The 288,358-nt window shown below is 46.1% G+C and overlaps 1 protein-coding gene and 1 long non-coding RNA gene across 6 annotated transcripts; one reads left to right on the top strand and one right to left on the bottom strand.

The window, feature by feature from the left end:
- The first annotated feature begins 8,362 nt into the window (after positions 1–8,362).
- LOC129047910 (uncharacterized) lies at positions 8,363–12,124 on the top strand. The gene is made up of 2 exons (XR_008509786.1): positions 8,363–8,668; positions 11,874–12,124. It is a non-coding gene; the product is annotated as an uncharacterized LOC129047910 (long non-coding RNA).
- A 33,233-nt stretch (positions 12,125–45,357) lies between these two features.
- On the bottom strand, positions 45,358–267,575 carry ROR2 (receptor tyrosine kinase like orphan receptor 2). 5 transcript variants are annotated; one of them, XM_054520167.2, is made up of 11 exons: positions 207,994–218,665; positions 204,515–204,640; positions 98,568–98,645; positions 80,744–80,935; positions 80,184–80,471; positions 78,985–79,015; positions 60,183–60,310; positions 55,904–56,218; positions 53,657–53,902; positions 49,287–49,489; positions 45,358–47,865 (listed from the first exon to the last, which is right to left on the bottom strand). In XM_054520167.2, the coding sequence occupies exons 5-11, from the start codon at positions 80,224–80,226 to the stop codon at positions 46,420–46,422; spliced, it is 2,412 nt and encodes an 803-aa protein (XP_054376142.1). In that variant the 5' UTR covers positions 80,227–80,471; positions 80,744–80,935; positions 98,568–98,645; positions 204,515–204,640; positions 207,994–218,665; the 3' UTR covers positions 45,358–46,419. The 5 variants fall into 5 exon arrangements, 4 of the variants coding, with proteins under 4 accessions (XP_054376142.1, XP_063570345.1, XP_024108466.1 ...); XM_063714275.1 differs by lacking the exon at positions 80,744–80,935; XM_024252698.3 differs by lacking the exons at positions 80,744–80,935; positions 204,515–204,640; positions 207,994–218,665 and adding an exon at positions 267,115–267,575.
- Positions 267,576–288,358: the final 20,783 nt, after the last annotated feature.

Below are 288,358 nucleotides of genomic sequence, written 5' to 3'. Positions count from 1 at the left end.
TTATGGGATAAACTGCATCTCCCCACAACACCCCAAAATTCATATGTTGAAGTCCTAATCTCCAATACCTCAGACTGTGACTGTATGAGGAGGGAGGGTCCGCAGAGAGGTGATTAAGCTTCAATGAGGCCATTTGGGTGGGCCCTAATCCCATATGACTGATGTCCTTATAAGAAGAAATTAGGACACAAATTGGTAAAGAGGGACTGCAATATGAAGACACGGAGAAGACAGCCATCTAGAAGCCAAGGAGAGAGGCCCCAGAAGAAACCAACCCTGACAATAGCTTGATCTCAGACTTCCAGCCCCCAGGACTGTGAGAAACTAGATTTCTGCTGTTTAAGGTACTCGGCCTGTGGACCTCTGTTACCGTGGCCCTGACATGATACTGCATGTGGTTATACCACCTAGTGATGCAGCAGCTGCAACTTTTTTAATGGATTTAAGTTACAAACAAAGACAAGACAAAGCAAAAATATAAAGCAAGTCATTTGGGTAACCTAAGATAAGACAGACCTGAGACATGACAGTGGCATTTTCCTGGATGTTTTCACAGAGAATATATTCTCCATACCCCACCTGATTCATCCTGACACAGGTGTGGCCGTGTCATTCTTGTGCTTCAACCCCTTTGATGACTCTTCCCTTGGCTGAGGGTAAATTATGTCCACCTCCTGGCTCTGGTTCTCATCAAGGCCTTCTCAGTCTCCCTGCCTCTTTCCCCAGGCTCCCCTTTCTGGGTACTGCATTCCAGACATACTCATTTTCTTTCAGGTCTTCCAACGCCTTTCCTGCTTGCACCGAGGAGAAACCTTTGCCTGGGACAGCCCCAGTCCTGCAGCAGGCACTTCCCACTTTCTGTCTGGATGACTTCTGCTCCTTTTCAGGAAACGTGGTTCTAACTCCAGACTACTGGTCTACCTCCTGTGCTTCCCTAGACCTCAAAAAGTTTCTTGGTCCAGGTGTTGCCCAGCACCTGTGTGCAGGTTCCCAGGATTCTCCACACACCTGAATAGAATGTAGGGCCGAGAGAAGAAAGCGACGGACTCCGTCAACACCACTGCAATATTTGTGCAATAAGGATGTTGTTCCTCAAAAAACCTCTGTCTAGGGAAGGCATCCTCTGTCACTAAATTTCCCCCTCTCTGTGCTCATTTGATTGACTGTCCTCCTGTGAGGCTGGAAGCTCCAGAAGATACAGTCCCTGCATTTGGTTGCTGTATCCTCAGCATCTTGCACAGTTGCCTGACTCATTATTAATTTCACACCTACAAAGTATTTGACAAACAATAAAACAGTAGCCTATAAGTCTCTGTTTGCTTCCAGAAAAGCAAAAGAATAAAAGGTTTTAAACACTCTACTATCTTTTTACTGTCCCACTCTTGAGTTTTAATAAGTAATTTCTTCTCATACCCTAATAAGCATGCAGGAAGTATCTCTTGAGGCATAGGAGTAGAAGGAAATGAGGTCGATTGATCCCTTGGGCTACCTTATGAAACTCATCTCCAATTTTAATCCATCCACACGGACTGAGCACTTCCTTTTCTTTTCTTTTTTTATTTTTATTTTTTTAGACGGAGTCTCGCTCTGTCACCAGGCTAGAGTGCAGTGGCACGATCTCGACTCACTGCAACCTCCACCTCCCAGGTTCAAGCAATTCTCCTGCTTCAGCCTCCCGAGTAGCTGGGACTACAGGCACTCACCACCACACCCAGCTAATTTTTTTGTATTTTTAGTAAGGCAGGGTTTCATCACGTTAGCCAGGATGGTCTCGATCTCTTGACCTTGTGATCTGCCCGCCTCAGCCTCCCAAAGTGCTGGGGATTACAGGCATGAGCCACCGTGCCCGGCCAGACTGAGCACTTTCTAAGTCTGAACTGAATCCTGGTAACACAGTCTTTACCTTCAGCATGCTGGATAAATGGGTGCTGGTTTCTGCGTCGTCGTGTGTTAACATCCGGATAGGCTCTGGGAGAAGGGAATGGTAAGCCACCGGTTCTGGAGAGGTGGTTGGAAGTCTGTCAGAGGTAGAATCTTCCAGATTCAAAGCTTCCTGGGTGAGTCATTCAGCAAAAAAGGTTTTAAAGTTACCTCAATCATATCAGTTAGACTATTTAAGTGAGTCGATTATAAATAATCTGTGGTCTCATATAAAAGTGATTAAAAATCTTATCAGCCCCAGATACTAAAGGATGATTTCATGGTCCCAGGCCTTTAATTTCATACCTAACATGCCAGTCATAGAGTTCTGCCTCAATATGTATTTTTTCATCGTGCAAATGAAAGTTTGTGATTTTACTACAACAAAAATTAGTGTAATTCTTTTCATAGTGTTTGTCTCATTCAATATATTTTATTATGACCCCCGTTAGCTTCCAGTAAGCATATGGATTTAATGAAAAGGGGACTCCAGCTCTTGGCAAATTTCTAAATTTACTAGAATTGACTAGTTTTGGTTATTTGATGCCAAAAGAGGGCGTGTCAGACATTAGCCTTCCTGGCAGCCAAACTGCAGTGAACTGGAAGCACTGGGAAAGGCAGGCCGGCGCCCTCAGCCTTGTAGGAAGTGTCTGTCCTTGGTGTCCCCACCAGCCCCCTTGCCATGGAGCCCTACAGAAACCAGACTTAAAATCTGTTCACGCTGGCCTCGACGTAAAATACAACACCTCACATTTCACACCTTGTTGCTTATCATGTTTAGTTGGATCCCGTTTCGACTAATATTTTTCCAGAGTTGGCTCTTTAAGATGGCATAGAAATTATTTACAACATCAAAGACCTCTGTGACACCATTTCCCCCACCTTTCCCCCGACACCCACTCAACATATCACGTGGCCCCCTCCAAGGCACCAGCACTCACTGGGAGGCTTGCGGATGGGCCGCCCCCACTGCTTGCCGCCCCACCCCACCCCAGCAGAAGGAGACCTGGCCGGGGCTGGGGACTGGGGACGTCTGTGCCACGGCCACAGCACGCAGTTCCTTGGGTCACACCCTCCAAAACGAGATGCCAGCATGTCGCCATGGCTTTGCTGGTCCTTCTTGTTGACGATAAAAAGGAACAAGCACTAGCTGCTGAAGAAATGCACGGAGATCTCCGCTCTCTTCGCTCCTTTAGTGCCCGAGGTGGAGATGGGCTAGCCTCGGATCCTGGCGGGAGCAGCCTCAGGCCATTCCCTTTCTTTAGAATAGTTTTATTGCAGTTCTATTCTTTAGAATAGTTTTTCTAGGCCATTTCCTCTTTTCGAAGGGTCTAATAACCGTGCCTCCTTCATAAGGATGAGGTGATATGAGTCCTTTAGAGGCTCAGAGGGGGCTTCTGCACACGCGCTCCTTTCCCGGCGCCCCGCTCTCCAGGCACGAGCAGGACCCCTAGAAGCCCCCCAGCTTTTCCCACTTCCCTCCCGGGGGCTGGCACAGAGGCCCCGAATCGCGGTTAGAAATTAAGCATGCGCAAGCACTTCTCTTCACACGAAATAATTCACAGATGAAGAAGCGCCCATAATGGGGCCACTCATCTGTATTAATTGGGAGAAAATACACTCTCCCACCAGCCAAGGGGCGCCGGGAGTCAACACAGGCGCTGCCAAGGCGCAGAGGAGCGGGCGCTGCCAGGACTCGAGCGCCATCTACAGCCCGCGGAGGCGCGGCGCCGACCCCACAGGCAGGAAACAGCCTAGGGCAGCCGGGCTGCCAAACTGCACTCCCTCGAGAGAGATCAGTGTAGACGGAGAAGAATTTCAATCCTTTTGCTAAATTTATATATAATTTTGTTTACCAAAATAAAATTTTATTTATAAATGTATAGTATAAATATATGTATTTATACAGAAATATATGCTGTATATATATTGCGTGCATGTATATGTGTATATATATATATTTGTGTGTGTGTGTGTGTGTGTGTGTGTTCTTAAATATACTTAAATAGACAAGTGTTTTAAATAGAATCGGTCCGATCTCCAGTGCTGCCACTGAATCTTCGTTTGATCTCTGGTGATCGCTGAACTCTGGGAACCCAAGTTCTCCACTTGTCCGAGGAGACTGGTCCCACTTATCCAGCACGGCTGTTGTAGTGATTGAGAGAGATAATGTACATAAAACGCTTACCCCAGAGTCTGAGACAGAGAATTATAACACTTTTAAGAATGTGATGACAACTATTTGTTCATGTACCTAGTTATTTAACCAATATCTCTTGAACCTGCTGTGTACCCAGCCCTGGCTGGTTATTGGGGGATACAGCAGTGACCTGGAAAGACAAGGACTCTTCCCTGCTGGAGCTGCAAGCTCAAGTCATCTGATTTTGAGAACAAATAAAACAGGCAGGGGAAAGTAGGAACTAGCGCGTGTTTTAGAACTGCGGGTGAGCATTCAACTACAAGTTAATGTAATAGGCCCTGGGAAAGAGTTAATATAAACATTCTCATATTTCTTATCTGGATAAAACAAACCCGGTGGAATTGATTGGAACATTCCAACCATCATATGCATTAGCCAGGAAAATGACTTTCAGAAATCATCTGTAAGTCAATGTATTAGTTTTCTATTGCTACATAACAATTACTTCAAACATTATTGCTGCTTAAAACAACACGCATGTATCATCTCTCAGGTTCTGGGGGTCAGAGTCCAGGCATTGCTCAACTGGGCCTCTGCTGTGGGTCTCTCAGGCTGAAATCATGATGTCCCCAGGGCTTGGTTGTGAAAGCTCCCTGGGGTGGTGTGTTGGACAAAGTTTGTGTCATTGCGTGTCAGGGACTGACTCATGGCAACTTGCTTTTTCAAAGCCAGCCAGGGAGAGAGGGACCAGAGTGAGTGAGCTGGCAACAGAGTCTAATCTAACATACCCTCACCACCAGAGTGACAGCCCATCACCTTTGCCGTATTGTGTCTGCCTAAGCAAGCCACAGGTCTCACGCACAGTCAAGGCAGGGGTCACACAAAGGTGTGAACATCCGGATGTGGGGACCCTGGGGGAGGTCACCTAAGGTTCTGCCCACCACAGACACTGTCACAACTAATTCCCAAAACATATAAAATAGAAAAAGGAAAAAATATAGTGATTATTTCTCAAGTACATCTTATTTCACAAAATAGAGCTAATCCAAGATGTGCCCTGCACCTCACCGCAATGATTCCCCCATGTAAATTTTGAAGACTGGGTTCATTACCCAACAATTAAGAATTTTTGCAATGCTAAATTTCATGATGGGTTGCCTGGTCAAGAAAAGCTAGGGAGTTCCAAAAGAAAAATAAACAACAGGATGCATGATGAACTCTCTTAGGACTTGAAGACCCATGTCTCACATATGAAGAGTAATCTCATTTTGTAGATAAATGGAAACTGCCTATCAATCAAATATTTACTGACTGGTTTCCTAGGAGGGTGACCCTCAAGTATCCCAGTTCTTCCCTGTTATCAGAAGTGAGAGAAAACAGCACTGGTCATGTGGCCTTACAAGCAATTCAGAGGCACAACAAAAAGATGGCATTCTTCTGCATACAGCTCTACTGCCCAGATGATAAGGTTAGTAGATTAGGACTCATTTATTGTGATATAAGAATGTAATTTCTCAACCTGACTTAATTTATCTGCACACATGACAGCATAAAGCATAAAGCATAAAATCTTACAAATAGAATATATTTGTTTTAAAGAAGGATTTGTGGGGTTTTTTATGGTTTTTGGTGGTTTTGTTTGTTTGTTTTGAGACAGGGTCTCACTCTGCCACCTGGGCTGGAATGCAGTGGCGTGATCTCAGCTCACTGCAACCTCCACCTCCCAGGTTCAAGTGATTCTCCTGCCTCAACCTCTTGAGTAGCTGGGATTACAGGCATGTGCCACCACGCCAGGCTAATTTTTGTATTTTTAGTAGACACAGGGTTTCACCATGTTGGCCAGGCTGGTCTCCAACTCCTGGCTTCAACTGATCCACCTGTCTTGGCCTCCCAAAGTGCTGGGACTACAGGCATGAGCCACCACGCCCAGCCAAGAGGCATTTGTTTTTAAAATGTGTTTAGAAGAATCAACGAGTGGAGAAAACAGCCTGCAAATAGACTTCTTCCTGTGTTATGCATACTGTTATGGTGTGTCATGGAAGTGCGTTACACTCATAGAGAAACATCACCTTTTAATAAATGGTGCTGGACAATTGCCTATCCTGCAGAAAAATAGGTACATTTTATTTTCCCACCTCATATCACGCACTAAAATAATATATTCTACATTAAATACCTGAATGTGAAAAGCAAACTTTAAATTTTTTGTAAGAAAATATTGTCTGGTATTTATGAGACATCTGGATGGGGAAAAAATTGTTGAATAAGACACAAGGCATCATGTAAAAGCTGGTTAACTCCATTATGTTAAATGTAAAAGATTTTGTGGGCCAGGCACAGTGGCTCATGCCTGTAATCCCAGCACTCTGGGAGGCCGAGGTGGGCAGATCACGAGGTCAGGAGATGGAGACCATCCTGGCTAACATAGTGAAACCCCTTCTCTACTAAAAATACAAAAAATTAGCCGGGTGTGGTGGTACGTGCCTGTAGTCCCAGCTACTCAGGAGGCTGAGGCAGGAGAATCGCTTTAACCTGGGAGGCGGAGGTTGCAGTGAGCCGAGATCGCACCACTACACTCCAGCCTGAGTGATTTTGTGAGACAGATATTATAAAGAAAGATAAAATTTGAGCAATATACTAGAAAAGATATTTTCAATTCATCTGGCCAGCTAATGATTAGTATCGAGAAGATGTAAAGAGCTCATGTGGGACAATAAGAAAATGACAAACTACTCAGCAGAGATGGCCAGAAAACATGAAGACTCAATTGATGGGAAAACACCCAAATGACCAGAAACTGTGAAAAGGTGTTTGACCTCTCCAGTAATCAGGAAAAAAAAAATGAACACCAAATTTAAAATGTCCAAATTAAAAATCTAAATGAGGGGCCATTTCATACATATCCAGTCAGCAAAAGTTAAGTAGCAGAACAAAAGGACAATATCAGTCACGACAGTTAATATTAGGCATCAGCTTGACTGGATTAAGAATATCTAGAAGCCTGGTGGCACATTGTTTTTGGGTATGTCTGTGTGTCTGTGAGGGTGTTTCCAGAGGAGGTTAGAGTGTGTCTCTGTGTGGACTAGGTGGGCAAACTCTGCCTTCAGTGTGGAAGGTGCACCGTGCAATCTGCCGGGGCCTCAGAAAGAAGAAAAACAGAGAAAGGGGGCATGTGTCCACCTAGCTGCTGGCGTCAGGACCACTCCTCCTTTCCTGTCCTTGGACAACAACTCCAGGATCCCCAGCCTTTGGACTCCAGGACTTAACAGTAATGGCCCCCTGGGTTCTGAGGCTTTTGGCCTCGGATTGAGAGTTACACCCCCGGCTTTCCTCATTCTTAGGCCTCGGGACTTGGGCTGAGCCACGCTACCAGGATCCCAGGGTCTTGACCTTGCAAACAGCCTGTGGTGGGACTTCTTAGCCTCCATAATCACGTGAGCCAATTTCCTGAATAAACCCCCCTCTTATCTATCTATCTATCTATCTATCTATCTATCTGTCTATCTATCTATCTGCCTATCTGTATTCCATTGGTTCTTTCTCTCTGGAGAGCCTTGACTAATACAGCAGTGTTACAGAATTTATTTCACTTGATGCTGAAACAGTACAGTAAAGAACTTCTGGGGCCAAGTGCGGTGGCTCACGCCTGTAATCCCAGCACTTTGGGAGGCCAAGGCGGGTGGATCACAAGGTCAGGAGTTCGAGACCAGCCTGGCCAATATAGTGAAACCCCATCTCTACTAAAAATACAAAAATTAGCCGGGTGTGGTGGCAGGCACCTGTAGTCACAGCTACTCAGGAGGCTAAGGCAGGAGAATCACTTGAACCTGGGAGGCGGAGGTTGCAGTGAGCAGAGATCACGCCACTGCACTCCAGCCTGGGCTGTCTCAAAAAAAAGGCTCTGTCTCAAAAAAAAAAAAAAAGAACTTCTGTAAAGCATAACTTGTGGTTACCACCATGGAACCACAGGTCTCAAAGAAGACCCATACCCAGGAATGATGTCCCTCTACATTTTGTCCTTAAGTTTCACAGGGAATGGTAACTGCAAAAGAACATCTTGGGGAGAAAGATAACCTAGGGGAGCAGAAGCAGGCTCTAGGAGACTGGATTGGAAAGAAAGAATGGATGAAATAGGACATGGTCAGCTCCAAGGAGGAAGCTTCCCCCGTCTTGCTCCCCTCCTCTTGTTCCCCACCACCTGCTTCTGTTTGCCTTTATGCCCTCCTACTCTCCACCTACCCCATCAGTGACCATAGATGTTTCAAACAAGTCTAGTCACGCACTACTTAGCAACGGAAACACATTCTGAGAAATGTGTTGTTAGGTGGTTTTGTCATCGTGTGAACATCATAAAGACTTAGCTGGTACAGTCTGCCGCACACTTAGGCTGTATGGCGTGGCCTATTACTCCCAATCTACAAACCTGCACAGCATGTGACTGTCCTGAATGCTGTAGGCAATTGGAACACAATGGCAAGTACTTGTGTATCTAAACCTGTCTAAACATAGAAAAGGTACAGTAAAAATACAGTGTAAAAGATGAAAAACTGTACAGCTGTATAGGGAACTTAGAATGAACGGAGCTTGCAGGACTGGAAGTCGCTCTGGGTGAGTTAGTGAGCAAATGTGAAGGTGTAGGACATTACTGTACACTACTGTAGATGTTATAAACACTATAAACATAGGCAATGCTAAATTTATAAAGATATTTTTCTTTCTTCAATAATAAAAAATTAGGCCTGGTGTGGTGGCTCATGCCTGTAATCCCAGCACTTTGGAAGGCTGAGGCAGGTGGATCACCTGAGGTCAGGAGTTCGAGACCAGCCTGGCCAACATGGTAAAACCCTGTTTATACTAAAAATACAAAAAATTAGCCAGGCATGGTGGTGTACACCTGTAATCCCAGCTACTCGGGAGGCTGAGGCAGGAGAATCGGTTGAACCAGGAGGCGGAGGTTGAAGTAAGCTGAGATTGTACCACTATACTTCAGCCTGGGCAACAGAGCGAGACTCCATCTCAAAAATTAATTAATTAATTAACCTTCTCTTACTGTCACTTATTTACCTTATATGCTTTAATTTTTTAAACTTTTTGACTCTTTTGTAATAACACAGCTTAAAACAAAATACATGGTACACCTGCACAAAAACATTTTGTTTATATCATTTTTCTATAAGCTTTTGTCTATTTATAATTTTTTTTTTTTTTTTTTTACTTTTTAAACTTTTTGTTAAAAGCTAAGACACACACACATTAGCCTAGGCCTTCACAGGGTCAGGATCATCAATATCACTGTCTTCAACCTCCACATCTTGTCCCTCTGGAAGATCTTCAGGGGCAATAACACTCTTGGAACTGCCATCATCTCCTATGATGACAATGCCTTCTGAAATGCCTCCTGAAGCACCTGCCTGAAGCTGTTTTATAGTTAACATTTTTTAAAGAAGTAGAAGGAGTACAATCCAAAATAACAATAAAAATCAGAGTAGGCCGGGCGCAGTGGCTCACGCCTGTAATCCCAGCACTTTGGGAGGCCGAGGTGGGTGGATCACAAGGTCAGGAGATCAAGACCATCCTGGCTAACACGGTGAAACCCCGTCTCTACTAAAAATAGAAAAAATTAGCCGGGCGTGGTGGCAGGCGCCTGTAGTCCCAGCTACTCGGGAGTCTGAGGCAGGAGAATGGCGTGAACCAGGGAGGCAAAGCTTGCAGTGAGCCAAGATCGTGCCACTGCACTCCAGCCTGGGCAACAGAGCGAGACTCCGTCCCCCCCAAAAAAAAAATCAGAGTAGAGTAAGTACAGAAATCAGTAACAAAGCCGTTTATTATCATTACCAAGTATTATGTGTTGTACATAATTGTGTATGCTAGACTTTTACACAACTGCCAGCACAACACCTTTCTTTACAGCATCAGCACAAACTCATGAGTAACATGTTGCGCTCAGACATTACGATGACCACGACGTCACTAGGAAGTAGGAATTTTTCAGCTCCATTACAATCTTATGGGACCACTGTAGTACAGCGCTCCACCATTGGTTCCAACATCGTTATGTATGCAGCACGTGACTGTAATAAACATAGGCAAAAATGCTCATGCCCACTAGAAACCCTGGAGGTGGAAATGCACAAAAAGATAACTGGGTGGGTTTCACAGGAGAGCACAGAGTGCACCTTTTCACAATTAGAAAAATTGGTTTGTTTAAATGAGACTTATTGAGGGATAATTTGCATATCACACAATTCACTCCTTGCAGGTGTACAGTTGGATGAGTCTTCAGGAAATGCATCTACCTGTAGATCATGTAGCTACCACCACAGTATGCAGAGATCTAGAAACATTTCTATCACCTCGGAAAGTTCCTTCGTGTCCACCCCTACCCACAAAGCCAAGCCCTCCCCCAACCTAGCCCTCAGCAACCTCTCATCTGTTCTGGGACCTTACAGTTCCACCTCTTTCAGAATGGCATAAGTGGAATCACGCGGTGTATGTGTGAGTATGCACATATGAGTGGACATGTTTACTGCAGCAAATGTGCACTCATGTATGTGTGCAAGTGTGTGTGTGTGTGTGTGTGTGTGCATGTCCCACAACATGCTTCAGTCCTGTGGGCTGTTTGGGCCTCTTGAGTCACGGGGCACGTGCCCATCAATCTCCCCATGGGCGACATCAGACCTGAGTCCAGGCCAGGCCTGCACGGGGTGGAAAATGCCTCCTGGAGGCCCCAACCAGCCAGGCCCACCTCCAGCCCCATGAAGTCTTGCTCTTCTCTGAGCTCTTTCCAGGTTTTCACACTCTCTGCAAGGGCCAAGGGCCTGGTTAGGAAGATGGCCGCAGTGGAAAGAAAAGGAATTGCTTGGGAATTCTGCCAACAAAACCATTCAGCGTGGTTTTGTCAGAGACAAATTTGAGTCACTGGGGCTAGAGGTGGGGAGGTGAGGAGGAGGCAGACACGGGGATATTAATGGGGCACCCTCTCAGCCCTGCAGCATCATCCCTGACACCACCATCCCCTTGCCATCACTACACGGCATCCACATTTTAATCTGAATTTTGAATCATTACTTCATTATTATGTTATTTTTAACTGCAAAATAGGTCAAATACACTGAAAAGTACAATAAATATCATCATAGGTACTCATCACCAGATTTAACAAATCTTAATAATTTGTTGTTACTTTTTTTTTTTTTTTTTTTTTTTGAGATGGATGGAGTCTTGCTCTGTCACCCAGGCTGGAGTACGCTGTCACAATCTTAGCTCACGGTAACCTCTGCCTCCTAGGTTCAAGTGATTCTCCTGCCTCAGCCTCCTGAGTAGCTGGGATTACAGGCACCAGCCACTACATCCAGCTGATTTTTGTATTTTTAGTAGAGATAGGTTTTTGCCATGTTGGCCAGGCTGGTCTCAAACTCCTGACCTCAGGTGATCTGCCGGCCTCAGCCTCCCAAAGTGCTGGGATTACAGGCATGAGCCACCATGGCCAGCCTATTTTATTTCTTATAAAGAAAAATATATATGTAGATATAAAGTTCCTCCTCCAGCTGCCCCACCCCTGACATTTCCTTCTTCAGCCTCTAGGAGCAACCATCCCGACAAAGTTGGTGGGGGTCAGTCCTGGGCATGGATTTCACTTTCACTGTATGTGTAGGTTTCCATGACACGCTGGGATTTTAACATCAGTATAAATGGTATTATATTGCATATGTCCTCTATAAATTGCTTAAATTTTTAAATTATTAATTAATTAATTTAGACTTTGTTACTGATTTATATACTTACTCTACTCTGGTTTTTATTGTTATTTTAGATTGTACTCCTTCTACATCTTAAAAAAAAATGTTAACTGTAAAACAGCTTCAGGCAGATCCTTCAGGAGGCATTCCAGAAGGCATTGTCATCACAGGAGATGATGGCAGTTCCATGCGTGTTATTGCCCCTGAAGATCTTCCAGAGGGACAAGATGTGGAGGTTGAAGACAGTGATATTGATGATCCCGACCCTGTGGAGGCCTAGGCTAATGTTTACCAACATTAAAGTTTTGAGATTCATTCATTTTAATATTTTGAGATCTAGTTCATTCATTTTAATGGCTGTAGTATGTAGCAGTTTCCATAGAATGAATAAACTATAAACTATCCATCCATTCTCCTAAAGTTAGACATTGAAATTCTGTTTTTTTTGTTGTTGTTGTTAGTCATTCATTCATCATCGCTGAGCTCCTATTAGGTACTGGGCAATGTTCTAGGGATTATGTCAGTGGGGAAAAAAATCAGATAGAAACCTCTGCCCTTGTGTAGTGTGGAAATAAACCAAGGACAACCAAGTGAGAGCAGGCAAAGGCTATTTATACAGAGCTTGCTCTAGCAAGGAAGTTAACACCATCACCGGCATTTGGCAGAGATCAAAGGCAGGCAGAGGCACAGGACAGCTTCACAGTGGAGGAACAGGAGGGTTTCAGTGGGCCCTGGTGGAGGCTATGGGCCTCGGGAAGCTGAAGGTGGCTAACTAGAAGCAGGGATCCAATGAGATTGGTTAGGAGGACACATTTGGCTTTCTCTGCTTGGTTCTAAGTTGGAAATGGGGACAAAAATTAGAGAAGCTGTCAGTTATTAATCATGTCCTGGCCATTTGGGCCTGATTATTACAGAGGTTATTGTTTAGCTTCCTGGATTGTCGCCAGAGAGGGCAGTGTGACTTCCTACCAGGCTGACTGACAGCAGGGCTGCCTTCCTGGGTTGTTTACTGTGGGTAAGAGGTTGGTTTTCTGGACAGGTTGCTGCAGGCTGTGAGTCAGAGTGCTATTTTTAGTTTTTAAAACTTAATTAATTAATTTAGACTCAGGGTCTTGCTATGTTGCCCAGGCTGGAGTGCAGTCGCGCTTCACAGTCATGGTCATAGCTCACTACAGCCTCAAAGTCCTGGGTTCAAGTTATCCTCCCTGCCTCAGCCTCCTGAGTGGCTGGGTGCACACCATCACACCCAGCTCAGAATTTTATTTTCGTACATGGTCTGACCATTATCCATTTGTATATTTATAGTTTATGTTCTACTTTGGGTGGGGGATGATACGGTTTGGATCTGTGTCCCCACCCAAATCTCACCTTGAATTGTAATCCCCACATGTCGTGGGAGGGAACTGGTGGGAGGTGATTGGATCACGGGGGCAGTTTCCCCCATGCTGTTCTCATGATAGTGAGTTCTCACGAGATCTAATGGTTGAAAAGTGGCAATTTTCCCCACATGCTCTCTCTCCTGCCACCATGTAAGATGTGTTTTGCTTCCTCTCCACCTTCCATCATGACTGTAAGTTTCCTGAAGCCTCCCCAGCCATGCAGAGTTGTGAGTCAATTAAACCTTTTTTTCTGTATAAATTACCCAGTCTCAGGCAGTTCTTCATAGCAGTGTGAAAATGGACTAATACAGAGGTTGAGGAGGACGCACATAATAAACATAAGTGAATACATTTGTAGTGTGTTAGAAGCTGCTAAGTCTTATAGGCAAAAAAAAAAAAAAAAAAAAAAAAAAAAAAAACAACCCAGCAGAGAAAGAGGTGTCTGGATGGTGTGGGTATATGCAGAGGGAAACAGGCTCCCATTTCAGTGGGGATAGGGGTCAGGGCAGACACCACTGAGAAGGCATCTTTGAGCAAAGGCTTGAAAGAGATAAAGAATCAGCTCAGTGTACATGTGAGGAAGAGCCCCAGGCAGAGGCCAACATCAACGCTGCTGTTCAAACTTCTCTATGCCTGTTTCCTTGTCCACAGGTGGAAAATTTCCTCAGGGTTATACCGAAAAGGGGAATTGTAGAACATGGAGTATGCAATTCTTAAACTTGTTGATGCTGTCCAATTGCTCTCCAAAGAGGTTGTACCAATGTACAGCTCCACCTTCTGGGAATGAAAGTCTCCATTTCCTCACAGGCCCCCCAGAGTTGGGGTTTGTCGGACATAGACACTTTGCCTGTGGCAACACCACTTCTCAGAGTCCTGTGGGAAGTCTTATGCTTCAGTTCTTAAGAACTTTCAAAGACAACAATTTGGACTGAAAGAAAACAGTAATATCCATATAACTAAGCTAGCAACCCAAAGTGAAAACCTAAAACATAACATTCTGCTCTTAAAGTCTTCTTCCTGTCAGGGTCATCATGGGGTATGACGGGCACAGTGGCTCACACCTGTAATCCCAGCACTTTGGGAGGCCGAGGTGGATGGATCACCTGAGGTCAGGAGTTGGAGACCAGCCTAGCCAACATGCTGAAACCCTTTCTCTACTAAACATACAAAAATTAGCTGGGCATGGTGGTGCACACCTGTAATCCCAGCTACTCAGAGGCTGAAGCAGGGGAATCACTTGAACCCGGGAGATGGAAGTTGCAGTGAGCCGAGATCACACCACTGCACACCTGCCTGGGCAACAAAGTGAGACTCCAACTCAAAAAAAAAAAAAAGAAAGAAAGAAAAAGAAAAAAAAGAAAGAAAGAAAAAGAAATAGGTTTCATTGTGGGAGTCCACAAATGAAGGATCAGAAAGAGATGAGGTGAGAAGCTGGTTTCTCATCCTAGCACTGCCTTGTGGAGAGGCACTGCCCAAGGAGGCCACTCTGTGAGACATGGGATGGGTTGTTGTCCTGGGAGGAAACTTGCTCCCTGAACTTTCAAACTTCCAGCCTTTAGAACTGAGAGAATAGACGTCCATTGGTTAAGCCACCCAGTCTGTGGCATTTTGTTACAACAGCCTGAACAAACCAACACTTCGCTACAGGCTGATGAAATTCCTGAATTGGAGGAGTAAAGAGAAAAACCTTAGAAACATACAGATTGGAAAAATGGATTATTTAAAGATAAAAGAGAGTCAGAGTGGCACAGATTTTCTTGTCTCCCCATGAAGCAAAACTTTTTAAAGAAAATCCCATCCTCATTGTTTTTCTTTGCTCTCTTCCAATTTGCTCGTGACCCCTTGGCCTCTCCACCCAAACTGTCGAAACCTGCGAGGCTGCCACTTGGCTATGTCCACACAGTGAAAGGTCAGGTGTCATCCACGGCGTGGGCACAGCCAATTACTGCCTCCTCCCCATGACACCTTTTCACTTAAGTAATGCTCTCAGTTCTCCTCCTACCTCCCTGGGCACGCCTCCTTACCTCTAGGGCCCTTAAACAATGGAGTGCTCCATGACTCAGTTCTCAGGCCTCTTCTATTTTTAAATCTACACTCAGACCCTCAGTGGCATCTCATCCAGTGTTATGGCTGGAATACCATCCATATGCCAAAAGCTCCCAAGTGGGTACTTCTAGCCCAAACTTCTACTATGAATTCCAAGCCGTGGAATTGATATTTCCAGTTAAATATCCAACAGGCAACTCTCTAAGCCTGGGTTCCCAGGAATACAGCGAGGGAGGCAACTGGAGAGTTGGGGGAACCAGAAGTGAGGCAGGGACAGAGGGAGAGCAAGCCTGAGGGAAGGAGTTACTGAGCTGCACCGCATGGATCCATGCACATTCGGTTGGGACCATCGTCAGAGATGTGTGCACAGCAGTATCTCAGGAAAGTCTGTCTGCAGGGGAGAAGAAAGATTCAGTTCCTGTCTCTTGCAGGTCACACCAAGTGTTAGCACCCCTGTACATAGGGCTGCACCTGTGCATTCACTAGCAAGTCCGAGAGCCTTTATACCTACAGCAACAGGGAGGCTCCTTGAATGGGCTCCTGGACCCTGGTCTGGCCATGAAATGACAGACTCTTGGCTGGACCTGGTTCTGCAGCTGGGCAGACCTCACCCAGAGGGTCCTCTGATTACAGCTGGGGAAGTGGTCCAGGGCCCTGGACGCACCCAGAGAAAAGAATGGGTGCAGAAGGTGTAACAGAGACTCAAGCCCGAGCCTTTTGATCCTCCCTATCTCCGTCAACAGGAACCCGTCCTTGCTGAAACCAAACATCTCATCTGATTGTCTCAGTTATCTCATGCTGTCCCATAACCTACTCCAAAACAGTGGTTTGAAACAACCACACTCACCTATTTTGCTCATGAGTAGGGGTGCTCTGGGCCCAGGGTCTCTCATGCGGTTGAAGTCACATGGCAGTGCAGGCTGGGGTCCCGTGGCATGTCCAGCCACTGATCTGATCCCTCACTTCCCCCTCATACCTCTGAGTTTGAAGAAGAAACGTCTTTCCATCCACATAACTGCATAGATTAAAAAAAATTTTTCATTTGAATGCAAACACTGTCCACTCACCATCTGCACTTTTGTGATGGGCAAGTATTAGTATCCACATTTAAGAACATTAGAAGGGTTCTTTGTATTTTTTTTAAACCACTACTTTATTTTTTTTCAACTTTTATTTTAAGATCTGGGGTAAATGTGCAGGATGTGCAGGTTTGTTATACGAGTAAATATTGAGGTATACTTTAAAGCAGGGGTCCCTAACCCACAGCCTGTTAGGAACTGGGCCACACAGCAGGAGGTGAGAGCCACTGAAGCTCCATCTGTATTTACAGTCACTCCCATTACCCGCATTACTACCTGAGCTCCGCCTCCTGTCAGATCAGTGGCAGCATTAGATTCTCATAGGAGTGTGAACCCTATTGTGAACTGCACACGTGAGAGATCTAGGTTGCACACTCTTTATGAGAATCTAATGCCTGATGTTGTGTCACCATCTTCCATCACCCCCAGATAGGACCATCTAATTGCATGAAAACAAGCCCACGGCTCCCACTGACTCTACATTATGGTGAGTCGTGCAATGATTTCATTATATATTACAACGGAATAATAATAGAAAGAAAGTGCACAATAAATGTAATGTGCTTGAATCATCCTGAAAAAAATCCCCCTTCCCTCATCCATGGAAAAATTTTCTTCCACAAAACTGGTCCCTGGTGCCAAAAAGGTTGAGGACCACTGCTTTAAAGTGTATAATCTGTATCAACTTAAGGTTATCATTTGGTAAATTTTGACACATATATATACCTGTGCAGCCAACACCACATTCAAGCTACAGACATTTCCATTACGCCTAAAATTCCCACCTGTGCTTGTACCCCTGGCTCCAGACACCCTCCAAACAGCTGCCTAATCACTATAGACCAGGATTTCCTCTTCTAGAACTCCACATGGAATCATACCATATGCACTGTTTTCTGTTTTTGAGACCCATGTGATGTGTGTGTGTGTTGTGTGTGTGATGTGTGTGTGTGTGATGTGTGTGTGTGATGTGTGTGTGTGGTGCATGTGTGATGTGTGTGTGTGGTGTGTGTGGTATGCGTGTGTGATGTGTGGTGTGTGTGGTATGCGTGTGTGATGTGTGGTGTGTGTGTGGTGTGTGATGTGTGGTGTGTGTGATGTGTGTGTAGTGTGTGTGTGGTGTGTATGTGTGGTGTGTGTGTGATGTGTGTGTGATGTGTGTGTGTGATGTGTGTGGTGTGTGTCTGTAGTGTGTGTGGTGTGTGATGTGTGTGTGGTGTGTGGTGTGTGTGTGATGTGTGTGTGTCATGTGTGTGTGGTGTGTGTGTGGTGTGTGTGGTGTGTGATGTGTGTGTGGTGTGTATGTGTGGTGTGTGTGTGATGTGTGTGTGATGTGTGTGTGTGATGTGTGTGGTGTGTGATGTGCGTGTGGTGTGTGTGTTGTGTGTGTGATGTGTGGTGTGTGTGGTGTGTGTGTGTGATGTGTGTGTAGTGTGTGTGTGGTGTGTGTGGTGTGTGATGTGTGTGTGGTGTGTTTGTGTGGTGTGTGTGTGATGTGTGTGATGTGTGTGTGTGATGTGTGTGGTGTGTGTCTGTGGTGTGTGATGTGTGTGTTGTGTGTGTGTGATGTGTGTGGTGTGTGATGTGTGTGTGGTGTGTGTGTGGTGGGTGTGTGTGTTGTGTGTGTGATGTGTGGTGTGTGTGGTGTGTGTGTGATGTGTGATGTGTGTGTGTGATGTGTGTGGTGTGTGTCTGTAGTGTGTGTGTGGTGTGTGATGTGTGTGTGGTGTGTGGTGTTTGTGTGATGTGTGTGTGATGTGTGTGTGGTGTGTATGTGGTGTGTGTGGTGTGTGATGTGTGTGTGGTGTGTATGTGTGGTGTGTGTGTGATGTGTGTGTGTTGTGTGTGTGTGATGTGTGTGGTGTGTGTCTGTAGTGTGTGTGTGGTGTGTGATGTGCGTGTGGTATGTGTGTTGTGTGTGTGATGTGTGGTGTGTGTGGTGTGTGTGTGATGTGTGTGTGTGATGTGTGTGGTGTGTGTCTGTAGTGTGTGTGTGGTGTGTGATGTGTGTGTTGTGTGTGTGTGATGTGTGTGGTGTGTGTGTGGTGGGTGTGTGTGTGGTGTGTGTGTGGTGTGTGTGATGTGTGGTGTGTGTGGTGTGTGTGTGGTGTGTGTGATGTGCTTTGTGTGTGGGGTGTGTGGTGTGTGTCTGTAGTGTGTGTGTGGTGTGTGATGTGTGTGGTGTGTGATATTTGTGGTGTGTGTGTGTGGTGTGTGTGTGATGTGTGTGGTGTGTGTGTGTGGTGTGTGTGTGATGTGCTTGTGTGTGTGTGGTGTGTGTGTGTGATGTGTGTGGTGTGTGTGTGTGATGTGTGTGTGTGTCTGTTTCATTCCGACTGCTGAGGAGTATTCCATTCCATTGACTGGATATACATTCACCTGTTGATGGACATTTCGTTTATTTCTCATGTTTGGACACTAGGAATGAGCCTGCTATGAACATTCATGTACAACTCTTTGTGTAGATGTTTTCATTTCTGTTGGGCAAACACCTAGTAGTGGAACTTTCAGGTCATAAAATACTTTAAATTTTCTAAGAAACTGCCAAACAGTGATTGCAGCGCCAGCAGGATGTGAATGTCCCATCTCTCATTTGCCTGCACAAACTCCTGTCCTAACTGTCCTTTAAGGGGGTTGGTGTGATTCTCTCCCCTCCTTCTGAGTCAGCTAGGACAGGACTGTCTCTACGTCTATGTCCCCAGGTCCCTCTGCCCACCAGCCCAGCCTCCAGCATCAAGAACCCTCAACAACGTTCCTAAAATCCCACTATTCCTCCAGCCCAGCTCTAGTACCCAAGGTGCACAGCGAGTGCCTACTGACTTATTCAATTGCTTCAACTCCTTTTGGAAAATAGAACGTGCAGATATTAACTGATTCTTCAGCAAGGGAGGCTACTGCTGACTTCTTCCTTTATTACTTTCATTTTATACACTTCTCCGGTTTCCCTGCTCTGGCAATACTAACTTTTGAAGAATTTCTCCCCAGAGATAACTTTTAAAAATTGGAGAAGTTAAACTTTAAAAACTAGATTTCAAAAACCTGAGCATTGAAAAAACAAATCTTTGTGCATGGGGGCAGAGGCATTTGTTCTTAGTGCCTAATGTTTATGATATTTGGGAGAATTTTGTCTAAGATTTTCAATAAGCTTCTAGTGAGCAATTTGATTCTTTCTTATGTTCTTCTGCCTCTCTATTTATTGTGCTTTGACAGTTCTTTCTTCTAAAACTAACTTTTTTTTTTCCTTTTTTTTTTTTTTTTTTTTTTTTTGAGACAGAGTCTCGCTCTGTTGCCCAGGCTGGAGTGCAGTGGCAGGATCTCAGCTCACTGCAGCCTCCGCCTCCCGGGTTCAAGCGATTCTCCTGCCTCAGCCTCCTGAGTAGCTGGGATTACAGGTGCGTGCCACGACACCCAGCTAATTTTTTGTATTTTTAGTAGATACGGGGTTTCGCCATTTTAGCCAGGATGGTCTTGAACTCCTGATGTCGTGATCCACCTGCCTCAGCCTCCCAAAGTGTTGGGATTACAGGAGTGAGCCACCGCACCCGGCCTCTAAAACTAACTTTCTAAAAGATCCTCCCACTCCAAAATGTTCTGCCTAATGGGATATCTATTACTTGGGGCTATGAATATAAAATTATGAAGAACAATAATAAATTACATAATAAAACAAATGATGTGTAATATATGCCATTTTAATAACATAAGCTTTCCATCTTGGCATTTAAAAAGCGATTTCACAGCGTTTTAAGAAGTAGAAAACAAGCTTCCCCACTTTGAGGGTAACAAAATTATAAAATTCCATTTTTGGCTGGTGTGTGGTTTTACAGTTAAATTAACATTAAGTAATTGATGATAAAAGAATAAATGGGCCCACATCTCCATAAAGACAAAATAAAACCAGCTAGGTTCATCCGCCACGGTTACTCCGGGCTGAGGCTCATTCTTGGGGACCCCCACTGTACAGATCCCTGCCAGCCCTTCAGGTCACAGGGATCTTTCTGGGAGCCCCAGAGGACCTGCAGCCCAGGGCCCCTTTGGCCCAGTGGCATCGCATCCATCGTGCCAGGACCTGTCCTGGAGGGCACTGTGGCTGGGGGCCCACAGGCAGCTCAAAGGTACCGCAGCAGGAAGGGCTGAGGGAGGTGGGTGGGGAGGCGGAGCAACCTGCCGGAGGAGCCTCCTCTTCCCCCACGCCCTCCCTCAGGACCCGCACCCACCTCACTCTACTGTAAGGAGGAGTCCCTATGCTCCCCAGAACCCCTGCACTGCACCCCACACTACAGGGCTGAGACCCTCCTAGCACCTCCAAGTGCAAAGGGCCGGTGGGATTGCAGACAAGAGGGCTGACTGTCACCCCAGGTGTGGCACTTCCAGTCTGCCACCTGGCACTCCTGTTCCCACACCCAGACACTGTCACGGCCCTGGTCTAAATGCCTGCTTTTTCCTAAAGGATGCTTTGGGTTGCTTGATTCCCCTGAGCCTGTTTCCCCAAGTGAAAAGTAGGAACAGTACCTCTTCCCTGTCAGGATTTTGGGGAGGTTGAGGTCAGATTATGTAATTCTAGAATGTCCTGTGTTTATCTCCACAAATTCATCCTGTGTTTACTGCATAATCCCTGACTCATAACTCCCCTAGCTCTTGCTATAGTGTTAAAGCACTTTAGGCCTCAAAAGTAAGCCTCAGCAAACAGAATCTCTCTCTCTCTGACCTCCTGCTCTCCTTTCGCCTGATTAGGACCCTAATCTTTTCCCTGCCTTTCCGTAAAGAAATTACCTGCCCTACCTTATCTGACTGTGGCTCACACAGCCCCCATTTCAGAAGGGTCCTGCCCCCTACCCTGGGGGAAGGAGTGCCGCAGAGAGAGGCCAAGAAGAATCTGAACACACAGGCCTTGCCTTGGTTTCCCTCCCAGTCTGTCGTTATTAGATCATGGTCTTTTTTTAAATCACATTTCTACACAGTTGTCAATCACGCCTCTTATTAAGCCTATGAGTTTATGGTAATCTGTCGGTAGTAATTTGTCGGTAGTTAGTTTTAGACCTTAGAAAAATCAGGAGTAAAGGCTACTTTGTACTACAAATTACACAACTTACATGAAAGCCAAAAATGACCAAAACTGACTCAAAAAGAGATAGTAAATTTGAATAACCTATAAAAGTAAAAAATGGAGTTAGCAATTGTGACATTATGCTATATATATGTTGGTTTTCAAGCACAGTTCACTCCTGACTCATAACTCTCATAACCCTTATTATAATGTTGGGGTGCTTCAGCCCTCACAAAACAGTCTCTCTCTTGACCTTCTCCTACCCTCCTTCCACCTGCTCCTTTTTCTCTTCCAGGCAGGATTCTTCTCCCACTTGTCTGTCTTGGAGTTGGCCATAAAGAAATTCTTTTTTTTTTTTTTTGAGACGGAGCCTCGCTCTGTCGCCCAGGCTGGAGTGCAGTGGCATGATCTCGGCTCACTGCAAGCTCCGCCTCCCAGGTTCACGCCATTCTCCTGCCTCAGCTTCCCGAGTAGCTGGGACTACAGTGGCCCGCCACCACGCCCGGCTAATTTTTTGTATTTTCAGTAGAGATGGCGTGGCCATAAATAAATTCTTTAACCTGCCTTTCTAATTGTGGGTCATAAGACCCCCATTTTGGAAGAATCCTATCTGATATCCCGGGGGAAGGAGGGATGCTCAGAGAGGCCAAGAAGGATCTGAACACGCAGGCCTTATGGGGTTTCCTGCTCAGTCTATCACTATTAGATCATAGGCTTTTTGTCCAATCACATTTCTGCATGGTTGTCAATCAGGCCTATCCGATAAAGTCCCCATAAAAAGGCCAGAGAGAACAGGATTTGAAAGTTTCTGGAGAGCTGAACATATGGAGGCCCCCAGAGGGTGGTACACAAGGGGAGGGCATGGAATCTCTGCACCTTGCCCTCCGCATCCCCCATACCTCGCCCCACGCATCTCTTCATCTGTATGCTTTGTAATATCCTTTACGGCAAACCAGTAAACGAGTGTTTTCCCGAATTCTGTGAGCTACTCCAGCAAATTAATCAAACCCAAAAAGGGGGTTGTGGGACCCTCAACTTGAAGCCGGTCAGTCAGTTCTGGAGACCGGACTTGGGACTGGCATCTGAAAGAGGTGCAGTCTTGCAGGACTGAGCCCTGTGGGATCTGATGCTGTCTCCAGGTAGACAGTGTCAGAACTGAATTGGAGGATACCTAACTGCTGTTCCCTGCAGAATCCATTGCTTTCTTGGTATGTGGGGAAAAAAAATCCCCACACAATTGGTCATGGAAGTCTTCTGTGTTGATTATTATTGAGTGATATAATTAAAAAAAAAAAAAAACTTTTGAGTGTGTTTTTCTCCACTCTCAGAACTTGTAAGAGTCATCCTGGCCAGGCACGGTGGTTCACGCCTGTGATCCCAGCATTTTGGGAGGCTGAGGCAGGCAGATAACTTGAGGACAGGAGTTCGAGACCAGCCTGGCCAACATGGCAAAACCCCGTCTCTACTAAAAATACAAAAATTAGCTGAGAGTGGTGGTGAGCGCCTGTAGTCCCAGCTACTCGGCAGGCTGAGGCAGGAGAATCGCTTGAACCCAGGAGGCGGAGGTTGCAGTGAGCCAAGATCGTGCCATTGCACTCCAGCCTGGTGACAGAGCAAGACTCCATCTGAAAAAAAAAAAAGAGTAATTCCAACTTAGAATTCTGAGTTTGTGCAAGGAAGGAAAGGGAGGACAACATTTAGCTCAGAGGCTCCAATTTTCTTAGACTCCAGACTTGTGTTTAAGGCTCTGAGGGTTATTCCTCTAAGTATTACTTAATTGATTGTTTCAGCAATAGAGGCCCAGAAAAGTTAAGAGTTTTCTCTAGGGTCATACACTGGGTCAAAAAGAGAAAGAACCAATACGATGTTAGGAAGAGCTGCACACACTCCTATTGTCAAGTTAGAGAATCTTAGAATCACTAAAAAGAAAAAAGAATCATTGAGAATCAATCACTACAGACTTACCTCAGCCAAAAAAGGGGGAGAAAAAAAAACAGACTTGCCTGGGCATTGCTGTTTTAAAATTCCCTTCCTTCTTTGCTGTGGAAGTGCCAATAAACAATGAGGGTGATGCCAGAGAGGGGTGGCAGATGAGCCAGTCCCAGGCAATGCATACCCAAAATAGAACGTTGTTGAATAATTGCCCATGGACAGTGGGAGTTAAGTCTGATTTTCTCATTAGGGAAGAAATTAAATAAGTCAGCTATTTTTCTTATTTTTCACCAGCTTTATTGAGGTATAATTGAATAATGAAAATTGTGCATATACAAGGTGTACAATGTGATGATTTGGCAAATGCATGCATTGTGAAATGATTACCACAAACAAGCTAATTAGCTCACCCGTCTCCTCACATAGTTGCCTTTTTGTGAGTGGCTAGAACCTTCAAGATCAATACTCTTAGCACATTTCAAGTGTACAACATAGTATTATCAGCTATAGTCACCATGCTGTACCTTAGATCTCCAGAACTTACTCATTTTATAACAGTAAGTGTGTACTCTTTGACCAACATCTCCCCATTCCCTGTCACACCTGTCACACCCCATCCCTGTTCAACATAGCACCACCTACTCTCTACTTCTATGAGTTCAACTTTTTAAGATTCCACATATAAGTGAGATCCTGTGGTATTTCTCTTTCTGCATCTGGCTTATTTCACTTATCATGTCCTATAGATTCATCTATGTTGTCATAAATGGCAGTACCTCCTTATTTGTTTGTCTGCTTATTTTGAGACAGGGTCTCATTCTGTCGCTCAGGCTAAAATACAGTGGCACGATCATGTCTCACTGTAGTCTTGACCTCTCTGGGCTCAGGTGATCCTCCCACCTCAGCCTCCTGAGTAGCTGGGATTACAGGTGCATGCCACCACACCTGGCTGATTTTTGTACTTTTGTACAGATGGAGTTTCACCATGCTCTCCAGGTTGGTTTAGAACTCCTGGTCTCAAGCAATCCACCCGCTTAGGCCTCCCAAAATGCTGGGATTACAGGCATGAGCCACCACACCCAACTAGTTCCTTATTTTTATTTTTATTTACTTATTTTTTTTGAGATGGAGTCTCGCTCTGTCGCCCAGGCTGGAGTGCAGTGGCGCAATCTCGGCTCATTGCAAGCTCCACCTCCCAGGTTCACCCCATTCTCCTGTCTCAGCCTCCCGACTAGCTGGGACCACAGGTGCCCGCTACTACGCCCAGCTAATTTTTTGTATTTTTAGTAGAGACGGGGTTTCACCGTGTTAGCCAAGATTGTCTCGATCTCCTGACCTCGTGATCTGCTCACCTCGGCCTCCCAAAGTGCTAGGATTACAGGTGTGAGCCACTGCGCCCGGCCTAGTTCCTTATTTTTATGGCTGAATAATATGCCCTTGTATATATATACTACATGTTTTTAATCCATTTATCCATCACAGACACTTAGGTGGTTCATAATGCTGCAATGAATATGGAAGCGTAGCTACCTCTTTGAGGTATTGATTTCAATTCCTTTGGATATACACCCAGAAATAGGGGTCCTGGATCATATGATAGTTCTATTTTTAATTGTTGAGGGACCTCCACACTCTTTTCCAAAATGGCTATACCAATTTATATTCCCACCAACAGTGTACAAGGGCACCCTCTTCTCTACACCCTCACAAACACTTGTTATCATTTGACTCTGAAAAAAACTTTGACTTTTTAAAATTTGTTATAAATTTGACTTTTTGAAAAAAACTAGACTTGTTATCAACATGTTATCATGTTGTTGATATCATCTTATCAACTTATCATGTTGACAATAAGTCGAACGGATATGAGCTGGTATCTCATTATGGTTTTGATTTACATTTCACTGATAGTTAGTGAATCTTAGTATCTTTTCACATACCTGTTGGCCATTGTATGGCTTTTTTGGAGAAATGTCTGTTAGGCGCTTTGCTCATTTTTCATTTACATTGCTTTGTTCTTTGTTTTGTTATTGAGATGTGTGAGGTCCCTATATCTTCTGAATATTAACCCCTTAACAGATACGTGGTTTGCAAATATTTTCTCTGTAGGTTGCCTTTTCATTTTGTTGTTTCCTTTGCTGTGCAGAAACTTTTTAGTGTGATCTAGTCCCACTTATTTATTTTTTATTTTGTTGCCTATTATTTTGGTGTCATATTCAAATAATCATTGACAACACCAGTGTCAAGAAGATTGTTTCTATGTTTTCTTCTAGGAGTGTTATGATTCTGGGTTTTACATTTAAATCATTTTGAGTTAATATTTGTGTGTGATGTAAGATAGGGGTCATGTGGATATCCATTTTCTCAACACCATTCATTGAAGAGACTGTCCTTTCTCCCATTGTGTATTAATATAGTTTCAAATAAGGAAATTTGGGGTGTCTCCAGCTTTGTTATTCTTACTCAAGACCTCTTTGGCTATTTGGAGTCTTTTGTGGTTCCATATGAATTTTTTCTATATCTGTGAAAAACGCCATTGGAACTTTGATAGTGATTGCATTTAATTCATAGATCACTTTGGATAGTGTGGTATTTTAACAATATTAATCACTCCAACCCATGAACATGGGATATGTTTTCTTTGTCTCTAAAATTTCTTTCATCATTGTCTTATAGTTTTCAGTGTACAGATCTCTCACCTACTTGGTTAAACTTCTTCCTACATATTTTGGATTTTTTATGAAATTGTAAATGGGATTATTTTCTTAATTTCTTTTTGGATAGTTTGTGTATAGAAATGCAACAGATTTTTGTATGTTAATTTTGTATCCTACAATTTCACTGAATTAATTTATTAGTTCTAGCCATTTTCTGGTGGAGTCTTTAGGGTTTTCCATAGATAAGATCATGTCATCTGCAAACATAGACAGTTAACCTCTTCCTTTCTGATTTGGGTGCCTTTTATTTCCTTTTCCTAGCTCTGGCTAAAACTTCCAGAACTGTGTTAAATAGTAATGAAAATTATCCTTTCTTGTTCCTAACCTGAGAGGAAAAAGCTTTCAACTTTTCATTATTGAATATGATGTTAGTTATGAGCTTGTGGCATACGGCTTTTATTGTGTTGAGGCACATTTCTTCTGTTCCTCATTTTTGAGAGTTTTTTAAAATCATGAAATGATGTTGAATTTTGCTGAATGTCTTTTCTGCATCTATTGAGATGATCATACGGTTTTTGTCCTTCATTCTCTTAATGTGGTGTATCACATTTGTTGTTGGTTTGCATATGTTGAACTACCCTTATATCCCAGGGAAAAATTCCACTTGATCATTATGTATAATCCTTTTGTTTGTTTGTTTTTTGAGACAGAGTCTCGCCGTGTCATCTAGGCTGGAGTGCAGTGGCATGATCTCAGCTCACTGCAACCTCTGCCTCCAGGGTTCAAGCAATTCTCTGCCTCAGCCTCCCAAGTAGCTGGGACTATAGGCGCCCACTACTACACCCGGCTAATTTCTGTATTTTTAGTAGAGATGGGGTTTCACCATCTTGGTCAGACTAGTCTTGAACTCCTGACCTCGTGATCCGCCTGCCTCAGCCTCCCAAAGTGCTGGGATTACAGGCGTGAGCCACCATGCTCGGCCTGTATGATCCTTTTAATGTGCTTTGAAGGTGGTTTGTTAGTATTTTCTTGAAGATTTAAAACATCTACACTCGTCAAAAATAGTGACCTGTAATTATCTTTTCTTGTAATGTCCTTATCTAGCTTTGGTATGAGGATAAAGCTGGCAATGTAAAATCAGTTTAGAAGTGTTCTCACCTCTTCAATTTTTGGAAGAATTTGAGAAGAACTGGCAATAATGCTTCTTTAAATGTTTGGTAGAATTCATCTGTGAAACCATTTGGTCCTAGGCTTTTCTTTTCTTCTTTTTTTTTTTTTTTTGAGATGGAGTCTCGCTCTGTCGCCCAGGCTGGAGTGCAGTGGCGTGATCTCGGCTCACTGCAAGCTGCATCTCCCAGGTTCACGCCATTCTCCCGCCTCAGCCTCCCGAGTAGCTGAGACTACAGGCACCTGTCACCACGCCGGGCTAATTTTTTTTTGTATTTTTAGTAGAGACGAGGTTTCACCATGTTAGTCAGGATGGTCTCGATCTCCTGACCTTGTGATCCGCCCACCTGGGCCTCCCAAAGTGCTGGGATTACAGGCGTGAGCCACTGTGCCCAGCCAGTCCTAGGCTTTTCTTTAATGTGAAACATTTTATTACTGCTTCAGTAATTAAATTTAGTAATAAAATTCTTGTTACTCATTATTGATCTGTTCAGATTTTCTACTGCTATATGCTTCAGCCTTGGTAGGTTGTTTGTGTCTAGAAATTTATCAATTTCTTCTGATTATTCAATTTGTTGATATATACATATTCATTATAATCTCTTATGATCCTTTGTATTTCTGTGGTATCAGTTGTAGTGTCTCCTCTTTTACTTATAATTTAATTTATTTCAGTCCTCTCTTTTTTCCTTGGTGAGTTTAACAAAAGTTTGTTTATTTTGTTTATGTATTTATTTAAGATGGAGTCTCACTCTGTCACCCAGGCTGGAGGGCAGTGGCACAATCTCAGCTCACTGCAACCTCTGTCTCCTGGGTTCAAGCAATTCTCCCACCTCACCCTCCAAGGAGTTGGAATTACAGGCATGAGCCACCAAACCTGGCTAATTTTTGCATTTTTAGTAGAGACAGGGTTTCACCATGTTGGCCAGGCTGGTCTTGAACTCCTGACCTCAAGTGATCCACCCACCTCAGCCTCCCAAACATTTTGTTTATTTTTAAACATGAATCCAGATGTCCATATTCCTCCCAAGATTTGAGAAGTCTTCAGCCATTATTTCTTTAAATAGACTTTAATTTCCTTTCTTTCCTCCTCCTAGAAATCCTCAAATGAATATATTCATTTGTTTGATGGTGTCTTATAGGCCTTGTATACTTTCTTCACTCTTTTTCATTATTTTTTTCTTTCTATTCCTCTAACTGGCTAATTTCAAATGACCTGTCTTTGAGTTCACTGACTCTGCTGCATAATAAAAAAATAAAAAATAAAAAAAAAAATCTGCTGCTGAAGCTCTCCATTGAATTTCTTAGTTCTGCCATTGTATTCTTCAGCTCCAGAATTTCTGTTTGATTCTTTTTTCTCCATTAATCTTCTTATTTTATTCATGCATTGTTTTTCTGATTTCATTTAGCTGTCTGTCTGTGTTCTCTTGCATCTCATCAAGCTTCTTTAAAATGAGTGTAGTTGTCCTTCAGTATCCATGGAGGACTAGTTCCAGGACTTCCCATGGATATGAAAATCTGTGGGTGCTGAAGTTTCTGATATAAAATGGCATAGTATTTGTATATAACCTATGCACATCCTCCTGTATACTTTAAATCATCTTAGATTACTTATAATACCTAACACAGTGTAATTCTATGTAAATAGTTGTTATACTGTATTGTTTAGGGAATAATGACAACAAAAATACTGTATTGTTTAGGGAATAATGACAACAAAAAGCCTATCTGTGTGCAGTTGGAGACACGAAAATAGTTTTGATCCATGGTTGATTGAATCCATGGATGCAGAACCCACAGGTACAGAGGCCTGACTTCATTTTGAGTTCTTCATCAGGCAATTTGTAGACCTCCATTTCTTTGGGGTCTGCTACTGTAGCTTTATTAGTTTCCTTTGGTAGTGTCATGTCTGCCTGATTCTTTGTGCTTCATGTAGGCTTGCACTTGTGTTTGCACATTTGAAGGAGCAAACCCTTCTTCTAGTCTTTACAGGCTGGTTTTGGCAGGCAAAGACCTTCTGCTGCCATCTAGACCAATGGGATTGTTTCTGGATCACAGTTGAGTGGGTTTGGGGCCAGGTTATGTGGCTGTTGCTGGGTCTGCATGGGGTCCATCATTGGTAGGCCTGTTACCAGACATTCAGGTGGGTGATAATTCAGCCTTTGTCCCTGGGCAGATGGAACTGCCTCCAGAACATTGGGCAGTAGGTCTGGCACTAGGACAGTAATCCACTTCAGAGTGCTCAGTTGGGTCTGCAAACAGTGGGCCTGTTACCATGTGTGTGGATGAGTGTGGCTTCTGCCAGGTCCCTGAGAGGTCTCTATTGGGTCACTGGGAAAGTCTCTGGGTGGGGAAGACTGACTCTAGGCTATGGCTGAGTGGGGCTAGAACTAAGTCACAAGGCTGCTTCAGAGTCTACAGCACAGACTGAGGTCTGCAAGTCTGCCTCCAAGGGTATGGATGGGTATGCCTCTTGCTGGGTTCCTTGGTGGGCAGGACTGCCCCAAATCATGGCTTAGCAGAATTGGGGCTGGGTAACAAGTCACTTCCTTATCTCCAGTTGGACTGAGGTCCAGGGTCCCAATTGGATGTGTCTCCATCTGATGCCCTCGGTGAGCAGAACCACTCTCAAGCCATGGTTGAAAGGAGCTGGAGCTTGTTACGGGGCTATTTCAGGATCAGCGGTCAACCTTCAGTCAGTGGGCATGTTACATGAGGCATGGGTGAGCATGACTCCTCCTAGGGCCTTTGGCGGATCATGTTGGTGGCAGGACCAAGGCCAAATGGGGCTGTAGCTGAGTCCACAGGGGAACGGGCTCTTTCCAGGTCTGTAGGTGGGACCACAGTCAGTGAGCCTGGCCACCTGGGACTGCCATAGTCAGTGAGCCTGCTTTCTCAAAATGGCCCTCCTTGGTCTTGGCCTCCACCAGAGTTTTGCAACCTCCTACCTGGATCCCAGAGCTTGCACACAGGCATTTTGTCTGTGGATGGCTGTAAAATTGTTGTTGCTGTAGGGGATACAAGAAGGGGAACTCCTATTCCACCATCTTGCTAAAGTTACCAGGAAATCAGTTATCACTTTTTTTTTTTTGAGACAGAGTCTCGCTCTGTCGCCCAGGCTGGAGTGCAGTGGTGCAATCTCAGCTCACTGCAAGCTCCACCTCCCAGGTTCACGCCATTCTCCTGCCTCAGCCTCCCGAGTAGCTGGGACTACAGGCGCCCGCCACCATGCCCAGCTAATTTTTTTGTATTTTTAGTAGAGGCGGGGTTTGACTGTGTTAGCCAGGATGGTCTCGATCTCCTGACCTCATGATCCACCTGCCTCGGCCTCCCAAAGTGCTGGGATTACAGGCGTGAGCCACTGCGCCCAGCCTCTTTATCACTTTTAATGTCAGAAAATAATGAAAAAATAAATAAATTCAGTTTACTATTCATTTAACAAGTTACTAGAAGTAGAACACTCAGAAAGGAAAGGGTCAAAGACAAGGTCTGAGTGAGGATGTCAGAGGGAGGAAAGAATGGGGGTGGATTGCAGAGGAGAGCAAAGTTAAGAATTGAGGAAGCTCTGAGGGCTCTGAAAGCCAGTGTCACAGCAGTGTGGACGGCAGGATGGGGGTTGGGGATCTTTCCTGTTTGTGAATATAAATTCTGATTGCTCTTTTTATTGTTTTTAAATAACAATAGTAGTTAAGCTCTAACTTTTCCTTAGAATGCAGCTTTAGCTGTATTCCTTAATTGTATTCTTCTTTCATTAATTTCTAGATACCTTGACATTTGATTTTGATTTTTTCTTTGATCCAGGATTTACCTAGAAAAGTGTTCAAGTAGTTATTATTATATATTTTTTTGAGATAAAGTCTTGCTCTGTCGCCCAGATGTGCAGTGGTGTGATCTCAGTTCACTACAACTTCCACCTCCCTGGTTCAAGCAATTCTCCTGCCTCAGCCTCCCGAGTAGCTGGAATTACAGGTGTGTGCCACCACACCTGGCTAATTTTTGTATATTTAGGAGAGATAGGGTTTTACCACGTTGACTAGGCTGGTCTTGAACTCCTGGCCTCAGATGATCCACCCGCCTCAGCCTCCCAAAGTGCTGGGATTATAGGCATGAGCCACTGCACCTGACTGGAAGTAGTTATTTTTCTGGTCATATTAAGATTTACGGGCCAGGCATGGTGGCTCATGCCTGTAATCCCAGCACTTTGGGAGGCCAAGGTGGGAGGATCACCTGAGGCCAGGAGTTCAAGACCAGCCTGGCCAACATGGTGAAACCCTGTCTCTACTAAAAGTACAAAAAAATTAGCCAGAGGTGGTGGTGGTGCATGCCTGTAATCCCAGCTACTGGGGAGGCTGAGGCATGAGAATTCTTTGAACCCGGGAGGCAGAGGTTGCAGTGAGCAGAGATCATGCCACTGCACTCCAGCCTGGGGGACAGGGCAAGACCCTGTCTCAACAGCAACAACAAAAAGATTTATGGAATTATGGTCAGCAAAAACAGTTTGTAAAGTTTCTACTTTGGGGATTTTAATAAGACTTACTTCGTTGTTAAGTACATGATTGATTATTAAAAATGTGCTATAAGAAAAACTTGATACTATGTGTATGAACCAAGGTTATCAGTCTGCCTAATTAGACCAAGCTGAGGGATTGTGTCCTTCAGAACGAAGTGTTTGCAGATATTTTTTCTGACTTGCTCTTTCAATTTCTGAAAGGTGCATTTAATGTTCCCACAGTGGCTATTCATCCTGGGAGCCGCTGCTCTACGCATCTATCTGCCAAGCTTGGTGTGGACTAGTTGTGGCTTCCATGACTTTTCATGGCCTTTTATCAAAACATGGACCCCTTCATTATCTCTGAGTATTTCTGACCTTACTATTTCGATTAACTAACAGTGACCCACCTCTTGTTGTTGTTGTTGTTGTTGTTGTTGTATTTTTAATCAATCTTTTTGGCCTCAGGCAAGTGACAAAAATTCTTCCTTGGCCAAACTCCAAACAGCCCCTTTTGAGCCCCTTCTCAACCAGGCCCCAGCAAACTCTAACATAGTTCCTAATAGCTCACAGCTATATCCCTAGCCCCCATAATGTGCCTGCCTAGGAAAACTCAAGGCTGCCAAAAGAATTTAGTTTATTCCAGCCAACACCTGAAGGTAGGGCCTTCAAGCAGGGTCTCCCAGCCTTTGTGGGCAGACAGGAGTCTAATCTTGATACGTGTCAGTTAGTTAGCAAATCCACGTGGGTTTCACATGGACCAGAGCCCCCTTCCCAGCTCTCTGTAATTTTTTACTTCCCTGGCTCCACTGAGCCCCTACTCACCCACTCCCTACTGCCTCATCCTCCCTTTAAAATGCCTGGTCACTTCTGTTCAGATTGATGCGTTCATGCTGGCTTTTCTCCTATTACCAACAGTTACTAATTGAGGCCGGGTGCGGTGGCTCATGCCTGTAATCCCAGCACTCTGGGAGGCCGAAGCAGGTGGATCACCTGAGGTCGGGTGTTTGAGACCAGCCTGGCCAACATGGTGAAACCCCATCTCTACTAAAAATTCAAAAATTAGCCAGGTGTGGTGGTGTAAGCCTGTAATCCCAGCTACTTGGGAGGCTGAGGCTGGAGAATCCCTTGAACCTAGGAGGCGGAGGTTGCAGTGAGCCAAGATTGTGTCACCGCATTCCAGCCTGGCCTGGGCGACAGAGTAAGACTCTGTCTCAAAAAAAAAAAAAGTTACTGATTCTGATTGAAACCTGTCCTCACCACTCTAGTGTCTGGCTTTGGTGGATGGTCACCTGGCATTTGGCAGTGGAACTCACTGAAGGATTAACTTCTGACAGAGCACCAGCACCCAACATGCACCCCATTTCATCCTGTATCAGTATTGGTGTCCTACTTTTTAATCCAAATGAAAACTAATGCAGACATTTTTACTTGGTGTAAGAGAAGTCGCCTTCAAAAGTTCAATAATTTAACTTCATAGTAGGAGGGAAGTGCAGGAAAAGTGTTTTACTTTTCTTCTGCACATGTGAATTCATGCGCATGGTCACCAGGACCTGTGACCACATTGCCTTGTGTGAGGGCTTTATTACTTGGCTGCGCTGGAAGCCAAGTTAAGGCGAGAAAGGAGGGGCTTCCGGTGAAACATGAAACTTTGTTCCCCTGACTTCCATCTGTGGACATAGATTGTGAGAAGAAAATCAACTTGAGTTCGAGAAAAGCAAAACAGTATCAAAAAACAAAACAAAACAAAGGTAAATAAAGACAAGACGCAGAGAACAAGAAAAGCAGATAGGATCACGCTGGCACCACAAGAACACACAAAGATGGTAACTGCAACCATTGAGCCCACACTTGGCTAAGTCAGGTAAGGTGGCAGGTTAATGTTTGGTGCACAAGAATGTTCACTGTGACATTAGAAGAGCAACAGTTTAGAAACAGCCTAAATGCTAAAAAATTTAGAGGTGGAATTTTATTTACCAGAAATTCACAGTGAGGATTTTTAGAAAGAAAACCAGTCAGTGAACAAATAATTGCACTCCTTGGGGTAGAAGAGAAACTTGTGTGCGTGTGTCTGTGTGTGTGTGTGGTGTGTGGTGTGTGATGTGTGGGTGGTGTGTGTAGGGTTTGTCTGTTTGGTGTGTGTGTGTTGTGTGGTTTGTGTGTGTGTGGTATATGTGCTGTATATGTGTATTTGTGTATGTGATGTGTTTGGTTTGTGTGTGGAATGTATGTTTATATGTATGTTTGTGTGATGTGTGTTTTTGTGTGAGGTGTGTATGGTGTGTATGTGTTTGTGTGTGGTGTGTGTGTGTGAGGTGTGTGTTTGGTGTTTGTGGAGTGTTTGTATGTGATATGTGTGTGGAGTGTATGTGTATGGTGTGTGTGATGTGTGTGGTATGTGAGGTGTGTGTGTGGTGCATGTTTGTGGTGTGTTGTGTGTGATGTGTGTGGTGTATGTGTGTGGTATGTGAGGTGTGTGTGTGGTGTTTGTGGTATGTGTGAGGTGTGTAGTGTATGTGTGGATGGTGTGTGAGGTGTGTGTGTGATGTGTGGTGTTTGTGGAGTGTTTGTGTGTGTGCACGATATGTGTGCTGTATGTGTGGTGTGTATGTGTGTGTAATTTGTGTGCGAGGTTTGCAAGGTGTGTGTGTTATCTGTGATGTGTATGTGGTGTGTGTGATATGTGAGGGGTGTGTATGATGTGTGTGAAATGTGTGGTGTGTATATGTTGTGTATGTGTCTCTGGTATATGAGGTGTGTGTGTGTAATGTGTGTGTGTGTGTAATGTTTGTGTGTGTGGTGTGGGTTGATGTGTGTATGTGTGTGGTGTGTGCAAGATGTGTGTGGTGTGTGTGATGTGTGTGGTGTGTGTGTATAAGTGTGTATGTGAATGTGTATATGGTGTGTGTGTGAATGTGTGTGGTGTTTGCAGAATACGTGTCTGTGTGTGGTGTATGTGTGTATGAGTCTGTATGGTGCTGGTGAATGTGTGTGTGGTGTGTGTGTGTGGTATGTGTGGTGTGTGTGTGGAATGTGTGTAGGGGTGTGGGTGTGTGTGGTGTGTGTATATGAGTGTGTGTGGTGTGTGTGGAATGTGTGGTGTATGTGTGGTGTGTGTGTATGAGTGTGTGTGGTGTGTGTGGAATGTGTGTGGGGTATGTGTGTGGTGTATGTATATCGGTGTGTGTGTGGTATGTGTGGTGTCTGTGTGTGGAATGTGTGTGGGGGGTGTGGGTGTGTGTGTGTGGTATGTGTGTATGAGTGTGTGTGCTGTGTGTGGAATGTGTGTGTGTGGTGTATGTGTATGTGTGGTATGTATGTGTATGGGTATGTGTGGAATGTGTGTGGGGGGTGTGTGTGGTGTATGTGTATGGGTGTGTGTGTGGTATGTGTGGTGTGTGTGAAATTGTGTGTGTGGTGTATGTGTATGAGTATCTGTGTATGTGTATGTGGGTGGGGACAATTATTTATGGAGCACCTACCCTGTTCACCAGCAGTGAACACAAGAGAGGGGGAAACCCTGCCCTGGGGACCTCACCTCCCATGATGCCACCTTCGCAGTTGGGGACCAACTTCCTCCGTTTGTGGCTTTCACTCTGAGGATGCCTCAACACGCATGTTTCTCCACCGATTGGTATTTACACCCCCCACTTTAAACTGCTTTCCTGCCCTTTTTTCTGGCTGTGACTAGAATTATTTTTAGGGAAAAGAGAGAAGGATCTGGATGAATGAATTAATTAGAATTCATTTTCTAGTGGCATTTCTCCCAGTTCCTTCATTTCTGCTTGAAGGACAATTAAGGGTTCCAGTGTGGCTAATCATGTGGATTAAGAGTGGCTTCTTGTCTCCCATACAAATCCAAATGACTCACCACCAGTCATTTTTCCCACTTTCTATGATCCTGAGATCCTAACCTCACTAACTGGGAAGTTACAGTTTTCAGGGATGCATTTTTTTTTTTTTTTTTAATAATGAGAGTGATTTTCTCAGTTTTAAGTTACACTCTCTTGTACAAATAAGCTGCCTGTGCTGCTGTAGCCTGCACATTTTTGTTTGCAGTTAAAGAGGGTGAAGAAGCCATCACCGGGTTCAGGTGCAGACACCTTTTTAGATGATTCTTAGTTACAGTGATTTTTAGAGGCACAGTTGATGACTAGTGGAAAGGCTTTCCGACCAGACTCTTTAAACTACCCACTCAGGCCAAGGAATCCCCCTCACCAGCTGCGTTTTCCTCAGGGAACTGAGCTTCCCAACCCTGTAGAATGTACTTCCCTTCCCTTCATGTGTCTGTTTGGTTCTCTGCCCCATCCCTGTGCCCAGAATAGCACCACGCCTCCAGCAGACTGAGATCTCCATCTGTGGTCCAGGTTAATCTAATAGTCTCACATCGGATCAGTTTGACGATCGGGATTTCTGTGGTCTAGTCTCTAATACCGCATGTTTGCATTTGGGATAGAGCATTTCACCCACAATTTAACCAAAAAATGCTGTTCCAAATAATCATGTTGGCCACAGTATATTAAACACGGAGCTTTCCTAATAAGCACTTTAGTTTTCTTGCACATACGAGGAAGAGATTGGGTTTTTATATAGACTAGGTTATTTCAGCAAAAAAAAATCCCGAAGGTATAATCAAGTTGATACAATTTGTTAAAAGGGAACACTACATGTGCAATGAGTTTGCATATTTATAGAATCCACATAATAAAGCCAGCTTTTACCAGATCACTTTCCCTTATAAACATGGTCAATTGTATTTTGTAGGAAAGAAATGTAACAGTTTTGTTAAACGAATGAAGTTCACATTGAAAACTATTTTAGGTAACTAGAAGTTTACTCTTACTGCATAATAACTAAAACTTGAAGAAAATTTACCTGAAATTAAAAAAGAAAAGAAAAGCGTTGCTCGCTCTTATGGGACCACTGGCCTTAGAGAGGGAGCCCCCACAACACGTGAGTCTCCTCCCACTCCGTCCACGGACCTGCGTGCCAGCAGAGAGCAGCTCTTATGTATGAATATGTGTAGTGTGTATGTGTGTGGAATGTGGTGTGTGTATAGCATATGTGTATATGAGTGTGTATCTGTGTGTGGGGACAATTATTTATGGAGCGCCTCTCTGTGCTGGGGACCAGCAGTGAACACAAGAGAGAGAAACCCTGCCTTAGGGACCTCATCTCCCACGATGCCACCTTCGCAGGTGGAGACTGACTTTCTCCATCCGTGGCTTTCACGTACTTCGACACACACATTTGTCCAGGGACTGGTATTTATGCTACCCCCTCCTTCTTAAACTGAAGGACCTTTTTCTGGCTGTGAACTAAAATTACTTTTAGGGAAAAAAGAGAGAACCCTTGTGAACATGGTCAATTGTATTTTGTAGGAAAGAAACGTAATATTTATGTTAAGCGAATGAAGTTCACATTGAAAACTATTTTAGGTAACTAGAAGTTTACTCTTACTGCATTACTAAAACTTGAAGAAAATTTACCTGAAATTATAAAAAAAATAAATTTTTGAAATAAAAAAATATTTTTTAAAAAATTAAACTTCAATTTTAAAGTTAAATTAAAATTTAAATATTTTTTATTTTAAAATTAAAAATTCAGAGCCCGTGAGCACAGCAGACAGGCACCAGCTCCCAAGCGAGAACAGCAGCGAATCAACATTTACTCCAAAAAAAAAAAAAACAAAAAAACCCCTGTCAGAACAGTTTGTGCTCCTGTTCAGCCAAGGAGACATCGTTCCTGCTTTTACGCGGCGCCGGCGCCGTGTCCTTCTTGGCGTACACTTGGCAAAACAGAATGAGAACTGTAGGTCGATAGAGAGACCTCGCGCGGCTCCGCACCCCTCCCTCTCGCCTGGACCCAACTGGGTAGGGCGAGGAGCCCGGGGTGGGCGGGGAGGCGCCTGCGGGGAGGCCTGGAGCACGCCCGGGGCCGGGAGGAGGCGGAGCCGGAGCGGAGCGTATGAAGGGAGGGCCTGAGCTAAGGACCTGCGCCCGCCCGGGGGTTCCAGCATGCGGGGGAGTGGTCCCAGAAGAAGACAGGTCATTCCAGGGCCCCTAACCTTTTCTGCACCTTGGACCCATTTGGACTTGGGTCTCTTCTCAGGGTATAATTTCATAACACAAAAAATAAAACACAAACTTCAAAGATGACATCTAATTTTAAAATTATCAAAATATTTAAAAAATAACATTGGGATGTGTTATCATATATGTGCTTCTGTATTAACTCAATAACAAGATTTTGCAGCGGGCCCAATAAAGTGTGTTATTGTCAAGCAGTGATGAGCGAAATAGAATTTCTAGTATTGGCCACAACTGCAAAGTGACATGAAAATAACCAGCGTTTAGTGGCGACCAGCCACCCATAATAGCAATACGTCTCTGGGTTTTTTTCCTATGTGTATAATAAGAGGAAATGCTACATCTCAGTTCTGAATGAAATGTAGGTTAGTGATTTTTTTTTTCCCAACCCAAGTTCCCAGGCAGAACCATGAGGGTCTTGGCAGAACCGTGGGGGTCTTGGGCTCTGCGACTGAGGAAAGATAGAGTCTTCAGGTGATGGAAGAGCTCTGCCTCCAAAGAAAGACTGCAGCCACTGGAAATCACAAGCTGCAGAGGAACGCAGGTACCAGATGTCCTGGTGTGCCCAGGATGGAGGCGGCAGGCTTTCCCCCTTTATCTAATGCTATGAGCATGGGCCTCATCAGCTGCCACAGCTGCGCTCTGGCTGAGGCATCACTCAGCAAATACTGCTTTCTCAGGAAGACCTATTCTGTTTTTTGTTTTTTGTTTTACAGTATTTCCTGTTTAATAACCTGCCTCCAGAGAGTAGGGATGGTGTTCCCCAGCTTGTTCACCACTGAACCCAGCCTGTGCCCCAGAAGCATTTGTTGAATGGCTGTATGGACAAATAAATAAATGAAGGGCATTTGGTGAGAATTCATAAACTATTCATAGAACTTTCTCTGTGACTGCAATCCTTTCATCAAAGTAATGTTTTCTTCAGATATTCTTTAAAAGTACATGGCTGTCATTTTGCACCCACTGAGATGGCTATATATACAGTACATAAGGCAGATAATAACCAGTGCTGGTGAGGATGTGAAGAAACTGGAGTCCTCATTCATTGCTGGTGGGAAGGTGAAATGGTGCAGCCACTATGGAAAATAGTTTGGAAGTTTCTTAAAAAGATAACAAATGCCGGGTGTGGTGGCCCATGTCTGTAATCCCAGCATTTTGGGAGGCAGAGGTGGGAGAATTCCTTCAGCTTAGCAATTTGAGATGAGCCTGGGCAACATGGTGAAATCCTGTCTCTACAAAAAAAAAAAAAAAAAAAAATTAGCCAGGCGTGGTGGCATGGGCCCATAGTGCCAGCTACTCAGGAGGTTGAGGGTACAGAGAGCTGTGTTTGCACCACCGCACTCCAGCCTGGGTGAGAGAGTGAGACCCTGTTTCAAAAACAAAAATCAACGATTTACTATATGACTCAGTGATTTCACTCCTAGGAATCTACCCAAGAGAAGTGAAAACATATATCCACACATGAATGTATGCAAATATTCACAGGAACATTATTCACAATAGCCCCAAACTAGAAAAATTCAAATGTCCATGGATGGATGAATGGATGAACAGTGTGGTATATCTTTACAATGGAATACTATGCAGCAAAACAAAGGACTTTTTTTTTTTTTTTTTTTGAGATGGAGTCTCGCTCTGTACACCATGGATGAAACTTGAAAACCTTCTGCTCAGTGAAAGAAGCCAGAAGCAAATACCACATATTCTATGGTTCCATTAATATGAAATGTCCAGAAAAGGCAAATCCATAGAGACAGGAAGCAGAACAGGTTGCCTGGGGCTGACAAGCATAAGGGACCCTTGTAGGATAATGGAAATGCTCTGAGATTAGACTGGGGAGAAGCCTGCACACTCTGCAAATGGACTAAAAATCACTGAATTGACACCTAGAATGAGTGAATTTTATGCAAGTAAATTATTGAGAGGTGAAGCCAGCTGGACTTCTTGAGTTGAGTGGGGACTTGGAGAACTTTTCTTACAAGAGAATTGTAACATGCACCAATCAGTGCTCTCTACCTAGCAAGGGGATTGTAAAATGATGCACCAATCAGCACTCTGTAAAAACGCACCAATCAGTGCTCTAGCTAGCAAGAAGATTGTAAAATGCACCAATCAGCGCTGTGTAAAACACACCAATCAGCGCTCTGTAAAATGCACCAATCAGTGCTCTGTAAAATGCACCAATCAGCAGGATTCTAGAAGTAGCCAATCGTGGGGAAGACTGAAAAAAAGGCAATCTGTAGGACAGAAACGGAACATGAGAGGGGGCAAATACGGGAATAAAAGCTGGCCACCTCCTAGCCAGCAGCGGCAACCGCTTGGGTCCCTTTCCACACTATGGAAGCTTTTTTCTTTCGCTGTTCACAATAAATCTTGCCGCTACTCACTGTCTGGGTCCGTACCATCTTTAAGAGCTGGAAAAACTCACTGCGAAAGTCGGTGGCTTCATCCTTGAAGTCAGCGAGACCACGAACCCACCGGCAGGAACCAACTCCAGACACATTATGCCACAACAAAGCTGTTAAAATATGAAGTGGGGACTCAGTCTTCTGTAACACAACCAGGGGACACTAACTGAGCCCCAAGATTTCTACCTGAAGGGACCAGAAGAGCCTGCCGTGGGGCCTGGAACTCATTGTTAAAAAATGTTGTGGGTCTCCCAGGGTAAGAAGTGTGAGGTCACAGCACATAAGAAAAGTCAAACGAGGCAACAGCCAGACTTCAAGAGCACCGCAGGTCCGTGCACCCATCTGTTCCCACCCTCTCGGTCCATCTGATACTGGCCCGCGTTAGTTCCGTGCTGTGGCTGCAGTATCCCTTTGCATTATTTATGGGAAAAGCTTTGCCAAGCAAGTTGAGAATAGAAATAATAGAAGCAGGAGGATGCTTCGGGAACACTAATAATATTCCAGGCAATCCGCGTGTTAGTCTTTGGCTCCTGTAGCCTAATTTGATTTATTTTGTGTATCTGAAAGTAATGGTGAATTTTCTGAACAAAATGCTATGGTTCCACATTCTTATTAGTTTACACTGGCTTTCCCCCAAAAGAGGTGGCTTTAGTGCAGTTTTCCTGTAAAGACACCACCGTGGTGAGGAGACAATCAAAATGCAGTTAAAAAAAAGAAGAGACAAAATGATGATTTTTCAAAGCCAGGAAAAGAAAAGCCATATTAGACAGTTAGTAGAATGTAGAAAAATGCTTGTGCGGATAAGGCAATAAGGATGGAAAGGCGGCCTTGTCAGATAACGTATAGGAGCAGGCAGTGCCATGGAGAGAACACAGAGCTGGCACCAATGGGCAGGAGGAACTGGAGAAGCCACTGCCTCCCTGCCTCCTGGATTCCCTCCACCTGTCTGGACCCCTCTCCCTTCCCAGACACCGCCTCCACTTTGACTCATCAAGTTTCGTTCACTTAGGCACCCCAGTCCATCTGGAGTTAGCCCCTGGTGGACTGCAGCAATGAAAGGGCAGGGTTGGGACATCTTGGGGGGAGTGATAGTTGCCCTGTGGGCGGAGGTTGTTGCTGCCGTCCTGCAGGGGTTGTAGCTGCCATCCTGGGAGGGGATGTAGCTGCCACCCTGTGGGAGAAGTTGTAGCTGCCATCCTGGCGGAGGTTGTAGCTACCATCCTGGGGGGTTATAGCTGCCATCCTGGGGGAGTTGTAGCTGCCATCCTGGGGCGGGTGGGGGGGGGGTTGTAGCTGCTGTCCTGTGGGAGTTGTAGCTGCCCTGCCGGGGGACTTGTAGCTGCCATCCTCGAGGTGGTTGTAGCTGCCACCCTGGGCGAGGAGGTTGTGGCTGCCATTTTGGGGGGATTGTAGCTGCCATCTTGGGGGCGGTAGTAGCTGCCATCCTGGGGGTGGTTTATAGCTGCCATCCTGGGAGGGTTGTAGCTGCCATCCTGGGAGAAGTTGTAGCTGCCATCCTGGGAGAGGTTATAGCTGCCATCCTGGGGAGGTTGTAGCTGCCATCCTGGGGGGGTTGTAGCTGCCTGGGAGGGGTTAAAGTTGCCATCCTGTGGGGGGCTGTAGCTGCCATCCTGGGTGTGGGGCGGGGCTTGTAGCTGTCATCCTAGAGGGGTGTGACAGTTGGCTTCTGAAGTTCCAGAGATATAGTCACTTTCTTCTGGTGCCTCCCCTGGGTACTTGCAGATGCCCAAGGGCCTTCCAATGCCCAGTGGATGGTTTGATACACCTCTCTGCCTCTGGGCAACATTTTCACTGAAAAGCTGACTGAGAAGGAGCATGAACAGGTCAAATTAGTGTAAAAATCAATGAGCTTAAGATGCCAACTTGCCCTGTCTTTCTAAAAGCCTGCATGAGAGTTGAGCTATGTGTCCCCAGGCCCTTCGTGGGCAGCTGCCCTGGACAGAGATGTGAACAGCATTCCAGGGCTGGGGGAGCCAGCACTCTCAGGTGTCTTGGTGGCTGGGTGCACTGGCCGAGCCCCACGGAGGGCACTGTGGCACTGATGACTGGCAGTTCCTTCCCCAGCAAAGCCACTCTTTGGATGTCTCCAGCAGACACACTCGCAGACTCCACAGCGGCAGTGAGCAATGGGTTCAACAAAGTTCCCTCCACCCCTGCCACAGAATACTAATGAACCAGAGCTCCTTACCACCAACAAGCTGAGGTCACCAAAACACACTGTCCAGTGAAAAGAGCAAGGCAGAAAACAAGTTGTAGAGAAGGTTACCACTTGTGTAAAAAAGTCAAAGGAAGAACTAGAAGAACATACGTGTATATTGACTTACGTATGTATGAAGGAACTCTGGGAAGATCCCTCAGAAACAGTTAACAGCAGTTACTTATAGGGGGAGGGTGGAGGGAAATCTGGGCAAATGAGGGATGGAACTTCCCTTGGTATCTTTAAACTATGGGACTACATCAGCTACTCAATAATTAATAAGTTAAATGAAAAAGGAACACGACACTGTAAAGACAACGAGGCTATGTCCTTCTTTGCAGCTGGTATCAGGTAAACCTACACCCAGGACTTCTCTCCCTAAATAGAGCATTACTCTTTTATTTCAAGAGCCAATTATTGGGCACCCACTAAGCGCCAGGCCAAGAAATACTTGCAATCTCTACTACTTTGGGGAATGATGAGGGAGGAGAGTGTGTGGGGTGGGAGGGGAATTGATCTTAGGAAGTTCGTGTGGACTGGCTGTGGCGAGGAGAGGGTCAGAGATCTCACTTTGAAGCACACTGACTTTGACACAACCCCCTTTTCAAAGTTCATCTCAAAAAGGATTTTAGATGTTCCTGTAGGAAACACATAAAACCAATGCCTGTGCAAGATTTGTTTCAAACATCAGATCACAAACTGTCCAAAAATAGTGATCAGTGTGGAATTGTGAGGTCAAACTAAACCTGAATTGAGTGTTTAAACAGTGTTTCCATGTTGGGAGAACCAAGGGGTTTTCCTGAGTCAGCTGGAAGCTCTTATATACTGGAGTAGTCACGCACCCTAAATCAGTAGAGAAAAATGTATCCAGTGCTCTGACAGACTGTTACAACAATGATGATCAAAAAGTATAAGGAGCGCAAAGGCATTTGTGAGTTCATATGGCTGGATTAAAAATCATGTTTAAGTGACTTAATAGCTGTGAAAACTTCCCTGTTGTGTGGGAATGAACAAGGACAGGCACTTTACTAGTATCTGAATCATGCATCTCAGCTCTAGAATCAATTGTTCTGGAACATCCCAACTAAGTCGCTATTATTCAACTGCAGGAACTTTAAACACTCAGTAATCTTATGATGCATCAAGGTTTTACAATTAAAATGATGGTAACACACAGAGATGTTCAAAATCCCCCAAACCAAAATCTCCCCCACTCTGTAAAAATAAACCTCCCAACGTTTTTCAGCAGAATCTCTGCGGCTGTAGCTCTGCGGCACTGTCAGTTGCCTGGGGGTTAATTCTGGCAGGGCAGGGTGATGGTCAACTGCCTGTGGAGAAAGCAGCCACAGGGGGGCTATTTCCCATTTTTCACTCTCAGGTCTCGATAGAACAGTTAAGCCATCAGGTGTACCAAATTCGAGATAAAAGTAAGTTCCTCTTTCAGCTCAGTGGAAATGAGAAGTAACTCCATTTCACTGCGAGCTTCTTTACTATTCAATCCAGACCGCACTGGCTGGGAGAGGTGCTCTGAATCCTTAGTCTAATCACATTTCTTCCTTCTGCTGAGAAGGGAGGGTCCATCCTGACTTTTTAGGATGCACATTAGAACTCTGTGTTTATTTGTGTGTGGGTGAATCTTCTGTGAGCAGCGCTATGCGCAAGCCAGGGGAGGACAGTGATGGGGTCAGGACATGATCCCCCAAAACATGGCACCTGGCATTTGAGGAAGCCACAGAATCAGGAAGGTCTCTCTGACCTTCTCCCGCCCTTCTCCTCCCAGACAGGCCATAAAACCCTCATTCCAGAGGTGCCGTCCCTCTACCCAGAGGAAGGGAAGCTCCTTATCTCTGAAGATACAGGGACAAAGAAAAGAATCTGAACAAACAAGCCTGCAAACAAGCCCCTACCCGGCCCCACCCTGGTCTATTGCCATTGGTCACATCCCTTTGCCCAATCACACTTCTGCCTGCCTGTCCACTCCACCAAACTTAGTATGGAAATACACAGGCTTCCCTGCTTCTTTGGGTCGCTTGAGGCTTTCTCTTGTTAAGCTGTCTTTTGTTATAAGGGCCTCAGCCATGAGTCTTGCAGTGGGTTAGAAAAAGATGTTACCACGGTGGCTCACGCCTGTAATCCCAGCACTTTGGGAGGCCGAGGTGGGTGGATCAGGAGGTCAGATCGAGACCATCCTGGCTAACACGGTGAAACCCCATCTCTACTAAAAATACAAAAATTAGCTGGGTGTGGTGGCACGTGCCAGTAGTCCCAGCTACTCGGGAGGCTGAGGCAGGAGAATCACTTGAACCCGGGAGGTGGAGGTTGCAGTGAGCTAAGATCATGCCACTGCATTCCAGCCTGGCAACAGAGCAAGACTCTGTCTTAAAAAAAAAAAAGAAAGAAAGAAAAAGAAAAAGATTTCTCCCCTATGACAAGATAAGGTTCAGGTCGACATGGTCAGTTTGATGACCTACTATGTGGGATCTACTCCAAGTGAGGGGACTTGCTACACCTGAGTCTCTGCATACTCTCTCCCCACACCAGTTATACTGGAAGCTCTGAAGCCACTGCTCCCCAGGTGACCCTGTAACAGCTGTGCTCAGACTCAGGTGTACCTTGGACCAGCCAACTGCACCACAGATGGAGCAGGGGATGCAGGCAGCCCATGAAGGAGGCCCATTCTCTTTCACCCCCTCCCTTGAACTCAGCCCTGCCGCTCTAGGGCCCCCAGAAGTGCCAGGCTCCAGGTTTAAAAATGTCAGGGGCTCTCGGACCTCAGGAGGGGACAAGTTTAAAACCAAAGACCATCTTCACACCATCTGCAATTAACTAATCTGCATTGGAGACCTTAACAGAGAGAAGCCACGGAGCTAGTTCCATCATTTATCTGCCAAGGGATATCCCCATTAGCATGGGGCTCCTGGCTCAGGGCAAACCTCCCAAACCCACAGAAAGGGCTCAGCCCAAATCATCACCATTCAGCATCTCCGTCATCCAGCACTGCCTCCCGCTGCCTCGCATCCTTACAGCCTGCAAGAGAGCCAACCACATGCTTTGTTTCACTTTATTGGATACACCGGGTGTGGGATTTACAAATAGGACCAACAATGCGTGCGGGGCACAGACGGCTGCCTGTGGGTCTGTGTGTAACAGGGGCTCTAAAATGAATGGACCTCATGTGCAGGTGGTACAGAGACAAGCAAACCAAGACCAACTGGATCCCAACGTGGGTAACATAAACAGTTAAATTACTAAAGTCATTATCTTAAGACCAAAATACTTCAATGGAAATGGCATATTAAAAACATATAAATTACATTTAAGGTCTGTACATGATTCTTAACAAAAATAACAATACCGTGTTCTGTACAATATTGCTTCCTCTGAACATTCCAAACCCAAGAAACACTTTCCCTTGAATTTCCAAAAAGTGGGCAAAATACACATGCAGTATAATTAAAACCATTTCACCAAATACAAAGCTGTCAGTTTCTTTGAAGGCACACATTTTGTTTTATCTCAGGAACTCCCATTTCAGGAGCCCCTTGTCTTCCAACCCCAACAGGCAGCAGAGGGCAGCCTCCGTTCCAGCAAATCTTTGGCTGCTAAAGGGAGAATATTCTCGGCAGGGAGGCAGCAGAAATGGAGCCCCTTCATCCTCAAACCAACAGACCAGATCGGCTGTCAGGAACCTCAAGACCTTAGGTGCCTCCTTGCTGCCTTTTGCAGGCCCTTATTCCCAACGTTTTAAAATATTCACTCCATGTATGACACGGAGTGAAGCTGCCACCTATTTTCTTGAAAGGCATTTGCTGCTCACTACTAGTCTACCACCAGAATCAATGTAGATAGCCCAGGGGATGACCATGTGTCCTGCTCCCCAGGATGCCGTGCTGCCAGGCCCCCTGCCTGGCTCGGGTGCTCCTAGGCAGGGCAGCTCTCTGTGTCAGAGGACAGAGAGGAGCAGGGCTCCACCTCACCCAGTCTGCAAACAAGCCCACTGGCCGGCGGGCTCTTGTGATTGCTGGGTATGGTGTCTTCTCAAAGGCGACTGAGGTACCTGTGGGGTCTCGGCAGGGCTTCCATCCCCGAACCCCGGGCCCTGGTGCCACTCAAGCTTCCAGCTGGACTTGGGCCTCGTCCACCTGCAGAGTGTCACAGTCCCCCAGCAGCTCAGTCTCTGGGACAGAGCCTTCCTCCTCCTCCTCTGCTTCCTGCACGGGGCTCTGGGCCCCGTCTTCTGGGGCGTTGTGTGTGTCATCGGTGCCCTCTGAGAGCAGGGCTGCCCTGTCTGCCACGGATGTGTTGGAAGGGGCCGTGGTGACATAGCCTGTGCTGGTGGAGCCACTGCCACTGTGGTGTGAGCTGGGCTTGGGGACCATCTGAGGAGGCACCTGCTGTGGGGCCATCTGCATTGGGATCTGCACAGGGTAGAAGTTGGGCAGGTAGGCCCCATAGGCCGGCACCGGCTGGTAGCCGTTGACGGGGATGTAGAGCTGCGGCGGGGGCACCAGGGGTCTGATCTGGCCCTTCATGGGGATGAACTGGGGCTGTGGGAAGGGCGGGGCCTTCTGCTTGGGCCCCACGTAGCGGGCGTTGCTCACATTGCTCACTGGGCTGGTGCTCAGGGAGCTGGTCTGCGTGGTGTTGCTGGCCCCCGAGGTCTGCGCCGAGCTGTTGTAGTTGGAAAGGTTGCCCCAGGCTCGGAGCCGGCTGTGGATGTCCTTGAAGCGGGGCCGCCGGCTGGGGAACTCGTTCCAGCACTCGATCATGAGGGCGTACACCCAGGCAGGACAGTCATCGGGGCAAGGCAGCACCTGCCGGTTCCGGATCATCTCCACCACGTCCTGGTTGGAGTACCCGCAGTAGGGCTGCAGGCCATAGCTAAAGACCTCCCACAGGACCACACCGTAGGACCAGATGTCCGAGTCAATGGAGAACTTGCCGTACATGATGGCCTCCGGGGCCATCCAGCGGATGGGCAGCAGCGAGTTCCCCAGCAGCTTGTAGTAATCGGCGGCATACACCTCTCGGAAGAGGCCCAAGTCTGAGATCTTCACGTTCAGCTTGTCGTACACTAGCACGTTGCGGGTGGCCAGATCCTTGTGAACCACGTGGTGGCTGGATAGATACTCCATCCCCGCCGCGATCTGTGCCACGAGGTGCACGAAGTCGGGGGGCTCCAGGGCGGACTTCACCGTGCGGTCATCGTCGGTGCTGCCCACGTCCGAATGCGGCGAGCGCATGACCAGGAATTCGTGGAGGTCGCCGTGTGAACAGTAGCTGAAAATCATGCTCAGGGGCTGGTCCTTGGTCACCATGCCCAGCAGGCAGACGATGTTGGGGTGTTGCAGCCGTGCTCGCAGCATAGCCTCGTGCCGGAACTCCTCCCGCAGGGGCCCCTCTGCTTTGTCCTTCAGCGTTTTGATGGCCACAGCCTGGGTCTGCTCCCCCGGGGCAGGGCCGAACAGGTGGCCTTTGTAGACTTTCCCAAACCGGTCCTCTCCCAGCTCCTCCATGAACCTCACCGCAGACAGGCTGATCTCTTTGAGTTTGGCCTGTCAAGAAGAAAAGCCCCACGTGAAACATCACTCTCACCACAGCCCTGGAGGAAGGTGCAGAGCAGCCGGGAGGAGTGGAGTCCCTGTGCAGCCACGAATAGGGGGGCCTTGCAGAAGACCCGCTGGTTTTGCCCACCCAGCCTTGGCCTGCCCACCCACAGCTCGCTGGTTAACCTTAAATACGGCTCTGATGCCAAGGTTGCTTCCCGTCTGCAATCTTCCACAGATCCCAACCAGGCTACAAATAAGGTCCCTCCAAAATCCAGCTGGGACACACTGCCGACTTCCTTCCCACTTGTGCATGTGTGGACACACACACACCCTACAGCCAGGCCCAGGCACCAGCTGCCCCAGGGCTGCCCCGGACATACCCTGCCAGGTCCCCTCCAACCCCCATGTGTGCCGACACATCATGTGAGATGCGATGTCTTTTTCTCATGGACCCCACAGAGACATTTTTGTCTTGGCAATTTTGTTACTTATAAGAGTCCAGGCCAGTTGTTCTACAGAGGTTCCCTCAATGGGCCTGTCCATGGGCCTCTTGACTAGGGTCTCCGTTAAACATGTTCCTGGAAAGAGTATCCCACAAGTGACAGGAGCCCTGAGAACCCTGCATCTCTCTCGGCCTCTATGACACCAGCTCTTCCTGTGTGGCCAGCCCTCATCCTCCCCGGAGGTTCCTGGGCCTCCGTGCAAGCCCCGGGGCTCTGTGCCCTCCTCGCTGGCCAGCCCCTGCCCATAGCAAACCCTCACCAACTCTGGGGCTGAACAGCCAAGTGCATCAGCTCCCTCCTGGCCACCTTGAAGAGCCCCTGCAAAGCTGGCTGAGAATGATGTTACCTACGGCTTGCAATGAGTGTAAACGCCCTTTTACAACACACCCTGGAGAGGCTGCAGCACATGTTCTCATCTGTTGTATTTCAGTGCCCTACCCCCATCTAAGGCTGCTCTGGGATGAGGGGTGGCCTTTTAGTGGTAGCCTGTCCGCCTACTCCCATTTAAGAACTATTCTTCTATCCTTCCCTGTAAACAAAACAAAGCAAAAACCAACCCAACCCAAAAGTGTCAAGAAAAATTATGGGGGGCATTGGAGCCCTCTTGTTCTTGTGTGTCTTCTGGGCAGAGCTGAGGCACCTGGACAGTGAGGACACTCGTTGGGGCCCACAGGGGCAGCATGGTCCAGGCAGAGGGAGGCCCATGGACTCTGGGCAGTGAATTCCCAACACGCCTGCCATTTATTTTCTAAAGCACACATGTCCTGATCTAGTTTACAGAAAAAAAAATGGCAAAATGAAGCAGAGTTTAAAATAATTATGTGTTATGTATCAAGTAAATTAAGACATTTAATGTTGGGGGAAACAACCCCTGAGGATTAAACCTGGAAGAGCCACCCGGGTAGAAAATGTAAGCACGGAGACCTGTTTGTGCTGGTTAATGAGGGGCATTTCCATGTCTTGGCTGGGCGAGGCCATCAGCTGTCGCCGCTGCGGTGTGGACGCAGATGCCTTCTGCTTATTCCGGCACATGCAAACCAAGAAGAAAAGGCAAGCGATGACCAGTGGAATTGCGATGCTGGGGACCAAGATGTACAGAATCCCCATCTTGCTGCTGTCTCGGGGACCTGTGAACAATAAGGCTTTCGTGATTTTTCAGAAAACATCCCTTTTCAACTCTAAGTTCTCTACCAACCCACTCTCCACCTCCAGCCAAAATATTCATGTGCACATGTGTCATCACCTAAGTTACACAACGGGGTAAAAGGGCACACCACACCTTAAAAAACGTGATGCACCAAAAAATGCACACCCGGCTGCATCCTGGGGAAACAAAACCCAAAACTGCCCAACCTGGAAACAAGCGGGAATACGCAGCGTAAAAAGTAAATGAATTCTAATGATCTTAATATTAATAACGACCACATCCGCTTTCTGTTCCTGATGTTTGAATACCATTGGAGATAGGTGCTCTGCCCAATTTCACTTTTATCAAGGTCTCCCCAGCTACTGACAAGTTCATGAAATTCACTGGAGACCCTTGTCCAAGGTGCGTGAAACTTGGTACTGGGATTAGACACGATCCTTTTCCTCATTCAACATTTTAATGTTTTCTTCACATTTTTATCTAATGATGACAGATTCTTTTAGGATAATAATTAAACATGCACTAGATTTAAAAGAGCACCAGTAGTCCATGCTCTTGACCCAATACAATATGCAACAGGAGCACAAGAATTCTTGGAAAGCACGGTGTACCAAGAGTCAAGGCCACCAGCTACCTTCCCTGCATTTTTTTTTTAATCACAGGGAAAAGTAACTCTTTGTCTCCCTCTACAGGATTTACAGAAAGGTACAGGGGGCACACCAGGCAGGCTGAGGTGACCTCAGAGTTTGAGCAGGCCTCCCGGCAGGGCTGGCTCCTCCCAGGCTGCGTGGCCCCCAAGCACCCCACACGTCAAAGCAATTGAATGTAAGACAAAGTGGTGCCGTTTCCGGACGCTGACCCTAAGCCTGGTGGAAGGTGAGTTCTCTAGAGAGCCACTTTCCCACATCCCCGGAAAACCACGGTCTTCTGTTTTCTCCTTAACCTTGCAAATAACTATATCAGACTTAGAGGGCCCCATGGCCAGGGGGCAAAGCGCTTCTCATCTGGAAGCAAACAAGTGATTTCTGGTCAGTGTGAGGCCTAAAAGAGCTAACTCGGTTCTAAAAGTGAACATGCTATTGCCATCTTAGGAAAAAAGCACCTTGTCCCAAACCCAGCCTTGCCCCACCCCTGCTCCCCCAAATAAGATGAAATCAAGTAAAACCACAAACAAAACTTTCTTCTGGCCTCACCTAGCAGCTTCCCCTCTGAAAGGGTTCCGAGGCAGGTGTCCCAGAAATCTTCGGGGCACTGGGGATGCCGATTCATTCTTTCTTACTAGGGTTTGGTTCATTTTTCATTATTAAGGTTAGCAGGAGAGTCCAGGCCACTCTTACGCCAAGACCAGAGGTGTGAGCTCACACTGACACCATCACCTGCTTTTATTATCTACTTAACATTACCGACATGACTCGTGCTTACTGGGAAAAACTGTAGTATTACAGAAATGTGGCCTTTCAAAAGATAATATTTCTAACAGTCCTCTTCCCAAAGGCTATAAATGGTTAAGTTTTGTGTTCTCCTAACTTTATGTATATTTTAGGTTGAACCACATGGCACAACCGATATTCAACTATTCTGAAATATAGACACAGTAGTTTTATATGGTTTTCTTAATTCGAATGTTGAACGAACTTTATTTTATTTATTTTTGAGACAGAGTGCTTATTTATTTATTTTTGAGACGGAGTCTTGCTCTATCTCCTAGGCTGGAGGGCAGTGGTGGGATCTCAGTTCACTGCAACCTCTGCCCCCCGGGTTCAAGTGATTCTCCTGCCTCAGCCTCCCAACTAGCTGGGATTACAGGCGCCCACCACCATGCCTGGCTAATTTTTGTATGTTTAGTAGAGACAGAGTTTTGCACTGTTGGCCAGCCTGGTCTTGAACTCCTGACCTCAGGTGATCCGCCTGCCTTGGCCTCCCAAAGTGCTGGGATTACAGGCGTGAGCCACCACACCCGGCCTAAATGAACTTGATTTTAAATAGAATCGTGTCATCCATATTTTCCTGCTCCTGGTTTTTTGGTAGAATAAAATCTCTTGGACAGCAGCTCATGTTGGAGCAGATAGACGTGTGTGTTCTCCCACAGCTGCATGCCACTCCACAGCACAGGCGTCTCCAACTGCCCCAGCCAGCCCTACTGATAAACAGTCTGTTTTGTGTTTAGCTCTCACAAGTGATTCTGCAATAAATATCCTTCCATTTATGCCCTGTAAGTACAAACCTGCAATACAAGATTCTAAGAATTGACTGGTCCAAAATCATACATTTTTTTCATGTTTTATTTTTAATTACAAAAGTAATTCCCACTCACTGTAAAAAAAAAAAAGTCTTATATTTGAACACTTTTATAGGTCTGGGGAAATCACTACTAAAAGTTTGATATTCATCTTTCCAAAACCTCGTAAAAGTCAGGAGCCTGTGTGTGCTCACACACAAACTCCCACTCATTTTCTTTTTGCCAGAACCAAAACAATGAGCAAAAAAGCACCTCTAACACAGCTCTGTCCTTCAACCTGCTTTTGTTCCTTACAGGGCACAGGGCCATCCTTCGTTGCAGGAAACCTTTAAGGTCTGGAGTGCTCCAGAGTGCCTAGACCGCAATTTGAATGACTGATAATTTCACTCTTAAAATTTGTTCTCCCATAATGAACACATTCTTGAAGATTTGTGTCTGATCTGCTGAGCCAGAGGCAATGCCAAATCTGGAGCTGCTGAATCACACATCAGGAAGGTCATTAGTGCCAGTGTTTACTTCCTGCACTTCGGGGTAGAGACACGCGGGCCTGCGCCCCAGGAGGAGATCTCCAGGTGCATGGTGAGCCCAGCCTTGCTTCACCAGCTGCTCTCTATCCGCGGGTGCCCACTCGTTCACCAATTGCTGCTTCCAGCTCCCAGCCCAGCCTCGGTTATCCTGCTGCCTGGAACTGGTGAACCGGGCATGACTAAGACAGAGATGAGAACTGTCGAAGCTGTCAACCATCAACTACGTGCGCTTCCATATTCATGACATTACAGACACACTTGCAAGGAATGAGGACAAGCAATGAATTCTATTTTCGCCTCACTCCACCAAACCTAAGTGTAAAATCTGAGAAGCAGTGAAAAGCTCAAAAGCTGGTGGGTGGAAGGGAAATATTTTTACGAATATTAGGAAATACTGAGCAGCAATAATGGTGTTTTTTCTTGTTTTTTGTTTTTGAGAAAAGGTCTTGTTTTGTTGCCCAGACTGGAGTGTAGTGGCACCATCATGGCTCACTGCAGCCTTGAACTACTGGGCTCAAGCAACTCTCCCACCTCCACCACCCAAGTAGGCGTGCCGCTACGCCTGGGCAATTTTTGTATTTTTTGTAGAGACAGGTTTTTGCCATGTTGCTCAGGCTGGCTTCAAACTCCTGGGTTCAAGAGATCCACCCGTCTTGGCCTCCCAAAGTACTGGGATTACAGGTTGTGAGCCACCACACTCGGAGATAATGTTAATGGAGAAACAAAATATCAAAGTGAATATCCCAGGACCATCCATACCTGGGAAAAGGGCTGATGGAAGGCGGTGGGCCAAAATGCAAACAAGTCACTACTGGGTGGTAACATTAGAGGTGATCTGCACATTACTCTTCAGACTTTTCTGTATTTTAAAATGTCTTGTAATGGTCACGTTACTTTCATATCAACCAATAACTTGCGTTATTTATTTATTTATTTATTTATTTATTTTTGAGACAGGGTCTCACTCTGTTGCCCATGCTGGAGTGCAGTGTCACAATCTTGGCTCACTGCAACCTCCACTTTCTGGGCTCAAGTGATTCTCCTGCCTCAGTCTCTTGAGTAGCTGGGATTATAGGCATGTGCCACCGCACCCGGCTAATTTTTGTATTTTTATGGGGTTTCACCATGTTGACCAGGCTGGTCTTGAACTCCTGACCTCAAGTGATCTGCCCACCTCGGCCTCCCAAAGTGCTGGGATTACAGGCATCAGCCACTGCGCTTGGCCCAACAGCTTTATTTAAAATGGTCACTGTGGTAAGATCAGGGGTCTCTGGACACCACTGTACAGAGGCACACCCCAACCCAGGTCAGGACAGAACACCCTCATCACAAGGTTCACTCAACAATCAACACATTAAAAAAAGAGAGAGAGAATACATACTACACGAGGGTACGTCACACAGTTCCATGCGTACGTTTTTATTCTGCGTAAAGCACCAGGGGCCCTCCATCTGGCCTCCGGGGTTCCGGCAGTAGGCGTGCCCCCCTCCAAGCTCAGGGAAGTCTGTGCTGGACAGGTGGTGGCTGTGGGGGTGCTGCAGGGCCCACGGCTGGCACTGGTGGCCTGACTTGGTGGTGCTTGCCGTTCCTCTGTAATCCATGCCTGAGCCGTTATAGCACTGATGGTCTGAACAAGGAAAACACGTTAGGAAAACCTCCGGGGTACAACAAAACCATTCTGCCTACACATGCCCAAACTAGAATTTCCGAAAGATCCAAGGATTTTACATAACTTACCAGAAAAGAGGCATTAAAAGTAAAGGCTTAATGAAGTCCCAAGCCCACAAATTAAATGCAGGGCACATCAGGGACATATATGGGGAAGGAAACTTGTCTGAAGTTATTCCACAGCCCCAAAACCATCTCTTGGGACCCACGAGGCACATGCACACCACCACCCCACCAGAATGGGGATGTCTCCCCAGCCTCAGGATCAACTTGCTCTAGGAAGAAAGCCAACTGTGCAGGCAAGAAGGGCCTGGCCCCTCCATCTCAGGACACCCTGCTCAGCCATGGGTGAGAACAGTGCAGTCCACACCACCTCCATGGAGGAACCCTGGGGTTGGGGTGTGCATTTGGTGAACATTTCTATAGTGTTTACCATGTGTGGGGCACTGCTCTAAACCCTCCTGGCTGGGGCACGGTGGATAACAAGGCGGGTGGATCACTTGAGGTCAGGAGTTCAAGACCAGCCTGGCCAACATGGTGATACTCCGTCTCTGCTAAAAATACAAAAATTAGCCAGGTGTGGTAACGCACGCCTGTAATCCCAGCTACTCAGGAGGCTGAGGCAGGGGAATCGCTTGAACTTGAGAGGTGGAGGTTGCAGTGAGCTGAGATTATGCCACTGCACTCCAGCCTGGGTGACAGAGTGAGACTCTGTCTCAAAAAAACAAAACAAACAAAAAAACCACCTTCCTAAATATTGCCTCATTTGACCTTCATTTCAGCCCCACAGGTCAGTACTGGTGTCATCCCCACGGAATATAAGGATATGAGAGCTCAGCAACTTGCCCAGAGTCACAATGAGGGTCTGAATGCAGGCAACGGGCCCAGGGACCAGGCCCTGGCTGTCCTGGTAAGGAATCTTGGCCATTCCTGGACCCCCAGATTAGCCAACGATGCTAAATACAGCCCTGGAGCTGTGGCGGAGGTGGCCCGTTCCCTGGGTCTCACTCCTCAGGGAGGCAACAACCCGTATGGATGCAGTGATGTCAGCTAATGTTTTCCCCGGGGACATAAGCAGCGCTCCCTGTCCTGTGTCTGCCATCCTGACTGGCCATGGCCACCCTGCTGGGGCTCACAACTTGGGGTTTACTAAGCCTCTAGAGGGCAGGGGCTGCTCTGCTGCCAGCAAGAGGGGCAGTAGGGAGCATGCTCTTCCTCCTGTGCAGACCCCAAACAGGCCACACCCAGGCCCCGGGCTCAGAACTGTCCCCCTCCCCCACGCTCATCTCTTAGGCCCCATGATGCAGGGACCTGTAGAAAGGTGCAGGGTGCTTCCCTGTATTTCCTTCCCTAGTGATGCCTGATCATCACAGGTTCTTCTCAGGTGCCCCCACCCCAGGCCGGTCCTGCAGCCTCACATTCTCCGTGATGGCTCACGGAGCCATCTCCGTGGGCCTCACATTCGTCCAAGGCTAAGGATCCTACAGGTTTCTGGGGACTGATCCTCCAGGTTTCAGGAGGTTGGGGCAGGAGTTGAGAGTCTGCATTTTCCCCTGGCGCCCGAGTGCGTGCTGACCGTCCGGCAAGTTAGGAAGCTGGCCCTGTCTCCTCTCATGCCCGCAACAGCCATTTCCACAGGAAGTGAGATCACTCCCATTTCAGAGAAGGGAAATCCCAGGTTCAAGCAGGTGGAGGGACTTCACCTGAGTCCCACAGCTGGACACAGTGCAAGCCCAGATGCGAGCCTGGGGCTGAATGGCTCTAAAACCCCTGATCCGAGGCCCCGCCTGCTGCCCTGCTGGAATGGAGGCCTAGGCTGTGGGGCCCTCGGCTGCTAACGGGGTTCTGCGGGGCCCGGACAGATGCGGCTCCCTGGACTTCACCGGCACCCCCATACACATTTCAAGGGCCCTACACTCCCTGCGCCCGCCGGTCCCGCCCCGGGCCCTCGGGCACTCACAGCGGCCCAGCCTCTCGGCTGGGATGCCAATGCGCATGCAGTTGGCAGCATCGGGGCTCTCGGGCATGGGCAGCGCCTCACACTTGGGCAGCTGAAGCCGCATGAGGATGAGCGGGTTGGAGCGGGCGATGGTGTACTCCTGGCGGCACAGGTCGCTCTCCAGCACCTCGCACTCGTCGCGGCACAGCTCACGCGGCTTGGGTGCCCGGGAGCGCGCGTCGCACAGAGGAAACACGAAGTGGCAGAAGGATGGGATGGCGAACTGTGAGCACTGGTCCGACAGGTGCGTAGAGGTGCCGATCATGGTGAAGGCCGCTGCAGAGCCCGCGAGACTCGCGTTAGCTGTGGACCCACCTCGCGCCCCTGACATTCATCCAGTCCCCACCCCCAGCCTGGCATCCCAGATTGCCCACTCAGCCCCCTGATGCCCCGCCCCGCCCCAGACTCCCCAACCCCGAGCCCCGCACACCACCCTGGAGAGGCTCCCCACCAGCAGGCCAGCCTCCCCATCACCTGCTCTGATTTGCAGCAGACACAGAAAAGTCCCTGGTCCCAGGGCCTCACTTAGAAACATCAGAAGCAGAACAAGAAAGAAGGAAAACTCGGCCCCCTAGCTCACTCCACTAGGTGCTTCTTGCAGGACAAGAGGGTTCAGACTTCAGATGCAAAAGCAGATCCTAAGGACCCGCTATGTGTGGAGAGTGCAGGCCAAGAGGTACCGAGCCCCAGGCTTCCCAATGTCCCAGATCTGTCTGGGGAGAAGGCTGTCCCGGAAGAGGGAGTCAGCTCAGCCCTGTGAACTGCAGCTGGAGGAGGCAGTTGGTAAAATGCGGAAAGCCAAGAGGGTGGGAGCAGCAAAGTGCGAGGAGAGCCGCGTTACAACTCTGGAAGGTTCTGTGATAAGGGGGAGCAGAAAAACCCGAAGATCCAGAGCCCCCTTTGGTAGGGCGGTTTGTTTTTTAAGGGCAAGATGTCAGAGGATACAGTTTGGTGGTGAGAAGATGGGGTGATTTCGGGAACAAAGTGGGGGTGTTGGGGAGAGATCTGCTGCACCTGGGGTGCATGGCTGGACACTGGTAAGGGTGAAGAAGCTGGCCAAGGCAGGACTCTAAGGAATGCATCAGCCTGCCCTGGGCTCACTACCCCACTTTCACCTGTGAAAGGCTGGCTTACAACAATTGAGCTTGGGGACAGTGGAGGCAGACAGGCCCCTTTGCCTGCACACCCAGCAGAGGCTGTGTCCTCCAGCGTGGGAGAAAACCCAGAAGCTGGCATTTAGTCCCTGAGGAGCCCTAGCTCCACCCATGAATGCAGTTCAATCCCATCATTACAGATTTGGCGATTATTTGGTGATTATACAGAGGGCTGTCAAGAATGCTGGCCTTGACCTCCAGGCAAGGAAGGCGTGTACGTGCTGTGCCAGGTTTGGCCAGCAGGTGGCAGTGCCACTGTCAGTCATTCCCTGGGGAACCCACCCAGGAACGGGATGGGCAGCTGTGTGGGAACAGCTTTGTGCGTGATCACTTGTGGTATCACTCACGCCTTTCCGGGCCTGTTTCTATACCTAAAGAGTGATTTGAGACCCCACACTGGGGAATGAGAGTGCACACAGAGCCTATACTGGGGAATGAGAGTGCACAGAGAGCCTATAAAGTGGCCCTCAGCATGAATGGGCCCAGGGGTCTGGTAAAAGACAGCGTCAGTGGGCGGGAGCAGCCACACTGTCCTGATTGTATACAGGCACTACTGTGCTCATCACATCACCTTCCCTCCTCCGGGTTCCTGTGGCCGATATTTAAATGGAGGAACAGAGAGGGCAAGCAGTTACAGTACAGGATGTCTTGGATTTGGAGGAAGAACTGAGGCTTCAACCCTGTTCAATCTCATCATTACAGATTTGGGATTATATGGACAGCTGTCAAAAATGTAGGTAGGCCTTGACCTCCAGGCAGGGAAAGATTGTCTAAGAATGCCAAAGCTGTCACTTCTCTTGGGCTAATCCACTGATACGATGTCTCTGCTGATCTTTATAGGATTTCTCTTTTTCCTTCTCCTCACCCTGAGAATGTACTGCTTATTTCTGAAAGTGCAATTCTAGGCACAAAGAGATCCAACAACTCACATCCTGTTATCTGTCCACACCCTGAATGTCACACAACACTTTCCAACACAATACTGCACACAACGCAGTCATTACTATGCTTATTTCAAAACCACAAGTCTGTTGAGAGCAACTTCAAATTTACTGTTTTTGAAAAGCCACCCACCTAGCAAATCTTCATTCTCAACTCTTCTCTAAAAGCTGCTATAAAACCAGGCTGCTTGGATGCAAGCTGATTCCTTAAACAACTCCTGAAGAGATAACTGAGGGACAATCTTGTGCCCTGGATCAGTGCTTGCCAATTAGTGGGGTGTCTAATTAATTCTGAGAGTCTGCAGCTAGCATTTTAAAAGATGATAAGAACTAAGAACAGACTAGAGGATGTCAGAATGCATGGTTCCTACTAAGGGCTCTAACTTTTTTTTGTTTTTCTGAGACAGAGTCTCGCTCTGTCACTGGGACTGGAGTGCAGTGGCGTGATCTGCAACTTCCACCTCTTGGGTTTAAGTGCTTCTTCTGCCTCAGCCTCCCGAGTAGCTGGGATTACAGGCACCCTCCACCACACTCAGCTAATTTTTTGTGTTTTTAGTAGAGATGGGGTTTCACCATGTTGGTCAGGCTGGTCTTGAACTCCTGACCTCATGATTTGCCCGCCTCAGCCTCCCAAAGTGCTAGGATTACAGGCGTGAACCACCGCGCCCAGCCACTTTTTTCTTTAATGAAATAAAACCGAAGAGAAAAATTCAAGTGCACCGCTTTTAGGAAGGGTGAAAGTTATTCCCTATAACCTATGTCAGTTGAGTGAAATACATGTATGTGTATACTAAGTCATGGCGTAAAGTAGATTCTCTATTTTCCACTGTGTGTTTCGGTAAAAACCTTTGAGAAGTCCTACTTTAATGGCAAAGAAAGCTTTTGCAGTGAGAGGTAGCCGTATTTTCAAAACCATCTCCCACTGGCACAGGATGGCATCTCCAGGTTCCTCTCTGTCTCATCATGGCTCTTTCACTTTGCACAAAACCTCCTGACCCTGTCCTCAGAGGTCTCTGTACCAGCACATGGGCCAGGCAGTCTCTTCTGTGACCGTGAATGTGATGTTCGACTCTCTAGTTTGAGGGTGACCTGAACTTAGAAGGGCTTGTCAGTGACATGAGGTGACTTTCTGCCTTGGATCCTCATTGTCACCCCTTACCAGGTCAGTGCCCTGTATCCCCTTTGCCCCACCACACTCTCCTAGGAGTGCAGGCATCAGAGATCATCCACTGATTCTAATCTGCAGCAGAGCCTCCCGCTCCCATGGAGAGGATCCAACTAAACTGAGATGCTGGGGCACCTGCCATCTGCACAGGATGTGTCTTGCTCCTAATGGGGTCTGGAGAGAAGATGTGTACGTGTTTGTGGGGAGAGTAGAGACAGCAGGAGGAGGGCTCTGTAGGACAATTGTCTAATTAATTTTCTTGCTTTCCAAGGCCTTTCCCCAAGAAGGACCCCGGACCTCATCAATGTGTTCGAGTTGTATGCTGGGAAATGGGACAGCCAATCAGAGAAGTTAAGTCCTAATGAGACCAAGGATGAGCAGCTGCAGTTCCTAATTGACCTGCAACTTTCTCAGACCCTGAATCAGGTACCCAAAGATGTGGCTTTGTTCCCTGGAAACCCAGGACTGACAAAGTGTGTGTTCACCGCAGCATCCCTACCACTGATGACCCGCGACTCTTTCCCCCAAACAGCTGCAATCAGGCCTGGGTGCCTTTGGACCAAACGTGGCTCAGAGAGGATAGAAGAGTCAGGAAGTACAGAATGAGAAGTCAAGCAGAGTGAGTGTGGGGGTGCTGAGGCTATCTGCGCCAGTGTGGCAGGCCCGGGGTAGGAGGCCCTGGTGATGCAGTGAGGACAATGCTTTGGACCCACACAGTTTGGCTGAGTTAAAAGTGCAGAAGTATATTCCAAGCAACCCACACTTGCTAATTTAAACATACAGGCCAGGAACATTTTTAGGGCAAATCATATTAGCAATTGCAACTACTTCTAAAAAAGATCTCTGGTTTCTACCACAAATGAGATGAAGAGGCACCCACTGACCATGCCATTAACTGATGAAACACAGTGGCCACCATCTGTGCGACAGGTGGCTGTGTGCATGCTTATCATCTTGTGAGAAAGGTCTGCAGCTCCTACCTGTGATTCGGTTTTCAATCTCCCCCTGCATCTGGAGCGAGTCCACATAAATGGTCCGGTTGCCAATGAAGCGTGCACAGGCAATTCCCCGGTAAGGCTGGCAGAACCCATCCTCGTGGTAATCATCCCTGGTAAAAAACACACAAAGTCTGTTAGAGCTCTGGGAGGTGCCAGATCCCGCCAATGACTTCTTTTATGATCCAGCATCTTGCGATCCAGCAGTTTTGTTACTTAGTATTTATCCAAATAAGTAAAACACATAAGTCACACAAAAACCTGTACATAAATGTTTATGGCAGCTTTATTCATAATTGTCAAAACTTGGAAGCAACAAGATGTCTTTCTGTAGGTGAATGGATAAACAAACTGTGGTACATCCAGACACTGGTATTATTTAGTGCTAAAAAAAAAAAAAAAATGAGCTATCAAGCCACAAAAAGACAGAGAGGAAACTTAAATGCATATTACTAGGTGAAATAAGCCAATCTGAAGGCTACATACTGTATGATTCCAATCATATGACATTCTAGAAAGTGCAAAACCATGGACAGCAAAACTATAGAGACTGATTATGGAGAAATGTCAGTGGATGCCAGCGGTTATGAGGGAGGGAGGGATGGATTCCAAGAGACACACTGGGGTTTTAGGGCAGTGAAATATTCTGTATGATACTGTAATGGTGAGCACACGTCACTATACATTGGGCAAAACCCATAGAAGGTAAAACATAAAGAATAAGCCCTAATGTAAACTACTGATTTTAGTTAATAATAATGTATCAATATTGGCTCAGTGGCAATAAATGTATCATATGAATGCAAGACATTAAAATAAGGGAAACTATGAGAAGGAGGGCGGGAAGACTCTGGATTTTCTGTTCAATTTTTCTGTAAACCTAAAACTGTTCTAAAAAATGCCTATTAATTTCAAAAAATTCCACATCTTTAAGGGAGTATGGAACAAGAATGGGAGGACTGGTTAAGGGTGAGGATGGTTCTTGAGATGAAGGGTACACGGGGATGGGTACGTGTTTGTGTATACGTGCACACACCCAGAATATCAGGCACGTGTTTCACCTTACCCTTGAACTATTTAATACATCAGGGACATTATGGCAATGCCCCTGCAAACTTCCCTTGTTTGCAAACAAGGCTTTTATGATAACGTTGACAATCCAGAAGGTAAACAGCAGAAATATTTGAAAAAGAGAAAAGCAATACACAAATGTATTCTCTACTATGTTCAAAGGTGATGGTAGGGACTCCAAGAAGTCCAAGCCTCAAAGAACTCACAGAATGACATACATGCATGCCTACTCTACACAGAAGTGCGACCTGGCCACTGCTGCATGGACAGCACAGACTGCATGTCACAGGCGCAGGTGGTCAGAAGAGGGAGAAACACGGGCAGGCTGTTCTCCCTCCTGCTCCTCCCGGTCCCCACAGGGACAGCCTGCATGGATGGGAAGATGGTGTAATCCTTTCCCAGGTCCCCAGGTTGGAGTTTGTGCTAAATTATTTTCTGCAGAAACTGTTGGTCTGGCTTCAGCCAATGAAAGCCGTCATGATAAGTATCCTGGAGGATTTTAAAGTGGTGCTCAGGACCCTCCAAAGGTCCAGTGACGCCAACGAGCCACAGCAGACACATCGGGGGCTGCCGCTGCTGGCAGAAGAGGGGACTGAAGATGCTCAGACAAGCCTCGCATGAGCACCTCAAGCCTGTAGCTTGTTTTCCAGAAAATCTGGAACCTACCCCATAAGCCTGAGAGCACTCGGCTTTCCATTCTACATCCATTTAGAGTAGACCATCCCCAAATGAAATCTGAATTCTGTTCAATTTAAGGCCAGGCACAGTGGCTCGTGCCTGTAATCCCAGCACTTTGGGAGGCCAAGGCTGGTGAATCACTTGAGCCCAGGAGATCGAGACCAGTCTGGGCAACATGGTGAAACCCCATCTCTACAAAAAATACAAAAACTAGCTGGGCGTGGTGGCATGTGCCTGTGGTCTCAGCTACTCAGAAGGCTGAAGTGGGAGGATCACTTGAACTGGGAGACAGAGGCTGCAGTGAGCCAAGATCGAACTACTGGACTCCAGCCTGGGTAACAAGAGCAAGACCCTGTCTTTAAATTTAAAAAAAAAAAAAAAAAAAGAATGTGTTCAGTTTAACCAAATGGATTTAAAATCCCTATCTGAACTCTCTTGCTAAGGCAGAGGCTGAACCCTTGCAATAGTGAAGACCTTCTCGAGCTTCTGCAGAAAACCCTTTTCTCAAAGAACAGAACCTGGAGCTATAAATAATTCAATAAAGAGATTTTGGTGTTAACTCCAGCTCACCAGCCATTGTTTCCTTGGATTAAGGGTTCTTTAAAGGTAGTTTAAATAGGCAGCCCATGTGTTAACAATGCGAGCCTGCCTGTCCAGCTTTCACTCTTTTTGCACTGGAGTTAACTGCTGATTAGACACTGGCCACACTACCAACATAAATGGAAGTCACCTCTGCCCGGGTATGTGCTGGACATGTCCCTGTCTGGAGGCGGGCTCAGGGTGTTTTGTCCACTCTGCTAGAAAAATCATTAAGACATGCCTGATCAGATTAATGTCGGCTATGCCTAAGCTATGAGATTCAGATCAGTCCCTTGGGATGCCCCCACAAGTGTGAGCAATTTCTTTTCTACCTTGCAAGAGTCAAGGAACAGAAGGTTGTTCCCCCTGTTGCAGGCTTCTCCCTGGCCACTGGTCAGGTGCCCACAGGAAGGAGAGAGCAAGGGATGTAAGGAAGATGACAAGGGGGTGCTGGGGTGGAGGGTGTTCCTGCCATCACACCCTGCTCACACTTCCCTCACCGAAGTGGGCTTTCAATCTGAATAGACAATATTCAGGCTGGGCGCAGTGGCTCAAACCTGTAATCCCAGCACTTTGGGAGGCCAAGGCGGGAGGATCACAAGGTCAGAAGATCGAGACCATCCTGGCTAACACGGTGAAACCCCATCTCTACTAAAAATACAAAAACAAAATTAGCCAGGCGTAGTGGTGGGCACCTGTAGTCCCAGCTACTCGGGAGGCTGAGGCAGGAGAATGGCGTGAACCCAGGAGGCAGAGGTTGCAGTGAGCCGAGAATATGCCACTGCACTCCAGCCTGGGCGACAGAGCAAGACTCTGTCTCGGGGGGGGAAAAATATATATATATATATATACACATATATATATATATATATACACACACATATATATATATATACACACACACATATATATATACACATATATATATATACGTATATATATATATACACACACATATATATATATATATACACATATCCCCAAAAAGCCAGATAGAAGTGCTTGGAAAATGGCATCTTTGCTTTTTAATTGTTTGAGAAAATAGTGGGAGTTGCTTTCTATTTTCAAACAATTATATTTTATCTTTATCTGGCACATTTGGGGCCTTGGAAGAGGAACCGAGCTGGAGAAAGTCTGTTAAGTGGATCCCTGGGAAAGCAAGGAAAGGACTGAGACGGAATTTGGCAGCTATAAAATTCCTTCAGCAACGTAAGTGCAGTAGACATGCTCACCAGCTGGTGGAGCATCCACGTTTCAGAAATGAAGTGTGGAAATCCCCTGCCCCTCATGCTGCCAGGCACTGATCCAAGGCCTGACGGGACATGGATGAAGAATAAACTTCTGCACCAAGAAGTGACTGTCAAGGAGGAGAGAAGGTGCTAAATAATGACAACTCGGCCGGGCGCGGTGGCTCACGCCTGTAATCCCAGAACTTTGGGAGGCCGAGGTGGGTGGATCATGAGGTCAGGCGATCGAGACCATCCTGGCCAACATGATGAAACTCCGTCTCTACTAAAATATAAACAATTAGCTGGTGTGGTGGTGCATGCCTGTAGTCCCAGCTACTCGGGAGGCTGAGGCAGGGGAATCGCTTGAACCCGGGAGGCAGAGATTGCAGTGAGCAGAGATTGTGCCACTGCACTCCAGCCTGGTAACAGAGCGAGACTCTGTCTCAAATAATAATAATAATAATAATAATAATAATAATAATAAAATAATGACAACCCTGGGTAAGAAAAGCAACAGGAGAGGGGTAGGAGATCGGGGAGAAACAGAGGCAGGGGCCAGGAGACTGTGATAGCAGGTGCTCCTCCACCAAGACTGGCAAGATGGTGGGGTTCCACAGCCTACCCCTAGATGACACGTGCTGAGAATAAAAATTCATGGGTATTAATAATGAAGGAGGTTTAAAGGAAACTAAGGGTTTTTTAAGGTTGAAAAGGAATCCATGTCAAAATTCAAATGTAGCTACATATTGCATAGAAAGTTAACATTTTTCCCTAATTGTTTTGTTACAAAGTAGTAACCCATTCTCATAATTGTTTATCTTATTATGAGAGAGGCTGACTGTCTAAATGGGCTGCCTGCCTAGGTGAAGCAGAGGAAGCTCAATCTGTGACTCACCAGGAGACAGAGCAGACCAGCCACATTCACAAAGTGAAAACTCCCTAAGCATTAGGTGCTCTGACAGTAATCTAATGTGCAGCTGTATCAAAACTCAGTACTCCTTACTTTGAATGCAAAACCTAGCGTACAAACCGTGATGTCCACTATACACTAAAATTGCCAGACATGCAAAGAAACAGGAAAATATAACCCGTGGTCAAGAGAAACAAACACAAAGATAACCCAGATGTAAGAATCAGCAGAGCAGGTTGGATTAGGCCATTTTCACACCACTGATAAAAGACATACCTGAGACTGTGAACAAAAAGGAGTTTAATTGGACTTACAGTTCCACATGGCTGTGGAGGCCTCAGAATCATGGTGGGAGGCAAAAGGCACTTCTTACATGGCAGCGGCAAGAGAAAAATAGGAAGAAACAAAAGTGGAAACCCCTGATAAACCCATCAGACCTCGTGAGACTTACTGTGACGAGAACAGCACAGGGAAGACCGACCCCCATGATTCAATTACCTCCCCCTGGGTCCCTCCTGCAACATGTGGGTGATTCAATTACCTCCCCCTAGATCCCTCCTGCAACATGTGGGGATTCTGGGAGATACAATTCAAGTTGAGATTTGGGTGGGTACACAGCCAAACCGTATCACAGGGCTTTAAAGTAATAGATGTGGAAAACACAGAAGAAGGTGTAGTGAAGATGTGGGATATTTCAGGAGGGATGGAAACTATAAAAGAAGAACTAAACAGGAAGCCTAGAACTGAAACCTAAGAGTCTACAATAAAAGATTCATTGGATGGTGCAGCCATGCACCACATAATGATGTTTTTGGTTAACAGCAGACCACATACACAATGGTGGCCCCCTAAGATTACAATGGAGCTGAAAAATCCTCATCGCCTAGTGACATCGGAGCTGTCATAACACTGTAGTGCAATTACTCAACTTTTAATAAACTCACTGTAGCCTAAATGTATAGCGTTTACACAGTCTACAGTAGTGTACAGTAATGTGTAACGTCCTGGGCCTTCACATTCGCTCACCACTTACTCACTGACTCACCAGCAACAGCTTCCAGTCCTGCAAGCTCCATTCATGGTAAGTGCCCGATGTAAGTGTACCATTTCTTAATTTTTATACCATATTTTTACTTTACCTTTGCTGTGTTTACATATACAAATACCATTATGTTACAGTTGCCTACAGTATTCAGTATAGTCATATGCTGTACAAGTCTGTAGCCTAGGAGCAACAGGCTCTACCATATAGCCTAGGTGTGCAGTAGGGGAAATCATCTAGGTTTGTGTGAGTACACTCTATGATGTCCCTACAAGGAGAAAATCACTAATGCATTTCTCACAACATATCTCCATTGTTACATGATGCATGACTGTATAACAGAGTGGATACAGCAGAAGAAAAAAACCTATGAACTTGAAGACAGATCAACAGGAGATTTCCAAACTGAAGCAAAGAGACAAAAAGACTGACAACTCTGATACAAATATCTAACAAGGACATCAGAAAAATATGATAAGGGCCGGGTGCAGTGGCTCACATCTGTAATCCCAGCATTTTGGGAGGCCGAGGCAGGTGAATCACTTGAGGTCAGGAGTTCGAGACCAGCCTGGCCAACATTGTGAAACGTCATCTCTACTAAAAATACAAAATTAGCCGGGCGTGGTGATGCGTGCCTGTAATCCCAGTTACTCAGAAGGCTGAGGCAGGACAATCACTTGAACCTGGAAGGTGGAAGTTGCCGTGAGCCAAGATCATGCCATTGCACTACAGCCTGGGCAACAGAGTAAGACTCCATCTCAAAAAAAAAAAGAAAAAGAAAAGAAAGAAAAATACAATAAGGACATCACAAGAGTATCTAACAAGGACACTACAAGAGCGTTACAGACCAAAATGCCTACCATCAAAAGGGGCAACGTCCTCCTCAAAACATTAGCAAACTGAATCCAGCAAAATAAACACAGACAATACTAAAGAGGCCCATGGACCAACTGGGGTTAATTTAATGCCACTGCACTCTATATTTGAAAATGGTTAAAATACTTGGGAATAAACCTAACAAAAGATGTCCAAGGCCTCCACACTTGAAACTTCAAAAATCACAATGCTGAAATGAAAACATGTTCACAAAAATATGTGAACACAAATGTTCATGGCTTTATTTATAATTGCCCCCAAATGCTCATCAATAGGTGAATAAACATATTGTAGTACATTCATACAACAGAATACTTCTCATCAATAAACAGGAATGAAGTGCTGTATATGTAACCAGAATAAACCTTTCAGACATTACATTTAATGAAAGAGGCCAGACATAAGAGTCTCCAAACAAAATGTCAACAGCACAAGGCAGGAATTTTTAGTTTTTATCTGTTGCATTCATTGTCGTATCCTCAACGTCTTGAACGGGACCTGGCGCATAGTTGACCCTCCATAGAAATTTGTTAACTTTTTTTTTTTTTTTGAGAGACAGAGTATTGCTCTGTCGCTCGCCCAGGCTGGCGTACAGTATCACGATCTTGGCTCACTGCAACCTCCACCTCCTGGAGGTTGATTCTCCTGCCCAGCTTCCCAAGTAGCTGGGACTACAGGCATTCACCACCACACCCAGCTAATTTTTGTATTTTTTAGTAGAGATGGAGTTTCATTATATGTTGGCCAGGCTGGTCTCAAACTCCGGACCTCAGGTGATAAGCCCACCTCAGCCTCCCAAAGTGCTGGGATTACAGGCGTGAGCCACCACGCCCAGCTGAAGCTGAAATTTGTTAACTGAATAAATGATTTCCTTGAGAATTAGACGCTGTATATTTATTACCCTCTGCTTCCAAAATGAAATACTCTGAATATCTGACTGTACTGATAACATATTAGATGCGGCAAAAACGTCCACTTGATCCAACTGAACATGCCCAACACCAATGTTTGATATCATAAAAATCCAAGTCAGCAGAACCTTGGAAATACTGGCTTTTGCAATGGCCACCTCTAAGGCCAGGATCACATAAGGTGGCCAGAGGCAGAGAAGACAATGGCTCTGAGGGTGCCAGTTCCCTGGGAAGTAAATGTTATTTTCCCCTACACTGTTCAGGTGGCTAGTCCCTCCCAGGTAAGCCAAACATTTTCCCCCTTGGAAGGTTACTATATCCTTGAAAAACCCTGAAGTCAGTTGGTAAAAGGCTCTCACTGTGCATAATATGGCATAAGAGCTAGCCCCTGGAATCCACGGGCTCGGGTGGAAACAAAACAACCTAAAGCAGCATTCCATGTGTGAGTGCACATCAAGTGTGCACATTTTCATTATTGCTGAAACGCAAATGTCCTGTGTCACCATATGGTCTCACTTATTATTTATTAATTATATTATATATATATTTTTTGAGACGAAGTCTTGCTCTTTTTGCCCAGGCTAGAATGCAGTGGCGCGATCTCGGCTCACTACAACCTCCATCTCCTGGGTTCAAGCAATTCTCCTGCCTCAGTCTCCCGAGTAGCTGGGATCACAGGCATCTGCCACCATACCGGACTAATTTTGTATTTTTAGTAGAGACGGGGTTTCTCCATGTTGGTCAGGCTGGTCTCAAACTCCCGACCTCAGATGATCCACCCACCTTGGCTTCCCAAAGTGCTGGGATTACAGGCATGAGCCACCATGCCCAGCCTATTTTTTTTTTTTTTTTTTTTTTTTTTTTTGAGATGGAGTTTTGCTCTTGTTGCCTAGGCTGGAGTGCAATAGCGCGCTCTCGGCTCACTGCAACCTCCACCTCCCCAGTTCAAGCAGTTCTGCCTCAGACCCCCAAGCAGCTGGGATTACAGGTGTGTGCCACCACACCCGGCTAATTTTTGTATTTTTAGTAGAGATGGGGTTTCACCATGTTGGTCAGACTGGTATTGAACTCCTGACCTCAGGTGATCCACCCACCTCGGCCTCCCAAAGTGTTGGGATTACAGGCGTTGAGCCAGCACGCCCAGCCTATACTCTGCATTTAGCTGTGTGTATCTATTCTCGAATTACCTTACTGATGATTGTCTATTTAGTCACCTACTGCTCATATCACATAACCTTAAAACAAATTCAGTTTCTAGCTTTTATTCCAGTTCTGTACAATGGGATTTAAGGAAAGTTGTATTTTCTAGAAAATAGAACTTACCATAAAAAGATGTCACTGAGAAAAAAATTAGACTGGCTTCCCTCCTTCAAGTTCTGTCTGAATTAAGTTGAACTTGATTAGGTTGGTGGTCTGAGGGCTTTAATATCAAATGCCAAACGTCAGCCTTTTGCCTGAGTTTGTCAGCAATAAGGTGGCTTGGTTTTTTTTTGTTTGTTTATTTATTTATTTCTTTTTTAAAACACGCAGTCTCGCTCTGTTGCCCAGGCTGGAGTGCAGTGGTGTGATCTCAGCTCACTGCAACCTCCACCTCCCAGGTTCAAGCAATTCTCAGGCATCAGCCTCCCTAGTACCTGGGATTACAGGCATGCACCACCACGCCTAGCTAATGTTTGTATTTTTAGTAGAAAGAGGGTTTCACCAAGTTGGCCAGGCTGGTCTCCATCCCCTGACTTCAAGTGATCAGCCCGCCTTGGCCTCCCAAAGTGCTGGGATTACAGGCCTGAGCCACCATGCCTGGCCTGGCTTGGTTTTTGCTCACATCATTTCTAATTTCCGGCTTCTTACTTGGCACTTTCAATTTTATAGTGCTGTTTTCCTGTAATTAGGATAAACTCTGAACTAGACTTATGAAAACTCCCCCAAAATAGCAATAGAAGGAGTTTGGGCTGGCAGCTGGCCGAATTCCGTGTAGACACACTCGGCGAGAGGTGCCTTCGAATCATCTGCTTGGTGAGAGGTGCCTTCCAATCATCCACCTGCAGAGGCTCATTATGTGGGTGAAACATATGGGGCTGGAGCTGGGGAGATAAGTCAGACTTGGAAACAAGGAGTCCCGGGTCACATGCATCTGGATGGAGAACGGCTGAAGTCTTAGAATTAACTGATTCTTGTTCCCATAAGAAAATAACAGGGCCATGGCCCCAGGAAGGTGATTTCCCAGAAGCCAATAATTAACATAACTTTTCATTATTCAAAAGAATAACACACTTTCCTTGAGCAGGTGTGTGTGTGTGTGTGTGTGTGTGTAGCACAATATGCATGCACACACCTGTGGGCCATGGGGTGGGTCCAGGACAGCAACACACGCCAGCCAAGGGCTCTGGTGCTCTGGCTTCAGGAAGGCAGCACATCCCACCCCACCACTTCCCTCCCCCTAGAAGCAGGACCTGTGTATGGGCCTATACTCATCTAAATGTGCCACTTTTCAGCAGAGCAGGAAAAACAAAACCCACATATGAAATATGAGACAGGCAGCCTAGCATTAATCTCCAAGCACGACCAACACTGCTGCTGAGTCAGCTTGGATAACTCGGGCCTCAGAAGCTCCATCTGTGGAGGCACCGCCTTTTCTTCAAGCTTTGTTCTCCATATACACACCCTCCTCGCCCCCAATTAAACAGAGATAGAAGGGAAAGCAATGTCTTATGGTGGTAAATCCTTTAACCTTCAAGGATATCCACCTCCCTCAACATGCACAAGCTTTAGTCCCAAACACCACAGCGCCCACGCATGTGGACGGGCCAGGGCAGCACCCAAGGAAGAGCCATGAGTGGAAGGCCTGAGTTAGCAACCATCAGAGTTCATGGCTAAGAATCCATAGTACCATGGTCTTGCTGTCACGCTGCACACAGGGCTAAGCCAAGGCGATACTACTGTTTGCTGTTCAACTCTCCATTTATCCAGACAGGACACATCTCTTGACCAACAATGAAAGAATGCGAACTGTTGTGCATTTTCTATAGAAGTGGCCCAAAAGAGGTGTCACTGATTGATAAACTGGTCGAGTAAAAGAATCAGAGAACCTGTGGATTATTGTTTTAAGCTCACTGATTCTCTCCTTCTGTCTTCGTTTGGTTAAGGTCCAGAGATATCATAAGCACATCATTACGGTGGGGCGGGGGAAGAGTCAGTCTACTGAAACAGAGTCAGGGTCACTGGGGAAAAGAAACTCATGGCTGCAGAAAGATGACAGCCAGTGGGCTGCTACTATGCACTACGAAGTCAAAGAATGTCCTCGTGTGGAAAAGCCCTCTGCCAGAAAGCACAGTGGTGGTTACCAGAGGCTGGGACTGTGGAACTGGGGAGATGTTGGTCAAAGGATACAAAATTTCAGTTAGAAGGAGGACTAAGGTCAAGAGATCGGTTTTACAACATGACTATAGTGAATAACAATGTATTGGCAGATCACCTGGGATCAAGAGTTCGAGACCAGCCTGGCCAATATGATGAAACCCTGTCTCTACTAAAAAACAAACAAACAAACAAACAAACAAAAAATTAGCCAGGCATGGTGGTGCACGCCTGTAATCCCAGCTCCTAGGTAGACTGAGGCAGAAGAATTGCTTGAACCCAGGAGGCGGAGGTTTCAGTGAGCCAAGATTGTGCACTGCTGCACTCCAGCCTGGGCGAAAAAGCGAGACACTGTCTCAAAAAAAAAAAAAAAATTGCCAAAGAGAATAGATTTTAAGTGTTCTCACTACAAGAAAATGATGAGTATGTCAAGTGAGACATATGTCCATTAACTTGATTTAGCCATTTCACAATGTATACATATATCAAAACATCGTGTTGTACACTGGAATATAGAATACATTTATTGAATACATAAAGGTGGGAACAGAAAAAAGTATTTGTAGAAAACTTTAATTCCCCCATAGAAAAAAATCCAAAAGATACTTCAGGAAAAAATAATGAAAAGGTTCAACAAAGTTGTGGGTATAAGATTTATATTTAAAATGTAATGCCTTTCTCAACCACCACTAGCACACAATTTAAAAATAAAATTTGGGAGAGAAAGATATCAGTATCATTAGCAGAATCAATGAACCACTTGGAAACATACTTAAGAAAGGTGTGCCGGGTTGTCATGGAGAAAATTATAAAACTATATTGCAAAGGGCACAGAGGCTGGGCCTGGTGGCTCACACCTGCAATCCCAGCACTTTGGGAGGCTGAGGCGTGTGGATCACCTGAGGTCAGGAGACCAGCCTGACCAACATGGTGGAACCCTGTCTCTACTAAAAATACAAAAATTAGCCAGGCGTGGTGGCAGGCGCCTGTAATCCCAGCTACTCAGGAGGCTGAGGCAGAGAATCACTTGAACCTGGGAGGCGGAGGCTGCAGTGAGCCAATATCGTGCCACTGCACTGCAGCCTGGGCAACAAGAGCGAAACTCCGTCTCCAAAAGGAAAGAAAAAAAAAGAAAAGCGCACAGACAACTTAAAGAAATATCAAACTACAAACTAGAAACAGCAGCATCAGTTCTCCCCTAATCAATCAAACTTCTATTCAATTCTAATACAAAGATATAAAATTCACAAGGAAAAGAACAAGGCAAATAACAGGAAAGATAATTTAGAAAAATGGTATGGTAATAAGATGGGTCAATCATCAGTTTAGGCTGCCATAACTAATATCATAGACGGTGGCTTAAGCAGCAGAATGTATTTTCTCACACTCTGGAGGCTGGAAGTCCAACATCAAGGTGCCGGCCAATTTGGCTCCTAGTGTGGGTTCTCCTCCTGCCTTCCAGATGGCACCTGAGATCTCTGTATCTCTTCCTCTTGTATAAAGACACCAGTTCTCTTGGATCAGGGCTCCACCCTTATGACCTTATTTAACCTTAATCACCTTTTTAAAGGTCCTGTCTCCAGTACAGGCTCTGTCACCACATGAATTTGGTGGGAAACACACTTCAGTCCATAGCAGTAGAGGAGGGCATGTTTCCCTATATATGGCACGATATATTACAAAGCTGTACTGTTAGAATACTGTGGAATTAGTCCAGGAACAGAAGCTATAGGGACAAAACAGCCTATAAACAGACTCACATCTATAGAAATTTCACACAGGACAGGGGTGATATTAAATTTAATGATTACAGATTAGGTAATTCATTAGATGATGCCAAGACTCCAGGCCATCTGTAGAGAAAAACGTTATAGTTGAATACTAGTTTATACCAGCATAAAAATAAATTCTAGATGGAGTAATAACTATGTAAAGGCATATATCTAGAAATTATTTTGAAACTCTTATAAAGCAAGAAAAACACATATTCTTTCTTTTTTTTGAGACTAACTATTGCTGTGTCGCCCAGGCTGGAGTGAAGTGGCGTGATCTTGGCTCACCACAACCTCCGCCTCCCAGGGTCAAGCAATTCTCCTGTCTCCGCCTCCCGAGTAGCTGGAATTACAGGCATGTGCCACCATGCCCAGCTAATTTTTATATTTTTAGTAGAGACGGGGTTTCACGATGTTGGCCAGGCTGGTCTCGAACTCTTGACCTCAGGTGATCCACCCGCCTTGGCCTCCCAAAGTGTTGGTATTACAGGCATGAGCCGCTGCACCCGGCCGAAAAACACATATCCTAACAGAAACATGGACAAAGTGCAGTCTATTTTAGTTACCTATCATAGTTATTTTCTATAATGTCATGACAAACACTGAATTAGTGAATATTGAGCCACTGTTCCCAGGGAAAATACAGTTAGTTTTCTGAGAGCCTCTGGTTACAACATTTGCTTCAACCAATCAATACACATCTTGTTTTATGTACATTTTTGGTTAAAGACATCTTATTTGATGTATATTATTGATTTGTGGAAAACGCACAGCCTCTAACACACGTCTTCTCCATAAGGCACATCACAGCTCCCTGCACTTGGGACACCAGATAGCACTTCAGCACCACGCCTGGGAGCCATTTACAACAGCAGAATCACCAACAGAAAGCACACAAATAGGAAAAACGTGACACTAAGTAGACAGAAAGGATGTGCGCTTACAGTATGAGGACTACAACAAGAAGGCAGTGTAGTTTGGTTCGGTCTCAGCTGGAAGCATGTGTCAGGGAGCTCAGGTTTTTCTCCACTCTGTGCGTGTCTAAGAATGACCATGAAAACACCACGAGTGTTGATTTGGGGGACACGAAGTTTAGTGAATAAGCAAATTTGCAAATATGGAATCTGAAAATACTGAGGATAGGCTGGATACACACAGGCAATGCAGAGGCTTTTAAAATGACAAAATGATGTTCAACCTCACTATTTACTGGTGAAATGTAATGTAAAATTACTATTTGACACCTAAGATGCTGGCAACATTTTAAGTTCTGATAATACCATGTGCTAGAAAACATGAGGAAATAACTCATGTGTTGCAGGTGAGGCTATGAATGACTTGGCCATCATAGAGGGCAATCTGGCCATTCCTGGGAGAGGTGGGAGATGCACATCTGTAATCCTGCCTCCTGATGTCTGTCCCTGGAGGACTTTCACCCATAGGGACAAAGAGACGTGGGATGGACAATCACTATAAGAGGGTCCCTATCAGTGAAAAGAACTAACCTTCATTCAGCAGTCAATGCATGATTCAAGTGGAAACTGACTCACAGAATGGAATACTGTATATTAGTTAAAATGAATTTAACTATGTATTAACATGGACCTTCAGACTGGAAAGGTCTCCACATCAACCTCCCAAAAAAAGTCTAGTTATACATCATTTACAAGAGACCTACATAAAACAGAACACAAAAAGGTGAAAGACTAAAGAGTGGGACAGGAATCATAAAAACGGTTCCTGGCAAATGCAAATTTAAAAAGCATGTGGAATTCTATTATTGTTAGGCAAAACTGAATTCAAGGCAAAAAGCACTAAAAGGGACTGTAAAAAGAAACCAAAAAACCCCACAAAAACCTATATAACCTTAAAATACACACAAAATATTAAAAATAGAGAACTAATAGAAACTAGCAAATCCAGAATGAGTGTGGGTGACTTTCACAAATCTTCAGGTATCTGGTACTCATGTGGACAAAAAATATATAGATATTTTTAATAACGTATTTATACTCAGTCTCACAGATGAGTCAAGAAATGTGCAGCCACATCAAAGCACACTTATTTTTGAAACAACAGGCAAGATTCACAAAAATGGACCATATCTAACTGGTTACAAAGAAAAATCTCAATAAATTATCAAGAGTAAAACATAAACAGCCCATATTCACTAATAATAATGCAACAAAAATCAGAAAACAGTATCAAACAACAGAAGCCTAAATGCGTGGTGGAAGCAGGGAGATGGTATTCAGAGGAAACTTTACAGCTTTAAATACATTTATTTGAAAATTTAAAAATGACTAGTAAAAATTACTTTTTCAAGAGGCTGGAATGATATAAAAGATCACTTGAATCACTGCATACACCAGAATAGCTATACTTAAAAAAGCTGACCACGTCAATGTTGGGAAATATGTGGAGTGATCACAAGTCTCCCACACTGTGGGTGGAGGTAAAAAGAGTTTAGGAGAAGGCTCAGGAATGTCTTATAAAATTAAGCACACACATGCCCTACAATGCAGCAATTCTACGCCTAGGCAACACTAACAGAAATGAAAATACATGTCCACAAAAAGTATAGAGTATTCCTATACAAGGAACTTTATTCATAGTAGTCAAGCCTGAAATCTGCTTAGGCGTCCTTCAACAGGAGAATGGATAAATCAACAGGTATGTTCATACAGTGAATGCTATTCAGCAATAAACAGCTGTAACCTACTGATACGTGTACAACACAGATGAATCTCAAAAGCACTACGCTAAAAGGACGCCAGGCTTAAGTGGCTACATGCTGAAGGATTTCATTTCTGTGATGTTTAATAACAGGAAAAACTAGTCCATTACTTAAAAAATCAGAATAGTGGGTGCCTGGGGTAGAAGGGAGATGACTAGGAAGTTGCACGACGGAGCCTGCAAGTGCGACAGAGATTCTGTACCTGGATAGGGTGTTTGGATTGCAGAGATTTATGCATTTGTCAGACCTTATAGTGCTATACTTAAGATGTGTGCATTTCACTGGTATGCAAATTTTAACTGAAGAAGGAGCAAGAATCATAAACAGATACTGAACTCTCATTAATGATATATATGCTGAAGTATTTCAGGGTAAATGTAAAAGTATCTGCAACTCAGTGAAATGAATGAAAAATTAGATGGATTGATGGACAGATGGAGGCTGGATGGAACAATAAGTGATAAAGTTAGCACAGTAAAATGTAAATGCTAGCATCTAGCTGGTGAGTATACAGGAGCCCACTATAAAAGTCTTTCAACTGTATGTTTGAAATTTTTCATTATAAAATGTTAAGAAAAAGAAAACACCTCAAAACACAAAGGAAAGTAGTCCTTGATAAGAAAAATTCAATTTAGATATTAATTCTCACCAAACTGACCTAAAAATTCATTCTAATTCCAATCAAACTACCATCAGAATTTTTCAAGGAAATGATGACATTCTTTAACAAGACATAACATGAAAAACAAATTATTCATTTGTAAAAGTTTTAATTCCTATATGATCAAGAAATAAGACATAAAGAATTATCAAAATTCATTAAGAAACAATGTAAAGGAAAAATGAGCAAAGAAAATGAAGTGGCAATTGACAAAGAGGAGACATGAGTGCCAAGCAATATGTGTCCACATGTTCAGCCTCGCTAGTAACCAGGGAAATGGAGAACAAAGCAGGTCATTTATTCATTTTTCATCCTTCAGAGTGGCAGAAGTTAACAAGTTTGGAAGTCATCTTATGGAAGATAAGAAGAAATGGGTCCTTTGACGTTGTCGGGAAAGTAACCTACGAATGACCATTTGGCAGTATCAGTTTTAAAAAGGGGATGCCTGTGCCCCTTTAGTTTTTCCTCTTCAGAATCTCTCCTAGAGAAACCCAGCCACAGGTCTCAGGGCCAGGGAAGGGAGACGCGGTGGCACGAGTGGCTGGGATGAGGCTTCCCTGATGGGAATGCCTGTCACGATGGAACAGTCACATGCTCTGCACATGAGTCCAGAAAGAGGGAAAGAGAGCATCTGGAAACTTCAAATACACTGAGATGGAAAGATTTCTATGAATACTGTTAACTAAACATGTCAAGTATAGCATCATTTATGTAAAAAAGTACATAAAACTGATAAGAGGTATTTCTTTTTAAAAATATTTTTATGTTTATTGTCAAATAGCACTCCAGAAATTTCTCACCAATAGTGTATAGGTAAGCATATTTCTTCATTGCCTCAATAATACTGAGTAATTTATGTGCTTTTAGACCTTTTTTCAAGCTGATTGTTTTGTATTTCCTTAGGTAGATGTATGTATGTACTAAGTCCCTGGATGATTTACCTTCATGACAAGGGAGTCAGGAGGCCTGGAAGGATGGGAGGTCAGGCGGGACTTTCCGAAACTGCCCCAGTCATTTACATCAATGTGTGGATTAAATCCATAACTTAAAGTGAGAAGAAAGTCAATGTAAAAATATTGTGAAATAATTTATATAAATATATATATAAATTTACAATTTGTATATAAATATGTGAATGTTTAATATTTGTATAATTATAGCTCTGTAATTATGTTATGTATTTACAATATATTATATAGTTACATAATATATTTATGTAACTATATATAAATGAACTATAAAACTTTTATTTATAAAATACATAAATATAGGCTGGGTGCAGTGGCTCATGCCTGTAATCTCAGCACTTTGGGAGGCCAAGGTGGACAGATCACTTGAGGTCAGGAGTTCGAGACCAGTCTGGCCAACATGGTGAAACCCCGTCTCTACTAAAAATACAAACATTAGCCGGGCATGGTGGTGCACATCTGTAATTTCAGCTACTCGGGAGGCTTAGACAGGAGAATTGCCTGAACTTGGCAGGCAGAGGTTGCAGTGAGCAGAGACTGCACCACTGCACTCCAGCCTGGGTGACAGGGCGAGACTCTGTCTCAAAAAATAAAATAACTAAAATAAAATACATAAATATAAAATAAGAGAAAACAATAGTTCAACTTTTGAAATGACTTATATGCCTTTTCCAAAGCCCCATAATTGTGCTCATGATGCAATTTCTTCTTTCCTTACTCTGTGTCTGAAGGATTATTAAGGAAAAATGCTCCATCACTATTGCTTAGCACAGAATCTTCCCAAATATCTTCCCTCTAGGTCAGGTGTGGTGGCACACACCTACAATCCCAGTGATTTGGGAGGGCGAAGCAGGAGGACTGCTCGAGACAAGAGTTTGTGACCAGTCTGGACAGCATAGTGAGACCCCATCTCTACAAAAAACAAGAAAAAATTATCCGGGTGTGTGGTGGCACGCGCCTACAGTCCCAGCTACTCAGGAGGCTGAAGGGGGAGGATGGCTTGAGCTCAGGAGTACAAGACTGCAGTAAGCTGTGATCCTGCCACTGCACTCCAGTCTGGGTGAAAGAGCCAGGCCTGTCTATTTGGGGGGAAAAAAATCTGCCCTCTGCAAGCAAGCTGCTGATGTCTGCTGAGACAGGTCGCCGCCCTGCCCAGCCTCCCAACATGGTGTTGCAGCACATCATGGGTGGGTAATGGGTACAAGGCCCAGGGAAACAGAAATCAGCCAACACTGCACACTTTACCAACCATATAGTGTTCATGCTATTGTTCAGAACATCTCAAAGTGAAGCACTGCTCTCCAATATGTCTGAGGAGGAAATGCAGGAGATCGGGACAGTCACTGCTCATCTCAAACACAGGCAATGGAATGAGCACTCCTCTGTATACACGATGGGAGAGTGTGGGCAGTTCAGAGGGGACTCTCCCCAAGACAGCCTGGCCACAGTGGAACAACCTCGTACTGGGAAACCAGAGGCCTGAGTTCAAAGCCACTGCTGTCAGCAGCTCGTGAAGGTGTGTGAGCCTGGCTGTGAGCCTCGGTCTCCTCATCTGCAAGGTGGGGTTGAGACTCCCGCCCACTGTCACAGGGTGGCCCAAGGCTCAGGGGCACACATTTATCAACTGCAGCTGGTGATGCTGGGATTTCAGAGTGAATTACATCCCTGTTTCCAAATGTCCTAATGAGCCGGTATCCTTCCTGGTGCCCAGGCAACCTGGCCTGTATATTTATACTCCTCTCAGTAGCCCTGTGTAAGGTTGTGATCACAGAAAGAAATTAACCATTTTTGTTTTTGTGACATTTTTTCTGTACAAGAAACATGAAAAATGTAAATGTTTCCCAACCCTAAGCAAGCACGTGGCCATCCCTGTGTGAAGCCCAGCCAACTTCTAGCAAATTCGGCAAAGACATGAGCTGGCAGGATTTAAAACCCGGATTCTTACATAACAAAAACCCTCAGAGCAGCAGAACATGGTTTGGGGAAAACAGATACTTACTGAAAGTTATGATTTGGGCTGTGCGTTGGACCTAAAAAGAGGAAACAAAAAGACAAGTTATTAATACTCCATGATTTGGAATACAACCTTCTTCAAATCAGGCCAGTGGCAAACAGGCTGAAGCCAGCGGGCTCACTGGTGGGCAGCTGTCCTCGGGCCTCAGGCTCCACTCGTGATTACGTCAGCAAGGCTGGAAACCACACACAAGGGAAAGGGTGCTTTGTCACTGAGGGTATCTTTGTTTTTGGAGTTTTTGCTGTCCTTACTCTCTCTCTTCTCATCTAGTCTTTACGCACAAAATCTGTTTTACTACTTGTGATCGGATGGCGTGGGCTTGGGTGGCAGGGCCGGGGTGTTTGCTGCCTGGGAGTTTTTCACAGGTGGGATGAAGGGGACACAGTCCTTCCTGCCACTTAATTCCTTCACCAGGTGTGACGAGCACAGAGACTCAGAATCTCTGGTCATCGCACTCAGCTCTCTCCCCACCCCAGCCAGGTCAGCTTCGGGCCCTGCCTAGCCGTCCTGCAGTGTGGCCACTCTCCCACTGACACTGACCTCCTAACGCACGGCCTTCCTGCTAAACACCTTGGCTCCCCTTGTGTGCCTGGGATTGTCTTCTGGCCTCCAGGTCCATAAACCTCTCCATCTGCACCTACTTTCTTTTTGGTTTTTTTTTTTTTTGTTTTTTTTTTTTGATACAGAGTTTCACTCTTGTCACCCACACTGGAATGCAATGGCGTGATCTCAGCTCACTGCAACCTCTACCTCCCAGGTTCAAGCGATTCTCTTGCCTCAGCCTCCTGAGTAGCTGGGATTACAGGCGCCCGCCACCATGCCAGGCTAATTTTTGTATTTTTAGTAGAGATGGAGTTTCTACTAAACTGGCCAACTACTACCATGTTGGCCAGGCTGGTCTCGAACTCCTGACCTCAGGTGATCCGCCCACCTCGGCCTCCCAAAATGCTGGGATTACAGGTGTGAGCCACCACGCCTGGCCCTATTTTCTTTTATTACTAGTAACTGGGCAACAGGTCAAGCTGGGCCCTGGGGCACATGGGGAAGGCCCTAGGGAACGGTTTCATTGCTCTCCCCTCATACTGACTGGTGTGTGTTCAGTTTCAAATAGCAACTGGACCTCTTGCTCGGTGGCTGGGAACCTTCATATCTGCTAACCCACACAATTTCAATGTCCAACTCACCCAGCCGCACAAACAGAACGCCAGTGGCGGTAATGGTCTTCATCCCATTGGTGGCCACGCACTGGTAGTAGCCAGTGTCTGTCGTGTCCAGGTCCTGGATTCGCAGTCGTGAACCATATTCTGTCTTCCGGATGATGATCCGCCGCGGCTCCTGCACCACCGGGGCATCATTCTTTAGCCACCGCACGTTAGGGGGTGGGTTTCCTGCCACCTTGCAGTGCAGAATTGCCGTCTGGCCTTGGACAATGGTGATATTGTTTACTGGCTCCAGAAAATTCAGAAAGTAACCTGCCAAGGAGAGCGGTCACAAAAGAGCAAGCTTCAGTGAGGGCTGGAAGGAAGGGCTACCTGGCGGCTCTGTTATGAACTCTTCCAAGGGAAGGTTTCGATTTTCTGTCACCTACTAAAATAGCTTCTTGTTATCTGCGGTAATTATCTTCTAGAAAGCTACAGGAAACACTGAATTAGTGAATACTGAACCACTGCTCCTACGGGAAATACAGAGTCAAATTCCTGCGAGCCTCTTGTCATAATATTTTCATCAACCAACCAATACATACCTTGGTTTATGTGTGTTTGTATTTAAAGACACCATATTCAATGTGTACTGTTGATTCCTTCACACTGAACCCATGGCCAACAGCCTCATAACTCATGCCTGAACGAAGCTTCTCTCACACACATTTTTTTCTCCATAAGGGACGTCGCAGCTTTCTTGCACTTAGGAACACCAGACCACTTCAGTGCTGTGCCTGGGGGCCATCATAAACAATAAAATCACCAACAAAAAGCCCAAATATGCAAGAAACTTGGCACTAAATAGACCAAGAAAAGGCCACATGTTCACAATATGAGGGCAGAAACCAGGGAGCCAACCATCGCCTTGTTCAGCCCCAGCTGGGACACAAATTTTTCACTGCCTTGGGAGTGTGTCTGTGAAAGGCCACAAAAGCACCATGAGTATTGATTTGGGGGTTACAAATAGACTTTAGGTATTAGGTGAACTCACAAATACGGAACCTGCAAATGATGAGGATCAACTGTGCTTCTCTTTCCAAACGCTACATCTAACCCGGGCTGGTCAAAATTATGTAAATTCACGCTCAGAAAGTCCCTCCTCCCCGCCTACCACATCATTAAGCACAAAGCCACAGAAGTAAAATATTAAAAAAAGATGTGTGACAAAACATGGACATCCCCAAACCAAGCTAATCACAGTCCTGTAAATAGAACAGAAGTTACATTGCTGATGAGGGGAGCTGAAGGCTTTGTCCTGCTGCACCCAGGTCCAGAGCAGACAGAAGCAGTCCCGCGCGCACACACTAGGGGGCGCACAGGGTCTTAAAGCACCCAGAATGGGGAGTGAGTGGGCTGCTCCTAAAATAGGAGCTGGAAACACTGCCCTGATAAGTGGGGAGCCCAGTACAGCCACAGGCAGGAGCTCTAGGGGGCAAAGCAAGGCTACAGGGAACAAGGGGAAGTGAAAGGGACAAAGGAGGAGGGATGTGTGTGAGTATGCATGTGTGGTGTTTGTGTGGTGCACATGTATGTGTGTGCCTGCACACGCAGGTATGTGGTGTGGTCAAGAGGCTGGAGAACTACTCCGTCTCTTAAGAGGAACATGCAAACTACAATTCTGTTAATGTAACATGTAGGGAAAACTAATGTTGGACAAGAAAGTTAATCATTAACATGAACTTACATCAGACAAAGCTAAGACAACACAGCAATCTGAATATGACTTCAAAACAGATACATTGATGTTCTGAATCTTTTGGCTCATTTCTGGTTGGCCTTGATCCTTTCCTTTCAAGTGAAGTTGGAAGATGGTAGGCATCTTTTGTTACAGATTTAATTGGAAAATTATAGTATTTCTAGTGAACCCTAAGGGTAAGAAGTGTTGTAAGATCCTCCAGCATCTGGGGAGGTGTAGGTGATGGAGAGGTGGGGGAAGCCAGGCGGTGGATTTAAGATAAGGAGACGGTCTTCATTCACAGGGACAGTGGAAACGCACCTATCTGCAGAGTAGTCATTAATGAGCAGAGACCACTACTTATAATTATTATTAACATCATTAGGTTCTACCTGGATACTCTCCTAAGCCAACCCTCTTCCACGCACTGAATTAAGTTATAGAAGGTAATTCTTATTGACAACATAAAGCTGGAAGGTCACTGAAATGCTGATGACAACTCCTTAAAAAGATAGGCTGAATCAGGCAGGGTAAAGTTCTGTATGTATGATCTTCATTAACTCAACCATACAGGCACAGCATGGGGAATCTGCATTCCCCATGCTCCCATCTACTGGATCCCATGTCTTTGTTTCTTTGTTGAATGCAGTATCTAATCTGCTGTGACGATGTGAAGTGGCGGTTTTGATATAATCTGGGCTGCCCATCCCAGCATATCATTTCACTGTGTTCTGGCCAGACTAGCATTGAAAAGAATATTGCTAAATGGCCAGCAGCTATACCTGGGAAGGTGCTGAGGCAGTGGCGTATAAAGGCCTGCCCAGGTGGGAAGGGACCAGGGTAGAGTCTCACGGACAGCACCACGTTCCAGCCAGGCCTCGAGGCAGCCACCTTCACATTCTATTGGAAGCTCAGTGGGACCAGTACTCAGATGGGGCCATCATTAGGTAACCTGATAATTTACGGCTGTCTCCCCAAGTGGGTGAGTAAAACTGAGCCTTCAGAAAGAAATCAGAAAGACAGATAATGGAGAATAACTAGATTATATCCACAGTATCAACGCTTCCAAATTTTCTCTAACCTCCCCACACTTCTCCCCCACTGGACAGGGAGTCCCTTGCTCTCCCCAAAGCACAGCAAGCTGGTTCCCTGTTGTTCAGTTGGCCAAGGCCACTCCTCAGTGTTCTTTGCTGTCTCTCATGTATCACACCTGCTGAAATGTCACCTCCATGGAAGGTGTTCTCTGGCTGCCCATCTAAAACAAGCTCTATTCACTTCTAACCTTGCCTTCCCCCTCCCTACTAAATCACTTGGCTTGTTGCTGTGGCAACATCACATTTGTTAAATTATGATGACTGAAGTACGTTTGGACATTAAGAAAAACAACTGTGGGCCAGGCGCGGTGGCTCATGCCTGTAATCCCAGCACTTTGGGAGGCTGAGGCGAGTGGATCACGAGGTCAGGAGATAGAGACCATCCTGGCTAACACAGTGAAACCCCGTCTCTACTAAAAATACAAAAAATTAGCCGGGCGAGGTGGCAGGCACCTGTAGTCCTAGCTCCTCGGGAGGCTGAGGCAGGAGAATGGTGTGAACCCGGGAGGCGGAGGTGGCCGAGATCGCGCCACTGCACTCCGGCCTGGGTGACAGAGTGAGACTCCGTCTCAAAAAAAAAAAAACGAAAAACAACTGTTACTTTTTGGGGGCAATATTCTCAATTTCATGGCTACTTTTCTCTTCTAAATTTTAAAATCATCCCAGCAAATTCCATTTTAAAAGTAGGACTTTAATGGATAATTTGCATAAAACTACCCACTTCATGATACTGAGAAAGCATGGTCTATGTATCTATTTCAGACCTTCTGAAGTATTCAGAAAAGCTTTGTAATTTTCTTAATATAGATCTTCACCTATATGACTTTAGGTTTATAGGGAAACTATTAGATAGCAATCATCTATATAGTGTACTAATTTCCTATGGCTGCTGTGACAGGTTACCACAAACTGGGGTGTAAAGCAACACACATCTTTCATCTTACAGTTACGGGGGTCAAAGTCCTCACATCCATGTGACAAGGGCTGCCTTCCTTCCAGAGGCTCTGTGTGAGAATTGCTTTCATCAAACCTTGCCAGGTTTCCAGTGAAACCAACCCAACAGTCCCATAGACCAGTGGTCCCCAGTCTTTTTAGCACCAGGGACCAGTCTCATGGAAGATAATCTTTCCATGGCCTGAGGTAGGGGCCTTGGTTTGGGGATAATTCAAGAGCATTACATTTATTGTGCACTTTATTTCTATTTATTTATACAACTCACCATAATGTGTAGAATCAGTGGGAGCCCTGAGCTTGTTTTCCTGCAACTAGCGGTCCCGTCTGGGAGTGACAGGAGACAGTGACAGATAATCAGGCATTAGACTCTCATAAGCGCACACCCTAGATCCCTCAGATGCACAGTTCACAATAGGGTTTGCACTCCTATGAGAAGCTAATGCCACTGCTGATCTGACAGGAGGTGGCGCTCAGGTGGTAATGTAATTGATAGGGAGTGGCTGTAAATACAGACGAAGCTTCACTTGCTCACCTGCTGCTCACCTCCTGCTGTGTAGCCCAGTTCCTAACTGGCCACGCACCAGTACCAGTCCATGGCCGGGAGGTTTAGGACCACTGCCATAGACAGTTCTTTTGGATAAACATAGAAATTGACCCTTCCTCAGGAAAGGACCTCTCAAAAAAGTATCAAAGAATTGAAACTCACCAGATCATCACATCACATCCAGACAATAACACTCTAGGCCCCTCAATCATCAGGATGGCTTCCTTACCCCTTCCATGTTCCTGTTTTCCCACACACAGCTACCTTTCTTCCCTGCTATATAAAGCTCTCATTTTAATCAAACAGGGAGATGGATTTGAAGCTGAGCTCCCATCTCCTCAGCTGCATCACCGGATTAAAGCCTTCTTTCTTGGCAATAATTGTTGTCTCAGTGATTGGCTTTCCGTGTGGTGAGCAGCAGGACCTAGACCAAACCCTGGTGTTTCAGTAACATTAGGGACCCCCTCTTTCCTTTGCCAGTGGTTCCTCATTGCATCACTCCAACCTCTGCTTCCATTGTCACATCTACTGCTGAATCCAGTCTTCCAGCCCCGGTTTCCTAAGGACCTCTGTGGTTACACTGGGCCTACCCAGATAAGCCAGAATGATCCTCTCATCTCAAAATAATTAACTTAATCCCATTTGCAAGTTTTTAAAGATCTTGCCACTTTACTCAGCTATCTTAGTTATAACGGTTTCTGAGTTGATTGCCTTGGATTTTCTACATAGATACCATCTTCTTCAAATGACAACAACATAACCTTTTTGCTTTCAAAATTCATATCTCCCATATCTTTTTGCCTAATTGTTTTTTCAACATTCTTTTTGATTTAAAAATGTTAAATGCTAAAATGCTGCAAACATACAGAAAAACACAGCTATCAAACAATAACCATGAACAAAACATATAAAGATTTGAATTAATTTTCCCATATTTCACTTTAAAAAATATTTCACTTAAAATTTTTTTCACTTAAAAAAAATTCTAGAATGCAACCAAAACCTACTCTTGTTTCTTTTTCTCCAGAGAACTTGTATGCATCATTCCAATGCATATTTATATTATTTTATGTTTTTAGAAATTTTCCCTGAAAGGTCATATTTGCTAGTTGATTTCATCCATCTATGTTGGTTGATGTGCTCCATTTATTTTAATTACTGTGTAATAGAACAGCCCATTATACAAACAAGCCACAATTTCCTTATCCATTTCCCAGCTGAAGGACTGTAAGCTGTTTCCACATTATTGCTATTGTAATATTTAAAGACCACCTATATAGATGTCTTGTCCCGTGCATATACAAGAATCTCTCAAAGTACATACATGACTGGATAAAGAAAATGTGGTACTTATACACCATGGAATACAATGCAGCCATAAAAAAAAATCATATCCTTTGCAGCAACATGGATGCAGCTTGGAGGCCATTACCCTAAGCAAATTAACACAGGAACAAAACCCCAAATACCTCATGTTCTCACTTATAAGTGGGAATAAAACACTGAGTACACAGGGACATAAAGAAGGGAACAACAGACACCAGGGCCTACTGGAGGACTGAAGGTAGGAGGAGGGTGAGGATTAAAAAACTACCTATTGGGTACTATGCTCATTACCTGGGTGACAAAGTAATCTGTACACCAAACCCCCATGACACACAATTTACCCATGTCACAAACCTGTACATGTACCCCTGAACCTAAAATAAAGGTTGGGAGGGGAAAAAAGTATCCACTTGGATGTGGTGTCATAGAGTCTTGAAATCTTTCATTGATCTGAGTCTCAAAAGTGCTTGAAACAATTTGTACTTCACTAACAATATCTGAGTTAAAGTGCTTCCCTACAGCTGTGCCAGAATTTGGTGTTTGGGTGCTTTAAAATATTTGCCAATCTGATAGGTTCTGTGCTACGGTTTTAGTTCGCATCTTATGAATTCCTCGTGAGCTTCCACATCCTTTGGAATATTTCTCATCATTGGGGCTCCCCTTGTGTAACTGTCTGTTCATCTCTCTATTCTGATGCTTTTTCCAACTTCTGTAGTTAATTCACTTTATATCTTTTTCCTTTTCTATGTATGCATTAAGAGTAAAATTTTCCTTCCACTCTTCTTTAGCCACCCAATTAATTAATCTTCACATCATTAGTCAGACCCAAATATTGTGTAATATATCTTATGACATTTTTCTTTTAGCTATGAGTTATTTAAAGTGTGCTTTAATTGCACTGTTGTCACAGAACATGGTCTGTGTGATCACAATTCTTTGAAGCCACTGAGATATGCTCCACAGAGTCGGCTTCCTGAAGATGGTCCACATATGCTTAGTAAGAATGTGCTTATTCTACATTCATGGCAGAGTTTTAAGTGCCCATTTGATCAAGCTTGTTGATTTTGTTTTTCATATTTTTAATATGTTTATCTACTAGATTCAAAGACTTTGCATTTGTCAAATACCTTTTAGTAATTCTGTCAAGTTGAGTCGATATATGGGAAATGATGGGGCTGGATGCATTCCCAACTTCAGTTTTATTACATCATTTGGTCCATATATCACTAAGCAACAATTCTGCCTAAAAGATCATTTTATCTGATATTATTATAGCCATCCTCAGGGAACCTTTGGTTAACATAGCCCTACTTTTATCTTTTGAATATCTTTATCGTTTTTATGATTCTGTATTAGACATAACTCTTATAAGCGGCATATAATTTTACATCCTGAGTCTACATTTTTAACTGATGAGTCTTATTTTTAATGTTTCCATTGCCTTTTATTTTTTCTTTCCTATCTTTTATTGGATTTTTAAGTGCTCCATTTTTCCCCTCTGCTTATTTGAAAGTTATACATAAGTGGCTAGCTTAACTAATTTTTATAGGCTTACCTAATTTAGCAAAGTCCCCCAATTACAAAAGACTTTAAATGCTATGAGCTATAATCACTTACACACACATACACACACCACACACACACGTTGAACTGCTTCCTAGTGCTTAGATACACTCTGATTTTAAGCCTCCAATTATTGTTATTTTTACTGTCAGAGTATTTTGAGATCTACCAACTTCTTTCCTCACCAACACTTCTTGCATCTCACTCCTTCCTCTTAGGTTCAATTGAGCTCATCCTGAATAACATTCATTCTTTGGGTAAAGGACTAAGGCTGCAAACACTCTTAGTCTTGGTCTAAAAACATCCATGACTTTCACACTTGAATGATAGTTTAGCTGGGTATAGAATTTGAGGCAATACTGTCCTCTGGCTTTTATGGTGACTGTTGGAAGTCCTGAAGTTCTTGTTCCTTTGCAAGTATTCTGAACTTTCCCCTTCTTAGGCTATTTTCAATATTTTCCCTTTGTCTTTGCCATTCCAAATTGTCTATCATTAATAGTAAATTTATTTTTATTTCAGACTCCTCAGGTCTCAGTGCTTTTCCTCAAATCTGAAGATTTGTGCTTTCTGTGAATTCTATAAAATCTCTATCAGTATTTCATAAAATATTAAATATCCTTCTAGGTATATGCTGGTTTTCCTCATATGATAATTCCACTGTGCTCTCTCCCTATTTTTAATACTCCTTACCCTTTTTGTCTTTAGCTATGTGCATCTACCCTGTAATATACCCATCAAGTTTCTCATTTCATGGACCATATTTTTCTGTTCCAGAAAGTCTGTTTGGTTCCTTTTCAAATCCACCACTGCTTTTTCTTCTATGTGGTTTCTGTTTCCTCCTTTCATCTTTAATCCTTCTGGCTTCATTGTTTACTAGCTTGCCACTCATCCTGGGCCTCACCAAGTGTGCTGTGTAATTTTTTTATTGTAAGGCTGGTTTTTCTGAGGGAATCCCTTGAGAACTGGGTTCCCTTGACAGGCAGTGCCAAGTTTTATCCTAACTTTTTGGCTTGGAATTTCCTATAGCATTCTGGTAATGTAAATCTGGCTTCCAGAGGTGCCAGTCCCAACTGATTTCTCATGGGAGAGCCTTCTGTGTTTCCCATCTGGAGCCAGGGTGGAGGCAATCTCTCATCTGACCTCCAGGGGCTGACCCCGTGGCAATGTGCTCATCCCTCTTCTCCAGGACTGCAGCTCGCAGTTCTCCTAGCTTCACAGGTAAGCTTGTCAACAAAGCTTCGGTTCTGTAGAGCCCATGGGTTCCCTCCTGGCTTGGTGTGGAAACCCAAGGCTCTTGATGAAACTGGACCTAGCAGAATCGTTTCTATATTAGAGATGATATTTCATAGGCCTTATATTAGGGTGCAAAAAATGCACATTCCTTTATTTTCCTAAAATCAAGCTAGATTTTTCTCCTAGCCTCTCATTTCTCCTGATTAGAAGAAACTTAGTACATCCAATTTCAAGTGAAATCAGTAACTTTAGGTTTCTTATTTCATTTACTCTCCATCAGGATTTCCCTATCCCTGCATATTCTCAAGTGTAGCATTTATGTTCCCGAGCCTACTCTGACATTAAAGCCCTGGAGGATTTGGTGTGTCCACCTCTTGGTGCCCTCTCTGCTCTGTGGCCCACAGACATGTCCACATGTGTGCCATGGCCATGTGGTGACACCACTTTTCACTGTTGGTGAGCTCATGTCACAACTCCACGACGCCTTCAGAATTCGGCCCTTGGTCTCAGATAAACTCTTTTTGAGGACCTAGGAAAATTGGGCTGTTCTCCAAAGCTGCAAACGTAGTGGGCTACCTCAAGTGGCTTCTGCTGCAGCAGCCCAGCGCTGTCACTTATAATTCTGCTTCTTTTCCATTCTCGGCTTCTGGGCATTTCTCCATCTCCCTTGCACGTTCATATAAGCATTTGCATCTTTTACTAGTATTTTATTGAGCACTCATATGTAATTTACGTGGGAGGGCTGCCAAATGAGTCTGGTCCTCCATTTTCAACGTCATCGATTCTCTAGGGGCCAAACATGAAAGCGGGAAAGAAAGCTCTCTAGAGATTAAGCACAATATTCCTTTCTCCCTTGGTGTTTAATTTATAGCCAGTCATTTAGCCTCTCTTGGCTTCATTTCCCTTATGTGCAAAATACGGGGTTTGTATTAACCATTTTCTAAGCTCTCCTCCAACTCACAAAAACATTCCTTTGTAGCTGCCCTAAACCTCTCCAGAAACAATTTGCCAGGCCAAAAGGAGCCAGGCATGACTGACTGAGGTTTCGGCTCGCTTGGATTTGGGCAGCACTCACACTCCATAGCGTTACACAGAACAGAAGTCTTCCCTTTTAATTGATCCAAAAAACTTCCCCTTTCTAACTTAACAGTGGCACAACTTTAGCAACTGATGGTACAGGCTCATCTCCCCAGTGCCCAGGTCAGCTCTCTGTGCACTGCAAATCTCTGGACAGGGAGCTGAGTCCAAGCATCAAAACAACCCAAAGGCAAAGTAACAGAGGAATCCCATCACCAGGGAACACTGCTCTGCCTCACAGTCAGAGTCAGATCAATGACTTATGATTTTTTTTTTTTGAGGCGGAGTCTCGCTCTGTCGCCAGACTGGAGTGCAGTGGCGTGATCTCGGCTCACCACAACCTTCAACTCCCTGGTTCAAACGATTCTTCTGCCTCAGCCTCCCGAGTAGCTGGAATTATAGGCATGCACCACCACGCCCAGCTAATTTTTGTATTTTTAATAGAGACGGGGTTTCACTATGTTGGCCATGATGGTCTTGATCTCCTGACCTCGTGATCCGCCCACCTCAGCCTCCCAAAGTGCTGGGATTACAGGTGTGAGCCACCGCGTCCAGCTGACTTACGATTTTTAAATCCAACCAATCATCCAACTATTCACCAACTTGGTCAAATTACTTAGGCATTGAGGATCTGCTTTTACCAGGTCACACTGATCTGTCCGGGAAGATCAAGAAAACTTTACATATTAGAGATCATAAGGTCATGGTGCTTTGATTAGTGGGAAATAAAACAAATTTCCTGGAAGGGCACGTGGAATGGAAATCCTGAGAGCTGCAAGAAGGACATAAAGCTGCTCCTCCCAAGGGAAGATACTTTCAGGCTAATAAATCCGTTGCGGGTGTGGAACAGTGGCCACTCCACTCAGGCTTTCCTACTGAGCTGTTGAGTGGTGCATGCAGCCAGCTGCAGAAAACCAGCGGCAGTGTCAGGAAGGATGGGAGTCAGATAAAACGGGGAAAACTAGAAGCATGGGGACTTGCGAGATGAAGAAAACCACCTAAGAGTGTTTGTACCTTTGAAGAAACCGAGAGTATGGTGGGGTGACCCGTGTCCCCCAGCCACTCATGCTGAAGTCCTCATCCCCGCAACCCGTGAGTGTCACTTTGTTTGGAAATAGGGTCACTTCAGATGTAACGAAGTTAAGAGGAGTCCTACTTGATTAGAGAGGGCCCTAATCCAACGACACTGTCCTTACAGGAAGAGGGAATTTCAGACATGGACCTAGAGAGAAGAAAGAGCAGAGATGGAGTGACCCCGCCACAGCCACACAGCACCATGGGCACCAAGGGTTGCCAGCAACACCTGGAGCTCAGACCGAAGCATGGCACAGACTGTCCCCAGAGCCTTCAGAAGGAACCAACTCTGCCAACAAACCTTGATTTCAGACTTCCGGCCTCCAGAACTGAGAGAAAACATTCTGATGTCTTAAGGCACCTAGTCTTGAAGTCCTTTGCTAGGGTAGAGGAATTGAAGAAGAAAGAAGAATGGCTGTAGAAGGAAGGAGACAGCCCAAGAAACTAAAGCTAAGACCCACACACAGGTGACATCCACACCCACCCAGAGACAGAGACATGGGTGTGTGCACACCCCAGGGACAGACAGAGACAGACAGGTGGTGTGGCACAGCCCTTTGCAGTACGGTCTCAAACCCAGTGAGTTCAGGAAGAATCACTGCTGTCCGTGTGTGTCACCCGCAGGAGGAAGAACAGCCACTGACAATACCAGTCAGACGAGGGAAACGGCCGCCCATCATAGGGACGCCACCCCGCTGGGCGCAGGTTGTCAGAACGCTACCCCTGGGAGAAAGAGAGGGGCTGATCGAGGACTGCAGGGAAGGCTCGGAGGCAGAAATCAGCCTCACCGACGGCAGGAAGCCGCTGTGGGTCTCCAGACAGTCCAGACAGTCTCAGGTGCCCGGCCCAAACTCTGCCCCTAATAACCAATGGTGCACACTTTGAAACCTCCTATTTGTGGGGCAGAGTTTTCTTCCAAGACCATTCAGTGGCTCCAGATCCAGACAACCCAATAGGCATTGCAGACTCACAGCCAATAGGAGGATAAAGGGTCCCCTACTTGGATCAAAGGTGCCTTGAACATGGCCTTCAGCCTCCAGAGTGGTGCAACGCTCAGAACCTGGACATCTCATGTTTGTTTTGTCCAATGGATGTTAGAAAACGTCTTAGGGAAAGGTTTGCTTGGGATTGCGTGGCTGTGGGCCGGGCAGGGGCAGACAAGACTGGCAGGGGCTGAACTGGCTGCTGACCTGGAACCTAAGAATGACACGCCTGGAAGCTTCCCTCCACCAAGTCCTAGTGCTTGACAGCTGCTCCCTCCCCATGTCACCCTGGAGCTTCTCTTTGCGCCCACAAAATGTACCCCTAGCAATCCCCAGCCCAGGGTGGACGTGGATGTGGACACCACTGGGCTCAGTGCAAGCCTCCCGTGTCCTTGTAAAATGAGTTTCTAGCTCCAGCCGACACCCGCAGGGCTGAGATGCCCCACGATGAGCATGGAGCCCACCCTGGCCTCCTTGGTGGCAGCCTGGTCCTCTCCCTACCTGTGCCCCTTAAGCATATCAGCACCTTCAGAGCTGTCCTGGGGGTTCTCTGAGCACGCAGGGCATGTGGGACACCACCCCCCACTCCTGCCCTTGGCTACATAACAGCTGACACAGCCAGAATGAAACCCGAGTCTGACCCTGGGTGCCCACCATGAGACTGGGTGTCATAGCCTTGCTGCTCTGAGCAGGACTCTACGTTCCCTTCCTCTCCCACGCCCGCCTCCTGCCTGGAGCATCCTGAGCTGTGGGGCCTTTGCCAGCCATTGCCCCTATGTCCTGTCTCAGTGGGGCTCAGCCTCCCGACCACCCCAACTGCGACAGCCAGCACCGCTCACTCCCGTCCCAGCCCCGCCTCCCTCCAGCACCTTCATGATCTGAGGTCCTCCTGTGGTTCCCACGCTTGCCTCTCCCATTTAGAAAGACATTCAGAGAGCCCAGGGAGGGCAGAGACCACACCGCCTCATACTGAGACGTTTTCAGAGACTCTGCGTGCCCAGCATGCTGTGGGCTTCGGTAAATACTTGCTGAATGCAAGAAGCCTCAGTTCAGGGGCCACATCCTCCCAGAAACCCCCCGTGCCCATCCGAGTACTGCCTTGGACATCCAGACCACCAGCAGTTCCATGTGCATTTCTGCTGCACCGTACTCTTCACATTATTTTCTCTTTATTGTTCTATATGTCTAGACCCTGTCCTTTTTCTCTTTGCAGGGAAATTATTAAGGAGTAACAGCAGTCTGCTGCAGGGGGATGCCTGCATGGTGGCCCTGGAGACTGCACCACGCTCCCCTGTGCATCCTTATTTGTGCTTGAGTGCCCCTTGTGGGTATCTGGTAAACCTCAGCGTCACCTCTGTGTTCAATCTTTATGTTCTCAAGATGAAAAGAATTCTGAGGACAGGCTACAATCACCTGGCAGGAGGACATTCCTCGTAATCTTTACTCTGGCTCGCCTGCTGGCGGTCAGCACAGGGGCCCACCCTAGCCTCACTCGGTATGGGCGGGGGCAGGGTGCCTCTCACATTCTGGTCTGGGCACCTGGAGCACACCCACTCCAGGGAGTGTCTTCCGTATTCTAAGGGAACAACAAGCCCAGGCACAACAACGTTATTGCCTCCTGGAACCAGGCGTGCACCCAGCAGCTGACGCACAACTGCCATCTCTGTGCACGCTCAGAACAACTAACATTCATCGTGCCCATTCTGTAGATTCAGAAACTGGAGCCTGAAAAGTAACTTTCTGTGGGGTCCCTGGCCAGAGGAGACACAGCTAGAAGAGTTGCATGGCACATCCTGATGCTGAGCCCAAGTTGTGAATCACAGGCCTAACAGACTTTATGCTGACTATGTTTGCAGGGATGATCCTATTTTCATTTTGTACCCGTTTAGCCTTGAAGACCCTCACTCTATGTTAAACCTAACAAACTATCATACATACACACAGGCACACACACCAGGAATTCCAGAATAAACCAGAAGCACACACAATAATTCAGCCGATATGACCTACATGAACTGGGAAACTGATGCTTGGTAAACAGAGACCAATAGGCACGGTCTCCGTGTCAGCTCAGGGAGCTCTGCTGACTGCTTTGTTTTCTCTTTCCAAGGAAATTTTAGTTCAGCGCCACAGCCTGACATGGCACAAATAGCAGGGAACAGCCTAGTAACCAAGGCACTGGTTTCACTACCCTGTTATTTAGAATCCACTTGAGATCACCTATAATTGCAACACATCCTCATATGGGCAAAGTCAGGAATTACCCTGCTGGCTGCAGTGTGGACGAGGAGCAGCTCTTCTCCGAAGACGAGAGACACAGCTCGCTGGGTCTATCTTGGCTGAGCCAGAACAGAAGGCCAGCAGACAGGCGAGCCCACACCACCCCGCCCCAGCCTTCAGAAATTATCCACTTCCCACAAACATTCCAAAGTACTGATCTTACAAAACACAAGCTGTATTCCATGTGCATTTAAAAACACAGCCTTGGAACAAAAGAGCATGTGGTTTCTAGGTCAGATATAAGCCTCTGTAAGTAATACAATGATAATTCTAAAACATGTATGTATGTATGTCTACTGGACGTCTAATGTAACGACGAAGACAAAGCTCTGTCAAATATTCACTCACATGTCAACCCGGTTATAACCAAGTCCTACAGTCGCCTGCAGTCTTAAACAATGACAGTACTTTGGCATATGAAAACTGAAGGCAAACTTTTCATCTGTGAATCACAACATCCTTAGTGCTCATTTTCTCTATATAGGCTTTTTGCTCTGAGAATCTCTCTCTCTCTCTCTCTCTCTCTCTCTCTCTCTCTCTCTCTGTCTCTCTTCTCTCTCTCGATACCATCTACCAAATATAAGCTTCATGCCAAATACTGACCCAGGACATCTGAACAAAAACACTTTTTCCAGCTAATTCTTAGATTCGCTTTTGCTTGGCCAAAGGTAAAGCTGTCATATCGCTGATGAACTGGTCCACAGGCCAACGTCACCTGCCAGTGATTTTGCAGATGTTTATACATCATGACTGATGATTGGGTTAAATAAATAGCTAATATGGTACATTCAGCTATGATTATACATGTGATTAGGCCAAATGTGGCCAAGCGTGACATTCCCAGAAGCTCTATGAGCAAAAACGTGCAGGAAGAATGAGTCTGGCTTTGCCAGGCCGACTCCTTCTATTACTAATCATATAAGGAAGGGGCCAGGAGCAAAAGGACGGATGGAGTGAGTCTCCATTTGTGCAAGAGCAAGAACTCAAAAAGAAGTAAAATCACACTACAGGACCAGATAATTCATGAGCAAGGGAAAGACTGGGGCCCCTACCCTGAGACTTTTGGGGGGCAGTTCACTACAGATCCTGTCCCGCTAAGAGTGCTGATGGATACACCAATCATCACGATTGTGATGCTAACAAATGGCGCCAGCATCAGCTACTGCTTCTAGGTGCTTGCAGTGAACTGAGCAAGCCCTTTCATCCCACCTACGCTGGGGGTGCTCCCATCTTGAAACTGTGCTGAGAGCAGTGCCATGCCCAAGGCCCTGACCCCAGGGGGAAGGGTGAAGCCACCATTTATCCAGGCCCATCGTCTGGCAAACCCAGGCTCAGAACTGCGATACTATACTACACTATCCTGCTACTGCAAAGAAACACAGTCCGGCCTTCTGTGGTTCTTTGCTTTCTTTTTGTACTACCCTTTCATAAACATGCATGTATGTACAGATGTGCCCACTTGACGGGCCACCTTCAGCGTCAGTGTTTCTGTGCTCTGGACAGGTCCAAGGCAAACTTCCAAACTCTGTAATCAATCAACTCCTTTCGGTCATGGGAACGCACTGAACACACATGGTTTTTAACCCAATCACTTGTGGGTTAACAACAACAACAAAAAAGTCAAGAGGTTATCAAATCCCAACAAACAAAAAGCACAGTAGAAAGCATTTTATTCTACGCTTGAGAAGTTGCTCCACTTCCAGAAACGGAACTGAGAGAATCCCACCTTAGGGCACTGAATTTGACTTATAAATGCTGGGAGCTTGCAGCATCCAGGGAATAAAATTTTCTGTCAAATTTCATCCGATGGTCATTTTTTCACCTTGATAAGCAAATGCATCTTCCTAAGTGCATCATGAATATGCAGCTGTTTCTGCCTCGCAGGGTTATTTGTGATCACTCCATTTAAAGAACAGCTCCCATCCCACATGCAGTCCCAGGCCCCCTACAGCCCCCTGCTCCAGGAGCCTTGGCACAGCCCCGCCCCAGGCCCACAAGGAAGCCCCCGGGTGAGAGGTTTACAGCGCATCTGAAACAAAGGACTGCAATACATTTTCCCAAGGAAATATCGGAGTCTATGGAATGACTCAAGTTGGATTCTCAGCCGTTAATATGGCCTGTCTGCTTCTCATCACTCGCCCCCTCCCCCTCAACTGCATCTCTGCTTCTCCTCGAACCGTGCTTCACAGCTGCCATGTGATTTTTTTCACAGAGTAAATCGGACTGCACCACCCCCCACACCAGACGCCCTCAACAACTGACAATCAAACACAAATTCCGGGACCTAAAGTGCTGTGCAGGGCATAGCCCAGGGCTGCCCCATGAACTTTCCATGATACTGGAATATTTTAGATCTGTGCTACCCATTGTGGGAGCCTCTTGCCAAATTGAAATGTAGCCAGTACAACCAAGGAACTGAAATCTTAATTTTCTTTATTCTAACTGACTTGAATTTCAAGAGCCTTCCGGCTGCCCTATTGAGATTCACGGGTTCAGCCCTGGCTGACTCTGACCTCCACCTTGCCCCAGCCCATAAGCCAGGCATCTGCCCTGCGGTACCACCACGACACCAAGTCCCGCTTGACCCAGGGCCCCCACTGGGCTTCGCACACACTTCCCTCCCGTTTTCACTTGGCCAGTGTCCACTCTTCAGATCTCAGCACAACCATCTGTGCCCAAATCAAGAGATCTGTTCCTCTTCTACCCTCCCAAAACCTGATCTCTTCCTTTAGGCCACTTGCCACAACTCAGAATTTTATCATGACCTGACAGCTTGCCTTTCCCCAGACCTGTAAAATCCAAGCAGCAGAGAGCACAGTTCAGCCAACACATGTCCTAGGATCTCGTGCAGAGCCAGCTATGGGAGCAATCAGTAAGTATCTGTGGTCTGTCTGCACTGTGGGTTAAGTCAGGCTTTTGAGAAAGAAGTTGAGAATCTAACCATCAAAAACTACTTTTCTTCCTAAGGAAATGTGGTCCCCAAGGCCAGTGTGCTAAACAAGCTTTCAGAGCATGCGTTTACTACATTTAACATCCTACAGAGGATGGAATCCTCTTAAGGAAGCCTCCAAGCACCAGGCACCAGCCTCACTGCTACCCTGCATGCTGGGCAGAGCTCCACTTGCTCTTGGTTTTAAACAACTGACCTCCATATAGAAGCTGTGCAGAGCCACTCTGTAGATTGGACAGAAATAAAGTGGCTGTTCTGGCAGTTGATTGTTATGGACTGAGCAGTGGTACCCCCCAAACCCATAAGTTGAAGCTCTATCCCTCAATGTGATGATATTTGCAGGTGAGGCCTTTGGAAGGTAGTTAGGATTAGATGAGGTCATGAGGGGGGTGTTACGAAAACACCGGGATTCGATCTAGGTCCTCCTGCTCCCCACACAGAAAGCCGATCACTAAAACAACAAGCAGTGCCAAGGAAAAGGATTTTAATCAGCTTTAATCAGGTGCTGCAGCCAAGGAGATGAGAACTCAGTCTCAAATCCATCTCCCCAATGGACTAAAATTTGGGGTTTATACACCAGAGAAGAAATGTAACTATGTGTGAGAAAACAGGAACTAGGGAGGGGTAAGGAAGCAGACATGATGAAGGAGGGCCTGCAGAAGCATGATTCGATACTTTTTTGAGAGGTCTGGGCATCCTTTTCCTGAAGAAGGAACTCAAGATAAAACAAATGTAAGTTTCAAACTTTAAGACCAGAAGGGTCAATTTCTCTGTTTATCCCAAAGAACCGCCTATAGGGCTATTGGGTCGGTTTCGGCGGGGCCTCCATGACGGGAATAGTGTCTTTATGAGAAGAGAATCAAACAGACCTCTCTCCACCGTATGAGGACACAGCAAGGCGGCGGCTGCCTGCAAGCCAGGAGGAGGGTCCTCTCCAGAACCCAACTGTGCTGGCACCTTGATCTTGGACCTCCAGCCTCCAGAACTAGGAAGTGTGTGTGTTGTTTCAGCTGCCCGGTCTGTGGTGCTTGCTAAGGCAGCCCGAGCTGACTGAGACAGGCTATCTGTGGCGATGAGGTGACACTATATGCATTAGCAAACACGTCAGTTCCTCAAGCCACAGGTCTGCATCCGGGGGAAACTTGTTCTATTCACCCTATAAATCTATGGTGCATTCCAGCGAGGTGCGCCAAGTAAGCATGGCTCTGACCACAGGCCCAGGGGAAGAACTGAAGCCACAAGACAGAATTCCAGGTGGCTGGGAGGAGGAGGGCCGTCTGCCCACTGAGACGTACACACACCTCTGGCGTCACATGCAACAGGAATCCAGCTCCTAAGACTCCGCTCAGGCCCTTTCCCCATCTGCCAGGCCGCCATCTGTCCACCCACGCCTCCCTGCGTGTCACCTCCCACCTGTGGCCCCAACAGGCCCGCCATGCCCTCCAAGTCAAGAAACACAGGAATCAAGGTGGCGTTCCACCATACCCACCACCAGGGGGCAGCAAGGGGCCAGAGGACCCCCAGTGCCTTCCTTCAGGCAGTGGCAGTGCAAGATGAGCCTCAGCACAGGGCATTCAGAGAACATGGGAGAGCACCTGCATGTCCTAGCTCACCTTTCAGAGTTGGAATCGGGCCGTCCTGCCCATCAAGGGGTCCTAAAGGGTCGTTCGGATCCAGAACCTCCACTTCACCTGGGAAAAAGAAACCAGGATAGGTATTAAACAAGTTTTCCTTTCAGGAGCCTTTAATTTGCTTCTTACGCAAAGACAACGGCATTCTAGCAAAACTACCCAGTATTTGTAGAAAACACAGAGGGATAAGACATTATGGTAACCTCTAGAGGGATTTTATAGTGATATAAAGATACGATGTAACAGTAAAAGTGATTTTGAAGCTTATCCCAAGAATAGCAAATGTGGGGGCTTCGCAACACAGGTATGGAAATAAGTCAGTGGAGCCTGGGCTTCATTTAGAGAGGGACAGAGAGCGGGAGGGAGAGGGAGAGAAAGAAACCTAAGCACTGGCTGGCAAAATCAAACACTTCTGTGGCCAGATGCCGCAGGCTGCCCTCCAGATGGAGGTCCTGGTAATTGGGTAATAAATTCAGAGTTGGAGAATTTCTTAAGCAACTCATTCCCCTCCCCATCCCCAGACCCACTGGCAGCAGCCAAGTACCCACCCCACAATGTAAAGGACATAAATGGGCGCTGTGGCTTTTCACTTCCATTCTTCCTATCATTTCTAGTCCAAATTTACCCGTCCCCAAAATCCAAGCCCTGAGCCATCTTTCATAAAATGTCCATGACCAGCCATTTAGAAGAAAAGTTTCTATTCTCTAAGTCTCCCTGCAAACCATACACCTCTCCTGGGGCAATCCTCCCATTCTTCCTCGGGTGTTTTACTAGTCCTCAACAATAGGTAAACCACATGGGGACAGCCGGTGCTGCACCCCTGGGGGAGGACGAGTGGTCCCATCATGGAAACCCAGACAGAAGCACCTCCTGCTACAGAACAGAGGCTGGCATCAGCTATGCAAGGCAGTCCATGGACTTCTGCTGAAGTATTAAAGACTTCAGTTTGGATTTGAAATTTTAAATCAGCACATTACACACACCATCACTCAGCACTGTTTAAATGTAGAGAGACCACATGAAATCAAACATACTTGCACTATATACACACATCGAAAAAAGACATAAAAATTATTAACTGCTTAGAAATTGACAAATGGTGTGAAACACTCAAATAAATACATACCCCAAAGAAAAATAAGCTTCACTAGCCCAATTTCCCTGTGGAAAAGAGTCCTAGCTCTTCCCAAGTCAGCTTCTAATTCAGAAATGGAGGCATTTTCATGCGTGGAAATTTCACTTCCTCTGCCAGTCAAATGTGGTTAATAAACTCAGCATGTCCAATCACAAGATCTTTAGAACTGACACTTTTAAGTTTCAACAAAACTAGGTTGTTATTGCTAATCTGAGAAACTAAGACACCACTTACATTTTGAAATTTTAAAGTGTTATCTTCCTATACTACATAGTTTGGGCTCACTCCAGATACTGCAGCCTTCTAAAGTCGATAAGCAAAATGTGACAGGAAGTATGTGAACTTGTAGGATGGGTACAAGTGAAAACAGGGCTCAGTGTTTTCAGCAGAACCCAATAGGGTTTCTCCTAACCCGTAAAAAGAGCTAAGAATACCACCTTTCCTCCAAAATAAACAAAACATGGAAACAATAACAACAAAACTGCCACACACACACACACACACACACACACCATCATCATCATCATCATCAAAATGTTATTATTAGTTATCTGGAATTATAGGTAATTTAAATTTCTTTTATTTCAATTTAAATGGCTCTACTGTGAAAAAGTATCAATTTTTTAATGGTGTGTGAGATATAATTCACACACTATAAAATTCACCATTTTAAAGTGTGCAATTGAGTGGTTTTCAGTACATTCTCAAGGTTGTGCAATGATCACCACTATGAAATTGCAGAACATTTCATCATCTCCCTAAAAAACCTCATTCCCATTAGCAGTCAGCCCCCTGCCAACTCTATCCTGTCTCCTTCAGCCCCTGGTAACCACGAATCTGCTGTCTCTATGGATTTACCTATTCTGGACATTTTCTATAAATGAAATCATATAATATGCAGTATTCTGAACAAGCATCAATTTTATAATTATACTTTTCAAAATGCATGCCCTGTAGTAGCAAAAAGAAAAAAAAGAAGAAAGCATGCTGTACCACAGGATTAATAAACAAGGCCATTAATTTGGCTCACTCAGACCACTTCCCAGACTCGGGGGGTCTGGCTCCACAAGGAGAAGGGGATGTGGAAAACATACATGAGGCCGCAGAGATGACTGAAGTATGAAAGGGAGGAACTACCCCAAAATGCCAGAGCTACTAGGATTGCTGCTCCCAAGGTGGGGCAATTTAGGAGCAGCCAGACTGGCCTGGTGGGGAGACCTGCACATGCCCCAACTCCTGCTGCACACAAGCCAGGAGGAATGGCTGGCGACTCGGAGGATCAGGGAACGCTTTCAACTTGGCCAGTTTAGGGGCCACCACAACAGATGTAGCAATGGGTACACATACTGAGCATGTGCTTCTGCACCTAATGGGCTATCATCGTTCCTGACCGAATGACTTTGTGACAACCTCACAACACCACAACCTGCCTCGGTGGTGACTGCCAACCCGATATGGCTGGTGACTGATCACGGTCGTGCACCCTGCAACATCTCCTCAGTACCTGCCCTGAGTCGTTCTTTACATAAAGGCCTGTTCGGTTTTCACCTGGCGCAGGCACTCTTGCACCCCAGCTAGATGATGAGCTCAACAGGCAAGGTCCCTGTCCTCGTTAGTTGCCTGGATTTAGCTGGAGGAGCAAGAGAGAGGCCACGTGGCCTTCTGGGCCATCAGAAAAGAGATTCTGAGAGGAGATTAATCTGTCCTGACTCTTCAGGGCTTCAATATATTTTTCTCCTGAAAATGAAGACACTACTCTAGCCAAACCCACACATCCTTTGTTTGGGTAAAATGCTCGTAAGTGTGCCCTACATGACCATCAAGAATGTCATCCGTATGACAGGCGCAGTGCCCTGACTTTTCTCCGCTGGACCTGGGTCATTTTCACTGTAAAAACATCACAGAGTGGTGAGGTGAAGCCAGAGGGAAACTCAACCCTTGGGTAGGTGAGTAGGGGAGTAGTGATTTATAAGCTTCTTTTAGTTTTTTTGATACTTTTTAAAGAGAGGAAAACATTCAATATGAAACAAAAATTTAAGTGTGGCTGGTATAATGAAATGACACATTCAATATCTAGTTTTATCCATGTCAAAAACACACAACACTCTAGAAGCAAAGACTAAATATAACGTGGTATCCTGGTCGGGACCCTGGAACAGAAAAGGGATATTAGGTAAAAACTAAGGGAAAATGAATAGTGTGAACGTTAGTCAAGAATAATGCACCCATATTATGGGGCAAATGTACCATGCCAAGGTAAGGTGTTAACAATAGGGGAAACTGGGTGTGGGGTGTGTGGGGGCTCTATGTACTGTCATCACAACTTTTCTGTAAATCTAAAACTAAAGTAAAAAGTTTACTGAAGAACAATTACACATTTCCATCACCTTGTTCAATCCCTTAAAACCAAGGCTCACGGGTAGAACTGCATAAAACACTCTACCTCCAAACATTTAAACATTTTTTTTTTTTTTTGAGACAGAGTTTCGCTGTTGTTGCCCAGGCTGGAGTACAGTGGTGGGATCTCAGCTCTCTGCAACCTCTGCCTCCCGGGTCCAAGTGATTCTCCTGCCTCCGCCTCCCAAGTAGCTGGGACTGCAGGTGCCCACCACCACGCCCAGCTAATTTTTGTATTTTTAGTAGAGGCGGGGTTTCACCATGTTGGCCAGGCTGGTCTAGAACTCCTGACCTCAAATGATCCACCCACCTCAGCCTCCCAAAGTGATGGGATTACAAGCATGAGCCACTGTGCCACCGTGCCCGGCCAATACTTTACATTCTTAATGATGCAATCCCTGGTAAATGGCCTCAAAGCCGAGTATGCACCCTAACCCTATGAACAGAATCTGACACAGATTCACTGGATTTAATGTTATTCAATGATTTATACAGCATGCTGGCAAATATTTAGAAATTAAAACATTTTGGAAAATGTTGGATTTTTTAGCTGAGTCCTACAGGAATTGTCATTGGCATGGAGACATCAGCTCTTAAGCAGGAATTTGTAGCATATTCTTGGAAGCACTTTATGAATGTCTTGTATATTCCAGGCTGAACCAATTGGTGTCTACAGAATGGCCAAAGTGAAAGGGTTCACTGTTGATAGGGATGATGCCTGGTTGCTGTTAGAGAGTCACATTACGCCTGCAATAGCTGGAGGTGCAGATTCTGAAGAATTAGAAATTATACAACCAGGCCAGGCACAGTGGCTCATGCCTGTAATCCCGTCACTTTGGGAGGCCAAGGCGGGTGGATCACGAGACCATCCTGGCTAACACAGTGAAACCCCATCTCTACTAAAAATACAAAAAATTAGCTGGGCGTGGTGGTAGGCGCCTGTAGTTCCAGCTACTCGGAAGGCTGAGGCAGGAGAATGGCGTGAACCTGGGAGGTGGAGCTTGCAGTGAGCCGAGATCACGCCACTCTACTCCAGCCTAGGCGACAGAGCAAGACTCCGTCTCAAAAAAAAAAGAAAGAAATTATATAACCAACAAACAAAACTCTTCTGAAAACCTTCTTTCAACACGGACCTCTGACGTGACACTTTGATTTATGGCATCAACAAGATAAGATAAATTGGCCCGGCGCAGTGGCTCATGCCTGTAATCCCAGCACTTTGGGAGGTCGAGGCCTCGGGTGGATCACCTGAGGTCAGGAGTTTGAGACCAGCCTGGCCAACATGGTGAAACCCCATCTCTATTAAAAATACAAAAATTAGCCAGGCGTGGTGGCAGGTGCCTGTAATCCCAGCTACTTGGGAGGCTGAGGCAGGAGAATCGCTTGAATCTGGGAGGTGGAGGTTGCAGTGAGACAAGATCACACCATTGCACTCCAGCCTGGGTGACAGAGCGCGACTCCATCTCAAAAAAGAGATAAATTTGTATCTGCAAAGTAGCAAGCACATCTGTTCTGATTCCCAGGCTCTACCTCTAGTATCACAATCCTTCTCTCATTAACAGCAGTCACACCATTAAGCAAGCATTTATTAATGACGTTTCACCTATGCCCTTGGATTTGAGTCCATGGTGCTATTCTGGTTTTGATTTGCGTTTCTTTTAAACATGCTTTGTTATTCAGACTGTTCATCCATTCATCTCTTCACCTGTTGATCTGAATAGGTATGCTTACTGTGATGCAATTAGATGCAGTCTTCAGAATGTTCAGACAACTTCAAAGCAGCCTCTTTTTTGTATTTTATTCACCAGAGCTTGGCATTCTTGGATTTGGTTGTCCTCATGCGAAGGTATAATTTGCAGGATGTGTGAAAGAACAGAAGTCACGGCAGGGAAAAAGCACAGCCTGAGAAGGTGACGGTGCTGCAAACCAGACACCCCCTGAATGAATGGCAAGGACAGATTTCACAATGAGCTACGCTGCGAGCAAACTCTGTGCACCCACTGGCCCACTTGCACGTGCAAATGTCACTCGTGTTCCAGAACAACTACTCAGCTCAGCAACATGTCAGATCGAAAACACCCATGGTGCTAGAAAGGCAACAGTTAAGGAAGAAAAGTTAAAAATTGGGAAGGAGCAGCGTATATAGTCCTGAAAGGGTAAGGCCGTTATTAGTCTGGGACCTGGGTCAGGAGAAGTATGTCAATAGCAAAGAGCCTTGAGACTGTTTCAGGGAATGCTCTTACTAAGACACTGCACCCTGTGTTTTAATTGCAGCTAGAAAACCAAACAGCATTCCAGGTGGGCTGCCAGTACCTAATTGGTAGTGGTCTTAACAGTCTGTAATTTTTTATTTTCATTATTTCTAACTTTGAGTTGAGTAAATACTAGCCTCTGGTCTTATATTCCTTTAAGGGCTGGCTTAACTCCTTTGGAAATAGGGAGTTAAAACTCATCAACTTGAAAACGGAGTAACCGTTTCACCAATTTGAACTTTGCTTCAATTCCACTTCTACAGCAAACGTATTAAACCCCCAAGTGAGTCAATGTACCAGCCCAACTCCCTTCAATATTGCCTTCATAAAGCTCTACTTTCTGTCTCTGACAGCCCCCAGAGCCCCCAACAAAAGCCCACTGTCAGGGGCCAAAGGAACATTTAGCTGAAGGGGGAGAGAGGCTGCTCAGGCGGCTGAATTGAGGCCTTTCACAGACCTTCTCTCTTCCCAGCATCCACAGCCCTGGCAGCGGTGAGCCCAGCGGGGCTGGGAGGCCAAATGCCGCACCTCCACCCCCACCAGATACAGTGAGAAGGTGAGGTCCCCACTCTGTGACAGGGAGCTGAGGCTTGCTTTCTCTTAAGTGGCTGCTTGTTTCTGCACCAAAACCAGCAGAAAAGGAGCAAACAGAAATGCTAAGTAAAGGCTCCAGGTTTATTGTATCTTTTCATCTAGTTTCAAGGAAGTAGCTCTTGAATATTAGTTATTCCCATGTATACAAAAGGTTACTTTGTCACCTTGAATCTCTGCAAAGTTTTTAATTAAAGGGAGGGATGTAAAAAAGAAAAAAAACAAACCACCCTGATTAGAAAAGAAACTGCATTATCCTTTGGCAGCGAAAGCAGATGTCTTCCATTTGCTTAAGGCTTTTCAGGGGTGTCCAATCTTTTGGCTTCCCTGGGCCACACTGGAAGAAGAATAATTGTCTTGGGCCACACATAAAATATACTAACACTAACGATAGCTGATAGCAAAAAAAAACAAACAAACAAACAAAACCCTCATCATGTTTTAAGAAAGTGTACGAAGTTGTGTTGGGCTGCATTCAAAGCCGTCCTGGGCTGCATGTGCCGCGGGTTAGACAAGCTTACTTTAAGTTAAGGCCAGGTCTGGAGCAGGCTCCACCTCCATCAACCAGGAATCCACGTCCCAGGCCATGTAGCCAGAGGCTAACCCAGAGGGGGTTCAAAAGCAGAAGATTCTCTGGCAGCCAGAATTTGCTTCGGAGTCTTGGAATCAAACAGGGGTAAATGTCTGCTATGATCACAGGAAGTAGCAGTGATTCTTTTTAAGGCAGCTTCTGTGTTGGTTTCCTAAGGCAGCCACAACAAAGCCGCACAGATGGGGCAGCCTAAACAATGGAAACGCCTTGTCTCAGTTCAGGAGGCTGGAAGGCCAGGATCAAGGTGTCAGTAGGGCGGGTTCCTTCTGGGGCCGGGAGAGAGGATCTGCTGCTGGTCACTCCTTGCTGGCAGACCATGGCTTCTCCTTCCATCTCCTCATTGTCCCTCCATGCACACCATCTTTCCGTCCAAATCTCTCTTCTTACAGGTCACCAGTCCCATAGGATGAGAGCCCTGATGACCTCCTTTTACCTTAATTACCTGTGTAAAAACCCAATCTCCAAATAAGGGCACATTCTGAGACACAGAAGACTAGGACTCCTGTGTTTCTGTTTTCGGGGACACAATTCAACCCATAAAGGGAAGCATTATTTGTCTTCAAAACTTAGTGCTGACTTGAGAATGACTCACACAATGGCAAGGCTCAGCCTGACAGTGAGTGCCTCGCTGAGAAGGGATGGATAGGCTCTCTGGGCTAAGTACAGGTGTGCTGGGACTGCTCGCATGCCCAGGAACTGCCAACTTGTTAGTGACTCTAGTGCCCCAAACGCCTCCCTTCTGAGGCCAACACTCACTTATATGGAAGCCACCTCCAACCCTCACAGCCATCTGCTGAGACCGGCGATCCTCCCACTTCACCCCTCCAGGGTTTCAGTTGCAGCTGCAGCCCCTCCCTAGGCCTAGTCTTGTGCCCACGTGAGCTTTTCAGCTCTTACCTCCTTGGCTGACATTTCTTTTTCTCATAATATTTACACCAATGCCACTCCACGGCTCTGCGAGCCTGGAGGGCACACCAGGGATGGAGGTGGTACTGGCCTTCTGCAGCCTGACTGCTGTGGGTAACGACCCTGTTCAGCATTCACACAGCCCCCATTCCACGCACATCGTGCTCACAACCTCCCCACTCCACTGCCCATGTCTGGATCTTTTCCTGCCTCTACCCGCTTGCAAGTCTGTCCTCCTCCCCAGTCTTCTGAATGGAAAAGCTTTCCCTCTCTTTCCATCCTGACTCCTTGAGGGCTTGCTTTAAATAACACCAGAACACCCACAACTCCCAAACCACCTGTCCAGGCCAGACCGCTCCCCTGAAAGCCAACTCAGAAATCCCACCACCTGCTCACACCTCCGCTTGCATGTCCAGGAGACACCATGCTTGACCTGTCCACACCACAGCCCGGCCTCCCGTTATACACCTGCGCCCTGCAGGGCTGCCCAGCTGCAACAGTGCTGACTCCACCCCTGCTCCTGGCTAAGGCCACAAGGCTGGAGTTCGCCTTGACTCCTTTCCTCTCAAATCCCACACCCAATCCATCACAAAATGCTGTTTGCTCTATCTGCAGAACGTATCAGGACCTGCCCTTCTAACATGCTGTGGGCGACTGCAGCACCCCCCGGCCCCCACCTGCTCTCCATGCAGCAGCCACAGGAAGCCTCTCAAAGGGGCTTCAAACCCTGTCACCTACAAAACATGGGTGAAGCTCAGACACATCAGGTGGGGTGGAGGAAGCCAGACACAAAGATGTGTGCTGTGCACTTCCACTCACACTAAGTTCAAAGACAGGCAGACGTCATCCGTGGTGATGGCAGTCAGAACACAGTTGGCTTCAATGCCTGGGTGGGAGCAGGTTGCTGGGAGTTGCTGGTGTGGCTGCTGTTAGGTGGGTGTATATACCACGTTAACATTCATCAAACTATACACTGGCAATTTATGTACTTCTGTAGATGTAAATTACATTTACAAAGTTTACCGAATTTTAAAAAATCTTTCTCATACAACACTACATCCTTGAGCGAGGCCCTCCCTGGCCCTACTCAAAATGTCAAATACTTCCCTCCACATGTACACATACAGTCCTAACCTAACCACTCCCAACTTGCTTTTCCCTTAATGCCTTCCATGAGGCAACTGGCTGTTTATTTTTCTGTCTTGCCTTCATGGGGCCAGGAGATTCTATCTGTGTGCTCACTGCCACCCCCAGCACCTGAAGAGCAGCATGCAAGTTGCTCATTAGGTGGATGAATGAATGAATGAATGAACGCTCTTGTACTCAGTACTTTCCAGCATCTTCCCACTTGCTCAGAGGAAAAGCTAGCTCTCTTTACTAGCCCTACACACACGGACATGGGTACACACACGTATACACACACACACAGAGTTTGCTCCTGGGGTGGCGTCCACTCCTCATCTCTCCCTCCCTCAGCTCCAATTCCAGCCGCTCCCTTGCAGTTTGCATTTATTCTTTCCTCTGCCTGGAAAATGCTTCCCCATATGTGCATGTGGTTTGCCGCCTCACTTGTTTCAGGGTCCCTGTGCATATGGTTCACCTCTCACGTTGTTTCAGGCCCCTGTTTCAGTGTGAGTTCCTACACAAGGCCTCCCCTGGACAACCTGAAGCCTACTTAGCCCTACTCTCAGACTGCTGTCTTCCTTGCTGTATTTCTTTCCAGAGCACTGTGTGTGCACACACGCATCTGGTTCACCGTCTGTCTTTGCATCAGAATGAAACTCCAGAGTCTAGGTGATGGTCGTCTGTCCCACCCCTGAAATAGAGCCCAAGATGCACTAGGCACTCGAAAAATATCTGATGAGTAAACAAATACTTTGGTGACCACCATCATGTTCATTTTGCACGAGGAGTCTCTGAGTTTTGGCTCACTGTCTGAAGGCTGGGGCCAGGACTCATATCTGCTCCAGATGTGGGGTGGTGCCTGCTACACCAGAGGCCGATGACGGTGTCACGGTTCAGAGCCCCTGCGACACATCTCTGTGGCCCTTGAGATCTGCTACAGGGCACGGGCTCCTATTCCTCCACAATGCTGGAGAGCACTGACCTGCTCCACTGGCTTTGAACCTGAAATGCCCCGAAATTCTCCAGGAACTCTGGCAGGCCCAAGGTTCCACAATCTCTCTGACAACATCCCCTTTTACATGTGCATATATATCTTTACAACTCCAAAGAAACTCCCATAACTTTAAAAACTCTACCATACACTACTCAACCATAGAAAGAGCCAACTGATACAACATACACAAGACAGAAGCATCTCCAATACATTTCACTAAGTGAAAGAAGCCAGACTCAAAAGGCAATATAGCTGGCACCAGTGGCTCATGCCTATAACCCCAGCACTTAGGGAGGATCACTTGAGCCTGGGAGTTCAAGACTATCCTGGGTAACATACGGAAACCCTGTTTCTACAAAAAAAAGAAAAGAAAAAAAAAGCCAGGTATAGTGGTGTGCATTTGTGATCCCTGACACTCCAGAGGCTGAAGTGAGAAGATCGCTTGAGCCTGGGAGGTTGAGGCAGCAGTGAGCCATGATCATGCCACTGCACTCCAGTCTGGGCAATAGAGCAAGACTCTGTCTCTAAATAAATAAATAAATAAACAAACAAATAAATGGGCAATGTACTAGAGAATCCACTTCCAGAGTGGCAGAGTGATATCTAGGATGAACTTGCTCTCTGCTGACACCAACAAAAATATGAAGTGAAAATTGTCTATTCAAGGGAACCTGCTGAACCTTGATAAGAAGGTGAGTCTGTGACCAGTTAACCTGGGCTACTCCCACTGCCCCTCCCTCCCCAGCTCAGTGGTGAAGTAGCCAAGGCCACCAACCTCGCAGACAGTGAGAGACTCTACTCTTGGAGCTCTGTGAAAAGTACTGGCCCCATAACAGAGTCAACATTTTGTCTGGACTTGCAGCACTCTGGGAAATCTCTAGATTCGCCTCAGAACTCAGCTGGGGGCGGAGGGGTAGGGAAGGTGGCTGATGGCAGATACCCCTGGGGCATTAGGAAAACAACAGCAAACTGCTGGCAACCTCAGCTGCCTAGAGCTGACTATAACTGCAGTCAACATGAGCCTGACCCTGAATTTAAAAGGAAATCCTAAAGAATTAGAGGACCTATGGAACTTCAAAAGCTCTGACACATTCCCAGGGAAGGGAAGAGGTTGTATGCATGCCCAGAAAAGACCTGGGACAGGAGAGGACACCACAGTCACTCCTCTCTGGGTGACAATGAGACCCTGTGCAATCCGGAAATGAAAGCTGAAGCCGTCTTACAAACTCCCTGAAGCTGGACAGCATGTCGTCTCCGTCTCATACAGATCCTTGATGAAAGGTGTCAGAAACACAGGCAAGGCATGTATGGAAAGGAAATCTGAACAGTGGCTGGCTAATTATATACAATTATACTGGCTCGCATGTGACCCCACAGAATCCAGGGTTTAAAAATAAAAAGAGGCTGGGCATGGTGGCTCACGCCTGTAATCCCAGCGCTTTGGGAGGCCGAGGTGGGCGGATCACTTGAGGTCAGGAGTTCAAGACCAGCCTGCATAATGTGCTGAAACCCCATCTCTACCAAAAATACAAAAATTAGCCATGCGTGGTGGTGGGTGCCTGTAATCCCAGCTACTCAGGAGGCTGAGGCAGGAGAATCACTTGAACCCAGGAGGCTGCAGTGAGCAGAGATCGGGCCACTGCACTTCAGCCTGGGAGACAGAACAAGACTCTGTCTCAAAATAAATAAATAAATAAATAAATAAACAAACAAATAAATAAAATCTTTCTTTTTATTTATTTATTTATTTAAAAATTAGCAGATAACTCAGTGATCACACATTACAGGAAATACATAAACCAGAGAACTAGTCAAGGAAAGCTGCCAAACTAACAGTAACAAGGCAAACACCATCAACTATCAAATGAAAAAGAAAAAGAAAAAACACAGCATCAACAACAAACTTTGAAGGGTATGGTGATTTGCTACCTGAATTGTCCAGTTTTTAACAGAGAATCACAAGACATGCCAGGAAACAAGACAGTATGTCACATGCACAGAATGGGGGGGAAGAGTGGCCAACAGAAAATGTCCCTAAGGGGCCAAGATTTTGGACTTAACAGACAAACACTTTATCAGCACCACATGCTAACCAACTGAGCTAACCAGCCATACAACAAAGACTTTAAATAAGATGTTATAAATATGTTCAAAAAAATAAAGAAAAGGATATGTGAAGAATTTTAAATTACAATAGCTTTATCTTCCTGAATAGAGAATAGTAATAAGGTGATTAAAAGCATCAAACAGAAATTCTGGAGTTGAAAGTGCCATAAGCGAAATTCACTAGACAGACTCAACAACAGATTTGAGCAGGCAGAAGAAAGAATCAGTGTACTGGAAGGCAGGTCAATAGAGATTATCTAGTCTGCAAAGAAAACAGAATGAAGAAAAATGAACAGAGCCTGAGAGACCCATGGGGCACTATCAAGAATACCAACACATACATAATAGGAGTCCCGTAGGAGAAGAGAAAGAAGGAGAAAAAAACACTTGAAGAAAACATAACTGAAAACTCACCAAGTTTGATAAAAGTATTAATTTACACATTTGAGAAACTCAAAGAACTCCAAGTTGGATAAACTCTAAGATATCCACGACCAGGCACATCATAGACTGTTGAAAGACAGAATCTTGAAAGCAGCAAGAGAAGCGGTTTATCTCGTAAAAGGGATCTTCAATAATGTTAAAAGCTGGCTTCTCATCAGAACCCGGGGGACAACACAATCATAGTGTTGGGGGAAAAAAAAAAGATTTTTCAATCAAGAATTCAATATGCAGGCCAGGCGTGGTGGCTCACTCCTGTAATCCCAGCACTTTGGCAGGCCGAGGTGGGCGGATCACCTGAGATCAGGAGTTCAAGACCAGCCTGGCCAACATGGTGAAACCCCATCTCTACTAAAAATACAAAAATTAGCCAGGTGTGGTGGTGGGCACCTGTAATCCCAGCTACTCAGGAGGCTGAGGTAGAGAATCGCTTGAACCTGGGAGGCGGAGGTTGCAGTGAGCTGAGATGGTGCCGCACTCCAGCCTGGGTGACAGAGCGAGACTCCGTCTCAAAAAAAAAAAAAAAATCAATATCCAGCCAAACTCTTCTTCAGAAATGAAGGACAATTTAAAAAGGTTGATCATAGAAGTAGAGAGTAGAATAGTGGCCACTAAAGGGTGGGTAGGGGAAGGAGAAGAAAGGATTGGGGGAGGTCGGTCAATGGGTTCAAAGTTAGAAAGAGTGAGTTTTGGTGAGTTAACAATGTAATGTATATTTCACAATAGCTAGAAGAGAAGTTTTTGAATGTTGTCACCACAATGAAATAATAAATGTTTAAAGTGATGGACATGGTACTTACCCCAATTTGATTATTATACAATGCATACATGCACTGAAGTATCAGACTGTGCCTCATAAAAATACAGCATTATTGCATCAATTTTACATAAAAATTAAATTTAAAAAATGAGAAAATCTATCATTAGCAGACTACCCTATAAGAAATAGTCAAGAGTCCTTCAAGATGAAATAAAAGAACACTGGATAAGAATTTTATTCACATGAAGAGATAAATAAAAGAGTACTAGTAAAGGTAACTAAGTAGGTACTATGAAAGACAGTATAAACATGTTTTTTTGTAATTCTTTTATTCACTTACTTGTTTTAAAAGACTACTGCATTAAGCCCCAATTGTAAGACCATGTTGATGGACTAATAGCACATAAGATATAAAGTCTATGACACTAACAGTTCAAAAGAGAGGGAAGGGAAGCAAGATATTTTGCAGGAAAATTTTTGTATACTACAAAATTTAGTATTAATCCAAACTAGATTTTAAAAAATTTAAGATGAAGCCACTAAGAAAATAACCCCATCAAATATATATAAACAAATAATAAGGGAATTTTAAAAGTATATTAAGAACTATCTAATGCAAACAAGGGCAGAAATAGAGAAATAAAAAAGACACAATTATGACATGCAGAAAACAGGTAGCAAAATGGTAGAAGTAAAGCGTACCATATTGGTAAGTAAGTTAAATGTAAGTGGGTAAAAAAGGCAAATCAAAACACCAAGACTGGCAGAATGGATTTAAAAAAAACACTACCCAAACATAGGCTGCCTACAAGCAACACACTTCGAATTCAAAAACACAAATAGGTTTAAAAGATGTATCATAAAACAACCACCATGAGAAATCTGGAGTGGCTACACTAGTATCAGACAAAATAAACTACAGTCATGTGCTCCATAACTAAGAACCACATATAAAACAGTGGTCCCATAAGATTACAATGGAGCTGGAAAATTCTTATCGCCTAGTTACGTTGTAGTGTGATGCATTACTCACAGGCTTATAGTGATGCCGTCTAAGCAAACCCACTGCTCTACCATTCATATAAAAGCACAGCACAGGCTGGGCACAGTGGCTCATGTCTGTAATCTCAGCACTCTGGGAGGCCAAGGAGGGCAGATCACAAGATCAGGAGATCAAGATCATCCTGGCCAACATGATGAAACCCTCGTCTCTACTAAAAAAAAAAAAATACAAAAATTAGCTGGGTGTGGTGGCACAAGCCTGTAATCCCAGCTACTTGGGAAGCTGAGGCAGGATAATCGCTTGAACCTGGGAGAAGGAGATTGCAGTGAGCCGAGATCGCGCCACTGCACTCCAGCCTGGTGACAGAGCAAGACTCCATCTCAATTAAAAAAAAAAAAAAGTACAGCACATAAAATTATGTCCAGTACATAATACTTGATAATGGCAACAAAGGACTATGTTGTTGGTTTATGTACTTACTATACTATACTTTCTATCATCATTTTACAGTGTACTCCTACTTTTAACTGTTAAACAGCCCCAGGCAGGTCCCTCAGGAGGTATCCAGGAGAAGGCATTGTTAACACAGGAGATGACAGCTCCATGTGTGCTACTGTCCTTGAGACCCTGCAGTGGGACAAGATGTGGAGGTGGACGACAGTGATATGGATGGTCTGGACCTTGTGTTTGCCTAGGCTAATGTGTGTGTGTTTGTGCCTTCGTTTTTAGTTTTAAAAAATTGAAAATAAGAAAGCTTCTAGAATAAAAACATAAAGAAGAAATATCTTTATACAGCTGTGCATGTGTTAGTGCTTTAAGTGTTTTTACAACAGAAAGTTTAAAAAATTAAATAATTTATATGGTAAAAAGGTTACCTTAAGCTAAGGTTAATTTATTATTAAAGAAATAAATATTTTTATAAACAGTCTAGCCTAAGTGTCCAGTGTTTATAAAATCGACAGCAGTGTACAGTAATGCCCTAAGCCTTCACATTCACTCACAACTCACTCACTGACTCACCCAGAGCAACTTCCAGTCCTGCAAGCTCCATTCGTGGTAAGTGCCCTATGCAGATGGTGCATTGAAATCTTTTATACTATATTTTTACTGTACTTTTTCTATGTTTAGATATACAAGATACACGAATACCACTGTGTTATAATTGCCTATAATATTCAGTCCAGTAACATGCTGTACAGGTTAATAGCCTTGAAGCAATAAGCTCTACCATATAGCTTAGGGGTATAGTAGGCTAAACCTTCTAGGTTTGTGTAAATACACTCTATGATGCTCACACAATGACAAAATAGCCTGGTGACATATTTTTTCAGAACGTTTCCTACCCTTAAGAGATGCATGATAGTATAAGGCAAAAATCATTACTAGAAACAAAGAAGGACATTTTATACTGCTAAGAGGGTCAACTCATCAATCTATTATAAATGTATATGAACTTAACAACAGAGACCCACAATATGTGAAGCAGAAACTTACAGAAATAAAAGGAGACATAGATAATTCAACAATAACTGGAAATGTCAACACTCCACTTTCAATAACAGAAGAACTAGACAATATATCAGTAAGAAAATAGAAGACTTGAACAACATTATAAACCAACTAGATATAACACGAAGAGAACACTTGACCCCAAGTGCAGAATGTATGTTCTTCCTAAGTGCACATAAAACATTCTCCAAGATACTAGGCCTTTAATACATAACCTTTAATACATTTAAAAAGATTAAAAATCATAAAGTATGTTTAACCACAATGGAATGAAATTAGAAATCAGCAGAAGAAAATTGAGGAAATTCACAAATATATGAAAACTAAACAAAACATTCTTAAATAATCAACAAGGCACAGAAGAAATCACACACAAAAATTAGAAAATACTTTGGGATGAACAGAAATGAAACACAACATAAAATTTAAGGGGCACAGCTAAAGCAGAGAAAAATTTACAGCTCTAAATTTTCAGTCTACTTTTTAGAAGATTTTAAATCAACAGCCTAACTTTACACCTTAAGGAATTAGAGAAGGAAGAACAAACTAAACCTAAAGCTAGCAGAAGGAAGGAAATAACAAAGATTTGAAGGGAGATAAATAAAATAGAAATCAGCAAAACAACAGAGAAAAATCAATGAGACCAAAAGTTGGTTCTAATTTTTTTTTTTTTTTTTTTTTTTTTTTGAGACGGAGTCTCGCTCTGTCGCCCAGGTTGGAGTGCAGTGGTGCAATCTCAGCTCACTGCAAGCTCCGCCTCCTGGGTTCATGCCATTCTCCTGCCTCAGCCTCCTGAGTAGCTGGGACTACAGGTGCCCGCCACCACGCCCAGCTAATTTTTTGTACTTCTAGTAGACACCAGGTTTCACCGTGTTAGCCAAGATGGTCTCGATCTCCTGACCTTGTGATCCGCCCGCCTTGGCCTCCCAAAGTGCTGGGATTACAGGCGTGAGCCACGAGCCCAGCCAAGGCCCGGTTCTTTGAAAAGATACTGACAAACTTTAGCTAGACTGACCAAGAAAAGACTCAAATTATTAATATTAAGAACATTAAGAATGAAAGGCAGGGATTACGTTGACCTTCAGAAACAAAAAGGACTACAAAGGAATATTAAGAACAATTGTGTCCCAACAAATTAGATAACCTAGACGAAATGGACAAATTCCTACAGAAATGAAAACCACTAAACTGACTCATGAAGACACAGAAAATCTAAATAGATCTGTATTAAGTAAAGAGGTTGAATTTATTAAAAACAAAAACAAAACAAAATAAAACAAAAAAACCCTTCCCAGAAAGGAACACAAAGGACTAAAAGGCTTCCCTGGTGAATTCTATCAAATGTTTAGAGAAGAGTTAAGGTCAATCCTTCATAGTCTCTTCCTAGAAGAAGAGGGGATACTTTCCAACTTATTCTATGAGGTCAGTATTACCCTAATACCAAACCAGACAAAAACATCGAAGGAAACAAAACTATACATCAGTATCTCTAATGAATATAGACACGAAAGTCCAAGAAAATGCAAACAGACAGCACATCTTCCTTGGAGTAATGTCTATTACTCCATTAAGTCTAACACATGGATTGTGACAGATCAGTAGGATGGAATTTGAGAATAGAGAAATGATCCAAATATGTATGAAAACAAAGATTATTAATAAGGCAATTTTTCAACTAAACGGGAAGATGAAGGATGAATCCATAAATCACTGGAACAGGACAGTTATTTGAGAAAAAAATTAAGCTGAAGTCCTATCTCCTTCTTCATAAAAAGTAAATTCCAAATGATCACAGACTTAAGCATATAATACAAAACCATGAGTGAACAACTCTGTTCATTAATGAGAAAAAAGACTATAGAAAACCAAAAGCACTTTGGGAGGCCGAGACGGGCGGATCACGAGGTCAGGAGTTCGAGGCCAGCCTGGCCAACATAGTGAAACCCTGTCTCTACTAAAAATACAAAAAATTAGCCGGGCATGGTGGCAGGTGCCTGTAATCCCAGCTACTCAGGAGGCTGAGGCAGGAGAATCGCCTGAACCTGGGATGGGGAGGTTGCAGTGAGCCATGATCATGCCATTGCACTCCAGCCCGGGCGACAGTGTGAGACTCCGTTTCAAAAAAAAAAAGACACAAAGAGTTTACATAAAAATAAATTGCAATAGCTAATAAATACGAAAAGATTCAAACTACAGTGCGAATTAAACAGAGGTAAACTGGAATAGGAAAGAGAGTTCATGCGTGACAATGGAAGGGCTGGGAGTCAGATACCTATAGCCTGGCCCATGGTGTGAACGATGCCTCAAAATCTCTGCTGCACCATAAGGACTTCTACCAAAACCAGCCGTGTGCCTATGCACAGTTCCACAGCCAGGAATTTATCTTCCAGGCTATTTGGAGGTGCAACTGTAAGGATGCTTGTTCCAGCTCTGGTTGTTACAGCAAAAGATGGGAGACTATCCAAATACCAATCAAGCCCAAATTCATTAACGAATTACAGTATAGACACGCAATTGTTAAATGAAATAGGTAACAGTGGATATAATAAAAATACAATAAGGACAGCAATATTCACAAGTTTTCAGTGCTGGGCACTGGCTAAACCACTTCTCCTTGGTTATTTTGTTTAACTCTCAAAACAACACTAAGTTTCTATTGTCACCCCATCACCACTGAGTTAATTGCCACACTTCACTGAGCTTGCAGCTTGAAGTAAATCTGTGCATGAGATGCAGAAAGTCAGCAGACTCACCAGTAAGTAAAGCAAGGTGAGAACCACAGTGTGTCCCTTTCATGCCATTCCTGGACACACACAGCTTGACCTGTTACAGTCACCAGAAATCCCAGAAGAAACAAATCCACATAGAGGCTTTAGGGAGGGAAACCCAGTGAGCTGCTGTCTGAAGTATTTTAGCACATTTAGGCATTTCTTTTTGTCTTTTTCTTTTTTCTTGAGGCAGAGTCTCTGTTGCCCAGGCCCAGGCTGGAGTGCAGTGGCGCTATCTTGGCTCACTGCAACCTCTGCCTCCCAGGTTCAAGAGATTCTCCTTAGGCATTTCTTTTTCAATTAAAAAAAAAAAAAAACTAGTTTAATTTTTCTAACAAAAAAGTAAAATAAAATAATTCACCTTGGAAATTCTGATTTTAATGAGATTCTCTAGTTCTCTAAAAATTTTAAAATATTAATGTATTATAGGCCAGGCGCGGTGGCTCATACCTGTAATCCCAGCACTTTCGGAGGCCAAGGCAGGCAGATGACTTGAGGTCAGGACTTCGAGACCAGCCTGGGCAACATGGTGAAACCTAGTCTCTACTAAAAATACAAAGATTAGCTGGGTGTGGTGGCAGGCGCCTGTAATCCCAGCTACTCCAGAGGTTGAGGCAGGAGGCTTGCTTAAACCCAGGAGGTGGAGGTTGCAGTGAGCCAAGATCGTGCCACTGCACTCCAGCCTGGGCAACATAGCAAGACTCCATCTCAATAGAAAAAAAAAGTAATGCATTATATAACAAAGTATCAACTGCATGAAACTATATGTAGCTGCATTTGGATTTCTCTGCCTCTAATCGCCCTATGCATTTCTAATATGAGACAGAGTCTTTACGTTCTATTTTCTGAATATCTTCCATCCACCATCTTTACATATTTGGTGCCATTAGCTGATGTCTGATTTCTACAATAAGAAGAACGAGAATTTTGGAATGAGGACATAAATGTGTATTTTATGGTGACTGTATTGTGGCACTGATGTTGAATATACTTAAGCAATTTAAACTACTGTTTGTGATTATCATAAAAATACATGTAATTGCCAACTATGAATTTTTTCTTTAAACTAATGGATTAGTCACTTCCAAGCTTTCTCCTTTTAAAAGAATTTATTGACTGAATTAAGTTAGCAATCATATCACCAGACACTGCTGACTTCCCACGCCCCTATAAAAAAGAACATTTTTCAATACATTGTTTTCCCTAATTGAGACTCATAAACTCATAAATCATGGTTGTTTCCGAGCTTTTCCTTGAGGCCTTTTTCTTTTCACAGCCAGAAGCCCTAAACTAATCAATCATGGCATCATGTCATGGGTAACTACCACTGGGTGATGTGCCTCCTGTTTCTCCAGGCTGAAGGGAGACTCTCAGCTTGGTATTTTAAAGCACTTTTGTCTCAACAACCAAATAGCACACAGGAACCTCTGTTATGGCAAAAATATGCATGAATGTACATACAGGTGGGACAGCCTAGGAAACACGTGCACACTCACACCCGTGATCCCTGACTCAGAGGCTCCCAGTGATGCCATCCTCACAGTGTTAGGTGACTTGGAGGAAGATGAGACCTCATGAAAAGAACAAGTGCTGGTGGCACTCCCAGGCAAAGATCCCCAGGCTGGAGGAGTTGGCGCCTGAAGAAAACCGGAGCAAAACCTCAAGGGTCAGAGGACCTGGGCATCAGTGCAGGGCTCACTTGAGACTGAACACGTTCCCCAGGGAAGATCTGTATGCTTCTAAAGAACACTTTTGGCCAGGCGCAGTGATTCATGCCTGTAATCCCAGCACTTTGAGAGGCTGAGGCAGGTGGAATGCTTGAGCCCAGGAGTTTGAGACCAGCTTGGGCAACATGGCAAAAGCTCATCTCTACAAAAATTAGCTGGGCATGGTGACGCACGCCAGTAATCTCAGCTACTCTGGAGGCTGAAGTGGGAGGACTGCTTGAGTCTGGGAGGTCAAGGCTGTAGTGAGCCAAGATGGCAATACTGCACTGCAGCCTGGGCAACAGAATAAGACCTTGTCTCAAGGAAAAAAAAAAAAAAAAACAATTTCACATGTTTTACGTTTTCTTTCCAAATTCTCATGGCACATCTTCACTCTACAATTTTTGTGTCTTCCCAGATCTATCTTCTGGAGTAGTTGTGATAATGTCTATTTGAGGTTCCAGTGTGACTAAGCTATGGCTGGGTACCTGGGTGGGACGCTGACACCCTGGGCTCAGTGGGTGGGGTTGACATCCTGGATTCAGTAGGTGGGCCTGACAGTCTGGGCTAGTAGATGGGGCTGATACACTGGGACTAGCAGGTGGGGCTGACACCCTGGGCTAGTGGGCGGGGCTGACACTCTGGGCTAGTGGGCGGGGCTGACACTCTGGGCTCTGTGGGCGGGGCTGACACCCTGGGCTCTGGGGGCGGGGCTGACACCCTGGGCTCTGTGGGTGGGGCTGACACCCTGGGCTCTGTGGGCGGGGCTGACACCCTGGGCTCTGTGGGTGGGGAACGACACCCTGGGCTCTGTGGGCGGGGCTGACACTTGTCCATGAATTTTTCAGTGTGAGATGCCCCCTCTCATCCTCCAGCTCTGTGCTCTACTTTCGTCTACTCTCATTTTGCCAGAACACAGTGTGGAGGAAATCCTGTTCTTTCTATTGTGACTCAGTTCTGTATCTGTGAGGTGGGTGACCCTTGGGATGGGAGAAGCAGGAGGGAGAGATACACCACCCAGCAGAGACGCTCTGACCCTGTGCACCTACAAGTGCCTTCACAGAGAAAGAGCCACCTCTTGGAGACTTACAATTAAGAATTTCCAAACAGAAACACCAAGCTGAAGAGAGATCCATTCCCCACCCACTCTGTCTCACACATGCCCCTCGTGCCCTGTCACTCTGATTTGGCATTGTTTCTTTTCTTGTTCTGAATCCACCTGTGTGTGGTGGAGCAAGTTGTGATGGAGTGGTTTCCCTTTTCTGTTGCAGTTCTCTCCCCACCTTCTGGAAGGTATCTTTCCTCTACTCCAGTGGTTTTCAATGACACTGCCCCAGGGGACATTGCCAAAGCCGAAGACATTTTTGATGGTCAGACTTCGGAGGTGGCCCTTGGCCTCTCATGAGTGGAATCCAGGGATGCTGCTCACTCCCCCCAACACACAGGACAGCCCAGCATGGAGTATGACCGTCCCAAGTGTGGACAGTGCTGAGACAGGGGGCCTGCGTTCCCCTCCAGCCCACCTTATATTCTCCCTGCGGGCTTTCAGCACGGAGGCGGCCAGCCTTAGAGTTGAAATAAAATGCAGCTATAATGGAGTCCAGCCGTCAACTCTGTGCTGCACCCTCTCCCCATGTGCACTCAGAAACGGAGCCCTTAGGAGGTTCTGGCCAGATGGGGGCCATGCAGAGCCTCCCTCTGCTACCTACCAGCCCTGAGAAAGGCAGGAAACAGCTTCTCTGCCTCCGTCTCCTTAAATACCAAGTAGGGACAAGGAAAGCTCTCTCCAGCTTACTGAACTGTGTCTCACATTCCTGACACACAAGTCCATAAATGCCAGTTGTTTTCCTCCATCTCTCCCCTTTTTCTAATTTTTCCTCCTCTGACCACTCATTTGGGAAAAATCCCTGATGCCAGCAATGCTCCTGGCCCACCGTACTCCTCACAGGGGCCATGGCTCCCTTCTCAAGGGACCCCCACACAGTGGCACCCAGCTCTAGCCCCAGGTGTGCGTGGCCGGGGTCCATCAAACAGCAAGGCCACAGCTGAGGAGTGAAGGGAGACACATGGGGCAGCACAAGCCGTTCAGGCCTTACTTTCCTTTTTTGTGACTTTTGGACATTTGTTCATTCATAACTCATCAGCCTCTTAGAGAATAACACCACTGGCCCAGCACAGTGGCTCATGCCTGTAATCCCAGCACTTTGGGAGGCCGAAGCGGGTGGATCACCTGAGGTCAGGAGTTCGAGACCAGCCCGGCCAACATGGTGAAACCCTGTCTCTACTAAAAGTACAAAAATTAGCCGGGGGCGGTGGCACACGCCTATAATCCCAGCTACTCAGGAGGCTGAGGCAGGAGAATCGCTTGAACCCGGGAGGCAGAGGTCGCAGTGAGCCGAGGTCACGCCACTGCCCTCTAGCCTGGGTGACAAGAGCAAGACTCCGTCTCAAAAAAAGAGAGAGAGAGAGAGAATAACACCAGTGCAGATATTTCTGTCATCTGCGGTGTACTGCAAAGCACTGTTGGCCAGCACCTCTCTTAGCCAACAATGGGACACGACAGTTGCTGACTGGAGAGAAACCTGAGATGTCCAGAAACGTCAACTCCTTGAGGAAAAACGTGGCCTGAAGGAAAGGAGCGATTTCTTTGTGTCCCCTCCTTCTCTGTGGTCTCTAATTTGAGTTACTGAGCTCACTGTATTAAAAATGTTAACACAAAACCGAGGCCATCGAGGCAGATCAGCTTCCTGATCAAGATGGAAAACAGGAAGGGGCAAGGGACCAGGGCACAGCACGCGGGCATCACGTCCACGCACTGCTGTTGTCCTCCAAGACATTCCCAGCGGGCTTCACGTGTAGTTACGAGGCCACAGTAAAGTTCACAGCTACGCTTCCAAAGAGACTCGTTATTTGTGCAAACACACACCGGCTCGCAGACAGCAAGGAGCCCTTCATGGGCTTCAGCCCTATTTAAAATATTTACCAAAACAGATGCCAAGTCTGACACCATGTAAAAAGTAGATGAGGAGAAAAGGCCTGAACACTCTCCTCTTGGAGGAGAAAGTTTTGCAGAAATGAGGATATGAGACCAATGCAGCCAGGAAGGGCCCCCGGGAACTCTGCTACCTATGGGCACGCATGAAACCTACAGAGGGAACAGAATCTCACCCCCTCCCACCCCCACTTACATTTTTGCTCCCACCATCATTTTCATATGTAAAGAATTCAAAGCGAGGAGTTTAATTGGACACTTCTCCATAATTAACCATCCTAGCCCAAACCCCTCTGTCTGGTCATGTTTCTATAGTTTACTGCTCTTTGTTCAATCTGGGATACAAGCGTTCAGCTCCAAATGTTGCTTTGAGTCTTCATTCTTCATGTGAAGGCTCTCATGTCCATGAAAAGCTTACTAAATAAAATTTGCATGCTTTTTTATTTTATTTTATTTTTGAGATGGAGTCTCACTCTGTCATCAGGCTGGAGTGCAGTGGCGCAATCTCAGCTCATTGCCACCTCCACCTCACGGATTCAAGCAATTCTCCTGCCTCAGCCTACCGAGCAGCTGGGACTACAGGCGCCCACCACCACACCCAGCTAATTTTTGTATTTGTTGTAGAGACGGGATTTCACCATGTTGGCCATGATGGTCTTGATCTCTTGACCTCGTGATCACCCCCCTTGGCCTCCCAAAGTGCTGGGATTACCGGCGTGAGCCACAGCTCCTGGCGTGCATGCTTTTCTCCTTGTCCATCTATCCCATGCCGGAATCCCCAGGAGGGGAGAGGAGGAATTCTACCTCCCCTACACTAGAAACTGCTATATTCCACAAGTTCCCTCAACACAGACAGACCCCACAGGAGGACACTAAGGAGTCAAAGGATTTTCCAGTAGCTTTGACCTCCGAAAAGGGTTCCTTGACTGGATATGCTGAACATGGCGGGCAAGGATGAGCTTGGCAGGGCAGGGTAAAGGACCTGGACTGAAATGTTTGGGGACCATCGTGCACAGCAGGGTCTCAGCGTCTGGGCAGATGGGGCCATGCCCCAGTACATCCCTGCAGGTTTGCATGACTGGGCTTAGGACTGACAGTCGAGCCCGAGCCATTTGCTTGACGAAGCCCATCATAAACAATGGGCTTTTCTTAATTTGGAAGGTGTTTTTTTTTTTTTTTGAGATGGAGTCTCGCTCTGTTGCCCAGGCTGGAGTGCAGTGGCACGATCTCCACTTACTGCAAGCTCTGCCTCGCAGGTTCACGCCATTCTCCTGCCTCAGTCTTCCAGGTAGCTGGGACTACAGGTGCCTGCCACCATGCCCAGCTAACTTTTTTTTGTATTTTTAGTAGAACGGGGTTTCACCGTGTTAGCCAGGATGGTCTCGATCTCCTGACCTCATGATCCACCTGCCTCGGCCTCTGAAAGTGCTGAGATTACAGGCGTGAGCCACCGTGCCCGGCCAATTTGGCTCACTTGGCCCACCCTATCCTTTTGTATCACCCAGCAGAACCTGGAGGCATTTGGGTTTGAGACCCCTGCCCAGTCTCAACTGCAGGGAAAAGGAGCTACTTCCAGAGGCATCACTGCTTACACCCAAAAGACATAAGGGCAGCACTGTCTCTGGGCAACAGTTTCTGTAAACGCCATTTAAACACAGGCAACTTCAACCACAGGGCTCAGCAAAGAGAAGGAAATGGAGAGAGCTGGGGAGAGACAGGGCAAGGCTTACAAAACTCCAGTTTCAACAGCACCAGCAATGCCTCCCCTTCTGCCCAAGGGAAATGGACTGAATCCAGCTTGCAGTGGCACCAGGTGCGCAGAAAGCCAAGGTGGAAAGAACGTGAGAGGTTTTCCTGGTCTCCCAATCACTGTGGAAGTGGAGGAACCACCATACTATGACTCCAAGAGGAAGGCAAAAGGCATTCAGGGGCCACACAAGAACAAACCAACCACAAAACGGGCAACAAACTTCAGCAGACATTTCTCCAAAGAAGACATATATATGGCCACCGAGCACACCGAAAGATGCTCAACATCGTTAGCCATTAAGGAAACGCAAATCACAACCACAACAACAGGTTATCAGCTCACACCCACTAAGGCAGTCGTAAAAACAGAAAAGAACAAGTTTTGGTGAGGAGGTGGAGAAACTGGAAGCCTCTGCACTGCTGGTGGGGGTGCAAAATGGTGCAGCCTCTATAGAAAACGGTACGGAAAAAAATTACAAAGACAGGGAGGCAACCCAAGTGCCCTCAGGTCAGATGAAGAGATAAACAAATGTGGCATATTCCACAACAGAATATGATTCAGCCTTGAAAAGAAAGAAGATTCTGTCATTTGCTACATCAGGGATGAACCTTGAGGACATTATGCTAAATATGCCAGCCACAAAACGACAAAGGCTATGTGAATCACTTCTGTGAAATATCCAGAGCAATCAAATCCACAGAAACAGAAAACAGAATGGAGGCTGCCAGAGGCTGGAGGAGGGGACAGGGAGTTGTTTAATGTTTCTGCTATGCAGGATGAAAACAGTTCTGGAGACTGGTCACACAACAATGTGAATGTATCAGAACTGTAGACTCAGAAATGGTTAAGATGCTAAATTTTCTGTTACGTATTTTTTAACACAATTTTTTAAAAACCATGCAAACTATGAGAATTTCACAGAAGGAGACAACAACAAAAAAACCCACATAGAACATTCCAAGCAGAGAAGCATGCCCTGGGTGGAACCACAACCAGGCATGGACATACGCGGATGTGTTTCCCTTCATGACTGCTTGTAGCCTTGCGTATGGGTCCTTGGGGGGCCCACAGCCCTACGTGGGCGTACACACAGATGTGCCTCCCTCATGACTGCATGTGGCCTTGTTCATAAAACCGACAGCTTATACTTTCCAGGGAGCTTCAGTCATTTTCAAAAATTGCTTTAACTGTGCAAGTCCTGCTTCATGGTAGACCTTACAATTTCCGCTGAATGTGCAACTCCACAGCATACAACACCTTATTAGGGAGTTGACTTTGAGGACACATCACATATTTTCTGGGATAATCTCTTCTCTGGTTGAAAAGATTTGAGATTTCATTATTAATTTGCTATGACCCTAAAATCACCAGAAACACACTCATTTCTGACCTTTTGACATCAGGAGAGTGGCTTGTGGCTCAGTCTACTCATCTGAAAATAGGAACCATCATGGTATCATCCACCCTTCGAAGCTGCTCAGCACAGAGCCAGGCCTGCCACACGGCTCCGTCAGGGTCCCACTGCAAGCACTGCCACTATCAAGGCTAGCAGCAGGAATGGCAGGCTCAAGAACTGTCAGGAGGGAAGAGTTTAACACCACCTTTGCCTCTCTCTCTCCTGTGTTCCAGCAACCCTCTGATTTGAAACACTGAGCCAATTAACATAGCCCTAATTCCCAGAAGCTATTGTAGCAGTGCGTGTGCCTGCCCCACAGCTGCCAAGGCCACAAAGCCACCCTTGGGGAGCCTTTGCTCAGCAGCCTCTTATTAAACTCCAGCCTCATGGAACAGCCAGGCCAGGGAGCCTCCAAGTGCCAAGGGCTTAGCACCCCTGCGGCCATCCTTGGAGACTGCATGCTCATCTCCTGAGGAGAGAGAAAGCCAGCTCACGTGGGCCAGGCTTTGGCCAGGGTGGCAGAGCGTAATGCAGCGTGTACTTCAGTTCCGGGCATGCCTTCACTGTGCAGCTGCCTTGGGCTCCTGCCAGCTCCTGCCCAGGGCTAATTCCTAAATTCCCAATTCACCAACTAGGGCCAATCTTTAGAGGTGAAACTACAGCAATGGATTCAGAGTGGGAGGGTCACAGAACTGCACTCTGAGATGAGAAGCATGAATGAGAATGGGCTGTCAGGCTTCTCTGTCAGTTGACTGAGTTATTTTTACTTAAGTTAGCTGGATCATTCAAACGCTTCATTCTACTATCCAGCCCTCTCTATGACTGCACACCCACCCCCTAGGAAATTCCTTTTTCTTTCCTTTGTGATTTAAAAGCTAAAACCAAAATGCTTCATAGGAATAAGGTATATGCCCTTAGCCCTCCTTTCTCACAGAAAAAAAGCATTTATTCAAAGTACTTCACACGGTAGGACGAAAGTAGTATTTAATGATGACACCCAATTAAACGGCTTCTGGCCTTCGAAAGCCACATGACTATCCTCGAGTTCCCTGAGGGTGAGGCCCCTCAGAAGCCCTGTCTGCCTCAGTGACTACTGCGCATAAGGTCATGCAGGAGCCTCTGGTGCCAGCACCACCCGCAGGCCTCTGGACACCTTTGCTCGGCCTGGGACAGTCACATAGCCATGCAGTTCTATCCATCCACTCCAAGACACGGAGTTAGGGGCAGGGGAGAACAGACTTGAGAGACCATCATCCAGCATTCCTTCTCCCAGCCTGGGGCCCAGGTACACAGGTGAGGACCCCAAGACACAGCCTCATGGCAGTCAGTGGCTGCTCCTTGGATTCCAAGTTCTCCTATCGACCCCTCTCCTTCCATTAGTTTCAGCTTCCCTCCTTGTCTTCTCCTGTTCCTGAATGACAGTCTCTACTTCTCAGCTAGAGCAGGAAGCCTAAACAGGCTGCTCCCCCTAGCCGGAGAGGCACACACTCTCGGCATGAAAGCTGGAAATCTAAATCACACTCACCAACCTAAGGAGTGGCAGAGGAAGAAATGCCAGTGTGGCCTGGGCATGTCTTCATAGGATGGCAGCAGAAGTACATGTACACACCCATGCACATGCTCACACACAAGTATAAACATATGCGCACACACCCACACACACACATATGCACACCTTTCAACCCAACACCGAGGGGTGAATACAGAAAGAAGAAAGATGGGAAGATGGAATTCCACTCAAAAATGTCCAGCGAGATTACATTCCTTCACCAACACTGCCCTCCCCGTGAGGGTGCAGGTACAGACTACGTCCAGATGACATCCTCACTGGGACAAAACTGATGGAATTGCACAAACTGTCACCACTCCAGAGAAGTCCAAAGCCTCAATAAGTATATTCGGGCAGTTGAGGGGCACTTGAGGATTCAGTGCAATTAAACAAGCCTGATTTTAATTTGATGATGAAAAAGTACAACTGCATACAATGTGCCTTTTCAAGGTAGAACCGGCTGCTTTGTGTGACTGTTCGAGTGTGGAGGGCTGAAGAAAGGACCCAGCACGGCTTATTAGCAGAAATAGGGAAAGGGGGTTCGCTCAGTGTACCTGGGCCACTCTAACAGCATACCATAGACCAGGCAGCTTATAGGCAACAGAGATTCGTTTTCAGTGCTGGAGGCTGGAAAGCCCAACATCAAGGCACTGGTGAATTCATGTCTGATGAGGGTCCACTTCTTGGTTCATAGACAGTACCTCCTGGCCGTGTTCTCACACGGCAGAAGGAGCAAGGGGTCTCTCTGAGGCCTCTTTGTTAATGGTGCTAATCTCACGTATGAGGGTACCATCCTCCTGATCTTATCACCTCCCAACGTCCCTACATCTCCTAATACTATCACCTTGGGGGTGAGGATTTCAATATAGGCATTTTAGGGAGACACAAACATTCAGACCACGGCAGGGGGCAACTGTGGTTTGGAGAGAGGAAAACAGCAAGTTCTATTTTGGACCTTGTGATATTATGATCATATTAGTTTTGTTTGTTTGTTTGTTTGTGACAGAGTCTCGCTCTGTCGCCCAGGCTAGAGTGCAGTGGTGCGATCTCAGCTTACTACAAGCTCTGCCTCCTGGGTTCACGCCATTCTCCTGCCTCAGCCTCCCAAGTAGCTAGGACTACAGGCACCCACCACCACGCCCGGCTAATTTTTTGTATTTTTAGTAGAGACGGGGTTTCACCGTGTTAGCCAGGATGGTCTCGATCTCCTGACCTCGTGATCCGCCCGCCTCGGCCGCCCAAAGTGCTGGGATTACAGGCATAAGCCATCGCGCCTGGCCAATTATATTGAGTTTTGTCCACAGTTCCTTGCTCATAATTTTTTGTTATAATGTTGGGGTGCTTTAGGCTTCAGAAGCAGACTTGGAAAAAAGAGTATCTGACCTTCTGCCCTCCTTTCACCTGCCCAAAGCAGGACTTAATCAGACTTAGGGTCATAAAACTCTCATTCCAGAAGGGGTCCTGCCCCCTACCCTGGAAGGCTATTTAGAGAAGCAAGGCTACATAGAGAGGCCAGGAAGAATTTGAACAGACGTTCCTTGCTGGAGTTAGATCATACCCTTTTTATCCAATCACATTTTGACATGGTTCTCCACGCTGCAGCCTGGACAACCAATGAAGCCTCCATGAAAGGCCAAAGGACAGAGTTTGGAGAGCTTCCTGAGAGATGAACACGTGGAGGCCAACAGGAAGGTGAAGAACTCATCCACGTGCTGGGAGGGTGGGGCACCCCAACTCCACAGGAACAGAAGCTCCTACACTGGGGACCCTTCCAGACCTTGCCCTGTGTATCCCTTCATCTGGCTGTTCATCTGGATCCTTTGTAATACCCTTCAAATAAACCAGTAAGTGTGTTTTCCCCGAGTTCTGTGAGACACTCCAGCAAATTAAACAAACTCAGAGAGTTGTGAAAACCCCAACCTGAAGCCAGTAGGTCAGTCAGAAGTTCTGGAGACCTAGACTTGCAACTGGTGGGAAGGAGAGGCAGTCTTGTAGAACTGAGTCCTCAACGGGGGGGGGGGGGGGATCAGACGCTACCTCCAGGTAGACAGTGTCTAAACTGGACTGGAGGACACCCAGCTGGCATCCCCTGCTTGTATGTGCAGAAAAATCTATACATTTGGTCACAGAAGTCTTCGTCTATGTTGGTGATTGTTGCTGTGGTGTGAGAGCAGAGGAAAAATACTTGAGAGTTTTTCCAGAACAGGCCTGTTGGGGAAGTCAGTGAGATCGCTGTACACTATGACATGGCGACCCTCTCCAAGCTGATCTGACAGATGACACTGTCCATTTCTTCTGTGAAAGGTGCTGATGGATGAATGCCTCTTGCACCAGCTAAGACTTGTGCTCACCCAGGGCTAGCTTGGTCGCAAGCCTGTCTATACCAGTTGTATTTGTTACTATAATTATGTTGTTTAGGTACCTATTGCAAAATGTGACGTCACCTGACAGCTAACAAGAAGAAAGTTATTTCTATAAACACTAAGCGGAATGCTTTAGGAAAAAAAATAAAAGTGGGTTGCTTAAAACAGCTACTTGTGCATATGACAACAGTAAAACACTGAAGTGAGGGGGTGAAAATCTATTAGGATCCTGCATTTTCCAAGTGTCTTAAGAGTTTTTGCCCATTTTAAAGGAACTGAAACCTGAGAATCACTAAATATGCACTTTGAATGTGGTTGATGTGAGAAACATGAGGTGGCATTCCAATCAGTAAGCCTCTCCTCAATTAAAATCTTCATAAATTGGCCAGGCGAGGCGGCTGACACCTGTAATCCCAGCATTTTGGGAGGCCGAGGCGGGTGGAAGAGGTCAGGAGATCAAGACCATCCTGGCAAACATGGTGAAACCCCGTCTCTACTAAAAATACAAAATTAGCTGGGCGTGGTGGCGCATGCCACCCAGCTACTAGGGAGGCTGAGGCAGGAGCATCACTTGAACCCGGAAGGTAGAGCTTGCAGTGAGCCGAGATCATGCCACTGCACTCCAGCCTGGTGACAGAGCAAGACTCCATCTCAAAAAAAAAAACATAAATTATCATGCATTGTAAATAAGGTAAAATGCGTGAAGTAGGCTGGGCACGGTGGCTCACATCTGTAATCCCAGCACTTTGGGAGGCCGAGGAGGGTGGATCACGAGGTCAGGGGATCGAGACCTTCCTGGCTAACACGGTGAAACCCTGTCTCTACTAAAAATAGAAAAAATTAGCCAGGCGTGGTGGCACATGCCTGTAGTCCCAGCTACTCAGGAGGCTGAGGCAGGAGAATGGCATGAACCTGGGAGGCGGAGCTTGCAGTGAGCCGAGATCGTGCCACTGCACTCCAAGCCTGGGCAACAGAGTGAGACTCCGTCTCAAAAAAAAAAAAAAAAAAATGTGAAGTATTAAACTGTTTTGGGCTGTCATTTGGAAATGGACATGCCCTAGGGGATGAAAGGTTTCCTCTCCCCTAAGAATATTAAATCAAATCCTCTGGCCTCCATGTTGCACGTCCCTATAGCTGGCTTCCTTCAGGGGTCCCCAAATTGTCTACAATGTCATTCCTCCCTTCCATCTCTCCTCACCAGGTGTTCTTTTATGCCAATATTCCCTGGAAAAACCAAAAGGATACATGCAGATAATTTGCTCAATGGGAGTGTCAGTGTGAAGTCTATCATTTTGCTCCTGAGTCAGTACACAGTTGAGACTCCTTTTCAGCTGACCCCAACCCTCTGCCATTGTGAACCCACCAGGAACAGTGGGCACCAGGCACACAGCTTTCTCTGCCTTCTGTTATTTCAGCTTCTTTGCAAACGGCCACATTCATTTTCACAGTCACTGTTAGGGCAAAAGCAACAATTCTGCTTCACAGTTCTCCGCACAGCTCTTAATAAGCCACTGACCCCTCAGCCCCACAGAGAGCTGGGGGTGGAGCAGTGCAGCCCACGCAGTTAGCACCAACCGGGCAGGTCCAGGGCCAAAGCCAAATCCTGCTCAGTGGCCAGCGGCACTCGCCAGTGTGATTCATTTTTAGCAATTCACAGACATGCAGCAACATCTTAGCTTGAGGCGTCTGGGGTACAGCCAGCAGCAAGAGTGGGCAGGGGCCGTGGGCGTCCTCACTACTGCATGTTCAGAGCCCACATGCCCACAGACCAGGCCGGTGGGGCTCCCGGCTCCACTGCCACATTCAAGGGTCACTGCTAACCTTGCTGGGAATGGGAAGGGCATCACCACAAACTGCCCTCCGCACATCTTGACTCAGCAACAGTGTCCAGTGTCCAAGGGCAACTGGAACTGAAACGAGCACCTCTCTCACACGTCATTTGTGACAACTTGGTAAAGCTGATCTTGTGATGCACCGAGGAGCAGGTAAGACCCCACACAGGCTGCTCAGCGACTAAATTCGCCACGCCGCACATGACCCCCAGTCCCGCCCTTCAGATGCCCCAGGGCAAGACAGCAGACACAGGGCCTCCAGCCCCCATGTCGGGGGAGCCAGCACCAGCAACCCTGGGCTGAGACATTTCCCACCATGCCCGAGGCTACGGTGGCGACAGAATCAGAATGGGGTCTATGGTTTCCTGAAGTTCACCAGGGCTTGGCATCGGTACTGGGCTGGCCTCTTTGGGAAGAGTTTGAACAGCTACACTATCTAGTGTATGCAGCAAGCCAGACATGTTCTCAAGCACTCAGGTGAGAGAGTTCACGTGGCAAACATGAGAAGCCGTCAGCAAATGCCTTCCTAGAGGCGAGTTTCAAGCCCGAAGCACCTGCGGGATTGACGGGTGCGGTTTTGCCTTCTGCTTGAGCAGATGTTCCCGGGGCTTTACCTCCTTGTAAGACACGATCATGTACTTCCGCAGACAGTGCCTAAACATGCCAACCCAGCTGGGACCCTCTGCTCTGCACTTCAGCTGCAAGCAGGGCCCGGCCCAGGCCCTTGTGTTCTTTACTGTTAGCGGCAGCAACACCTCAGTAAATTCCACCTCAGACAGGGCATTCACACAGGACGCCTGTCCGTTCGCTCGCGGCAGAGGCTGCATGCTCAGCAATAAAGGCTGCCACGAGGACAACCGCAGGCAGCACCGGGAGCCCTGCGGTCTGTGTCACCAGGTGTGGCCTGAACAGGAGGGATGACGCTGGCCTCTGCTCCCCAGTGGAGCCCATGTTTGCGGGTCACACACAGGGAATGAGGCCCTAATTAAGACCCCACTTCGCTGTGAGGAAGACAGACCCAGAGGGGAGACATCGGCCCTCTCACGCTGCACAGAGGCTGGGACCTAAGCCCCACCTGGCACAGGAAGGTACAAGGACAAGTGGTATCGATTCTGGTGTCACACGTCATGTGGTTCTTTTTCTCAGCAGAACTATAAGATGCAGTTTCTCATCAACAGAGCAAGTGGCAAACTCATTGGAATTCCCCCTCTCTTCGGCCTGAGGAGGCTGGCTAGGAGGAAAAGGGACACTGGCTCTGGCAGCTGGGGGACAGGAAGCAAATGCCCACACGAATCTTTCCTTCCCACACCTCTCCTAGGCCGGGACAGCGGCGCTGGTGGGGGAGAAGCTGTCAGGGCCTCTGCCAGCCCTCCCCCGTGCAGTAGTGACAGGCAAAGGTGGGAAAAGCTGTCCCTCCAGGGGCACCCGGGCCCAGACTGCACGGGGACCACGGGGGAGCGCAGGGCCCACATGGGGACATCCTTCTGTGTGGCCAGGGGTTCTCATTCGGCCCGTGTGGAAAGCTGGCCACTGCCTCAGGTCCGCCCAAGCGCTTCTCCAGTGAGGGGGAGGGTCTCTCTGAGGAAGGGGCTGTGTTAATCATGCCTTTATACTTGCTGTATTTCTGGATATTTTGACATCTGGGGCCTTGCTGATCCTAGAGATATGGCCCCTCTCAATTGCTAGAAGGGCTGGCCAATTCCTAGAGGGAAGCACTCATCACCTGCTAGTGGGCCTTCATATGCAAACCAACCACACAGAAACCACCCAACTACCTCCTCATGCAGCTCTCACCCCGGGCCACCATTTCCTGGCCACAGACACCCAGGGCCGGGGATCACACAGCCAGTGGCAGCCCCACACCTGGAACACGCTGACATGCCTGCCCTGTTTCCCTGCACTCCCTCAGCCTCCTGCTGACCTCAGAGTGGTCCCTCACAGCAAACCTCCTCTTCTAGGGTTTGTGACACAAGCCATTTCCGTATCTGTGTGTCTTTCTATTCCTGGTTAAAACAGATCCCGGCACACTTTAAAATGGGGCCTTGCTCCCAAGGGGGCTCCCCACACACTCCAAGTGCCTGCCTCCTTTTTACTCTGGTTTGGTCTTAGTCAGGGATATCCAATCTTTTGGCTTCCCTAGGCCACACTGGAAGAAGAATTGTCTTGGGCCACACATAAAATACACTAACACTAATGACAGCTGATGAGCTTAAAAAAAATGCAAAAAAAAAAAAAAAACCAATCTCATAATGTTTTAAGAAAGTGTAAGAATTTCTGTTGGGCCACATTCAAAGCCATCCTTGGCCACGAGCGGCCCACAGGCTGGACAAGCTTGGTCTCAGTGTTCCGTTCACTTGACTCCTCATCTCTGCTGAAATCTATACAATCCCTTCGGCTCCTTGTGTGTGTTTGTGTGAAATCCCTACATCACATCTCTTGGAAGTAGAGATGCAGAAGAAAATGGGCAGATTTAGCAAACAGCTCGTTGAGATTACCCAATCCTTCTATTTTTCCCAAGTAGGTAATCTTAAAACAAATACATCCTCAGGCTCCTGCACGGGGGCCAGGCATATGGGGAGGGGCGATGTCAGGGGAGGCCTCAGAAGCTAATCTACGGATTGACGGTGACTGTGAAAACCAACACTGAATGTTATTTCCAACATAAGGTGGGATCAGCACCTCTGACGGTCAGGCACACACGTGTGTGTGGCCTGTCCTCCCTGCCCCCAACCCCCCACAGACACACGTGTGTGTGGTCTGTCGCACACACTGGGGCCCACTGAAATAGGCCTTGGATTGGAGCCGGGTGTGTGTGAACTGTGCTATTGGTGGAGAGAAACCCAGTAATCCCTCACACCCGTGGGACTTTCTGCCTTGCCCCTTTCTCCTTGTAAAGAAAAATACTTAATTTTACAGGTCTTCAGATAATTCCCATTTTGGCCAAAAAATAAAAAGAGGGAGGCTTCATTCTACCCCGTCACCAAAGAGAGACCCAGCCAAAGACTGTGTTGACTTACAGAGCTCAATTTACTATGCTCTGAAAGCCATAGCATTAGGCTCTATATCTGGAGCCAATGTTTGTAGTTCTTTTTCACATGTACATCTGTCTCCTTACTGTAGAATTCACCTTAATCATATGCCTTTGTGGTTTGCCCTTAATTATTTTTCAATACTAGGAGAAGAGTGGCTAACCAAATGCAATCTTCCATATAAAGTTCATCATCATTGCCCACAACAGCCCTGCCAGGGTGCCCATCAACACTGGCCACCTAGGTGACATTTACTTTTAGAAAAAAAAAAAAAAAAATTCTGGCAGGTGCTGCCCTCTCAAGATTAATTCTCAGCAAAGGAAATATAACAAAGTTCTCCTCCTGGCACAATGACAAAAAAACACATAAACGAAACGTCGGCCTTCTACAGTTGACATCACTCACACCCCTCGCTCTACAAAGGCCTACAAATTACAGCTGCTGATGTGTTCCCATAACCTAAACTTTCACTCTACAGAACTCTGACTTGTCTAAACGTATTTATACTCTTGGTAATGGAGGGCTCATTATTTACACTGGTTGTTTAAACAGTAACCAGATTGTTTGGGGCTGGCGCGTCTGGGTCAGGATGGGTTTGCCGTCTGTGGAACAGCACTCAGGGCCCACTGGGCGGAAGGAGCCACAGAACTGGCGAGGGGGAAGGGGGAAGTGAGAGTCAAGAAAGGGGCTTTGTGAAAACTGAAACTAGGCCTATACTGTGGATCCTCGAGGAACCAAACTGCAACGCAATGTCAGAAAACACCCAACCCCAGAAACCCAATGGGCCCCGCCTTGAACCCAGAGCAGCCTCTGGAAGATTCAAGCGTGTCCCATTTCCTCAGCTGCACTTTGCCATTCCACATGAATTCAGGGCTCCCTCTAGAAACCTCTCTGAGAGCCCTTTCTGACTCCCTTCACCAAAACACTCCATCGTAACCTCAAAGTCCTCAGAGAGCGTGTTTACGGCCTGGGAGAAATGAGGCTTCCCCATGCCAGAGTTCAGAAGGCCCTTGGACACTGGAAATGAGCAAAACTCACTCAGAAAACTTAAAGGGGGAAGCAAGAATGAGAGCTGAGGGCCTATGGGACATGGTGGCACTGAAGTACAATCCTGAGCTGTACTGCATTTTCCCTCCTAAAGGAGAAGATATTGCAAAATAAGATGTTCTGTCAAGAAGAAAAATGTTCCAGCCGGGTACAGTGGCACACACCTGTAGTCCCAGTTACTTGGGAGGCTAAGGCAAGAGGATCGCTTGAGGCTGGGAGGTCGAGGCTGCAGTGAGCAGAGATCATACCTCTGCACTCCAGCCTGGGTAACAGAGGGAGACCCTGCCTCTGAACATAAGAATAAAAGAAGGAAGAAGAAAGAACAAAGAAGAAAGGAGAATGTTTGAGGGAAAAAAATCAAAGTGAAAGAAACCTTGATCTATTTTTGATCGTGGAAGGCATCCTCTGCCTCTAGAAGGCAACAGCCTGGCTCTGTCACTTCCCCAGAAAACAGAAACCACTCCTGTCCATTCGTCAGAGGCCACACACTCTGGCCTCCCCTCATCCCATGCACACTCCAGGGAGAAGAGCGGCCATCCACCATGCAGGTGAGACAGGCTCCGGAGGGCCCTGGCATGACAGCATCATCCTAGAATCTGGTCCCCTCCATGAATGCCAGCTGCTGACAAGCCATGACTTCTGAACACAAAAATAACATCACCATAAGCGATACCACTAAAGCAGACCAGCTGTTAAACACCACACTTTGGAAGAAATCCACAAATTGAAGACAAAAAGTTAACTTGAGATCCCCCACGTTTACAGCCTCCCTCATTAAGTCAAATGGTAGGGCATTACCACCATGTGCTCCTAATTTCTTCTCTGTAAGACAAAAATGACAGGGTTCTGCCTTTCAAGGATCTGGGTGATGGTGTGAAGACAGGAAAACTCCCAGGAAGGGAGCCAGTGTGGCCATGAAGTAACACACACCTCCAGCATGGCTGGACGATGGGCCCATGGGCCATGGAACGTAAAACACAAAACAAAGACAACCCAGCTGAAACCCAGGCCCGGCTGGTTTCCACGGGCTTAGGGAAGCACTCTGGGCCCCCTCCTCACCCTGCAAGGGCTGACACAGTCGGTGACAATGCCTCGAAGCACCTTCAAGTGATTGTCCCCAGCAATGACTCAGAGATGTGCCCTCTCACTGCCTGCTCAGAAAACAGGACACAGAAAAATAGTAACAGCTCTAAGGCAGAACCAGGTAATACAAGTAATTTAATTCTTTTAGGGAATTGAGGAGACCTGCTTACTGAATGGGTTTAATAAAAAGTTCATGGTTATATAGATTATGTTTCAAGAAGGAAATCCAATAACATCCAAAAACCACCTTTTTCCATAATAAATGATATGCATTACATTTTAAAATGATCTATGGCTTCCAACATGCCATGTTATAGATTCATGGTGTGTAAAAAATGATTTTTCTCTTATGATCAGTTATTACAGAGCGGTATAGCTTCCTCTCAGGAGCAAAGAAACCACAGACATTTTCATTCGTAATAAAAGTTGTCACATGGTTTGAAAAATAAATTTTAAAGGCAATTACAATACATGGGTCAAAAAAAAAGGTGCTTAAAAGAGAACATTAAATGTTCACAGGTAAAATGAGTACAACCAGACTGAGGCATTAAATCAAGCTCCTCTTGCCTTTGACAGGCATATAGTGAGTTACAGGATTTTCACTAATCCTCAAATAAACAGTGTAAATACTGTTCTTAACTCAGAAATTACCTGCTGGCTATCGAGAGATATTCTTGACGAACAGTGTGATGGCACTGTGACTGTCAGCCTCCCTGAAACCCATGGTCTTTGGATAAATTCCCTGCAAAGGAAAACCATTTCACAGGATGCCAAACCACCCGGCAATGCAGGGTACAGTCCCAAGGCCCTTCTCAGTTGATTGGAAGGATATCATCACATCCCTAGGCAACACAGATGTATGGAGATGGGCATGTCTCAAAAACCCAATAGCAACACAAAACCATCAGCGCCCACAGAAGGGGTTGCCCTGAGACTGGCTCTCGCGGCACAAACTCGGCCCGCCCCATGGGACCCTACGGGCCACTCTCTACCTGCTCACGGTCACCCCCAAAGCCTGTGCATCTCCTCTCTCAGAATACCCTTCTCCATAAACGGTAAGCAGCCTCACCTTCTACCCAGTGGCTCAAGGCAAACACCCGATGCCATCTGGCTCCCTCTTCCCTGGATTCCTCAGGCCTGTCCATCGGTCTTCAGTTCTATCCCAATACAGGTCTCGGAGCCGTGTCCCCTGTCTTTCTCCCTGGGCCTGCCCTCACGGCAGCCACCAGCAACCTTGCTCGGGCGCACTGCTGTGGCCTGGGCTCACCGTTGTGGCCTGGCCCCACCTCCATGCTCTACCACATTACCCAAATGTTCACAGCCACAGGAGACCCTTCAAGAGATCAATCAGATCACATCTCTTCCTTGCTGAAACCCTCCAAGGCGTCTCCACCTACCTCAGCTAAGCTCCAAATCTTCACCAACCCCAGCTGAGGACCTGCCCAGGCTCTTTGGACAGCCTCACCTCCCACAAGAGTAGCCCCCTTTCCCTTCTGGCTGGTCTCAGATCACCCACGCTCTTTCTTGTCTTGAGACGTGGACACTTGTGCTTCCTCGGCCTTGCCCCGAATGCCAGCTCTGTCCCCCAGCCTGGACCTGATCTTCCTGAAGAAGCCACCTCCCCCGCCAGGCTTCCTGCACACCTGCCAAGGCTCCCACACCACCCCACAGCTCCCCGCTGTGGTATGCAGGGCCCTCCCTGGCATCCGCGATCCCCTCCTTCAGTAGGTCCTTGTTTACCGCCCCCCCCCCCACACACACACACTAGAATTGCCTGGTTCTGCATATTTCCAGAAATATGACATGTCAGTCCATGGAGGATTTAAACATGAGATAAAGGAGTGAGGGTATGGGAGAAGGGGGAAGAGACCAGCATTTACCACTCACCATTGGTTTTCAGCCCCACTTCACAGAGACAAGACCCTTGGAGAGAAAGATAACCATCCCACAGCAAAGCTGCACTACCTTAAGTTGACATGATCTTAAATCTCCTAAAAATCTGACAACGCATTTGAAGAGGTGTCTTTAACTGACCATCTATACTTTTAAATCACTTTGAACATCTCAGAAGGAGAGATATAGACTGCCTGCGGGGAGACCCATGGGCTGTGGCTCTGCCTGCCTTCCAGAAGCTTCACTTGGGGCCGCTGAGCAGGCAGAGGGCAGAGCTGACATCTGCCGTTTCAAACACAACCCCAGGGGCTCAGTGCTGGTGAGGCGGTTGGCATGGCATTTCTCTCAGCCAACCTGACTTTACTGAAATAGAGTCGGGAAGGAAGGCCGGGACCCAGCAGGGAGGGGCAGAACTGGACTGTCCCCACCCTGAGTTCATGTCAGGACCCTGGCGTGCCTCCACCAAGGAAGGCAGGAGATCTTCCGTGGGGTTCAGGGCTCCTGGTAAATCCCAGACCAATGCAGCTATAGGACCACTGCAGGTGGCCATGCAAGATAGAGACAGTGGCCTCCAAGATAGAGATGGTCTCTACCTCAAGGCACCAGGGAAGGAGCTCGACTTGGACAGATCCTGATGGCTGCCACCTGCTACGTCTGACCCCTGCAACTTGCAGGCTCCTCCAGCTTGGCCACCTGTGCACGTCTCCTCCGGGGAGGGAAGGGGGACTCTCTTGAGCTGTACTGGGCCAGGCACTGATGCTCAGGACCATCCTGCCCGGCCACCAGTGCCAGAAGCAGCACCCCCTCCGCCTGCCAGGCACCCGTCGGGGCCTCCTGGGTCCTGCGGTCCTATGGCCACCTCGCCAATGTGAGGCCCCATCTGGTATCCATGGGAACGGAAAGAAAGTCAAGGCTGGGTTTAACGACCGTGATTAAGATTTACTTAGGGAGTAAAAGCAAAAAGAAAACAAAGGCCCAGCTAGTTGTTAAGGGGAGGGGGGAGGAGGGGAAAGAGGGAGGAGAGGGAGGGGAAGGGGCTATGGGCTGTTTTAGCGTCTCCAGCTTTTGTTTATAGCTGTTCCAGACGATCTGAAAATTATTAGGTGGGGGAGAGGGAGCCTCAACACGCTCTGGTCCGCGATGCAATTTATGAAGCACTTCCTTTTCTCTGTGGCCAGAGCGGTGATCACATGAGCCTTTGCTTTTCTAAATTCCGTGTTTGTTTTTGTAGTTTCTGCCAAACTAAATCAATTCAGCTTGTGGCAACTTTAAAGAATCATGACTCGCTCAAACAGCCTCAAAGTTTGACTTCTTTCCAAGAACATGGACCAACATTTGTATAGGTTTCACATGCCTGGCGATCAAATCCTCTAATTACGCAGATCTGTGTCACAGAACTGCAAATTAGTAACTTCTAAGATGACAGATTCCTATTCTTTGATATGCAAGGCTAAATGTCTTCCATTCAGGGAGGACAGAAATACTAAACTTTTTTTGCAACAGCACAACCACGTATCTTTTGCAATATCTTTAACTGGAACAAAATGCCACACCCCCCACAGGCTGTCTCCCTGTACTCCACCACAACCACCAACTCCCGCCCACCACGCCCCCCCAACCCCACCAGTAGCCAGCCCTCTCCCAGAGGGCCCCTCATGCCACCTGGACCCCAGGGGAGCTGGAGACCCCTCAGGTGACATGGCAATGTCTGCAATGACTGAACCACTCCTAACACAGCCTTCTGAGGTGGCCGAGAGGAAGCATGTGCCACAAAGGAAGCCCCTGGGACTCTCTAGAAGAAAAGAGACCATAGCCCACGCTGGCATAGTAAGCCTACCACTGTATCCATGAGAAAACAGAAAGAACAGAGTGGGCTCAGGGGGTCTTAGCGACTGCCCTAGCGGTCCTGGAGACGGAAATACCAATGGCTTGGAGAACAGCCCACACAGAGCCTCGGGCAGCCTCACCTCTCGCCTCTCTTAGTTGCACAGGAAGCCACCAACTCAACTCCCTCCCACCCTGAGCCCTACCCATGAGCAGCTTGGGGGACCAGGGCCTCCCTAGCCCACAGAGTCCTGCCCCCTCCCTCCTCTGCAGGTCATGCTATTCTGTCTCTGTTCTTGAAGGATGACCCCCTTCTTCCATCCCAAGAAGAACTCACGGTCCCCACAGCTCTGTCCAGTCCGTCCCGAAGAGGTGGTCCGCCTCTTCCTCTCTTCCCAGCCAGGAGCCTGATGGGTCTAGAGGAGGGAAATGGCCACAGTGGGGTGAATGGACTCGGCCCAAAGATGAGCCCTGGTGAACCATCTCAGCAGCCCCCGCAGCCACAGGGAGCCGATGGGGCAATGAGGTGTCAGCCCAGGGCCAGGACTGACACAGCATGGGAACACCACAGAAGCACCAACCTTGTCACTGAGCTACTAACCCCCACCCCCAGGCTCCTGGCAGAGCTGTTGCTGCACAGAGAAGGTCCTGCTTCCCAGACGCCAACCTTCGGGGCTACAGGCAAGGCTGTTCATCTGTATGTGTGTCTATGTCTGTGACGATGCACGTGTCTATGTGCGTGTCTTTGAGTGTGTCTGTTAGTCTCTGTGTTCTGTGTGTGTCAGTGTATGTGACTGTGTGTCTCTTTGTGTATCTTTGTGTCTCTGTGTGTCTTGGCGTGTGTTCTGTGTCTGTCTTTGTGTGTGTCTGTCTTTGAGTGTGTCTTTGAGTGTGTATCTTTGTGTGTGTCTGAGTATTCTGTGTGTCTCTTTGAGTGTTCTGCGTGTGTGTGTTTGTCTTTGAGTGTGTGTTGGTGTGTTTCTGTGTTCTCTGTGTCTGTGTCTTTCAGTGTGTCTGTGTATCTGTTTTTGAGTGTGTTCTGTGTGTGTCTTTTGAGTATGTATCTGTGTGTGTCATTCAATATTCAGTGTTCTGTGTGTATGTCTGTGTTTTTGTTCCGTGTGTGCCTGTGTTTGTCTGTCTTTGTCTGTCAGTGTGTCTCTAAGTGTGTTCTCTGTGTATGTCTGTATTTGTGTGTGTGTGTCTGTTTAGTGTTCTGTATGTGTGTCTGTCTTTGAGTATGTGTCTGTGTGTGTGCCTCTGGGTGTGTATGTGTCTGTCTTTGACAGTGTCTGTACCTGTGTGTGTGTCTGTACCCGTGTGTGTCTGTGTGTTCACACCTGTCATATGAAGAAGAAGGGGCAGTAAGAAGGTTGGGATGGTGATGAGTCTCTCACAATGTTGCCTTCAACACTAGAGCAATCTTTGTAATCTTTTTCCTTTCTACTTAAAAATTAACGTACATTTTGCATTCTTTATTACATATCCATGTTTGTTTTGGTTTTTAAAATGCACCGCCCCCACCTCAAATTTTAATTTAATAAACAAAACAATGTCTGGGAAGATGGATGTGTTTCTCCTGAGGCTCCAAGTCTCATCCTCAAGACCCGAGCAAAGCCACGCTCCCACGGCAGGATGCCCTCTACAGTCAGCCGGGAATCTGAGCAAGATGGACACCAGCGCCCCAGCAGAGACCAATGGAAGCAGAATTCAGTGCCCTGAACACATTCATCTGGGGTGTCTTGGGGAACTCACAAAGAGCCAGGCAGTCACCTCCCCAGCCCTGAGCAGAGAAAATGCACAGTGGCTTCAGTGTGGTCCCCAGATCTACAGTCAGGAGCCGCGGCAGGCAATCCACCCAGAGGGTCCACCACTACACTGGCTCCCTCCCTCCCCTCCCCTCCACACCCACGTGCGCAATGCTGTTTCACAGTCAGTGGGTTATTACGTAGCCAAGTGCTTCCTATCGATGGGTGTGTTATGGATTGACTTGTGTCCCCCAAAATCATATATTGAAGTTAAAACCTCCAGTCCCTCAGAATGTGACCTTATATCTTTAGGGTCTTTGCAAAGTTAAACTGAAGTTCTATACATGAGCCCTAATCCACTATGACCCATGGCCTTATAAGAAGGGGAGGTCAGGCCAGGCGCAGTGGCTCACTCCTGTAATCCCAGCGCTTTGGGAGGCCAATGCGGGTGGATCACCTGAGGTCAGGAGTTCAAGACCAGCCTGGACAACATGGTGAAACCCCGTCTCTACTAAAAATAAAAAATTAGCCAGGCATGGTGGCACATGCCTGTAGTCCCAGCTACTCAAGAAGCTGAGGCAGGAGAATTGCTTGAACCCAGGAGGCAGAGGTTGCAGTGAGCTGAGATCATGCCACTGCACTCCCGCCTGGGCAACAGAATAAGACTTCGTCTCAAAAAAAAGAAGGGGAGGTGAGGACACAGACATGCACAAAGGGACAGCCATGTGAAGACACATGGAGAAGACAGCGTCTGCAATCCATGGAGAGGTTCAGGAGAACCAACCCTGCCCACACCTTCATCTTGGACTTCTGGCTCCCAGAATTAGGAGAAAGCAAATTTTGGTTGTTTAAGCCACCCAGTCTGTGGCATTTTATTACAGCAGCCTGTGCAAATAAATACAGTATGTGACAGGCATGCATTGCTTCGTTATTATTGCCCAACTTCTTTAGTTAAAAAGCACCTCCCCTCCACCATGGAGCCACCATTCTGCTGTCTGTACCCTTCCTGGTGGTCTCCTTTCCACATTGGCTGCCTGGTCTTCCCAGCAGCCTGCTCCCTCAGCAACACCTGCAGATCAGACTGCCCCATACAGTAGTACCCCCTGCCCCACAGCTCCCCTCCACAGCCATGCACCCCTGAAAGGCCCACATGCTCACCTGTGAGTCACTTACTCCCCCTGTCCTCGTTCTCCAGCCCTTCCAAATGTGAGTCAACCATTGTCAGTGCCAACCCTTAGTCTTTCCACTATCCTCAAACATCATCTTGGCTCAGACATTCACTCCAGGACACAAATATTACTGCCTTGGCGAAGATCCTCACATCTCTGCCTTAGGCAAGGACTCCAGCCCCGGCATCATTACACAGCACTCATCACGCCCACTGTGCTATCTACTCAGCAGGTCCCAGGCATCTACTCAGCAGTTCCCAGGCACTGGGACCGAGGGTCCTTGTCTTTCAAGGCTTCCTATTTCTTGGATAAAACTGATGCTGAATGTATGTTTAGTGAAAGGTGGACACAAGCAAAGGAAAGATGGAAGGAAGACAGCTAAAATATATATATACAAAAAAGCCTCACAGCTAAACAAAAACCAAGAAAAGGCTAGAAAAAAAGGCGCTTCAAAACAAATTGTAAACAGGGCAGTTGACCCAAATCGGGATGAGAGAAATCCATGAAGTGATGGAAATGTAAAGAGGCCAACATTTGAATATGAAATTTGAACTGGAACCAGCTATACAAAGTCAGGATTTTTAAACATGTTTTCTCTTGGAGCTGGTTACTGAAGGGCCTGGAGGCCGCGGCCGCTCAGGGTCCCTAAGCACACCAGCATCCATGCATTGGTGTTTACACACCACCACCAAGGATCAGAGCTCCTTGGAAAAACAGTTCATCTTCACTCGGGATGATGGGAATGTATAACACAAGGTGAGCTGGGGTACCTCACTGTGCCAGATTGGAAGAAAGACTCAAAAACTAAAAGAACAAAGGCACCTGCTTCCAGGGCTCCCATAGACTGAATTTGAGCCTCAGGAAGAATAAAAATGACTCTGTAATACACTGAGTTTTTAAAAATATCATCAGCCATCAATGATTCTCAAAAATTGGCAGAGGAGGCTCTTCTTTTCGGTAGAAATGGCAAAATTAGAAAACTGTCATTTTGCAACCTGCCATAAAATTCCTGATTCAGGCAAGACTCACTGGATGCAAAAACCACTAAGCAGAAGGCTGTTTGGGGAACAAGATAGATACAGAATGTCCAAGTATCGTCCTACAGATTTCGTACTCAGGACAGGCAGAAATATAACATGGCTTTTCAGAGGAGCGGGAGAAGGGGGCAACCACCACTTTCACCAGGTGGTCGGATTTAGCATCTCTGACACAGTGGGACCACTGGCCCCCACGTGTGATGCAGCCAGAAGTACACAGCTTCTCCAATAAGTGTTCTGGCCACAGACGCGGAGACATCCAGTCTGACAGCAAACGCAAGGGCAGAGAAAGACAGTAAGGGAGACAGTAAGAACCATCACCGGAAGGAACAGTCACACTAATTCAAAGGTGTGACATTCTGGAAGATAACTAGCTTTTCCTCTTCTAACAGCTAATGTCACAAAGGTAAGAACAAAAAGGAAGGGCTGTTTTAGATTAAAGAGTCTAAGCAGTTATAACAAGAGGATCCAGGTTTGCAGAGAGAGAAGCTATTAAACACATTCTGAAGAGAACTGGAGAAAGGTGAATATCAAGTAACCATTAGATGATATCATGGGACTGCTGTTAATTTTGTTCCATGTAAGAATGGTGCTGCCATTATGGAGAATGACAGTTTTTCTTAGAGGAGATGGATGCTCACATATTTGGGGCAGGGGCATGTCATGATGTCAACAACTTATTTTCAAACTGTTCAGCAACACTTTTTTTTTGTTTTTCAAGACGGAATCTTGCTCTTTCGCCCAGGCTGAAGTGACATGATCTCGGCCCACTGCAACCTCCACCTCCAAGGTTCAAGCAATTCTCCTGCCTCAGCCTCCCAAGTAGCTGGGATTGCCGGCGCATGCCACCACGCCAGCTAATTTTTTTTTTTCTATATTTTTAGTAAAGACGAGGTTTCACCATGTTGGCCAGGCTGGTTTCAAACTCCTGACCTCATGATCCACCCGCCTCAGCCTCCCCAAGTGCTGGGATTACAGGCATGAGCCATCATGCCCAGCCTCAGCAACAAATTTTTATAAAATATGGATTTAAGGGGCAGAGAGGAAGTGGGGGCAAGAAACAGCATACTATCAACAACCGCTGAATCTGGGTGGAGAGTTTATGTGTGTGTTTGCAGTATTATCTTTCAACTTTTGTACATATTTGAAAACTCTCATAATGAAAAGACGGGAAGGAATAAGGAGGCCCACATTCCCAAGGTGACGATGAATAAACAGGATTACATTTAGTTAGGCTGGGGCGTCAGGGAAGGTGCCCCCAGAGCTCCAAATGCCCGAGGCTTCTCAATCTCCTAAATTTCTCTGAAATACACAATCTCTGCCGGATTCACCGGCGGTTCCTCTAAGATCCTTGCAGTTTGTTGCTGTTCTTCCATGCCTGTACTCAGGGTCAGCCTGCTTCTACCTCCACTAGCAGAGCTCAGAGAAAACAGCTTTTCACAATGAGCTGGTGCTTCACAGCAGTGCGTCTAAGTCGATGGGCAGAGAAAATAAGAATTTCATGTGCTGACGATAGAGTCTGCCAGACTTTCTCTACTTCACAGTTCCCAGGTAATCATCATGACCAGGCCACCTTCCCAGAGAGACACCATTACCAGCATCTTACAGATAAAGGATGGGCCTCGGGCAGGTAAACAAATGCTCAGAGCCACAAGGAAGTGATGAAGCTGGGCATTACATCCAAGTCCCTTGGATTACATGCCTGTGGGGTTCCCCCAGCCAAACTCACTGTGCTTCCTGCTAGAGGGGCCTCTCCACTCAGGGTGTGGCCTTTTGGAACTGCAGCATCAGCATCCCCTGGCACTTCATGTTCCCAGTGAAGTGGGCACTAAACCTCACTAACGGGTAGGAATGTGCACATGCTGGGGGCAGGGCATCCCCTCTGCAGGACACAGTGCATTCAACAGGTCTACTTCATAGTGGAAAACACAGGAAGAAAAGGGAAAGGGAGAAACATTTCAAAAGCACTCACCAAAAATGTAGTAGGAAACAAAGGACGATGAAATGCAACCAAATCCCAATGTTTCAACGCACACCAAAAATGTTCCCAGCAGGCACATCTGGGAGTGCCCGGGGACTCCCTCACCCGAGGCAGCTGTCCTCTGGCCCTGGTATGCAACACCCCCATTTCCTTGATGAGAAACAGGGCATCAGGGGTGGGACACACACAGCTCTCCCAGGCGGGACATGGAATCCATCCCCACACTCTGGAACCAGCCCATGTGTTTGCAATTAGGAAGCAGCCTGCCCTGGCAGGAGGGGGTGCCGGGCAAGGCCTCTTGCCAGCTGTATTTTCTTCTCTGACAAAACAGAGCCCCCCTTAACTAGTGAACAGCATTGCCCACAGGGCACCCCCGGCCCGCTGGCCCCAAGGAAATGAAAAGGAAGGGGGCGCTCTGGGCTTGGGTCCTGTTCCCAAGTCAGACAGGCCACAGGCCTGGGCTGTCAATGTTTCTTTGTGGCCTTAAGTAAGCCAATGACAAATAACATGTGTCTTTCAGACATGGGGGCCAACAAGAAAAACATACACATCTGTTTCCACCGCTGGCAGCATGTCTGTAACACACAGAAGCCCTTAGAGCAAGGCGCCCCTCCCAGGATGCGTAAGAAAGCCTTCGGTAATCAGGGAAGGCTGAGGACATGCAATAAAGTTAAAGCTTGCTCGAGCCACACCCCACTTGGGAGCAGATGCTCCCAGGTGCTAGGAGAGACTCTCCCTGGAAGTGCGGGGCACATGATGGGCTATTCACCCACCTGGACACCTGGGGCGAAGGTGTCAAACTTGTGGGGCACCCAGTGGGCTCCACTCACCTGTAATTCACCTCCAATTCCCCTGTGGTGAGAACATAAAACAGTGCAATGTACTTGTGAAACCATCTTGAGATCCTGCACTTGGAAGACCTGAACAGCTGCCATTGCCCAGACGATGCAGAAAGACTTGGACAGGAACATCTGCCTGAGACCCAGGCAGGGGGAGAAGGTGGGTGTCAGGAAACATCCCAACGCCAGTATTCGGGATGCCGGGAGAGAACAGGGGGCACACATCCAATGTTGTATTTCAACAAGTCACAGGACTTTTGAGTCAGCTCTGAACTGGTTTGATCACAGAGAAAGGATGACTCTTATGCCTAGAAGGTGAGTGAACTATCACTTATTTTGCGGGGAAAAAGTGGGGGAGGGTAGGATGGACTGTGGAGGACAAGCCTCAATTTAGCAAAGCCACAGAAGAATTCTCAGATTTTCTCCATTTCCACAAATTGCTGTCTTGGGCAAACACTGATTCTGAAGCAAGAAAAAGAAAGAGAAGGTCCTTCCATCGGCGAGTAAACCAATGAAAAGCTTTACTGCTGACTTACATCAGCAGGAGTGTGGGTCTCCTCCTTTCTGGCTCTTAGGAACTCTCACTGGGTGGCTTCGCCCCCCTGCCTGATGGCGATTTGGACAGGGAATGTCGATGTCTTATGTTGTACGTATCCTGTGGTTTTGTAGTTAACAGCCCAGGCTCTCTGGGTTCAAAGCCCACCTTGGCCAGGGCTACCCAGGATACTCCCAAGAAGTGTGACTGCCAGGCTTCAGTTTTCTCATCTACAGAATGGGGGGAATGAGCCCTTCCCGTTCATAGGACTGAATGTATGGAGCATAGAACATGGTGCGGCACAGTGAACATCCTACCAGCAATCATGCCATTTCATTTTTATACCCAGGTATGTCTCCACGCATACTCCAGACCCCTTTCTTATTTCATCGTGTTTTTAACCTTGACATAAACCTTACATTTTTATTTGTGTTCCTTAAAAAACAACAACAACAAAAAGAAATACACTGGTTAATTACATGATCCTGCCATTGTACCAGCATAACTATGCAGAAATCAGTGGTTAGTTACTGGGTTAAATAAATGTGGCCGGGCGCAGTGGCTCACACCTGTAATCACACCACTTTGGGAGGCTGAGGCGGGCAGATCACAAGGTCAGGAGATCGAGACCGTCCTGGCTAACACGGTGAAACCCCATCTCTACTAAAAATACAAAAAGAAATTAGCCGGGCATGGTGGTGGTCGCTTGTAGTCCCATCTACTCGGGAGGCTGAGGCACGAGAATGGCATGAACCTGGGAGGCGGAGCTTGCAGTGAGCCGAGATCGCGCCACTGCACTCCAGCCTGGGTGACAGAGAGAGACTCCGTCTCAAAAAAAAAAAAAAAAAAAAAGTGATCTTTTGTAAATGTCAATAATCAACAAGTATGTACTGTGTCCAGTAACATTTTGAGAAGGGGAGACTCTGAAGGTTCTTTTATAACTTTGCTCTGATTATTAAAATGCAAGTCAGCTTTTACAGAAAATTGGGAAAGTGCTAGAAGGAATAATGAAGGAACAAAAATCATCTGCCATATGTTTACCAGACAAGACCACTATTAAAGCATTGATGCATGGCCTTCTGACTTCCCTACCTATATACGCACTCTATAGTTCACTTTTTGTTACAAGATTAGAGTCATTTCATAAACTGAACTTCTTACTACATTAACTTTTAATATAATATTAATAATATTTGTTATATTGCCCCCAACTGTATGCTCCATAAGGAACGCAATTCTTCTATGTAGTCAAGTATCTCCTGTGAGCTTAGCTTAGTTGACTAAATCAACATTATATTATAAAAATTTTCCCATATCATTATAGATGAATATTACATTTTGAAGGTTTTGCTATATCATTTTTTTAATGTGACTTTAAAAAGGCGGAGGTTGCAGTGAGCAGAGATCGCGCCATTGCACTCCAGCCTGGGCAACAAAAGCAAAACCCCATCTCATAAATAAATAAATAAATAAACATTTCTCTATGTAGCTTACCAAATGTACTTAAGTATTTTCCTGCTTCTGAACACTAGGCTCATTTCTAATTGTCAACTGCACCAAATAAAGCTATGATACACTTCCATGTGTAAATCTTTATTTCTCTTCCCATCTACTCAGGACGGATTCCTAGAAGTGAAAGTACTGGGTCCAAGGAGCAGGGGGTGGGTTCAGGATGCATGGCCCAAAACGTTCTCTCAAGAGACTGGTCCAATGTACAGATCAGTCCAATGTACAGATCGGTCCAATGTACAGATCGATCAGCAGTGTCTAAGAATATAATTTTGTTCAATTTGATAACCAAAACGTGTTCCATTGGTAGGCTTAATTTCTAGTTCTGGAATCAGTGATTCTTAGGACTTTTAAAATTGTTATAACAACCATAGTAGTTACCTTCTGAAGAAATGTATTTGTCTCCTTTGCCTGTTCTCCTATCAGTATTCATCATTTTGGGCAGTACCATATTGTCGTAGTTTTTGCAGCTTTTTTTATGTATTTGAAAACACAGTAAAGATCTCCTTTCACCATTTATCAGACTCAAAATTTTCTTTGGCATTTGCCATTTCTTTATTCCTCCAAATGAGTCATAGGATCCTTTTGTCCAGCATCCCTGAAAAGTCCCACTGGGATGTGGCTTTGGGGTTATTTTAAATGTTTGCTACCTTCGGAAGAACTGACATCTTTAAAATATTCAGTCTTCCAGAGCATAAATAAATTATTGTACTTTTGAAAATTTCATTATTCTTACATACTTTCCTATTGTTTGGTGAAGTTTTTAGGTAACTTCAACAGCACCTGCATATTTTTGATGGTACAGTGGTGTGGCTTATCTATTTTGCTTTTGCAATGGAATGTTTCCTCTGTACATTTTCTGATTATTGATGATACATAGGAAATATTTTCCAATATATTGTATGTAAATTCATTAGTAAGTTCACAAATTAATTCTAAAAGTTTTTAGTCTATTTACCTGGGCTTTAAGGTACATATTCTCGGCAGGGTGCGGTGGCTCACACCTGTAATCCCAGCACTTTGTGATGCTGAAGTGGGTGGATCACTGGAGTTCAGGAGTTTGAGACCAGCCTGGCCAACATGGCAAAACCCCATCTCTACTAAAATACAAAAATTAGCTGGGCATGGTAGTGCACACCTGTAATCCCAGCTACTCGGGAGGCTGAGGAGGGAGAATCACTTGAACCCGGGAGGAAGAGGCTGCCCTGAGCCAAGATTGTGCCACTGCACTCCAGCCTGAGTGACAGAGCAAGATCCTGTCTCAAGTAAATAAATAAATAAAGCACATATTCTCTTAAAAATAGTACAATCCATTAGCTTGCCTCTTGTTTCTGTTTCCTGTCTTAATACACTGACAAGACTTGCTGAGCAACCTCATACAAGGCTTTTTGAATTAGCCTTGATATTAAGGAGACTACTTAGATTATTACATCATTAATGTGTACTTTGAGTTTGGTATAGACATTAATTAACATTATAAAAAGCTAAGTAGGAGATTAATTTCTTAAAAGCCTTGCAAGTATCTCATCATCTCCCTATTTTAAATGGCTAAATGATTAGAAACATCAGAGGATAAACACTAGCTGGGCACTAGGGAGAATTCCATTTTCAAATGACCTCAAGGTATAATTTAAATATATGTTAACTAGACATCATGGCACTGTCCCACCTCCAAGCCAATTAAACTTCACAGCCAATCGCTTCTGCGGAGTGCAGCCAGAGTGAGACATACAGATTAACACACTCTACCCTTCTCAGAAGTGTGTGGGCACATTTGTAATAAAATGCAGACATGTCGGCTGGGCACGGTGGCTCACGCCTATAATCCTAGCACTTTGGGAGACTGAGGCGGGTGAATTGCCTGAGCTCAGGAGTTCGAGACCAGCCTGGGCAACACGGTGAAACCCCATCTCTACTAAAACACACACACAAAAAAATTAGCTGGGCATGGCGGCATGCAACTGTAATCCCAGCTGCTCGGGAGGCTGAAGCAGGAGAATCACTTGAACCCGGAAGGCAGAGGTTGCAGTGAGCCAAAATCACGCCATTGCACTCCAGCCTGGGTGACACAGCGAGACTCCGTCTCAAAAAAAAAAAAAAAAGCACACATCTCAAAGAAGGCTGTGAGCTCAGGTGTAATCTGTGAATATTTCCAGGTTACCTGAAACCAAGGGAAAGAAAGTTGTAAATAACTAGAACAGGGGACAATGAAATGAAGGCACAGTCATATTCTGGAACTGGACCAGCTGAAGCCTTCCCACGGATATAACCAAGATCCATATGAATGTTCATTCATATGAACGTTCATTAATGGAAACATTAAAAATGATACAGTTAGGCACTATAAATAATGATCCACACCTACAATAAATATTTTTAACGTAATACACATAAATGAACCATCGTTAATCAATCAACAGATGTGCAGCCCAGCCCTTTCTTTGAGTAAAAAATCTACTCATTGCTGTTCACATTAATTTCTTCACAAATCACATATTTCATCTGTTTCCTGGTTTGGTTTTCTTAAAGTGAAGTGTCTAAATGTACCTATGCATCTGAATACAAAACCCTGATCAATTTTCATTATGACTCATATCTAATTCAACAGAAATTGTCTATGAAAGTTTTCCTCATTCTGTATTTTCAAATCAGTCAACTTGAGTTTTTCCTTTCTTTATATCCACTGAATTTATAGATTATGTCATTTATACTATTTCTGATTGGGTGTGGTGGCTCATGCCTGTAATTCCAGCAATTTGGCTGTCCAAGGCAGGTGGATCGCTTGAGCCCAGGAGTTCTAGACCAGCCTGGGCAACACAGTGACACTCTGTCTCTACAAAAGATAAAAATTTAAAAATTAGCCAGATATGGTGGTATGAACTTGCTAGTCCAAGCTACTCTAGAGGCTGAAGTGGGAGGATCACTTGAGTCCAGGAGTTCAATGCTGCAGTGAGGTATGACCACACCACTGCACTCCAGTCTGGGCAACAGAGTGAGACTCTGTCTCTAAAACAAGAAAAGAAAAGAAAGCTATGTCTGTACAATAACAAACACAACTCCCATAAGCAGGTTTGAGAGCACACAGCACTAACAACACAAAACCCAACTGCAGAAGCAGGAAAGTAGACTGGAGCCCACCAGCCTCCCCAAGCTGGGTATAGTGGGCAACAGTCTTGTTTATTTACAGAGGAAATAGAGCTTCGAGTTTATTTTGCAGCCATTAAAAAGAGTAAGAAAGAATTATGCATCCACTCATTGATGGAAGTTTATGTTATTATATTGAGGGAACAAATTTTGAAAAAAAGTTAGTGTGAATACATTTTACCAAAACTAAGTGTGTGTGTGTGTGTGTGTGTGTGTGTGTGTGTGTGTGTATTGAGGGAACAAAAGTTAGTGTGAATACATTTTACCAAAACTAAGTGTGTGTGTGTGTGTGTGTGTGTGTGTGTGTGTGTGTGTGTGTGTGTGTGTAGAGAAACTCAAGTTTGAAAAGGTAGACATCAAACTGTTACCAGGAGCGTGTGTGTGTGTGTGTGTGTGTGTGTGTGTGTGTGTGTGTGTGTGTAGAGAAACTCAAGTTTGAAAAGGTAGACATCAAACTGTTACCAGGAGCTACATTTGGCCTCTGAGACCTGGGAAGGGATTGACAGTACACACTTTCTATGATTTCAATTTCTTAAAAAATTTGTGGCTGGGCATGGTGGCTCATGCCTGTAACCCCAGCACTTTGGGAGGCTGAGGTGGGCGGATCACCTGAGGTCAGGAGTTCAAGACCAGCCTGACCAACATGGAGAAACCCCATCTCTACTAAAAATACAAAATTAGCTTGGTGTTGTGGTGCATGCCTGTAATCCCAGCTACTCAGGAGGCTGAGGCTGCGGTGAGCCAAGATTGCGCCACTGCACTCCAGCCTAGGCAACAAGAGCAAAACTCCATCTAAAAAAACAAAAAAAAAATTGTATTAAATTGTATTAATACTTTTGTAAGGTAAGTTTGTTATTATTTTTAAGAAAAAGAACACAAGCATGAAGTCATGTTTTGGGCTGAGAGGAATCAAATATCTTCTTGGAAGGGACCAGCAGCGTTTGGTGGAAATGAAGTGAGGATTCTGTGCTGCTTTTCCTTAGAGGCACCTGGGGGGATAACATCCATTCCCCTGCAAAAAAGCAAGTGAACAGGCCGGGTGCGGTGGCTCTCAACTGTAATCCCAGCATTTTGGGAGGCCGAGATGGGTGGATCACATAAGGTCAGGAGTTTGAGACCAATCTGACCAACATGGTGAAACTCTATCTCTACTAAAAATACAAAATTAGCCTGGCATGGTGGCATGCCTGTAATCTCAGCTACTTGGGAGGCTGAGGCAGGAGAGTCACTTGAACCCAGGAGGCGGAGCTTGCAGTGAGCTGAGATCACACCATTGCACTCTAGCCTGGGCAACAAGAGCAAAACTGTCTCAAAAAAATAAAAAAGCAAGTGAAGGACTGCAGACTTCAGCTTGCCCTGCCAGAGGAGATGGTGCCACTTCCCTTCCCTGTAAAAAGATGCTGTGTGTGAGGTCAAATGCAAGCCAGTCATGTCCCTGACCTAAGAAAGAAGTCCAAGTCAGAGAGCCCCAGACCAACGGGTGCCTCCTTCAGGCTGGGCCACAGATGTTCTGTCCTGTTTGGACTTGCAAGCTGACCACTGGTGGGCTTGACCATAAAGTCATCACAAGGTTGACCCTGTAGAGCAGGACGAGAAATGGAGATCCCCTAATGAATCTCTCACAGAGCCCAAGGCACTCACAGCCAATCAACTCCAGCCATGTTCACTGCCATTCCAGGTGTGAGGGAAAAATAATTCTTAATTCTTCTTTGGATTAACATTGGTACAATTCACTACTTTAAAATTTAAACACAGTGACTAGCGACAGAAGAAATATCACAGATTATGTTATGTTTTCAAACATCCATGAGATGTTAAATGAGAAGTTTGGAGGAGTCTTTGTCAACTTCTGGGGTCACAATGGCAAAAAAAAAAAACGGCTGTCCCCTACCCGTGACGGCCAGGGTCCACGGTCCAGCCATCAGTCAAACACAACTCTAGGTGCTGCTCTCCAGGTATGCTGTCACATGACTGAGGACGGCTGTCATGTGATTGACTTTAAGTAAGGGAGATAATCTTTGATGACCCAGGTGGCCCTGGCTCAGTGAGTAGAAGGCCTCAAAAGCAAAGCAGCGGCTTCCCTGAGAAAGAGGAAACTCCGCCCAGGAACAGTAGCCTCGGCGGTGCCCACAGTTCCAGCCACCCTTCCCTGTGGTCGGCCCCATGGATTTCAAATGCGCCTGGTCAGACCTTACAACCGAGTAAGTCGATTCCCTGTGACAAATCTTTTCCTACGAGTTTTGTTTCTCTAGTTGGACCCTGACAGGTACACTCCTCAAATCACCCCAAAACAATGGAGAGAAACAGCAACTAGAAATGCAACATCCATCTTAGCAGAAACTGGGGCCTCCTGTAGCCCCAAACCTCAGTGGAGGGGAAAGGAGGAAGACAGATGCCAGGAGAAGACGCTGCAGTGCCAGACCTGAGCCCTGCCCAGGTCAGCACAGCCCTCCTGGGTAGGAGCCCACCAGCAAGTCAGGATGTGGTACACAAAAGCAGGTGAGGGGCTCAGAGTGGGCTCCCCTAAGCCCTGCAACACCCCCAAAGAGGGACAGGGAAGGTGGGTTGAGAGACAAAACACCCAGGCGCTCTCTGCCGAGTGGGCAAGAGGCATGGCATCAGGGTGGCTGCAGATGAGTCACCACGACACCAACCCACAGACATAAATGCTTGGGAGGGAGGGAGGACCCCCAAGGCTGCTCAGCTGCTTGTCCACCCAGCCTGCCGGACGCTGCCGACGCATCCACGCTGGGCTCCAGCGTGGAGGTCTGCACTTCTGCAACAGGTCCTCATCCTGCCACCCCCAGCTGGGCGTCCAAATGGCATGCCGAGTGCACTGTGCCGGTATCGTGACTCCCAGCTTTGCCCCAACCACCACTGTCCCTTTCCCAGCAAATGGCGGCCATGTCCTTTCAGGCGCTCAAGTCAAATCTCTTGAGGTCACCCTCAACTGATTCCAAGACAAAGACAACTCCCAATCCCACCACCAGCACCGCCACACGCCAGAGCCGTGCCCCCCAGTCCCCCGGAGTAGCTGAGCACTCCTTTCCATGCACATCCCTCAATGACCCCCTATCGAAGAGAAGCGGTCCATGGCCAGCGCACACTGCAGAGCTGCATGCCCGCCTTGAGCCGCCTGCACTCCTGCCAGCCTCCAACTGATCAGCTCTGCTCAGCCCCCGAGAGCTCCCTGGGGCCTCAACACGCAGGAGGAGCTGTCCTGGGCATCTGCTGGAGCATCCCCTCTGCCCCACGCAGCCAAGAGCAGACCCGAGTCCTGCTGCAAGACTCAGCTTGAAGGGATATGCAGGGAGGGACGTCCCCTCACTGTGTCTGAAAACAGCTTTCCCCAGCCCAGTGTTCGGGGAAATCCGAGGCATATGCGAGCCATGGGATTTCTCTCCGTGTTCTTTCCCCCAGCCTCAAGCATCCATGGGCTGAGGTCAGGGATGGTTCCAAGGAGGACACTGCGTGGAGAGTGGGTAGGCCGTCCCCCTGGGCCTGCAGGCCGTAAAGCTCATTCCGGCTTTTGTTCCAGCTGACAACTGGAAAGTAAAAACGGGTCTCGGGTTCCAAAGTACATGATCTCCATGGCAAAGGTCAGTAAATCTATCTTGTTACCCAGAGAGAAAGGCACAACCTGACTCAGGAAACAAGACCAGAAACTGTGGGCTACGGGAGCCCACTCAGGTCCTGGCTCTCCTGAGCATCGCTGGGTGGACTTGTCCGGAGCCCCAGCTGTGTTTCATCTCCTCCCTTCCCTGTGCCACAGATGCCCAGGACCACGTCCATGCATGCAAATCCACCACCCACAAGTCATTTGGCAGCTGCTAACTCAACAACAGCCCTGCTGGAGGACAACCATGTTTGTGGTTTATTTTTTAATGCAGACACAGAGCAAACATCAATCCTGAACTTGGCCTGGCATGAATTTTCCTTTATTTAACTGTAGCCATCGCAGAAGACATACTCTCCACACCTTACGCATGGAATAGCTGGGACAAAATACCCCACCAGTCCCGTCATCAGCAGGGCTGCTCTGTGACAGCCATGAGAAGCAAAGGTCAGCGAGATTCATGCGGACACACAGCACTGAGAAAGGGACCCATCCATCAAAACACTTAAGATTCCAACATGAAAAACCTAAGTAGAGTCAAATTGTCAAGACCTTCTCCAAAGGTATGGATCCCAAATGACAGCTCTTGCGATTTTAAAGCCGAGCAAAACTGTTGTCCTGAAACCAAGGAAGGTGTGGCCCATCTGCACACACACAGGTTTTACCTAAAAGTTCCAGTGAGCTTTTGACTCCTGCAGAGCTCAAGATAAACACAGCTCCAATAAAACTCGATAGCATGGGCTCTGTTCAAGTGAGACCACTTTACAACTTGACCAAGCACTCTGCCAGGAAATGATTGCTTTTCCAGTCCAGCACAGGAATGCACCCTACCTTATGTCTCTGGGCACAAACGTCACTGTGGGTGGGTGGGCCAGGGATGAGGAGCCTGAGGCCAGGCATGTCTTACAACACATGGTGATGGAGCTGAAGATGCCTAAAGAGACCCCTGTAGACACAGACCCTGCAGTCTTCATGTGTGCCCCCTTGTTGGAAGCCTCTCTCCACAACCTGCTGCCCCCTCACCTCCAAGGGTCCTGCACCAACCCAGCCAGTTCACAGCAGTGCCATTTGCTAATAGAAGCAAAGATGTGCCTCATGAAACAAACATGCTAGGCCACCCCAAAATAGCCTTGGCTCCTCTGTCTTAAAACACTTCCATTTCCGTGGCTTCTTTAAGGAGACATGTACAATTTCACCGTGACGGTTGCACTGATTTATGGGCTCCATTGCTGTCTTCTCTGCACACACACTGCCCCCAGCCCTCATTCCATATACTGGAAAAGCAGAAGGAGCAAAAACAGCCTGTCAGAGCCACTGGGAGCTGCCCTGACATGCTCAGAGTTAAATGTAGATTGGAACTCTCTCCACGGCCCTGCTGCCCCATCCCTGATCCCCATCTCCTATGAGTGAAAATGCTCCCAGTAAGGCTACCGACTCATCGCAGTGAACTCAGGAGCCTGCAGCAACAGCGGTGAGCATCTTTCCATAAGACCTGTAAAATCATTAAAATGAACTAAATCTCTCCAGGAAGACCAGCGGGGCGGGAAGGAAAAGCTACAGGTGGTATCTACTTGCAGCTGCAGGAGGCGGAAGGGCGCACCTGTGGAGCTCAGGGGCTGACCGGTGGAGGCCAAGCCACCTGCCAGCCTGGGAAGGTCTCCCACGAAACTTTTCTCAAGAAGACACCACAAAAACACTCTCACGAGATGTCTCCTCCACATGTCCGCCTTTCACTTCTATAGGAATTGCTTAATTTCTGGGCGCTAGGACAATGCTTTTGTGATCGTCACTTCCCTACCTTTCTGTATAGCTTGAAAACAGCTTTCCCAAGCCCAGTGTTTGGTAAAATCCAAGGCACATGCAAGCAATGAGGTTTTACTTCCTGCATTCCCCCGCTAAACAACAGAGTTTGGTTTCACCTATTTTAAAAACACACAAAACTTTGCACATGGAATCCACCATGCTTGTCTGTGGCCTCCTTCTTTCCTTTGTCATCTGGTGGTGGGATTCACCCACAGTGTAGCTTGTGGGTGAAGTTCATTTGTTTTTATTGTCGTATGACACTTTGTCCTGTGAAGAGGTACCAATTATTAATCCAGTCTGGACCAGGAACCGTGGTTCACGCCTGTAATCCCAGCACTTTGAGAGGCCGAGGCAGGCAGATCACTTGAGGTCAGGAGTTCGAAGCCAGCCTGGCCAACATGGTGAAACCGTTTCTACTAAAAATACAAAAATTAGCCAGTCATAGTGGTGCACGCCTGTAGTCCCAGCAGTATACTTGGGAGGCTGAGGCAGGAGAATCGCTTGAACCAGGAGGCAGAGACTGCATTAAGCCAAGATCGCCCCACTGTACTCCAGCCTGGAAGACAGAGCGAGACTCCATCTCAAAAAAAAAAAAAAATCCAGTCTGCAGCTGACGGATGTTCAGGAGCAGCAATGCTAAGAAAGCCCAGGTCTCCTCTGTCCTCTGGTGGGACAACGCAGCTAACTGCCTGCCCCTGCCCCAGCCCCGGTCTGGGGGCTGTGCCAGCTGATGTCAGCTCCGAGGGTGGCAGGAGGAGCTGCTGCTCACAGGATCCTGCATTGGGGCGAGTTCTGGAACTTCTTGAAGCCTTGGTTTTTCCAGGCTGCCCAGTTATGAATGACAGCTCGCTCCTCCACCTCTGCCGCCTGGGCAGTGGCCTCAGCCACGTGCCAGGCAGGAACCCCTCAAATCACACAAGCCCTGCCCATTCAGTCTTTCTGTCTGCTATATTCCACTTACTAGCTGCAGATTTTTGTTTGCAGCTTTGGTCAATGGTATATACCATGTTTTCCTAGAGGAAAGAAATTACGGTAATTTAAGATTATTAGATTGGAAGATCATCACAAGAAAATAAAATAATTTTTCTTTAAAAAAACTGTATTTAAGGAAAACTTTAAAAGTTCACTTGAGATGTGTACATGGTAATAAATCGTTCCTTAGGAATTTCTGTTCTGCATTGCTTACTGTTTTTTGTTTTTTTTTTTTGAGATGGAGTCTCGCTCTGTCTCCCAGGCTGGAGTGCAGTGGCGCAATCTCAGCTCACTGCAAGCTCTGCCTCCCAGGTTCACGCCATTCTCCTGCCTCAGCCTCCCGAGTAGCTGGAACTACAGGCGCCCGCCACCGCGCCCAGCTAGTTTTTTGTATTTTTAGTAGAGACGGGGTTTCACCGTGTTAGCCAGGATGGTCTTGATCTCCTGACCTCATGATCTTCCCGCCTCAGCCTCCCAAAGTGCTGGGATTACAGGCCTGAGCCACTGTGCCCAGCCTGCTTATTGGTGTTAAAACAAACAGCCACGTCATGAGATCACATCACATCCACTATAAAAAACCAAAACTTGTAACAATAAAAAAAATCACCAAATATGACTGGCTGAAACTTAGCTGTTTAAGAGGGGAGGCGGGGAGAAGCCTTGCCATATTAAAACAATCCCCCTGCTCTTTGCACTTTATGAACACTACCCAAAGGTAAGCAATCTTAAGGGGCTTGGGGAAGAAGGCCAATCAATTAAAGGATCAGCAGTTATTCTCAAAGCCATCTCATAAATTTTTCATGTCCCAATTGTCTCATTTTCAAGATGTTTAACATGTTTTAAAAGGAGAAGACAAATTCCACTTGTGCATAAGAAAATTTCTTAACGTCCAGTGTTCTTAGATTGATCTACACACATTTGGCAGGAAGAAAAAAATTTATAGTTTTAATCACTGTCGTAGGTTTCTTAATTTTAAGCTACAAGGTAGAAGTAAAAGAATAAGGGATGTAGGCTACGGCGCCACGTGTTCACACATTCTAAGTGGAACACATAAAAGAAAAAAATCACCGAACCATACTTTTCTTTTCATTGTCAAACTGCCACTTTAAATATGTATTTTAGGAAAAATAGAAATTACCCATATTCCCCCTACCCTCACAAAACTAGTTTCATTTTTGCATGTTGACGTCTAGCTTTTACTGCCTCGTCTGGGAGTTTATTTAGGGATTTATAGTTTATTAGGCAGTTAAAATCTTTACCGTGTTCCTTAACCTAGGCATACCTTATGTGTATAATTCTCCCTCTGGATCCTGAAAAATGTGTTCACTGCAACTTTAAGAAGGAAAAATCGCCCCTTTGAAATGCTCAACTTAGCCTATTAGCTTATAAAGGCAAATTAAACCAGGCACCACCAGGCCATTTCTGAACCAAGTGAGCCACTCAGACTATGGATTAACCTGAAGGCCCCGAGAGCTGGGACCAGGGCCAAGTGCACACACAGTGTTGGGTGAGGGGCTGGGACGCCCTTCTGCATCTCTTGCAGCCCCTCCCCTCCTGGCACCTGAAACATTCCTGACTCACCAGTCATGCCACGCCTGGTCACAGCCGCTATCTTTTCTCTCCTTGGCATAAGCTATCTTTTGTATGGACAAGACACGAAAACACCCTGAGATCAGACCGCGGGGTTTCATTCTGAGTTAAGACCTCATCTTCAGAACCCTCCGCTTCTGATGTTACCACTGGGGAATGGGTCCCTCACCAGGCTCACAGGCGGCCACCCCAGCATGGCTGTCTCAGCCCCTTGGGAATAGAGACCCCGAGCACCACGGCCGGCGCAGGAGACCCCGCTGCAGTCGGAAAATAGGATCTCTCCCGTTAGACCCTTTTTAAAAGAGTAAAGGCATTGTGTGTCCAAGCATTAACCATGACAGATGTTATGAGTTATCGTGAAACCCGGCATTCATAAAAGCAATGCTCCATTCTCGAGTTTTGAATAAACGGGCACAAAGAACAAGAAAATCGTCTTTCGGCACACAGTAGAAGTCTACTTCAGCAGAAACTAAAGAGAAGTTCCCTGTGGACTCTAAGGGAAAATTAGATAAATTTCAGTTTGGGAGAGAGGGAAATCTAATAACGGAATCCTGGGCAACGAGTCAAAAATGACATTAAAATAAAGACACAAAAAGCACACACTACACAACATGCAAGGCCCTCCGCACTGGCTACGCGCAGGCACATAGCAACACAAGCGTGGGATGACAGCAGCTTAGGAATGAATTCACCAATTAACAAGATGAAGGGGTTCCGGGGGGGCAGCAGGACGCTGGGTGTATTTCGTGTTTACCAAAACACCTCCTCCGATATCCTGGCCTGATTCCTGGTGCTGTGAGATCGGGTGTGTGTGTGTGTGTGTGTGTAAGTACAGGCATGTGTGCCTGTGTGTATATGTGTGGTGTATGAATGTGGGAGGGGTGTGTCTGTGTGTATATGGTGTATGTGTGTATGTATGTGGTGTGTGTTGTAAGTGTGGGTCTGTGGGGTGTGTGTGTGTGTGTGTATGTGTGGTGTGGGGTGTCTATGTGTGTGTTTATATGTGTGGTGTATACGTGTGAGGATATGTGTGCATATGCTGTGGGTATGTGTGGTGTGGGGTGTCTGTGTGTGTGTATATGTGTGGTGTATACGTGTGAGGATATGTGTGCATATGCTGTGGGTATGTGTGGTGCGTGTATGTTGTGGGGAGGTATATGAGTGTGGTGTGTCTGCGGTATATGAATGTGAGGGAGTGTGTTTGTGTGTTTCTTTGAGTGTGTGTGTCTATGGAAGTATGTGGTGTATATTATGTGTGTGGTGTGAGAGGTATATGTGTGGGGATACATGTTTGTGCATACGGTGTGGGTACGTGTGGTGTGTGTGTGTTGTATGTGGTGTATGTGTGTGCTGTATGTGTGGTGTGTGTGGTATGTGAGTGTGGCGTGCATACATGTGTGTCTGCCTCTCTACTGGGTGATGTGTCCCAGTCGGTTTTCTCCACTGACACTCCTGAGGATGATCTGTTTAATACAATTCCCCTTCTCAACCACCTTTTACTTGGGGACGCCCCACCAAAAGTGCACCCCTTTCTTTTCATAAATGTGTTTCTTTCCATCACTCACAAAAAGGCTCTGGTGATGAAACATCCCCACCTGCGTTGCCCACAGCGCTGTATCACCCCGCACTGTACTGGCCCCCATTCCCTGGACTGGCCAGCATTTCTCAGGGAGAGCCCCACCCTGCCCAGGAAATGCCTGCTTCATCTGGCAGAGCAGAGAGTACCCGGCTGCTTAAGGGGCACTCCCGAGGCCCCACTGTCCTGGGAGGCACATTGGGAGTGGGCAGTAGAGGAATCAGAGGGGAGGGACCCAGGAGAGCAAGGACCAGCAGCTGCACAGGAACACACGTGTGACATTAAAACACCACGACGGCCAGGAATAACGTTACCCGTTTCTCTTTCTAACCTTCTCTTCTTATGAATGAGGAAACCTGTAGTTCTGGAGCACACTGAAAACCCAGGGCCTTCCAGTGACAGACCCCAGACAAGAACAAACACTTCCCAAGGCACCCTCCAGACGGGCCCACCATACCCAATTGCTTCAAGGAGGCCTCTGTTCATTAAAATAAACCCTCATCACTGAGACGGGAGAGATGTCTGACATTTTCTTTCCAGTTTTGATGCTAGCTCCCCTCTTTCAGGCCTGGGGCCACATGCAGCGAGGCAGGATCCCCCGCTGGGGGCCTTCCTCCTGAGCTGGCCATGCTCCCTGGCCCTACAACAGCACCACCCATACTTTCAGTGAGTATCTGCCCAACGCACAGGGAATGAGGAGAGACAGACAAACACACCAACAACCAAGACGGGTGAGGTGGTGATGGCCAGAACCAAATGCCAGCCTGGGTGACTCTCTCAACTGTCTCCCAGGCAGGCCTGGAGCGTCCAAATCTCCTCTGTGTGTCCAGATGAGATAGCAGCAGCCCCTCATTCCTACGCAAGGACCTGAGATCCACACCCCATGCTCCAGCTCTGTTTCATTCTCTAGCCATTTCATTGCATGCATTTGTTGTATCCTGTACATGTGAGACCATTATAGATGTGTGGCCATGGGCTGTATGCATTAATGGCATGATTTGCAAGACTGTGTCCAACTACCAAAGACAAGCTGAAACAGCTCCTTGTATGTAATACAGCAGAGCTTGTGCACCCACAGCCAAATCATAGACTGAAACAGGCGTCACGTGGGTCCAGTCTCACCCATTCCCCGGCCGTTGGCCCATCAGTTGACAGCCCTTGAGCTCACGTATGCTCCTTTTATCCTCATTTTACAAAGCAAAACAAAGCACAGAATACAAAGGGATATGCACGGATGACCTGGAACTTTGTGGGTGTTCACTCCCAGAGTGATGGAAGTGATTAACACATTAATAAATACATGAGTCCATGGAAAACTCAACATTTTCTAGAGTTTGACCAGGAGCTTTTTAAAACTCACAGCAGTCCCTCTTCTAAGCTGCCACACCAACACTTTAAATGCTCTTCTACCAATTCATAAATTCTCTTAGGTCTCAGAATGTGGCTTCTGCCTGAATGCCCATGTGACTGCCCCTAAAGTCACAGCCAAAGCTGCAGTCCCTGACACAGACTGGCAAAGGCCTGAAGCTCTTCAAAGTATTAATTTTAAAAGATTATTTTTATTGGTTTAAGGTGATAATATTTTAAATCTAACCATCAGGTGGTTTGCAAATGGGTGTGGTCTGTGAAAAAGTCTGTAAATGTGTATTTCCATGCAAAAGCTGGTGCTCAGCAGTACAGCCTGGTGGGCTCCTGAGCAGCCTCCCTCGTCCCTCTGCCCTCCACACGTCTGCATGACCTTTCCCGGGAGCAAGCTTTGGCAGGGGACTCCTTCAATCTTCAGTGCCCTCGGATGCCAGCCTGGTGGGGTTTGCACCAGCCCTCCCTGCCATCCCCACTGGGTTTCCTCTTCTTGGACTGTTTCTTATATTAATGGCACCTCAACTGCCAGCAGCCTATGCATTTCCTCTACATTCTGTGCATGGCCCTGGCAGCCACCATGAGAGTCATCTCTGTCTGCATTTTCCAAAGAAAAGACAGAATGCCTTACCCAAGGCCAAGCAATGAAGTCAGGGCGGGGAAGGATGTGGACCTCTGATGGACTCACCCTGCCAGCCCCACCCACCAGCCTCACCAGGCCAGGCTTCCAGTAACAGGACTCGGATCCATACTGCCCCTGTGCAGACCCATGCCTGCAAAGCAAGTGCAGAATAAAGAAGAGAGAGAAAGAGGAGTAAGGAAAGAAAGGAGAGAAAAAGCATGAGGAGGAGAGATGGTCAAAAGCAAGTATTCTCAAGAAATGGACAGCAGGTGAGGGAAGGAGTTATTTTCCTCATCCCCTAATTACTCGAGCATACTCTTGATCCCCAAGTGTCACAAATATCTACTGTCCTGATTACTATTACTGCTGTCAAGATTAGGAACAGCCAACATATGTATGCCAGGTGCCATGCATGTATTATCTCCTTTAATCCTCACAATGACCCCATCATTATCCCGATTATCAGCTGAGGAAACTGAGGCACCAAGAATGCAAGCCAATAGCACAGGCTCAAGAACCCAAATGCTGGCCCTTGGATGCCGTGTCCTCACCCTGTGCGTTAGTGTCTCATGCCAGAGGCCAATCGGACGCCACAGGCATGGGCACTCTCCACCGACTGTGACCTAAAGAACAGCACAGCCAGCCCGCTTCTAATTGTCCACAGCTTCTCTGCCTCTGAGGCAATGAGGAGAAATGGGCTGGGTTTGCCCAGACAGGCACTTTGAATATTCCAGTATCTTAATTCCACCTCTGGAATTAGAGGGCAGCAGGCGGGAGGTGCCAGGGCTCCTGCCACCCTCCGCCTCCTTCCCCGAGAGCCCAGAGGCCACCTCCAGCCACCTGTCACTGATGTGCTGCTCTGCATCCAGCTGGCACACAGGTACCACCTAATTCTCTGCAGCTCTTTGCTCTCCTGCAGCAGTGGTGAGGGGGGCATCCCCTCAAGAGGTGTCTTTCCCCCTCTCTCGAGCAGAGGTGAAAACACGGATGCTCCCAATTGAGAGCTGCCTAAACACCCTTGTGCGTGAGCCCCTCGGATGGGGCACTCTGGGGTTTCTTTTCCTCTTTACACTTACAAACTATTTGCTAAAATGATATGAATTTAAAAGAGAACAACTAGAAGCAAAAATGAGAAAAAAGAAAACCCACAGAGAATGCATTTACATGGGCAGGAGGGAAAGAGCATGTTGGAGCTGGAGGGAGCAGCCATAGTTATCCAGGGAATACAGAAAAAACAGACAGTGGCCTGCGGCCCTGCAAAGGGCTGGGCTGGCCGCTGCAAAGACCCTGAAGACACGTACAGGAACTAGAGGATGTCCTCATCCTCTCATGGCTCCCCTGGAATGAGGGCCTCAGAATACAAGCAGGTGCTGTCCAGGAGCCCTAAAGTCAGTGGGGTCTGAGCCATGGGGCCCTCCACGCTCCCCCTGGGGCAGGTCAGGTGCATGACCAGGTTAAAGGTTCAGATGGCCCCATCAAGACAGTCCGTGGTATCCTAGACTTATTTTTCCAGAAATGTTCTTATTGCCGGCATAATGCGTCCTTCCTGACAGCCCTCAGTGCCTTTAAGAAATGCTGAGCTAGATGAGAGGCACAGGTGGGGAGTAGGGGCTGCTGACTTCAATTCTCTGCTTTCTAAGGAGAAAATAGACTTCTCCTAAAGGGCTGTGACCCCCAATCCCACTAGCTTGCTCACACTTAGAAATTACTGTATGTCTAGAGACTCCACACAACTACAGTTCCTCCGCATGCATGTCGATGTCTGCAGGTGATAAATCACAGGGAACACAGGGGCAGCAGGAGGAGCCCCAGTAGAGACAAGCCCCGAGCACCACCCCCGGCTCCCGGCTCTGCACATGCCCCTGCCTGGCTGGACTATGTCTGCTTCTCATTGAGGAATTAGTGACCTCGTTTAGTTAGAAGGTCTTGGCAGAGTTTTTCTAAAAATCTCAATTCAAAACACAACCAACCCCCACATTGGTTCCAGCTGCTCCCAACCCTGGGCTGCCGGCCCCGCTGTCTGCACCTCTGGCCTCTGAAGGCCACTTTCCTGCAGAGCGGGGCCTTTCAACAGCCACTCTGGCACTAATGGCCGTCCACACACTCTCCTTCTAAATGCTTTTTCATCCCTGCAGCGGGGCGGATGAAGGGAGGGGGCCATCAAACGCGGAGCTGCACACGTTTCAGCAAGCTGCCCCGAGCCAGCAGCATCAATCAGAATGTGTTTTCCTATTTCAGGGTGGAGGAAATGGTTCTCCAGCAAAGTTCCCTACCGTTTCTTAAAGTGATTATTTTGATTTAAACTGCTGCCTGGTGGCTAGACTTCTAGCTACCAGTTTCAGGTCGTCTGTCCTGGGAGCTGAGAGCACAAAGAAACACTGTTTGCAGGTTCCTGGGGGCCTCCTCTGGGCCGGCACACGAGATGGGCTCTCGGCCTCCACGCTTCTGTACCTTCCACAGACCAGCGCTTGTTCCTCGCCCAGGGAGCTGCCAGCCCCAAAGACACCGCCTCTTTCGTGCCACTTGCTGTCACGCAGGCTGTGGTTTTACTTCTTCCTGCCTTCCTCCAAATATCAGGTTCTCTCTGTGTCTAAAGAGAACATATGAATTTTGGGAAGGACGCAATTCAGTCCACAGCGAATCTGAAATCCACTGTACCATACTCTTAGTTTTGGGAGGCAGCGGCTGGGGCTGAACTTGCTCAAAGTCGTCCTAAAGAACTGCAGCCCCGGATGAGCCCCATGTCCAGCCCCCATACTGGTGGGATGTTGTCTTAATAGGTGTAATAGGTTCGTGGCTACCAGAACCTACACCGTTAGGAAGGTTGAAAAGAAAACCAGAAGCTGAATGAGTTCACAAGGCAAAAAGGCTGTGTTTAGTAATGATTTTCTATACTCCCCCACGGTATACAGCATAGCAAGCCTCGCCCCAGGTCCTTGCATGCTCCCATGGGACAGGGAAGGCGGGGCGGGGGGAAGGGGGTGCGGGAAGGAGAGATGTCATTCCTGCATTTTCTACACACGCATCCTAATGTAAAGCAACCATTTCATGGTTTGCAAAAGATTGCCAGACAAAGCAAAATGCATTCATGACACAGTTCAAAATTATGAATCCAATCCAGCACAAAGTTATGGTGGCCTGCAAGGGGAGGGGAAGTTTGGTATTTTCTGCCCTCCCCACCCTACGCCCAAGGTGGAATGAGGAAACTTTCTCAGAAAAGGGCCCTCTGTCCAGCTACACAAGAGCACAGTGAAAGCCTCTGCACACACCCCTCCCCACCACCCAGCACCCTCACGCACCCCTCCCCACCACCCAGCACCCTCACTCCCAGTGTAGGGCCTGGGCTGCCCAGGGTGAGAGCCTGTCCTGGGGAAGCCAGGCCCTGACCACCTGGTGAGTCTCTTCTAGGGATGCTGCAACCAGCCAGAGCCACAAGGTCATGCCTGCCCCCAAATCCAAGTCTTTCAGGTGATCTCACTGTGTGGATCCCAGTCAAGAGGATGTTCAGAGAGACATCCATACCAGCACACCATCCCATCTAATTCTTACCCAAAACTCACCACAGGACAAGTATATGCACTAGGGAAGTTCCCAGTCAGTGCCTTTCAGAGGCCAACCCCCACCCTCACGCACACCCAAAGTATGCTCACACCAAAGCATGGTTTTAATCAGCTTTGCTGGGGTATAATCTACATATAATAACACACACCCAGGCTGGGCGCGGTGGCTCACATCTGTAATCCCAGCACTGTGGGAGGTTGAGGCGGGCGGATCACCTGAGGTCAGGAGTTCGAGAAGAGCCTGGCCAACATGGCGAAACCCCATCTCTACTAAAAATACAAAAATTAGCCGGGCGTGGTGGCAGGTGCCTGTCATCCCAGCTACTCAGCTGAAACAGGAGAATCGCTTGAACCCGGGAGTTGGAGGTTGCAGTGAGCTGAGATCATGCCACTGCACACCAGCCTGGGCAACAGAGCAAGAATCCATCTCAAAAAAAAAATAGGTGTACCTCATGAAGAGCTCTGACAAATGTCTACACGGATGCAACCACCACCACAGTTCCCACTGAGAAGCAGCTGGCAGAAGAAGCAATCCCATGGTGGTTGCAGCCAGAGGTGACTGACACTCACACAGGGAGCCACTGGGTGATACCAACCCTAGGATGCCTCCCGGCTGGGCTTCTACAACAATGGGGCCCAGGCAAGGTCTGCTGTTCTCTCTCTGGACGGCCTTGAGAAGTTAAGCCTCTCTCTTCATCTTAAAGCTTGGAATACTGTAGAGTAGATTACAGGCTTTGCCATGGACTGAGTCGTGTCCCCACAAAATATGTCGAAGCCTGAACCTCAGTATGACAGTGTTTGGAGTCGGGGCCTGTAGGGAGGCAGTCAAGGTTAAAAGGGACAAAAGGGCGCTTCCAATTCAATATAGTTGGCATCCTACAAGAAGGGGAAGAGACACTGGCACTCACTCTTTCCACCCCATGAGGATGCAGTGAGAAGGCGGCCATCTACAAGCCAAGAAGAGAGCCCTCACCAGAAACCAAATCTGCTAACACCTTCACTATGGACCTCCAGCCTCCAAACTGTAGGAAATCAATATATCTGCTGTTTAAGCCGCCCAGTCTCGGTGCTTTGTCAGGGCATCTGGAGCCTACTGAGCAGACTTTCTGCAGAGAATTGAAGGTTCTCAAGGAAATCTCAGGAGAAACCTCAGTAACCACAATGCAATGGAGCTGCTCCATTCAAGCAGGCCAGAGGTTTCGGATTTCAAGTTTTGAGTCTTGCCTGTCCCCTCAGCCCCCTGATAAGCACCCTCTGCGGTGGTCCCTGAACCTCGTTTGAACTCCAGAGCTCTGAAGAAGACGCTTGGAAAGCCACTGGGCTGGAGTCTGTCTTTTCAGGTACCACTCCGTTGCCTTCTAGGGCAGATGGGGCTCAAATATCAATGACTTCAGGAACAGAACTGTGCCTCCAGAAATTATCTGTCAAAGCGGCTAGAGACATGTTTAAGAAGAGGTGCTCTTCTGGTACCCAGATAACCACAGGGTACCGCATAGAGACACCATAGGGCAGAGCTGCAGACATCATAAGCTGAGGGAACAGCACATGCAAAGGCTCAGAGACACAAGTGGCATGGATTGGACGGGGGGGAAATGGGGAAGGTGGAGAATGACTGCAAGGAGGGAGTGTGGGCTCAAGGTGGGTGTGGCCCCACCCTTCTTAAAGCAAGATTCAACAAAGAAATGAAATGAGAGCTTTAAGGCAGCAGTATGTGCAGGTCTGCAGACAGCACAGACAGACTTGGAACCAGAAAGATGGGAGAAGTGCCTGTCCCACTGGACAGAAAGCCTGACCCCTCTGGGAGGCCACTTTCTCTCCTTCCTGGACCCCCCATTAGGCCTCGCTACCATCTCCCCAAATTCCATAGATAGTCCTTTGCAGACAAGATCTACTGCCAGGTCCCTCGACGCCCCCTTGCTCCTCTGTACAATGCACCAAAACATGGGAAGCAGGCTACATTTGCATACCACACATACACTCCCCCAGAAACGGCTCCCTAATGCAGTCCCCCTACTTCCCACATAAAGAGACTTGAGGGGGCCAGAGGAGGCCCTGCAGGAGCCAGCTCATACAGCAACAGTTCCAGTCTTTTAAAGTAAGACCAGGCAGGCGGGACCCAACTGCACCCCAGCTCTCCTCCAGAGCTGCTTTTCTCATTTCTGCGTGCAGCCTGCCAGGGCTGAGGGTCGAGAGCAAGCCTGAGAATGAACCCCACCCCCAGCACATGATGGATCCTGCCCTTGCCGGCCAGGAGATGCTGGTCGCAGGAAGACATCCTTCACGTCTTCGCTGCCACCAAGAATCACACTCCCCAGAACTCAAGTTCCGCTCGACCAAGCTCGAGTCAGGCTTTGATCTTGCAGGAAACACCCACGCAGACTCACTCTCCAGGACGGGAAGGATGCAGGAGCCAGCTTCAGCAGAACTCCTGGCTAGCAGCTCTGCCTGGCAGTACAGAAACTGTCTCAAAATGTAAAACAGATGAGCCTTTTAAAGAAAGTTATTTATATTGTGGAATCTTTCAGAGCAAGCAGAAACTTGAAGAGCCTTATCACCTGGGGCACAAAACCAAGGATACTCGAGTCTTCTCTCACCAGAGAAATGGATGTGATTTTACCAAAACATAACAAGGAAATATGTTGGTTTGATGCTATTTCTTGATTTCTACTTCTGATAACGTATGCATGCCAGTCCTAATCAAGACAGAATGCCATTCAATAAGCTGACAAAGAACTCTTTTCCTGCGAATCCCCTACCTTGAAGGTCAGGGTTAACAGTGAAGCATAGAAATTAAATTAAACCAGGGGAGCAGAGCTGTATGTGAACTCTGCTGGTTTTTCAGAAAAGGAGTGGACCTCTGTCTGTCCACCCATCTGGAGGCAGGGCATCAGATGATGGACGTAGATATATGGGGGCTCTGCTCAGTGCCATCTGTGTTTTAATCAATCTGGCTAACGCTTAATTTTTTAAAAATAACATTTGGGGCCAGGCGAGGTGGCTCATGCCTGTAATCCCAGAATTTTGGGAGGCTGAGTTGGGTGGATCACCTGAGGTCGGAAGTTCGAGACCAGCCTGGCCAACATGGCGAAACACTACTGCAAATACAAAATTAGCCAGGTGTGGTGGTGCACGTCCGTAATCCCAGATACTCGGGAGACTGAGGCAGGGAGAATCGCTTGAACCTGGGAGGCAGAGGTTGCAGTGAGCTGAGATCGCTCCATTGCACTCCAGCCTGGGCGACACAGTGAGACTCCGTCTCAGGGAAAACAAAAACAAAAACAAAAAAAAAACAGTTGGACCTAAGGCTGTAGTTGAAATACCGTACTAGACTCATGCTGGCTGAGAGTTGGGAACACGTTTATACTATTATCCAGGTAGCATACAAAGGGGAGATACACACTCTAGTGTTTGGAGATTTTTAAAGCAATTACAATTCTTAAAAAGTATTACTGTCTAGGAACATCAGGACTCTTAACAATGGATTGCAGTGAGTCTACAGGGAAACATTCCCCAGCCCTAAGTGCAGTTCCAAAGCGACCACCCTCCAACAGCCCATCCGAACAGATATCCAGCAGGCATGTCTAGCAGGTGCCCACACTTCGGAAGTGACTCTAGGGCTTGCTTGCTTGAGATCCCCTTGGCCAACCTTACCATGGGACCAAACCCTTTCTTGTGTGGTTTTGTAATTTCAAGAGAATCACAGGAAATGTTCCCACAAACTCTTCTTTACCTCCCAACTACGGTCAAATGAGATTCTCAGGCTTTTCTTGATTTCAACACGGAGAATCAATCCAGGGGTGAGGAAGGAGAACAAGAGATCAAATAAAGGGGCCCTGTAGGTAGAAATAAACTGCCACATGGAAAACACCTTGAGACTGGCAAAAACGCAATCTCTTCACTTTCGAAGATGTGCTTCCAAGCTCCCCTCTTCTCTTCAACTTTCCTGTTAAAACTAACACTTCCAAGGAAGCCAGCTAGAGGGAACCCTGGGCTCTGACCCTGATTCCCACCCTAGGCCACATGGCCATGTTCATATGTAATCCACAGCCCTAGAATCAAATTTGATTTCCTAAAGAATGTGGACTTCTGGAGATTACTACAGAATATCTGACCTTTTGTTTCATTATGCCCTTTATTGTGTTTCATTATACCCTTACATTTGAAACTTTCTTTTATACTATGCAAGTATTATGTGAATACACTCCTCTCTTTGAGTCACACTTGTAGATAAAGCTGAAGTCTCTTGGACATGACTTCAACCTCCCCAGATATAACCAGTTAGTACTGTGTCATTTACGCTTTCAAATCTTCCTCTGCCTGTAAGAATATTGTGTTTTGAACATGTTGTTTGGCCTAAATAGCATCACTATCTGCATGCTACTTGGAGATCTTTGAGGTTTGAGTAACCTCGTTTTCTTCATTGCTGTGTAATATTCCCTAGCACTAATATTCCATATTTATGGGTTGGTTTTCTGGTCATTTCCAAAGCAATAAACACTTAGTTATAATGTTCTTTTTCTCCCACAAACAGCATTGCCAGGAATATCCTCATATTGACTTCTCTGTGCCCTCAGCTCAGTATGTCTGGAAAGCAAATCCCAAGACACAGAATTACCGGGTTCATGGGTGTACCTGTTATTGATTTTAAGGACAGCTGACTGTCCTCCAAAGTGGATGTGGTAATCTATACTCCACAGTTTATTAAAATGCCCATTTCCCCATACCTTCACCTTAAACCCTGCTAATACGATAGTTAGAAATCATAACTTATGTTATTTTATGTTTCCTAATATAGTGTGGAAGACAGAATAAGGATCCACCCAAGATGGCCACATTGTAATCCCCAGAACCTGTGACCATGTGGCCTTACATGGCTAAGGGGACTTTGTGGGTGTGATTAAATTAAGAATCCTGAGATGAAGAGACGACCCTGGACAATCAGGTGGGACCAACGTACCCACAAAGGTCCTTCAGGACCACAAGAAAAGACTGTGACGCTGAAGCAAAGGGAAGGAGACAGGAAAACCATGCTCCTGGCTCTGAAGATGGACAAGGGGCCATGAACCCAGGTGGGTCTGGAAGCCAGAGAAGGCCAGGAAACGGGAAGAGGCTGTGGGGCAGTGAGGCCACACCCACCCAGGCTAGACTTCTGGCCTCCGGAACTGTAAGGGGATAAATTTGTCTTGTTTTAAGCAACTAAGTGTGTATTTGTCACAGTAGCCAGAGGAAATTAACGTAACTCGCAAAGATGAGTCTCTTCTCTAATTTTACTATTTGTATATTCCTTTTTGAGAATCCCTTTAAAAATTGTCCTTTGCCCCTTCAATAGGGCTTCTATTAAGATTTATCAATTATTTCTATTACAGTTCTTGTTGACTTATTAAGAACGATTTTCCTACCTCAATTTCATAAACAAATTCTCATCTATTTTTGGGGGAGTGACTGGTATTAAAACAGATGTCTAATATGATCTTCTCCCAAAGGCACACTCAATTGTTCTAACATCATTTATTTAAAATTTCACTATTTCCCCACTCATTGGAAAAGTGAGTGAATTTATCACTTAATAAATTCCATAGATTCCGGCCGGGCACAGTGGCTCATGCCTGTAATCCCAGCACTTTGGGAGGCCGAGGCAGATGGATCAAGAGGTCAGGAGATCGAGACCATTCAGGCTAACACGGTGAAACCCCATCTCTACTAAAAATACAAAAAATTAGCCAGGTATGGTAGCACATGCCTGTAGTCCCAGCTACTCAGGAGGCTGAGGCAGGAGAATCGCTTGAACCCGGGAGGTGGAGCTAGCAGTGAGCCGAAATCATGCCACTGCACACTCCAGCCTGGGCGACAGAGCAAGACTCCGTCTCAAAAAAAAAAGAAAAGAAAAGAAAAAGAAAAAAAATTCCATATATTCCATAGGTCTGTGTGTGGATTATCTATTCTCTTCTTTTGATCTATTTGTCTATTTAATTATGACAATACATTTTGACACTGGGTAGAGCAAGGTTCTCACGATAATTTCACTTTTTCTGTCTTGGTTCTTCTTGCTCATTTCCAGTTCTATGTGGACTTCAGAAACAGCAAGCCAAATTCTATAAAATAACTTACTGGGGTGCCAGTTGGAACTGTATTAAATTTGTATTTTAATTTTGGGAGAACAGATATCGTTACAATATTACTTTCCCGTTAACAATAGGGTTTTCTGACCGGGCATGGTGGTTCATGCCTGTAATCCCAGCATTCTGGGAGGCCGAAGCGGGCAGATCATGAGGTCAGTAGTTCTAGACCAGTGTGGCCAACATAGCGAAACCCTGTCTTTACTAAAAGTACAAAGAATTAGCCGGGTGTGGTAGTGTGTGACTGTAATCACAGCTACTCGGGAGGCTGAGACAGGAGAATCGCGTGAACCTGGGAGACGGAAGTTGCAGTGAGCCGAGATGGCACCATTGCACGCCAGCCTGGGTGAGGTGCAAGACTCTTAAAAAAAAAAAAAAAAAGACAATAGGGTTTTCTTCTCCAGTTAGTCTAATCTTCTTTCAAATTTTTCAGTGAAGTCTCAGGAGTGTTGTGCATTTCTCACTAAGGTTATTCCTGGGTATCTGAATGGCTTTGCTGCTACTGGATTTTTTTCTATTACCTATTTTTATGGTTACAGGTATATAAAAATGCCACTGATGTTTCTAAGTTGGTCCTGAATCCTCCAGCCAACCCACTACATCTCTGTATTGGTGCTAACATTTTCAGTTGAGTCCCTTGCATTTTCTAAATAGACAACTGAACCAACCACAACTAATGAGAGTTTTATCATTTTACAAAATGTATACTTATCGTTTGCTTCATTTAGCTTCCCCACTTGGAGAAATTCTGCCATATCCAATAAACTCATGTGGCTCTTTGCAACCTCCTAGTGTCCTTGAGACCACCTTCATCTTTCATGACAGCGGCTATGACTGCTGTAAAGCAATGACTCCATCCCAGATGGTGGAGGGAGCTGCATTCAAAATATAATACGGGAGGATTTCCTGAAAGAGGTGCAGAGGGCAGCATTTTATCTTTTCTTCACACCAGGGAACTTGAGCCCATCTGGATTCAGTTGAAAGGGCAGAGTTACAAATAAATGGAAAACACACACACACACACACATAATGTAAGTCCATAAGAAGTCGGTAAAAAATAGGGTCCATGTAATAGGCCAAGGCACTGTCTTCAAAAAGTTAAAAGAAATCATTCCTATCCTAATAGGAAAGAAGAGGACAAGGATGCCTATAGGAAAATGGACCAAGAACTTGGGGGATTCCCCTCCTGAAGACTTCTTTCTCCTCTGAAGAGAGTGAAGAGAAGGGAGATTTCTGACCTTCCCACTGGCACAGGCTTCTGCCACCGGACACAGTGCAGCACTGGACACAGCTGCCCCTCCTGCATTCGCCACCTTTCTTGCTCCCTCTTCAGCGCATGCTCCGTGAGCACACTCCAGAAAGGCTGGCGGAGCGGGGAGGTTGCGGGCGGGGGTGAGCGTAAAAATAACCACCATGGAGCGGGGAGGACCAGCCCCAGAGCAAGGCGATGAGGCAGCCAGGCTGTGGGAGACTGGCTGGGGACCGGGGCTGAGGCATCAGGGGTCTGGTCTATGCCTGGGGTTGGGCCTTTGCCCCTGGGACTGCCAGGCCTGACTCCGGAGACCAAAGCAGCAGGGCTCCTTCGGGATGGGCCTGATCAGAGGGCACCAGGACTCAACGGCCAGAGGGCAGGCGAGTTTAAAGACCCGACCAGAGTTACTGGGAAAGGCAACCGTGCTGTGAATAGGTAAGGTGGCCCCAACAGGTAAGGTGAGGTGGAAGAAGGGGATGTGGCACCAGAGGACACAGCCCGGGGTCAGAAAGGTGGCACCGGAGAGAGTGAAGCAGAAGGTCCCAGGAGGTGTGGCTCCACAGAGATGGCCTTTGCAGACACAGTACTGCGACAAGTCAGGGTGGGAGGGCAGGTGCTGTCCGGCCTCCAGCCCTCCACTACACCCTGATCAACACAAGAGACTCAGGTGGGTGCCGGACCCGCTCTGAAGCCCCGAGGAGTGGTATCCACCCCTATAATGACAGGCAGCGCTCCTGAGACCAAGGGCTACCTCACCCCCTTGGTCCTCAGCTCTGGGTACTGGCTGCTAATTCAAGACAACACGACACGTCCCACTCGACATCCCGCTCTGAGAATCTACAGTGCCCAGGCTGATGCCGTGACAGTAGCACATGAAGAGCCGAGTTGGTCAAATTTTCATGCATGAATATTCAACTCGGCCTGATGGGGCTGTGGGCAGCAAGGACTGTGGGAAATGGCAGAGAGACATGAAATCTAAGAGGAAGCAGCAAGCTGTGAGCAGAGTGAGGGTGCATGAGACGCTGAGGAACAAAGTGTTCCTTGGCCAATATCTGTAATATTTCCATCATAGATTGGGCTCTCCAAGAAGTCAATCCAGAGTGCATTTGGGAGATGAAGCCAGGGGGCCCTGGAAGTGGAGTAGGAAGGAGAGGAGAAGGGGAAGAGGCCCAGAGGTAGTGCATGAGTAGGTTCCTGCTATGGGCAACACCACGCAAGACACTGGGCCCCTGTGGGAGGCCACACAGACCCTACATCTCAGAGCTGCCCACCTCATAGGCAAGGCAGCTGGAGCATTCACTACCCAATGAGGGCTTATTGTTGGAGGACTGCTGATAGCAGGGGGATGCACTGGCTCCCAGCACCTGAGTGTACCTTGCCTGTAGACCAAGTACCCTGGCCAGGAAAGTCCTGTGACCAAGTCACAAGGGTGTGGATTCAGCAGCCAGCAGGAGGTGGTGAGGCGTAGGATAGGGGCCAATGGCAACACTCTCCACTACATAACGACCAAGGCTTGACTGGCATGGTCTTTTCTTGTCACAGACACACTCTGCTGCTGCTGTCCTTCTGTTCAAAGTCAGTACTCCATTTGCAGAGTTGTTACTGCAAGGTAATGAGGCAGTCATTTCATTTTACCCTGAGAATCCCTCAGTGAAGGAGACTGGCCTTCCTATTGCTGCCCCAGTTTTGTAGACAAAAAAATTAAGAGCAAGTGTCCTCTTTTAAGGAGCTGAGGTCATGTGATAGGAGGAGTGCAGGATCAGAATCTCAGGGCCCTGGAGTCTCCGCTGCCTCTGAGAGGGCTGCAAAGTGGAAGGCGGTTGGTAAGCTGGAGGTCTCAGACCTAAACACTGGATCAAGCAAAACCACTTACACATGCACTTTTAGAATAAGACCTCACTGCTTTGCCTCTCGTTAGAGGTAAGGTTTGAATTGTAGAGTGCTGTTTAAGTAGCATTGCCACCGGCCATTTGGCTTGGATGAGCCAACAGGGAATTAGCAAAGGCTTTTATTTTAAAAACTACTTTAATCCATCAATTAGAATAATTTGTAACTAGAAGATATGCCTCCAATATTTTAGTAAAGGCAAATGAAAAGACACATCAATAGCTTATATTACAACTGATATTAAAATGCTTCAAACAACACTTTCAGGAGAATGGAACTGTTCTGTAAGCCTTGTGAACATAAAATTTAACTTAATTACTCTTAAAAATATCTTAACTTTAAGTCAAATTATCACCCCACGCCCCATCCCAACAAGTGCCTCCCCTTACCCCGCAGGACCCACGTTCACATTAGACTCAATGCTCGCAGGCTAGAGGAAGCTCCTGCTGGATTGCTAATAGTTGCTCCTAGAGTCCATCCATCCTCACTCCTAGCAAGAGAGCAGCACGTGCCCAGAAAGCCCAGGCCCTGCAACTTTCTTCCCACAGGAGTGTCTGAGGGTGCATGACAAGTGCTCCTGAGACACGACTCAGCCCAGAGAGATCAGGGCACAGCGTTCAGCCCTCCCGCCATGGCAGCCTGGCCCTAGGCACAGTGTTCGGCCCTCCCGCCATGGCAGCCTGGCCCTAGGCAAGGTCAGGAGGTCATGCAGGCTGAAAAGTCCTGATCCCAGGCCGAGAAGGGAGGGGTGAAGGTTCATCTCCCACAGCACTGGAACAGCCCTTTCCATGGAACACTGACCTCCACCCCCAGTTTCCTGCCGCCAGTGGCAGGGTAAGCATCTTAGAGAAGGAAGGGACACCCAGGGGCAATCAGCCTGCCTTTGCTGGAGGAATGCTTCTCCCCAGCAGGGCAGCAGTGTGAACAGGCTTCCTCCTCTGGCTGCTGGTTTACGGACATCATGACATGGTGGCATGGATGAGGGGAGTGGGGGTGGTATGGGGGAGAAGCATCTAGAAGCAGAGGACCAGCATAACTACACAACTCTGGGACGCTACCTCAGAGAGGAGGGACCAGGGCGGCCTTGGGGTCAGCACTCCCAAGAGACACTGCTGCATAGAAATCTGATACACCTGCCGGCCAGGTGAGGCACCGGGGCCGCACCACCAGAATGAACCTGGGGCTCTGGGTTCCAGGAGCCCCCAGTGAGCCAGAGAGCCAGAAATAAACAGGTTCCAGAGGTTACCCATAAAATCTTGGAATGCTAGGTCTTCCTAGCATTTGTTGGGACTGCCGAACAAAAAGCAAATTTAAAAGAAAAACGAATTGTCCTTGTAACCCATAAATAAGCTGGGTGCAGTGGCTCAAGCCTGTAATCCCAGCAACTTAGGAGGCTGAGGTGGCCTTGAGGCCAGGAGTTTGAGACCAGCCTGGGAAACATGGCAAGACCCTGTCTCTACGAACAAAGTAAAATTAGCCAGGCATAGTGGTGTGTGCCTGTAGTCCCAGCTACTTGTGTGGCTGAGGCAGGAGAATCACCTAGCCCAGCAGGTGGAGGCTGCAGTGAGCTGTGGTTGCACCACTGCACTCTAGCCTGGGCAACAAAACGAGACCTTAATATGCTCAAAATGCTGTAAGTTAAATTGCATGTCTGGGCTAAATTGTGTTCCTCCAAAATTCACAGGCTGAAGCCCTAACTCCTAGTACCTCAGAATGCATTTGGAGACAGACTTTTTAAAGAGGAGATTAAGGTAAAACAAGGTCATATGGATGGGCCCTACCCCAACCTGACTGGTGTCCTATAAGGAGAAGAGACGACACAGACACACACAGAGGGACGACCACGTGAGGAGTCAGGGAGAGGACAGCCAACTGCAAGCCAAGGAGCAAGGCCTCAGGAGAAACTAACCCTGCTGACACCTTGATCTCACACTTCCACCTCCAGGGCTGTGAGAGAATGAATGTTGTTTAAGCTGCCCAGTCTGGGGTACTTACGGCAGACTGAGCTGACCAATACGAAGCCCTTGTCTGAGGCTCTACCTCCTAAACAGATGGCCCATAACAATGGCAATTCCCAACATGCACTGGATGCTTGCTGTCCTGGCTGCTTCACTGCTCAAGCTCATAGAGTCCCCACAACAGTCTCATGCCAGGGGTATTATTTTAACCATCCACAATGGACGAGGAACAAATTCCACCATTCTCTACTAAGGTACTCACTTGAGGTCACCCTACTGGTAAGTGGCAGGGCCCCTGCCTTGAGGACTTCAGAACCCGTGTTCACTCTCAGAACCTGTGTTCACTCCCATCCTCTAAAACAACCCCTTCACCAGGCGCCCATGCACACTCATGTGCAGTGTGGCCGAGAGGAGACTAGACCATGGCTCCTGAACCTGCCATCTTGTTTCACGAGTGACCATCCGGGAGGCTGCCCCGCCTGCAGTCATTGCCTCCTCCCCTCCCATCCAACTACACAGGTCTAACCATTTTTAGAATCCTACACATATTACAGAAACAATTTCCTAAGCAACATGAAGGCAGCCTTCCCTTTTGCACAGGAACCACCCGCAGCCAGGCTTGACCTCACTGGGCAGGTGGTGGGGCCTCGCCGCCCCGCCACTCCAGGTCCCAGCTTGGAGCAAGGGCTTTGTGACTGCCAGGGCTTCGGCAGGATTTTTACACAGCCTTGCCTTTATGAGCAACTGCAACCAGCATGAGGAACTGAGTCAACTAAAAACACACTTTTTAAAAACATTCCAGCAGGTCGTGTTCTACAGCAGGAGACTCGCAGGCACCATGAGAAAAAGGCCTTTATAAATCCAGGGCCTGTGTGCAGAGCAGTGCCTGACTGCGTCAGGAGTGAGATGTTACACACAGGCTGCTAGGCAGGACCCAGGATGAGGGGGTGGCAAGCCCGGCGGCAGGCCCCTGTCTTCTGGGCCGGCAGGGGCAGGCAACTTCCTCCCAAAGGAGCTTAAATCCCCTCCCCTCCACCCCCTCCCCGCAGCTCCCAGCGATCAATCTCCCTGGGAGGGGCCTGGAGCCACAGGGCAGCCCTTGTTTCCCTGCAGGTTCAACAATCTGGTTTTCATTGAACGGAGTATTTAGTGCTCTCCCACCACATTTTTCTTTAATTATGATAAAAGAGAGTAACTTAATCAAGCATAAATCCTGTTGAAATGAACAGGAGAAAATAAAGGGGTTAACTTGGAGAAGGAGGGGGAGAGGGTGGAAACGACAACCACAGGTCCTCCGGATTTAGGCCGCCAAGTCCAGCAAATAAAAATCAAGGCTGCTTCCCACCCAGAATCCGGTCCTAATCCTCCTGCTGGAAGAAGAAACAAAGGTTGGCCATGGCCTGCTCCACTGAAGCACCTGGGAAACAAAGACCACAGTTCACCAGGCTGTGCCCAAAGACAGGACCCCGAGTTCCTACAGCCTCCAACCTGGGCTCCTGTGCTCCACACCAAGGGCTGACTGAGGTGGGGGTGCAGGTAACTGCTGGCAGCTCACCTGGGCCATGAGAAGGCACAGGCACACATGCACACACGCATGCATCCACACGGGCATACACATCTAAGCACAGGCGCACACATGCAGGCACCTGCGTGCACACATGCACACACACACGAACGCACAAACACACACACATTCACAGGGACATACATTCACACAGGCGCACACAGGCGCGCACAGGGCACACACCTCACAGAGCAGTGGTTCTCAAAGTGCCCAATGAGGAGCAGCAGCTGCAGCCCCAAGGAAGTCCTTAGAAAGGCAGAATCTCAGACTCACCCAGATCTGTGGGTAGGGCCAGGCAATGTGTACTTAACAAGCCTTCTGGGCTACAATTTGAGAACTGCTAGGGCAGCTCATTAACTCAGAGGCAAAGTAATGAGTTGAAAAACAAGATCACAATATTGTCACTTCGCTTAAGAACACATTTTGTGTGTGCACTACAGCTCACAGGCAGTAATAATAACAATAGCACTTAGCCATCCCTCGGGGCCTCTGCATGCCACAGGGATTTCTAAGTCCTGACAAGAACCAAGTCATGTAATCTCCACAAGGACCCCTGAGGCCAGTGGCAGCAACTCCAGCTTACTGATGAGGTTTACAGAAAGGTTAAGCAGCTCGCCCAAGATCATGCAGCTGTGGGGGGCAGAAGAGGAATCAGAGCCAGGCATCAGGCTCTATTGCCCACCTCCTGAGCACACACAGTGCCAGGTGTCACCCCGGACACCAGGCGAACAGGGTTGCCGCCAAGGAGGGATGAAGAACAGATGCTGGGAAGGCCCATTGCAAAGGGCTGGGGAGCCGGGCAGCATGGGTCCAGCCAAGTACAAGGCCCAGCCTGGTCAGTCCGTAAGTTTGGTGACCCACAAAGAGATTCAGGGCAAGGTAAAGACCCTAGGCCAGGGTGGAGCTCATTCCTGCCAAGAAGGAGCATCTCCTCAAAGTATTCCTTTTTTTTTTTTTTTTGAGACGGAGTCTCACTCTGTTGCCCAGGCTGGAGTGCAGTGGTGCCATCTTGGCTCACTGCAACCGCGGCCTCCCGGGTTCAAGCAATTCTCCTGCCTCAGCCTCCCGGGTAGCTGGGACTTCAGGCGCACCACCATGCTTGGCTAATTTTGTATTTTTAGTAGAGATAGTGTTTCACCATGTTGGCCAGGATGGTCTCGAAAGTATTTCTCTTGTAGCCTGAGAAAGATCTGAAGGCGGCAAGGGTATTTTTTGGAGTGTTCCAGACTGTGGTCCTGGGAACGACAGTCTCTTTTGGAAAAAAACATGTTTCAGGCCGGGCAGGGTGGCTCACGCCTGTAATCCCAGCATTTTGGGAGGCAGAGGCAGGCGGATCACCAGTCAGGAGTTCGAGACCAGCCTGGACAACATGGCGAAATCCCATCTCTACTGAAAATACGAAAAAATTAGCCGGTCGTGGTGGTGCACACCTGTAATCCCAGCTACTTGGGAGGCTGAGGCAGAGTGAGCTGAGATCTTGCCACTGTACTTCAGCCAGGGCGACAGAGTGAGACTCCGTCTCAAAAAAAAAAAAAAAAACAAAACCATGTGTTTCAGCCACAATAAGTACATGCAGCTCCACCTGGCGGGACCATCACAAAGAAAAGCACACCTAGAAGACCCAGCCCCATTCAGCCCACACTGGAGATGCGAGGGTGTGCTCAGTCCTGCAGGCCTGGGCGCTGCTCCGGATGCGTAAGGGAGCTCATCCTGAAAACAAGCACAGGCAGGGGCCTCTCTCAGGGAGGCGAGTGGGGACTCCAGTTGGCATGGTCTGAGGAAAGCACAGGGAGAAACAGGAGCCCTCTCAGGAAAGGCTCGGTTCCAGGCCCTTCCCATCAGGCACTGACCAGGTTAGACCTTCGCCATCTGAGAGAGGGAAGGGTGAGAGGGAGGCTGTGGGGTTCCCTTGAGAGCAGTCCAGGAGACAACGGGCATCCTTAGCAGAGGAGCCCTCAGCAGTGCTTGGTGACTTCCTGATTGTGAAAGAAACTGAAGCACCCCAAGGCTCCCTGGATGAATGGGGGATCTCATGAGAAACAGGGGAGTTTCCCATGAGAAACGGTGGCTTGAGAGGGAAGATAGTCCATCTTTGAGCAAGCACATGCCAACAGACAAAATGTATTAGTCAGAGCTGGCCAGAGACAAAGCCAATAGGATGTACATATGGAAATGCATGAGAGGGGATTCATTTGGGGGAATTGGCTCACAGCGATCATGGAGGCTGAAAGACCCACAAAACGCAGTCAGCAGTCTGCAAGCTGGAGACCCTGGGATGCCAGGGCGCAGCTCAATTCAAGGCCAAAGGCCTAAGAACCCAGGGAGCCATGAGTAAGTCCTAGAGTCCAAAGGCTGGAAGGCCTGGAGTACTAACGTGTGAAGGCAAGAGGAGGGTGTCTCAGCTCCGGGAGAGAGACATCTTTTTTGTTCTATCCAGGCCCATTGGATGGTGCCATTCACATTGAGGGCAGATATTCCCTACTCAGTCTACCAACTCCCACGCCAATCTCCTCTGGAAACACCCTCACAGACACACCCAAAGGTAATGCTCTACCATTCTCTAGGTACTTCTTAGTCTAGTGCACACCTAAAATTAACCATCACTTGTATATACAAAACGAATATACAAAAATCATTTGTATTTCTATATGCTAGCAATAAACGATGTGAAAATGAAACCAAGTTAACTCCATTTACAATAGCATTAAAAAAATAATATATTACTTAGGAAGAAATTTAATCCTCCCAAAAAAGTACAAGGCTTACACTCTGAAAACTACAAACATTGTTGAAAGAAATTTTTTAGAGATCTAAATAAATAGAAAAATATCCTGTGTTTATGGATCAGAATACTTAATACTGTTAAAGATGGAAATACTCCTCAAATTTTTCTATAGATTGAACACAACCCCAACCAAAATCCTCACCTATTTTTTGAGGTTTTGTTTTGCTTTGCAGAGATTGACCTGCTGCTTCTAATTCATATGGAAATGTAAGGAACACAGAATAGCCAAAACAATGTTGAAAAAAATAAAAGGAACTAACTTGGAGGACTCATAGACTTCTCAGTAACTGAAGTAGTGTGGTACTAGTATAAAATTAACATACAGATCTACAGATGAGTGGAATGGAGGTCCAGAAATAAACCCTCACATTTATGGCCAGCTGATTTTTGACGAAGCTGCCAAAACAATGCAAGAGAAAGAATAGTCTCTTCAACAATTGGTACTGGAATAAATGAACATCTGCACACAAAGGAATGAAATTGGAGCCCTTCCTCACTAAGTACACAAAAATTTACTCAAAATGCATCACAGGCCATGTAAGTGCTAAAACTATAAAACTGTTAAAAGAATACAGTGTACCTTTTCATAACCTTGGGTTAAACAGTTTCTAAGAAATAATACCAAAAGACAAAGCAACAACAAAATACATAAATTAGGTTTCATCAATATTAAAAACTTGTGTGCTTCAACAGATAACATCAAAAATGTAAAAAGACACAAAATGGGAGAAAATATTTTCAAAGTATATATTTGTTAAGGGATTTGTATTTAGATTATATAAAGAACACTGTTATGGACTGAATGTATCCCCCCACCCCAAATTCCTATCCCTAATGCCCAATGTGATGGCATTTGGAGACGGGACTTTGTGGAAGTCATTAGGTTTTAGATGAGGCCCTAAGAGTGGGGCCCCCATGATGAGATTGGTGCCCTTATAAGAAGAAGAAGAAGGCCGGGCATGGTGGCTCATGCCTGTAATCCCAGCACTTTGGGAGGCTGAGGAGGGCAGATCACGAGGTCAGGAGATCAAGACCATCCTGGCTAACATTGTGAAACCCCGTCTCTACTAAAAATACAAAGAAAAAAAAAATTAGCTGGGCGTGGTGGCGGGCGCCTGTAGTCCCAGCTACTCAGGAGGCTGAGGCAGGAGAATGGTGTGAACCCAGGAAGCAGAGCTTGCAGTGAGCCGAGATCACGCCACTGCACTCCAGCCTGGGTGACAGAGAGAGACTCCAACACCAAAAAAAAAAAAAAAAAAAAAAGGAGGAGGAGCAGCAGGAGCAGCAGCCAGGAGTGGTGGCTCATGCCTGCAATCCTAGCACTCTGAGGGACCAAGGCAGGAGGATCATTTGAGGCCAAGAGTTCAGAACCAGCTTTGTCAACACACTGAGGCCCCGTCTCTACAGAAGACAAATGTAAAAATTAGCTTGGCATGGTGGCACATGCCAGTAGTCCCAGCTACTCAGGAGGTTGAGGCAGGAGAATCGCTTGAGCCCAGGAGTTCAAGGATACAGTGAGCCATGAACGCACCACCGCACTGCAGCCTGGGCGACAGAGTGAGTCCCTGTCTCAAAAAAAAAAAAAAAAAGAAGAAGAGAAAGAGAAACCAGAGCTTGCTCACCCTCCACCATGTAAGGACACAGCAAGAAGGCAGCCCTGAAATCTTCCAGCACCTTGGATCTTGGATTCCCAGCGTCCAGAACTGTGAGAAATATATTTCTGTTGTTTAAGCCACCCAGTCTATGGTATTTTGTTATGGCAGCCCAAGCTGACTAATCCAAACACAACTAAATAGTAAAAAAGGCAATTCAGTCAAAATATGGACCTGAATAGTCATTTCTCCAAAGAAAATACATAAATGGCAAATAAGCACATGAAGAAATGTTCAACATCATTAGCCATCCATGAAATGCCAATCAAAACCACAATGAGATACCATACTTCACACCTACTAGTTCGCTTATAATAAAAAAGACACACAATAACAAGTGTTAGTGAGGATGTGCAGAAAGTGCAAGCTTATATGCTGCTGGTGGGAATGTAAAATGGTATGGCGCTGGGGCAAACAATCTGGCAGTTCTTTGGGCCAACAAGCCCAGCTAATTTTTACATTTTTCTTCTGTGGAGACAGGGTCTCAGTATGTTGACAAGGCTGGTTCTGAACTCCTGGCCTCAAGTGATCCTCCCGCCTTGGTCCCCCAAAGTGCTAGGATTGCAGGCATGAAGGTTAAGCACAGAGTTACCAGAGGACCCTGCATATTCCACTCATAGGTATACAACCAAGAGAAATGAAAACATAAAAATGTATATAGGAACATTCACAGGAGCATTATTCATAATAGCCAAAAAGTAAAAACATCCCAACTGTCTATATACAGATAGATAGGTAGATAGATAGATAGATAGATAGATGGATGTGTGGTGTATCCATACAGTGGAATATCATTTAGCCAATAAAAAAGGATAAAGAAATGTGGTAATGTATCCCAGAACTTAAAGTAAAAGAAAAGAAAACGAAAAAAAAAAAAAAAAAGAAATGTGGTGTATCTATACAGTGAAAGATGATTTAGCCATTAAAACAGGCTACAACATGGATGAAGCTTGGGAACCTTATGCTCAGTGAAAGAAGCTAGAGACAACAGACCACATATTGCATGACTCCGTTTATATGAAATGTCCAAAATAGGCAAATCCATAGAGATGGAAAGGAGATTCGCAGATGGCTGGGCCTGGGGGGAGATGGGAGAAAGGGGGCTATGACTGATGGGCATGGGTTTCTTTTCAGGTGATTATAATGTGCTAAAATTGATTGTGGTAATGGTTGCAAAACTCTGTGAATATACTAAAAACCACTGGGTTATAGACTTTAAATGGTGAACTGCATGATACGTGAGTTGTATCTCAAAGTGTAAATATAAAAATGACTAATTTGGAGATGCTGGAAATGGGAAGGCAAGGGGAACAGGTTCCGGCAACATAAAAACTAGAAAGACACACAAAGAAGCAGAAGCAGAAACAAAGTGGAAAATAAGGTGGGTTCAAGAAAAGATGCAGGCAGGCTCAGTTTGGGAGATAAACTCCTGGACCCCTTTAAATTTGCGAGGGTCCCATCCTTAACCTCACGTGCAGACTAATTTCCTTTTCCGCTGCACACCTCTGTGTTCCCTGAATTCAAATTCGACAGGAAAGGCCCCAGGATTCCTGCTAGATTATGTGAATTACTGGACACTGCACCCAGGGAAAGACATCCGCCTGTTTCCATCCACCTATCAGTGATTCTGGCCAGAACAAGGCTTGGTTCTTGCAATGAAGAGAATCCTAAGTCCCGCCACAAGTCCACAAGCCCACTCTGGGCCCCAAGTCCACCTGTCCCTCAGGAGGCCGGGAACACGAGCCATGGACAGAGACAGGGGAGGGGATAAGGAGCACCGTCAACACACATGGAGAACGAATGAACAATCCAGCCCTGCTACACAATCTTAATTATGACTTAAACACATTAGGATTTTCTTGCCAAAATTTGCAGAGATGCTGCCATAGATCAAAGCATGTGGAAGGCTTCTGGCCAGGACTGCAACACAAATCAAGACAATCAGCAACCCTGCCAGAGCGGTCACTCACACCCACTCTCTCCTTCCATATGTGAGTCTCAAGAACCAACTGCTTCCCACATCCATGCTGGCATGTCAGAAGGGACCAGGGGGACAGGATATTTTCAGGATGTGCTCATTTTAGACAATAACTTATTAAAAGATAGATAATTTTCACCATAACTGAGCACAGAAAAAAAGTAACAAGATAAATTACATCTTGGTCGGTCCAACTGTAGCATATGTTTTATTTAAGCAGATGTTGCACACCCCTTTACATCTTCCCTCTCTCTGAAGGGAAAGGGGGATGATCAGAAGATAAAGTGCTGTCACATCACTTTAGCAGACGGGCTTCTTCAAGTGGGAAGTTTAAATGGCCACAGTACTCCCCTTAGCCAGGAAGTTTTATACTTTACAAAATGCTCACCTCAACAGCAAAGTCTTCAGTAGAGTTCTCTGTAATCTACAAAATCCTCAGTGTGAAAGCTAAGGCTAAAAGTTTTTTTTTCCAGTATACTTTTCAAATATAGTAATTCTACACAGCAATAAAGAGCTTAAGGGATCTGCACGAGTTCTTTCACAGGACAACAAAGAAAGAAACCACATGAAGGCACTTGCTGTTCTTAAGCCCATCAGCTGGCAGGTTACACACTTCCAACCAGCGCTCTTCACTCGGTTACAGTGACGCCTCTCCTACTCTGGGACTCTGCTTAAGAAAACAGTCTCCAGATTAGAGACACTCAAGGAATCAAATGACCCAACCGTGAAACCACGTTTTGGTTTTCTTTAATGTATGTGAAAAACAACATGACTTTAGTATCATTAGTTTTCCTCCTCTAGAGAAATTAGAATACCAAAACACTGGCTTTGTAGAAGTCAACATAGGGAAGGGAGACAAGTCATTTCATTTTTAAAAGCACACCAAGTAATCAAAAGCAGTTAGGTAAATACCTTATTCTAAGCAAGGAAGAGATACCATTTTACAGATCAGTTCTTTGGCATTCCTTTAAAAAGGGCCATGACAATATCTCATTTTCAAAACATGGGCCCAAGGCCATTTATTTTAAATGAAATACTACAAGACTATGGATTAAGTCCTACTTTAATTTTTGGTTGGAGGCATGGGGGTAAGGAAGTGAAGTGAAAACAAGGTGGCTTATTTGGGGGCCACATCAACCTGCCTAAGGTGACTTCTGAAAGAAGGGAAGAGCTCAGTCAGCATTGCCAGTGATGTTCAACAGGGCCCCACCTCCAAAAAATAGAATACAAAAGGTATTTTCTTTAAACTGCTCCAGAGGATATATGACTCTAACATGGGATGTTATCCAAATTTAGCTACACATATTGAATAAATGACACTTTCTGAATTACCTAAATCAAATTACTCCAGCCAGGTGTGTGGTACAATAGTGGCATCACAGTGAAAATGATTTACAGTGAAACAGCCAAAGAAGAAATAGTGATATTCTTGCCTCTGCCCAAATCCAAGCCTGCCAGCTGCATGTTTTTTGGGTTTTGTTTTTTTGTTTGTTTTTTAAGATGGAGTCTCGCTCTGTCACCCAGGCTGGAGAGCAGTGGCGCAATCTCGGCTCACTTCAACCTTCGCCTCTTGGGTTCAAGTGATTCTCCTGCCTCAGCCTCCTGAGTAGCTGGGATTACAGGCGTGCACCACCACACTCGGCTAATTTTTATATTTTTAGTAGAGACAAGGTTTCACCATGTTGGTCAGGCTGGTGTCGAACTTCTGATCTCATTATCTGCCCCCGCCTCGGCCTCCCAAAGTGCTAGGATTACAGGCATAAGCCACCACACCCAGTATTTTTTTTTTTTTTTTTTTGAGACTGAGTCTCTATCGCCCAGGCTGGAGTGCAGTGGCATGATCTTGGCTCACTGCAACCTCCGCCTCCCAGGTTTGAGTGATTCTCCTGCCTCAGCCTCCTGTGTAGCTGGGATTACAGGTGCGCCACCACGCTTAGCTAATTTTTGTACCAGCTGCATGTTTTAAAGCGTGCTTTCCACAGCAGAATAAACTTGCTGCACTGAACAGTAAGGGAGCCACCAGACATATGGGGCTACTAAAATTTAAATTTTAAAATTTAAATTAATTAAAATTAAAGAAGATTTAGAATTCCATTAGCCCATCCCACATTTCAAGAGCTTAATATTGCCACATAAGGCTAACAGCTACCATACGCAGATACAGAATATTTCCATTTTCCCCAAAAGTTCTCTGGGGCAGAACTGACAACAGAATCTAGTAATTTAATAACCTAATTTTGGGGAGAAAATGGAAAGGATTTTGAAACCATCTGAAATCTGCACATCCTCCTCAAAATAGGGTTGGTGCTATTGTGCTTGAAAACAAAATAGAAAATAAAATTTGTAAATTACTCTGATCAAAATATCTTGAGGGTTCTGGTTCTGGACAAGAAACATACAGTCGGCATATTCTGCCCACATCTCCCATGAATGGAGCTATAAAACCTGGAACGAATAAGGGAGCACTTCTTTAGGGACTCCTTAGCATCTCCAGGTTTGACCTTAACACAGTCCCAAACTCATACAAGGGCATCAGCACAGAAGAGGGCTTCCAGAGAAGGCTTCCAGCTCTGCTGGAGCAGGGTAAAGATAAATACATCTTTCCCCACTAAAAGAGCACAGAAAGCATGGTTCTTTTTTCATTTTCTTTCTTTCTTTATTCTCTTGCACTCCAGTCCCCATCCAGTGATGGTGGAGGTGGCAACATGTAACTGCAGTAGCTTAAAACCCTGAGAGATAACTTAATTCTGCAACTGGAGGAGCTGGGGTCCCAAGAGGTGGTCAAACTCCATTGCTGTTTTTTCTCTCTGTGTCCTCAACTGTTTTTCTGAGACGTGGACATAGTCAAGGTGAGTATGCAGCCAAACAAGGGAACTAAAACCCAAGATGTTGGGCTAGAGGACTGAAATGGGTGTTTTAAGGAACTTGAAAATACCAGGGAGATGATGGAGAAGGGAAAACTCAGAAAAGTAACCCCTTAAAGTTGTTTACAAGTTCCTGAGACCACCCATGAGCTATGTGTGTGTGTGGATCTGACCCTAAGCAGATGTTGAGAATAGAACTGCAAAGCAGAACACACCCCGGTCCCAGTCTGGCCAAGTGTGGCACACATGTGGGACAGATCCAAGAGCACTACAGAGGCTTTGAAAGTAGAACCGGCATTGGGACTGCAAACATGGAAGGCTGTTCGGAACTTGCAGCCTGAACCCAAACAGACTGACTGCCCATAAAACAGTATCAACATTCCCCACAACGGCTGAACAACACCCAGAGTAGAGTCTCACCACCAAAATCTAATATTCAAAATCTCCATGATGCAATCCAACATTACTCTACATACAAAGAACCAGGAAAATCTCCATCAACGGACATTAGCAATAAGATGTCACAGATGTTGGAATTATCTGACAAAGACTTCAATACAACTATTATAAAAATTGCCAACAAGTAAAGCACTTTGGAAACAAACAGAAAGATAAAATGTCTCAACAAAAAAACCCCAGAAAATATAAAAAAGAGAAAACTGAAAATTTTAGAAGGAAGACATATAATAACTAGAAGAAAAACCTCAATGAAAGGGATCAATGGGAATAAGGACAGAGAAGTGTCAATAAAAATTATAGAAGGTGAACAAAAGAGAAAAAAAATTGAAAAGAAATAAACAGATCATTTCTGTGGGACAAAATGAAATGGTCCAACATTTATATCCCCAGATTCCCAGAAGAAGAACAAAAAAAGAGTGAAGAAGTGACTAAGAACTTTATAAATGTGGCAAAAAAAAAATGTAAACTCACAAAATAAATTTGGTGAATCTCCAAAAAGATAAGCCCAAATAAATCTACATCCAAACACAGAATAATCAAACTGATGAAAATTAAAGACAAATGGAAAAAATCTTAAAAGCAATCAGAGAAAAACACGTTATTTATAGAGGTAAAACTATTTTAAAGTCTGCAGATTTCTCGTTAAAAACAATGAAGGCCAGAAGGAGGTGGCACAGACGATTTAAAGTGCTCAAAGAAACAGACTATCAACCCAGAATTCTATACCCAGTGAAAACATCACTAAGGGATGAAGGTGACATTCTCAAATGAAGGAAGCTAATGGAACTCACTGTCAGCAGACTTGCAGTGGAGTAAGTGCTGAAGGAAGTGCTTCATGCAGAAGGGAATTAATACCAGAAAGAGAACTTGGACCACCAGGAATGAAAGAAGAACAAAAATGATGAAGTGGCAGTCTCACACATCAATGTTGGGAATGCAGTCTGGAAAACAGTTTGGCTGTTTCTTATAAAGTTAATCATACACTTATGTCACCAGTAATCCCACTCCTAGGTATTCACCATAGAGAGATGAAAACCTATGCTCTCACAAAAACCTACACGTGAATATATTTTTTTTTTCCTTTTTAGAGACACAGTCTCGCCCTATCACCCAGGCTGGAGTGCAGTGACACAACCATAGCTCACTGCAGCCTGGAACTACTGAGCTCAAGTGATCCTTCGGCCTCAAACTCCTGAGTAGCTGGGACTGCAGGCACATGCCACCACACCCAGTGAATTTATTATACATTGTTCTGGAAACAGAGTCTCACTAAATTCCAGGCTGGTCTCAACTCTTGGCCTCAAGCAATCCTCCCCCACCTCAGCCTCTCAAGTCACCAGGATTACAGGCATGAGCCACCATGGCTAGTTGTGTACAGGCATATTAAAGCAGCTCTATTTATAACTGGCAAAAACTAGAAATAACCCAAATGCCCTTGAACAGGTGAATGGATAAGCAAACTGTGAACACCTATACAATGAAATACTGCTCGGCAATAGAAGGGAATGAACTATGGGTAACTGCAACAACTTGGGTGAATGGCAAAGGTATTATGCTGAGTGAATAAACAAGTCTAGCTCAGAAAGTTAAATAATGTACGATTCCACTATTGACATTCTTAAAAAGACAAAGCTACTACAGGGACAGAAAAAAAGATCAGTGGTTGCCAAGGCTCATGGGTGGAGGTAAAGGCAACTCTAAAGGGGTACCACAAGGAAGTTGCAATTGCTCCATATCCCGATTTTAGCAGTGGCTATACAAAGCTACCCATACTTGTGTTAAAATTCATAGAACTACATATCACAAAAATCTATTTCGGTGTATTAACTTAACAACTAAAATTTTAAAAAATCTTCCTCAGGAACTTTTTTAAGAAGAAAAAAAAAAGCATTCATAAAAGTTACCTAAGTCAAGTATCCTGTTAAAATGTGTGTCTATTCCTGCAAGATATTGGGAAGTAGTGAGCAACCTACAATCCATGGGCCAAAGGCAGCCCACCATCTGTTCCGAGAACCAAGAATAGTCTTTACACTTTAAAATTGTCGAAAACAACATCAAATAAAGAAGATTTTGAGGCATGCATAAAATTATATGTCCACAACAGTTTTAATAAGACATATTGTTTACATATGATCTCTGCCTGCTTTGACACAGGGGCAGAGCTGAAGACCCAAAAAGCCTAAAATATTTACTATCTGATTATTTATTGGAAAAGGTTTGCTGACCCCCAATCTAAGTCAATACCTGGATCATTTAGTCATGAAATATGAAATGTTGTGTTTTTCTTGACTGATCCCAACTGTCCAAAGACTAGAACACCATCATCTGCCTACAGCCTGTATTTTAGAACCAAGGAAACTCCTTTGTACGGAGCAACAGCAGGGTACACACCGGGATCAGGGAACCAGTTGGCTGGGCAAGGATAGCCAGACCGGGTCTTGATGGCAACTTCCCCTGGAACTGCCCAAAAAGCCAGGGCTCCCAACATCTATCACTTAACAAAGAAAAATGAATGTCTAATTCACCAGTCACTTATTTTCAGGGCTCTATCTATTTACAAACACTGTTATCCTTTCAATTCCCTAGCACATGTCCCATATAACTTTTACAAAAGAAAGAAACATTTCTAGGATGTTGAAAGCAACTCAAGATCAGAAGGAGATTTTTAATATCAAATAAAGTACTAAATGTTGAAAATGCAGGTGTCAAAAAGAAAAAACCTCATATTTCAACAAATCTGGACTGCATTATTTCACATAGCCTGCAAATGGCCTCAAGCCACAGCTATGGCACTGATTTTTGCAGGACAGCTTGAGCTAGTGTGTAGAATATTTTTATACACCTGGGGAAAATACTTTAGAGTAAGTCTTTTCTAGTGACATTCAGAGAGTCAAGAAAACTCAACACATGATCTTCCTTTAGTTTCTGGAATGCTATTAACAGAGTTCACATTAAGTAAAAACATAAACGCAAAGAACTGCTAATACCAGCATTAAAAATAGTATTGTTCTACAGATCAAATTACTCTTTAAAGCAACGCCTTCCAGAGAGAGGCAGAAATGTCCAGGTTTAGGGACTCTCCTGACCAAAGAAACCCTTGGTTATTTTAACATGGTCTTCTCTAGAGCTGAGGACAGCTTGGGATGTTCTGTCCCATCCTGTTCCTCAAAACTCTAACATGCAGCTTTCTCTGCTGTCTCTCCTCTGAAGAGTCTCACTTTCTCTGTTTACACGTTGGTCTCCTTCCATGTGTAGAGCAGCTGTCTGCCATATATATCACTGTGTGTGTTTGTCTTCCTCTATCTAAACCACTATCTGTGTTTCTTACTATCTCATTCTATCATTCTCCCTCATCTTGGCATGGATTGGCATAATATATCACACAGCATGTGCTAGATAAAAGTTGGCTGAATTAATTAATTAATTAATCACCCTGGAAGTGTAAGAATGTGTTCATGTCCTATAATAATACAAACATATATATGCCTGTGACAAAGGGATGGTATATTCAATTTCCATTTTAAAATCTTGCGACAGGTTGTATTTTCCAAAGAAGGCTACAACAGTATCTTCCATCTCACACGCTCTTCCATATGGTATCCCCGACACTCCCCCAACAACAGCTGGAGTCTGTTTCCCCACTCTCCTGAATCAGAGTGGGCCCTGTGATTGCTTTGACCCCTAGTATGCAAAGAAAGTGGCCTTGAGTGCTGGTTCTGAATGAAGCCTGTAAGTGGCCAAATTCCACTTTCTGCCCTTAACACACTCTCTCTTGAAAGAGTCCTTTTTGGAACCCAGCTACCATGCTGTGAGAAGGCCAAGCCACCCGGAGAGGCCACGTATGGGTTCTCGGGTCGAGAGACTCCCTAACCCCCAACAGCACCACCAACCAGCCATGTCAGTGTGCCATCTTAATGTCTGGCCCAGTTGAGCCTTCAGATGACTGCAGCCCCCACCAACATCTTACTGCAGCCAGCATCTGACGACAGCCACACAAGAGACCCCAGGAAAGACCCTGTCAACCCACGGAACTGTGTGCTGTAACAACACATTATCCATTTAAGCCTCTAAATTGTACAGTAGTGTTTTGTTACACAGCAACAGATAACAAAAACAGATCTGTGGAGGAATTTCATTTTCTCCACAAATAATTATAATAAAGAAATTTACATTACTTATTCACCCTCATTTGTTTTTTCTCCCTTTTCCTGGAAAACAGCATAAAAGAGACTCCTCACTCTTGGTATGATGTAACCTGAGTTTATGGCGAAAGGAAAGTTTTCAGATTGCGGCCACTCATGTAAACACTCGGAGTTACACTCTCAGGCTGGCACCGTTCGTCCTGGGGTGCATCTCGTCGTTTTAACTGTGAATGATGCACCACCACCCAAGGGAAGCCTGACAAATGTCCATGAACCCCAAGATTTCCAATACATCCAGTGACTATTCCTCACTTTACTGCCAAACCTTGACGAGGAATCAGGCAGTGTTTACACCACACAGCCAGAATTTGTTCTATTTTTTTCCTGTACAGATTTTTGTGAGGCTACTAATAAGTTACCTCTTCTTTCACCCTAGTATTTCCCAAGTCCTACCTTGGGGCTGGTGTGTTTATAGGCCATTGTATTAAGTGTTCCTTATACTACACATTGCTTATGAAGCAGCACTGCCGACTGCTGAAACACAGGGTGTGCGTTTTATTATATTACAGAGGCTGAGCTGGAAATACAGAAATATGCAGAGTAAGAACTCCCTTAGCAGCTCTTCAGTAGAAATGAGGAAGGCATGGCTCATGGCCGAAGTACCAACATCCTCTGGGGGATGGAGAGGGACCTGGATGCTGTGGTCCCTTACACACTGGGGAAAAGTAAAGGCACCCTGGTGTGTTTTGCATAAATCTATGGAACCAGGAACCAGGCCCATGCAGGTCCACAGGCCAAGTGTCCCCTCAACCATGGCATGACTCACATTTTTAACTCTGTAAAAGAACCTAAGTACAGTTTCTCTGAAATTCTTAAACTTCTTGGAGACATGACTATTTTATGTCATCATTTTCGTCATCATCATACTTTCGATTCCAACAGATATGGGCTAAGGCTTGCTCCATGAACAGTCTCTGACCCTGTGGGTCCAGCTTGCTTTTCTGGATAAACAGTGTCAACGTTGGTTTTCACCCTCTCCTGTCATTCTTGCACTTACATAAAACTGTACATCGACTCATCTACCACTGCCTGTGTGCATCTGGCCCATGTCCCGCTCTCTCTAGCCCACTGGAAGCTCTCTCTAGCAAGAGCATTAAAAAGCCACCAGTGGGGCTGGGCGTGGTGGCTCACGCCTGTAATCCCAGCACCAGCACTTTGGGAGGCTGAGGCGGGTGGATCACCTGAGGTCAAGAGTTCCACATCAGCCTGGCCAACAGGGTAAAACCCCATCTCTACTAAAAATAGAAAAATTAGCCAGGCGTGTGGTGGGCGCCTACATTCCCAGCTACTCGTTAGGCTGAGACAGGAGAATTGCTTGAACCCAGGAGGGAGAGGTTGCAGTGAGCCAAGATCGTGCCACTGCACTCCAGCCTGGGTGACACAGCAAGACTCCATCTCAAAAAAGAAAGAAAAGAAAAAGCCACCAATGGGAACAAAAAGTGTCACAGGGCCTTCTTTGTTGCAATCCCACAGACATCTGAAGTGCATTTGAGCCACGGCAGATGTACATACCACCTCCACAGGAACACACTGTACCCAGCCCAGTAATATATATAGCTGTGTTGACAGCACTGTAATTTATCCAGCGCTGAGCAGCTGAATCCCAGAGTCCGAACCCGTGTTCTACATCCAGATTCTTCCATCAAGAGATGCCTTCAGGGGAATCTTTTCCTCCCCTGAATATTCAGGCTGTAAATTACCTTTGACAAATTAACTTTCGCTTCTCCTCAGAGATAAATTTTAAAAGGAGGGCACTAAGAGAGCACATTAAAGGCTTTCTGTCTGGGGTCCTATTGAATTGGTTGGGGGAGTTGGGCTTCTTTTGCTCTGATGAACACTTACAGCCTGTAATTTGGCCTCTGCCCACAGAAAATCAAGTCAGGGCATGGGAAAGTGATCGCATCCACCTGGAAGGGGGCTGACGAAGCCTCCCTCCCAGACAGGGCCTCAAGGAATCACCCCACTTAGGGGAAGAGAAAAGACCCTTCATTTCCACTCCACTGACATGAAACCCAATCTGCTTCAGAGCAGGATTACCCCAGCAAAAGGTGCTCTGTGGCGGCCACTTGGCCACCTGCACTGCTTCAGGAGGCTCTGCACACTCACTCCTCATTTCTGCCTCGTGAAAGTGGCACACGTGTCCCAGGACTCAACCACAGCTGCTCACAAACCTGCTTAGGCCAGCTGCACTTATTCTAGTCATTAAATTATGTAATTAAGTATTTAATTGATGAGGAACTATAAACATTAAAAAGTTTTATCTAGGAAAACTAAGTTGGCTTTGAAAAGCCTCCATACAATGAAAAAAAATCCGTGTTCGAAAGAAGGCTAGGCGATAAAACAGAAAATGGCTAGGAAAATATCGTAAACATCTGACCTCAGCCTGCTTCACAGATTTCTTCCTGTTGTCATATGACTTCTAAAGAAACCAAAACTGAAAAATCCGTACTATAAGCAAGGAAGACAACTGGGCCGGGCGTGGTGGCTCACGCCTGCAATCCCAGCACAGAGAGGCCGAGGTGGGCCTCTCTGAGGTCCCGAGTTTGAGACGAGCCTGACCAATATGGACAAACCCTGTCCCCACTAAAAATACAAAATTAGCCGGGCATGGTGGCGAATGCCTGTAATCCCAGCTACTTGGGAGGCTGAGGCAGGAGAATCGCTTGAACCCCAGAGGTGGAGGTTGCAGTGAGCTGAGATCGCCACTGCACTCCAGCCTGGGCAACAAGAGCGAAACTCCGTCTCAAAAAAAAAAAGGAAAGACAACTGAGAACTCCTCTATCAGCTGATTCTCACCAAAAAGCCTTGGCCTACCTCAGAAAATTGGTAAATTAACAGACACTTACATGATCTAAATGGAACAGAATGTTTAACATATGGGTGGATCATTTTATTACATTTTCTCCAACTTTAGAAGACATTTTGAGTTATGCCAACCAATTAACGGTCCCAGGATCACAGAGTGAGCAAACTTCTACTGTAACTTCAACATGTAATTCCGTGAATGAAATGCCTAGAGATATCCTGCAAGTGCTTTCACATTTTTGTGAAGAACAATGGTTTAAATGAACAAGAATTTGACTAAATCAAAAGTAACAAACATCTGGTAATAGGGAGTATTGTAGAAATGCCAGTATTTCTCTGATTCCACTCGACAAAGTTGTGGAAATGTAGATGCTTTGAAAAGAATGTCCAAGTGCCCTAAAGGAACTAATTGTTTGATTTTCTCATTTTAAGAGTCATCAGAAAAGAGCAAAAGGTCTATTGCAGTACTTCTCAAATTACGATCCCCCCAGTGAACAATGCTGGATTGACCATGCTTTATTTTCCTTTCTAAAAGTCCCACAAAATGATAAGAATGAAACAAAGTAAGAAACCCACAGCCATACAGAGAACACGAGGAAGGTCACAAGAAGTGCTAAGATAAGAAAACAAATCGCTCCAGAGGAAACAAAGATGATTCAAGAGCCAAAAGAAAAAAATGAAGTTTTCAGAGACATTCTCTGGAGTTGAGAGAGCTCCAGAAATGTACAGAAGAAAGCAAGTCAACCGACACATAGCACAGCAAGCCAGGGAAGCTAGCACACGGACGATCTTTGCATGGGGAGTGCCACTCAAAGATAAAGCAGCTTTATAAGGGGGGTCCAAGTGGCTCCCTCAGCCACAGGAAGACTCAGAACCTGGAAACACCAGGTTCATCAGAAAGCAAGGTGGGGTAACAAACAATGAGATTGAGTGTGAATGTATAGATGGACACATGGAAACCCAAATGGCCAACTCCTATCTCAACTGAGCTCGGAGCAGACCTGGCACTCAGGCATTTCTACCTTTCTCCTAATCCCTGCAGGGGGCAAAAAAAAAAAAAAGTGTGTTTGTCATTAAAATTAAAATGAGGCCAGGCGCAGTGGCTCCCACCTGGAACCCCAGCACTTTGGGAGGCCAAGGCAGGTAGATCACTTGAGGTCAGGAATTCGAGGCCAGCTTGGCCAACATGGTGAAACCTCATCTCTACTAAAAATGCAAAAATTAGCCAGGTGTGCAGGCGCCTGTAATCCCAGCTACTCGAGAGACTGAGGCAGGAGAATCACTTGAACCCAGCAGGCGGAGGTTGCAGCGAGCCAAGATAGCACCACTGCACTCCAGCATGGGCAGCAGAGCCAGACTCTCTGTCTCCAAAAAAAAACAAGTGAAATGAAAGTGAAGGCCTCAGGAATGGACTTGTATATCTTGGTACCCAGGGTCCCTGGTAAAATAGCCAGTCCCCGATGCCAAATGTGAAATGAAGTTCACCATCCACGCATGCAAACTCTCCAATTGTGAGCTATTGCTTGAATCAAGAATTAACCAAGAATAACCAGACATCTGCAGAAAGCTCCCGATATGAAAAAGAGGTGCCAAGATAAGAAAACAAATCACTCCAGAGGAAACAAAGATGATTCAAGAGCCAAAAGAAAGAAAATGAAGTTCCAGAGACATTAGAGAAGGTATTGCCTTCTTAAAATATCACCAGAATGCGATAAAAACATAGAAAAGAAGGTACTGAAATCAAAATAGGATTCCAACATTAAAAGGAAAATTCAACTGTAGGATTGAAAGATAAAGCTGAAATTCCACAGCAAGGAGAAGAAAGAAGTAAAGAGGAGCTTCAGAAAGACAGAACAGAAAAAAAGTGGGAGAGGAATATTTTCTAAAAGGACACGAAGAGCATCACCAAGCTGAAGGACTTAAGTGTCCATACGAAAAGGGCCAAGCCACAACTGAGAACGAACAAAAGACATGCACATTTAACACATCATAATGAACCCCAGGGTACACAGAAGATCCCAAAACCTCTCCAAGCAAAAACAAGTCACTAGAAAAGGAATGAGGCTTCAAGTGGCAGTGAACCGCTCAGAAGGCAGCATGAGGTGCTGGGAAGACTGTGGGGTGACATTCCAAAGAACATGACATGCAACTGAGAATGATACCCAAACTATCAAGCATGTGCAGGTGGAAATTACAAGGACTCAGAAAACTTACCCTTTAAACGCAGCTTCCTACATTTGTGTCTCCTCTTCCCATCCCTCTCTACTCTCTTTCCAACCTCACTCACCACCATACACGCAAGGTTTCATCCATACTTCCTGAAAGAAGGTGATCAAGAAGTTCCAGGAATGCTTCAGATCAGCCTGTCGGGGGCACATGGCTATCCATAAGTCATGTGCCCAATCTAAGTGGACGGAGACAGAAAGACACAGGATGACCTCCCCAGTAAGGGGTCTTGCGACCAGAAGAGGATGAAGAAGATCAGATAACTACTACGGTGTTCAGGAAAAGAAGACAGATACCTATACAGGGAAAATTAGTGATCTAAACGTACCCAAAATACTGAATATTTAGGAGACATATTAGGTGTTGCCAGACAACAATTACAATCACTCCTAAGAGTCAATTCTCACTAAGCCTCTAATGAAGAACCATCACCAATGACATTATCAAACCATTTTATAACTGGAGTTCATTACATAGCAGCTATTCCTGCTATGCCTATTGACAGATTAAATTACACTTATGCAAGCCACTTCATTTCCCAGGTTGAGATTTATGCTAAAACAGGAGAAGGAAGTACCACGGGGTAATAATACCTGCCCCAACCTGGGTGGGAGAGTGTCAGGCTTATAATTAGATTACATTTGCAAACAGTTCCAGAGCTCCCCAGGGAGAAGGGTTATAAATAACTCAAGGTATTCTTTTCCCCAAAGATAATCAATTATTTTCTCATCAAAAGGAGGCTAACAAAGAAAGGCTTTAAGGATGAGGACCCCATAATTTATGTAAGCCTCCAGCTTTAACAAGATTTCCAGAGTGTTTAGAACTTCACAGGGACCCAGTACTGGCTCTGGCTTTCTCCAGCAAATGGAATATTTATAGCAGCTGAGAAATCCTTTCATTGCTGGGAAAAAATACACCCTAGAGCAGCCCTTAGATGGGATACATTCATTAAATTCATTTAATCTGCACACTGACGTGGGGCAAGGGAAATGGCAGGAGGCAGGTAAGAATGAAAGAATTCTGCCTCAACAGATCACAGTTGCGCCCTCCCTTTCCTGGGCTTCAGGGTCCTGGGCTCCTTCGCACCTCCATGGCCCTTCTTCTCCACCTGGTGAAGATGATTCACCCCTCATGGTCAGCTCCTGAGGCCAGACTCTTCTTCTGCAAAGACTTCCCAGCCTTGCCTGGCAGAAGTAGGTTTTTTCTCTAGGTCCTCATGGTGTTTCATGCAAACCCACCTGAGAGCATCTCCCAAGTTATTCATTTCTTGGACTCTTATTATAAAATGTAGTTTCCTAAGGACAGAGTCTGGGTTTATTCATTGTCAATAATCCCAGAAGCTCTCCTCTTGCACATCCAGCACCTGGCTGAGCTCAAATTGGTCCAATTCACCTCTTTGGAAAGCCACTTGGAGGCTGAAGCCAAACCATAGCCCATCATTCTCTGAGAAGCACACTCAGCGGAAAGAGCCCTTACTCCTTACAGACCAAAATTAAAACCCAACTACACTTCCAGAATCTCCCAACAAGAAACTCATTACAGAAAAGCTGCACTTTAAGAAACGAAGACGGGGGCCGGGCACAGCGGCTCACGCCTGTAATCCCAGCACTTTGGGAGGCCGAGACGGGCAGATCACGAGGTCAGGAGATTGAGACCATCCTAGCTAACACGGTGAAACCCTGTCTCTACTAAAAATACAAAAAATTAGCCGGGCGTGGTGACAGGCGCCTGTAGTCCCGGCTACTCGGGAGGCTGAGGCAGGAGAATGGCGTGAACCCGGGAGGCGGAGCTTGCAGTAAGCCGAGATCACACCACTGCAGCACTCCAGCCTGGGCGACAGAGCGAGACTCCATCTCAAAAAAAGAAAAAACAAAACAAAACAAAACAAACAAACAAACAAAAAAACAAAGACAAATCCAAAAAACATTGCTCCCCAAAGCCACAGGAATTGGTCAAACACGGGAAAAAGATCTCTTAATGGGTGCATCACCAAACGGACCTAGGGCTCCATTTCCAGGAAGGGAGATGAGGAATCGGAACAGACTGGGCCACTGCACCACACCAAGGGCCTGGCCCAGGAAGACCTCCACCTTGGTAGGGCCTTGGAGGTTCAGGGAAAGTGATGATGTCCTTATAATGTTAAAGACAGAGGACAAGCAGTAAGAGAGAATGCTGATCCCTTTTTCTTCTCTACTTCCTTTTTCCAAAGTTATCTTTTATTTATTTTCGGAGTGGGGGTGGGTGTGGGTGTGTGGGGGTGTGTGTGTGTGTGTGGACACATGAAACAAAATTCAAAAGTCACAAGAGTGAAAAGACTTTCTTCTACTCTTTTTCCCCAGCCACCCATGTCCCCCACTGCAGAGGCAATAACTTCAGCTTTCTTTAAATAATTCATAAACCCTTCAACACTTTTGATATACACTCATGCACTTATGCAGGTATCTGAGCAGGAGGTCAGCTGGGCCTTGGAAGAGCCCACTCTATTCCTTCTATATCTTAAGTCACGCAACATCAAGATATGCCCACCAAGAAACAAATCCCAGGAAAAGCCCAGGGTCTAACCGAAGTCTGGGTGCAGCAGACTAAGTGAACACCTCATCATGTATCTAGACAGTCCTATTAACTTAGACAAGAATTGCAGAAAGTCTAGTTCCAACTCCTTCCATGTGCCTATCTTTGCTTAAAATCAGAGCTTTTTGCCTCTGCTTGCACTCACTTTTTCTGAGAAGATTCTCAGAAATGTTAAGGAGGTCAGTACTAAGTTTTTCATCACAGTAGAAGTCAACAGATGTTAATACAATATAAAGCACAGTTCCTAATTATTATGGGCTGAACTGTGACCTCCAAAATTCGTATGTTGAAGCCGTAACCTCCCATAGCTCAGAATGTGACTGCATTTGGAGACAGAACCTTTGAAGAAGTAATTAAGCTAAAATAAAGTCATTAGGGTGGGCCCTAATGCAGTATGACTTGTGTCCTTATAAGAAGAAAAAAAAAGGACACACACAGTGGGATGACCATGTAAGACACAGGGTGAAGACACCATCTGCAAGCCAAGGAGAGAGGCCAGAGGAGAAACTAGCCCTGCTGAAACCTGGACCTCAGACTTCCGGCCTCCAGAACTAGGATGAAATAAATTTCCATTGTATAAGCCCTTAAGTCTGTGGTGCATTGTTACAGCAGTCCTAGCAAACTAATGCCGTAATAAAATATATTTAAAGCATTTGTAGGTGCATCAGCAACAGATATTGCCAAGGCAGGATTATAACCCACTGGATAAAACAGGAGTGCTATGAGCATACTAATACAAGTAAACCCATGAATACAGTGAGAGCCTGATGAAGTTGATGGTTTCCAAGAACCTCCCCACCAAATACCAAATGCTGATTAATTTGAAAGGGAAGGCCTAACAGATGCCACCTCAGCCAGTCAATCTCATCAGTTAGGGGACAAAGTGAAGCTGTGCGCCATTCAAAAACAGCAATGAAAAGGATTTATACAAGATTGTTTCTGCAGTGGGCCTGCCCACATACAAAGCCTGATAAACAGAAGTTGTGGGATTTCCTACAAAATAACCCGCCTGCACTCTTCACAAATGTCAAGGTCATGAAGGTCAAGGGCAGGCTGGGGAATATTCCAGACTGGAGGAGACTCCAGAAGCACAGAGCCAAATGACCCTGCAGTGAATCCTGCTGCTCAAAGGGACATTACTGGGACTGCTGTTGCAACTGTCCAGATTGGGGTCTGATGGTGGTCATGCATCACAAAATCATAATTTTGTGATTTTCATGATGGTTGTATTAGGATTATGTAAAAGAATGTCCTTATTTGTAGAAAATACACATTAAAGCATTTTGGGGGTAATGGGACATCTTGCCAGCCGCTTACTTTCAGATGGCTAGAGGGGGGACAAGGAACCTCCATATACTCTACTTGCAACTTTCCAGTAAGTTCTGAACTTCACAAATATAACTTGGAAAAACTGAAAAAATCCTATATATTGAAAACGAGTGGAGTGTTTGATCTGTTGCAGGAAATGGCACTTGACTAGATAATATGCAACCATTAAAATTGATTACTATAAAAAGACCAAGCAGGTAACAAGAAAAACATGTTTATGAAATTAAACCATGTCAGTATAATCACAAATGTGTTAAATGCAAGTACAATGAGTCCTATGTCCTCACTTGACATCATTGATAAGGTTCTTAGAAACTCCAACTTCAAATGAAATGACATACTGTATGCCGCAAGAACTTAACTCTTGTTTATATCTGTTAGTGTATGGTAAAATCAGTTTTGTTATACAGTATGTCATTTCACTTGCAGTCGCAGTTTCCAAGAGCCTATCAATGCTGTTAAGTGAAGACTTACTATTTGTACTCCTTTTTTGATGGTGAGTTATCTCCAGCAGTATAGTTACAAATAATTTTTGTTTTCTTATTTATACTATTTTTCTTCTAAATACTGACATACATGTATTAATTTTATCATGAGGTGAAAAAATTAGGGAGGAGGAGCACCCCTGAGCTATCAAGCCTCATTAGTGAAGGTGATTAGCAAAGACAAAACAAGACCAGGGGAATTATCACATGGAGAGAGGGTTTGTAGAGAAAAGCCCGACAGGGGCAAAGAACCTCCTGAGATGAAGAAGGATGAGGGGAGAAATTCGAGGAAAAGCATTGAGGCATCTGAATTTTGAGGGCTTGAAAGAAAGTTCTACTGAAGGAGTAGGAGGGCAGGCGAGGCCCTCAGGCTGGGCAGCAGTACGGGTATCTATCTAGCTGGGCAAATGAAGTGTAGGGTTCCACACAGGAGCCACCTCTCCTTGTCATGTACAGGGAGAAGCCTGAGGAGCCTACAATTAGGACAGTTTGGTTCCTGTCCTTTCGACCTTGAACGAGAACCCAGAGCTCACAGCTCAGTCTATAGAACTAGCCTATGACCAGCCGGGCACGGTGGCTCATGCCTGTAATTCTAACACTTTGGGAGGCTGAGGCGGGTGGATCATGAGGTCAGGAGTTTGAGACAAGCCTGGCCAACATAGTGAAACGCTGTCTCTACTAAAAATACAAAAAATTAGCCAGGCATGGTGGCGGGTGCCTGTAATCCCAGCTACTAGGGAGGCTGAGGCAGGAGAATCACTTGAACCCAGGAGGCGGAGGTTGCAGTGAACCTAGATCATGCCATTGCACTCCAGCCCAGGTGACAATGTGAGACTCTGTCTCAAAAAAAAAAAAAAAAGAACTAGCCCATGACCAAGACAATCCACTCCCCACGAGAGCTGGAAAGTGGTCTCCAATTGACCATGAAGAAGCAATGAAAATGCTGAATGAAAAAATATATACAACATGCTTCCACTTATCAAAAGGTCAAAAACAGGCAAAACTAAGCAATCTGCTGTTTATGGATTGTTATGAACCGAATTGTGTCTCTCCAAAATTCTATCTTAAAGTCCTAACCCCAGGACCTCAAAATATGACTGTATTTGGGGATAAGGTTTTTAAAGGAGTAATTAAGTTAAAATGAAGTCATTAGGGTGGACCCTAATCCACGAAGACAGGTGTCATAAGAAGAGCAGATGAGGACTCAGACACAGAGAGGTGCCCATGTGAAAACAGAGAGAGAAAGGCGCCATCTGCCAGCCAAGGAGAGAGGCAGGAGAAGTCACCCCTGCTGACACCTGATCTGGGACTTCCAGCCTCCAGAACTGGGAGAAAGTAAATGCCTGTTGTTTCAGCAGCCCAGCCTGTGGGACTTCGTTATGGCAGTCCCAGAAAACTAATAGAGATATATAATACAGGTTGAATATTTCTAATCTGAAAACAAGAACTCTGAAATGTTCCAAAGTCTGAAACACTTTGAGTGCCAACATGATGCTCCAAGGAAATGCTCACTGGAGTACTTCAGATTTCGGATTTTTGGATTAGAGATGCATAACCTGTATGTATGGTACAAAACCCAAATCTGAAACACTTCTGTTCCAAGCATTTCAGACTAAAGGATACTTGGCCTGTCCTATATGGCAAAACTACAAAGTACAGGAATTATTAACACAAAACAGAGGGCCATCACTACCTTGGAAGATGAGATCCAGAAAGCTTCACAGGAACTGGGGATGAAGTTCAATCTCTTCAACAGGGTGGGAGTCACTCAACTTGTTCATTTCATCACTCTTCATGTTTCCCACTCACATTTTCTTCACTGTTTTGTATGGATGATATAAAATTATTAAAGTGATAGCTGGAGCTCTGTAACAGCACTGTCCAATATAGTAGCCACTAGCCACATGGGGCTCTTTACATTTAAATTAATTAAAAGCAAGTAGTAAGATCAGAAATGCAGTTCTTCATTCACACTAATCACATTTCCAGTGCTCAATAGGGACATGTGGCTGCAGGCTACTGATTTGGACAAGACAAATATAGAACATTTCTATCATTGTAGAAAATTCTATTGGACAGTGCTGCCCAACACAATTTGATGGACAAGAGGCCTTGGAATGAGACACCTACGCACCAGAATCCTCTCTCACTCCAAACAAGAAACACACCCCACCCACTGTACTACTGCCCATCACACTTCTGAAGTGTCCTTGCAGGAAGTTAGTGAATCATTTCCAACAGAGCCCTTGCCAGTGCTTAAATCACCACCAAAATCCCTTCCCCTTCCAAGGTCCTGGTGGCCTCGGAACCCCCTTCTCAGCCCCCTACCCAGGGCCCCTATCTAGCATGAGTTGCATCTGGAGGTAAAATCTCAGGGGAGTTCACACCAATGCAGTGCCACATTATGGCCACTGAGACAAGTACACAAAAGAAACCCAGAGAGAAAGCACACTCACCATCCTACCAAGGAGCTAGAACCAAAGCTCACTCAACAAAGATGGAGCTGAAGGAGTCACCAAAGGGAAGCTCTGTACTTCTGAAGTCAAGGTACTTGAGTACTAATCCCTTTCTTTTCTCTCTGGTTTCACCAATCTGATCATCTGTCAATCAGGTTTCAGTTTGACCTGTCCCTCATTCAACACCATCTCATAAAACCCGCCTCTCCTGTCTGTGTGACGGCTTCTGCTGAAATACATCCAAATAAACACAGGCAGCACCAGACCAGCCAAGGCCGTTCAGATAAGCATTTCAGATCTCAACCAGCAGGGATGTGTGTTGGTGGGTACCCCTGTGACAGGGAGTCTCAGTCTCCTCCAGGAGTCATGGGGGGTGGGGGGAGGCTTCAGGCATGACTTGTCTAATTGGCCTACAAAAAGCATTACTTACTCTCCACTTATCTTTGATTACCTTTAAAAAAAAAAAAAAAGGCTTGAGGGGGGCCTTCTAGGTACAGAAATTCTGTATTCTCCATTCCCCAATCCCCAGGCCTGGTTTTCTAAGATAGTTTTTAATATTGCCAGAATATTAATGCTGAAGGGTTTTATCTATCTAAATCTTCTCCCTGATCTGACGATATCTGACAAACTCATTACTCTCTTGGATTTTTGGCTGGAACCGGAGCTAACACATCCTGCGGGCTGTCATACACATTCAAGACTCTTCCCATCCACAGATCATAACACGTCTCCATTTCCAGTTTGGCAAAATTTTTTAGTCTTTTTTTCTAAATGAATGTCAGGATATAATCTGGATACATATTAACATGCACAGAACTGAGTCCAAAAACGTTTTGAGGCCAATTTTTAAAATCATATTTTCTAAATTAAGTCATCAACTTCCTGTGCTGGGAAGTGATCAGTTGGTTGGGGAGACCATTTTATTGCCTTAACTTGGTATTTTCTGTGTTATCACTGCAAGCTTACAAAGCCTCAAGAACTTAAAGCCTCGTGAACTTAAAGAGCTAACAAGCCCGTGTGTGCTCACGAACCCCACCCCTGGTAGTTCTCAGAACCCAACATTGCAAAGCCAGCAGCTCTCTCTAGTTCCCACCTTTCTCCAAAATATTCTCTGGAAGGCATGAGCCTCTGCATCCCAATTATCTCCCATTTGTCAATCAAACCCAAGGAAACTCCTTTCCAAATGGCAGTGTGGCCTGCAGCTGGCCAGAGAACAAAGCGGGAAGGCAAACAAAGAGCAAAGGGCACCGGAAAACTTTAAATAAAAAAAAAAAAAAAGCCTTTGTTGAAGCTTTGGGGTGGGGGTGGGGTGGGGGTGGGGTGGGGGTGGGGTGGGGGTGGGGTGGGGTGGGGGTAAGGGTGGGGGTAGGGGTTGGGGTAGGGCAGAGTATGGAGGGAGATGGGGGTGTCTATCACTCCAAAGGCCCTACTGTGGGATCTCGAAGCAGGAATAACCATCCTTCAAGGGCTTTGCTTTTAATAAAACCTAATTCTCAGCCCATTATCTCCATTCCTTGCACAGAGTGGAGGGGTTTGGGATTCCCCAGGACTGAGCAGCGTGTGGCTCCCGCCGGGGCCTTCACCAGGGTGGCTATGACATGGGACCTAAGGGAAGGAGAGGCCAAATGCCTGGGTGAGACCGAGATCTGGAAAGATGCTGGTCCCCGCCAAAATGTAATTCCAAATAGAAACAACAGGGAACCCTAAAAGTGATCTACAAAAGCCCTGCCCCAGGGTTCTGATTTTTCTCCCACATGACCATTGTGATGCATTTAAATCAAATCAACTAATCAAAATACCTAGGTCTTATCTAAATCCTGTTGAATAACACAGAAAATAAAACAAAACTCATGAAATAAACAGGAAAATGTGAACTGTGAATATTTTATATTAGGAAATGCCTTTTTAAGTAGCAATATGGTTCCTTTTTTTTTTTTTTGAGACAGAATTTCACTCTTCTTGCCCAGGCTGGAGTGCAATGTCGCGATCTCAGCTCACTGCAACCTCCGCTTCTGGGGTTCAAGCGATGTTCCTGCCTCAGCCTCTCCCGAGTAACTGGGATTACAGGCGTGCACCACTACGTCCTGCTAATTTTGTATTTTTAGTAGAGACGGGATTTCACCATGTTGGTCAGGCTCGTCTCGAACTCCTGACCTCAACTGATCCACCCGCCTCAGCCTCCCCAAAGTGCTGGGATTACAGGCATGAGCTACCGCCCCCGGCCATGGTTACTTTTTAAAAGGCGCATTTATCTTCTTGAGACATAAAGATGCCATCTTAAAGGGGCTTCACATTTAGAGGAGCAGGAGACGAGGCCATGTGAGCAGCCCAGATTGTTGGAGCCAGGGGGGGCCCACCAGGGCCATCATTCTCCCGCTCCCCTCGCCATTTCCAGGGTGCAGAGCTAGACAGAACTGGACCGACAGCGTGGGCCGGTAGACGTCGGCGTCTGTCTACACCACGGCCTCCGCACACCCACTTGCTTCCTCCCCACACCGCGATCTGTCTACACCAGGGTCTCCGCTTACACCACGCACTGTGCACCCACGCACGCCGCAGCAGCCCCTCCGCCAGAGTCACAGCCTCTTCCTGCCCTCACGACGGAACCCGGGACCACCATCCCCCCGCCCCGCCCTTCCCCTCAACCCCCAGCCCGGGCTGCTCCGGAGGGTTAAGCGATCCCTGACCACACCGCCTCTACTCGGGAAATACAAACCAAATTCCGCTCCCGGGATGAGGTTTCTCTTCTCCTGAAGAAAATCAGGTTTTTCAGCTTGGGGGTGGGAAGGCAGTAATTGCAGGACTCAGGGGTGCTTTGCCTGCAGCAGGGAGAGTCACAGATGAAAGGAAAAGATAACGTTACCTGCTGGGGCATCTTTCTTCTCACCACGGGTCACGAACCCACTACTTACCATTTAAGAGCCCGCAGGAGAGGATTCCTAGGGATATATAAATACAGACCCAGAAGGGGCTCCCCCTGACAGTCAGACTTCCTGCCGTTTCTTTTATCCAGGACTGTCGGGAAATTCAACCTCTTCAAAAATCTCGAGTGAGGCCGCTTTCAACTTCTCTGGCTCCCAGAGCAGATGCACAAAGGCAAGGCTTGCCAGGACCCCTGCGGTCGAGGGCCTTGGGTTGCTACTCCAGGTGACAGCCTCCCATCCTAGGCAAAGGGTACATTTGTGGGGAGGAGGAAATCTTTTGAGAGTTCCATTTCTAACATCCAATTATTTGAAAGTTGCCATCGGTTTTATAGGTTTGGAAATACAGTATTTTAATTTGGCATGTAATATTTCAGATGCATTTCAAAAAAGTGAATGAACACACCAGGCCAAATGAAAGGCTCTTTTCTCAATCCCCCCTCCAATGGCACCCACAATCCTGAGTTTATATTAATATAGTACTTCCCTACAGTATGTATCCCAAAGCAGTACGCAAGATTTCCTTGCATAGGTTTAACCTTTACATAAATATCAAGCCTCCTACAACTTGTATTTCCTGCTCAACGCTAAGCTGTGAGATCTATCTATGTTTGAACATGTGGCTCCAGTCAATAAATATATCACAAGTTTTCTCCCACTGTTCTGTCGGTGAACATTTGGGTTACTTGCAGTTTTTGCAAATTCCAAAGCTGTTATGAACATTCCCGTTATGGTTTCCTTGCGCCCTTATCTGAGGGGTTCTCTGACCTATGCCTGGGAATGGAATTGCACTGAGTAGGAAAAGCATGATTCAGCTTTTCCAGTAATTGCTAAATTGCCCAATAATGTAGGTATAACGGGCTGTACCAATTCCACGCCCTCCAGCAGTTTCTTCTCTCCATAACACTTTTTCTTTCTTTTTTTTTTTTTGAGATGGAGTCTCACTGTTGCCCAGGCTGGAGTGCAGTGGTGCCATCACGGCTCACTGCAACCTCTGCCTCCCGGGTTGAAGCAATTCTCCTGCCTCAGCCTCCTGCGTAGCTGGGATTACAGGCACGAGCCACCACTCCCAGCTAATTTTTGTATTTTTAGTAGAGACGGCGTTTTGCCATGTTGGTCAGGCTGGTCTCAAACTCCTGACCTCGTGATCTGCCCGCCTCGGCCCCAAAGTGCTGGGATTATAAGCGTGAGCCACCACGCCCGGCCTCCATAACACATTTTTGCCAACACTTGGTATTGTCAGATTTCTATATTTTTGTAAATTTGATGGCATCAACGCTTTTTCTAGACTTTTGTGAATTTGATGTTACTGCCTTGTGATTTTAACTGTGTTTCCCAGGTTCATGAGTGTTTGGAAGGTTTCCTCCTAGTGAACTGCCTGTTTATATTTTTGAGATCCATTTATTTAGAGCATAGCTGAACATGGGTTTAAAGACTTAAAGGTACAAACAATGGACTACAAACACCACTGCTCAATGGGAAGCAAATAGTGCCAGATTAGAGGACGCAGATGCAGGAACACACCTGGGTAAGAATCACAACCTCCTCTTCCACTGGACGCTGATACCCTCCTGCAAGACTCAATGAAGACACTGTTTCATCCTAGATCTCTAGCCACTACTGGAAGACACTCCTAAAACTCCTTCCTGGCTTAATGTCTCTGTCCTACCCAGAAACAAGTGAAGCCAGGCTGGGATGCGATTGAAGCTGTAATCAACGCTTCTGCCTCCCTGCCCATGCATTCTCTTCCAACTCTGCTCTCAGAGGCTGATCGAGGCCACGCCACTTGCTCAGAAATGGCAGAATAAAACATGTGTCCGTGTGCATTAACAAGAAACAAGGGGCAACTGGACAAAACGAGCAGGAGGAAATCACTGGCAAGACTGGAAAGGAGCTGGCGATGCTCAGAGACCTCTGGCTGGCTGTGTCCTGCACAGGAGGTAATGTCCTTTCTTTACTCACTCCTCTCTGCTGCCAAAGCCCACTCTAGTGTGACAGGCTGTCCACGAAGCAGGTTGGTGAGGTTCTTCTTCCATTTTTTTCATGTTTATGGCTCTCCCATTTTTTCTTTGCTTTCTAACTGACTCTGAACAACTTCTTGGACAAACAAATGATCACAGAATAACCTCATTTGGAAGACAGACCGTGTAATAAAATAGAGAACTGGAGCTTCATTCCCCCATGCCTAGCCAATAAAATACTAAATCTTACTTTCCAGTGAGACCAGTAAGAGGATTCCACAGTCCCGGGACACTTCCTGAGAGTGGGAACACCTGGTACCAAGGAAGGAGCAACCGCTGCCTGCAAAGCTGAAGCTGTTCAGTGTGGGACCCACTCCCAAGCCCTGAGCGAGGACAGGGGCAAGGACAGAGGAGCCAGGAGTCCCAGGGCCCCAGGCACACAACGCTGGGCTACTGGGCAGATCACACCCTCAGGTGGACACACTGTGAAGGTGCCTGTCTCAAATCTATACCATGAAAGCGCCCCAATAGGACACTGAGAAGGTATGTCCACGCACACTAGACATACTGCACGCTAGATGTGGTTGGGGGGTGCCTCGGCGTCTCCGTTTCTGTTGCCAGGCGACTCGAGACCTAGAGCTGCTGACCCGCTGTGTGTGGACCTGGACAGACCCCCTCACTCTGTACAGGCTGCATAGCTGCCCACACCTACAGGGCGGGCCGGAAGACCACTGCGGTCCCTTCCATCTGAAGCAGTGGGCTCATGACAAATGCCGAAGCCAACATCAGACGCCAAAACTCTCTGCACACAACACAATAACTCCCTAAAACTGGGCCAAGGACCTGGCTTTGGAAAGGCTGACTCAGGAATTTCTTGAAGTCCAAAAACTTAGCACTAAGCTTTATAATCTACATTTGTGCACCCCGCCTCCTTGAGGAGCCTTCAGAGGGAGAAATGATATTGTTTTATGGCTGATCCACACAGGAGACACACTCTGCACAGGAAAAAGCTCCAGAATAATCCTGGCTTCGGCCCATAAGAACAGTGGGTGTAATATTAGCGGGGAGGGGGTTACCATTCCTGTAGCCAAAGCTCCTGGCTGAGCCAACCAGAACAGGCAAAAAGTCTCCAGGGCTTTTTCTCCCACACTGACTGGGCCCCAGTGCAGGGGAGTTAATGGCTTCAGCCAAGTCAGTGGTAAGAGCCCAGTGAGGGTCAGAGGTGTTCTTAGGATGGATTGCTCTTTTCTTAGAAAATGGCAACCTCTTTCCCTCACTTTCTGGAAGAAAGTCTGAAGAGAAAATCCAGAACCAGAGAGCAGCCCAAAGGGCCACCGATGGAGACACCAGCAGGACCAGCAAGGACCCACCTTGGGTACCGACCCAGGCACAGGGGCCAGGGAGCCACTGTCAGCCTCAAGCAGGGAAACGCTAACTGTGGAATGAACGAGTTCCACATAAGGAGGCAGGAATCTTCTCCTGTAAAGCTTTTTCTTCATTTTTTTTTCTTTGATATTCACTAAGAAGACTTCTCATACCTTTTGGGATTTTGATTAACAACAAATATAAGTAAGTGTTATGGTTTTCTTCTCATAGACGCTGCACTCCTTATTAAACTTATAGATGCTGTACTCCTTATTAAACTTATTCCTAAGTGTTTTATGGTTTTTGGTTCAAAGAGGCCCCTAGCAATGCATCCAGAAGCTAATGGGTTTTCTATGTTAATTAACATGTGGCCACCTTGCTCTCCTTAAGTTTCAATAGTTGTCAGTTGATTCCCTTGAATTTTCCAGCTTATTACCTACAAATAGTGACAGCTTGCTCTTATCTTTTCTAATTATCATATTGGCTGGGATGACCAGAGCAGCACTGGACAGTAACGGTGACAGCAGAAATCTGTATCTTGTCCTGTGTTTTACCTTGAAATGGAATATTCACTGAAGGTCTTTGAAAGAATCCTTTTATGGAGTTAACTAGGCCTATTTTGCTAATGTCAGCAAAGAATGCTGACATTTAGCACAAGCATTTATAGCATCCACTGAGATGATTTTTCCCTCTAAAATTAAAATGCCCTCATGTGGATTTTTTTAATGCTGAACCATCCCAGAATTGCTGCTGTTCTTTTAACACAGTACCAGGGCTTATTTGCTAAATTCTATGCAGGACTTTTCCATCTGTATTTTCAAGTGTTCAGAGGGCATCTGTAGTTCGATATTTTAGTTTTCTACTGTTACATAACAAATTGCCTCAAACTTAGCAGCTTTTCTAAACACCAACTATGTATTAGGTTACGGTTCTGTAGATCAGAAGTCTAAGAAGAGCATGGCTGGGTTCCCAGCTCTTACACAGCTAAAAATCAAGGTGTCAGCAAGGCTGTGTTCCTTTCTTTTTTTTTTTTTCTTTTGAGACGGAGTCTCACTTGTCGCCCAGGCTGGAGTGCAGTGGCACAATCTCACTGCAACCTCTGCTCACTGCAACCTCCGCCTCCCAGGTTCAAGCAATCTCCTGCCTCAGCCTCCTGAGTAGCTCGGATTACAGGCACCCAACACCACTCCCGGCTAATTTTTGTATTTTTAGTAGAGACGGGGTTTCACCATGTTGGCCAGGATGGTCTCGAACTCCTGACCTCTGGTGATCCACCTGCCTCGGCCTCCCAAAGTGCGGGGATTACAGGTGTGAGCTACCGCGCCCAGCCCTAGCTGTGTTCCTTTCTAGAGGCCCAGGGAAAGAATCTTTTGCAGGTTCGTTCAGGTTGTTGTCCATATTCCGTTCCTTTTGGTTGCAGGACTGCATCCCTGTTTCCTTGCTGGGTGTGGGCTGCAGCCCCTCTCGGCTCCTGGAGGCTGCCCACATTCCCGGCCCCGGGCCTCTCACCTTTAAAGCCAGCACAGGGGCCGGGCATGGTGGCTCACACCTGTAATCCCAGCACTTTAGGAGGCCAAAACGGGAGAATCACTTGAGGTCAGGAGTTCAAGACCAGCCTGGCCAACGTGGTGAAACCCCATCTCTACTAAAATACAAAATTTAGGCGGGCATGATGGCAGATGCCTGTAATCCCAGCTACTCGGGAGGCTGACACGGGAGAATTCGCTTGAACATGAAAGACAGCGGTTGCAGTGAGCCGAGATCCACCACTGCACTCCAGCCTGGGTGGCTGAGCGAGACTCTGTCTCAAAAAAGAAAAAAGAAATACATAAATCTATTTTTAAAAATGACTCTACTCTTAGTTGGTAATTCAGGCATTTGGTGATACAGGGAAGCCAAGGTCCCTCCATGTCACCCGCATGCCAGTACCTCCCACCAGACACCTATGGCAGCTGAGACTGCTTGTGTATCAAGAAAACTTGAGCCCATGTCACAATCTTTCAAAAATATTCAAACAGCCTCCATCTTTGACAAATGTCCAAGGTTAATGTTGCAAAAAAGGACAAAATCCATAGAACACATTACTGGAAAAGTTTTCCAAAATCTGTCTTCCTTCCTCTAGAAGAGAAATTCACACAGTGCATACAATATTGTGAAGATGAAAAAGCAGCATCCCCCTAGACCATCTCTCCTTAGACTGCGTGTCCTTCCTTGCCAGTGCCGCTCCACTGGGTATATTCGTAGCCCTGACTCTGTCTTGGCTGAACATCAAAGATGCAACCTTGGTTCCCCCGCTTCCCCACAATGCTGTCCCCATCCAGTTTATCTTCAGAAACACCACTTTAAAAACAAGAGAATTAATTCTCCTCAGATCCCTGTTTCTCCTGGCAAGGTGATCAGATTCCAGGTTTTTCCTTCGGCTTCTGGAAAGATCTCACCATATCCGGATTTTGCGCAGCCAACAGAAGTGTGAATAATCACTTGACAGTTTCTTATACCTCAAAAGTGCCTGCTCACATCAGCATGTTTCTTACTCACTCTCTCTGCTTCTGGTTCCCATTAGAGAAATTGCCTCACTGGACACCAAGAAATAGAGACTTATCTGCCCCCTTCCCCTTAAAGTTTAAACTCATAAACTAAATAGGAGAAACGTTCACATGTATGTTATAATCCCTTTTAAAATTACTTCTAAGGGCACTTTTTTTTTCATTTGGGCTTAGAACTGATTAAACAAAACAATGTTCTGTCCAAACCTGCATTTTTCTTATTACTTTCTAATCATTTTACCACCAACATAAAGGCCTGTTCTTTTCCAACACTGGGCTCTTTAATCATTCCTGACAGGCCTCTGCTTTCCGCTTGGCCAGGCCCCAGCAAACACCGTTGGGCTCCACCGCCCTCGGCTGCTCTCCCTAAGTCCTCTCTGCCCGGTAACACAGCTCATTTAAAGAGCGAGTGGGAGCAAAAGGGAGGAAGGGGAAGGCCCATGCTCCTCGTGAAAGCTCCTCTTCTGTGTTCGGTGCAATGCAGCACTGGCAGCTGGATGCACACATAGACCCCGTAAGTGCATACGAGGCATGGGTGGGTTGCGGAGCCCCACCCTTTCCCACACAGCACTGTGATCAGAATAACTGCTCCCAAATTAAGGGAAAGGCTGGGAGTTTTCAAGTCCCATTAAACTTGATAGTCAAGCTACTTATTAAAATTAGCAATTAAACTTATAGAACTTAATTCTCAAAGTAAAATCAAACATGGTCTCTTGTTTTAGGCCAAAATAATCCCACAGGGGAAGCAGGGCAGACATTCCTATCCCACTTATACAGAGGAAAGAAGGTGATCCAGGTCTTCTGGCATGTTCTCCTCTAAGGCATTGCCAGAAGTTATGTGGTTAATAAATGTTATAATAATAGTCTCACGGGGTTGGTGATAATGTTAATAGTACAACCTTCCATGGCTTTAGGAAAATTTTGTCATAAAAACAAAGTGATATCGGGTGATGCTCTGACCAAAGAACAGGATTTGGAAGTGGGGGGTATTCCAGGTGGGGGGAACCACCTGGCCAAAGGTGTGAAGGCGAGCCTGAGATGTGGGGTGAGCTTGTGGAGCAGAAGACAGGGGCTGAGGACAGGCTTCCAGGCCCAGGGGCATCTCATGAAGGGGTCTGGGGAAGCTGCCTCACTCCAAGCCTCACCCTTCTTTCTACATAAAAACACTCAAGAGAAATAAGTGGGATGTCCACACCAAAGTTCCAAAGGCAGCCCGGGGCCTGATCACCCAGACTTCCCTCCCTGAGGATGGGTCTGCTTCTGAGGGAGTCCCTGTGTGTGTCATTGCATCCACCTGAGGATGCGTGGTAAGGAAGGTGGACATGTGGACAGAGGGCGCAGTCCCCCTGCCTGGAGCCACAGAGGGTGAGACTGAAGAGGAAGGGAGAAGGAGCACCAGACGGGCCACACACAGGCTCCATCCTGACCTTGCCACGGCGGGGTCCGCACACCCCGAGAACCCCTCGGGCCACACCCCTGGGCCTCTCTGACTCCCACAAGCCTGTCCACAATCACTGATCCCCCCATGGTTACCGGTTCTGGAAAGAGTCTCAAGTGGCTTTGCCAATTTAGTGAAGCATCCGTTATCTGGTTCCTTCTCTGCAAATGAGTCTTGTGTCCAGAGCCTTTCTAACCACTTCCATCCCAGACTTCCCTCAGAGGAAAGGTGACCTGTGGCCAACTCAGAGCCCAGAGTGACGACAGCTGTCATCTGGATAACACCATGTGGCTGGCATTGTGCTCAGTGCTGGGTGCATATCCCATGCCCCAAACCTCACAAAACACTGCGGGGAGAGAAGTGGTGTCTCCGTTTCAGAGATGGACATTTGAGACCCAAGATACTAAATGACCTGCCCAAAAAACACACTAGAGAGCCAGGATTACAACCCCAAGAGGTCCTGCAGAACCCCACCCCTTTATTCGTGACAACTTTATGGAGGTGTGATTTATACATGACAAAGTGTTCCCGTTTCAAGGGCAAGATAAACGTACAGCCAGGTGGCCAGCACAACACAGAGCCCCACTTCCCCAGGGAATGAGGACAATGAGGAAATGCCAGCAAGGAGGGCATCTGCCCAGAGATGCCCGTAAATCACCAACTCTCACAGGACTTTAAAAGGACAATCTTGTTTGCAAAGCTGAATTTAGATTACCCTTCTCCTGACTATCAGAGTCACAAGGCTGACTCCAGCCCCAGTGCAGAAGGAGACGCAGCACAGAGCGACACATGATGGCAGGCAGGCCCGGCTGCCTCCAAACAGGCGTGACCAGGTGCTTTCCACGCTTGGCACATGGCTGAGCAAGGCCACAGTCACTCCAGGAAGCTGGGAGAAGCCTCAGACACCCGATGCCGCATGGCCTGAGCACCACCATCTTGTTGGTCTTCACTCTGTTACTGTTCTGCTGATGAAGCAACAGCAGAGGCTGCTTTCCAAACAGAGACGGCAGCGGGAATGGCAGCCTGCTTCAGCACGTGTGTCAGGACAAACAGCCGCCAAGAGCTGCCTGAGCCCACCAGGTGGCCTCTTCCTGTTCCGCTGACTCCGGTCTGACCTCTGTCCTCCAGAAACACATGGACGGGAAAGGGCCCCCAGGGGGTGCGGGGGATGGCAGAGCAGGAATGTATCTTGGAGAAAATGCACAGGAACTAATGAGGCAAATAGGTGGCCTTATGTGCTGGGAGCCTCTGCAAAGGGCGACTGCAGACACCAGGCCACAGCTGAGGCTGGGCAGTTGTGCAAATATTTGGGGAGCTACAGACAGAGCAGGGCCCGGCACTTACCACGTGTGGGGCCCCAGGTCAATGTCCCCCGTTTGGCCTCTTTCCTCTTCTGTCAAAGGAGACTATGGAACCCTGTGTCCTTCCTGTGCGCTGCATGCGAACACCACCCCACCAGTCCCGGTGCCTTCGGGTGCACACATGGGGTAAAGAGGTATAGCAGATACACCTGGGGAAAAAGGTCTGCTTAGAGCTGAGCAGCAGGAGAGCTGGGAACTGGCACTGAGCAGGTGGGCAGGAGGGGACAGAGCCTCCTCCGTCCCCAAGGAGAAAGATGGAGAGGAGGGGGCAGCTGGGACCAAGTTCCTCAGAGGTCCCCACGCTCTGCCTGACACTTCAACCCTTAGACACACACACCAGCAAGCTACACACAAACACACACATATACACTCACACACAAATGTGTGCACACAATACATGCGCCACAATCTCCACATGCACTCACACATACGCACACGTACACATACACCAGGAAACTGGTCGCAAACACACACACACACACACACAGGTGCACTGTGCATACACACACATACACGTTACACACGCGACACATATGCACACTCGAACACATACATCCACCAGGAAACTAGGAATATGAGACCCAAGTTTATTAAAGTATAAAATCTACATTTGACCTGTGAATGCAGGCTTGATAATTTAGTAAAACATTAATCGATAAGTACCTAGAGACCAAAAGAATGCCAGCCTGGAACCCACTAGATGCACTCACCAGTAAGATAAGTTTTAAAGCCTGCAAAGTGACAGACAGCAAGTCAGCGGGGCTCCAGATAAGCCTCCCTCCAGTGCTGGGTAGGCCCCCAGATAAGCTCAGGATGCGGCGGGTCCCCCAGGGCCGCCAGGGGGTGGGGGGCAGGGCCCCAGCAGCCTCGCATCCAGAGGCCCAAGCGCAGAAGCAGAAGCCAACTGGACCCCGCAAGGGGCTGCAGGAAGGGCAGACGGCAGACACGAGTCCTCCAGCTGCCTCCCGCACAAGATGGTCAATGGCAGCGGCTGAGAGGCACAGCAGGCAGCCGACTCTGGTGCAGGCCCCCCACGCAGGGGACAGTGGCAGCGCGGAGAGATCCTCCGGCTGCTTGGAGCAGGAGAGGCTGGCAGGGACGCGAGGGCGCCGGGCCTGCACGTGGGACCCGCAGGAAACAAGTAATGAGGAAGGCACCGCGTGGCATCCAGAACATTCAAAAGCAGCCAAGGAGGCAGGAAAACGACAAGCTTCTGGAAGAGAGGGCTGACAGTGAACCAGGACAGGCCCCAGGAGAGGACTCCTCGCGGGGCACGTGGGTTCCATGGACTGGGGGCAGCTGGGCCGCCAAGGCTACTCCCACCCAGAGTCAGCACTTGCCACAAAACCACAGTCTTAAAAGTCCTTCATATTGTCAGGACCATTAGACCCACTTCGCACCTCAATTCTGTGCAAACAGAGGCATATGTTCCAGCTTGAAGAGAAAAAAATAATAAGCCAAGAATGCACATCTGTTTTTAAGAAGGAAATCCATTATTAATTAAAAAGAGCAACTAGGAAGCAAAGTTCTGGGTACTAAAACACACATCGTTTAATCAGACACTGGACTATAAATCCCTTTTCTGGGCAGATTGTTTTTTAAGCTGAAGGGTTTTTAATGTGTACTACGAGGAAGCTGCACAAGGGGCCCCTCAGCTCAGCCAGACTGAATCCAGAGCCAGGAAGGTTGGGCAGAACCCCCCCTCCACTCCACTATCCTTCAACTAGAGAAAAGAACTGTCTTGTAAAACTGTGTTACTTGACAGCCCAACTATATTCTTCTGAAATGCAAACTATACTATAAATATGTATAATATGTTACATGGTATGTATAACACATAAATTATACAGCATATTTAGTGTAAGTTAGACTATCTCCAACTGTACCCATGGGAAATGCAAATCTGCATGTCAGTAGTTTGTGAATGTTTCTGATACCTGTGGGATATCATGAAACACCAATAACTAGGAGGTAGTGATAGTTTACTAGTCACCTCAAGTATAACCAAACCAACAGTGTCCTCATTGGCTTATCTTCCCACCCACTTAGAACTAAGATCTTTGTTTTCCAACAAGAGAAAAGGCTCACGTCATTTCAAATGTGGGCTCAGTACATTATCTGCCTTCTACAGGCGGTTAAAAATAAAAGTGCTCTGGGATGGGTGTGGTGGCCCATGCCTGTAATCCCAGCACTCTGGGAGGCTAAGGCGGGCGGATCATCTGAGGTGAGGAGTTTGAGACCAGCCTGACCAACATGATGAAACCCCATCTCTAGTAAAAATACAAAAATTAGCCAGGCATGGTGGCACGCACTTGTAATCCCAGCTACTCAGGAAGCTGAGGCAGGAGAACCGCTTGAACCCAGGAGGTGGAGGTTGCAGTGAGCCATGATCTCACAAATACACTCCAGCCTGGGCGACAGGGCAAGACTCCATCTCAAAAAAAACAAAAGTGCTCTGAAAGAAAAAAACAAAAAATAAAAAGGAGCTTTGTTTATTTTTCCATAGCTACTGTGTGAGGAAAAGTCAGCTGTACCTTTGCCAGGTGTAGGTGGGGGGGCCTACCCTCAATTCTGGAGCAGCAGGCCAACAGAGCCAGAGGCACTTGAAAAGAGGCCATTAGCACAGAATACCTCCCTCAATTCATTCAACCAGTCCCAACATTTAATCCACACAATGGGTAACATTCCTATTTTTCAGATGCAGAAACTGGGGCTCATGGAGAGGAAATATTTAATAACTCACAAGGGTTCCCCACCACAGATGATGGCCTGACTCATCTAAGTAGTCAACAAGTAAGAGACGCATACTCACACAACAAAGAAGAGGAAGGAGAAACAATTATTTTTAAAGGTTTTCTCAATTTTTCTTTAATTCTTTCTTCATAGTAGAAATATCTCATTTCTAAGCCAAAGCTCAATTTCTATCCTCAGGTATCACAAAATGAAGTAAATTTCCCCTTTGCTGTCAGGGTCTTTTCCCTTCTTTCACTCCAGGAAACCCAAATCCCAGGCCCTCCATCACCTCTCCACCAAGCCCTCCATCACCTCTCCACCAAGCCCACCCTGCTTGTAGCTCTCACAGCCAGGGCCTTCCCACGCCTCAGGCCCCTACTGAAAACAGATCTCAAAAGCAGTTCCCAATGGGGAGCTGGGTGGTCTCGGCTGTTTATGCACTGAGACCTCCTGAACTGCCAAGGATCTCCGTAACACCAAGGGCCCTCCTTGGGCGACACTGCTCCCACCCCCACCAGACCCCATGGGGCCCTCCCTGAGACATCCAGCATCAGTTGGAGAGCTCAGTCTCAACTGAAGCAACAAGAAAGGGGCACTGTTGAGCTCACTGTAAGAGGAAACCGCTTCATCAGCATGGAGTTAATAGGTAAACATTTTATCTGCACTGGCAAGACAAATGACCATTTAAAAACCATATCCTCAGGAATGGAAATCTGACACATGCTGCAACATGGATAAGCCTCGAAGGCATGCTAAGGGAACCGGGCCAGTCACAGAAGGACATAGACTGCATGTTCCACTTCTACAAGGTCTCTAGGGTGGTCAAATGCATAGTAACAGAAGGTAGAATCGGTGGCTGCCAGGGTCTGGGGGAGGAGATGGAGGAGGCATTATTTAATGGGTGCAGAGTTTCTGTCGGGGATGATGAAATGAGTTCTGTGGATGGCGGTGATGGTTGCAAAACAATATGAATGCGTTTAATGCCACCGAACAATACTTATGATGGTAAATTCCATGATATGCATATTTTACTATGATAAAAAAAGAAAAAAATACATATACTTAACCAAAAGCAAATAAAAAAATACATGTTCTCCCCTAAAGTATAAGTGCACGGAAAATTAAAACTGCCACATCAAGAGAGCAATAGGATTTTTTTTCTGTGCCCCTGACTGCAGTCGGCCCAGGAGGAACCCAGATAGATGCTGCATGGAGGGGTCTCAGATGCCCACACCCCAACCCGCTGGCTTCCCCTGCCCAAGGAAGTCTGGGAAGGGTGATCTGCTCCAGTTCTTCCCATTGGGCATCAACTCACTTCTACAACACAAGCCCCCAAAATAAATGGAAATGAGGCTGCTGGAGTGGTCTGTGGCCCCAAGAGGTCGATTTGTTGCGTTTTTTTTCTTCTCCTCAAGTCAAAACTTAAGCCATTCCTACATCTCCAAATCTTCCATGGAGTATTTTCAAGGCAGACACTTCTGGAACAAACGACCCCAACCTAAATATTTTCTGTAAAGGGAAGAACAAAGATTTTCTCCTAAACCAGCCCCTAAGTCAGCAAATGGGAAGTGGTTTCCCCACATTCTCAACATCCCCAAAGGGACAACTGCCCACCCCTTCCCGGTGAGCATTGACAACTCTGTAGACAAAGAGGAACAAAAACAAACGCAATTGGCTTGAGACCAGGTTTACTAGGAGCTCATAAAAATACCTCAGACTGGGGTCGTGGAGAGAGTCCACGGCAATAAAATGCCCATATTTATTTTATGTATTTAAAGGGATATTGCTGCATTCTCAAAACAAAATCCATTTAATTTCCAAAAATACAGTCAGTGAACAGCTGAAATATTTTTAAAGGAGAGTGGTTTTAGATATTCAAAGAAACATGTGAACCATCCCACAAGGTAGGAATCACTGCCCTGACAGGTCATCCTTTTTTTTGGTTTTTTGTTTTTTTTTTTTTTTGAGACGGAGTCTCGCTCTGTCGCGTAGGCTGGAGTATAGCGGTGGGATCTCAGCTCACTGCAACCTCCACCTCCCGGGTTCAGGCAATTCTCCTGCCTCAGCCTCCCGAGTAGCTGGGATTAGAGGCGTGCACCACCACACCCGGCTAATTTTTTTGTGTTTTTAGTAGAGACAGGTTTGCTCCTGCCGGCCAGGCTGGTCTCGAACTCCTGACCTTGTGATCCGCCCACCTCAGCCTCCAAAAGTGCTGGGATTACAGCCGTGAGTCACCGCACCAGGGCCCAGGTCATCCTTTTTTAACCACAAAGCCAGATTTGGCACCAGGGATCATGGAAGGATCCCGGGGTGAGGAGGTTCCTCAGATCAGAACCTCAGAGCTCCCTGCTTCCATTGTGCCTTGTTCACCTGACCTGAGGATGCCACAAGTCTAGCGGGTGGAGCCCACTGCCCTCTTAGCACCAAGAGCCCAAGAATGTTCCGGTCAGGCGGGCTCAGTCCATAAAGGACTGGAAGGCCCAAGGGCTGGGGTAGGGAACGGTAGGACCTGCGCCACGACCAACAGGCCATCGCCCTGGAGAAAAGCCATCCAGTCACAGCCTGGAGAGACCAGGCAGAGGGTGGCCCAGCCTTGTGGAGCAAGGAAGTGGAATCAGGCTTCAGGCCCATGGTGGGGGTGCCTTGGCGCTTGGAGCAGCCACCAACGCTATAGGAGGGCACCCAGTGGCAGGCAGCAAGACGCACAGGATGTCCCTTCCAGGCTGTAAAGATCTCATCTCCACCCCAGCGCCCTGGCTCCTATGCTCCACTGCTGGCTTTGGAGGCCTCCTCGACTCTGCCACCCATGGCCTCAGGGACCTCTGGTTCCAAGTTAATGAGGCAAAGCCTCCAAAAAGGGAAAAAACAAACTGCTCATCACTCATTATTGCCTCCATTCTGGCTTACTACCTGGGACGGCTCCGAGGTGCACAGCTGCAGAACACACGTGTGCGCACACACACCACACACACAGCACATACACCACACAGAAGACATACACAAATGTCACATGCCACACAACATACAATACACACAACACATGCCACACAACATATACCACACACAAAAACGTAACATATACACAAACATCACACCACACACAAAGACATACAACATATACCACACACAGCACATACACAAATTTCATACACCACACAAACCACATATCACACACACACCCCCCACACAAATATCACACATGCAAGACACACCACACACAATACCACACACAACACATACACAAACACCACATGCCACATATACACCAAACACCACTCAACACAAACACCACACACAACACATACACAAACATCACACACCACACAAATTCAGCACACACAATAAATACCACACACCAGACACACCAGACACACAACACATATACAATCACACCACACAACACATACACAACCATCACACACCATACACACAAGACACACAACACATACCACACACACACACAAAAACACAAACTATACAAATGTCACATCACACAAAGACGACAACACAACCCAACACACAACACATACCACACACAACAAAGACACAACACATACCACATACACGACATACACAGACATCACACACTACACACAACCCAACACAGACACAATACAACACATACACAAACACACAACACATACACAAACGTCACACATGCCACAAACACATATACAGATGCCCCCAACACACATAAACACACATAACACACACATACACCACACATACACTCCAAAATCTGTTTTTCTTTTTAGAAGACCACAAACCCCACTACATGGTAGATAAATGGGGGTGGGGGAAGGGGCCATCACGCTCTTTAGGAGAGAAAATAGAAATTAAAGCAAATTTGAAAGCCCAAGAACTAAGAGAGGGAGCCAATCAACTTCTTTTTTTTAAAGAGCTAAGAGCAGAGCCTCTCCTGGGGAATTCTTGATCCCAGTGGAAGATTACATATTAAAGAAAATGCAGAAAATTACAGACTACATTTATGTGCAACCCTGAATTGGTGGTTTTAAGAAACTATTATTAATGAAGAAGCAAAAACACCCCTTAAAGAGAATTCTTTGAAAACAAAAAAAAAACACACACACACACAGAGTAATAACTGCTGAGCAGGCATAATAAAGTTAAACTCAGAGGGTTTTTAAACCACACCAAAACTCTGAGAGGCGTCAGCATCCCTGAAGCTCCTGTGGCCCAGGCTGTGACCACAACTCCGCCTGCAGGAGGAGGCGGCAGGGCTGAGGGGGAGAGCAGCGTGCACTCACCCAGAGGGGCTGCACGACAGAGCAGGACTGGACAATTCTGTGCCCAGTAGGGTGCCTGGAATGACAAACTGCCCTTTCATAAGGAAAATTCTTCCCTGACCCACAGAAGAAGATCTCTGCATGGCAGCCTCTGAGGAAAGTCTGCGCATTTGAGGAAAAAGAAACCTTAAAGGGTGGCTCTGCCGTCTCAGCTCCCAGGAAACCCACAGCACCCTTCTTAGTGGCACATGGTCACAGGCTGCCGCCACAACTCCACTGCAGACAGAGTCTTAGCTCCCGCCAAGGGTCTTCTGCAAGCAGAGGACGCCCCTCAGTTCTCTGACCTTCCAAGAGCCGCCTCCACCATTCATTTCCCCTTCATTCATGGAGTTCAAGAAAATCTCCTCAGTTTTGTTCTTTCGTTGTTGTTATTTTCTTAAGTCATGGTCAATGATCGTTGCATTATTAAGGGGATTTCATCTATCTTTTTTGGTCTTTATTTTCTATTAATCTTTTTCATTGTATTTTAGAAACGTTTTGGTTTGCAGTAGCTGGAGGGAGAACCTGCTACATAGTTCTGCACCACGGACAGTCAGAAGCACCAAAGACTACCAAGGTCCAGGCTCCAGCTTTAGAGCGCCTCGAACTCAGTGGATTTGGTTTCCAGGCTTTTATATTTTTCTAATTGTGGTCAACAGTATACCATAAAAGTTGCCATCTTCGCCACTTTTAAGTGGACAGTTTGGTGGTGGTGGGAACACTCACTGTGTTGTGCAGGATCACCACCCTCCATCCCCAGCACACTTTACATCTTGCAAAACTGAAACTCTGTCCCCATTAAGCACTAACTCCCCATTAGATTTCATCTATCTTTTTTTTTAATTGAGGGACATAAATTGGCAGGGGGCTGTCTCACAGCAGCGTATGAAATCCATTAAAATAAGAAATCTGCATAATTCTCTTAAGTGATAAACAGGAAGCCATTTATTCCAGGTAAAAAGCCCCTTCTTTACATTCTCAGTGGCTCTGCATATAATTTTTCCCCCTGTACAATGGCATGCAGCCCCCAGACTCCTCCTCACATTAACAGGCAGGACAGTGCTAATGACCTGGGAGGCAACACACATGGGAATGTCCTTCCCAAACCAAATGGACACAGCTGTGTCCAAAATCCACCAACAAAAGGAAATGAAGCACTGTCTCTCCTGAGGTCCTGGGGCAAGGGGATCTGGGTGACTGCCTCGCCCAATTTCTTTTTAGGATATCAGCACGTTAACCCCTAAGTTTCTTTCGTTATCACGAAGTGGGACTCTGCACAGTGAAAAAAAGTGATATTTAAAAAAGGAGGATCAAAATTGAGTCAATTAAGTCATCTTTCTGAGAAAGCCACACCCTGAGCAGCTACAGGAAGGGCCTCCTCTGCTGGGAAACCTGGCGCTTCCCACTCATTGCAATGTCTACAAAGGGGGCTGGCTTCCCAAATTCCTGAGATCTATCCTCCAATATCCATTCCTTAAACAGAAGGCATATTATCAGGATACCTCATACTTAACAGGAGCATTTCTCTTCCCAGTGGACCCAAGAATGCAGTAAATTGAGTCATGAGCTTCCTGCCTCACAAGGTCTTCAGGTTACCCAGCTGCAGCGTGGATCGGAGGCTGCCCCACCCCAGGTCAGCTTGGCCACCCCACACCCAGGGCCACCCTACATGCACTGCCTCCAGGTGGGCACAGGGCAAGCAGCCAGAATAAAGGGAAAGGTGACTATCTGGTCTTCAGGGAAACATCCAGGACTTGTGATGACACTAATTGTTGTGGGAAAGAACTTCCTTTGTGAACTGCAAATGCCACAAGACCCTATGACAAAAAGTTGGATAAGATAGAGAGTGGAATCCAAACTGAGTCTGGAGGCACAGGTGACACAGCTGTATTATCAACGGGGGGAGGGAGGAGTTGAAAGCAACTCCCTGGTTTCCATCTTGGTCACATGGTGAGTGGTGGGGACGCTATCTATGCCAGGAAGGGCTCCAAGGGAGACAACGGGACAAGTTTGTATTTAAAGCTGTGCCTGGGGCACCCGCAGCACATCCAGTTTGAGATGTTTTAGTAGCAACTGACAGAAAACACCAATCAGAACATCTCCTGACCATGCAACTCAGAAGGCCTTTTAAAATGTAATGGTAAAAACATAACGTTTTAATGACTTTTTAACAAGCAGGCTTAATATCAGTTATCTTAACAAACACCCATCTAGCACTTTCTGCAAGTCAAGTGCTGGCTCTAAGGACCTTATAACCATTAACTCATTTAATCCCCAAAACAACAACCCCAAGAGGTAGATAGGGACCAGGTACTTACACTATGGGAGGGGATGTTTACATAAAATCAATGAATACACCATTACCAGTGGGAAATAAACAATATCAGTCTCAAAGAAATACATTTAAAATAAATTCAGCATCCCTCTACTGGTAATTCAAAATTGATATTAATAACAAATAAAATTAATATCATATTTAAAAGATTACCCAAAATGACCTCCACTGAGATTTTAAACATTCAGTAGAGCCAAAGGAAACAGCACTAAGATTTCAAGCGGAGAGTGCCAATTAAGAAAAGTGACTCAAATTCCTTAAAATGTAAACACCTTATATTTTCATTATGAAAACCCATAAAACTGACACCTTGAACAGTTAAAAACTCCACTGACCATGAGGGAAAGTTTCCCTTCCATCACCCCAAATTAGTACATCCTGGAAGATCCAGCTGTTGTCAGCATCGAGCCAACAGAGGAATTTAAGAAGAAACCACAATGACCCCAAACCTCTTTAATTTGCAAAGCACTGGAGTCCACAGGGCCTAACGCAACATGCTGCTTTGCCAGAAACAACCTATATAATTTCTTTCTGATGGGAAAATTAAAATTGCTTGCTAATTGCTTTTCCTCTTCCATTTCCATTGATCTGTCTTGAATCTCATAGCATGGGTGCATTTCCTCACCCAGGGTAACAAGAGTCAAATCTGTGCATCTCAGGAGTGGGGTGCATGATGCACACCCCCTCTGCATCCTCTTCTTATTGGAAAGAGGAGCTTTTTTATCTATCATCACTGATTGGGAAACCAGGAATGAAGACCAAACCTGCCTTTCCTCTCAGGCTCCCATGGTTTGGTTTGATTTTGGAGTCAGGATCTTACTGTGTTACCAAGGCTGGAGTGTAGTGGCCTACAGCCTCGACCTCCTGGGCTCAAGCAATCCTGACTCAGCCTCCCGAGTAGCTGGCACCACAGGCATGCATCACCACATCCAACTAATTTTTTTTATTTTTTGTAGAGACGGGGTCTCACCATGTTGCCCAGGCTGCTCTCAATCTCCTGGCCTCAAGTAATCCTCCCGCCTCGGCCTCCCACAGTGCTGCGATTACAGGCATGAGCCACTGCACTCGGCCCCAGGCTCCTATGTTTAACTGTATGAAGGATCTGGTTTTTCCTCCTGTTCCATCTATGGGTTTTAATATCTTGGAAAGCTTTATGTCTTTCTAAAGTAAAGACATACTGGACATACTGTGCTTTTTCTTCAGATCATTTGCTATTTTATAAGCATTTTGATAATCTTTATTCTTTTTTTTTTTTTTTTTTTTAGTTTTTTTCAGTCAGAGTCTCACTCTGTGGCCCAGGCTGGAGTGCAGTGGCGTGATCTCGGCTCACCATAACCTCTGCCTCCCGGGTTCAAGTGATTCTCCTGCCTCAGCCTCCCAAGTAGCTGGGACTACAGGCGCCCACCACCACACTGGGCTAATTTTTGTATTTTTAGTGGAGATGGGGTTTCGCCATATTGGCCAGGCTGGTCTCGAACTCCTGACCTTGTGATCCGCCCACCTCAGCCTCCCAAAGTGCTGGGATTACAGGTGAGAGCAACCATGCCCAGCCAATCTTTACTTTTAACCTGTCAATTTAGCAGAAAAGAAACTTAAATGTCAGTGCCCAGTGCTGGCACTGGTGATGTGAAATAGGCAATTCCAGACATTCCAGACTGGAGATTGAATTGATGACTGTGTGCTGAAGGCAATCTGGCCAGACTTATCAAACAACTCCAAAATATCTGGGCTTATTACTACTATTACTAGTATCTCCACCCCCAAATATCTTTGAGACTTATTAATTTTACATATGGGAATCTATGCTTAAGTAATGACTTTGAGATATGACATCAAAAACATAGGCAACAGAAGCAAAAATAGACAAACTGGACTACATCAAACTTAAAAACATCTGTCCATCAAAGGAAACAACCAACAGAGTGAAAACACAACCAAGGCAATGAGAGAAAATATTTGCAAATCATACATCTAATAACGGGTTAATATCCAAACTACATAAAGAGAAGCATCATATTCAAAGAAAATTGGTTTTCATTAAATACCTAAAATATGTAATACTTTTTTTTTTTGAGACAGTGTCTCACTCTGTTGCCCAGGCTAGAGTACAGTGGCCTGATTTCAGCTCACTGCAACCTCCACCTTCCAGGTTCAAGAGATTCTCCTGCCTCAGCCTCCTAAGTAGCTGAGATTACAGGCGTGCACCACCATGCCCAGCTAATTTTTGTATTTTTAGTAAAGATGGGGTTTCTTCACCTTGTTGGCCAGGCTGGTCTCTAACTCCTGACCTCATATGATCTGCCCGCCTCAGCTTCCCAAAGTGCTGGGATTACGGGCATGAGCCACCGCGCCCAGCCAACTGTGTAATACTTTTAATAATACAGAATGATGGAAACAACTTAGAACAATAGAAAATGCTTAAGAACACTATTACTCATTCACTACATATGATGCTTCCAAACAAATACCTGGGACAAAGGAAGGGATCTGGCGGTTGCCAGGCCCATTTCCACATCTGCACACTACCCCACCACCTGTTCCTTTGAAAATATACAAAATGCAGTGTTCTACACACAGGCTCTTTTTGAAAACAATGCACTAGAACAAACTATAGTCATGTGTCCCCTAAGGACAGGGATACATTCTGAGAAATGCGTCTTCAGGCCATTCTGTTGCTATGCGAGCATCAGAGTATACAGTACTCATACAGACCTGGATGGTACAGCTTACTACACACCTGCACTAACCCTGTACAGCATGTGACTGTACTGAATACTGTAGGCACTGCAACACTGTGTATGTGTGTATCTAAACATCTAACACAGAAAAGTACAGTAAAAATATGATATAATCGTATGAGACCACCATTGTATATGTGGTCTGCTGTTGACCGAAACATCATTACGTGGCGCATTACCATACTTTTAAAATAAGCTTCAATAAATAATTCAATAAATAGATAGGGAAGTAGGGACCAAAGAATTCCAATTAGTAAATGCAGAAGAGATGGTGAAATACAAAGCCACATTAGACAAAAGCTGAAATCATTATTCTTGCAAGCAAAAACTACAGATGGAGGCTAGAATTAGTGGAGGAGAACATGATGAGAAACAGTATACTCACACTCAAAGTATGTAAGATACATACTAATTAAGACAGGAAAAACAGCAGCTTTAAGGTGGAGAAATCTGGCAGGATAGCTCCTTAACCCAGTGATCAAAGTAAACATCCCCAGAAAAGGAACAGAGAACTTCATGTGCTTCCTGCTACAACACAACATTGTATCTGCTGTCTTCCTGCCCAGTGTCCATTACTTGAGTCTAAGCAAAAAAAAAAAAAAATACACAAACCCAAATTAAAGGACATTCAACAAAATTGATCGGCAGTACTCCTCCAAAGTGTCAAGGTCAGGAACACAAGGCAATACCGAGGAACTGTCACAAACTAGAAACAAATTAGAAAAACAGGTGAACTAAATGCAATGTGGGATCCTGGATCACACAAAACAGACATTAGTGAGAAAACTGGTAAGATTCAAACAAGGTCTGTGGCTTGCTTAATAGTATCACTAGTATACCAATGTTAACTTTCTAGTTTTGATAAAATGTATCACTTGACTTAAGATATTAACATTAAGGGAAGCCGAGTTAAAGGGAATATGAAACAGTTTTTGCAACCTTTCTGTACGCCTAAAATTACCTATTTGATGGTACAGTAGCAAAATTACAGTTAATAATTTATTATAAATTCCAAAACAGCTAGAATTGTAATGTTTCCCACAAAAAGAAAAGTGTTTGAGGTAATGGATACTGCAATTACCTTGACTTGATCATCGCACATTATGTATACAGATATCAAAATACTGTATGTGCTCCCAAAATATATACTACTATGTATCAATAAAAATATATTAAAAATAAAATGATTTCAAAATAAAAAGTGTGCTTATGTGTATTCTTCTGCCAGGATGCACTTTCTTCCAAAGTCAAAGCAAGAGTCTCCATATTTAAAAGAATGTGAAGCTTAAGTTTTTTGGGAAAAAAATTAACAAACATGTAACAGGAAAAATCTGGAATATTTCTGATTTATCAGCTATAACTATTCCTTAAGTAATTTTTAAATGTAATATTTTAATAGTTTCCCTTAAGTATTCAAGTTAATAGAATAATTTCATCTTTAGCTAATCTTAAGACCATAAAAATGGATAGGAATACTTACAAAATAGACCAGCAGGCCGGGCATGTTGGCTCACACCTGTAATCCCAGCACTTTGGGAGGCCGAGGCGGGAGGATTACCTGGGGTCAGGAGTTCAAGACCAGCCTGGCCAACATGGCGAAACCCTGTCTCTACTAAAAATACAAAAATTAGCTGGGAGTGGTGGCACATACCTGTAATCCCAGCTACTTGGGAGGCTGAGGCAGGAGAATCACTTGAACCCGGGAAGCAGAGGTTGCAGTGAGTCGAGATCACGCCACTGCACTCCAGCCTGGGCAACAGAGTGAGAGACTCCATCTAAACAAAAAACAAACAAACAAAAAACAAAACAAAACAAAAAAAGGCCAGCAGAGAATATACAATGGTACTCTATTTTTAAAAGAAAAATCGACTATAGTTACTAAAATTGAGAATAACTACAAAAATAGATCAGACAGCAATATCTGATACAAAGCCTTCAAATGCACCACTAACCGTGATTCACAGCAGATACCGGTTGAGCAGATTTTTATTCTTTGGAATGAATCACACTTTCAGTCTTTCCAAAATTTGATTTTTTTTCTCTCTTTGGTCCGGAGAAGAGACAAAAAGATTCTTGCTTTGCTAATAAATGAAAACAACAAAGAATTCTATGTTGTATCAGCTGAGATAAGAACTTGCCAATTTTTCTGGAGACTCAGAACCCAAAACTGCCCAAGTAGAAGACAGAATTACCAACAGCTGCCCCTGGATCCACCGTTAATAAAAACTTTGACATCAACTGGGACAAACCCAGGTACCCATAGTTGGCATGGGAAGGGACTACTTCAACCTCTAATGGATTTACTCTCTAAACTACCCCCCAAATCCTCCTCTGTTCCAGCCAGTCTATACTTTCACCAATCTTGACAGTTTAAAAAATCTGATTATCAAAAAGCTTTCACATACGAGGCATCTACAGCAATCAAATGCATACAGAAAGTAGACGGGTGGTTTCCAGGGCCTGGGGGAAGGGAAAAGTGGGGAGTTGTGTTCAATGGGGAAAGAGTCTCAGTTTCCCAACATTAAAAGTTCGGGAGATGGATGGTGGTGATGGCTGTCCAACACTGTACTTAATGCCACCCAGTGTACACACTGAAAAATGGCCCCTTGGTCAATTGCATGAATATTAACTTTTTTAATGTTTAAAAAAAAAAAAAAAAAGCTTTTACAAAATAAGATGGCAAAGTCTCTCTGGAGAGTTTCCAGGCAGAAACTCTTGCCAACCAAAAAAAAAATTTCATGCTGTTATTCCCCAAGTCTGACCACCGCTGCCAAGTGCCAATGCCCCCGTGTGCTTGCTGGGCCACGCTCCACTGTCTGGCCACTTTACACTGTGTGTAAGCTAAGAACTCAAGTACAAAGGCGCCTCCCTTCGAGCCACGGGGCCATCCCGTCACTTGGTTGATAGCTTATTCCCAGCCAAGCATAACGTGGCCATATTTCAAATGTGCAGAGTTTAAACCTCCAGGAGGCCTCAATTTAGTTCAGGAAATCGAACACTAGAATGAGACTAAATTCCCAAGAGATACCCTGTAATACAATTTCCTTCGTTTCCAGCAGTGAGGATATTTTGGGCTGTATTATGAAAGAAAACTCTTGACCATAAAGGAATCTTCCCTTAACAAGAGAGCTCCGGGCAGGTGGTTCACGACGTCACCGAGGTCCAGGTTCTCTCTCTCTCCCATTGGGGTTGTGAATGAGCTTTTCACCCTCCTACCGGTCACCTTGTGGGCACAGTGGCCGCTCCAGGGATCACACCGGCTACTGACTAAGCAGCACGGCGGGGCAGAGGAGAGGCTTTTCCCTAAAACTCCTCTACCTGGAAAGGAAGCCCCGCCCCCCCTTACATCTCATTGGTCAGAACCAGGACCTGCAGTCACAGACAACCAATCACTGGCAAACGCAACCATGATTGCCACGGCAGGTGTAGATCCGTCATGACTAGGGGTCACCTGGCCCCTTCCTGCTCCTGAGCACCTGAACAGGAGCACAAAGGAGGTCCGCAGGGCAAACTTACACAGGGCCTGGCCTTCCAGCTGCTTTCCTAGATTCTGGATTAAACGTCACCAGTCCACTCAGCATCACCATTGAAGAGGACATTTGTCACCTTTCATATGGGTAGGTGGGTCCATCACCCATGTCAGAATATTTCCATCCCTCTGATGTAGTATCTGGAATCATCACTGCTTCTAGGATCAGGAACTAGCCATTTGAACAAAGGGATCATCATCCCGAGAACAGCAGGGGCGGCTCCGTACCTCACCCTGCTACCTGGCGTTTATGGCTGCTATAGTCTCAACCCAAGCTCAGCAGCTGGTCGGGGTTGTCATCCCCCACATGAGGACTCTTAGGTGCAGCGGCCTCCACCTGGCACAGGACCGTGAAGGGAACTGAGGACTGTGACTACCACACGCGGCTCCCATAGACACCAACAGCAGCCCCCTTTTAACTGGAATCATCTTCTCTAGCACCCCTGGGGAGGAAGTTGGTGCATTTCCATCTCCCAATGGGGAAAGTGTGTCCGGAGTTTTGTTCCTTCCGGTAGGTTCGCAGTCTCCCTGACTTCAAGAATGAAGCTGCGGACCTTCGCAGTGAGTGTTACAGCTCTTAAAGGTGGTGTGTCTGGAGTTTCTTTCTTCTGGTGGGTTCGTGGTCTTGCTGACCTCAAGAATGAAGCCGCAGACCTCCGCAGTGAGTGTTACAGCTTTCAAAGGTGGCACTGGACCCAAAGAGTGAGCAGCAGCAAGATTTATTGTGAAGAGCGAAAGAACAAAGATTCCACAGCCATGGAAGGCAACCTGAGCAGGTTGCTACTGATGTCTTGGGGGAGGTGGGGGGCAGGGGGAGGTGGCCAGCTTTTATTCCCTTATTTGTCCCCTCCCATGTCCTGCTGATTGGTCCATTTTACAGAGTGCTGATTGGTCCATTTTTACAAACCTCTAGCTAGCCACAGAGTGCTGATTGGTATGTTTTTACAGAGCAGTGATTGGCACATTTTACAAACCTCTAGCTAGACACAGAGCACTAATTGGTGCTTTTTACAATCCTAGATACGCAATGCTGATTAGTGCATTTTACAATCCTCCTATAAAACGAAAAAGTTCTCCAAGTCCTCACCCCACCCAGAAATCCAGCTGGCTTCACCTCTCAAAAGGAGGAGCGAGCGAGGCAAAGACAAAGTTCCTGGCTTAGGCTCTGGCAGGATCTAGAATTGAGTGTTGCACAATTCTAACACCTCCATCCTAATTGTGTTACAGCATCTGTCAGCAGAGGCCCTGGGATGTACGTGAAGTCACATCTTAGCTGTAACTCATTCCACGCAGGAAAGCAACAAGGAAGAAGGGAGGGAAGGGTGATTCTGCTCCTAGCAGCCAAAGTTGTCTTGATCTAATCACGGAAATTTGTTTCCCCCACAACTAATCTTTTTGGCACCTTTTGTGTTCTTGCTAGGAGCCAAAATCCCTGGAATGTAATCAGAAATTCTAAGTCATAGATAATCTTACGTGGATTCCAAATCTTGTTAGCTTATTTTGTTCAGGTGACGCTCCCCTGACTTTTTTATTGGTTAATTCTTTAATCTCGCCGAGCATTTTGCCTATGCAATGCCCTACCTGTCACAGCCAGGCCAGCCCTGATGCACTCCCTGCAGGGAGTCCTGAGGGAAACCCTGGGCTCCCACCCTGCCCCTCACCTTTACCCATAGAACTCCCTCTTCCCCACCTGGCAACTTCCCCTGGACTTTAAAGATCCTCCTCAAATTAAGATAATTCTTAAGTGGAAAGAATTCGAAATATTAGCCAGCCGCTCCCATCTGGTTCCATTATGTACAGTTTTCTCCTTATGGTAATTCAGATTGCTAGCAAAGCATCTAAGTGGATGCCCATGTGTTTGGGACCCTTTTCCAGGTCCTGACACTAGGATTTCATATATGGACTTTTTTCCTGGTAATTTAAGGAAAAAATCTTGGAATCGCTCTTAGAATCTGAAGCCTTATCATATAAAAATACTTAACTACCATTTTCTCCCAAGAAACTGGCAAAGGAGGAAGAAAGGTGAAGTCGGCCACCAACATGGTAGAAAGATTCTCTCAAGAGCTTTCAAAGAAGAGGCTTCACTAGATGGTCGAGGTTGTCCCATGCTCGAGTGGAAAATGTTCCCTGCCCCCATAGACGCTCTGCTTTTCCTTGCTTATTCTTTAGTTTTACTCCTTCCCAGCAGCTCCAAAATTAATTCCCCGTGTTTATTCACGTGTTGCTTATATGTTTTCCATCACCAACCATTTTGTTGAAGGTCATTAATTTCCTCCTGACCCCACTGCACTCTTCCCACTCCCTTAAACAATTTAAGAGCAATGCTTCAGCTCAACCATTTTTGGTCTGGCATGGATTTCAAATGCCCTCTTCAAACAGACTCTCTGTTCTATTTTTTGTGCTGTCATTTACCCCCTTACGCTAGGTCTGTAGGTTTCTTAGTTCTAAACACTTTGGTCAATACCATCTAAAAATCAACACAGGAAAAATAATCTCAAACCCAGACACGTGCGGGAAGAAGATACGTGCAGAGAAACAACGCCAAGAAAGAGACTGGAGTTCATGGGGAAGTACGATCCATGTCACAAAAAAGGACCCAGACTGGAGGTGTGGACGCTGACACATTATGCAGAGGGCAGGGAAGCTCGTGTGTCCTCACTGAGAGGGCACCCCTGGGCCACACCCTGAATCTTTAAGAGCATCATCTGTCCTGAAAAGGAGAAGATGTGCTAGAAACACTGGAAAGCATGCCCAGGAAGACCTGGGCACCCAACGTTGGCCAACCCTCCCCACAGCGGGCACAGATCCCACTTCTGCAGGCTGAGCACAGTAACGGTGCTCCCCACATTGGGCAAAACCAGCGTACCTGGTGTAGAGCTGCATAGGGGAGTGAGATGCATGGGTGCACACTGGGGTTGGGGTGCTCAGGAGAGCATCTGGACAAGTGAGCAAAGCCAGACAGGCCAGCAGGGCACTCCTACTGGAGGCCACAGTGCAGGGCATCCTTCTGCCTCCATCCAAGCTCACCCAATGACACCTAGACACTGCACAGAGCTGGATAGTGAGGCAGCTTTTTAAGTAGAAAGCTCATTCTTGTATCAAACTGAAATTGGTGTCCCAGTAACCTCCACCCAGTGATCCTAACTGTTCCCATTAGAAGCTGAAGGGCACAGGCCAGGCGTGGTGGCTCATGCCTGTAATCCCAGCACTTTGGGAGGCCGAGACGGGCGGATCCACGAGGTCAGGAGATCGAGACCATCCTGGCTAACAAGGTGAAACCACGTCTCTACTAAAAATACAAAAATTAGCTGTACATGGTGGCGGGCGCCTGTAGTCCCAGCTACTTGGGAGGCTGAGGCAGGAGAATGACGTGAACCTGGGAGGCGGAGCTTGCAGTGAGCTGAGATTGCGCCACTGCACTCCAGCCTGGGCGACAGAATGAGACTCGTCTCAAAAAAAAAAAAAAAGAAGAAGAAGAAGAAAAAGGTGAAAGGCACAAGGCCAGAGGTCAAGTTCTCCCACTTAACAGACTTGCAAAGATCTGAAGCCACTCCAACCCTAGGCTCCCTATAAAGTCCCTTAACTGTTCTCAGCACATGTGGTTCCCTAACCCTAAATATTTTCCGACAGTTTAAAAGAAGGTGGAGGAAAAATCTCATGCTAGCTTTCAGAGGAGGGCTTTTAAGACAAGTGTTTGACAGTAGGTAAATTAGGTTTGAACATAGGAAACTGCCATTTTTGTAGGTTGAAAAGGGCTTAAAGAGAGGCAGTCTCCTATGACACAATGTAATATGTTGTCAAAACAGAAGCAAGTGATAAAAATTTTCTGCAATTCCATAGTAGTGATGGTTATACGATTCTGTGAATATCCTAAAAACTGGTGAATTGTACACTCCGAAAAGCTGAACTGTATACAGGCTTGTGGATTCTATCTCTTAATTTTAAGAATTCTGTTGTTAAAATAAAAGGGACAGGAAGAGCCTGCAAATGTCCTGTGCACATAACTGGTGGTCAACTCTAAAAGCCTGGCTTAGATGTAGCAAAATCTCCTTTCATTACAGCTGACTGAAGTTGAAAAAGCAAAATAAGGCAAAATTCAGCAATAAGCCCACACATACACAGCCTCCCCCCACCCCTGTCCTTGTCACGCCCACAGACTGAGTGTCCCTCTCTCAGGTCTTCCCCGCCCCTCTCCGCAGTCTGCACCCATGACCTCATTTCCAGACCACTCTGCTCAACACAGCCAGACTGCCTAGGATTTTATTCGCATCATGTTTTAACACATATAGTCCAGCTTCCCAGGTAGATTAGAAATCTTTAAGGACAAATACTACATGATAAATATACTACTTCTTCATACTGCCAGGATAATAATATTGGCTTTTAAATGGGCACTTAATAAACATTCGTAATTGCTACTGACAATAATTAGGGCTTTTAGGCACAATCCCCTTGCTTTTAAACAGTTGATGCTCAGGCAACCAGAATTCCTGAGCTCAAACGTAAAATATGGTATGCCTTGGATCTGTACAAGACTCTGCTTTCTTGACTGTTCTTTCTTTAAATACCAAATTCATTCAGGATAAATTCACATCAAAGGAAAGGCCAACTCGTGTAAAAACAACGGTTCAGGAGAACCCACAAATTCCTCGCTGTCTCTGAGCACTGGACCATCTGAATCCAAGGGAAACACCAGGTTTACAACCTGCCCACCATGAATCCTGCACCTCAACCTCACTTTCAGTATTAACATTCTTCAAAACTCTCAGAGGATCATTCAGCCTCATTTAGGTTTTTTTTTCTTTCTTTCTTACCAAATGTGTACCAGGGTTCCTATGACACCCACTCAGCTCTAAGTCTCCTGGAAAACCTGCCCTTCTGGCGGTTGGTGATATAAAGTCTACTGGCAGCTGCTTCCCCCAGCCCACTCTGCTCCTTCATCCTGCAGGGTGGGGGCCGGAGTGGGGAGGGTTTCACCCAGCCTGGCCGATCTCACACTTTTCCTCCTGTACCCTCCCTGGAAAGGTTTCCCAGCCCACCTTCATGGAGGTGTCAACCACTGGGGTGGACTCGGGGGAGAGTAGAACCAACAACCGGTACCAACATTTACTGAACCTGAACTTTCAGAAACATTTTGAACAGTTTAGAAGGGAATATTTGGAGCAGCCCCCACCGCCATCCCACACCTGCCCCACCAGGCTCCCTTTACCCCCTCAGAAGCCAGCACATAAATCCCACTCAACTCCCAATATCAACAGGCCATTTGTGAAAAACAAAGTTTGAGGAGGTATTATTCCTTCTCTTTTGAGTAACATAAAAAATTATAAAAGAATCAAAACCTCAATGAATTCCATGTTCATTAAAGGAAAAAAATTTAAAAAGCATTTTTACTTTAACTTTAAGCCCTTACTTGTGCTTAAGAATAAACACAATGGCCGGGCGTAGTGGCTCATGCCTGTAATCCCAGCACTTTGAGAGGTCGAGGTGGGAGATCACTAGAGCCCAGGAGTTAAAGATCAGCCCTGGCAACATAGCAAGACACTGTCTCTACAAAATATTTAAAAATTAGCTGGGCAAGATGGCACATGCCTGTAGTCTCAGCTACTCGGGAGGCTGAGGTGAGAAGATCACTTGTGCCCAGGAGTTTGAGGCTGCAGTGAGCTATGATTACACCCCTGCACTACAGCCTGGGTAACAGAACCAGACCCTGTCTGGAAAAGAAAAAGAACAAGTACACAATGCTTTACCCTGCCCACAGGAGACATTCAGAAAGAGGCGACGGAACAGAAATCAGGTGAGGAAGCCTAGCATTTCACTCCTTCAGCAGGTACTTCCTAAACACCTGGTCTGTCTCAGGTGCTTCCAGGCACTTGGGAGCAATCGACAAAGGAAATGAAGATGTCTGCTCTGGGGTGTAAAGCAGACAAAAACAAATACACATGACAGATAGGTCAAGCAGACAATATGTTCAGAGGTGACAGAGCTACAGGCAGAAGAGGCAGAGACCCCACTATGGGGCACAAAGAAAGATCTGAAGTGAACATAATTTAATTAATGTGGCCCCAGACACTCAGGCACAGACCAAGGGTGTGCTTCATTAATCTGCATCAAAATGTAAGTTGGAGGTTTTATACACTAAAATATGAAAATAACTCGTATTGAAGCCAGCCAGAGACTGTTCAGGATAGCCAAGTCTCAGACAGCTTGTGGGCAGTATCATTGCCAACAAACTGGATGTCCACCCGAGGGGGTGAACACAGCACTGTGGAGTGGACACACATGTCCCATCCTCAACCAGGTGCCAAATGGCAGGTGGCCAGCCACAAGAAGTAGGGGACAGGAGAAGCACTGTCCCTTCCCCACAAATGGTCCCACAAACTGGCCTTGGGCATGTCCTAGTGCTCTCTGACCTGCAGGAAAAAATGAATCAAGACCTCAATCTCATATAACAAAGAAGTGGCTACTTCAGCCTAAGTACAAGCAAAATCAGTCCTTCTTTAATATAGGGGAAAGTTAAAACATGAATTCCAAATTAAAAATAATTATATTTTTTCCTCCATTCTTAAATATATACACGTATACACACACTTATATATATGGCAAAAGTAAAGCAGAATCAGGAATAGAGTGCAGAGGCTGTGGAAATCCCAAACCACACTGGCAAAAGAGGACACTTTTCAAGAGCCTGTGCTTAACTGCAGACCAAGCCGCAGGCCTCTTTGTGTCACCAAGTTCTTCCCTTCTAACTTCAAGGGGATGATAATGTTTAGTCTTTTAAAAGTAAATGAAGCCGGGTGTGGTAGCTCACGCCTGTAATCCCAGCACTTTGGGAGGCCCAGGCGGGCGGATCACTTGAGGTCAGGAGACCAGCCTGGCCAACATGGTGAAAGCCTGTCTCTACTAAAAACACAAAAGTAGCCAGGCGTGGTGGCGCACGCCTGTAGTCCCAGCTACTCAAGAGGCTGAGGCAGGAGAATCGCTTGAACCCAGGAGACAGGTTGCAGTGAGCCAAGATTGCGCCACTTCACTCCAGCCTGGGCAACAGAGACTCCGTCTCAAAAAAAACAAAAAAGTAAATGAAACTCTAACAACAATAATAAAAAGACAACCCAAGGTGAGACTGGGCAAAGGATCTGAATAGACATTTCTCCAAAAAAAAAATACACAACTGGCCAAAAAGAGCATGAGAAGATGTCATCATTAGTCACTGTGAAAATGCAAATCAAAATCACAATGAGATACCACTCCACAGCCATTAGGACGACTATTACCAAAAAACCAAACAACAACAACAACAACAACAAAAACAGAAAACAAGTACTGTTGAGAATGTAGAGAAATTAAAACCCTGGAATACTGCTGGTGAGAATACAAAATGGTGCAGCCACTGTGGAAAAGTCTGGCAGTTCCTCAAAAAAAATAAACATGGAATGACCATGTGATCTGAAATTCTACTGCTGGGTATGTACCCAAAAGAAATTGAAGACTTGTGAATGAAATGTTACTTGGAAATCAACATCGTCTTCTCTGAGCCCCATCTTCCTTGCAATCAAATAAGAAACAGGTTAAATATGAACAGTTTGATGTCCATACTGAATGTTGTTCTACTTAAATAATTTTTTTAATTTTTTTTTTTTTTTTGAGATGGAGTCTCACTCTGTTGCCCAGGCTGGAGTGCAGTGGCATGATGTCAGCTCACTGTAACCTCCACCACCCAAGTTCAAGCGATTCTCCGGCCTCAGCCTCCAAAGTAGCTGGGACCACAGGCGCGTACCACCATGCCCGGCTAATTTTTTGTATTTTTAGTAGAGACAGGATTTCACCGTGTTAGTCAGGATGGTCTCCATCTCCTGACCTCGTGATCCACCCACCTTGGCCTCTCAAAGTGCTGGGATTACAGGCATGAGCCACCGTGCCCGACCAAGAATATTTTTTAAAACTATTATTAGATGGGAATCTTCTCCAAAATCTGTCGACTCCTCAGTGTCCTCTCATGTCAGGCTCTCCAAATCAGCTGCATAGCTGCTGCATCCAACCCCAGTCCAGCTGCTCAGCCTTTTGCCCTCCTTCCTGGGTGCACACTGGGGCAGCCTGCCTCTCCAAGCACCGTCCTCCAACAGACTCACCCTGCCTCACTTCTGCTGGGCATGACCTCCCCACTCCCCACTGCCCAATACAGCTCCATTCCATCTTCACATACATAAAGCCTCTCCCTCACGCCAAATAATAGATGTCTGTTACTCTACTAAGTAGCTATGCCAAGGAATTCAGTGATCACCTGGACAGAGAAGATGCCCAATGTATTTTATTCAATAAGCTAACAAGTTAGCAGCCCCTAGGCACAGAGCAGGTGCTCAGAAAGTACTTATGACTGGCCAAAATGCTGGGGATGAGGCAGTATAAAGCAGCACTGCCCAACTTGCTGTGAAGAGGGAGAAGGTCTGTATCTCCACTGTCCAGTGTGGCCTCCAGCCACATGTGGTATGTAGCAACTGAGCACTTAAGTTTGGCTAGTGCAGGCAAGGGTCTGTTTGTAATTTTATTCAGTCTGAGTTAACTTCAACTAAATAGCCACATGTGATTAGTGGCTATCTATTGGACGGTACAGCTACAAAACAATGCACACCCTGGGCATCCTCCTATATCCAGAAATACCCAAGGTAAGGAAATTTGCAGGTGGCTAATTTAAGACTTGGCAAGCAAAACAAAGCTCTGGAGACCAAGAGTTGAGGAAATGTGCAAAACTCACTCTGAACAAAGACTTTCTTTTTAAAATTCACACCTAAACCATAACAGGACCACAAATATTATATTTTTTCTTTAGTAGTAATCAATAACTCATCATTTATTTCAAGTTGACGTGCTGACTTTAATATTTTAACCCTCACATGCAATTTTATCAAAGTGCTTATAAACTTGTTGCTTGTTGCAAATAATGTACACACAAAGAAGGCCGTTTTCAGGATGGCATGGCTATCCGATGACTCAGTATCTTTTTGATCTGAGAGATTCTGAGCTTCTTGAGTTCCTTGGTGGTCCCAGAGATGGAGGAATGCAGGTGTCGTTCTTCAGGTGGCAGAAGTGTTGGGTCAACTGTCCTGTGTGGCTCCTGGAATGAGAGCCGAGGAGAAATCATGGCACATGGGTGCCTTCCTATTCCAGGGTTTGAGGATGTTCTCATGCATCCCAATTGCAGTCCATACTTGGACCCTTCATCAGGCCCTGAAATCCGTCTCCACTACAACATTCGCAGCTGATTCTTTCCCGCTCTCCCCAAGCTGCTGTTCTGCTGCCTGTCTGCACTGAGGAGAACTGAGCTGATACTCCACGAATGGGAAGGACACTTGAGGGCGAGGTCTTTGTCCTCCACTGTAGGTGATCCCTCTTGCTGCCCAGCCCTTTTCCTATCCTTTGTCCCCACTCCCAACATCAGGCATCCTGTGGTCACGCTGGGGACTCCCCGGCCATCTCTCCTAGTCCCTGCGGTGGAGAGAGGCAAGGGGAGGACTGGAGAAGGTGTCCATCGGGTCTCAGTCCCTTGTGGTGGAGTGACAGGCAGCTTCAAGGCCAGTGGCTTCTGCCTGCGTCCTCCTGTCCCAGGCCCTCTACGGGAATCACAGCCAGTGGATCTCAACTTTTATGTGCATTAGAGAGGCACAGAAGAGAGGCACAGATTGCTGAGTTCACCTCAAAATTTCTGATTCAGGCCAGGCGCGATGGCTTACGCCTGTAATCCCAGCACTTTGGGAGGCAGAGGCGGGCAGATCACAAGGTCAGGAGATCGAGACCATCTTGGCTAACACGGTGAAACCCCGTTTCTGCTAAAAATACAAAAAACTAGCCAGGCGTGGTGGCGGGCGCCTGTAGTCCCAGCTACTCAGGAGGCTGAGGCAGGAGAACAGCGGGAACTCGAGAGGCGGAGCTTGCAGTGAGCCGAGATCGCGCCAGCCTGGGCGACAGAGCGAGACTCCGTCTCAAAAAAAAAAAAAAAAAAAAAACATTCTGATTCAACAGACGCAGGGCAGGCCCAAGAGTTCGCTTTTTTTGTTTTGTTTGTGTGTTTGTTTGAGACAGGGTCTAGCTCCGTCATCCACGCTGGAGTGCAGTGGCACAATCATACCTCACTGCAGCCTCAATCTCCCAGGCTCAAGCGATCCTCTCACTTCAGCCTCCCAAGTAGCCGGGATCACAGGCACGAGCCACCACACCTGGCTAGTTTTTATTATTATTATTATTTGTAGAGATAGGATCCCACTATGTTGCCCAGGCTGGTCTCAAACTTTTGGGCTCAGTAATCCTCTCATCTTGGCCTCCCCCAAAGTGCTGAGATTACAGGTGTGAACCACTGCACCTGACCATGTTTGCATTTTTAACAAGCTCCCAGGTGATGGTGATGCCAGTGGTCCAGAGATGCCACTGAGAGAACCATCGCTGTAGGGCCCTGGTCTTCTAGAAGAGGGCACCCTCATGACACCAACCATCTGCTCATCTCATAGACATTAACTTACACAGCTCTCAAGAATGCACTTCCCCCAAGATACAGCCTTCAGCCATCCCAACAGCTCAGCCCAAGCCCATGAGACCCAGCCCCCAGCCCGGCAAGCTCTGTCTTTGCTCAGCACAAGTGAGCTCACAGGTACACACCCCTGACAATGCTGTCAGCTGCCTGTATGTGTATGTTTGTGTGTGCGGCATGCATATGGACTTGTTTCGGTGCCTGGCACATGCACCCATTTCTTCTCAAACTTACGACTTACCTCCACACAAGCCCCAATTCCCAATGCCCTCGCCATCCTTATTCTCCAACCCCAAATACATGCACACACCTAAGTTTCTCGGATGGCAGAAAACCAACAGATGGATAATCCATAGGAACTCAAATACAGAGTAACAGCAATCCTATGTCAAGAGTGCTTGCCAGAGAGCCAGAGAGAAGAAAACTCGCTCACTCTACCCTTTCATTGCACAGAATTTGGGGGACCGATCCTGAGGTGTGACACCATTCTGGGTTCAACAGACACCTGGGTAGAGAAGCCACCAACTGACCTCAGAGACGGGGTTTCCTCCTGGTGAGAAACAAGTCACTTGGCTTCCACGCACTCTGCCTAATTTCTCCTGCATGACTTGCGTGCACACTTAAGAAGACATCCTAGGCCTGGCGCGGTTGCTCACGCCTGTAATCCCAGCACTCTGGGAGGCCGAGGCAGGCGGGTCACCTGAGGTCAAGAGTTCAAGACCAGCCTGGCCAACATGGCAAAACCCCGTCTCTACTAAAAAAATACCAACATTAGGCCAGCCGCAGTGGCTCACGTCTGTAATCCCAGCACTTTGGGAGGCCAAGGCGGGAGGATTATGAGGTCAGGAGATCGAGACCATCCTGGCTAACATGGTGAACCCCATCTCTACTAAAAAAAAAAAAAAAAAAAAAAAAACGAAAAAATTAGCCAGGCATGGTGGCGGGCGCCTGTAGTCCCAGCTACTTGGGAGGCTGAGGCAGGAGAATGGCGTGAACCCGAGAGGCAGAGCTTGCAGTGAGCCGAGATCACGCCACTGCACTCTAGCCTGGGCGACAGAGCAAGACTCCGTCTCAAAAAAAAAAAAATTAGCTGGGCGTGGTGGCACATGCCTGTAATGCCAGCTACTCAGGAGGCTGAAGCTGGAGAACTGCTTGAACCCGGGAGGTGGAGGTAGCAGTGAGCCAAGATCGTACCACTGCACTTCAACCTGGGCGACAGAGTGACTCCATCTCAAAAAAAAAAAAAAAAAAAAGAAGACATCCTATATTTATCCTTTCAACAGTATTTGAAACATATAAACATGGGATACATTTTTTTAAACTCCAATCACTGTAGCCATATGTAGAAATCCATCTACCTTCTTTAAAAGATTAAGAGTATTGTGTACGGGTGAACCCTGATGAAATCACGCTCAGTGAAACAGGCCAGGCACAAAGGACAAACACTATACGAGTCCACTCACACGAGGTCCCCAGCGTAGTCAAATATATAGAGACAGAAAGGAGAATGAGGGTTGCCAGGGACTCAGGAGCGGGGAATAAAGAGGTAGTGTTTCATGGGGAGAGAGCTTCTGTTTGGGAAGAGAAAACAGTTCTGGAGATGGATGGTAGTGAGGTAGTGATGGCTGCACAGCAACGTGAATGTTCTTGACGCTGCTGAACTGTATGCTCAAAACCAATTAAAATGGCACATTTTATGTTTTGTGTATTTTAATACCAAAATTTTAAAAAGAAAAAAAAACATGTTTTTTATAAGAAGTGTTATATCATTAAATTTGGTAGAACGGTGCTCTTTTGCCGCATTTCATGGGCCATACTCAGCCCACCAGGGCAAAGTGATCTTTTTCAGACCGTAAGTCTTTCAAGACCCAAACTGCGTCCTGGGCACAGCTGGGTTAGAGGTCATACTCTCTAGGCCAGAGACCCACAGCTCCCCCAAAAACCAGGATCTTAAGGTCACTTGGTGGTCACCGCCCTCAGCGGCTTTTGGAAGCTCATCCGAATCCTCAAACCATTACACAGGTAAGTGTAACTTCACAGCCTGCCTGCAAGAAAAGTCCTTGCTGACCCACTCACTGCAGGAAGAACTAAACACCCTATACAAACTCCAAAGCCAGAGGACCCTGAAGGGGGACCAGGGGAGAAAAAAGTCCGAGGGCCACCTCCATGCCCCACCTCCATTTGCTACCTCCGTACCCTATCTCTGTGCCCTCTGTGGCTGGCTCTGTTTTCCAGATTCTTTTTTTTTTTTGAGACGGAGTCTCTCTGTCACCTAGGTTGGAGTGCAGTGGTGCGATGTCAGCTCACTGCAACCTCCGCCTTCCAGGTTCAAGCAATTCTCCTGCCTCAGCCTCCTGAGTAGCTAGGATTACAGATGCACACCACCAGACTTGGCTAATTTTTTGTATTTTAGTAGAGACGGGGTTTCACCATGTTGCCCAGGCTGGTCTTGAGCTCAGGCAATCCACCCTCCTCGGCTTCCCAAAGTGCTAGGATTACAGGCGTGAGCCACCGCACCCAGCCTCTAGATTCTCTAATTGTCTACTTGGCATCCATTCATCACAGGGTCAACTGTATCAACTATATTTTATTTTCTGTATCTTTGATGCTCCTGCATTTGTGGCCCCACTAGCTAGAGACTGCCCTTCCCAGGCCTGGCAAATCCTAGAGACAGCAAAGGGCCCACTGGGAGCTCGCCTTTCTTATGCAAACCAACCACCCTAGAGCCCCACTTCCCGCCACCTCCTGCATCACACTCACCTGCCACCACCTTCTGCGTTACATTCACACACCAAGCCAACTTCTTGGCCCTATGTGACCCCAGGGCAGGCACCAGGCACCAGACACCCAGGAACAGCCCCCACCCCCAGGCCCCAAAGCCTGCCAACAAGAGTCGCATCAGCCCATCTGGAACCGTTCCCCACTGGCTTGTATTTCCCAATCCCCTCACTGCCCCTCTACCTCCCAACCCAACCTGCTGCTGCCCTTGAGGCCCTGCATTGGCGTGGCAGGTACCCTTCTCTTGGGAAATGTAAGTAACAAAATCTTTCCATGTAAAATCCCTCTGGCACCATCACTGGGATGCCACCCACCACGGTGTGGGACTGTGCCCTGGTGGCCACATAAAGAAAGGAAGGTACACCACTCTGATGTGGGCTCACCGCTGACCCTGGGCAAGGAAAGAGGCAGACTGTGGGCTTCTCATGGGACAGCACAGCCTTGGAAAGCCAAACTTCCCCAGATGAATCCAGATTCACCATTCTGGGGACATAATGCTGGGCAAGGCATGCTGCCTCTCTCTACCTCGGTTTCCTCATCTGTAAAAGGGACAAACAGCACCTCCCCTCACAGACTGTTTCAAAGACTAAATGACATAATTCATCTAAAAAGCAGGGCAGATCCTGGCACGAATCACATGCTGAGGAGTGCTTCTGAAGAACCCCACAATAGTAAGTGGAGGACCCCCGTTCAGTGGTGTCAATTACGCAAGCTCCACAGGAGAAAATGTGCACCCTGCACTTTCCTCATCTACATCACTAGTTCAATAAATATCAGAACTGAATGTTGAAAAGCCGTCATGTCAATTATCCTGCTTATTTTGCTACAGGTGTTGAATAGAAAGACTGGCAAGAAAACTAGCCATGCCTGCACAGTATCACTGCTTTTCTCTGCAGAAGGCTGGGTTCATGCTGTCGAGCAAGGAAGCGTGGGCACTGCGGCTTTGTGCCTGCATGGGAACACAATTTGGCTTTTTGTGGTTCCACAGAATCAGAAACAGTAAACCTCCACAACCGTATTTCCCCTAACACAGTCCCCAAAATAAAAGAAAGCTATGATCAAATATGTTTGAGAAACATTATGTTAGAAAATACAAAGCAGGTTTTTGTAAAACAGGCTGCACCAGTTTCCAAATGTGCCCACCCTGGAGGCTTTTTCATTCTGTGAAGGAACACAAGGGAAGAGGCACAGTGAAATCCACTTTGCGAAACGCTACCGCAACCACAGAGGAAAATTTAAAAGCACCGCAAAGGCATGGCATCTTCGAGATGACGCCAGTGGTCAGCACGGACGCCCTTGCAGCTTCTCAGAGGATAAGACAAGTGCATCAAGGTGTAACCCGTGGAGAGGGGGTTCCATCCCAGACAGCCAATGTTCTATCCCATCAAGAAACTGAAGCAACACCTCCTGAATGAGTCATGTTTAGAGACACAAAAGAACCAGCACCAGAATTTGCCTCTGGTCCCCACGGGCATTCTTTTCAATTCAACTTATGACCCAAAGACATTCCAACACCCATGCAGGTGGCTCCCAATGACAGAGGACAGAGCAAAGTCACTTCACACTGCTCCAAGTCCAAGAAAACCCAAAGGAGCCTCAACTCTAAACCACCCAGAAAGGTCAAACAAATCAAGGGTGGGCACCAAAAGCCAAAACACACCTCCATAAACCCCAGAAAAGGACAGCCACTACCTCAAGTGGCTTCCTGGGTGCTAAGGCCAGGGGTGTGCAAGATCCTGAGTACCACAGACTTTTCCCCAGGACCTGACTCCCACATCATTGAACACAGAGAGCAAAGATGAAGGAAAGGCCAAGAAAATGTGCTGCCTTTGTTTTCATCCCCCAGATCTGTGTCCTACTGCAGTGGCTGCTCAACCCCTACTGCACACTAGCTTTAACTGCAAGCTTTAAAAAAAAATCTGGGCACCCAAGCTGCACCCCAGACAATTGAAATCATAAGCAGGAGGAAACCAACCCAGCCACCATATTTTTTAAAGCTCCCCTGAAAAGCAAAGATTCTCAACTCTAGCCACACATTAGAGTCACCTGGAAGCTTTTATACAGACCTAGGTCCCACGTGCTGGAAACAATCAGTTCCTCTTCAAACGTTCTTGCTCTTTCCTGTTCTGTTAATAACACTTACCGCCTTTGCTGTGCAAACTGCTAGAAACAAAGACTCAACTTTTTAGTCACAAATTGTAAACTATTCCTACTTCCCCCTTCTTTCCACGCATTTACCCTGTTTGGAAAAGTTTAAGTCTCAGCCAGTCGGGATCAGCTTAGACTGTGTGGTCCAACTGCAGCCAATAGGAGAAGGAAACAGGAACAGAAGCTGCATTAGGGATAAAAACCCCTTCTCTCCTTTTTTCGGTGTGCTCTTGCAAGCATGACAAACACAAGCAGCACTCTTCTGCAGAAATAAATGTGCCTTGCTGAGAAACTTCCTATTTAAGTGCTGGTTTTTCTCTGCAGCACTGAGCACTTGTTTCTAACATACACCAGAGGAATGTAAAGCTGCAAAAGTGAGTTCATCATGGGGGCAAGATTGACAAATCACTGTGTCAGGGGAAGTCAAAGAGAAAGGACAGAACTGCTGGCTACAGACAGCTGAGATACAGCACACCTATAAGCGGTGTTCCTGAAAAAGAGAATACAGCAAACAGAAACACATGGATTCAAATGTTTAAGGGATGAAAATGAAGCCAAAATAAAGCAAGACTTAATTTGCAGACTGAAGACCTAACTCCCGAGAAGAATGGATATGGCTGGTCATTATCAGAGCATGAACTGGTGAAGTTGCTGAATCTCAAAAATTCATAGTATTTGTCTGGTACATCATTGCCTTTCTTTTCACTTTTTTACCTTCTAATCACTTGGATTTGGACAGATATTTCACATAAAAGTCAAAGAAAACAAACAAAAGGGAGAAAAAAGGAGGCACTAAAACTAGAAACTATGCTCCCCCAAATGTGACAGAAATGAGGTCAAATATGTTATCTCAGTAAGTGTAACTGAGGGAAAATAAATATCAAGAAGAAAAAAACAATAGGATTAAAACCCAAATAAAACTATTTGTTATATTTAAAATCTGTCTGAATCCAAACAATTAGAAGATAGAAAATTTTTAAATGGCAACAATGTACCAGGCAAGTCACAAATAAGGAATAACCGTAATATTAATGTCATACACTCCTTAATTAGAAGTAAAAGGGACACTTTAAAATGATTAAGGGTAGAATTCTCAGTAAGGCTCTGTCATGAATATATGTAAGAGACATCCCAGTGTCCAAAAGCACAACACAAAATCTGAAGCAAAATCAGAGAAACAAACCAAAATAATGGCTTAGGATACCTTCAACTTTTCTCTCTACTTAGGGCAGATAAAGAAGACAAAAGTGCAAGTGAAGATACAGAAAAACTAAACTATATAACCAATGAAGTTGCTCTTAACTGAGATTATATCTAAGGTCCCACTTAATAATCATATTTTAAGCCATTTAAAAAAACAAATTCCCTAAAACCAGAACATAGCAGATCACACTATCTACATAAAATGCAATAAAACCACAAAATAACTCCCTACAAGTATTAAAGTTTCTTCTTGTCTTGCAGAAGAAATAAAATTGAGATGACAGGCTATTTGGAAAAGAACAATACTGAAAACATTGTGCAACATGAACACAACATAAAAGCTGTAGCTAAAGCTACACTCATGGGACAATTTATAGCCTTAAGAACTTGCCTTACTTATAATAAAATTGTTCTAAAGTTTATCTAGAAAAATAAGTGAGACTAGCCAATAAAGTTCTGGGAACAATGAGTAAAGAGTTAGTCCTACCAAATACCAAAATTTAGAAAGCTATGGTAATTAAAAGTGAGATAAAAACTGAATTTTCCAGAAATAACACCAATCTATCCTGGGATTTTAATACCCAAAAAAAGAGGGAGCTGCTTTTCAAATCTTTGATAAGGATTTGATTACACAATGAAGAATTTCAGGACAATTCATTTTTCTGAGGAAAATAAAGCTGGATCTAAATCGCATGTGAACCAAAGATTTAACCATACACACACAAAAAAAGATCATTAAGAACCTACCCAAAACAGCATAATTTTTTTAAAAACAAGCTTAGAATGGCAAAGGGATTCTAATATATGTCTCAAAACTCAAAATATATAAAACAAAAGCTGGCTTAATTTGACTCCGTAAAACTTAAGACTTACTGCATGAAAACAAATATCATTAAAAAAGTCAAAGGAGAACATGAGGAAAAAAACGTGTTCATAGAATCTGGTACATGGCTAAATATTCTTAGAAATAGCCTTAGATTCATGACCAGGCTGGCCAACATGGCGAAACTCCATCTCTACTAAAAATACAAAAAAAAATTAGCTGGGTGTGGTGGCGCAAGCCTCTAATCCCAGCTACTTGGGAGGCTGAGGCAGGAGAATCACTTGAACCAGGGAGGCGGAGGTTGCAGTGAGCCAAGATCGCGCCATTGCACTCCAGCCTGGGCAACTGAGCAAGACTGTCTCAAAAAAAAAAGAAAGAAAGAAAAGAAAACAGAAATAGTTGTAGAAACCAGTGAGGCAATTGAGAACAACTACTAGAAAATTAGTAGAGAAAGTGAACGCTTATTTGCCAGAAAAAAGAAACACAAATTACTTATAAGGACAGTTGGCCTGGTGGACAATTGTTAAAATGTCAACATACAGAATTAAGATGCCATTTCTATTTTTCATACTTCTTAAGATGAAAATGCCAGATGATTTCCAATGTTGCTGGGCCTAGAAAAACTCAAAAAATTCACGCATCATTACTGGGAGAATAAATTGTTGCCACCTTCTGGGAAAACAACTTTGTAGACAGTATCAAAAATTTAAACATAGGCCAAGCACAGTGGCTAATGCCTGTAATCTCAGCACTTTGGAAGGCCGAGGTGGGCGGATCATGAGGTCAGAACATCGAGACTATCTGACTAACACGGTCAAACCCCGTCTCTACCAAAAATACAAAAAAAAGTTAGCCGGGCATGGTGGCACGCGCCTGTGGTCCCAGCTACTCGGGATGCTGAGGCAGAAGAATCACTTGAACCCAGGAGGCAGAGGATGCAGTGAGCCAAGATTGCGCCACTGCACTCCAGCCTGGGCGACAGAGCCAGACTGTCTCAAAAAATATAATACCTTGCACAAAGTATTGGACTGGAAATTGGCTCTACAGATACTCACAGAGTGAAAAAAAAATATGTTTACAGATGTTCACTACAGACCTGTTTCAAGTAATAGCTAAAAATCAGAAGTATACATCCACAAGAGACCAGGGAAATAAATTCCAAATGAGAGCTATCAGCAAATTGTTTTAATGACAGATACTAGCAATGTATATATAAATGACAGATATTAGCAATGGTTTTTAAAAATGAGGTAGCCTGGCATGTACTAATACAGAAAGACTTATGAGAACTATCATTAGGTGAAAACAGCAAACCTCAGTATGTATGGTATGATCTCACTGTGTATAAAAAAACAAAGAATGGAGCAATGTGGATGAACCTTGAAAACATTACGCTAAGTGAAAGAAGCCAGACACAAAAGGCCACATACTGCATGACATTTTTTACATAAAATTTCCAGAACAGGCAAATCCACAGGGAGAGAAAGTAGATTAGCGGTTGCCAGAGGCTAGGAAAAAGGCGGGGACGGGGAAATGCGGAGTGATGGTTAATAGGTAGAGGATTTCCTTTGGGGGTGATGAAAATGAACTGGATAGTAGTGATGGTCAAGTAACAATAAAAGTGGATTAAAAGACATTGAATTGTTCAGTTTAACATGATTCATTTAATGCTATGTGAATTTTACCAGAATTTTTAAAAATAAATAAAGGAGAAGAACAGATAAGCACATGTGCGCAGAAAACGTCAGGAATGAAGCACCAAGTCTGTTCAGTGTGTTTATGGATGCGGGGGGCACGAGTGAAAAGGGAGAAGTGGGAGGTGCTCTTCAATCACACCCTTCTCAGTTTTGGTTTCTTTTTCAAATCATCAACAAGTGTTACTAGATTTTTGGTTTTGGTTTTTTCTTGTTTTTTACTTAATCAAGTACTAAATACACTGTTCTGATACAAAATTAAAGCAGTCCAATGAAAACTTACAGAAGTCCCTTTTGATCATACCCCAGCACCAGGAGGGGACCACTTAGAGGTATCTGCCTCCATAAAAGACAGAAAATACATAGTATTGTTTAAATACTTAGAATTATGAACAAATAATTGGCCCCAGCCAAAACTCCCCGAATATTACAAGGACCCTTCCCCCAGCAACCCACGCACCCACACACCCAAAGCACACAGCAGGCCTTAGTTTCTGGCTGGGGAAAACAGCAATTATGAAAAGCATTTGTTTAAACTTAATCCTGAGTAGTTCAATGTATATCCTCATTTGGCTGTTGTTGTTTCTTTTTCATTTTGCTTTATTTTTAAACAGCTGAGTTTTTAGGGCCCATAGAAATGTGTGGTTGGTCAACTGTAAGAAACTTGACTTAGTTCTTTTAAAATTATTATTTTCTTAAAAAGAAAGAAAAGAAATGAGCTCAGAGTTTAGAAAACAGCAACAACAACAAAAAGAGAGTATGTGAACCTTATTTGAACTCTGAAAACATATACAACACTTCACTAATTAGACGTAATTGTGTCAGAGCTCTGCCTTGCAAAACAATGGAGTTTCCTTCTTTCAAAAGAAAATGATAATGACATTTTATTTCCAAAATAAAATTTCCAAACTAAAATGATGACACACTAAATTTTGCAAATGGTGAAGGAAAACTGACGTGTCAAGAAAGCTAGTTGAATCTTACATAATTATGTTCTTGACAGCACTGTTAATACAATCAGAAGACAGAATTCTGCATCTCATTTCAATCTAAAGCATCCACTAGGATCTATCTGTGAAAAGTCACCTTCCAGTCCCAAGTCCCCGGCGGCCACCTGGGTCCACACTGACACCCCCAAATATGCTCATTGCAAATCTCCTCCTCGCACCGCTCCATGGATACCCCACCTCCGGCACTCAACACGACTTGGCTGCTGCGCACCAGGAAACCTCAGAGGAGCAGCCGGCTGGCCAAGCACCCCTGCCCCTGCCCTGCGGGCTCCACAAAAGCTGGAGGAGCAAACGCAGCTCATCTCTTTTTCTGTCCACTGCTTCAGGGCCTACCCCTGTGCTTTGGAGATGGGACAAAAGTGAGGGAGCTCCCTGACACACCCTCCCAGGGCGGGGACGGCAGCTCCTTCCTCCATTTGGTCCTACCACAGCCTCCCCAGGAGACCAGGGGCATCCACTTTGCCTCCTACTTCAAAGGGCTTCCAGGTCCCGCATAAATCACACTTGCTGACAGCCCCACAATCCCAGCCACCATGAGGATGTTTGCTTTTGTTGGCTTTTTTGTTTTTGCCCAGGTCCCTGTAAGAGAAACAAAGGCCCTAGGACAGGCAGCACTAGGCGCCTGGCATCAGGGGGCTTGGCCCTGGGGGCAGGCTGTCTTTCTACCAGCACCCACCCCCGGAGAGCTGCCTCATCTGCTCTGACATCTGGGATGCCCCGCTGCAGAAATCATGCACCCCAAGCACAGCCCACAAGTGACAAGGCTCAGGACTCTTCTCCAGGCCAATAGCTGGAGGGAGTTGATGGAGACAGATGGGCAGCCTAGCAATGACCCCCAGAGAGAAGGCCTTGGACACAGGACAGGATGAACAGAGGTGCCCCATATGCCCAAGGGGCTGGCCAAGTGCAGGGATGACAAGCGGTGAACACACAGACCGCAGCCCCAGCTACTCCACAAAGCACCCACCGCTTCCAGCCAGGACTGGCCTCATGAGTCTGTGCCCCCAACTCCTGACCGCAGCACTGACCAGCGCTGAGGGCCGGGACCGGGCAGCTCACCACCACTACACCACTTCCCAAGGCTCAGCAATAGTTTAGCAGTAGAACCTTTTTTCCAAGTTAATTCTTAGGCAGAAACCCAAAAAGTAAAATCAGCAGTGAGCCGCACTTGATCCACAGGCACTTATGGGTGGATGCGTGTGTTAGCTTCCTAGGGCTGCTGTAACGAAGCACCACAAACTGGGCAGCTTAAACAACAAGAATTTGTTGTCTCACAGCTCTGGAGGCCAGAAGTTGGCAGGGTTGGTTCCTTCTGAGGGTCCTCGGCTGTCCATAAGCCGAGTGTTGTCTGCCCGTGGTCTCTTATCTTCAGCCACCTTGCATGTCATCTGCCCCTGTGTGAGCTGGCCTGTGGCCAAACTGACCCTTAAGGACACCGGTCACATTGGATTATAGCCCACCGTAAAGACCTCATTTTAAATTATCACCTCTGTAAGGACTCTTTCTCCAAATAAGGTTACATTCTGAGGTACTGGGAGTTAGGACTTAAACATATCTTCTTTTGAGCAATTCAACCAATAACAGTGTGATATTCTCTGTTAAAAAGTCAGTAAGTGGGAACCCTGAGCCTCCATTATAATGGCCATAAAAACTTGAAACTCCAAGTTTAGGAAGCAGCTCTAATCTTATTTCCACCTCAACATTCTTTTAGATTTCCCATCTTCTGCTTTAGTTTCAGAATATCAAGAAAATTATGATTTTTTGCGGCCAGTAACACAAGCTAAAGTATTTTTTCAAGAGCTCACAGTGCAAACTCGGGATTATAGAATTAAACAGAGACGGCTGCTTCAGTCTGCGCTAAAACAAGCTGACCCAGAGGCGCCTGTGGACGCACTGTTGGTCTGGCAGGAAGCAAACTTGAGTGGAGGCTTTCATGATCATCTTAAAAATGTTAAATATGCTCCAAATGGAATGTGGATCAAATATTTGTAAAGCGCAGAGACTCCCCTGGTGGGGAGTCTGCAAACCCAGAGGATGAGGCGAGTTTCTGACAACTCCAAACTCCCATTTCTCTAACAGCTCACAGGACGCCCCCCAGATCCAGAGATCCAGACGCCCCAGGGGTCCAGATGCACCCCAACTCACATATGAACTGCCACAGCCTACTCAATAAGCTGACTTCCCATCTTCTTCCTCACCTTCTCCTCTGGTCAGAGCCAGACAAAGAATTCTTACAAAGCAAGGAGGGAGATGAAGGGAAAGAGGCCCTCACTGCAGCAGCCCAACTCACTTGTCCCAATTTGTAGAGATAAATGTCTTCCCCAGGAGCTTCAAGAAAAGATTCAACAAAGTGATCACCAGCACAGGAGGGACAGGCAAAAAAGACCCTGAGTCTTTTTATCTTCTTTTGAGACTGAGTTTTGCTCTGTCACCCAGGCTGGGGTGCAATGATCATAGCGCCCACTACAGCCTTGAACTCCTGGGCTCAAGTGATCCTCCTGTCTTAACCTCCTGAGTAGTTGGGACTACAGGCGTGCACCACCATGCCCGGCTAATTTTTCATTTTATTTTTGTAGAAACAGAGTCTTGCCATGTTGCCCAGGCTGGTCTCCAACTCCTGACTGCAAGTGACCCTCCCACCTTAGCCTCCCAAAGTGCTGGGATTACAGGCAAGGGCCATCGTGCCCAGCCTGAATTCTATTAATGACACTTGAGAGCAGCTTCCTTGCTAGAATAAATAAGTAAATAAACAACTTCAGCTAAAATAGGACAACACCTTTGACCAATCCCCTCATCTCCTCCAGGCTGACCCCTGAGTTAGTCTAATATTTGGGTATTTTAATATCTTATTCCAGGCCAATCACAGTGGCACACCTCTAATCCCAACACTCTGGGAGGCCAAAGTGGAGGGATCTCTTGAGTCCAGGAGTTGGAGACCAGTCTGAACAACATAGTGAGACTCTTTCTCTTATAACAATTTTTTTTTTAGTTAGCCAGATGTTGGTAGCTAATCCCAGCTACTCGGGAGGCTGAGGCAGAAAAATCAGCTTGAACCTAGGAGGTGGAGGTTACAGTAAACCCTGAGATTGCACCACCACACTCCAGCCTGGGTGACAGAGCAACACTCCATCTCAAAAAGAAAACAAATGTGAGCCAGATGTGATGCACACTCCTGTAATCTTAGCTATGTGGGAGGGTGAGGCAGGAGGATCACTTGAGCCCAGGAGGTGGAGGCTACAGTGAGCTATGATTGTGCCACTGCACTCCAGCCTGGGCAACAGAGCGAGACTTCGTCTCAAAAAGGAAGAAGGAGATCTTCTTCTAGAGATTGGTATCTCCACAGAAATGAGAGGAGGAAGGCGAGAGTTTTTAAATAGGTAAGTACACATCTCTCCTTCTGTATCATTCTCCCCACTCAGAATCTCTTCTTTGAAATCTTCCTCTATTCGCATCAATAGATCCCCATATTTACTTGCATTTGTAGAATAACCCACAGTTGAGAATTAGCACCACTTATTTGGCTCCCATTCAAATACACAAAGATGTTTCCATGTTTCACTCCTGCAAATGGTGCTGCCAAGGAAGAGCATGAGCATTTCCTTAGAGTGGGCTATGGAGTATGTGCATTTTAAATGTTAACAAGTGGCCAGGCGCAGTGGCTCACGCCTGTAATTCCAGCACTGTGGGAGGCCAAGGCGGGTGGATCACAAGATCAGGAGATCCGGACCATCCTGGCCAACATGGTGAAACCCCATCTCTACTAAAAATACAAAAAATTAGCCAGGAGTGGTGGCACGTGCCTGTAGTCCCAGCTACTCAGGATGCTGAGGCAGGAGAATTGCCTGAACCCGGGAGGCAGAGGTTGCAGTGAGCCAAGATTGCACCACTGCACTCCAGCCTGGCGACAAAGCGAGACTCCATCTCAAAAAAAAAAAAAAAAAAAATTAAATTAAATGTTAACAAGTAATGCCAAATGGCCCTACCTGTGGCCAGTCCTGCACCATTAATGCCATGCTCCCGCATCATGGTTTTCATACTCCTTATTACCCACTTCTGATTTCAGTGATCCGATGAGTCAAAGAGCTTGGGATAACTGTTTTATAATCTGCATTTTCTTGAATCCTAATAAGGCCACACTTTTCACAAGTCTGTGGCCTTTTGTATTTGTTCTTCTGCAAACTGCCTGACTGTACCTTTTGTCCCTCGTTTAACTGGGGCGTTCATCTTTTTCTCACTGATCTTGTGAATTCTTTTACATACTCTGGATGTTGATCCCTCATCTGTTCTCTCTGTGGTAAAGGCCATCTCTCCATCCCACAGTGGGATGTCAAAGCCTCCACACCAAGAAGGAGAAGATTGAGTATTTTGTGTTTGTTATTGGAAAAAAGAAGAAGAGGGGCAGTGAACACCTGGAAGTGAAAGTGCTTCCTCCCTCCTTTCTACGCATTAATACTACATTTGTTTTCATAAAGCCAGTGTTCTGAGTACAGTGGAGAATGGTCCATGCCACAGTCTGTGCTGACGGAGGTGGTAACAAGAGCACCCACCAAAAGAGAGCTCCAGAATGAACGGGACTGGGAAGGGCTGCATTAAACAAGGCTCAGCAGATGCCTCGTGGCCTGAATCTCCGGGCCCCACCCCACACTCACCTGCACAAAGATGTCCAAGAGAGAATCAGTGCCACTCCAAGCCCAGGTTCCTGGGCTCTGCACCCAGAGGGCCACAGCCTATGTGATGCAGGGAAGCAACACCTTCCAGAATTCGGAGCTTCCAAGCCCACGGGAACCCCAGAGCACAGCTGCATTCATGGCAACTCAGCCCCGCTGTGCGCAAATCAAGTGTAAAAGGCCATTTCCAGCAGGGCTGGGTATCAGATAACACCAGGGCTCCTTGTTGATAACAGTATTGAGATGGTGTGAAAAAAACAGTTCTTACCATTCATGCTGAAGTATTTTCAGGTAAACGATTAAGGCTGTCTGGGGCCTGTTAAGTAGGCCAGGGGAAATGAAACGAAATGAACGTGGCAACTGTTGAAGCTGAGTGAAAAATATACAGCGTTCACTGCAGTTTTATGTATGTTGGAAGTTTTCTATAATAAAAATCTTAAGAAAGAAAAATCAGAAAACTTGGGGCAATCCAGAAACTAGACAAAGACAGAGATTTTCAGTCCCTTCAATGAAATGCTATCTGGCCTCAAAAGCACCTGGATCGCATCCATCCTCAGTCCCTGTGACACCATTTCCAATAAAATCATAACTGTGCAATTCTTTTTTTTTTTTTTCTTGAGACAGAGTCTTGCTCTGTCACCCAGGCTGGAGTGCAGTGGCTCGATCTTGGCTCACTGTGACCTCTGCCTCCTGGGTCCAAGTGATCCCCGTCTCAGCCTCCCCAGTAGTTGGGATTACAGGCATCCACAGCCCCCACGCCCGGCTAATTTTTGTATTTTTAGTAGAGACGGGGTTTCACCATGTTGGACAGGCTGGTCTGGAACCCCTGACCTCAGGTGATTGACCCTCCTCGGCCCCAAAGTGCTGGGATTACAGGCGTGAGCCACCACCGCGCCGGGCCTTGAGTCTTTCTTTTAACAGCATGTGCTAAACTCCATTGTTCATTGCACTGGCTTCAGCCATCTATTGTTAGAATTTAACATTTTTAATTCTTTTTTTTGTTTGTTTGTTTGTTTTGAGACGGAGTCTCGCTCTGTCGCCCAGGCCGGACTGCAGTGGCGCTATCTCGGCTCACTGCAAGCTCCGCCTCCTGGGTTCACACCATTCTCCTGCCTCAGCCTCCCAAGTAGCTGGGACTACAGGCGCCCACCACCGCGCCCGGCTAATTTTTTGTATTTTTAGTAGAGACGGGGTTTCACCGTGTTAGCCAAGATGGTCTCGATCTGCTGACCTCGTGATCCCCCCACCTCAGCCTCCCGAAGTGCTGGGATTACAGGCATGAGCCACCGCGCCCGGCCTTAATTCTTTACTTTGAAACCATTTCACCTTTACAGAGAAGTTGCAAGAATGGTGCATGAAACTTCCCTCTACTCTTGCCCAGGTTCACTAATGGGCTTTATCATGGTCTGGGATGACAATAGTAGGCTGCAGACATCAAGCCCCTTTATCCTTTAACATGGCAGCGTGTGTGTCCTATGAGTACAGACATCCTCTTACACCACCTCTGCACAATTAACAAACTCAGGAAAGACACGTCTGACAACACGTTTAAATAACTTATGCCCACCTTCCAATTTCCTCAGTGGTTCCATTAGTATCCAGGACAGTATGTTTTTCCCTCCAGCACAGGGTCAGGGCCAGCACATGCACTGGACTGCCTTGTCCCTGTGGTTTTATTTATATTATTTTATTTTATTTTATTTTATTTTATTTTATTTTATTTTTGAGACAGGGTGTTGCTCTGTTGCCCAGGCTGGAGTGTAGTGGCACGATCTCGGCTCACTGCAGCCTCCACCTCCCGGGTTCAAGTGATTCTCCTGCCTCAGCCTCCCTAGTAGCTGGGATTACAGGCGCATGTCACCACGCCCGGCTAACTTTTGTATTTTTAGTGAGGACAAGGTTTCACCATGTTGGCCAGGCTGGTCTTGAACTCCTGACCTTGTGATCCGCTGGCCTCAGCCTCCCAAAGTGCTAGGATTACAGGCGTGAGCCACCGCGCCCGGCCCCTGTGGTCTTCTTCAAGCTGGACCTGGCCTGCCCTGTTTCATCTCTCTTGTCATCGACAATTTTTGCTACAGACCATTGTTTCATAGAATGTCCCTCCATTTGGTTTGCTGATTTTTGCTCATAATCAGACTCTCTTCCCCAGATGGAAAGCAACCTAAATGATGTATGCTCTTGGGAAGGACGGCATCCATCTGCCCAAATCTGTGGTGTTAACCTGGACCACCCAGGTATTGAGATGCAAATCTCGCCAGTCTACAGTTAGTAACTGTCCCCTTGCCAACAAGGAATCTGTGGGGAAATCCTTTGAGACCACGAACATTTCCTGCTCCTCATGAAACATGTCTTCTTTAATGAGTTTAGCACTCATTCATGACGCCTGCCCAAATCAATCTGTACAGTTATCGCTGTAAAATGTGATATTCCCAACTCGCCTCCCATTTATCAGTTGGCACTTTGCTCTAGGAAGTGCCCTCTCTTCCCCATCCTTCCCACTTAGGTTTCGTAGTAAATTAGTGTTTCCCTATCCACCCAGAAGCTCAGAAAGTGACCTTATTTGGAAATAGTCTTTCCAGCAGTAATAAGGAACATGAGATTAAATCATCCTGTATTTACAGTGGTCCCTAAATCCAATCACTGGTGTCCTTACAATAAAAAGTCATGTGAAAATGGCGATAGAAGTCAAAGTGATATAGCTCCAAACCAAGGGCACCATGAGCCACCAGGAACTAAAAGAGGCAAAAAAGTTTCCTCCCCTAGAGCCCTGGGAGGGATCGTGGCCCTGCTGCCACCTTGATTTTGGACTTCTAGCCTCTAAAACTGTGGGAGAATACATTTCTGGTTTTTAGGTCACCCTGTTTATGGCATTTTGTTACAGCAGGCCTAGGAAACTCATACATGTAGTTATGTACTTATTATCAGTGGTGAGTCCTGGATGCCTATTTTGTTCCTTGTATAATCCATGCTTGTCTTTATTTATTTTGATGCCTAAATGGTCCCAGACTTGGCTGGAACTCCTTCAAGTTGGCCCCTGAGTACATCTGCCACACCCCCACCACTTTTCACCACTCACTTGCGTTCTAACACAACAACACGTTTCAGGCTTATTGTGTATTTTTCCCTGTCCCCGTCCCATAATCAGTCATTTCTCCAAGGTTCTCTAGCTCCTTTAAGATGTAACAGTATTGAGAAAGCAACATCTGGGCACTAAGAAAGCTCACTGCTAATGAGGTGCTAAGAAATAACTGTTATGTGTAGAGTATGTTTTACAAATTACGGTTCATAATTTAACATAATATATACCATATACATATAAATGAAATCATGAGTTACACTGATACCTCCAATTCCAATTCAACCCCTCCAGATTCTTCCTTGCCTTCCCCTATTCCATCTTTATATCTCCCTCCTTCCTCAGCGAGCACCCTGGCTACAACACTATTAACACACTTCTCATCTGTCTAATCTCACAATTGACACAAAGTCATTTCAGAATGGATATACCCACACCACTATGAAAATCAAACCTACTAAGAAGGGTGCCAGTTTTGCTTTCAGGTTGTTTCTCCTGTAGGCTGAGGATACACCGTCAAAGCACTGAGTCCAACATTACGGTTTCTTTTCCCCCATCTGTGTAGTCATGTTACTCATTTGCAACACATTTGCATTTATGTGCTTGTTTGTTTCAATTCTAGTTTCCTGCTATTCTTAGTGATTTATTTTTTGAACTTGTACAATGTCAGCATGTTCTAAAAGTCAAAAATATACCAAAAAATGAGAAAAAACTAATAAAAGGGAAACCACCTCAACATAGTAAAAGTCATATATGACAAGCCCCTAGCAAATATCACACTCAATGTTAAAAGATTGAAAGCTTTTCCTTCAAGATCAGGAACAAGACAAGAATGCCCATTTTCACCTCTTCTACTCAACACAGTGCAGTCATGCGTTGCTCAACGATGACGATACATTCTGGGAAAAGTGTCCCTGGGCAATTTCATCATCATATGAACATCATAGAGTGTCCCTCACACAAACTGCACACCTAGGCTATGTGGTGTAGCCTACTTCTCCTAGGCTACAACAAACCTGTACAGCATGTGGCTGTACTGAATACTGTAGGCAACTGTAACAGGATGGGAAGCATTTGTGTATCTAACCATATAAAAGGCACAGTCATATACAGTAGTGTTATCTTATGGGACTGTCATATAGGTGGTCCATCGTCTGAAAATATCATTATATGGCCAATGACTGTATTGGAAGTTCCAGGCTGAGCAATTAGGCAAGACCAAAAATAATAAAAGGCATCCAAATTGTAAAGGAATAAGTAAAATTATGCCTATTTGTAGATGATACGACCTTACATACAGAATAAGAGCTACAAAAATGCTATTTGAGCTAATAAGCAAATTCCACAAGCTTGCAGGTTAGAAAATCAACACACAAAAATGTTACATTTCTGTGCACTAACAGTGGGCAACGTGAAAAGGAAATTTAAAAAACACAATTCCAATTACAACAGCTCGAAAAGAATAAAATACTCAGGAATAGATTTAACTTAAGAGGCAAAAGACTCATACACTGAAAACTAAAAAACATTGCTGAAAGAAATGAAAGGTCTAAATAAATGTTAAGACATCCTGTGTTTATGGACAGGAAGACAATACTGTTAAGATGATGGCCAGCGAGGTGGCTCATGCCTACGATCCCAGGACTGGGGTGAGGGTGGGGAATCCCTTCAGCCCAGGAGTTCAAGACCAGCCTGGGCAATACAGCTGGACCTCTGTCTCTAGAAAAAAAATCAAAGAATTAGCCAGGCATGGTAGCGCGTGCCTGTGGTTCCAGCTACTTCAGAGGCTAAGATGGGAGGATAACTTGAGCCCAGGAGGTAGAGGCTGAGCCCAGGAGGTTAAGGCCAGAGGTAGTGAGCCGTGTTTGCACCACTGCACTCCAGCCTGGGTGACAGAGCAAGACCTTAACTCATAAAAAAAAAAAAAAAAGTTAATACTACTCAGATCCATCTACCGATTCAATGCAACCTCTACTAAAATCCCAACGACATTTTTGCATAGCAATTTGTGGCTACTGACACCTGAAAGGAAGCCAGTGAAGGGGAGGAAGTGAATCTTTAATTTTTTTATTTTAATTAATTTTAACTTATATAGCTGTGTGTGCCTGGTGGCTACTATAGTCCACAGCACAAGCCTACAATGAGGAGTTCAGGCCTAAACGTTTCCTTAATTTAACTGCCCATTGTGTCAACTATCCCTCTAGGAGGGTGTGGAAATCATTAGGCTGGGAGCATTTGAGATTTAGGGGAACCCTCCCCCACTCCAGGAGGACTTGAAGCAGCCACCACATTCTCCTCTGATAACATCTAGAAAGTGACAAGAGTGCTTACTGAAGCTCATTCCAGTGACAATTAAAGACATACACACCACTTCCCATTAGAACTTAAGGATTTCTAGAGGACCAAGCTACTTAGTCAAATTAAGCTACATTTTTCTGTAATTATTTCCTTCCCTTTAGCTTTTGAGTTTTTTGCTTTTTTCAGAGATAGGACTTAAAAAGAAAACACCCACAGAAATCCCAAAAACAGTGCAAACCACACCAATAAAATTCCCTATTTTGTAAAAGCTTTATGAAAATTCCCAACACTGTTCAACAATTCTTTGGCCACTCTACGAATATGATTTTAAACAGATTACACCCCAGACATATTTTATGACAACTGCACACGCAAGCAAAGCTGTCCCGCCCTCGTTTCCAACTTGGCAAGCTCCTCAACAAAACCAAATAAATACATGCTAGAAAAAGTCGGCTGCTACAAAACCCCGGCCAGTTGCAGCTATAATTAATGGGCTGGAGCGCCTCTTGTTGCTTGGATTTTTACTTTCAAAACTCAAGAAGCCCACACTACCCACTGAAAGCCTCAACAGTGTTATGGTGGTGTCGTGGGGCAAAGCAGAACCTAAGAGTCCAAAGGGTCACTGAGAAGTAATGTTTTCAAAGCCAGTCCTTTCAGCCCAACAGTCCCTTCATGAAATTGCTATTGGCCATGCAGCTGGGGTGCAACCAATAAAAATCCAGACCTAACTAGCAATGCTTCCACTGCAAAACAAAGCCCCTTGGTTTCTTTACTTTGAAACCTTACATGCTTGATATTCACAGGGTCCACTTGGTGGTCACCATGGAGCTCCCAAAAAGGAAATATCCTAATGACAATGTACGGAGTCACAACCGATGGGCAACAGCAAGGAAGAGCCCTCCCCGAGGAGCCCCCAAGGAGGCACCTCAAGGTAAACCCAAAATTGGGCTGCCCAGCCCTTCACCACGTGGAAACCACAAGACGCTGATGGGGGGTGGAAGAGGAGGAGGAAGGAGTCCTTCACAGTGTCCCCTCCAGGTTCCCAGGGAATGAACCAGATAAACACCAAAAGGAAACGCCTGTCATCAAGGAACCATTTTAGAAGATGGTTATAAACCCTGGGAAGGAGTAATACTTTGTAGCGTTAACTTTCTTTTCCCTGACTACAATGTGGAATTATATAATTAGAACTCTCCAAGGGAAAGGATTACAAAGAGTACACAAATTTCCAGCACTACAACAGACTAGCCAGGTCCTGCAGATTAGGGAGCTCAAGTCCTTCACATCCAGTTCCCATTTCAATAATGATAACTTTTCCCATCCTGCCTCTCAGGGAATGCATTTTAAAGGAGTGCCAGTCCTCCAGCTGAAACCTTTCTAAAGGGGATTAATCTTCCCTACCTGTCAGATGAGCTGTTCCTACCCCTGCATTTCTATTCCACTGATTTCAGAAGAGCTTCCAAAGAAAGAACAGTGTCAAATTCAGACTCTGCCAGACTTAATCTCTTGGAGGTTAAATCCAGGCTAACTGTTTAAGGGGCAACAAGTGATTCACTGCAAACCACACGTAATAGAGAGACATACAAACACCAATTACAGCAGCACTTTGAATAAACAATAAAAAAAAAAGTTTCACAATAAAAATAAAAATGTTGTTTAACATTGCCTTAAAAATCTGCAGAGCAGTCACCAAAAACTACCCCTGGAAAACGCGCATTTTAAAACCCATGTTGCTTTTTTACATATAAAATATAAACCAGACTTGTCAGTTTTCCATGATTTGCTTTACTAATTAAAAGTTCAGCTTGGCTTTCCAGAGCCCTCTCAGTTACACTGAGTGTCACATAGGGTCCACGGTGATCAGATTTTCAGGGTGACATGCTTTATGAAGTGGACACGAAAGTTAAGCTGGATCTTACAATTATACTGAAAAATTTCAAATGTGTAGCTCTGTGCTTGGTACACAGCCATAATAAGAAAAATATGTTGCCTTACTATATACATAAAAACTTTTCTTTTTCCACAAAGTCTTCTTATTCAAGATGTTTCCATTTATTTTCTTCTAGATGGATTTCTTCTAGACGGATCACTATCATTATTTATTACCACCGTCACTCCAGGGATCTGGGCCAAAAGTAAACACTACACTGCCAAAAATGGGGGCTGGGGGGACCCTAATGCTCCATCGTCCCCCACCTACCCTACCTAGGATTGGTATATAGTCCCAAATCAGTATTTATCATCAGAGGAAACAGAGTCTTGCTATTAAAATGTGGAATAAGAACTTACAAATCCTTTTAGAAAAACCCTTAAATGGTTTTACATAATAAATTATTTCGTGGATAAAACACACTCAAATAACAGGGACTCCTCTTTTCACAGCAGAAAAGATCCCAAACATTCAAATCTCCTGTAATCATATAATTTTATTATTATTTTGAATAAAGATTATCATACTCTTTGGATTTTGTTAACCTAGCCGCGTACAGAACGAAGAGAATTATATCCTATGCCCTCTCCTATAAAGATTATGAGTATTTCACTAGAAAAAGAACAGGGTTCAAAAATTAAAGAAAACGACCCCAATTGCTTTGTTCATATAAGACATTTGTACATTCACTGGAAACTATGACAGTGTTTAAATTCCTTCACCCAAAACTCAAGGAACTTTCCTGTTACAACCACCTTGGCTTAAGCAATGGACCCATCCTGCTTTCCTCATCACCCATCTAAAAACCCCCACCACAGCACCGCCCCTCAAAGGCTGCGCTCAACCCTCACGGTCTGCAAGGCAGAGTTTTTGCAGGACAATTAACCGCAGGGTGACCAGCAAAGGCCGCCCAACAGCACGTCCAGCAACGTGTTTAAGCCGCCTCCCCGCCACCCCCTCCCCCAGCAAAGGGATCTCCTGGGAGATTCTTGGGGGAGGGGTTGCAGAAATCGACAGAAGTCTTGAGTGATGGATACCAACTTAGAATGTGGTTTACTTATTTTATCGTGCACTCTGAGCGGTTTATGCTTTAATGGACAGTGAGATAAACGCAAGCTCCCTTCCCAAATCAAGTAATTAGGAATGTCTGACGTAATCAACATCTGCTTAAGCCAAAACACCCCCCCAGGAAAGACTGTGCAGCCTTTCTGACTCGGGTACCTTGGGCGGGCTAGGGCGGCAGGCCAGGATACCTGGAGCGCGCAGCTCCCAGCAGGACGCAGGAAAAGCAGAGCGTCTCCCAGCCTGCGACTGTCCCGATTCTCACCTTCCTGCAGGAATGCAGGGAGGGGGGATACTGAAGCCCATTTACTAGTAAGGAGCGTCTCACACATTTCGGGGGCTTCAGGCGAACCCCATAGGTCTCCGGCACTCCTGGGCCTGAAGGCCCCGCCCGCCCTCCTCCACCCCCGCAGGGTGCCGAAAATCCAGCCAGAGGCGCGCGGGCGGGAGGTGCTCCCGCAGTCTGCACAGCCAGAGCGAACGCGCCTTCTCCAGGCAACCTAGGCAGGTCCCAAGCTGCACTTCCGAACCTCCCGGCCGTTCCTCTGCGCCCCGGGTCCAAGCAGCCGAAGCCGCGCAGGGACTTGGGGGAAGTGGGGCCCCGGGAGGAAACCCACCTAGGAGCCGGGCCCCGCCCCTCCCGCCGCCAGCCTCCTACAGGTCCCGGGGGTCCCCCCGGCGCGGCCAGAAGGCGGCCGGGCCCCCGCCGCTCAGGGACCCGCGATCCCAAGTCACAAACCATTTCAATCCAGATCACACGCCACTTCGGCCACCCCAGAGCGGTGGAGGAGAGGAGGTTTCAGGGACCAACAAAAGGGATGCCAAAGAGCCCGTTTCCATCAAGCGGCCCGCGGGCTGGGAAAGTCAGGACCCGGGAGCCGCCGGCGCCCCCACCCCCGCCGCAAGAGTCGCTTCTCCGGGGCCACGTCCAACCCAGGATTCCGCCAGGCATCAGGCCGCCCTGGGGTTGGGGGGACGCTCCGAGACAGACGGGGGACATTCGGGGCCCTGTGCCCTTGAAGGAGAAAGACCTCGGGGAGGAAGACCGGGTCCTGGGACCCTCGGGGCACATCTGCGGACTCGGGTCCCGGGCCCAGGGCGCGCACTCACATTCACACTCGCACTCCCACTCGCGACCCTCGGGAAGCGCCACCAAGAGGCTCCCAGCCGCCGCCGCCCGCCCCCAGCCTCTGGAAACACTTAGGCGTACCCAGAGCGCGGCTTATTGTAACCAGCCCGAGAGGGTCCGGGGTGCGGGCCGGGAGCGGCGCCGGGCGCGGTGCGAATGGCCCTGCCTGGCGCCCCTCGTTCAGGAGCATGGGCGCCGGCGCGGCGGCCGGGAGCATAGTGGCGGCGGAAGGGCTGGCCAAGCGAGCCGTGAGCCACCGTCTGCGCACCAGCCGGAGCGCCAGATCCTACCTGAAGTCCGGGACACCGAGAGCAGAAGCGCGGCGGCCGCCCAGACGGCCGGGATGCACAGCAGCGGCCGCCGCGGGAGCGCCGAGCCCCGGGCCATGCCGCAGGCAGTGGGGGCCGGGCAGCCCTCGGAGCTTCGGGCCGGGGCGCGGGGTCGGGCGCCACCACCCCTTTCTGCGGCGCGTCCGCTCCTCTTTCTCCCTGGCGCTTCGCAAACGGGTCCACTTAGAGGACCTCGTCGTCGTCCTCTTCTCCGGGCCTGGATGCGCCGCTCGGCTCCGGCCGCGGCGAGGGCTGGCTGGGGAGGTTCCTTGGCGCGGGCTGGGGCGTCCCGCCGGCCGCCAGGACGAGCGCGGGGGGCGGACCGCGGGCGAGCGCGCAGGAGGCAGGGTCCCCGCTCGCCCGCCCCGATGGGCAGAGCGAGGCCTGCGCCGGCGCCCCCTGCCGGGGGAACGCGCGGGCGGTGGGCGGGGGCTGCAGCTGGGGCCCCGGACCTGCCTTCTGCGCCCGCCCTCGGGCCTGCGCCTCGGAACGCTGGAACACAAAGGTGGCGCCTTGGGGGCGTCAGCCGGAGTTCGGCAGGTCTGCCCACGCAGGAGAGGCGCCCAGAGCGGGTGCCCCCGACTTTCGGGGGCGACACACCCGGGGATCTAAGTCACAAATCAGTAACTCCGGGCTGCACTGCGCACCGGGACAAATCTGAGAGCCACCCAGTCCCAGACACCAGCGGCGAGGCAGGAAGAGGAGAAGCGAAAGCTGCAAAAGGAAATGTTCAAGAAAACAAACAGGCCGCGTTGGCACCGGCGCCGTCCCAGGTCGGTGGGGACAAGCGCGTCCCCCGAAATGCTCAAAACTGCCAGGGGTGGAGCTGCGTGGAGGGAGCCCTCGGGAGCGCGATGCTATCCGAAGCCACCGCAGCTTTTGGTTTACTGTTAAAAGCAAATTGTATAATTTTACCCATTAAAGGCAGAACACTATTTGTTCTCTGCAGAGCCCCAGAACATGCAGAAGTAATTTGCTTCACTTATAAGAGATATTTTGAACACAATTCAAATAGCATGTTTTCTTGCTTATTCTTGGTTTTGCTCAGCACATGCAAATGTCTTTGTTTTTCCTCTTAGAGGAAGGAATTGGATTCTCCAGTATCTCAGTTGCTTGTTCCATGAGATTGATCTTTTAACTGATTATCCAGCAGTTTGTTTGGTGTTTTTGCTGGAGTACCAAGCCCTGTTAATTGGAGGGCATTAAGGGTGCCAGACCTGAGGCCTTAGACATGGCCAGAAATAAAAACTCTCTTGCTATGGTCTGCGAACAAAATGACTAAGCCAGCTCTAGCTTGTTACCTCTGTTAAAAGTATTTAGGCGCCCAGCTATCTCTACCCAATTTGTGTAGGGAAATATCTCACGCAGTTCTCATTCCCAGGAGCTGCTGTAAATCCAGTAGGAGAATGGGAGAAGATCCTAGCCCCTCCTCAACTGGATGGCAAAATTATTACCAAACTTCTTAGACAGGCTCAGGCTGTTCCTCTGCCCAGGCTGGTGCGGGTCTGAACCGGGGGGCTGCTCTCTCCAGTGGTTAGAGGACTGCCAGGGGTTTATCTTTGGGGTTTTCCCCCTTTTACCTTCCTTTAGCATCCTTAAGGATGCTTTTAGAGTAACGTTTTAAGAGTAGGTGCTGAAGCACTTAGTTCCACACCCTTCTCTTCTGGATCTAGGGAAAACCCGACAGGGGCTGCAGAGAAGGGTCCTGAACCTGCCCTGGAAAACCCCTCCCTCAGCAATGCTGTGTCCTTTCCGTGGTGCTGTGCGGCTCGGAGAAGGTGGTCCCAGCACCTTTGCTTTCCATTTCACACACAGTGAGAATGTGGCTCCAGAACCATTTCATCAGCAGCCCTGCCATTTATTTTTGTGTGACCTTCAGGAAAATGACCTCATCATGCCCCCATCTGTGTGTTATTTTCACATGACTGAGGCCCCACAAACCCAGCTCAAAGGTTTAAACAGCAACATATATTTTGCTGACAGTTTCTTGGGTGGAGTCAGAAATGTGGGTTATATTGCATATGATTTCTTAAAAAGCTTTTTAAAGCTTTCTTTTTTGGCATTTCTCTCTCACTCTCTCCTTCCTCCCCTTTCTGTAGGTTCTGAATTGAAGGATAAACAAAAAAAGCAAAGTTGGAAGGATGAAAATACAAGTTTTCTCAGTGGTTAAGAGAATATGGCTTACGTCCAAGGCCAAATTGGAGCAACATATTCCTTTCCATCTGTATTAGTCATCAATTGCCACATAACAAATTGCCCCACGATTTAACAGCTAAAAACAGTAAACATTGGTTATTTCACACCATTTCTCTGGGTCGAGAAGGCAGGAGAGGCTTAGCTAGATGGTGCTGGCTCAGGGTCTCTCAGGAGGTTGCAGTCAGATGTCAGCCAGGGCTGTCATTATCTGAAGGCTCGCTGGGGCTAGAGGAGTCTCACAAGGTGGATTACTCACATGCTCAGCAAGTTAGTGCTAGGTATGGATGGGAAGACTCGGTTTCTAGCCACGTGGGTTTCTTGGGCATCTTCACAAGATGGCTTCTAGCTTTTCCCAAAGTGAGCAATCCAAAAGAGAGCCAGATAGAAGCCACAGTGTCTTTTATAGCCTAGCCTTGGAAGTCACATGCCATAATTTCTGCAATATCTATTGGCTCCATGGGTGAGCCCTTTGTCATAGAAGGAAACTAAACAGGTTTATATATACCAAGAGATAGGAATCACTGGAGGCTGACACCACACCAGCTGTATGGGGACAGCCATTTTCATCCTTGTGATGAACAGCAAACAAGAGGGAGAGAAAATGATCAGGGTCTATACTAGCAAGACCGGCAGGAACAAGCCCTTGCAGGCCTTAAGAAAGGAGCCATGCAGATATCTGGGAAGAGTATTCGAGCTGCAGTGAAGAGCCAGTGTGAAGGTTTCAAGGCCAGGGATATCCTGGGATATCTGAGACCTTGGTGGTTAAATTATGTGGTTTAATTCACATTTTCCTGATGAAGAGTCATGTTCTATATCTTTTCTTATGCTTATTGGCCATTAGCCTACCTTCTTTTGTCAGATGTCTATTCAAATTTTTCTGATTTATTTTTATTTTTATTCTTTGTCTCCCTCAAATCATGGAATTTATTTTCTTCTCTGATTTTTTAATAAGGTTGGATGCCTTCTTCTTTTCAAGTGTTGCCCAGGCATGGTGGCTTTTGCCTCTAATCCCTATACTTTGGGAGGCCGAGGTGGGAGGATCACTTGAGTCTAAGGGTTCAAGACCAGCCTGGGCAATATAGTGAGATCTTGTCTCTACAAATAATAATTTAAAATTAGCCAGGAATGGTGGTGAGCATCTGTAGTCCCAGCTACTCGGGAGGCTGAGATGGGAGGATCACCTGGGACCAAGGAGTACGAGGCTGCAGTGAGCTCTGATTGCACAACTGCACTCCAGCCTGGGCTGCAGAGTGAGATCCTGTCTCCAAAAAAAAAAAAAAATTTTAGAGCTCTTTTTTGTATGTTCTGGGTGAAAATTCAAAGAGACAGATATATTTTCTTCCAGTTTCTGGCTAGTTTTCATTTTTTTAATGATATCTTTTCATAAGTTGCAGTTTTTCATTCTGCTGAAGTCCAGTTTATCCATTCTTTCATTTGTGGGTAGTGCTTTTTGAGTTTCAATAAATACCAAATCAGACCCCTCCCTCCCACACAAAAAAAAAAAAAAACCAGAATATGGAGTATCTGGGCATACCAAACTTCACTGCGTGGACGTGGAAAGTAGGTGACTACAGTCCAAGGCCTTGGGCCCACTGTGCTTTTGTGAGGAATACATGCAGACCAGTGTGGCGGAGTTTTTCACTTGCTCATTACTTTTTCAGTTAGGAAAATCCTCAGCTGAATTGTACCCTTCTGCTCCACTAGCAGGGAGCTCTACAAATATCCCACTGCAAACAAGATAAATTGCCAGACTTGTCAAACACAATGGCTTCATTTCTTCACTCCACACTCCTTGCCAGTCTGCCACCCTGAATCCACACAAGCAGCTGGGTGTGGTCATCCATGTACTGCACCAACATACATTTTTGTTCTCTCACGCAGTCTCTCTGCAGCATTTTACCCTGGACCATTCCGTCTTCGAAACATGTTTTCCCTCGGCTTGTATGATATCAAGCGCTCCTGGTTTTGCTTCTACTTCTTTAGACATTTCTCCTTGTTCTTCTTTGCACCTTAACCTCTTCCACTTGGCGATTATGCTGGTCTTGGTCCTCTGCCATCCTCTCATCTTGCTCCACACTCTCCCAGTGGGAAATCTCTTCCAAGCTCATGGCTTCCACTGTCACCTATGTGCCCAGCACCTCCTAAATCTGTAACTCCAGCCTGGCGTGCTCCTCTGACCTCCAAACTTACATTTGCAGCTGCCTCCCTGGCATTTCCACATGACTGTCCCAATGGCACCTCAAACTCAAGTTATTTAAATCACGTACTCAAGCTCTACATCGCCCTACCCCAAACCCTGCTTCAAACCTCATCTTTTTCCCACGTTCCCTCCTGCACTTGATAGCACCATCATCCGTGTAGTTCAACAAGATCAGAAGCCCTGCCCCCCTCCTTGCTCTCTCTCCTATATCCACTTAGCATCACGGCCTTTGGTCTCCACCCAATGCCCTCTGCCTCCCGTCCTCTCTCTCCATCACCATCACCCTAGCCTGAGATGCTTGTCTCTTTTGCCTGGAGAAGAGCCTCTTAACTAGTCTTTCCATGTCTAGCTTCCACCTGCTGCAGTCTCCTCTCCACCCGTATATGGGAAGATCTCTTCAAACTAAAGCTAATGATGCTTCTGCCAAATGCCTTGCTCCTGTTCCTAAGTGAAAGCCTGAAATCTTTCATAGCCCCCGGGGATCTGACACCTCCTTACCTGTTCAGGCCCATTCTGTGCTATGTTCTTGCTCTCTACTTTCCAGCTATTCTGATCTTTCATTTTCTCAAAAACATAGCATGAACTCCCTTTCACCAGGAGGCCCTTTAGCAAGCAGTTCTTTCTGCCTGCAGCATGCTGTCGCTCACTTCCTTCACTCAGACAACTTTGTCTCATCCCTGTGGATGCCGCTTCCTTGGAAATGCCTTCTCTGTTGTCCTCACCCCACAGTGGGGCAGGGCTCCACGGAAACCCACCTGAGCACAGACCACTGTGCTCTGCATGCTCACTGGACTGAAGTCTGTGTTCCCTGCCAACCTGAAACTCCACAAGGAAGAGACTGGTGTGTCCCCAGCAATGCCTGAGATGTGCCAGCAGTGTGTTTGTGGAAAAAGGAAGAGAGGAAGGCAGAAAAATGCTGACATGTTGAGCTCTGATTTAGGGCAAATAGAATAAATTCTTTTATTTCCCAGTCTGCTGCCTTTCCCTCTAATGTACAGCAGATTCTTTCTTAATGATGCTGGCGGTCTCTCCATTTCCCACTTACATGACTGAAGTGTAGACTCATCCTGAAATTACTCATTATCCAGAAACACGGCGCTTTTGTAAAGTAAATTTTACCTCAAAACATATATTTCTGTGTACAGCTGTTTAAGCTATTCAGGCTTTCTTGTTTCCAAAAATTCAGATTCAGGAATAATAAAACAAGGAGTATTGTTTTCACCAATAGCTACAAACTTTAGAAATTCACAGGGCTTAAGTGCAGTAGTCATTACAATAAAGAAGTTTTGGCCGGGCGCGGTGGCTCACGCCTGTGATCCCAGCACTTTGGGAGGCCAAGGCGGGCAGATCACCTAGGTCAGGAGTTCAAAACCAGGTTGCCCACCATGGCAAAACCCCGCTCTACTAAAAATACAAAAATTAGCTGGACATGCTGGCCCATACCTATAAACCCAGCTACTTGGGAGGCTGAGGCAGGAGAATTGCTTGAACCTGGGAGGCGGAGGTTGCAGTGAGCTGAGATCATGCCACTGGAGTCCAGCCTGGGTGACAGAGCAAGACTCCGTCTCAAAAAAGAAAAAGAAACTTTATCTTAAATTTCCAATCTCTATTTTTTTTTTAGACGGAGTTTCACTCTTTATTGCCCAAGCTGGAGTGCAGTGGCACCATCTTGGCTCACTGCAACCTCTGCCTCCCGGATTCAAGCAATTTTCCTGCCTCAGCCTCCTGAGTAGCTGGGATTACAGTCACCAACCACCACACCCGACTAGTTTTTATATTTTTAGTAGAGAAGGGGTTTCACCATGTTGGCCAGGCTGGTCTCGAACTCCTGACCTCAGGTGATCCGCCTGCCTCGGCCTCCCAAAGTGCTGGGATTACAGGCATGAGCTACCGAGCTTGGCTGACTTAATCTCCTTAATCATGTTGAGAATTCTCCTGAAACCAGGTATGTGGTGTTTTTGTCAACACCAATTCTCTGATTCTCCCAAAATCAGCTGTGTGTCCAGCAGTTTCATTTTATTATGACACTAGCTATCCAGATTTAGGAGCAGACTTGACAAGTTTAAAGGCTCAGTTCCACAAGACTGACCCCCACTTCAGATGCCAACCCCAAGTACTGAGTTCCCAGGTTACCTACACCTCTGTCTGACTTGCTACAAATTCGTGGGTTCCCACAACCTCCTCCTTGGTGGAATAATTTGCTACAACAGCTCACAGAACTCAGGAGCACACCTTACTTACTATTGCCCATGTATTATAGGGACACGGTCAGGAAGAGCCATATGGGAGAGGTGCACAGGCTGAGGTTTGGGGTTAGGAGGCACGGAGCTGCCTTGCATCTCCAGCCATACCACCCTTCCTGTATCCCAGTGCACTCACCAATCCAGAGCTCCCCAAGCCCCATAGGTGAGGGATGTTTATGAAGATTCCATTATATAGGCACGATTGATTACATCATTGGCCATTGGTGATTGACCCAGTCTGCAGCTTCTCTCCTTTCCCCAGATGTTGGGGAGGGGTGATGAAAGTTCCAACCCTCTAATTAAGATTTGCTGTTTCTGGTGACCAGCCCCTAACCCAAAGTTGTTTAAGGCCCAGAGCCCAAAACCATCTTATTAAGATAAACCCAGGTATGGTCTAAATGGGTTCTTATTAACGACAAAAGACACAATCATTCAGGAAACCCCAAGAGTTTTGGGGCTATGTGCTATGAACTGGGGACCAAGACCAAATATATACTTCCCATATACCACATATGTGGTCAGGTTTTTCCTGATGGAACAGCTAAAAATAATAGATGTATTTATATCATCATGGTTACTACTATAGGATTGTTACATTAAAATACTAATGCCGCTAAGATTTTTTTCAGCAAGGTTTCATGCCAATAATATCTTCCAAAATCCCTTTTAAAAATAATGTGTAGGCTGGGCGCAGTGGCTCACGCCTGTAATCCCAGCACTTTGGGAGATCAAGGCAGATGGATCACCTGGGGTCAGGAGTTCGAGACCAGGCTGGCCAACATGGCGAAACCCCGTCTCTACTAAAAATACAAAAATTAGCTGGGCATGGTGGCGTGTGCCTATAATCCCAGCTACTGGGGGGCTAAGGCAGGAGGATCACTTGAACCTGGGAGACAGAGGTTGCAGTGAGCTGAGATCGTGCCACTGCACTCCAGCCTGGGCAACAAAGAAGACTCTGTCTCAAATAATAATAATAATAATAATGCGTAGGCCAGGTGTGACCACCTGTAATCCCAGTACTTTGGGAAGCAAGGCAGGAGGATCATTCAAGCCCAAGAGTTCGAGACCAGCCTGGGCAACATAGTGGAACCCTGCCTCTACTAAAAATTTAAAAATATTAGCCAGGTATGGTAGCACACGCTTGTGGTCTCAGCTATTTGGGATGCTGAGGCAGGAGGATCGCTTGAGTCCAAGAGTTTGAGGTTGTAGTGAGTCATTATCACACCACTGCACTCCAGTCTGGGTGACAGAGTGAGACCTGGTCTCAAAAATATAATAATAATAATTGACTTCTAGTCTCAAAAGCACAGTTACAGTCTCTATTTCCTATGGATTGGCAATCAGCAGTTTTGTTGGATAATGCTTAGACATACAGCTACTCTCTTGATTAACACAATCTCTAAAATACATAGAAAATGATGGCTCCACCTGCTACTGGAACCTGCAGTGAGCTGCCTTACATCTACCCCGCTGGTTTTAATGTATGTTGTGGGTTGAATTGTGTTTCCCAGGAAGATGTTGAAGTCCTAATCCCAGTATCTATGAATGTGACCTTATTTGCAAATAGTCTTTGCAGACGCAATCAAATTAAGGTGAGGTCACTAGGGTGAGCCCTAATCCAATTGGGTTTCTTTAGGAAATGGGGAAATTTGGGCCAAGAGACAGACACAAAGGAAGCACACAGATAGGGAGAACGCCACATGAAGAGTAAAGTTGTGCTGCCATAAGCCAAGGAATGGCCAGAAGCTGGAGAGAGGCCTGGAACACATCCCTCCCTAGAGCCTTCAGAGGGAGCATGGCCTGGCCAACACTCAGATCTCAGACTGCTGGCCTCCAGCACTGTGAGACAATAGGTTTCTTTTGTTTAAACCACTTAGTTTTGTGGTCCTTTGTTACAGTCGCCCCAGAAAACTAATAGAAAGTAATATATGGCCACAGACCAGAGGTAGTAGCCCTTTCAAATTACCACTCATTATAAAATTACTAAACATAAAAAATTGTGTAACATAAAGTTATCTCAGCTAGACCAAACACACACACACACACACACACACACACACACACTCACACACCCTGTGTTAGGGAAGAAGGCCACAGTTCCTTCCCCTCCAGGAGGGTACAAGTGATGTGCATGGACTGCCTTGTATACATGGATGCTCTTGCTCTCTGGGCAGTGGCCTAGGCCATCCCTAAACTGGATCCACTCTGAGGGTTCCATCAGAAGGAGATATAGCCTGTAATCCCAGCACTTTGGGAGGCTAAGTCAGGTGGATCACCTGAGGTCAGGAGTTCAAGACCAACCTGGCCAATACGACGAAACCCCATCTCTACTAAAACATGCAAAATTTAGCTGGGCGTGGTGTCCTGTAGTCCCAGCTACTCAGGAGGCTGAGGCAGGAGAATCGCTTGAACTCAGGAGGCAGAGGTTATGTGAGTCGAGATCACACCACTGCACCCCAGGCTGGGCGACAGAGCGAGACTCCATCTCAAAATAAATAAATAAATAAATAAATAAAATAGATAAATAAGTAATAAAAAAAAAAAAGAAGAAGAAGATCCAGAGCATCCAGAAAAACCTGGATCTTCAAGCTTTAGGTAAGTGGAGCCTAAAGTCTTCACAAGCAGCAAACCCTCATGCGCTGATGGAAATTGTGATTGGCATATGTGCTGGCTCTGAGACCCCCCCTTGCCCCCAAGGTTTCTTGGGTCTTACAGATATGCAAATGAGGCCATCCTACTACACTGTTGTTAGTAAGATGTGGTGGTACTCTCTGGGACTTAGGCAGTCCTCAAATGGAAGGTGACAGGGAGTTATGACAAGACAGAGACTTCGGGTTATAATTCCCATCACAGTTCAGCAGGATGATCACATGATGTTGCCGCTCTCATCACCCCATGAAGAGGCGTGCTCAGGCTGCATGCAGCTTCTCTTTGTTTTTTTGTTTTGTTTTTTTTTTTTGAGATGGGTTTTCGCTCTTGTTGCCCAGGCTGGAACGCAATGGTGTGATCCTGGCTCACTGCAACCTCCACCTCCCGGGTTTAAGTGATTCTCCAGCCTCAGCCTCCCAAGTAGCTGGGATTACAGGCATGCACCACCACGCCCAGCTAATTTTGTATTTTTAGTAGAGATGGGGTTTCTCCATGTTGGTCAGGCTGGTCTCAAACTCCTGACCTCAGGTGATGCACCCGTGTAGGCCTCCCAAAGTGCTGGGATTACAGGCGTGGGCCACCGTGCCCAGCCTGCTTCTCTCTGTTCTTAATAAGATTTTGGGAGGGTATAGGTGACATCCACCTAACTGTATCACAGTAGGGTTGTTGTGGACATAGGCATGGCCTGGCCAGGGCAGGTATATAAATACCTTGCAGTTGTCAGCTGCAGGGAGAAGACAATCCTGTTTGTCTCTTCTCCAACGGCAGTTAACAGAAAAGTCAACACAAATATCTAGTAAATATATGAAAACAAATAATTTGACTAGTAATCAGAGAAAAGCAAAATGAAATGAAATGTCTTTTTTTTTCTCGATATGTCACCCAGGCTGGTTTTGAATTCCTGGGCTCAAATGATCTTCTGGCCTCAACCTCCAGCATAGCTGGGATGACAGGCATGGGCCACTGTGCCCAGCTTGAAATCCCACTTTTTAACTGGCAAACATTTTAAGGGAAATTGGTACCCCTCATCATTGTGGGTGGGGATATAAAGTGGTATACAGCCATTTTGGAGTGTAACTCAACAGAATTTATTAAGACTTGATTTGCATGCCCAATGGCCTAGTCATTTAGTTCTCTGTGTACTTAGAGGATAAGGAGGGAAGTTCTGTTGATGTTTATCGCGGTATTTCGCTTATCTATGGCCACGCAGTAAACCTCAACACTTGAAAGCTTAAAACAATTCATGATTGCCTCAACACTCTGTGGGTTGACTGGGCTCAGGTGGGTGGTTCTTTTGCTAACTTATGGTACTTTGGAGGCTCAAGTGGATGAAAACATCCAAGATGGCTTCTTCAGTCACATATGTGGCACCTTGGTGCTCTTCCATGGGACCTCTGTTTCCAGAGGAAGTATGGGACATCTCCTTCTTCTAAGGCCTCTGCATGTGGCCTCTTTCTTCAGAAGAGTATTGGACTTCTTACATAGTGCAAGCTCCCAAGACCACAAAAGTGGAAGCTGCCAGTTTTGTTTTGTTTCATTTTGTTTTGAGACTGACTCTTGCTCTGTTGCCCAGGTTGGAGTGCAGTGGCGCGATCTCGGCTCACTGCAACCTCTGCCTCCTGGGTTCAAGTGATTCTCCTGCCTCAGCCTCCCGAGTAGCTGGGATTACAGGCACGTGCCACCATGCTGGGCTAAATTTTTGTATTTTTAGTAGATAAGGGATTTCACTGTGTTCGCCAGGCAGGTCTCTAACTCCTGACCTCATGATCTGCCTGCCTCGGCCTCCCAAAGTGCTGGGATTACAGGCGTGAGCCACCGCATCCACCAGAAAGCTGCCAATATTTTTTAAGGCCTTTTTAAGGCTTAGGCCTGGACCTGTTATAGCACCAATTCATTTTGACTCGGTTAGTTAAAGTGAGCCACAGCAGCATCAGCCCAGATGCAGTGTGGGAAGGACATGAAAACTTGGAGGTGTATTTTATTGGGAGCCTCCTTTAAAGACTACCTACTACATACAATACTGTTTTTCATAGCAAAAAAATTAGAAATCACCTAAATACCTATCAATAGGGAATGTCTAGATGAACCGTGTGTGTGTATGAGTGTATATATGCACACACACTTATATACACACACATATATACTATGTAATATACAGTTGTATGGCAGTATAAAAGGATGAGATAGATCTATACATACTGACACAGATAGATTCAGGGCTGGAGTTTTTGGACAAGAAATGACCTGGAAGCAGCAATGAAAGTGAAGGAGGGGGGCCTGGTGTGGTGGCTCACACCTGTAATTAATCCCAGCACTTTGGGAGGCCAAGGCGGGTGGATCACGAGGTCAGGAGATCGAGGCCATCCTGGCCAACATGGTGAAACCCCATCTCTACTAAAAATACAAAAATTAGCTGGGCATGGTGGTGGGCGCCTGTAGTCCCAGCTACTCAGGAGGCTGAGGCAGGAGAATCGCTTGAACCCAGGAGGCGGAAGTTACAGTGAGCCAAGATCGCACCACTGCACTCCAGCCTGGCGACAGAGCAAGACTGTCTCAAAAAAAAAAAAAAAAAAAAAAGGAAGTGAAGGAGGATGACTACCTACCTCCCAGCCCAGGGTTAAATCCACCTGCTGGCCTGCTCTCCATGCAGGCACCATCATACCAGAGAATCACCCAGCCTTGCTGATGAGTCTCATTTTAAGTAACTAATGGCTTACTCAACTGGGCCCATAGTCCTAGCCAGAAATCCCATAGTGTTTCCCTGGTTGGTTTGCTCTCCCACCCTTTCTTTCCATAAACCCACAACATGGATTCTGCCTCCTCATTCTTAGCTGCAACCTTGCCTCTTACTTCATTGAGAAAAACATACAGCGCAACTGTTTGTGAACACTCTCTTTCTTCCTATTAAGATGAGGCATCTTATCTAACCTTCACACCTAACCAAGGCAGGAGTCACTGAAGCTTATCTGTTGTCATCTGCTCAAGATCAACAGGGTTCTTCCCCTGCCATCTCCTGCAGCTTCTTGTTGCTGCTGTACTGGATTAATCTCATCATCAAATCAAACGTGCTATTATTTCTTCCTTATTAAAGAAAAAAGTCCCCTTTGATTCCACATCCCACTTCAGCTACTGCCCCATTTTTCTGCTCCATTTTAGAGCAAACAACTTGAAAGTGTTGCCTGGTCTGTTCCAATGTATCTCTTGATGTACTCTTTTGAATCTATTTTCTTTTTTATAATTTGTATGTCTTTATTGGTATTCTCTATTTAGTAACACATTGTTCTCATACTCTATTTCTTTTTTTTTTTTTTTTTGAAATGGAGTCTTGCTCTGTCACCCAGGCTGGAGTGCAGTGGCACGATCTCGGCTCACTGCAACCTCCACTTCCCGGGTTCAAGCAATTCTCCTGCCTCAGACTCCCAAGTAGCTGGGACTACAGGTGTGCGCCACCACGCCTGGCTAATTTTTGTATTTTTAGTAGAGATGGGGGTTTCACCATGTTAGCCAGGCTGGTCTTGAACTCTTGACCTTGTGATCACCCACCTCAGCCTCCCAAAGTGCTGGGATTACAGGTGTGAGCCACTGTGCCTGGCCATACTCTATTTCTTTAGACATGGTTTCCTATAGTTCTTTGGACATACCTAAGGCAGCCAATTGCAAGTCTTTGGTTTAGTAGGTCTAATGTCTGGGCTTCCTCAGGGGCATTTTCTACTGACTGCTTTTTTTCTACATGTATGGGCCATACACTCTTGTTTCTTTACATGTTCCATAATTTTTTGTTAAAAATTACACATTTGGCTGGGTGCAGTAGCTCATGCCTATAATCCTAGCACTTCGGGAGGCCAAGGTGGGCAGATTGCTTAAGCCCAGAAGTTTGAGACCAGCCTGGGCAACATGGCAAAACGCCATTTCTACAAAAAATACAAAAATTATCTGGATGTGGTGACACATGCCTGTAGTCCCAGCTACTCAGGAGGCTGAGGTGGGAGGATCAGCTGAGCCCAAGAGGTTGAGGCTGCAGTGAGCCATGATCATACCACTGCACTCCAGCTTGGACAACAGAGTGAGACCTCATCTTAAAAAAGAAAACAAAAAACATGGACATTTAAATAACATAATGTGACAATTCTGGAAATCAGAATCTCCTCCCCTTTCCAGAACTTCTCCTTGTTGCTTCTTGTTTTAGCTGTTGTTTGTGTGTTTAAAAACTCTTCTGAATTAATTCTGTCTATAATTGCTTTAGACTGAATGTTTATGTCCTCCCAAAATTCATGGGTTGAAACCTAATGTGATAGTGTTAGGAAGTGGGGCCTTTGGAAGGTGATTAGGCCATGAGGGTGGAGCCCTCCTGAATGGGATTAGTTCCCTTATAAAAAGAGGCCCCAGAGAGCTGCCTTGCCCCCCTCCACCATGTGAGGATACAGAAGAAGGTGCCAACTATGAACCAGGAAGAGGCCCTCACCAGATACTGAATCTGCTAGTGCCTTGATCTTGGACTTCCCAGTCTCCAGAACTGTATGCAATAAATTTCTGTTGTTTATAAGCCACTCAGGATATAGTATTCTGTTACAGCAGCCCAAGTGGACTGAGACAGTATTCTTTGTCATGTGTGGCCACTGAAGTCTCTGCTTGATTAGCTTATTGGCCTGCTATTGATTGATCAGATTTCCTTAAATACCTGGAATCAGGCAGTCTCCCAATCCTTGCCAAGGGCATGTGTGTGCATGCTGGGTGGGACATGCCTTCCACATTCAGCCAGGCAGCTGACAACTCTGACTTCGCCTTCACTTCCTGTTGACCAGAAGCTCAGGGTCCATCAGAGGTGGCAGTTTAGGGGCTTCTCAGGTTTTTTCTGATTTTGTACACAGCAGAGCCTTCCAGATTCTCTGGAATGTGATGGAGCATTTCAAAGCCCCATGGACATCTCATTTTTCAGCTTTTCCTTTTAAGCTTCCTTGTTAGCCTGTTGTTTTTCCCAGCTATGTAGCAGTCAGCTTAAACAGTTGCCTGTAAATATTTTCAACAAACACCTCTGGGAAAAGGTTTTTCTCACTAGGCAAGCTCTGAATCTGGTCAAATAGAGACAGCCTTTCAAGTGGAACCTTCCAGGGAACCACCAGACAAACCAAAGAATTACAGTTCTTTGGGAAGGAGGCTTTGAAGAAGTTCCACCTCCATTCTGGTTTTTTTTTTTGGTGGCTAACAGGCTGCTGGTTATCAAGGCTTCTGTGAAGCTGAAGAAGAAATTGGGAATAGGGCAAGTTAAAGCACCATAATTTTACTGTTTTTACTGAGACTCGGCCTCTTTTTTTGCATAAATACTCCCTGGATTGCTACAAACCTTAGGTTAATTTCCGGAGTTCTTAGAAAGTTGATTCTGACAATTCTCTCAGTTTTCCCATTGCTTTTGTGGAGCAGGAAATTTTTAGAGGTTCTTACTTCACCATTTCCACTGACCTTGAACCCACTTCTACCAGGATTTTACCTCTATCTCTTTACAAAAGCTACTCTTGACAAGGTGTGGGTTTTTTTTGTTTTGTTTTGTTTTGTTTTTGAGACACAGTCTCGCTCTATTGCCCAGGCTGGAGTACAATGGCACTATCTCGGCTCACTGCAACCTCTGCCTCCCAGGTTCAAGCGATTCTCCTGCCTCAGCCTCCTGAGTAGCTGGGATTACAGGCATCTGCCACTATGCCCGGCTAATTTTTGTATTTTTAGTAGAGACGGGGTTTCACTATGTTAGTCAGGCTGGTCTTGAACTCCCGACCTCAGGTGATCTGCCTGCCTCGGCCTCCCAAAGTGCTGGGATTACAGTTGTGAGCCACCATGCCCGGCCGACAAGGTTTTTGGTGACTTTCATGTTTCTAAATCTGAGGAATCAATTTGAGTCCTCATCTTATTTGACTTATTAGTAGCATTTGACCTTCACCTTGAAACACTTCCTTTGTTTGGCTTCCTAAACATTTTACTCCTCTGGTTTCCTTCTGACCATACTGGTCATTTTCTATAATCTCCTTTTCTGCTTCCTCTCAGCAATCTAACTTCTAAATATTAGGATGTCTTGTTCCTTTAGTGATGGTTTCCAGTCTCATGCCTAAATGCCAACTTGATGCTGATATTCCCAAATGACCATCTCCAGTCCGAATCACTGAACTTGAAGGTCAGATGTTCAACGACATACTCAACATTTCCACTTGAGTTTTGAAAGGCATATCAAATTTTGAAATGTCCAAAAAATAGCATACTCCTCCTGCAATCTTTCTCATCTCAGTGAATATCACTTAGGCCAGAGACTTTGAAGTCACCCTTGACTCTTCCCTTTCTCTTACATGCCAAATCAAATCCATTAGGAAACATGCTGGCTTTATCGTCAGAAAATATTCTTATAACGACCAATTTTTAGGGGCTTGACCATGGTCCAGGCCTCCATTGTCTCTTAGATGAATTAGTGGAACAGCCTCTAACTTGCCCTCTCTGCTTCCATCCTTGCTATGCTAAGCCTGATCTCAACATGGCAGCCGGGATGCTGCATTTAAAATCCAACTCACACCGTTTCCTTCTCTCCCACTAACTTTTTCCACAATTGTCACCATCTGTAGAAAAGGCAAACACCCAGCCGGGTGCAGTGGCTCACACCTGTAATCCCAGAACTTTGGGAGGCTGAGGCGGGTGGATCACGAGGTCAGGAGTTCGAGACCAGCCTGGCCAACATGGTGAAACCCCCGTCTCTACTAAAAATAAGAAAATTAGCTGGGCGTGGTGGTGGGTGCCTGTAATCCCAGCTACTCGGGAGGCTGAGGCAGGAGAATGGTTTGAACCCGGGAGCCGGAGGTTGCAGTGAGCTGAGATCACACCATTGCACTCCAGCCTGGGTGACAGGGCAAGACTCCATCTCAAAGAAAAAAAGAAAAGGCAAACATCCTTCCAGTGACCTGCAGACTCCATGTGACCTGGCCAACTGTTCCCCTGTGCCCTCTGCTCCTAGGACCTTCCCTGTCTATCACTCACTCATTCCTGCTGCACTGGTATGCTTAATTTCCCTCAACAGGTTGGGTACAGCTCCCCTGCTTCCTGGAATGCTCTTTCCTAAGAGCCTACATGGAAGATTTCTCCACCTCCTTCAGCAGTGTCACCTTCTCAGTGGAGCATTTTCTGACCACCCTAGTCCCCAACTTAACTGTTCCCATCTCCCTTTGCTGCTGTATTTTCTCCTTGGCACATACCGCTATTTATAAAACTACAACTTTACCTATTTTTATTGAGGGTTTATTCAATATTTAACTCTCCACATGTGCTGGTCCAAATGGCCTCTTTTTAGATTTCACTTTCCTCCTGCTTCTCTTCTTTAAGACATTGTCTGGGAGCCTGATGTGATTCACTCATCCTAATAGCAAGGAGAGAGAAGAGTCATCAGATCCACACAGACAGCCTGTCAGCTTCACTGGCAGGGTGGCTGAATTGGTTCCCTCACTGGTTCTAACAGGCCTTTTGGAGTGATGTGCCACTACCTTTTTTGGGGAGTCTGTGCTGCCAGCCAAGGGACCACCACCTCACATGGTCTTTTCCACCTGAACCAGGGCACTGACATTCCACAGATGTGCTCAGAGTTCCTTCACTGGAGCACATGGGAACTCCTTCTATCCTACTACACAAGAATGTATGATTTATGCATCTCTTAGGGGGTGTAGATTATACGAACGACAGATTATGCCGTGAGTTCCAACCCTGCTCCTGTCAGGGTTTATTTGAGAAATTGATGCCATATCATAAAAATGATATGAACAGTAACAACTAAAATTTATTGGGTCAATTTGAAACAATAAGATTGAGAACTTGTTGAAATAATAAAACACAAAGTATTTTTCTTCTTAAGGATAGAAAGAAATTTAGTATTCACGTGGGATGGAAACTAAATCTGTCTTGGTAACTCCTGATCTAACCAATGTAGCAAAAATAATATAACAGGATGCATACCATCCTCAAAATTAATTATACTCTCAAGTTAAACATTTTCTGAATTGTCATCTATAGCAATTTTCACTGGCTTGTTGTAAATAGACTACGACGAAGTAATAGTAAATAAATTAATATATGTACAGCATTTAGAATGGTACCTGGCATACTGTAAGCACCATTTGTGTAATTAAATATACTAATTACGCAACACAAAATTGTGTATTACAGTATGTATACTTTCCATGTGAAAAAATAGATTAGAGTAACATTACTCTGGAAATCTGTCAATTGCATCCTAGTAGCATTTTATAACACATCAAGAATTTTATAACCATCAAGAATCCATACAGATGTGATGCTGAATTTCCTGATTGTGTTGCATTTTAGCCAGGATCCCGCCTTATGTTTAGCCAGCATGCCTTTCATAGCTGAGGCTCATCAGAGCCCAAATTTGAGCACAGGGTTTTTGCTTATTCATTTGTTTTTGTTTGTTTTCTTGGTTTGTTTTGTTGAAGCAGTTCAGCACATATATTAAGAGGATGGATTTTGGCTCAGACAATTCAGGCTGTGAGACCACGTGGCCTGAAACAGTTTGTGGGGTTTCTAACATATGTAAAACTAAAATATATAACAACTATAGCACTATAGCATAAATACCAGGAAAGGAAAAATGAGAGTATAGTTTTATAAGGTTTTCACTGTACTTAAAATGGTGTAATATCCCTTGAAACTAGACTGCAAAAAGTTAAGGATATAAGCTACAAATCCTAAAGCAACCACTAAAATAACAAACCAAAGAGTTATAGTTCATTAGCCAATGAAATTGATAAAACAGAATCATAAAAAACATACAGTTAATCTAGGGGAAAGCAGAAAAAGAGAAAAAAGAACAGATGGGACAAACTGAAAACAAAAAGCAAGATGATTGACTTAAATGTATTTGAATTAATAGTCACATTAGTATATTTGGCAAAGCACTATAATTAAAAGTCAGAAATTATCAGATTAAATACAAAAACAAGACCCAAGTATATGTTGCTTACAATAAATGCAATTTAAATAAAAAGACGCAAATAGGTAAAAAGTAAAAAGATAAAGAAAGATATACCATGCTAACACTAGTCAAAAGAATGCATAATGGTTATATTAATATCAGATAAAGTAGACTTTATAGTTAAAAATGGTATCAGTGATGAAGACCATTTCATAATAATAAAGGTGTCAGTTCATCAAGAGGACACAATTTTAACATTTCCAAATTGTAAACAATTATACATCTAATAAAGGAGCTCTGAAATAGATGATACAAAAGTGAAAAGATTAAAAAAACCAACTGTATAATTATAGTGAGAGATTTCAGCACTCCTCATTCAATAATTAATAGAAAATGGAAAATCAGTACGGATGTAGAAGACCTAACAATGCTATCCTTCAATTTGATCTAACTCATATTTTTAAAACACTCCATGCAATGCTCTTTTAAGGATATAAGAAAATTAGGAAGATAGTATATATTCTGTACCATAAAACAAGTCTCAATGAATTTAAAAGGATTCAGTCATAAAAGTATATTCTCTGACCATAATTAAATTAGAAATCAACAACAGTAGGATCTCTGGGAAATCCCTCAAATATTTGAAAGCTAAATAACACACAGCTAAATGATCAAAGGAATACAAAAGAAGTAAAAAGAGAACTTACAAACTATTTTGAATTGGATGCAAAGGAAAACACTACATAACAAAATTTATGGAGATGCTACAGAAATAGTATTTAAAGGGAAATTAATAGCACAGAAATCAATGACCTCTGTTTCTACCTTATGAAACTATAAATAAGAAAGCAAATTAAATGGAAAGAAAGCAGGGGGAAAACAGTAAAGATCAGAGGGGAATTCAATGAAACAGAAACCAGAAAATAAACAAAACCAAATCTTTCAGAAGATCAATAAAACTCATGAATCTGTAGCCAGAGTGACACATTATAGGAATGACATCAGTGATGTCCGTACAGACCATATGACATTAAAAGGGTAAGAAGGGGATATTTTAAATTATTTTATTCTAATAATTTGAACAACTTAGATGTATCTGCTCAACTCCTTCAAAGACACAAACTAAAGCTCATTCTGGAAGAAATAGCTAACCTGAATAATTCTGCATCTATTAAATAAAATTAAAGAAATTGCAAATGTTGTTAAAAATTTCCTCCCAAAGACAATAGCAGACCCAGAGGGCATCCTTGGGGAATTCTACAAAATGTTTGAGGAAGAAATAACAATTCTATGTATAGTCTTCCATAAAATTGAAAAAGAGGAAGTATTTCTTAGCTCAATTTATGAGGCCAGGATTACCCTGATACCAAAACAAGGTAGACATTACAAGAAAACAAAACTGGCCAGTGCAGTGGCTCATGCCTGTAATCCCAGCACTTTGGGAAGCCAAGGTGGGTGGATCATGAGGTCAGGAGATCGAGACCATCCTGACCAACATGGTGAAACCCCGTCTCTACAAAAATACAAAAATTAGCCAGGCGTGGTGGCCTGCGCCTGTAGTCCCAGCTACTCAGGAGGTTGAGGCAGGAGAATCACTTGAACCTGGGAGGCGGAGATTGCAGTGAGCCGAGATCACACGATTGCACTCCAGCCTGGGTGACAGAGCTACACTCTGTCTCAAAAAAAAAAAAAAAGAAAGACAGAAAAAGAAAACAAAACAAAACTGTAGATCAACATCCTCAATGAACTAAATGCAAAATACCCTAAGCAATATTTTAGCAGACTAAATTGTACAAATATAGAAAGGATAATACACTATGACCAAGTGAGGTTTATCCTCAGAATGCGGATTTTGTCACAGAATGACATCAGCTATTTTGTTCCCACACCCATGTATGGGTGATAGTGTCATGGTCTTCCTTTTTTTTTTTTTTAGTTGGAGTCTCGCTCTCTTGCCAGGCTGGAGAGCAATGGCAAGATCTTGGCTCACTGCAACTCTGCTTCCCGGGTTCAAGCAATTCTCCCGCCTCAGCCTCCCGAGTAGCTGGGACCACAGGTGTGCACCACCAAGCCTGGCTAATTTTTTGTATTTTAGTAGACACGGGGTTTCACCATGTTGGCCAGGATGGTCTTGATTTCCTGACCTCGTGATCCACCCACCTCGGCCTCCCAAAGTGCTGGGATTATAGGTGTGAACCACCGCACCTGGCCGAGAGTGTCATGGTTTTCTGTATCATCCCATACTTGTATTTCCTGAGGATATGTTTATTTCTTCTGGTTAACTATTGCTATGTAACTACCTACCTCAAAACAGGGGATTTAAAACAATCATTTGATTTTGCTTATGAGTTTGTAGGTCAGGAATTTGGGAAGAGCTCAGCTGGGTGGTTTATCTCTGAGCCACGCAGGGTCAACAAGGTAGCTGGGGCTGGTGCATTTCCTTTCCAGATGGCTTCTTTATTCACATGTCTTGGGGCTCATTAGCCTTTCTCTCTCTTCATATAGTGTCTTTCTCTTCGGGGAGTTTTCCACATAGCTTGGGCTTATCACAGCATGATCACCTCGGGGTGGTCAATCTCATTACACGGCTGCTCAGGGCTCCAAAAGCAAGCTAAGAGCCATTGGTATGAAAGGCTAAGCCTGAAACTAACAGAGCTTCACATATGTTACTTTCTAATGGTCAAAGCAGTTACAAGCTGACCCATGTCTAACGGGAAGGAAAGAGACCCCTCATCCATGGGAGAAACAATGAAGAATTTGTGGCCGGCTTTAACCTGCCACATGCATTTACCCCTCTAATGGCACTAATTTATGTTTTATTTAGGGCTTATTTTTTGGAAGGAACAGAAACTCAGGTTTCCTTAAGTAAAAAGGAATTTGTATGGGGGAATACCAAGGAATGGACAGGAATTGGAAATCACTGGAAACCAGTGGACTTCAGTATGGCCTGTAATAGGAATCACTGCA

The sequence above is a fragment of the Pongo abelii genome, chromosome 13 (genome assembly GCF_028885655.2).
Source record: "Pongo abelii isolate AG06213 chromosome 13, NHGRI_mPonAbe1-v2.0_pri, whole genome shotgun sequence".
Lineage (NCBI taxonomy): Eukaryota > Metazoa > Chordata > Mammalia > Primates > Hominidae > Pongo > Pongo abelii.
Note: the sequence above shows the minus strand (reverse complement) of the source record. Positions and strands in the feature narration are given on the sequence as shown.

What these genes read in the sequence shown, in the direction of transcription:
- ROR2 (XM_024252698.3), bottom strand. Translation starts at nt 267,211, where the DNA reads ATGGCCCGGGGCTCGGCGCTCCCGCGGCGGCCGCTGCTGTGCATCCCG. An exon ending in AGCCGAGAGGCTGGGCCGCT is followed by an intron (nt 53,903 to 55,903) that starts GTGAGTGCCCGA and finishes TTCCTTGTTCAG; the next exon opens with ACCATCAGTGCTATAACGGC. An exon ending in TCATTAACCAGCACAAACAG is followed by an intron (nt 47,866 to 49,286) that starts GTCTCCGTGCTT and finishes TCTTCTTGACAG; the next exon opens with GCCAAACTCAAAGAGATCAG.